This window comes from Phascolarctos cinereus, unplaced genomic scaffold (assembly GCF_003287225.1).
Source record: "Phascolarctos cinereus isolate Bilbo 61053 unplaced genomic scaffold, phaCin_HiC Scaffold_5;HRSCAF=322, whole genome shotgun sequence".
Classification (NCBI taxonomy): Eukaryota; Metazoa; Chordata; class Mammalia; order Diprotodontia; family Phascolarctidae; genus Phascolarctos; species Phascolarctos cinereus.
This window is the reverse complement of record NW_027555958.1, coordinates 15,459,781-15,730,231: the sequence shown is the minus strand read 5'-3', so window position 1 is coordinate 15,730,231 and position 270,451 is coordinate 15,459,781. Positions and strand designations below refer to the sequence as shown.

General features: G+C 41.0%; 2 protein-coding genes and 1 pseudogene across 2 annotated transcripts; all 3 read left to right on the top strand.

Annotated features, from left to right (window-relative positions):
- The first annotated feature begins 5,458 nt into the window (after positions 1-5,458).
- Positions 5,459-21,233, top strand: LOC110221186 (uncharacterized). The gene is made up of 3 exons (XM_021005580.2): positions 5,459-5,580; positions 12,335-13,598; positions 17,865-21,233. Exons 2-3 carry the CDS (start codon positions 12,354-12,356, stop codon positions 19,116-19,118), a joined length of 2,499 nt encoding a protein of 832 aa, XP_020861239.1. The 5' UTR covers positions 5,459-5,580; positions 12,335-12,353; the 3' UTR covers positions 19,119-21,233.
- A 4,284-nt stretch (positions 21,234-25,517) lies between these two features.
- LOC110221184 (wee1-like protein kinase 2 pseudogene) lies at positions 25,518-50,220 on the top strand (annotated as a pseudogene).
- A 76,563-nt stretch (positions 50,221-126,783) lies between these two features.
- Positions 126,784-268,719, top strand: DGKG (diacylglycerol kinase gamma). Its single transcript, XM_078155432.1, has 18 exons — positions 126,784-126,965; positions 155,002-155,380; positions 156,603-156,679; positions 170,175-170,340; positions 178,730-178,894; positions 182,328-182,377; positions 184,492-184,566; positions 186,956-187,075; positions 199,049-199,166; positions 202,187-202,275; positions 203,583-203,699; positions 212,509-212,607; positions 222,284-222,391; positions 231,123-231,233; positions 237,991-238,101; positions 246,662-246,775; positions 263,698-263,814; positions 268,606-268,719. The coding sequence occupies exons 2-18, from the start codon at positions 155,314-155,316 to the stop codon at positions 268,717-268,719; spliced, it is 1,818 nt and encodes a 605-aa protein (XP_078011558.1). The 5' UTR covers positions 126,784-126,965; positions 155,002-155,313.
- Positions 268,720-270,451: the final 1,732 nt, after the last annotated feature.

The window sequence follows — 270,451 nt, the reverse complement described above, 5'->3', positions numbered from 1 at the left end:
TCGATTTAAATAATTTATTGGTGATTATAAAGCTGGTCTTCCACTTTCTAAACCACGTGGTCTCCCAAATATGATGAGACAGTGTGGCCCAGTGGGAAAAGTACACTGGTTGACCAGCCAGAGGGCCTGGGTCCAGGGACTAGCTCTTCCACTTATTAGCTGTGGGACTGTGAAATGTCTTTCAACTTCTCTGTCCTCTATTTCCTCATCTGTGAAAGAAGGGCTCATCATCACTAGGTGATTGGTGAGGTCCCTGCTGGCTTTGGAGTCATGACCTCATAGAAGTCAGAGTGTGTGGTCAGTGCATGAAGTGCCCCCTTCCCCACCTCAGAAGGTGCCAGGGTCCCCTTGCTCCTGGGATAAAGGCTCACTCTTTGGTTTGGTTTTTAAAGTCCTTCACTGCTAAGCTCCCCAGTTTCCTTTTCCAGGTGCATTGCCTATTGCCCTCCCACATACACATGTGGCCTTTTTGCCATTCTTCATCTCCAGTCTCCAAACCTTTGCATAAGCCTGTAATGTACTCCCTCCTGCTTTCCATGTCCTGGACCTCCTAACTCCCTTCCTAATTCAACTCAGTTCTCACTTAGATGTGTCAGCTTATCTGGATCTTTCCCCTGTTACTGATATGTTTTATAGGTAAATTTCTGTGTAAATGTTCCTTCCCCCAATAGAATGTAAACTTCTTGAGGGCAGAGATGAGATGATCTCATTTTTTTATGTCTCTGTATGCCTATGGTCTGGCAGATAGTGAGTTCTTCAGGAATACTCGATGAAGCGGGTTGAATTGAATCATCGACTCAGCATCACGCCCAAAATATTTTCCATATCTATTTGATTTTTTTCATATTTATCATCCCTTGTGGTACAAAAATATTCCATTATATGATATGCCACTGATATACGCTGAGGCAGTTAGGTGGTCCAGTGAGCAAGCCTGCCATGGGTCCCTTCTGATTCCAGTCAGAGCCCTGGAGAGTTAGGGATTGTCTTTCTAGCACCATGAGCCACGAGCCCCCACCAGCACTTCCCACCATGGTTATCAGTTGATGTCAATTAGTGAGCTGGGTGCTTAGTTTTTTAAAAGGGAGTATTTACTAGGGTATTGTAGTGAGCACAGCTAATAGAAGTGATACAAACACTTTCCTCCAAGAACTACAGTCAAGTGGAAAGTGGGCTATAGCTTAAAAAGCACATGCAGTCATGGAGGAGTGGGAAGTTCTTTGGTGGAGTCCTCAAGATGTCCCTCTTAGGTGTGGTAGAGATTGTCCACTGAGATCTTTGTAGAGCTTCTGGGGCTTTTTCTGATGTGAACACCGTCGATGGCTATTTCAGGGATGCTATTAGGACTCAGATGGCCACATGGGAAATTCCAAATCCTGTGGAACTTCAAAGTTTGTACAAGGTCCTCCTCTGATCAGGTGAGAGAATGAGAAGAGAGGCATCTCCTCTCTCCAAAGAGATAGCGTCTTTCCTTTTTCCCTTCAGAGATCCCTTTGGATCTCTAATTCTAACTGGGTTTGATACGGGCACCAGAGGGTATGGCCAACTTGCTCAGCTGATCTGAACAGTCCAGTCCTACCCATTCTAGCAGTATTTAGCCCTTGTTCACACCTAGTTAACAGTGGGTGTGTGTTCTCACCTGAATTTTTTTGGTGGGGTTTATTTATTTTTAGTTCTCAACATTCACTTCCATAAGATTTTGAGTTCCAAATTTTCTTCCCTCCCACCACCCCTAAGACAATGTGTAAATGGATATAGATTCAACATATGCAATCATATTAAATCTATTTTCACATTAATCATGTTGTAAAGAAGAATTAGAACTAATGGGAGAAGCCACAAGAAAGAAGAAACAAACAAAAAAAAAAGGAGAGAGAGCAAATAATATGCTTCCATCTGCATTCAGACTCCACAGTTCTTTTTCCGGATGTGGACAGCATTCTCCAGCAGGAATCTTTTGGAGTCATCTTAGATCCTTGCATTGCTAAGAAGAGGCAATTCTATCTACAACATGGCTGTTACTGTGTATAACTGTTCTCCTGGTTCTGCTCACTTCACTCAGTGTCAGTCCATGCAAGTCTTTCCAGGTTTTTCTGAAGTCCATTTGCTCATCATTTCTTATAGCACAATAGTATTCTGTTACATTCGTATACCACAACCTGTTCAGTCATTCCCCAAATGATGGGCACCCTCTCAATTTCCAATTCTTTGCCACCACAGAGAGAGTTGCTGTGAATAGTTTTGTACACATGGGTCCTTTTCCCATTTGTATGATCTCTTTGGGATACAGCCCTAAAAGTGCTATTGCTGGGTCAAAGGGTATGCACATTTTGATAGCCCGTTGGGCAGAGTTCCCAATTGCTCACCAGAATGGTTGGATCAGTTCACAAACCAACAGTGCACAAGTGTCCCAAATTTCCCACATCTTCTCCAACATTTATCATTTTCCTGTTTTGTTGTGTTGACCAATCTGATAGGTGTGGGGTGGTACCTCAGAGTTGTTTTAATTTGCATTTGTCTAATCAATGGTGATTTAGAGCATTTTTTCATATGACTATAGATAGTTTTAATTTCTTCATCTGAAAACTGCCTGTTCATATCCTTTGACTATTTATCAATTGGGGAATGACTTGTATTTTCATAAATTTGACTCAGTTCTCTATAGATTTTAGAAATAAGGCCTTTAGCAGAGACACTGGCTGTAAAAATTCTTTCCCAATTTTCTACCTTCCTTCTAATCTTAGTTGCATTGGCTTTGTTTCTGCAAAAACTTTTCAATTTAATGTAATCAAAATTATCCATTTTGCTTTTCATAATGTTCTCTATCTCCTGTTTGGTCATGAATTCTTCTGTTCTCCATAGATCTGATAGGTAAACTATTCCTTGTTCTCCCAGTTTGCTTATAATATCAGCCTTTATATCTAAATCATGAACCCATTTTGACTTAATTTTGGTACATGGTGTGAGGTTTGGGTCTATGCCTAGTTTCTGCCATGCTCTTTTCCAGTTTTCCCAGCAGTTTTTTTCAAAGAGTGGGCTGTTATCCCAGAAGCTGGGGTCTTTGGGTTTATCAAATAATAGATTACTATAGTCATTGACTACTGTGTCTTGCATATTTAACCTATTCCACTGATCCACCACCCTATTTCTTAGCCAGTACCAAGCAGTTTTGACGATTGCTGCTTTATAATACAATTTAAGATCTGGAATTGCTAGGCCACCTTCCCTGCATTTCTTTTCATTAGTTCCTTTGATATTCTGACCTTTTGTTCTTCCAAATGAATCTTGTTATTATTTTTTTCTACCTCAGTGAAATAATGTTTTGGTAGTTTGATTGGTATGGCACTGAATACGTAAATTAGCTTAGGTAGGATTGTCATTTTTATTATATTAGCTCGGCCTACCCATGAGCATTGATGTTTTTCCAATTATTTAGATCTGATTTTATTTGTTTCAAAAAAGTTTTGTAATTGTGTTCATAGAGTTCCTGGGTTTGTTTTGGTAGGTAGACTCCCAAATATTTTATAACGTCTACAGTAAGTTTAAATGGAATTTCTCTTTCTATCTCTTGCTGTTGGGCTTTGTTGGTAATATATAGAAATGCTGATGATTTATGTGGGTTTAGTTTATAGCCTGCAACTTTGCTAAAGTTGTTTATTATTTCAAGTAATTTTTTACTTGATTCTCTAGGATTCTCTAAGTATGTCATCATGTCATCTGCAAAGACTGATAGCTTTGTTTCTTCTTTGCCTATTCTAATACTTTCAATTTCTTTTTCTTCTCTTATTGCTAAAGCTAAGGTTTCCAGTACAATATTGAATAACAGTGGTGATAATGGACATCCTTGTTTCACCCCTGATTTATTGGAAATGCTTCTAGCTTGTCCCCATGCTCAATTATGCTGATAGTTTTCCTTATATTGAACCAACCCTGCATTTCTGATATAAATCCTACCTGGTCATAGGGTATTATTCTTGTGATAAGTTGCTGTAATCTATTTTCTGCAATACTTCTGCCAGATAGATGATAAGCAGGTAATGGATTTTTGCTCAGTCATCACCAAACAGCTCAAAGGTTCAGGGTTCTACAGTTTGTTTTTTCAAACTCCAACATTTTCCAGCTGATCTATGCAAGTGAACCAACAGGTAAAAGGCAAGATAAAATCCACATTCTGGTGGCAAATTCATACTGTATTCCACCCCTTCATGTGCCAATGAGCCACTCAAACCCTTAGATCTTTGGCAAATTGTAAATGGGTTCCATCCCACCAGAAAGGACCTCCTCTCCTTAGCATCTCTGCTTAACATGTGGCTAAGAGGAGGCTCAGTGGACATAATACTGGACTTGGAGTCAGGAAGACCTGAATTCAAATCCTCCCTCACGCTAGCTCCCTCAGACCTGGGCAAGCCACTTCACCCCTGTAAGCCTCAGTTTCCCCATCTATTGATGTTGGTCAGTCGTGTTTGACTCTCTGTGACCCCATTTTAGGGATTTCTTGACAAAGATACTGGAGTGGTTTGCTATTTCCTTCTCCAGCTCATTTTACGGATGAGGAAACTGAGGCAAACAAGGTAAAGCGACTTGCCTAGGGTCCCACAGCTAAAAAGTGTCTGAGAGGTCAGATTTGAACTCAGGAAGACGAGTCTCTCTGATTCCAAGCCTAGTGCTCTGTGCACTATGGCACCACTCAGCTGCCCTTCCCTATTGATACAATGAGGAAAATAATGGTACGTACCTGTCAGGGTTGTTGGGAGGATCAAATGAGCCAATTTTTGCAAAGCCCTTTGTATACGAGGTTTACATCAATGCCAGCTTCTCTCATTATCTCATTCTTCCTGTCCTTCTCCCTTATTTGCTGGTGTCTCAGAGGCCACCTTGACATTCCTCCATCAACCTTATTCCATGATCCTGCCAAATGGACCAACTCACCACTCCCGAAACAGGTGTCACCTTGTCCACCTTCCTCCCATTCTCTGGTGCAGACCTGCACAGCTTGGCAGTAGGTAGGGGCCAAAATCAAAATAGGCTAAACCTCTTCAGGCCCTAGCTAAGGAGCTTCTTTCATGCAGCCTCCCCTGATCCTCCCAGCTAGAAGTGAGCCCGCATATCTCCCAGCACTTTGTCTGCAACTCCTGTGGCTTAGGACAGTTGCCTGTGTCTCTGAGCATCTCTAAGCTCACAGACATTAGGGACCCTTGCTGTTCTAACAAAGCACAGTGCCTTGCATTCAGTAGGTGCTTCATAAAGGTATTCAAAACACTTTGAATCAGAGAGGAGATAGAGAATACCTCCTTGTTGGTTGAATGGTCAGTGATCTCAAAACTCTTTTCTTAGGCCTCTTTCACAATATCTCTTCTTAGAAATGTCTTTTATGGGAAAATGAAACAGAAAGCTTCATATCTAGTGACCTTTATTAGCAAATAAAAACCAAGGGTGGGGACTGAATCAGATATAAGTCCTTAAGTCACAAGTCTCAGTGTCTGTCCCTGCTTTTGAGTCCAACAACAGAAGCTCTGGGTCATCAAGAGACGTGTCTATGAGTGCAGGGGAGGCCAGAGTAGTTGCCCACTAACCCTAGAGGTAAGTGTGGAGCTGGTTTCTCACCGCAGCAATTGACTTTTCCTCAGGATTTGATGGATTCAAGGGGCGACAGAATCCAGTTAAGGTACCTGATACCCCTCCAACCCCTCTGTGTAAAAGGTCCTCATACGGAGGAGATTGAAAACCTCCTGGGTTGTAGGAAGGGTACCCTGGGTGGCACAGCTCTGGGCTAATTGCCAGGATGGAATCACACTGAGAGGTCAGGAGTTGAGCAGGATTTAAAGTACAGCAAACTGGAATGTTGGAAGTGAGCAAACCCTTGACCAGCCTTTCCTGGCAGCCAGCTGACTTTTCTCTGGATGCTTCTGGTACCAGGCATGGTCAGACGGTACCAGAATTGGCAGGTGTTTTCTAATCTCTATGGAAATGGAGACCGAAGCTGGTAATCTTCTGTAAATAAAAATGTAATCTTGGTTGACTGGCTTCTGCAGCTCAGGGTGGGCACTTTGGGGGAATGCTGGGATATGAGATAAAACTTGGGAGGACAAGACCCTAAGCACTGGGCTTCAAAGAGGCAGGACTTTAGGGCTAAGAATTCTAAGCCACTGCTTCCTTCCTTCCCCCACCTCCTTAAATTTATGCAGTAGCTTGGCTGCTGTGTTCAACCTTGTCTGTGCCTAAGATGGACATAGGTTGTAGTCGAGCCAAACAGAGCCATTCTCTCACCCTCCTTCTGCCCTAAAGGGGCTTCTCACCCCTCTGTCTTCCCTTGCACTGTTTTCAATGCCTGCAATGCCTGCTCCCCAACCCTCCCCATCCCACTCCCCTTCCCCTCCTCCTGGCCTGTTTTGTCATCCATCCCTGACAGCCCATCTCAAGTTCCAGATGTCCCCGGATGTTCTCACTCTAACGTCCCTCACCTCCACCCCTTACATTCTACCAATCTTCTTCTCTGGAAGCCACAGATCATGTTGCTTTGTCATTCTCTAAATACACTTTGGAACAGATGGTAGGTTGAGAAGTGGAAGACACCTCGGGGTCATCTGACAGATGGTTTTCTTCTGGTTGTTTGATAGATGAATTAATAAGCGAAAGAAAAAGAAAGAAAAAGGGAAAAGAAGGATCAAAAGGGTAAGAAAGAAAGGGGCAGGACTACTCAAAGTCCAAGAGATTCTTTGCCCCACGTCCTAGTGTTTCTCTACCACATGCCTAATTCTCTCTATCTCTGTTCTTCTCTCTTTCTCTACTTAGTATAGCTTTACTTTTTATAAAAATCTGAATGTAAGCATCCTAGAACGGGCATTTCCACATACACAATAAAACAAAAAGAGAGGATTGCATTTCTAACCACTTATCTCTATTTCATACCCTTTCACAGAAGGTATACAAGAAAGTCAACCAGGTACTTTCAATATGGTCCTCGTCTGTGCTTCCTTCTCTGGTGACCTTCCTTCACTCTTAAAACTGTTTCAATGGTAAATGTTTTCATGTGCAACTGGGAAGTAAGAAATACAGGAAATGGGGTACAGAAGTCTATCCTGCCCTACAGGAAAATAGAGAGGGAAGGGGATAAGAGAAGGTGGGGAGAGATAGAAGGTAGGGCAGACCAGGGGAAGGGGTATTCAGAATGCATGACATCTTGGGATGGGTGGAGGGATGAGATGGAGAGAAAATTCAGAACTCAAAATCTTGTGGAAGTAAATGTTGAAAACTAAAAATAAATAAATTCCTATTTAAAAAAAAACAAACAAAAGAAAAAAAGGAAAAAAAAACCCGAAAATGTTTCAATGGCCTTCTTCTTTTTTAAAAATTTTTTTTCTATTTTTCAGAGTCCTTTACTTGCTAAGGTTTTGCACTTCTTCTCTAAGAGCTTTGTCCTTCAGATTCTTCCACAGCTTGGATCTGACTTTTCAAATTTCATTTTTACTAAATTTAAATTTTATTTTTTGAATTAAATTTTTTTTCAAAGAAAATTGTCTTCTTTCCCTTTCACCTTCCCTGTCACCCCCATTAAGCAAGAAAACCAACTCCTTGTTGCAAGAGTTTTACATAATCAGGCAAAAGAAAATCCTGCATAGACTATGTCCATAATTATATATTATTAATATATGTGTGTATATACACATGTATATATAAAGTCTACTATATGTGTGTGCATACATATGCACATATATGTGTATATGTAGGTATATATACATACATATGAATTTGTATATGACTATATATATTATACATGTATGTATCTGGGTATATATATGTATATATATGTAGATATATATATATATATGTAGAGATATATATATATATATATCTCTATATATCTACATATATCTATTGAATCTGTCACCTCTTTGTCAGGAGGTGAGCAACATGTTTCATCATGCATCTTCTGGAATCATGTTCAGTCATTATAGTTCTAAAGTCTTTCAAAGTTGTTTTCCTTTACATTATTTTTTTTAAACATATCTTTTCTTTGTTTTAATCAGTCCAATCATCCTCTTACCTCCCCCTTACTGAGCTTAGGAGTATTCCCTCCCTCTAATTCCCCTTCCTACTTCTCCCTTTTCCCTCCTATTTACTTGTTGAGTCAAGTATGTTTCTGTAGCCAACTCTGTGTGTGTGTGTGTGTGTGTGTGTGTGTGTGTGTGTGTGTGTACATTCTTTGGACCAGTTCACATGAGAGTGAGGTGCCAGTGTGAGACGTTCCCTCTATATCCTCCTCCTTGTTCATATAGATGTCTGCTTCTGAGATCATTTTCCCTGACCTTCCTTTCCTGGCTGGCTGCTGCAGTGACCTTCCCCTCTCTTTCCACTCTTGAGATCATTAACACATAACAGAACCACTCCAGAGGTCTTGCCTAATTGGACTCCTCTGTGACACCTAATGATGACAGGGCTCAGAGGGGGCACATATATCATCTCCCTATATTTGAATGTAAGTACTTTATCTGTGTTTAATCCTTTGTTATTATTCATTCAATTTACCTTTTCATGTTTCTCTTCACTCCTGATTTTGAATTTCTAAGTTTCTCTTTAACTCTGGGCTTTTCCATCAGAAACACTTACAAGTCTTCTATTTCATTAAAGGTTGATTTTGCCCTGTAGCATTGTATGCAGTTTCTCCGGGTAGGTTATTCTTGGCTGTAAGCCTATATCCTTTGCCTTCTGCAGTGTCGTATTCCAAGTTCTCCACTGCTTTATAATTGTGGCTGCTAAATCATGTGAAATTTTTGACAGGGGCTCCTTGGCTACTTGCAATATTTTTTCCTTGAACTGAAGCTCTGGATTTTGGATAGGATGTTCCTGGGAGTTTTCATTTTGGAGTTTCCTTCAGGAAGTGACCAACATATTCTTTCTATTTCCAATTTTCCTGCTGAATCTAAGAACTCTGGGTAGTTTTCTTTATAAGATTTCTTGAAATAGGATGTCTAGGCTCCTTTTTTGGTCATGGTTTTTAGAAAGTCCAATGATTCTTAAACTTTTTTTCTCCTTGAGCTGTTTTCCAGGTCAGTTATTTTTGCCATGAGAAGCCTTACATTTTCTTCTATGTTTTGGTTTTGGCCATTTGACTTTGTTTTTTAAAATAAATTATTTTTTTATTTCATTAAATATTTCCCAATTACATATAAAAGGTTTTTGAACAATCATTTTTTAAAATTTTGAGTTCTAAATTCTTTCTCTGCCTCCCGCTGCTCCTGCCTCCTTGAGAAGGTAAGTAATTTGATTTTAATTATACATGTAAAGGAATGCAAGCCCTATTTCCATATTAGACATGATGCAAAAGAAACACAAAATAAAACAAGAAAAATAAAAGAAAGATTTCTAAAGGTATGCTTCATTCTGAAATCAGAGTTCCGCAGTTCTCTCTCTGGAAGTGAATAGCATTTTTTCCTCATGGTTCTTTTGGAATTGTCTTGGGTCATTGTCTTGATCTGAGTAGCTAAGACCTTCACAGTTGATCATCCTCACAATATCGCTATTCCTGTGTATAATGTTATCCTGTTTGTACTCACTTCACTTGGCAGGACTTCCCAGGTTTTCCTGAAAGCACCCTGCTCATCATTCTTCCAGCACAATAACATTCCAACATAATCATGTGCCTCAACTTATTCAGCTACTTGATGAGCATCCTCTCAATTTCCAATTCTTTGTCACCACAAAAGAGAATGCTAGAAATATCTTTGCACAAATAGGTCCTTTTCCTTTCTCTTTGTTCTCTTTAGGATACAGGCCTAGTAGTGATATTGGTGGCTCAAAAGGTATGCACAGATTTATAGCTTTTTGGGAGTATTTCCAACTTCTTCTCCAGAATGGTTGGACTAGCTCACAACTCCATCAACAATGCATTAAGTGTCCCAATTTTTCTACACCCCCTCTAGCACTTATCATTTTCTTTTTCTTTCCTGTTAGCTACCTCAGAGTTGTTTTAATTTACATTTCTCTAATCGGTAGTGATTTAGAGCATTTTTATGTGACTATTGATAGCTTTAATTTCTTCATCTGAAAACTCCCTGTTCATATCCTTTGACCATTTATCAACTGGGAAATAGTTCTTATTTTTATAAATTTGGCTCAGTTCTCTACATTTTGAGAAATGAGACCTTTATCAGAGAAACTTATTACAAACATTTTTTTTCCTCAGATCTCTGCTTTCCTTCTAATTTTGGCTGCATCGGTTTTGTTTATGCAAAACCTTTATAATTTAATGTAATCAAAATTATCCATTTTACATTCTGTACTGCCTTCTATCTCTTTTTTGGTGATAAATTCTTCCTTTATCCATAGGCCTGAAAGGTAAAATATTCCATGCTCCCCTAATTTGCTTCAGATATCACTCTTTCTGTTTAAGTAATTTATCCATTTTGACCTTTACTTGGTATATGGTGTGAGATGTTGGTTTATGCCTAGTTCTGTCAAGCTGCTTTCCAGTTTTCCTCATAAGTTTTGCTAAATAGTGAGTTTTGTCCCCAAAACTTGGATCTTTGGGTTTACCAAACAATAGATTACTATGGTCATTTGCTAATGCATCTTGTGTACCTAATCTATTTCACTGATCTACCACTTTATTTTTTAGCCAGTACCAGATTGTTTTGATGGTTTTTCTTTTGGAGTACAGCTTGAGATCTGGCACTTCTAGGCTACCTTCTTTCACATTTTTTTTTCCATTCATTCCCTTGATATTCTTGTTCCCGTGGCTCTTTATTCAATGTAATCTTCTTTCATTGTGATCTGAAAAGGATGCACTTAATATTTCCACTTTTCTGCATTTGGTGGTGAGGTTTTTATGCCCTAATGCATGGTCAATTTTTGTGCCAGTGCCATATACCACTGAGACACAGGGGTGTTCCTTTCTATTCCCAGTTAGTTTTCTCCAAAGGTCAATCATATCTAACTTTTCTAAAATTCTGTTCATCTTCTTAACTTCTTTCTCATTTATTTTTGGTTAGATTTGTCTAGTTCTGAGATGTGAAAGTTGAGGCCCCCCCCCCGTATGGTCTTTTATTATCTATTTCCTCCTGTAATTCATTTTTTTTCCCTTTAAGAATGTGGATGCTGTGCCATTTGGTGCGTATACGTTTAGTTTATTACTTCAGTGTCTGTGGTTCCTTTTAGTAAGATGTAGTTTCCTGGCTTGTCCCTTTTAATGAAGTCTTCAGCGCTCCCAAAGTAGTCTAACCCAGGGCAGGTTGTCCCCTGATCTAAGCTCTGCAAGTTCCTGACCTGAGTTTGGATATGAGTAAGACTAGACTGCTGCTGGACTCAGCCTCATCAGCCAGCTGGAGAGCTCTGTTGGTTCGGAGTTACAGAAGGGCGGGTTCCCTTTTCATCTGGAGTTTCTACCTTGGTTATTCCCCTGTGTGCTGGGCTAAATGCTGGAACTGAGTCCCAGCTGTAAGCCTTGAGTCTGATCCACGCTGTTGCTGCTGCTATTGGCTTCTGAAATTCCTTAGTGCACAGTCCAAAGCCTCCCTTGCCTGGGGAAAGCACCCTGCTATGCAGATCTCCTCCTCACTCCACGCACTTATGACTCACAAGGAGGTAGTAGGTGACAAAGCAGTCAATCTGTACCAGTCAATCCCTTTCGGTGTCCTGGTATGGGTCTGGTGGTGCCACAGAATGAATATGGGACCCACTCTCGTCCTGATATACAGCCTCTCTCTGGGTACTGGAGTGCTTTGTCTGGTATACTCTTGGTTTGACTTATTCCCAGTGTCTGAAGACATCTTTATATGTCTCTCCCTATGATGATAGGGCTGGAAAAATGACTCGCTGTGACTTCTGAATTTCTGCATCAGGATTGAGGCTGGTCCATACTCTCTTATCTATTTGAGGGAGTTTGTGGAGTGGAAATCACTGTACTACTTTTAGTACTCTGCCATCTTGACTCCACTCCAATTTAATAAGTTCTTAAGAAATTCTTATATATTTGACTTGACTTTGGGAAGTTTTACCAAGTAGAATTGTGGAACCATAAGACCAGAAGAATATTCTCCTTTCCCCTCTTCTTTCCTCCATTACTCAGTCCACCAGAGCTAATGAAAACCACCACCAAAATTTATTGACCATTTACAAAGTACCAAATGAAGGCTAAAGAAGAATATAAAACACACTTACTGAATTGAGGGAGACAGATTAATACTCGAAGAGGAAAAACTCATAACGGATGGTAATAAACGATTGTTTCTTTAGGAGGGAAAGACACCTGAGTCTGATGGCTTTGGTATCAGCTGATTCTAAAGGTCACTTTGGTGGCCTGCTCTCCTTCACCTTTCTTATTCTTTCCTTTCTTCAGAGATCTTCATTGACCAATCATGGACCATTCATCCTCCTCTTTACCTTCTGAAGAAAAACCAAAGATTTTGGCCTCAGATATAATACCTGATTGCAACAATACAGAGACTGGGGGGAAAGACTTACTGCCTCAAGAAAAAATCACTTTGATCAAATCAACCCTGCAGGAGGGGAGACTTGAAGAAGTCGTATCGTTAATCAATAAGATGATTGAAGACATGGATAATGCAGTCCTGAACATTGCACTGACGGGGGAGTCAGGTGCAGGCAAGTCCACTTTCATCAATGCCTTCCGGGGGGTCGGGCATGAAGATGAGCATGCTGCTAGCACTGGGGTGGTGGAGACGACGACAAACGTCACTTGTTATGAACACCCAGAGCTTCCTAATGTAAAGCTATGGGACCTGCCAGGCATTGGCACCCTTAATTTCAAACCAGAGAATTATCTAGAAAAAGTGAACTTCAGTCGCTATGATTTCTTCCTCATCATTTCCTCATCAAGATTTCGAATCAATGATGTGAAGCTTGCCCAGAAGATCAGAGAGATGCGGAAGAAGTTTTACTTTGTGAGGACCAAAGTGGACATTGATTTGCATAATGAAAGGAGGGCCAAGCCCAGGACCTTCAAGGAGGAGAACGTTCTGCAGATGATAAAAACCAACTGCCTACAACATCTGCAGAAAATAGGGATTGAGGAGCTGAAAGTCTTTTTGATTTCCAGTTTTGAATTAGAATCCTATGATTTCCCTAAACTGAAGGACGATTTGGCAAAAGAGCTTCCAGAGCACAAACGCCATGTCTTTTTTCTGTCCCTTCCCAATATTTCCGAGGATATAATTGAGCAAAAGAAAGCTAGTATTCAGGAAAGGATCTGGCTGGAGGCCTTGAAGGCTGGCGCATGGGCCGCTATCCCTTTAGTGGGTGTCTTTAAAGAAGAAGATATTGCTCAATTAAAGTATCATTTGATCAATTATCAAAGAAAATTTGGAGTAGATGATGCATCTCTCCTCAAGACCTCCCAGGCATCCAATAAGCCTCTAGAAGAGGTGAAGGCCCTTATCAAGTCTCCTCATCTGTTCACAGTTAAGACAGATGAAAGCATAGGCGAGAGACTGTTGAGGTATGCAGAGCTATTCTTCTCAGTGAATGGAGGTCTACTTGCCCCTGGCCTCTACTATAGAAAGACTTACTGTGCACACTTGCACTTCCTTGAGACAGTGGCCAATGATGCTAAAATTCTCCTCAGCAAACTATGGGAAACCTCTGTTTGAAGAATACTGGACAAACACGGGCCTTCTGGCAAAACAGAGGACCCGGCGGGCCTAGAGCAATGACCTTTGTTAGGGCTGGCCAGGCCCATCCCCCTCCATACTATCAATGCTAGTTTGATTAGAATTCTAATGGGGAGGAAAAACATAAAACCTCTGATTATGAGTTAAGCTGTTAACAGCCCTCTTCATATTTCATTTCCCTTATATAATTTTGCTGATTCTTCACACATAGTAAATCCTTAATAAATGGTTGGTATAAGAAATGATGAGAGAAGAGGTTTCAGAAAAGCCTGGGAAAGATTGTATAAACTGAAGCAGAGTGAAGCGAAGGGAGCCAGGAGAACACTAAGCACAGTAACAGCAACATTGTAACGATGATCAGCTGTGAAAGACTTAGTTACTTTGACCGAGACAACATCCAAGACAATGCTAGACCCAGGATGAAAAATGCCGTCCACATCCAGAGAGAACAGATGAGCTCTGAGTGCAAATTGAAGTATGGTTTTTCCAGTTTATTTTTCTTGCTTTTTGTCCGCATAGCTAATGTGGAAATAGGTTTCACATGATTTGACATGCCTAGTTGATCTCATATTGTTTGCCTTCTGAATGGGTGAAGGAAGGGCTAGAGAGAGGGAGGGAATTGGAAACTCAAAAAAAATTTTAAATGCTACAAATAAATAAAAATGCTTGTTGCTTTGCCTTCTTGCGTTGGTATTGTCCTTACTTTGGTCAAAGGCATAGGATTTCTTTTAATAATAACTTTTATTGTAACTTTTGTTTTGACGTAATCCACATTTTGCAATGTAGCCCTTCCCACTTCTCCTCCCAGGAGCCATACTTTGTAATGGAGAATCAAAGACAGGAAAAGGAAATGAATGTGTGCCGTTATGTGTAATGTTCCATACCCGCAAACCTCTACATACCTAAAGGAAGGAGAGGACAACAGCATATGACCACTTGACTAATTTCAACAATATAAAATTGATAGAGACTAGTCAGGTGGGAAAGTGTATCAGAGCCACAGATGTGGAGATGCTATTACTACTACTACTACTACTACTACTACTACCACAACCACCACCACCAATACTATTACTACTTACATAGAATTTTAAAGCTTGTAGCACCCCTGGGATAGAGTGTTTGACTTGAAGTCAGGAAGACCTGAGTTCAAATCCTGCTTCAGGCACTAACTGTGTCATCCAAGCAAAGTCATATAATTGCTTTGAGCCTCATTTTTGTTTGTATGATGACACTAACAACTACACTTGTCTTAAAGGATTGTTGTAAGGACCAAATGCGGTAACATGTGAAGCATTTTACAAACTTTAAAACTGAAAATGGGCAGCCCAAGGAATGATGAGTTCCTCATTCCTTTGGGTCTAGAAATGGACTGGATAAGAATATGCCGGGGATGGTGCAGAGGGGACATGACCTCTAAAATTCTTTTCAACACTTCAATTCTATGATCCAATGATTCAGAAATGCAAAGGCATAAATAATATGGAGAAGACCACTTTTCCTCTTCTCTTTACTTCCATCTCTTCCTCTCCTTTCTCTCCTTTTGCTTCCCACTTTCCTGTTTTTCCCCTTCCTCTTCATTTTCCTCTTCTTTTCCTCTTCTTTTCCCTTTCCTGTTCCCACTTCCCCTTCCTTAAGCCTTCTTTTTCTCTTCCCTATCTCTTGCCTTTGAACTCCATTTCAAATCCAGTGATCAAGTTACTCAGAACCATTTCATGGGAGGAGAAAATAAAACAATATGACACATACGTCTTTGTGCCGCTGGTCAACTTTTAAAATTGTTTCCTATCTCTATATCTATTTGCTTTTCCCCCCCTCCCTTCTCTGTCCCTAGCTATGTGGTGGACTGGATAGAGCAGGGGAGGGAACCTGACATGTGGCTACCTTCAGTGTACACAGTTTTCCAAATGTGACCCGAGCAGGGTAGGGCTATCACCTCTGTCGCTGGGGACACTATGCTATCATGAATTTATCATAAGATTGCATTGGCTAATATCAGAAAGTTCACCACACATTTTACATTGCGATACTTCAATGGCCATATCACTTATGATTCTATTTTATGGTTACCTGCTCTGTACTTTATACTGCTCCTATACTATGAACAACGTGAGGTTAGAGACTCAGTTTTACTTAATCTTTTCTCCCTCCCACTGCCTACTGCAATGCTATGCACTGATAGGAATTGACTAAATGGTTTCTATTCATTGCTGATTTACATTGTGCATGAAGATGATTGAAGCAGCTAAGTGCCTTCTTCTTCCCCTTATATAGCCTATTGTCTTGCTATGTGCCATCTCTGGTTTTTATGCAGATGATTTTTGGAACTCGTGTGTGACTTTACATCTGTCTCTATTAAATCTCATTTTATTTAAATTGAACCATTATTGTGGCCTGCTGTGAACTTTCTTGATCTCAGTTTAATCAGCCAATGTTTTGGTTATGCCTTTTTTTGTTTCCTGTCAGGTACAAATGTAAAAAAATATGGCATCTACACCTTCATACAAATGGGGCCCAAGAGTGGTCTCAGACTCATGCCCGGGCAGTGGCACTCTCTATCTTTTTCTGTCTCTGTCTCTCTCTCTCTCTCAAGTGGGGCTGATCTACTCACCCCAACTTATCCTCCTATTCCCAGAGTGGGAGGGCTGGCCGTGGCTATGAAAACATGACTGCCACTCAACCTCTCTTTCTCTCAGAATCTCAGGGATAACCTTGGTGCATCCTATCAGAAGGTTAATATGGTGGAGGATAAAGGAAGATTCACTCCTATTCTTGACACTCTAGCTTATGAGCCCCCAGCAGTGTACTTCCCATGGACATGAAATTAACTTCCAACAAGACAAAAGGAGAAATGATTATAACATTTATTCAGTAGATGCCAAAAATAAGAATAATCAAAATATGACAATCCAGCCATAAATCTGAGGCCCATTCTCCCACCAAAGTACACAAGGCTCATGGTGGAGAATGAGGATGATAATATTTTTATTAGTGTTTATAGAGTATCCATTACATGCCAGGCATCATTGTAAGCATTTTATAATTATCTCACTTGATCCTCACAACAACCCTGGGAGTTAGGTGCTATCATTATCCATATTTTACATATGAGGAATCCAAGGTAACCAGAGGCAAAATGACTTGCCCAGGGTCGCACATGCCCCTGCCCACTTATAATCCCCGCATGAAGGGAGGCTGTGGCTGGAGGATCTCTTGAGCTCAGGAATTCTGAATTGCAGTGGGCGAAGTTGATCATGTGTCCTTATTAAGTTCAGCATTAATATGCTGAAGGGAAGGGAAAGGAAGTTTGGGTAAATGCTTGTCAGGCCTGTTGTAAATAATGGTTAGGGTTAGGGTTAGAGTGTGCATTTAGGGTTAGGGTTATTCAGGTATGTTATAGTATTCATGTCCTTGAGGAAAAACGAGTCATTGATGCCTTGATGTTAGCTTGGGACCCAAGGTCAATATAAGTCGGATGAGAAGGTCATTGAGGCCCCTTCCAAGTATGAAATTCTGTAAATACAATGGAGACATGTAACTAATTTCAATAACCAAAGGGTTAAGTTTTGGTTCTCTGGTGGTGAAGACCCTTAAGTGTTGGAACCAGAGTGAAGACAGAATTATGTCCAGTGTTATTTGCAACACTGGTTTGAACTAGTCGTGACCTTAAAGAGTGTCTAATATGACCGTGTCATTTCACAGATGAGGAAACTGAGGTCAGAGAGGCCAAGACCCTTCCCAAAGACCCAGAATCACGAACAAAACTCAGATGTTCTGACTGGTCATTCAGTCAACAAGCATTTATTAAGTGCTTACTATGTCCCTGCCCTCAAGGAGCTTACAATTTAGTGAAGGAAAACAACACACACACACACACAGAGAGCTGAACAAGTTTTAGAGTGGGGTGGCTGGGGAAGAAGGGATTCAGCAGAAGAGCAGGATGGAGTCCGGTTCAAGGAGCACATGGTGTTGGGAAAGGAAGAGGTGGCTGGTTGTCCTCTCTTTATTAGAGGTCTTCAGTCGTCCAATCAGAAGGACAGGAGGTCCTAAGGTACTGATGAAGTATAGGTATGAAAGCTGACGCAGTCTCCTTGGTGAGGAGTTTTCTAATGAGGAGTTTTCCTGGGGGCATGGTGGATTCTAATCCAATGATTTTTCTCACATCTAACATTAAAAATCCTTCTACGATGACATCATTGAACTAATCTATTTTTCTTGCCCTCTCAGGTCCTTTTATGATTTGGCATCATGGAGGTTTTTGGTATTGCCATCAGTGGTAAGGATCTTCAGAATTTAGCCTCCAACTTTATGCCATACTATAAAATGGTAACCAATACAAATGGCGACCTTTTGCCTGAAGATACTATTACCTGGATCCAGTCAGCCTTGCAGGAGGGAAGACTAGCGGAAGTGGCTTCCAGGATCCGGGAGACACTGGAAGCATCAGAAAATGTCCCCTTGAATATTGCTGTAACAGGGGAGTCTGGGTCTGGAAAATCTGCTTTCATCAATGGCCTTCGAGGAATTGGGCACGAAGAAAAGGACTCTGCAAGCACTGGGGTAGTAGAGACTACCATGAAGGCCACTCCTTACGAGCACCCTAAATATCCTAATGTGAAGCTATGGGACTTGCCAGGCATTGGGACCCCTGATTTCCACCCCGACAATTATCTGCATCAAGTGCAGTTCAACCAGTATGATTTCTTCATCATCCTTTCAGCTTCAAGGTTCACAACCAATCATGTAAAACTGGTCCAGGAGATAAGAAAAAGGAAAAAGAAATTTTACTTTGTCAGAACCATGGTAGATATAGACTTGTATAATGAAAGGAAGTCCAAACCCAAGTCTTTTTCTAAAGAGAGAGTTCTGCAGAGAATGAGAGACTACTGTCTGCAAAACCTCCATGTTGAAGGTGTGAGTGAGGCACAAGTCTTCTTGGTGTCTAACTTTGATTTGTCTGATTATGACTTCCCAAAGCTGGAGGAAACGCTGTTAAAGGATCTCCCAGCTCACAAACGTCACACTTATGCGCTGGCCCTCTCTGTTCCTTCTGAGGCTGCCATTGAGAGGAAGAAGGCTGCCCTACGAGAAAGGATCTGGCTGGAAGCCTTTAAGAATGGTCTTGTGGCCACTGTTCCATCAGGAGGCTTCTTTATTAATAACTTAGATACATTGGATAAACATTTGAAACATTATCGAAATGTTTTTGGGGTGGATGATGCATCTCTTCTCCAGGTGGCACAAAAGTTGGAAAGACCCGTGGAGGAGATCAAGGCCACCATGAAGTCTCTGGATTTAGTGGCACTCATTAAGGAGGAAAGTGCCATGGGAAAGCTCCTAAAATTGGCTGAGGGCATCTCCTCTGCAAAGGGATTCGTCATGGGTGCTGGCTTCCATTTTGGAAAGACCTACTTCATACATTGGCACTTCCTTGATGTTGTGGCTGAAGATGGCAAAAGCCTCTTGCGAAAAGTTTTAGATGGCCCTTTTTGAGGCCTTTCTGATGGCCAAAAGATGATGGTGGGAAGGACCCACCTGACTCAAGAGAATAGCAGGGAGTACTATAGCACAGGGGTGACTTGGTGAGCACTTGCTTCTAGAATCACATCCTCTCTACACCCATCACCTTGAGGTGTTTGTACTGCATCAAGACTCTAGCCTACCAAATTGAATTGGTAATGACTGTTGTGACCCCTGCTCATGTTTACTTCAACACTTCAAGGATCTGTGATTTTTGTCAGTGAAAACACCATTCAGATACAAGTCATACTCCTTTTTGTAGCTTGATAGATGGATTGCTCTCACTGACTTGACGCTGACCTTCTGGTAATGAGGATCTCACAACAAAGTAAGACAAGTCCTCAAGGCAACAAACATGCCCAGGTCAATATTTGAAACCTTTGATTTTGGTAGAACTTTGTAGCATTTGTACTCTACTTATATTGGCTTCAAGAACTCAAGGTCACCTCTACATGACTAGGAGGCATCAGATTAAGACTTTTGTGGAAGGCTCTATTTCATATTCCAACACCCCAGTAAAACTGTGATGTCATTGTAGTGGATACTTCCTTCACTGTGGCAGATAACAATCTATTTGTGTCTTCCTAACCTGGACAGACCTTGTCCACACTATTCTAAAATTGCAACATAGGGGAAGTGGGATGGGGCTTGGAAAAAATAGTGCTTCTCATTATATGAGCTTATTTGGATACCCAATGGAACATGGTGAAGAGAGAGCTTGGGACAGGAGTACCGGATACTGGATTCAGACAGAGAGGACACGCATCATGTCTCATTTCCTGTGTAACCTTAAGCAAGTCAGTTTACTCTCTAGGATTCAGTTTCTATCCAATTGATAGAGTGAACGACCTATCAATATATGTTCTTTTGTCCTTGTGATCCTATGAAAGGTGTCTATTGATTATCTTTTCCTCTTGAGAGGTGACTGACCATCTTTCTAACATTCATTCATTTTTGTGATGACGTCTTTTATATAGCTTGTCCTGCACAGTTATTCCTTTGTTATCTGCTAGGAGGTGCTCATACTTCTGACCTATCTCCATTGCCCTTTGGTGGCTCTCAGCTTTAATTCTTGAGAGACTAGCATTCAACGTTTCTGAGAGAAATGATTATTTCTCTTGTATTTAATAGCTAGCTGAATTAGGACCAAGGTTTTTCCCTTTCTACTTCCTCATCTAGAAATCAACCAGTAGGGGGCAGGTAGGTGGCATAGTGGATGGAGCACTGGCCCTGGAGTAAAGAGGACCTGAGTTCAAATCAAGTCGCAGATCAGACACGTGACCATTACTAGTTGTGTGACCCTGGGACAGTCACTTGACCCCAATTGCCTTACCAAAAAAAGAAAAAAAGAAAGAAAGAAATCAACCAGCGTGGGAAATCTTCGGCATAGATTTACCCAGGTTAAGATCTAATCAAAGACAGTAAAATAAATTCTAAGTTTGAGTGAATGAGAGGATTCCTGCTCACTGTGTTTACTCAGACAGGTCTGGGAAAATGTGACTTCTCCCTTTCATCAGACAGGCGATATGGAAATTGACAAGTCTCTTTGAACAGGACTTGGGTGATCCGAATCACTAAGCCCGAGATGCTCACCAGAATGAGCTCACATCCCATTATAACATTCATTTCCTCATTCGTTGTCAACCAACCAGAGTTGATTGCCACCCTCAGGAGCAGCCACTCTTCCAAGGGCATATAAACTGTGAGCCCCAGCCATGAGGGATCTTTGGCACCTGAGACTGCCACTGGACCCCCCCCCCTTTTTTTAAGACAGTTGTGGTTAAGTGACTGGCCCAGAGTCACACAGCTAGTAAGTGTCAAGTATTTGGTCTGAGGTCAGATTTGAACTCAGGTCCTTCTGACTTCAGGGCCGGTGCTCTATCCACTGTGCCACCTAGCTGCCCCACATCTCTTTTATTAATAACATGCTGGCATTATTACAAAATTATTAAAATACCCAGAAAGTATATATCTCAAACTTTTTAAACAGTACAATTCAAAGCTGCACAATAATGCCAGATGAACAATAAATGTATGCACCTTTATTTCGTGGGAAATTTGGGGTCATTAAAAGAACTTTGTAATGATCGAGCGTCATTTATCCCACTTTCCTCATGTTCTGTTTTGGTCCCAGCTCATTTTCATATGCACTATCTGTCCAAGATCACACACACACACACACACACACACACACATATGTATACATACATATATGCATATGTATGTATATGTATACACGTATGTGCATTAAAATGTGTGTATACATATATGCATATGTGAGTAGAATAGCTTGATGCTCCTTTCCTATATATATATACATTCATATATGTTTATATATAAATACATTTATCTATGTGTGTGTACGTATATGTATATATATACATGCACATACAAGTGTATACACATACACATATGTACATGTGTGTATACATGTGTGTGTATATGTGTGTCTGTGTACATGTACACAGAGAGAGAATTGGTTTTCCATCCAACTTGGCCTCATCGTGTAGATGAAGGTATTGCTTTTCCACTTGGCTTTTGAGGCTAATCTCTTTGAGGTCACTGCAGGTCTCATTTAGCAGGTCCTAAAGCGCTCGGCAACTCCTTGCGCTCCAAGACCAGTGCCCTTTCTGCCACCCCACAGTGTCCCTGGGAAGAAGCCAAAATAATTGTCTTGAGACTGATGGGGACTTAGAAGAGAAGTGAAGAGAACCTGGAGTTCTTCTCAGGGTTCTGGCCCTGGGGCCGTGTTCACCAGGGCAGAAAACACCACCCCTGCATTTTGGGAAGAGAGGGAAGGCAGGGTATGAAGCTTTTGGAGTCACAGTATCCCAACCTGATGTCACTGATGGACATGAGGCAAGCAACAGTGGATCTGTGGAAAATGCTATCCACATCCAGAGAAAGAGCTGTGGCATCTCAATACAGATGGAAGCAGACTGTTTTCTCTTTTTTGTGTTTTTTTGTGTTTTTTCTTTCTTGTGGTTTTTCCCTTTTGCTCTGATTCTTCTTTCACAACATGACTGGGTCTACAGAGCCATTGTGCTGACCTCATTGTTGTATGCCTGTGAATCCTGGACAGTCTACCAGCGCCATGCCAGGAAACTGAATTGCTTTTCATTTGATTGTCTTGGGAAGATTCTGAAGATCACCTGGCAGGATAAGGTACTAGACACTGAGGTCCTTTCTTAAACTAAACTGTCAAGCAGTCAAACTCTGCTTCAGAAAGCGCAACTCTGATAGGCTATTGTTCGAATGCAAAACGTACACTTGCCAAAAAGACCACTTTATGGAGAACTCACACAGGGCAAGTGTTCACATGGTGGTCAGAAGAAATGATACAAGGACGCTCTCAAGGTCTCTTCGAAGAACTTTGGAATTGATTGTGTGACATGGGAGGCACAGGACCATCCAGCGTGGTGTGCCCACATCAGAGAAGGTGCTGTGCTGTGTGAGCAAAGCAGAAATGAAGCAGCTCAAAAGAAACACGAGATGCATGAATTTAGAGACATCTCTACTCCAAATGTTCACATGGACTATTTGTGCCGGACCTGTGGCAGAGCATTCCAAGCATCAGCCACAGCTGGACACACCGAAACCCAACTCTAGCATTGTGATGTCATTTTGGTTCTCTTTGAAAATGAAAGACAACAACCAATGTGTTTACTATGATCATGCATGTATAGCCTATATCAGATTGCATGTGGTCTTAGGGGAGGGGAGGGAGGGGGGGAAAATTTAGAACTCAAAATCTTATAAAAGTGAATGTTGAAAAACTAAAAATAAATAGATACATAAATTTTTAAAAAGAGCGAGTCTGAGACCTGGGAAAACTTCCATCAGCCTGGAGATTTGGTAGCAAGTTCCACAAGGAAGAGAGATCTGGGAACCCAGAAGAACTGTCCTCTTTCCTACTCCCCAACAGCCCAGTGTCTGTGACAGACAGGGAATTCACATGCCTAGCCTTTTTGTATGCACACGCGGCCAGCAAAGGTGCAAAGATGTCAGCTTTCACGTTTTCCTTTAGAGGGTACCCTCAGGGTCAGTGGAAGAGATGGAGAGGAGAAACATAAATTAGCCTAAAGAGTATTCCTCATTGTGGCAAAATACTGTCTGGAAGTGGCGCCATCTTGTGTCAGCTTGCTTCATGATGGGATTTCTCTCTGTGGAAAAAAAAATGGTTCCAGAGTGGAGACATCGCTCTCCAGGCTCCTGGTCGCTTCCTCTGATTGGGGCATATCTACTAATGTGATCCTGGGATGGAAAAGAATCTCCCAACTTCCTGGCATTTCAGCAACACAGAACATTCATCAAGTATTTCCAGTACATACCACATCGTGCCGGGCAATGCAAATACAAAATGACCCAATACATGGGAGGAAATGTAGTGCCATGGAAAAGTCTTAACTATTGAGTCATTGGAACTGGGTTCCAATCTTGGTTCTGCTACTCACTACCTGTGTGACCCTGGGCAAGTCACTTCTTAAGCCTATTTCCTTATTCACAAAATTAGAATATTGGGTTAGATGACCTCTGCGGTCCTGTCCAGTTTTAAATAGGATCCTTTGAACTGCCCTCAAGGAGCTTCTATTCTGCAGGTAGATGGGGCCGGATATCACATATAGTGAGATACCCCTAATGCAAATGGAATGCAACAATTCCATCTTGCTTATCAAACAGCAAGGGAATTTTGGTGGAGGAGGGAGGGATCACTAATTGCTACTAGGGTCATTCATAGCTTCATGGAAGACATAGCACTTTAGCTGAGTCAGGAAGGGACACCAAGGTTTCAGCAGATGGACCTGTGGAGGTCAGGAGATAGCAGAGAAAGGGACGTCAATGGGAGATCAGGAAAGAACATGTAGATCAGATTGGTTGAGATGGAGAGAGCATGATAAGACAGGAGGAGTTTATACTTTATCCTAAAGGTAATAGGGAGCCATGGAGGTCTTTGAGCAAGGGAGTGACATGGTCAGAATTAGATATTAGGAAGGCTCCTTTGTCAGTAGAGAGGAGAGAGGCCAGAATTAGGGAGTCCAGGTAGGAGGCTACTCTACTACAGTAGTCCAGATACCACTTACAGTGAGGCGATGGCTGTGACAGGAGAAAGGACAGTGTGGATATGAGAAATATTGTAGCGGAAGGATGGAGAGGGCATGGGAGGGGATCAGACGTGCTGGGGTGCTTGAAGATGTCTTGGAGAATTTAGTCCCTTAGTGACGAGGTTGTTACGGCCCCTAAAATAGTCAGGAAGTTGTTCGGTGGCGCCCGATTCCTCATGACCCTGTGGACCACAGCACACCAAGGCTGTCCATGTGGTTTTCTTGGCAAAGATACTGGAGTGGTTCGCCGTTTCCTTCTCCGGTGGATTAAGGCAAAGAGAGATAAGTGACTCGCCCAGGGTCACACAGCTAGTAAGTGTCTGAGGTGGGATTTGAACTCGGTCTTCCTGACTCCAGACCCCACTGCACCACTCAGCTGCCCATTACTAAGTGCTTCATAAATGCTTATTGATTGGCCTCTGATCCACTAATCTGTTAGAGGCTGCCATCTGCTGCCATCTGCTGGGCACCAAAGAAACTTCAAGGCTGTGTGTTTGCAGGGTGAGTTGATCAGACCCTGGAGTTTAACAGGTTCCCAGATTATTTGGATGCAGTCCAATGAGACAGAGACATAGAAATTCCCAAAGTGAACCTGGGTAAGGCCTTTTGTATCATGAAGGAACCCCTGACACAAAGTTTATATTATACCTTTTATACCTTTTAGCCCCAAACCCCCAAACCAAGACAAATCATGAAGCTGTATACAGCTGGGTTTACCCTGGCCTGGAGAGGGGGATCGTTACAGGCCCTAAGTCACAGACTTAGAATTGGAAGGGGTCTCAGAGGCTTTTCGTCCTCCAGGAGTGTGAGCTAATTTGCCACAGGGCACACAAGCTGCAAATGGCAGAATTGGGATTTGAACTCAGGCCATAGGATCATAGATTTAGAGCTGGAAAGGACCTTAGAGGCCATCAAATCCTACTCCCTCATTTTACAGATTAGGAAACTGAGTCCCTAGTAAGATTAAGGGACCTTGTCCAAAGTCTCCCAGGTAGTATGTAAGAGAGCCAGCCTTTAAACCCAGAACTTACAATTCAAAATCCAGCACTTTCTCTACTTTCTACCACAGCTACTTCCCATGCTAGGCTAAAGAGTCTGGCAAAATTTCCCAACCGATGCTTCTATAGGGCTTTCAAATTTGCAAAGCAATTATGTACATTATGACAACTTGGACTTCTGAACAACCCCAGAAAGTAGATGTGACTGGTGTTATTCTCCCCATTTTGTGGATGAGCAAACTTGGGTTCGCAAAAATGAAATGTCTTGGCCCATGATCACAGAACTAGTGTTGCAAGAGGCGAGTTCTGAATGTGGGTGGTCTAACCATTGGACCACACTGCCTCCATCCTTCAGCAGGACTGAGTGAGCTGGTGTTAGCAGATGGTTAACAGTCAAGCCCAAGATCAAAGCTTCTTAGCCATTTGTGTGTCCTGGATCCCTCTGCCAGCACCCAGGTGATAGAGCCATGTTTTTAAATGCATTACATTAAGTCCATAGGATTACACAGAGAATCTATTATATTGAAATAAAGATGGGATTTTTTTCCTCCATCTGAGGTCATGGACTTCCTGAAATCTATGTACGGTCTCCTTCATTTTGATTCCCTGCCGCAGGACTGGTCTTTGCACTATGGCACCTCTAGTGGACCACTAGCTACTACTATTACTATATAAATGTCCTGGTTGCTTCCACAGGTAGGGTCCTGAGGCAGGTATACATCAATCTCCTACACTCTTATATGTATCAAGTAGCGTCCCTCATGTGACCCCTCCCCACCTTCTGGTCACATCTCTTCCTTTCCAGACTCAGCATTGTTACAGCCACTCACCTCCAGGTAAGATCATCATTGAGGATGCTGATTCATTAGGTTGGCTAAAAGCACAATAAAAATTAAAAGCACTAAACACAGAGATCTCAAGCAATCCACTCACTCCCAGTTCCAGTTGTCCATAGCAAACCTTGGTCCGAGGTTAGAGTTTGGCTGCCTCATGCCTTTGTTTTCCCAGCCACAGAATAGCAGCAGGAGTGAAATTCTAGGTCTTCTGTTAGACCTTTGCCCTCCTCCCACTGAGGCCCACGTAGGGAAGGGACCTGTCATCCAATGAGGTGCGGTTGCAGGACTTCACCTTCACTGGGGTTATTGGTGCTTTCAAGGGTGCTAAAAGATGATCATGGGTGCCTCCATGGCTACTGGCTCCCCACAGAATGATTCTATTTGGTCCTAGAGGGCAGGAACAACGTCTAGAGATGCAGAAGGACAAACTGAAGCTTCTTGGTCATTACCCAACACTCAAATACAAATAATCAGAGCAGTTCTTAAAGGGATCAGCTGTCTTGGGTGGGAGTCCCCTTTCATTAGAGGTCTCCAAGAAAGTACACTTGTCAGGTGCGGTAGAGCAGGAAGGCATTTTCATGTGTGGCTTGTGCTGTTTCTTGGATTGCTAAGGTCCTTCCCAACTCTAAAATCATCTGTGAGTGAGAGGTTTGCCTACGTGAAGAGCCCAGATGATTATAAGGCTCACGTGCACCATGCCTGCAGTCCAAATGGGCGAGGGAGAGTGGATGTTCCCTTGTGCCCTCCCCTTACTGATTGAGACGGCCCCAAGTCAGCGTCTGAAGCCCTTCTGGTTCCTGAGGCCCGGCAGACAGATGCCAAAGTGGATGATTCTGCTGCCTGTCATCACAGTCTGGTGGTGATGCACAGTACTGAGTGGTCAACCTAGCTGGAAGACTTGGTGGAACAGATGGGGTTTGAAAGGCGGTTTGGTGGAGGCAGCTTGATGTCATGCTGCCTGGCAAACTTTTCTTTGGAAAGGGGGAGGCCTGGAAGAAATCCTGGAGCTGCAAGTGGGTGAGGGGCGCCCACAAAGGGATACTGGCAAGTGGGAAGGCTTGGAGGCATGTTAGGAGTGGAGAGTTATTGGTGAAGGTTAAGGAAGAGCTTTGGAGGTGGGGAGGTAAAACCGCTCATGTCCTTAATTTAAAGAAACATGGATCTTATGTGTAATGATTTTAAAATGTATCACTGACTTATAGACACTTAAAGTGCTAACATTGGAAGAGACCACTTGCTCATCTAGTCCTTATCTTCATTTTAAAGATTATTGAGGGGGGTGGAGCCAAGATGGCAGAGTGAAAGCAGTGACTTGTTTCAGCTCTCCCCCAAAGCCCTCCAAATACCTGTTAAAAAATGGCTCTAAACAAATCCTAGAGCGACATAATCCACAAAAAGACAGAGTGAAACAAATTTCTGGCTCAAGACAGCCTAGATGGTTGATTGGAAAAGTCTATTCTGCTGGGCTGGGAGAGGAATGCAGTTCAGCGTGAGCCATGCAGGCAAAGACCAGGCCTCAGAGAACCTGGAGCAGGCCTCAGGGGACTGAATCACAGACAGCTGTGGCAGTTTCCAGACTTCTCAACCCACAAACTCCAAAGACAACTTAGAAGGTCAGTAGGAAGGGTCTCTCCTGAGGTGAGAGAGGAGCTTGGTCGCAGCCCCAGTCCTGGCACAGCCCTGGGGCAGTGGCTGCTTCCTGAGCTCTTGGTCCACAGACAGAGGGGGAATCAAGTGGCTGATCAGAGGGGGATTGCAGAGATGTCTTTGCTGGTGCTGAGGCAGGAATCTCTTGCTTTGCCCATGCTTGGATCTGGGTCACAGTTCTGGGGAGCGATCCTGGGGCAAGGATGAGCACTGGTGTGGTAGAGCTTATAGTGGCAGTAAAGAGAGAATCCTTCTCACAGTTCCAAGGCAGAAAAGAGTGCTTGCAGTCACTCATAGACCAGAGCCCAGGCCAGGAAAGGAGTAAACATCTCACCCTTGATCATATCACCTTGGAAGAACTGAAAATTTACAGGTCCCTGGAATTATCTCTGAAAACACCTGCGCAAAACCCCCAAAGCTTGGGACAGCACATTCTCCACACTGGGAGCAGACCACTACCTTAAGAAAGAGTTTAAAACTCAAGTATTTGGCTGGGATCGTGAACAAACTTCACATAAAAAGTCAGACCATAGAATATTTCTTTGATGACAAAGAAGATCAAAACATACAACCAGAAGAAGACAGCAAGGTCTAAGCTCCTACCTCTGAAACCTCCAAAAAAAATATGAATCAGTCCCAGGCCATGGAAAAGTTCAAAAAGGATTTTGAAAAGCAAGTAAGAGAAGTAGAGGACAAACTGGGAAGAGAAATGAGATGTCAGAAAACCATGAAAAACTAGTCAACAGCTTGCTAAAGGAGACCCAAAAAAAATGCTGAAGAAAATAACACCTTAAAAAATAGCTTAACCCAAATGGCAAAAGAGGTCCAAAAAGCCAATGAGGAGAAGAATGCCTTCAAAAGCAGAATTGGCCAAATGGAAAAGGAAGTCCAGAAGCTCACTGAAGAAAATACTTCCTTAAAAATTAGAATGGAGCAAATGGAAGCTAGTGACTTTATGAGAAATCAAAACACTATAAAAAAGCAAAAATGGCCAACTGGAAAAGGAAGTCCAAAATCTTACTGAAGAATCCACCAATCACCTCCTGAAAGAGAGCCCCAAAGGAAAACTCCCAGGAATATTATAGCTAAATTCCAGAGTTCCCAGGTCAAAGAGAAAATATTGCTAGCAGCCAAAAGCAAAGATTGTGGAAACACAATCGAGTTAACGCAAGATTTAGAAGCTGCTACATTAAGGGACTAGAGAGCTTGGAATATAAATATTCTGGAGGTCAAAGGAGATAGGATTACAACCAAGAATCACCTACCTAGCAAAATTGAATATAATCCTTCAGGGGAAAAAATTGACAAGCAGTGAAATAGAGGACTTTCAAGCATTCTACAGCACAATAGTAATCCATTGCATTCATATACCACAACTTGTTTAGCCATTCCCCAACTGATGGGCATCCCCCCCAATGTCCAATTCTTTGCCACTGCAAAAAAAAAGAGCTGCTATAAATATTTTTGTACAGGTGGGTCCTTTTCTCATTTTTATGATCTTTTTGGGATACAGACCTAGAAGTGGCACTGCTCAGTCAAAGAGTATGCACATTTTTGTAGCCTTTTGGGCATAGTTTCAAATTGCTCTCCAGAATGGGTAAATCAGTTTACAACTCCACCAACAATGCATTAGCATTCCAATTTTCTCACGTCTTCTCCAGCATTTATTATTTTCCTGTTTTGTCATGTTGGCCAATCTGATAGGTGTGATGTGGTACCTCAGAGTTGTTTTGATTTGCATTTCTCTAATCAATAGTGATTTAGAGCATTTTTTCATGTGACTATAGATAGGTTTAATTTCTTCATCTGAAAATTGCATATTCCTGTCCTTTGACCCCAATCCCATAATAGTTTCTAATCTTTACTCTCTCTTTATCTACCGGTTCTTTCTCTACTATCTAAAACCACACCCAAGTCTCCTCAATTTTTATGTAGTGTCTATATTTAGCAGAGAGTCAAACTCCAAGTGGCATAAATTTGCCTGCCAGTGTTCTGTGTCACTGGCCCAGAGGACAGATGACTGAGGAACAGAGACAATAAAGGCAATGCCTATGTGTATCCGGCTGTGGTGTACTCCATTAAGCCTGAGGGAAAGACTTAGCATCTAGCTGGGGCCAGTTTTGTATCCACAGAAGTTGCTTGGGACAGGGATCTAAACTGGTGAACTGTGAGTGAATTGTCTAACAAAGGAGGAAACTGAGAGTCTTTGAGATCCAGCTGCCAGGGTAACTGCCATCAGAGGAGAGGAGATTTCATGGAAAGTTGGAAAACAATCATGGAGAGAGTGAAGAGTAGTAACTGACTGCACATCCAGGGAAACAGGAAAATTCCTACCATAGGGCAATGCTTTATCATCTCTACGTCCATGCTAGGAGAGATTTACATTTAAGGTTTCAGAAGAAAGGGGAGAAACTATGGGATTGGGGAGCAACCTCTCCAACCTCAGAAATACACATCCAATGATTATAACTTCTTTCTTTAAAAGATAATTGGGAATTCAGCAGGAGAAGAGGAAAGAGCCTGAACCAAAGCATGGAGATGAGGGAGGGAGGGCTGGGGGGGAGAGGGGAGAATAAGAATCCAAAAGAGCAGTGGTTAGAAAAGGAGGCGATATGAGCCTGGTGTTAATTTAATTTTTGAAGATTAAATCACATCTCACTTTTTTAGCTAGAAAAAGAGAGCTAAGAAAGGTGCTGTGAGCAATGGGAAGATGGGCAGGTCCCCCTCTGCTGGGTGTATCAGGGAAGACTTCCTGGAGGGGGTGGCACATGAGCTGAACCTTGGAGGAAAAGAATTTCCACAGGCATAGGTGCAGTGGGACGGTGTGTCAGGAAGGACATGTGGCCAGCTGCAAGGCAAGGTGGTGGAAGATGGCAGAAGATCAGGGTACAGCTAATGGCCCAGGTGATGGAACATAGTGTGTAAGGAGGGGAGTGATGGGAAATGAGTCTTGGGAGGGAGGCTGGAACCAGATGGTAGAGACCCTGCTGAATGCTCTACTAGCCACTCAGTCCTGTGCTTCAATTCAGCTAAATTTCATTTATTTATTAAACACTTCCTGGTGCCAGACACTCTGCTAGGAGATGGGGCTACATAGGCAGAAAAGAAACAGTTCCTGCCTTCAAGAAGCTTCCATTCTCTTGGAGGAAGATAGCACAGGCACAAAGAAATACATACAGTTCTTTTCTTTTTTCAGCCAGGCCTGTGATTTTATTGGGATTGGGAACTCCCGGTCTGGAAACTTCCTCTGCTAGCAGTGTCAGAGAAGTGCAGTATATGAATATAGATGAGATTAGTGATTCCATTGGTGTAAAGACCTCCTCCTCAACAGAGATTAAAGCCTGCTCTGGCACTTGGAGATTTTTAGAGGTCACTTGTCCAGGGCCATCTAGCGGGTCTATATTAAAGGCAGGACTTGAACCCAGATTCAGGGCCAGCTATCTACCCACTGTTCCAAGGCTGCTTCTCATACAAATACAGTGTACTTTGGGGAGGGGTAGGGAGTGTGGGCAGAGCATCGATCATACCCCCTTCCTCTTTCAGGACCTTGCTCCATCAATCATTTCCCCTTTTTATTTCTCATCTTCTTTTATTTCTCCATTTCTACTGGCTCTTTCCCTTTGCCTGTAAACATGCTCAGGTGACTCCTTTCTGTCCCCAAATACCTTTCCTCAGTCTCAGTAACAGCAAGGTGGCAGCTAAGGGCACAGTGGACAGAGTGCTGGACCTGAGTTGGAAAGACTTCGGTTCAAATTTGGTCAAAGACTCTTTCTAGCTGAATGACTATGGGCAAGTTATTTCACCACTGTCTGCCTCAATTTCTTCATCTGTAAAACGGGAGTAATAATAGCACCCACTTGTCAGCTTTTTGTGAGGATAGAATGTCACAATAATTATAAAGCACTATATAAATGCCAACTACTATTATTTTTGTTGGTGTTGTTGCTACTTCTCAGTTGATCACCTTTTGTCTCTTCCTCTTCCCTGGTAAACTTCTAGAATAAGAGACCTTAAGAGTCCAATCATTGGAAGATAATCACATTTTTTTCCTTTTAAGTAGTATTTTATTTTTTCCAACTACATGTAAAGACAATTTTTAAGATAAGTTTTTTAAAATATAATTTTGAGCTCCAAATTTTCTCCTTTCCATCCTTCCTAAGAGGATAAGCAATTTGATATAGGTTATATATGTGCGATCATATAAAACAGATTTCCATAGATAATCACATTTAGGAGAGCGGCAAGATACAGTGCAGAGCATACCCAATTTTATGTTGTAGACATAGATGTACCTTGATCTAGAAAGACTTTAGAAATCATAGCATCACAGGAGCATAGAGTTTAGAGCTGGATGCAACCTTAGAGTCCATCTTGTCCAAAGTCTTCCCTCTCCTTGTTTTATAGAGGAGAAAAGTGTCAGAGGCAGGTTTTGAACCCAGGACCTTGGCTGCAAAACCATTAACCAGAGAATTGGAAGGCCTGGATTATATTAAACGTCTATAAAATATTTTTAAATTGAAAAAAACCCATGTTGATCAAAGAACTGAGAGTGTTTAGCTTGAAAAAGAAAAGATTCAAGGGAGACATGGTAGCTGACCATGAGTATCTGAAGGCTGTCATTTAGGGAAAGGTTAGACCTGTTCCATTTGACCCCCAAGGTTAGGAACAGGGCAATGACTGATGGGAATTGTAGAGGAAAGTGAAGGCTTGATGTTGGGGAAAAAAAATCTTCCTAATCATGAGAGCTGTCCAGCAGTAGAATGGGCTGCCTGTGAGGTAGTGAGTTGTCTCTTCTTGGAGGGTTACAAACTGGGCTGGATGACCACTCATCAGGTATGTTAGAGTGGGATGTCCTTTTGTGTACAAGTTGGACTAGAAGGAGACTAAGATCACTTCCAATTATCCAATTCTGTGATTCTGTGTTTGGGGATAAGCTGCACCATCTTGGGAAAGTTACACTCAATCTGGGCTTCAGGTTCTTCACTGATAAAATTATGGGACTGGACAAGATGAATTCAAAGATTTCCTGCTTCTATAAAACTTATGAAACTATCATCTTCAGACCACTCCTAGACTGGAGACAGTAGAAGGAGCTCAAAGCGAGCCAGAAGACAGAGACTCCCTCCATCTATGCCCCTTACCCATGTGACCCTTAACCTCTCCAAGCTTCTATTGGAGAGAAAGATGGGAGGACTAGAGACAGAGCTCAAATGGAGTTGGAATAGTGGGAAGCACAGGACAGCAGCAAAAGCATGAAATGGACAAAGAACAGCCAATTAGCCAAAGGAAACAGCCACAGGATGGCACCACAGTCTGAAAAAAACAGAGCCTTTTGAGGCAGCCTGTGAAACTTCTAGAGAAATCATGGAGGGCTGTGGTGTAGCTGACTCTGGAAGCAAGCATGGACAGAGATAACTTTCTTCTGGGCTTTTTGAAGGTCATGCAGACAGTGAGCTGGGCCAGGTATTCTTTTCTATAGGTTAGAAGAAAGAGACCTTAGAGGTCATCTACTCTAAAGCTGTCATTTTGCAGAGTAGGAAACTGAGAAAGGGAAAGTGATTTGCCTAAGGTCTTAGGACCATAAGAGTCTAGATTTTGAGTTGCAAGGGACCTTAGAGGCCCCTTCATCCAATACTCTAATTTTACGAGTGAGAAAAATGAGGCTCAGGGATGGAAAGCATCTTGCCCACTTGCTGTCAGGGGCAAAGATGAGACAGGAGTTCAAGTTCAGGTCTCCAAGTCTAGTGTTATTCCCATTATGCTAAATTGCCTTTCACTTTATGGGGCTTTTCTTCCACCCTCATGCCCCTTGGTGTGCCCACCCCAAATTCTACTGCTCCAGGGAAACATCATAGGACCCAGAGCTATATCAGCTCTTTACTAATTACATACATTATCTCATTTGGTCCTCACAATAACCCGGGGAGGTAGGTGCCATTATTATCCTCATTTTACAGATGAGGAAACTGAGACTGAGAGATTCCTTCAGCTGCTGGCACCTTCCCTTTCCAAACTACCTTGAATTTATTGCTTTTATTATGTAATGTAATGTATTATAATCTAATATAACTTAACATAACACAACATAACACAACACAACACAACATAACATAATATAATACAATATGATGTAATGTAATATAATGTAATATAATATAATATTTCATTTGGAGGACCTTACTCCTAGAGATCAAATGGACAGCAAGACTAGTAGGTGCCATATTGGGATCTGTTGTTGGTGACAAGGGCCATCTTGAGTAATGATGACCTGTTCCCCAGGCGAGTTTATGCAGGCCAGGATTTGTAAAGAGGAGAACCCATGGAGCAGCTAGGTGGCACAGTGGATAGAGCACCGGCCATGGAGTCAGGAGGACTTGAGTTTAAATCCAGTCTCAGATCAGATACTTACTAGCTGTGTGACCCTGGACAAGTCACTTAACCCCAATTGCCCCAACAAAAAAAAAAAAAAGAGGAAAACCCATTTAAGGTCCATTCCAGCTCTGACTTTGTATGGGTAGTCTTTTGTGGAAGAGATGGAAACTTAAAAGAGATTTCACCAGATGAAGATGGGGCACAAGTACAAGTTGGGCAAAGGCCCACACATAGACATCAGAAAAAAGCAGGATGGGCTTGGGGGTACAATGAGTGTTCCAGATTGGCTGACCAAATGTGGTGCTAGAACATTCCAGGTAAAAGGCCAGGAAGGAGCAAAGGAGTTTGGCTGACCAAATTGGACTACTCACTGCCCCCAGCTCATCTTCCCCCTTTCACCCCCATGTCTTTGTATATCATTGGTTGTTGGCCTGGAATGTATTCATGCCCTAATCACCTTTCAGGAAGAGAAAACGTGAGTATGTATGGGTGTGATGTAAGACTTGAAAGATAGATTAAACCTACTTTTGAGAGCTGTGAATGATAGGAGTTTTATTTTATTCAGCGGGCAACCATTGAAAGTTCCTGAATGGAAAAGGAATGTGATCAAAGCTGTGTACTGTGAAAAATTACTCAGGCAGAAGTGTTTAAGATGGATTTCAGCAGAAAGAGACTAGAGGCAGGGAAGCCAGGAGGCTAGATAGAATGAGACCTTGAACTTGTATGGTGCTGGTGCCGGTGGAAAGGAAAGAAGTACAAGAGATAGGCACAGACAACAGAAATATGATTTCACCACTAAGTGTCAACAACAGCAGAAAAGTTAGGAGAAAGGACAGATTCTGAGTGAAAGAGCATGAGATAAGAGATGTTTGGGCTGCTATTTGCAGTGCAGGTGGGATATTCAGGTGCAGCTGTCTGGTTGGATTGGAGAGCCAGGGCTGCAGCTAAGGGAAGGGGTGGAAATTTCTCCCAGAAATTAATACCATGGGAGGGGATGAAATTATCAAGGGAGAATTTAGAGAGGGTAGAGAATGGGGACAGGAATGGAACCTTGGGACCAATGCCTGTAGTTAGATAGAAGAAAAGAAACCTGGCAAATGAGAGTAAGAAGGATTGGGCACAGAGGTAGGAGGAGAGCCATAAGAGTGTAAAACCATGGAAACTAAGGAAAGAAAGAGGGGGTAGGAGCCAGAAAGTGGGAGTGGGAAGCAACATTGAATGCTTCAGAGAAGTATTCAAAGAGAATGAAAGTGCTGAGATAGGACTGGGATCTTGGGCTCTGCTGGGCATAGGAAGTATAGAAAGAATGGGCAATAAGTGAGCAACATTCACGAACTGGATGAGAAGCATCTATTTTCAATTAATCAATAAACATTTATTAAATGCCTACTATGTGCCAGGTGTTGAGCTAAGTGATGAGGATACAAAAAGAGGCAAAAGATATCCCTGCCCTCAAGGAGCTTACAATCTAATTGTGGAGATTTTCAAAGAAGCTTAATCTTCAAGCCCCCGCAAAGGGAAGAGGAGGGACATCATTTAGATAAAAAAAATCTTCTGATGGTCTGGAAATTGCATCTTAGCAAAAGAAATCGGCTAAAAGACCTTTATAAAATGAACTGGGTCTGGTGAAGAGAGAAATAGGATTAACGATTTAAAGCTGGAAAGGATGTAGCCCTCATCTTACAGATGAGGAAACTGAGGCCCATGGTGGTTAAACAACTTACCCAAGGTCACAAAGTAGTGACCACCAGAGAGGGGATTTGAATCTATGTCTTCCTCCATAGCCAATACTCCCTCTGCCATCCAGTGTTCTTGTACAGGTTACACAGCCAATGCTTGGTTGTGGTTGGTGAATATGTAATTAGCCATAAGCTAATTCCAGCTGTCACTGGATGTATGGTGTGCCTCACCAATGGTCTTCCCTTTCCCTTTAGGAAAAGTAAGTGGGTGCCATAGGGACCTTGGTACACTCTTCACCCACCTGTGTGCTTATTCCTTCCCTCAGTGAACAACTTCAAATGAATTCAAGAGATTTACCAAGCTCTCTGTTGACTAGATGCTGAGGGAAAGACAAAATGGCAATCCCTGCCCTCAAGGAGCCTATACTCTGCTGGAACCTGTAGATCACGAGAGATATAAAAAGTTAATCGAAACCTGAGAAAAGTCCTTTTTGTATGAAAACAAGGAAGTCATTGGTGACTTTAGGGGGAGTAATGTCAGTCACATGATGGGCTTCAGGAGGCTAAGGAGTGAAGGGTGGCCCAGGACACAAGAATAGCACGTCCCTTCCGCAAAGGATTATTGTAAATAAAGAGCATTAAATGTGAACAATTATTCTCTTCTGCAGGCTAAACATAACCAGATCTTTGAATCATTCTTCCCATGAAAGAAACACAGAGAAGGACTGCTATACTTTGACTCCAACTGGTTTGTTGAAGGAGGTCTACATATCCATAGAGTTTTTCTAGGACACCTAAGGTCCCAGGGGTGTTAACGCAGGAAAGCTGTCATTGCTCAACCTAGACCAAGTTGAAGCTGCAGAAACTTAATCTGACAGCATAGGAATAGAGGTGATGCAACCATAAAGGAGTCCTGAAACCAGCAGAGCTCCTGGACTAAGCCTCTTGGACCAAGTTGAGGTGTCCTCAGGTCAAACAGGGGACTTCCTGGACCACATCAAGGCTTTGTACCAAGTGGAGGTTTCCTGAGCCAAGAGGAGGCAGAAGCTGGAGAGCAGCTACAGATAGTCACAGTGAAGAGAAGCATGCCCAGCTCTTGGTTTCTGTGAGTATGTGGACTGTGCAGGTCCCATCTGGCGAGGCTGAGCATTTTCCATTTCTGAGGAATTGTTACTAGAAGCCTGAAGGGCTACTGAGGTCCCTGGGGATTTAAGACTCACCAAAGAGGAAAGGTGAGCTATCATGATTGTTAATGGGCTAGGGTGCACAAATTACAAATGGTTTCTAGTCATCAGCTTCTCTCCCACTTCTACCTGTTACTTCTGGTCTTGTCTTCTGGGGCCAAATAGACCAAGTCTGATGTCTCTTTCGTTTGACAGCCCTTCCCATACTTGAAGAGAGCTATTATTTCTCCTCTTCTCCCTTGATCACAGATGTCTAGGGGTGCCTTAGTTAACCTCATGAGATTGCCCAGAGTACACAGTCTCTGACTCCCAAGTACTCAGATATCAGAAGGGAGAAATATCTCCTCCCAAGGGCTGTTTGCTGGCTTCAGGCTGGATGGTTTAATGAAATTTTTCTCTTAAGGAGCCAGTAATACTTAGAGATTGATAGCTTTGCTCTTGGCAAGTCATTCTCTTCTGAAAAATGAGAGGGTTTGGACTGATTCAACTCCCGATCCCTTCCAGCTCTGAAATCCTATGATTATAAGAGTGGGTTGTGGGTGAGATGGAAAATAGGACACCTAAGCTTATCCCCAAATGCAGGATGCGTGGCTTGTCCATCAGGGTTCACAAGCAGGTGGGGAGAAGTGCCATTCATCTCTAGGACCCGGGAGTGGGGCGAGTAGCTCCATCAGGTCCACTGAAGCCACCTCCAGTGGGTGGAAGGATAGAGCCCTGCAAGTGCTACCGTTGATGTGTGTCACAGGAACTGAGGTTCAGATGCTGGAGGTGGGGGTGGAGGGGTTGCTTTTGTTCTATTGCTTCCATCTCTCCAATAGCCCCCACTAGATCCAGCCGTGGTTTGAGAGTGAAAGGCGGGGTGTCATTCACTCCCATTGTCTGTTAGCTCCCTTCTCACTACCCAGATGGCAATGACCCACGTCTGAGCCCAGAGTCGTGGCTGCCTTTCTGAGACTTTGATTACTATTTGAGACACTGTCTTTGTCATGCTATTGTTAGTTCTACCAGGAGAAAAAGCGAAGAAAAAGATGGATGGATGGATGGATGTGCATATATGCATATACACACACACATATATATGTGTGTCTATAATTATATATATACATATATAATTATATATGTATATATACAATTTTATATAGAAATTTTTTTTCCAGCAGAGAAGCAGCCATATGGAAAGTTGAGCATTCTCATTTGCTCAGTTTTATGATTTTTCTCATTCAAATCCTTCCTTTTAGTATTTTTTCAAGCTCTGACCCACAGACTCCCCTCTTCCACCTCAAATCCTTCTTCCCCAGATGAGCTACTCTAGAGATGGAAGAGAATTTAGAGGTCATCTAGTCCACCCTCTCATTTTCTAGATGAGGAAACTCAGGTTCAGAGAAGAGAAGGGATTTTCCCCAAGGTTGTACAGCTTTGAAGGGTCCAAGGAGGGATCTGAACCCAGGTCTTCCTGCCTCCAAGTCCAATGCTCTATAGAATGGACACAGATAGTCTGGTTGTTGCAAAGAAGAGAATTTCTCTTGCTAGATCTTCCTTAAAGCATCGTTCATCTAAAACCAGTCACCAAACTATTTTTCATCCTTAGTCATTTGAAAGGATCAAAACATATGGTGAGCCCCATCCAAGTCTGAAGTGCAGGGACAGGGCTAATGAAAGAGCCTGTGCTTGCAGGCTGGGGAAGGCTTGATTTAAAATCAGTAGTTGGATTTTCCTGGGATGTGGATAAGATGGCATGAAAGACGTGGAATTTAATTCCAACGGCTTCTTTGCCATCTTTATACAACTTGCCTTGACATTGGGCTGGTACAATCCCACTCTTTTCGTCTCTCCATAATCCAATCCATTTTGCCATTGCTCTCTTATGGCCCCACTCTCCGTCCCTGTCCAATTCTGTGTCAAAATGCCCCTTTTTGGTCACCACTCCCCTTTGTACATTGCCTGCTATTAAAATAGCAGCTAATTGAGGGCAAGGACTCTCTTTGCTTTTCTATTTATATCCCCACAGCTTAGCACAGCATTTGGCACATAGCAAACACTTCATTGTTGCTGGATAACCATTTGTTGGGTATAGCATAGTAGGGATTCCTTTTAAGTGTGGGTTGGACTACAAGATGGTCACTGAGGTCCCTTCTAATTCTCAAAATCTGTGATTTTGTGATTTAACTTCTTTGAGGCTCAATTTAGTTATCTCTAAAATGGGATAACAATATCTATAGACCTACCTCATTAGGTTTTTTTTAAAGGGAGGTGCTTTTTAAACTGCATACCTGTGAATTGATTTTATCAATGACAACCACATTTACAAATAATAAGATGGCTTTAAGTTTGGTTTCCATGACAGAGGGAATTATCTGGGCCCTGACAGCCATACTTCTGTAAAAGTAGGCTGTAGGTCCTAATTAATAGTGGAAGTAGGAGATCTAAAGGGGTCTGAGTGAGGATGTTGTTCAAGCCCTAAATGCCAAGAAAGCTTTTGGCGAAATGTGTAAACCATCTTCCTCTAGGGGTGGTCCCTAGCCTAAATTCTTTTCTCTATCTATGAAAATTATCAACCTATTACCTACTCTCTTTTTGCGTGTACCACTCCCTCTGGGCTCAGTCTCTGTGCCCCAGCTCACACTGGAAGATTGGTTTCTGGAGTAAGCTAAGTACTCCTCCCTCAGGATTCTAGGGGTAACCCAACAAGGGTTGTGGCTTGTAAAACTATTGCTTGTGAGCTGTTTTCACTAAAATCAATCAACCAGCTGTCATCAGCTTTTAAAAAGAAATATTTCCTGAGAAGATATAGAAAGCAGAGAAGTTATAAAAAATATCCCCTGAACCAGATGCACACTCTATCCTCTGCATACACTCAGTTCCATGGGACCGAGGGGTACCTTATGACACTTGGCCCTCTTGTAGAGGTCCCACCAGCAGAGCAAGGGAGGAACTCAGCCACCAGTGATGCCACACCCTTGCTCGGTGGGGCTATCCCCTGGAAGGACATGGCATCTCAGCTGACAAGTTAATATACTGCTGTCCTGGGCCAGTTGGGCCAGTCAGCTTTGGTGGTCTCTACTGTCCATTTGGCTTGCTGAGGACACTTCCTTTGGCTTTGATATTTCAAAGCTCTATTAGATGGTCTATTCCATCTCCAACCATTCTATCATCTAAGATAAGGAAAAAAGTAATCAGGAAAGAAAGAAGATTGTCATGTACTCAGAGACACATGGCATCTGGGTAGAAGATTGGGCAGCCTGCTTTTTCTTCACCCAATGGTTCATGGCAATCTGCCTCATTCAAGAGCCGTTGGGAAGATAAGAGATTTTCCATTTGAATTTGTCCTATGTATTCTCAGTTCTAGCTTTTTATCTTATTGGAAGACTTTTTGTTACCCTGGTATCAGGCCTTCAATCACTTATGGCTGGAAGTAAATTCACCAAGGCTTCACATTTTGGATTGGAACCAGGCAGGGAGTATTGCACTGGACCCTCATTGGTAAGTCCCACCTGCTCCCATTATACTCAATTTCTAAAACTTCTACTTACCCAAGACATAAAGCAGCTGAGCGTGAGTCCCTTGCCTTCCAGCTTATCCCCAAAGGGCTAAAGAAAGAGCAACAGGTGTCAGTTTTATAGAAGCACATTTAGCCTTGACACAAGAAAAAATGCCTAAAATTATGGCTGATCAGAAGTAGATTAGGTCTCTTTTTTCCATTGCTGGACAACTCGGGGTTTTGGGTTTCCAAGCTGAAAATCAATGACCACTTGTAAGGGATAGTGCGGAAGGCATAGACTAGATGAATTGCCTCTGGGATCCTGTTTAACTTTGAGATCTCTTACCAAGAAGGAAATGATCTCAACAAGTTGTTTTCTTTCTCTGCTTTCTCTACATTCGCACTGTCAGATACAGGCTGTGAGAAAGGATGGAGCTGGATAGAGCAAAACAGGTCAGCAATGTTGGTCTCTGGGTGTGGCTTCTGTCTTGAACTACTTCCACAGTGGAGAAAAGTTTAAGAACAAACTCTAGCAGGGTGAACAGACTCCTTCAAAGGGATTTCCTTTGCAGGGAAAGCTACTGATTCCCGAAGCTTTCTCAATTATTACTTATTTTAGGTTGCTGTAGCTCCACCTTCAAAGCACCTGACTTCTCAAGTGATCCTGTAAACAGGACCATATTTTTCTGTCCAGTTGTATGTAGAAAGTCCCCAGTGAGGATTCATATGAACTGATGCAGAGCAAAATAAGCAGGAACAGAAAAACTATATTCACAACAACAACAGTAATATAAACGGAAAGAACTAAACCAAAGAAGCCGAATGCTATGTGACTATAATGACCAAACTTGGCCCTAGAGAAGAGCTGAGAAAATGTACTTTCTTTTCTCCTTTGCAGAGGTGGGAGGTGGGGGCTATGGGTGTGGAACACTACATCCACTTTCAGGCTTAACTGATGTATTGGCTAGTTTGGCTGAACTGCTTTTCTTTTTCCCTTTCTTTTCATTCTTTGTTCTAAGGGTTGGCTTGCTAGAGAGGGGAGGGGGCTGATCATAGGATCGGTCATAGATTTAAAGCCAGAATTGACCTCAGAGGTCATCCAATCTGGCCTTCCCAATTCTCAGAGCATGAAACTGCAGCCCAGATAAGTCAGGTGACTTTCTGAAGGTCCCACTGGCAATTAGTGACAGTGATGAGATTCGAACACTAAGCTTCTCAAAAGTTATCTATGTGTGTGTCTGTCAATCTGTCTATCTGCTTATCTCTATTGGCTATTATTTCTTTATTATTTATCTATCTTTACCATCTCTATCATCTATCTATAGAATTTTTATCACTTATTTCTATCTATCTATCTATCTATCTTTAAAGAGAGTTTCCAGGCTTAATTCACAGATATATCCTATTTAAAATTTTTCTCTTGGAGGAAATTTAAAGAATTGGGTGAGTAGGTATCTTGTGTGTGGGGGGGGAGGTATGGCTCTTGATCAATTAACAATCAATTAATGTGCATCTATTAAGCACCTACTATATATCAGCCACTGTATTAGGCTCTATAGAAAGTAAGACAGGGGCAGCTAGGTGGTACAGTGGATAGAGCTCGGAGTCAAGAGGACCTGAGCTCAAATCAAGCCTCAGACACATGACACTTACTAGCTGTGTGACCTTGGGCAAGTCACTTAACCCCGAATGCCTCACCAAAAAGCCCCCCCAAAAAAAGTAAGACAAAAATGAAAGGGTCCCTGCCCTGGTTAATATGAGCCAGGACTGGCAGAGTTTGGAGGGACTTATGATACTACAAAAAATACTTCATTAAATAGATGAAGAAACTGAGGCACAGGGAAAGCGAATGACTTGAACAAGGTAGCAGAGCTGGGACTCCACCTAGGTCTCCTAAGTCCCAGCCCAAAGTGCTTTCCCCCACAATTCTCCTCCTCCTCCAGAGAGGGCTAGGAAATTGACCTAATGTAGAAGAGATCATATCCTATTAGAAGCATGGGGGTCTTTAGCCTGGTCCCTGGGAGGCATTTCAGTCTTCCTTTTGTAGACTCCCCTGTCAGGCTTGCTTCTCAGACCTACCAGGAGAAGCACGCCTCCTGTCCCCACCAGCAGAGTCCCCAAGCTCCATAAAAAGGACCATGTGTCTATTTATTCTCCCTCCTGTTATCTTTGGCATGGCTCCTACATGCCACATCTTTAACCCTTCCCAGAACTCTCAGGAGTTGCCTGCACAGTGAATTAAAGCATAATGCTCAGGAAGCATCCCAGGGAGGAAAAAGGAAAAACAATAAAGAGACCGAGAGAGAACATTCGGGGAAAGATTAGATGGAAGGGGTGAATGAGAAAAAGGAAGAAGAGAAAGGAAAAATGAATTAAGGAATAAAAAAGAAAAGTGGAATGAAGAGATTCCAAGGCCCTGGATCCTTCCATAGGCTGGATGTCACTTTTAACAGGTTCTCCTTATTTGTCCAAGAAGAGTATTTCAAATTGTTCAAGACAGCCTCGAGCAGTTGTCAAGGCAACTGTGTGAAAGTCATCACTGCCATGGAAACCCTCTCTGTGGTATCGTATAAATATTTTCCTTGAAGAAAGAGACCGGCAGTTGAGTGGGTGACGTGCTATTTTCTAAGCCTCCCTGGAACAAGTGGGAGGGACTCCTGGGGGTGGGGGTGGGGATCATGGGGGAGCAGCTACAAATTGTACAAGCCAAAGAGTGGCTTACTTTGCTTTGCAGAGTTTTGAGATTAAAAACCAAGGTTTATTCTCTTGTTCACAAATTCTAAAGAATAGCAGGCATTGGTTCCAAAATAGTGAAAGGTAAGAATCTCCTCCCTCCCTCTCTCCTCTCTTTCTCTCTCTCTCTCTCTCTCTCCGTAAGATTTCAAAGTTTCCCAATGCTCTGTAAGCCCCAAAGTCCCAACCTTAAAAAGTAAGCTTTGAGTGTCCTTGCAATAATTCTTAGGGCCTTCTCTTGTCTTCACATTCTCTGCAGGGAGGTATTTACATTTGGGTGCTGTATATTAACCAGAGAGAATAAAGGGCAGTGGATAGACTGCTATACTTGAGGTCAACAAGATGCCACTTTCTATGTGACCCTCGGAAAGTCATTCAACCTCTTTGTCACAAACTATTCATCTCTTAAGAGTCTTAAGATGGGTCATAGGATCAGATTAAGATCTAGAAGGGAACTTGGTATCCTTCTAGTCCAACACCCTGACTACAGATGAGAAAAATGAGGTGTGAGAGGTCAAATGACATTTAATTCATGCAAGTAGCAAGAGGTAAAGCTTTTGGGTTGAACCTGTATCCTCTGGCTTTGGCTGTTGCAGTGATGGAGTGAGATTTGTCTTGATGGAGGGAGTCCCATGCTGGCAGTGCTGAAATCACAAACGTTTCCCATCTTCTTCTACTTCAGGCTTCATTGGGTTGTTGCAAGCCTAAAAATGATGTATGTCTAAAGGTGAATTACACTAATATAGCATCATAGATTTTATGCTAGAAGGGAAGTTGGAGGCCATCGACTTCAACCCCTCACTGTAGGGATAAGGAATGAGGGATGAGTCCAAAATCCCACTTACTTGTGGCAAAGCCTGAATTTGAACAAAGAGCCTCCTTGATTCCAAACTCATCACTTTCTACTATGCCACATTTATAATGTGGAACCAGGGTGTGCTAGTAAATGTTTAACTATGGCTCACTCCCCCCCAAAATGTATACATGACCTTCTTTTAAGTTTAATCTTCACTAATTAATATGTTCTTTATTACTTTCTTAATCTACACAATCAATAAACCAATCAATAAAACCTTGGCTTGTAGCACTTGCTGATTTCCAATACGATAACTCTTACTCTGAAAATCCAACAATCAGAAGAGCTGGTTTGAGCCGGCTCAGGCTGCACAGGGCCCATGCAGCAGTAGGATGGTAGCTAATCTAGTAAAGAGGTTGAGAAGTGGAAGGAGCCAGCTGGCATAAGCTCTGCCTTTTACAGCTGAGGAAACCCCAGAAAGTCAAAGAACTGCCCAAGGTCACACACAAAGTGCCAAGAGCACTGGAGTTCAGACTTCAGTCCTCTGGGTCCAGAGCTCCGTGGCCTCCCCCTCAAGTGTCAAAGACTTTTCAGTCCTTCCTTCCTACATTCTTGGGGCCAAGAAATCCAGCTTCACCCCTTGGCATGGAACAGCCTTGGAAGAGTTCACTGGACACTGAGGGGCGAGGTGGAGTGAGATGCCCTCCCACTTGGGAGGTTCCAGGGTTCCAAAGGTACCAAGAGGCTGTTCCTGAGCAGCTAAGGCATGGGGACAAGAACAGAGGTCCCTGGGCCTTAGTTTCTCCATCTGTAAAATGAGGAGCTGGGCAAACAATACTAAGGTCACATCCAGTTCTGAATCTACGGTCCTATGGAGACAGTTTGGCACAATGGTCAAAGTGCTCTTAGCAAGATCTAGATTCAAATCTGGGGAATCTGAAGAAGTCTCTTCACTTGTCTGGGCCTCAATTTACCCATCTGTAAAATCAGGCATTTGGGTTAGATGACCTCTGTAACTCCTTCCAGTTCGGATCCCATAATCCTATGCAGAGCTCATCCCCAGGGTCTTGCCATGTTGCTATCCAACAAGCCGATAGACCCCTCCCCTTCTTTTTTCCCCCTTTGGTGGATTTTCTGCCTTTGGAACATTGCTAGTAGGAAGCTTGTGATGATGAGGAAGACACAGCCACACCAGCTGACCACGTCGGGGCCCTGGGAACCATGTCCAGGTCTTTGCTTTTGGGGCAGAGGCTCAATCCTTTTTTCATGAAAGATCCCACTGAGGAGGAAGAGAGACTTGGGTTTCCACCTGAGGGTGCAGTCACCTTTTAGGAGAAGAGAGAGAATGAACGAGGATCATTGCAGGGGAGTCGAAGGTGGAGGAGAATGACAGTGGCTCCGAGGACTCACAGAATCATGAAAGTGGAGCTAGATGGGACCTCAGAGGCCAGAGAGCCAACTCTCTCTTGAACTCCATTTTACAGATGAGAAAACTAAGGCCCCCAGAGGATAAATGAATTGGAATAATAAGCCTAAGTACAGCTCAAGTCCAGGGCCTCCCCTAAAGGGGTTTAACATGGACCCTTCAAAAAAAGGTACTAAGGGACAGCTAGGTGGCACAGTGGATAGAGCACTGGCCCTGGATTCAGAAGGACCTGAGTTCAAATCTGGCCTCAGACGCAAAACACTCACTGGCTGTGTGACCCTGGGCAAGTCACTTAACCCCATTGCCTAGCCAAAAAAAAAAAAAAAGAAAGAAAGAAAGAAATTTTAAAAATTCAAAAAAAGGCACTCAGTGAATAGTGTAGATTTCAGGTAGAGGACAGCTATTTATTTTTTCCATTCCTAACACCATCCCCCCTCCTTAACTACTTTGCATTTATTTTCTTTGCATTTATTCTGCATATACAAACATACACACACACACACGCGCGCGCGCACACATATGTACATACATATAGTAGCAATTGAATCAATGGTTGGTGATTAATTGATCACGCTTAAAACATCAACTCTGCTCCCTAGCTCCCCTGGCTCCCTTCAACTTCAGATAAAGCCTCACTTGCAAGAAGCCTTTCCCAGTCCTCCTTAATCTTAGCCCTTCCCTCAGGAACTTCCTTCAATTTACCCTCCGTATAACTTATTTTTATATAGTTGTCTGCTTGTCCTCTCCTACATTAGACCATGAACTCCTTGAGAGCAGTGTCTGGTTTTTTGCCTTTCTTTGTAACTCAAGCATTTAACATAGTGCCTAGCACGTGGTAGATGTGTAATAAATGCTAATTGACTGAAAACTAGACTCACAAGCTCATATTGATAAATCAATTAATCGGTTATTAAGCATTTATTAAACACCTAGAGTGTACCAGGATCATAGAGATAGCAAATGTCTGAGACAGGATTTGACTTTAGGTCTTCTTGCTAAGAATTTAGCGTTCTATCTACTACACCACTTAGTTTCCCCAGGGGTTTCTGATGATCACTCCTTTTCCACATTGATTTAATAATATTAGCTAGCATTTATATTGTGCTTTAAGGTTTGCAAGGCATTTAAGCATTTTATATATGTATATATGAATATATAAATAATATTATGCATTATATATATATGTGTGTGTGTATATGTATGTATATATATGTTTATATATGCTTTGCTCAAAGGGCCAATTTCACAGGACTCTCGCTTCACTGATGGAGATGAATTATCCAATGCCAACCTGGAAAAAAGATCCTGATTCTTTGGGTTTCCAGCTTTGAAAGAAAAGATGCATCATTCCAACTTCTCTTTATGTCCCTGAGTGGAGAGAAAGATCTTGACATGTAGAAAAGTTGGTCATCTCTATCATGTCCATGTCTCCAGCTTGCTACATCAGAGATTTAGTGGAATTTCCCCTTAGGTGAAATCTCTCTCTCTCTCTCTCTCTCTCTCTCTCTCTCTCTCTCTCTCTCTCTCTCTCTCTCTCTCTCTCTCTCTCTCTCTCTCTCTCTCTCTCTCTCTCTCTCTCTCTCTCTCTCTCTCTCTCTCTCTCTCTCTCTCCTTCTCTCTCAGTTGAGCTGTTATTTCTCTCCCAATGGGAGGGTTCATTCATTCTGTATTGTCTGATATATATTCTCAAATACATAAATACATATATATACATACAATACATATGTATCCATGTACTTTCATATACTCATATATATATATGTGTATATATATGTATATATATACATATAACTACATATGCATACTACAAATATACACATACACCCAAATATACATATACCTATCCATGTGCACATATATATGCTTCCTCTGATTTGTTTTGCTAGGCTTGAATAAATGAGTTACTTGGCTTTTTGTTACATGTGTTCATTGCAGAATTGGCATTTGGTTGGAAGGGTGTCAAGCCTTGGACGTACAACTTGGATCACTTCTTTCCTGTTAAAAGATAGTGTTGCTTGAACAAAAAATTATGTCTTCTAGACTAGCAATATTTGAGGGGGCTAAGAGATCTATTTTTAGCCTCTCTGAGGACAGCAGAGTGACCGAAAGTCCTGCTTTCTCTGCTGGCAGAAGTCAGTCTTCCTTGGAGAAGAGTGGGGGGAGGAGATGCTGGAAATATCTACTCTTGTCTCCCTGTGAGCCACATTGAGACAGACCCATGTGGGCGCACAACACCTACATGTACAGAAACAAAAGGACCCTCCTTACATACATGCATTCATATAGACACCTATTACATATATATTATTTCAGATAACTGATTTAAAGCAGGAAAGGACCTCAAAGGTCATCTAGTCTAACTCCATTTTTAAAATAAGGAAACTGAGGCTCAGTGAGGGGAGGGGATTTCCCAGGTCACGCAGGTGACAAGCTCAAGTTGACTCCAGGTTTTGACAAGAAGGCCTTTCCTTTTTCCACCATAGAAGCAGTGCCTTCTCATAAGCTATGTAGGGTGGTGGGCTGTGTAGTCCCCCTGTTCACCTGTCTGTCAATGCCTTCAGTCATTTCCCTCACTTCCCTGCCCATCCACACCCCTCACAATAGGCAGGAGTCACCCAGTAGAGGACAGAAAGCTAGTCTCTGTGTAAGGAAGCCCCAGATTAAAGTCCCATCTTTGACACATCTTTGTTTTGTGATCTTGGGTAATTCACTTAACTCCTCAGCATCCCAGACAGCTCCCTAAAACCATCAGCTTCAGAGCAGGTGCCAACCTGCACTCATAGAGGAACTTTCCTCCCTGGGAGTTCCCTACAAGAATAAAATCCATGTGTAGTGACTGTCTGACCCCGGGGAAGTCACTTAGCTCCCCTTGACACAGCAGCTAAGACTATAAATTCTGGAAAAGTGGTCCATCTGCTTTCATAGAGAAAGTTCCTTTACCTGGAGTGCCCAATATCAATGAAATCAATCAGGTAAAAGAAAGATGGAAACAGATATTCTGTAATTACTGGAACATTTGGTGAAAAAAGATAACCAGGGAATTTTGCAATGTATGAAAAAGAAGACCAGCCGCATATTCCCTCTGATTTGTTATTATTTCTACACTTGACGTTTATGGGTATAAAGGGCTTTACGGTCATTTAATTAATGGACTCCAACAAAGAGGTGATTCACTGGAAAACTTAGCAAAAGCATTTGTGGGAGCTTTGAAGGCCTTGCTATGAAATGATCTTGATAGTGTGGCAGCATCTCATTTCTGTCCAGCTCCATCCCTAATCTAGGTCACCCTGGGGATATAAATGGAACTGCCTCTGGCTCTACTCTCCAGGATCTCACAGAGGTGCCAATGCAAACAACTCAGAGCAAACAATTATGTGCAAACAAGTGATGTACAGCATACATTGGAAATAACCAATAAGGGAAGGCAGACCAAGGATGAAGATAGACTCTACTCGCAAGTAACACATGTTCTTCTGGAAAGCTACCTACAAGAAGGTCTGTGCACTTCCGATTTGCACCTGCCATTAGCACATACCATGTCCGCATCTGGTCAGGTCAACGTGGACCCTTCACCCCAGCATCCTACAGGAGGATGGTCTCTCAATCCAGGGGCAAGAGGAAAAGGAGAGCCTGAGCAATCTGACTTCTCTGAAGACAGATAGCAAGGGCTGCTGACAAGTCCATTCATTGCATCCTCCCTTCCTTCAGTCTCCTCAGAGACGAGTCGTTAAGAGAAAGCAGAATGGTTTCCTGCTATGAAAAAGAATTCCTGGAGCTAGAAAATTAGGGTAGGAGCATTCAGCTCCATCTGGATGGATATATTTGTGCTATTAAACGCTCAACAAGACATTTGGGAGGATGCTGAAATGAAACCTCAGCTTTGGGAGACGTTTATGCACGTGCGGTGGTTGGACAGCGTCCCTATGTAGTCTGTTACCATTCCATATGGGCAAAGGATGAATGACCATATGATCATTCAGAATGAGTTCTGACATGGTGGGAGTTTGCAAGCTGCTGTGTCTGAAAATGAGAAATTTGGCTGATTCTTCCAAGAGCCAGACCTCAAGAATATGCACTGAAGTAGGTCATCACTCGGGCCAGGTGCACCTGGACATCAAGCCCGGTAACATCTCCATCTGTAAAAAGCGAGGAGATGAGCTCCCATATGTCTCAGAAGAAGGGGAGAATGAATATCACTGGCTCCTTTCTGCTAATGTGATGTGTCAAATTGGTGACTTCAATCCCAAACCCCCAAGTAGAGGACGGAGATAGTCGCTTCTCAGCCAATGGGATTTTTCAAGAGGACTATTGATACCTGCCCAGAGCAGAGTATTTGCCCTTGGACTGACAATTGCTGCTGCTGCAGGGGCGAGGTCATCACCAGCGATGGTGAGCCTTGGCATCGTCTCCCTTGAGGCAAGCTTCCAGCTCTCCCACAGAAGCTCTGGGAAGACTTTTACAAGTTTACAACTCATCCTAAACCAGAGAGGAGATCGATAGTGGCCGCTCTGGCTAGGAACACAGTCCTCAGACCCTCTTTGAGTATATCCGCAAAGCTTCAGAGGAAACTAGACAGAGAAAAGTCCAAGACAGCTGAGCTGGAGAGGGAACTGAAAGAAGTATACCTTGCCCAGAGCCACCAAGAAAATATCAGTCAATGCTCTCCTGGATCCTTTGGGTTCACTGCCAAAACTGGGTCTAGTAGCTCCAGTGTATTGGTGGGAGGGGAAACCGAAAAGTCACAGTTTCACCTTTGGGAAATCTGAGTATGCAGAGTTCTGTTCCACTTCCACACAACCCTGGAAGAGCTCCATTTCATGCTAACCAGCCCCACTTTGAAGGTATGGCTCTAGAAACATTCAGTGGCTCCTCCAGCCTGGACCTTGACACCAATTACTGCTGCTATAAAATGGAATAATGGCCAATATGAATGACCGCAGCTCCCCACTGCAAATTCTCTTTCTGGCTTTTGTATTCCAGGTCTGGCTGTCCCCTAAAGGTATGTAAGGCTTACTTTGATAGTAAAACTTTTCAACTGGATACAGACTAAAAAAATAATACTAATTGGTAGACATTTCTCTCTGCCTACCCTCACATGCCTAGACACATTTCAGTGCATTTCAGCACAAATACATAAAAGTTTTTGGATTCTAAGAGATGGATGAGATGGTAAGATATTCAAGTGACTTTCCAGGCTGAGAGGTGGTTGTTGTATCGCTTCCAAAAGGATCCTCAGAAGACATAATTTTGCCTAGAGAGAGAGGGGATTTTTGCCTCAACTTTGGAAATAAGGCTAATGGACCCTAGCAATGCCTGCTCCCAACAGAGAATCCTAACGGATTGGGAACTAGTGAGTCTTCTAATATGTTTTCTGGAGGGAGAGAACATTCTCTGTTCTTCCTATAATTACATGAATAGTCTAGCCATTAATTGAAATGGGAAGTCATATTTGCAAATAGGAATACTGAGGAGGTTGCCAACAAGCTGCAATGAAACATTGGAAGAGGAATCTGATTTTGCTGTCTTCTCACGGTTTTACCTTTTTCCTTCTGGTGGCTGTTTGTCCAGCTTTAACTCCCCTCTCCCCATCTCACATCCCCACCCCAAGGAATCACTAGTGTCTTTCAATTTTAAAACTATTGTTGCTTCGTTTCTAGTGATTTTTAAGATATTATTTTGTTCAACTGTCTCCTCTTTCCATCTTTTTTTAAATGAACAGAAAATATGTAAATAAAGGTTTTATTTTTCCAAAGCCAAAAAAAAAAAAGAATTGTCTCTGCTCAAGGAACAGCGTTAGCAGCTAAGAGAACAGTGAGGTCTTTGGATGTGTCATCGAAGAGCAGAGGGGCAGCCCCAGAAAGGGAGGAATGTGAGAAAAACAGAGGCTTAAGATGTTGAAAGAGACTCATTTCTCCTCTAGAACTTTGGATGGGGTGTCAGAGGCCTGGTGGAAAATCCCAGCTCTTCAGTTTACAATCTATATGACCTTGGCCAAGTCCTTTACCTATTCTGAGCTTCAGTTTCCTTCTCTATAAAGCGTGTGGTTGGACTAGAAGCCCACTGAGAACTTTTCCAGCTAAAAATCTATGATCCCATAGTGTTTCTTTTTTCATCTGAGTCAAGGGCTTGTATCATAGTTTAGTTCATTCATAATAACTCAGCCAAATACTAGCTTAGGGTTCAGAAAGTACTTTCTTCACAACTAACCCTGTGGGACAGGAAAGTGTCAGCATTTTCTCATGTTACAGACTAAGAAACTGAGATTTAGAGGGAGCAAGGGGCTTATTCATGGGCACGCAGCTCTTACCAACAACAACAGCAGCTCTCATTTATATAGTGCTTTAAGGTGTGTAAAGGGCTGCAGATCTATCTCATTTAATAGCAAGTATTCTAGAATTTGAACTAGGTCCCTTGACTTCAAGGTCGGTACATGAAGAAATTGTCAAGCCTTGTTTATTGGGTCCACTAAAAGTTCCTGCTGTTTAAATGGAGCCCTCACTGCTACACCACATTTTTTAAAAAGTATACAGACTTTCTTGCCTTCTCAAGGAGTGGGGGAAGGAGCAGAGAGGAGAGAATGTGGAACTGAAAATAACAATTTTAAATTAAAAAAGTATGCAGTCTTTTCATTTTTAAAAAACTTAAAGCACTAAAATTTTATTTATTAATGGTACAAAAACTCTTTTAATAATGTGACTGAGTATGCTTCATTATTTTTGAAAACTGCCTGTGGATGTCCTGGGGGATAAGGTAGAGTTGTAAATAATTATTTGTTAGTAAATTATTATTACCAACTAATTTAATCAATTTAGCTAGCCAAGCACTTGAATTCCTTTTTTTAATTGAAAGATACACAACTATTGAATAATAGGTAATAACAGACAACGAGCATAACAGCTTTTCTGCATGAGTCATGTTTCTCAATCAATTCACATTTATTAAAAGCCTGCTATGTGACAGACATGTGCTAAGCACCAAGAATGCCAAGGTTAGATTGTAAGTTCCCAAGGGCAGGGTCTCTCTTTTGCCTCTTTTTGTATCACTAGCACTTAGCACAGTGCCCAGCACATAATAGAACTTAATAAATGTTGCGGGTGGGGGTTTAAAAAAATTTTTTTAACTGCCAAAAGGGAAATAGTACCTGCTTTCAAGGAGCTTACATTCTAAAGTGGAGACAATATATACATATCCAAAAAAAATATGTGTAGTGCCTTTCTTGTCTACCCCTCCCCCTACTTTATGATCATAGCAAAGGTCTCCCTAGGGTCTTATTCAAGGTTTAAGGTTCTCTGTGGGCCTGAACTCCTAAAACTCTATAGCTCACGAGCCCCCACCGATGAATTTACCTTTAATAGGCAAAAAACATATTTAGCCTAATGTTAAGGTTTTTACAGACATGATTTTATAAGAATAATAGCTATACAACATCCTCCCCACTGCTGTAAAACTGGAGGACACTCTCCCACAAATACACAGAGTTTTGAGGGAAAGAGTAGGTACACACAGAATATACTAGTAAGGAGGCACAGTCGTTGATAAATTGGAGCGTTTCTAGAAGAGAACCAACAGATTGGTGAAAGGCCTTGAGGCCATGACCTAGGAGGATGAGGTGAAGGACTTGGGCACCTTTAGCCTGGAGGAAAGTAGATTGAGAGGAGACACAAGGTCTTCATGTATTGGAAGGGGTGTCTGGTAAAGGATGGAAAACAAACCTACCCAACAATTAGAGCCTTGGGCTGCCTGGGAGGTGGCCTTCAAGCAGAGGCTGGGTAACCTCATTGGTGCGGTGTACTAGAGAGTCCAATGGCCCAGCAGCTGGACTGGAGGCCTGCAGAGGTGTTCTCCAGCAAATTTTGTGATTCTGTAGCCTCAGGGAACACGTGGAGGGGACTCACAGCCCAATGTTGCAGGGCACTGACGTCCCATCTCTTCTCATGGTGTGATGAAGCTGCTTCCCCTGGGTGCAACATCTCTACTGGCCATGTTGTTCTGCTGAGCTCCCCAATGGGAGTGTACGACGTCTTCTACTGGGCAAGATGCCTTCACTAATGAGAATGGATTTCACCTCCCTGAGAGCCAGCTCCTGTTTCAGCTGATCCCCTAAAGAATATGTCTTGCTTTTTCAAAAAAAAAATTAGTACTTTTGTTTCTTACATCACCAAAATTTCCCCCCAGTATCCTTCTCCTCCTCTTCCTCCCCCTCCCAGAGAGCAAATAACATTTAAAAAAAAAAAGAAAAAGTAGAGAAAATTCAAAACAAACCACTTCATTCATCAAAATAGAATGAACATGTGTAATGTAGCACACTTGTGGACCTCTAATTTTTGCAAAGGAGTCTCTATTTTAAACACATGCTTGGTTTTGGGGTTTTTTTGTAATTTTGCAACATTCACTTTTGTAGTTTTGTGGTTACAAAGCCATTTACATTGTTGTAGTTTATATATATATATATATATATATGCATATGTGTGTGTGTGTGTGTGTGTGTGTGTGTGTATTGTTTGTTTTCCTGTCTCTGCTTACATCCTCTAGTAAAGTGTTTGGTAAATAATAGGTGCTTAATAAATGTGTTCCTGAACATCACCACCTCCTCAAGGCTCAGGCTCCTCTCTTTTTTTTGCTGGGTCTCCCTTTGTGATCTCGTGCTTCCCATGCAAAGTCTGACTCCAAATTGTTGTCTCTGACTTCCTACTTCTAACTGACAATCAGCCACCTCCATTCAGAAGCTCAACTTGTCATCTCGCCCGCAAACCTTTACGTCACCCGATGCCTCCATTTCTGTTAATGACAATGCGATCTCCCTATCCAGCCGGCTCAGGGACCCCTCATCACCTTTGAATCTTCTGTCTCCCTCAGCCCTTATATCAATCAATAAGCATTTGTTAAGCACATACTCCTGCCAAGCCCTGTGCTGAATGCTGAGGATACAGAACAAGTGGAACAGTCCTGGCCCTCCAGAGCCTCCCATTCTCCCTCGTACGCAATCAGCTGCCAAGCCCTGGCTGGGCTGCTTTCTTGGGATCTTTCATTTCTGCCCCTTCCTGCGGGCACCCACTGTCACCGTGGCATTCACCAGTCACAGCCTGTAGCTGCTGTAAATTTCTACTAGCATTCCCATGGAAATTTTCCTTTCTACCTCTTACGTTTTGAATAGAAAGAGAAGGGGAAAAAGACAGATGAGAGAGGGAGAGAGAGAGATGGGGTAGAGAAGAAGAAAGGGGGGAGAGAGAAAGAAAATAGAGGAGAAGAAGAAGAAGAAGAAGAAGAAGAAGAAGAAGAAGAAAAGAAGAAGAAGAAGAAGAAGAAGAAGAAGAAGAAGAAGAAGAAGAAAGAGAGGGAGAGGGAGAGGGAGAGAGCCAATTCTTCCAGGTTCCCCTTCTGTTACTGGTTTGATTTTTGCAGCATTTCTACTCTTTTCTAAAGGTGTGTTCACACTTCATGAGCAGGGCTGCAGAGCTAGGCACAGAAAGTCTAGGAAATAATTGTGAGCAGGGATGAGAGTTTGGGGAGGGAGCCTCACCACTCTGAAATGAGGTCAGATCTCTCTTGTGTGAGACTAGTTACTAAACACATTCCAAAAAACTTATTTTGGTGATTTTAATAGATCTTAGGATCATAGAGTTAGAGCTGAAAGGGACCTCAAATGACATCTTGGGTTTAGCCTAGACATTTTACAGATGAGGGACCTTTAGACAAAGAGGTGACAGGCTCACAGGATCTTAGATTTAGAGCCAGGAGGGACCTTAGAGGCCCAGGAGGCCAAATGATTTGTCTGAAATCACCACATAAGTGACACCCTATCAATTCTCAATCAATCAACATTTATTAAGCACCTACTATATTCCAGGCATTGTGCTAAGTGCTGGGAATACAGAAAGAGGCAAAAGACAGTCCCTGCCCTCAAGAAGCTTACAATCTAATGGGAGAGACAACATGCAAACAAATATATGTAAAGCAAACTGTATGAAGGATAAATAGGAAATAATTTACAGAGGGTAGGCACTAAAATTAGAAAGGGGAAGATTTTAGCATCACTGATAACCACAGATGGTGTGGTTGCTGGTCTAGAGCCAGACATCCTAGAGAATGAAGTCCAATGGGGCTTAGGAAACATTGCTAACAATAAGGCTAGTGATTTTAGAGAACAATTTGGAACTATGCCCAAAGGTCTACAAAAATGTGCATGCCCTTTGATCCAGCAATAGCACTTCTAGGGCTATATCCCAAAGAGATCAAACAAATGGGAAAAGGACCCACATGTACAAAAATATTCATAGCAGCTCTTTTTGTGGTAGCAAAGAGTTGGAAATCGAGAGGATGCCCATCAGTTGGGGAATGGCTGAGCAAGTTGTGGTATATGAATGTAATGGAATACTATTGTGCTATAAGAAATGATGAACAGGCTGACTTCAGAAAAACCTGGGAAGACTTGTATGGTCTGTTGCTGAGCGAAGTGAGCAGAACCAAGAGGACTTTGTACACAATAACAGCCACATTATGCGACGACTAATATTGTTAAACTGGACCCTTCTCAGCATTACAAGGATCTAAGCCATCTCCAGAGGCCTCGTGATGGGAAATGCTGTCCACATCCAAAGAAAGAACTATGGAAATTGAATCACTATCACTTATTTTTACCTTTTGTTGAGTTTTGTTTCATCTTTCTGGTGGTTCCTCCTATTGCGTTTTAATTTTTACTTACAACTTCACTAATGTGAAAATATGTTTAATAGGAATGTAAATGTAAAGCTTATATCAGATTTGTGTGCCGTCTTGGGTAGGGTGGTGGGGAGGAAGGGGGAGAAAAATTTTCAACTCAAAAGCATATGGAAGTGATTGTTGATAAATCAAAATAAATTAATAAAATAAAAAAAATAACAATAAGGCTATTGGAGGTGATAGAGGGCTGCACTCAATATGCCAGCACATTTGGAAAACTTAACAGCAGCCACAGGATGGGAAAAGATTAGCTTTTTAAAAAATTTATTTATTTTTAGTTTTCAACATTCACTTTTATAAGATCTTGAGTTCCAAATTTTTCCCCCTCCTTTCCCTACCCCCTACCTGAGGTGGCATGCAATCTGATATGGGCTATACATGTGCAATCATATTAAACATATTTCCACATTAGTCATGTTGTGAAAGAAGAATCAGAACAAAAAGGAAAAACCACAAGAAAGAAAAAAACAAAAACAACAAAAAAAGAAAAAATGGTATGCTTCAATTTGCATTCAGACTCCATAGTTCTTTCTCTGGATGTGGATAGCATTTTCCATTATGAGTCTTTTGGAATTGTCTTACATCATTGCATGGCTGAGAAGAGCTAAGTCTATCAAAGTTGGTCATGGCACAATGTTGCTGTTTCGAAAAGATTAGCTTATGTCACAATTTTAAAGAAGGGCAATGCCAAAGAACATTCAAATTACCAAATAATTGCATTTATTTCACACACCAGCAAAGTTATGTTTAACATTCTGCAATCTAGGCTTCAGCAATATTCGTACCAAGAATTACCAGAAGAGCAGGCTGGTTTTCGAAGAGGCAGAGGAACCAGAGACCAAATTGCCAATTTGTCGGATTATGGAGAAAGCAAGGGAGTTCCAGGGAAAAAAAGTCTACTTCTGCTTCATTAACTACGCTAAAGCCTTTGACTGTGTGGATCACAACAAAATGTGGCAAGTTCTTGTAGAGATGGAGTACCAAATCATCTTGTTTCCTGAAGAACTTGTATGTGGGCCAAGAAGCAACAGTAAGAAATGAACATGAGGCAGCTGATTGGTTTGAGGTCAGAAAAGGAGTATGACAAGGCTGTTGGACAAGACTGAACAAATGAACAACAATGGAGAAGGCTTCCTGTACAAAATGGGATTTAATATGAGACCAAGAAATCTTGCATGATCTTAACATAATTAGGGGAGACAGCTTGTTGGGGAGAGTTTTACTTCATTGAGTCTAATGCTGGTTTTTTTTTTTTAAATCTTGTTAATTGTAGTGCCTCTTCAGAGACAGTCCGATTCCCTGAATCAAGCCCTGGGCATAGAACAAGGAAGTGTAGAATGACAGCAGGGTCACATCTACCACTATACATTCCTTAGATGCCAGGCTCTTAGGGACAGCTTGCCAGAGGAAGCTGGCCAGCACCATTCACACTCCCACAAACCAGAAGTAGAATGTCAAGACTTGTAGGCCTAGATTCAGGAAGGCCTGAGTTCACATCCCATCTCTCACAGGTCCTAGTGGTATGACTGTGGGAAAGTCACATAACTTCTATGTTCCCTAAGCCTTTCTCTATGACTTACCTACTAAGTCACAGATGGATTGCAATCTAGCTAGCTAGAAGAACTTTTCATACCAGGAGTCACCTGACTCTGACAAAATCATAGATCCTTTGTGTAAAAGAGGGTTTCCTAGTCTGGTGGTGCAGGGATAGAGTGATGGACCTGGAATTGGGAAGAAGTAAGTTGAAATCCTGCCTTAGACACTTATTAGCTGTGTGAACCTGAGCAAGTAACTTACCCTTTGTCTGCCTCAGTTTCCTTAATTGTAAAATGGGGACAACAATAGCACCTACTTGACAGGATTATTGTGAAGGTTGAAAAAGATATATACTATGTAAAGCCTCAGTTTTCTTATCTATAAAATGGGGGTGATAGAATTAGCACCTATCTCCTAGGATTATCATGAAGATCAAATGAGATAATATTTGTAAATGCTTAGCACAGTGCCTGGCACATAGGAGGTGTTTCATACATGATTATGCCCTTTGCTTACCCTTTCCTAGTCACTCACAAACCTTGGAAACCTAATCTGGGTTCAGTCTACCCAAATCAAAGCTTATGAGTCCCTGCTCCCACAGAATACCTTCCTCATTTCAATCCAACCGGTATTTATTAAAGGCCTACTTTGTGTAAGGAACTATTCCCAATGCTGAGGATGCAAAAATAAAAAAAAAAAAAGAAAATGTTCCTGCCCTCAGGAAGCTTACATTCTTCTGACCTAAGCCAACTTACTATCAATTACATAAAATTCTGTGGTAGTGATTAAAATGGATTATTTCCTTTATAGGAGAAATTTGAAAAAGAGATCAGGACTCAAATGGCACATCCTTTTACCATCTGTTTCTTCTTCCTGCACCAACTCCTGCCCCATGCCACAGTGTCTGAGATGCAGATGGGGCAGGACAAGGATGGGTGGTTCAGGTCAATGGGCCCTGCCTTCTTCAGGTTTCTCTGTCTTCTCTGGACCCTTGGGTCTTTCACGATGGGTCAAAACCTAAAAGTCTTCTTAGCTCAGCCACATCAAGATCCCAAAAGATCAGCCTTGGCAGAACCAGAGAAAGCCCTGGTTAATAGCAGCAGGAGTGGAAGGTGGCCCACTTCCAGGGCCTTGGGAAACCATGGTGTTCATCAGCCTAACCCCCCATGCAGGCAGAAGGCATGCTAAGAAGTGTGGAGAAATGGGCATAGTGCTGCAAGCATCCTTCCCCATCAGTGGTAACACTGATTGGGCCTGATGGCCTACAATATACAATCAGCAATAATAAACCCAGAAGCAGCAATGGAATAGCAGGAATCATATTGGCTCTGAAGCCAAAGGACTTGGATTCAAATCCTACCTTGGACTCTTATGATCATGGTCAAGTCAATTAACCTTCCTGGGCCTCAGTTTCCTCACCTGTAAAATGAGGGATTGAAATAGATGGCCTCAGAGGTCTCTTCCATCTATGATCCTGTGATATTCTCTTAACCTAAAAAAACTGAACGAAGAGGGAGAAGAACGAAGAGAGCCAATTAGATCACTGAGAATATAGAATGAAAATAGATGAGGGTCCAGGTCAGATCCTTGGGGGATGCCAAAAGATAGGGAGTTGGATATGGATGATGGTACAATAAAGAAGATTCAGGGGGAGCAATAGGATAGATGGGAGAAGAGCCAGAAGGGGGAATGAGAAAAGACCCTTGGATTTTGAAATTAAGGTCATTGGTCACCAACTGAGCTCATAATCCTCCTTTTAAAAGGACACAACACCCACCCTGATACTATTTTAAATTAAATTGAAATGACCAAAAACTTCTTTCCACAAAAGGGATTTTTCAGCTTTAGGTCTCCCCAAATTAGAGAGAGTCAATCCACTAATACAAGACACAATCGATCCATTCTGGCTTAGGCACACCAAAGATGTGCCATACTTACAAGACAGGCAAAATTAGAGAATGATTGTGAGTTTTGCAAAGTGATTTAGTTAACCAGTCCCTTTAGAGGGGTATCTTTAAAGCATTTAATGCAGGATTCAATTATCACCTCTATGCAGATGACTTTCAAATCTATATATTTATGTTTAAAGTAGAATTCATTATCTTCCTTTGCACCATTTTTTCTCCCCTCTCCGAAAATCTGGCCTTCTTCCAAATTTCCCAGCGTCTACTGAGAACACCATCTTTCCAATCACCCTTAATTCTTTGTTCTTCTTCTCCCTCTTTGTTCAGTTTTTTCAGTTGTGTCCAACTCTTTGTGACCCCATTCGGGGTTTTCTTGGCAAAGATCCTGGAGTAGTTTGCCTTTTCCTTCTCCAGGTCATTTTACAGATGAGGAAACTGAGGCAAACAGGGTGAAGTGACTTGCCCAAGGTCACACAGCTAGTAAGGGTCTGAAGCTGGATTTGAACTCAGGAAGATGAGTCTTCCTGACTCCAGGCCTGATGCTCTATGCATTCTGGTACAACCTAGCAGCTCCTTCTCCCCCTACATTCACTTAATTATCAAGGTTCATCCTTCTACTTCCACATTTCTCAAACCCACCTTCTTAGTTCCACTCCCAAGGCCACTGTTATAGTTTAGGCCTATAGAACCTCTCTCCTGGGCTATTGTGATAGACTCCTCATTGCCTCATTGGACTCCAGTCTTCCAGGCTCTCCTCCTCCAGTCCCTTCTCCAAAGAGCTGCCAAAATCATCTCCCTAAAGCACTCATCCCATCCTAACCCTAACCTTCTACTCCAGAAGTTCCCAATAGCTCCCTTTTGCTCAAGGATAAAATCCAGGTACCTCGATTTGGAATTTTATGACCTTCTAGCTTGTGTTTCTGGCTTATTGCTTATTACTCCCCTTCCTGCATTCTGTGTTTCAGACAAATTGGCCAGTCAGCTGTTACCCATCCAACTCATTCTACCTCCCAGTCTTCTAAAGCATTCCTGCCTTCCATACAGTCAATGGTCCAGCTCCAATGGCCTCTTTGCAATTCTTCACATACAGCCATTCCTCTCAAGCCAAGCATCACCTCTGGGAGAGGCAGGTCAAGTGAGGTCACTGCTGCATTTGGGGGCGGGTAGCAGTCACAAGGGCATACGAACATACATCTAGGGCTGGGCAGGGGTGGACAACCTGTGGCCTTTTGACTGAAGGCAAACTTCGCAGAACAAATGCCTTAAATAAGGGGATTTGTTCTGTGAAGTTTGGATTCAGTCAGAGAGGCCGTCTAATCCAACCCCCTCCTTTTGCAGAGGAGGATACTGAGGCCCAAAGACATTAAGGCACTTGCCTACAGATAGTGAGAATCAGAGGCCCGTTTTGAGCTCAAAACCTCTGACTCCAGAGTCTAGTTTTTTTTCCAGTCCCTCTGACTTCCAGCTCAGGAGTCCTTTCACTGCGCTTTGATTCCAGGTGTTTTTTATTTAACAAGAAAACAAGAATTGCCGCTCCTCCTCCTTCTGCCCTTTTGGATGCCTTTTAACCCAAATGGCATATCTCTTAAAGCTAAAATGAACAGATTTTCCAAATGGAAAAATCTTCCCACTCTAACAGAATTTTCCAAGACGCTGTGCTTAAGTCATATCAAATAGGAGAGCCAAGATGAGACATCTGTGTCGTGCCCCGAGCCCCTGTTTCGGTAGACTGAGCACTTGGCGAAAGGGGCAGGCTTGGGACCAAGGGGCAGCAGAAAGGCTTTTGGGTTGCCATCTTCCTCATTCTTAAGGTGGGGATGGGTCCAGGAACGAGTTCTAAGTCTTCAGAAATCCAGGCTAGGGTCTGGCGTCAGCCTGAGCAGCGTTCCTCAGAAAGTCCCCAGCAGCCAATGGAAAGGGAAGCGTTATCAGCCCAGACTTGGAGAGGATGTTGTGTCCTGCCTGGTCCAAGTAGCGCAAGAGCTTGATCACTTTTTTTGCTGTTGTTGCTCCATCATTTCAGTCCCGTCCGACTCTTTGTGACCCTACTTAGGGTTTTCTTGGCAGAGACACTGGAGTCGTTGGCCATTTTCTTTTCCAGCTTATTTTACAGATGAGGAAACTGAGGCAGAGTTAAGTGACTTGCCCAGGGTCACTCAGCTTGTGTCTGAGGCCAGATTTGAACTAATTAAGATGAGTCTTTCTGATTCCAGGTCCAGTGCTCTATCCACTGTGTCACCTAGCTGTCCTGTTTTGATCACTGTATTTTATTCTATTTTAGCAGAATTGGTTTCCCTTGCAATCCCATGTATTTTGTTTAAAAGCATTTTTCTGAGAAGCGGTCCTCAGGCTTCAGCAGACCCCTCAAGGACCCCAGGGCACACAAACAGTTAGAATTCACTCGTGTAGGGGCCCGGACCAGGAGCATGACAAAACCACACTGCAGCTAGTCCAGAGAGGCAGTATAATTAATGTCAAGAAAATACAAGGCCGTCTTCATGTGATCAGTCCACCTCTGACACTAATTACCTATGCGACCTTGGACACTTCTCATCATTTATTTATTACAACTTAGGCCATCTTTTGCCTCATTTCTTATCTAGACTCAAATCACTGAATAGGTGTTACCTCAGACAGACTGAGACCTGGGAAAGACCTTAGCTTAAAAAGGCCAAGGTCTCCCACTGCATCTGGGGTCATTCCCCTGTCTTACCTGACCTGTCTGACCATTGGACTCAGGTGACCCTGGAGGAGAGAGTGAGATTGATGACTTTGCACAGCTCTGCCTCACTTACATCAAATTCACTTGCAAATCAAGACATCCCCCTGCTGATGTCATCGGTCCTCTTGGAGAAGGAAGGACAAGCAACAATTCGGGTCCCACTTAATCTTTATGACTTTGTTAATTCAGTTTTGATTTTTGGTTTTACAATATTGCAGTTACTGTGCATATTGTTTGCTTGACTCTGCTGACTTCACTCTGCATCTGTTCATATAGTTCTTTCCATGCTTCTCTGCGTGCATCACACCCATAATTTCTTCCAGAGCAGGAATGTTCCGTGACATTCATGGACCATAATTTGTTGAACCATTCACCATCTGATGTGATTAAGAGAATAGGTATAACAGAAGGTGAGAGATGTCCCATCATAGCCTCACTCAGATCCTTTGCAGTTTTGCTCACTGGAGCCCCTGGGAATAAGATTATCATTTAGAAGTTAAGGGGGTTTTCTGATCCGCCTCAAGATAAGATTTTGGCTGAGAGAGTAGGAACAGCAATAGAAAAGTCTTCAAAAAGGACAGCCAGCATGGTCCAGGGATGCTCCTCATCAGGGCCTGGGGAGCTAAATTTGTCACTGGTAATTGGGTGCTTCTTACTATCTCCTTACTTCTCTTGGGCATTTATCATAGGATCATAGCTTTTGAGCTGGATAGGACCTCAGAGGTCATCCACTCTGGCCTTATGTTATACATAAGGAAATGAAGACCCAGCTGCTTGAGACCTAGAGGGGCTAAGCACCTTATCCAAAGTCATAAAGTTAATGGTAGAACCAGCTCTATTGATCCGAAACCCACAACTACCCCTCAGCTCCCTGTTTCTATTGTTTTTCCGTTATTATTTCTATTATCCTTCTTTTCCCCCTGTCAGCAGAGAGAAGAGAAGTAAATAAGAATGAGGCTACATTACCTCCTCTCCATTGCCAAACACACACACGTGCACACACACACACACACACACACACACACACGCACACACACACACACACACACACACACACACACACACACACACACCATTTATAGCTACCCTCACCAGCATCAACTGAGCTTTAAAATATTAAACAGCACCAGGCTGAGGAGGTTTACCTGTGTCCCACCACTCTCCACTCTCCATTCCCCCTCCCCAAGTTAACTTAAGTTATTAATGACCACTCTTTGAAGCTGTTCATTTAGCCAGATCCTTCTTCACCCAATGGTACCTTCAAGATCGTACCTCTTCATCTTTGCCACAACGGTGATGAGAGAAACTTCTTCAAATGCTATCCTCCAATGCAGGTAATCAACGTCTATCGCATCCCCCCTAATAAAAAGTATAGTAACTGTCAAAAAGAGAAAAAGAATGTTGAGAATGACCTATTATTCTGATTTGGGGATGATCGACATTTCTCTTTCTAAATACTCACACTCTACCTCTTTTTTAAAAAAACGTTTATTCAAAAACTTTGGTAGCAGTCAAGGTCAAACTCGTATCCAACAGCCAAAAGACTGTGTCCTTTTCAATTAAAAATGTTTCTAATTTTAGTGCCTTGGGATTTATGACTATATCGGGTATATCTTCTGCCTCTGTGGATTATCAAGGGCTTCTTGGTGACCAAATAGGTATTCTATTTTGGGGATAGTTTTGTTTGTACTTGAAAAGAAAATGCTTTTCCATTCCTTTTGCTCCATATATTGGTTATTTCCAGCTTATTCAATCAACAGTTCACATGTGTGTTATGAATATCTTTGTCATCCATATTTTTAGAAAATCTGCCACATTCTGATAGTGAGGTGTTGGAAACCTGAACTCTCGCTATATCCTTCTCAATTTCTCCTTATGAAGCTAGTGCTCTGTTGTTTCCTTTGTTGTGTGTGTATTGGGCATGGGCAGTGATTCATTGTTTGGCATCCTATGATCAGCTACCAAATTGTTCTCTCTAATACTCAGGTCTAACACATCACCCCGCCTAGTCAATCAACCTCAGCAGCTCCCTGATCTCCAAAATCCTGTTTGGCTCTTAAAGCCCTTCACAAGCTGGACCCTTCCTAACTTTCCAGTCTTCCTACACTTTATCCCTCACCCCCACCACATCTTCTATGATTCTTTGACATCGCTCTTTTTGCTGTTATTCACATATGCCGCTCCAACTCAAGACTCTGTATTTTCACTGGCCCTTTCCCTGCCTGGAATTCTCCTCCTCCTCACCCACCCCTCCCGGATTCCCTGGCTTCCTTCAAAACTCAGGTAAAATCCTTCTTTCTGCAAAAAGCCTTTCCTGGTCTTCCTTAATCTCAGAGCCTTCCCTGGGAGCTTATCTCAAAGTTATCTTGTATATCTCTTGTTGGTGTGGAGTTGTTTGCCTGTTATTTTTCTCTTTAGAATGGAGGTCCTCGAGGGCAGGGACTGGGGTTTTTGTTGTGGGTCCTTTCTTTGTGTCCTGTGCTTAGCGCAGTGCCTGGCACATAGTAGACACTTAATAAATGCTTGTTGACTTGCCCTGACCATCGGCCAGTAAGAAGATCCCATAAGATACTCAGGCGAGGATGTCGGTAAACTCTAACGTGTGTGAGTGTTGGCTGCTATCGAGCTTTAGGAAGGGAAGTTGGAAATGTTGACCCCATTCCCTGGGGGCACCATCCCTCTATATAATTAGGTTCACTAGATAGTAAAGAACCTTGTGCATGGGTGCCATTCATTGAGGATGTCTCTCCAAAGCCATTCTCCCACAGAAGCCTCCCCTATACCCAGTGGGAACTGTCAGGTTCTCAAGCATGCCCAAGACAGTTACAGACATGCAAAGAGTGATGTTAATAAACACTTCTGTTTGCTACAGTTTCTTCTCTCTCCACACCCCTTCTCCCTCAATCTCTCTATTCCCCTATTTCCATTTGGGAGAAAAAAAGCTGTTAGCAATCACAGCTTCATTTTTTTTTAATAGACAAGTTTGATAAACACATACAAACACCTCCACTAGGCATTTCACACTTAATGAATGAAGGGTAAAAGCACCAGGCTGCACCAGATTTCTGAATAGCTTTCTCTCTCCCTTAGCCTGCTGCGTAATATAATATAATCAATCTCTCTCTCTCTCTCTCTCTCTCTCTCCCCCCCTTCTACCCTTTTCTCTCTCCCCCCCATATTCCTCCTTTTCTCTCCTCTGCCTCTCTCTCTCCTTTGTGTCTCTCCATCCTCCTCTTTGTCTGTCTTGTTTGTCTCTTTCTCTCTGCATAAATATATATGGATTTATATATAATAGAAGCTCGCATTTATATATAGTAGAAGCCTACACATTTATATATAATAGAAAATCACACATGTATTATATAATAGAAGTTCACATTTATATAAATGTATGGTACTAGTTTTATATTTTCCATAATTGTCCAGAGAGGATTAGACCAAGTGAATAATGAATGCCCATTCTCCAGGCCATGGCGTACCCACAGCTGATGGGCAGTCCATGCAGCCAATGCTTCAGTGTCTGGATCTTGGATGGACACTGCAAATGGCTAATGAGCTGGCCATTTGGAACAGGGCTGGAACCTTGGGGGAACTGATGCTTTTTTCCCCCAGCCCTAAATTTGTAATATTATATCACTGTCCCACTCCATTCTTTTTTTATCTCCTCTTTTTTAAAATAAATTATTTATTTTTAGTTTTCAACATTCACTTCCACAAGATTTTGAGTTTTAAATTTTCTTTCCCTCCCTCTCTCCCCCCACCCGCAAGATGGCATATAATATGATATAGGCTCTACTTATACATTCATATTCATATTAAATCATTCTCTACTTATATGTTCACATTAGTCATGATGTATAGGAGAATTAGAACTAATGGGAGGAACCATGTGAAGGAAGAAATAAAACAAAACAACAAAAGAAAAGGACAGCAAATAGTATGCATCCATCTGCATTCCAACTCCATGGTTTTTTTTTTCTGGTTGTGGATAGCATTTTTCATTATGAGTCTTTTGGAGTTGTCTTAGATCCTTGCATATCTGAGAAGAGCTAAATTAATGATCTCGAGATGCTACCTAAAAGAAAAGTTCATCTTTTAAAGATGAATAATCTTCCAGAGCATTCCTTGAACCATGGAATATCATGATTAAAGAATAATTTAAAGAATTAAGTAATTTAATTAAGTGAATTATAGTCACAGGTCACCCAAAGGGCAATGGAGAGATGCATGATGTGCGTGAGTCAGCTATGCCATTTTGCCGATGAAGAATTCCACAATGGAGGCAGCTTAATAGAGGGCCAGCCTGTGCTGCAGAGAGTGCACGCATTCCACTAGTAGCATGGAGCAGAAGAGGTCTAGAGGAAGTTCCTCAGCCTGTCAGCTGTTGGGTGTCAGACACTTTGGAAAGGAGTTAGAGGAGCAAATGGAGAAGAAGGGTACAATGAAAAAAAAACAGGGAGGAATGGTAGCCTGCTCTGTTGGGAGTTAGTGTCCACTTTGCTGAGGTCACAGATCCGCTGGTAATTTTGAGCAGTATGCCAGAATGGATAGGTCACTGGACTTGAATCAGGAAGTTCTGAGTGCAAATCCTTCCTTGGACACTTACCAGTTGTATGATCCTAGACAAGTTACTTAATCAACCAACAGACATGGTCCCTCAACAACAGGCAGATAACATTCCACACTGGGCAAAAAGACATTGAATTAGAAGGCTGTGAGAAGTTGCATTTTCTTTAATTAAAGAACTGAGGTAGGTCAGCATAGCCCGCACTAGCCCTCTTATGAAGACTCTAGTACCTACAACGTGTTTTGAAATTTTTTGAAATCTGGGTTAGCTCTAGGTGTTAGGAAGTTTTTCCTGATGTCAAGCCAAAAATTGCCCTTTGCAACTTTTCACCCATCACTCCTACTTCGGCCATCTATACCAAACAGACCAAATCAAATCCCTCTTCCAACGTGCAACAGCCCTTCAAATACTTGAACACCTATAACGTCTCCCTCCTGAGTCTTTTCTTCTCCAGGTAAAACATTTACAGTTTCTTCAACTGATTCTCATATGATGTGGATCCATTCACTGTTTCAGTTGCTGTTTTGTGGATGCTCTTGTACATTTCAATATTCCTACATTGTTGGGACCAGTATAGGACACAGCGCTCAAGATGTCATCTGATTGTGGCAGAGTAGAGAGTTTGTCAATAAACATTTATTAATTTTGTCTACTATACGCCAAGTAGTTGATCCAAAAAGAAGCAAAAGACAACCCTTGCCTTCAAGGAGCTTGCATTCTAGTGGGAGAAATAACAAGCAAACAAATATATACAAACAAACTTAATATGAAATAATTAAAAGAGAGAAGTCATTAGAGTTAAGATGGATTGGAAAGGTTTCCTGCAGAAGGTGGGATTCTAGTTGGGAAGTACCATGTCCTTATTTCTGGAAGCTGCAACTCTTAATAACACCAGAAGAACAAGGCACATTAGCAACATTAGGCGCTTTTTTTTGCCATTGCATCATATTGCAGACTCATATTGAGCTTATAATCCACTAAACGCTGCAGATCTTTTTCAAGCAAATTGCCAGCTAACTATGCCCCCCTCCCCAATCCTCTGTTTGTAGAGATAAGTTTTGACCCTAGGTGTAAACCTTTATAATCATCCCTACCAAATTTTGTCTCCTTAGATTGATTCTAATGTTCCAGCCTGTCAAGATCTTTTTTTTTGCATCCTGTATATTTGCTGTTTCTTCCAGCTTTGTGTCATTTGTGAATTTTATGAAGATGCCATCCATGCCTTTACCCAAGTTATTTGTAAAGATGTTCAAGGGTGCAGGGCCAAACACAGATCCCTGGAGACTTGATATTGATCTATTAATGCCTACTCTTTGATCTGGCCATTCAGCCAGCTCCTAGTCTGTCCAATTATATCGTTCTCCAATCCTCCTCTTTCCATCTCTTCCATAATAATGGCATGAGAACTTTACCAAAAGTTTTGCTAAAATCTAGGCAAATGATATGGACAGTACGCATTCCCATGATGTGCTTGCTAGTTTCAAAACACTCCAAAAAAGGAAGTAAGATCCATCTGGCAGGACCTGTTTTCTTCATGGTCATAGTGGCTCTTTGTCATCCTGGCTTTTTTTTTTTAAGGCACTTGGGGTTAAGTGACTTGCCCAGGGTCATACAGCTAGTAAGTGTCAAGTGGTCAAGTGTTTGGTTTGAGACTGGATTTGAACTCAGGTCCTCCTGACTTCAGGGCTGGTGCTGTAACCACTGTACCACCTAGCTGCCCCTCATCTTGGCTTCTTTGTCTAAACTTTCACTAACCATCTCTTTAATGTGACCTGACAAGTACACTCAACATATAAATGCAGTAAATACAAAGTAATGTCTGGGAAAGGCTCTCTAAAAACTTGGGGATCAGAAAAGATCCATGTAGAATCCACTTAAGTTGTGTTTTGCTTCAATGGGATTTCAAAGGTGGAAGTGAGGAGGAAGAACATCCGAGGCATTGGGGACATTCTCAGATGGGGGATGGGTGTCATATATGGAGAACAGCAAACTGGTCAGTTTGACAGGAGGGGGAGAAACATGAAATCAGTCTCAAAAGATAGGTTGGAACCAGATTGTGAAGGGCTTCAAATGTCAAACTGAGGGGCTTGTATCTTGTCCTAGAGGCAACAGGAAACCACTGAACTTTTGGAGTAGGAGACAGTCATGCCCTCATGCTGAAACACATTGTTCAGGACGTCAGATGGTTACAGACTGGGTCTCCTTCACTGATGCTGTCATTTGGAGCAGATTTTAAACATACAGAATCTTGTACATGTCATCCATCAGGATGACTTGTAGATGAAAAGGAAGGTGGAGAGAGAAAAATTGCCTGCACATATCCAAAGTCATGGCTCCAAAGCATGAAGAACTGTTGAAGGAATTAGGGATATTTGGTCTGGAGAAGAGAAGCCTGGGGGTGTGGAAAATGATCACAGCTCGAAGTATCTGAAGGGCCACCACGGAAAAGAGAGATCAGGCTTTCTCCGCTTGGTCTCAGAGGACAAAACCAAAAGCGATGAGTGCAAGTCACCTGGACAAATTCCAGATCGTAGACTTGGAGTGGGAAGGGACTGCAGAGACCGTGGAATTCACCATCCCATCTACACTGGACATTTTGCAAAGGCGCAGAGAAGTTAAGTGACTCGTCCATGGTCACATGGACACGTAGTGTCAGAGACAGGATTGGCATGCAGGTCTTCCTCACTCCAAATATAACACTTTCTCCAGGACTCCACATTGACTCTTCTTAATAGAGGCTTGCTAGCAGGAAAAACCTTCCTAACAATGAGAGTTGTCCCAAAGGCGAATGGAATACCTTGGGAGATAGCAGATTCCCCATCAGTGGAGGTCTCTGAGAAAATGCTGGATAGCTCATTGTTGTAGTTGTAGATGGGTTGGATTTCATGGCCACTGAGATCCCTTCCCACTCTGAAATTTTGTGATGTTGGAAGAGATACATCAGATGTTGGGCCAGGGGACCAGAAGACAGCATTCAATACTTCTTAATATTGTAGAAAATCCACAATAGCGCAAGAGATTCCTTCAAGAAGGTCCTGCCATACTAAGAAGGGGGAGACAGAGAGAGAGAGAGAGAGAGAGAGAGAGAGAGAGAGAGAGAGAGAGAGAGAGAGAGAGAGACTTTAAAATGACTGCCGGTTTCCTCTACCCACAGACCTCACTTGCATTTGCCATGAGGGAATAAAATCACAGTATCTCAGAGTGAGAAGGAACCTCACAAGCTGTGCCATCTGGTATTTCTTCTCCAGGCCAACCAGCCTCAGTTTCTTCCACCTATCTTCATGTGCCATGGTCTCTGGACATGCCCTTCTCACTCTGGCCATCCTCTTCTGTAATGCTTGTTGCTATTCTCTGTAAAATGTGTCATGCAGCACTTACCACCATCCTCCTAACCAGAGTGGCGTACAAGGGTCTCTGACCTCCTTCATTTTGGACATCATTCATACCTACTCACATCAAAGCAGATTTCGTTTGTCTGACAGCCATGTCATTAGTGGCTCATTCGGAGCTTACTACCTATGAAACTTCCTAGATCTCTTTCACAGGAATGACTTTCTAGGTCACTGAAGGAACCAGGAGATCCAGGACCATCTGTGCCACTAACTGGCCATGGCATCCCAAGCAAGTTTTTGTCCTTCTTGGAACCTCAGTTGACTCATCTCTAAAATGAGAGGGTGGGATAAGAAAATGTCGCAACATCAGAGAATGTCGGAATTGCTCTAAATCTATGAGCCGATGACCTGGAAGGTGACTTAGGTCTAGAGCTGGAAGAGTGTCTCTGGTCCAACCAACCCATTTATGCATGAGAAGACTGAGGTCTCTCACAGCTGTGCTCCTGGTTCTTGGGACTTCATGCCCACCCTCTCTGCTGGGTGCCTCTCCCCAGCTGTCTGGCTGGCTCCTTGTCTGGTTGGCTTCCTTATTAGAGTGTAAGCCCTCAGGGACCTCAGAAGCCATCAGGCCCAACACTCTTAGTTTACTCATGAGAAAACTGAGGCCTAGTGAGGTTAAGAGACTAGTCCAAGGTCATAAAGGTCATGGGATCATGGCTTTAGAGCTGGAAGGGATCTCAGAAGTCCTTCAGTCTAATACTCCTTTTGAAAACATAGGGACCCAGAGAATTTAATTGACTGGCAAAGATCACACTGGTAGAAAGTGAAGGAAGCAGATTTGAACCCAGACCATCCCATCCCCACTCCCATATTGTGCCCCCAGGTCCTAGGTAGTCACTTCACAGGTGATGACTCCAAGGCCCAAAGGTAGCACAGACTCTTGGTGGCCCAGACTCCCCCTTCAGCCCCCTCCTCCAGACCCATAGCTAGACAAACAAGTCTGAGCAGATGCCGTCTTTCTCTCCCTCCAAAATCCTCCCACTGACCTTGGAGAGGCCTCATGGTCAGTACCTTTTCTTTTAAAAATAGCCTCTGGCAGGCCAGTCAGTCACTGGGACAGCGTGGAGAACAGAAGTCTTCCGCTTTGGTCATTTTCTCTCCTTTGCCTTCTATTCTGTGCTCTTCCCACCCCTACTCACCAGCACGATTCTGCCCCATGTTGGGTGACGGTGGAAGGCAGCTGGACACTGGAAGCACCTGTGCAAGTCACAGGGCATCTTTGTTTTTCACCCCTCGGTTCCCTCTTACTGCTGCCTCCTTGGGCTGTCATCTGGGGTCAGGAGAAGAAAGAACGCTGGATTTATGGTCAGAGGTCCTGAGTTTAAATCCCAGCTCTGCCACCTACTGCCTGTGTGACCCTGGGTGAGTCACTTCTATGGGTTTTAACATCCCCATCTCTAAAAGGAGGGGCTTCAGTTAGATGACTGACGAGTTCCCTTCCGGCCCTAAATCTGTGATGCTGTGATCAATGGCATGGGTCCCTATATTTGTCTGTCAGGGCATTTTCCTGGTCATCTCAAATACTACTGTGACTTCTACTACTCTACTACTATTACTATTGCTACTCCTCCTTCTCCTCTCTACTACAGCTGCTGGCTGCTACAAGTGCTTTACTACTAATACTACTGCCACTACTCTACTACTATTATTACTGCTACTGCTGCAGCGGCTGCTACTACCTTACTATTACTACTGTTTCTACTACTACCACTTTACTACTATTACTGCTGATACTACTACTACTACTACTACTACTACTGCTACTGCTGCTGCTGCTGCTGCTGGCTGCTATAGCTACTCCACTACTAATACTATTCCTACTACTATTCTGCTACTGTTACTACGGCTACTGCTGCTGCTGCTTTTGCTACTACTGCTACTAATAATAATAAATAGTAATAATTTACTCTTCAGCAAATGGGAAAAGTCTGAGAATTGAGTAAATTAGATTGTACAGAATGAGTATAAGCACAGGGAGGGGGGACTCAGGGTCCGCTTGCGGCAGGTTGGACAATCCTCATCCCCCAGCTTCCTTGGCTGCCCCAGTTATTTTAGAGAATCTTCATTAGAATCCAACCATCACTTCTGAAGCTAAACTGGTGCCCTTCCTTGGCTACCTGAAAGGCGTGTGCTCTGAGGGTCAGTGTGTTACAAGAGAAAACAAATGGAGGATCTGAAGTCAAAGAACTGAAGTCAACCTGACTCTGTCACCTGTTTCCTTTGTGAGCTTTGGCCAAGTCACTAGACCATTCTTGGCCTCAGATACTGAATCCATAAAATGAAGATGGTGCACTAAATGAGCCCTGAGGTGAATGAAGAAGAATAGCGCAAGGAAAAGAGGACAGGATTTGGATTCAGGGACACTGGTTCTGAGCCTCAGTTTCCTCTTCTGTAAAATGGGAGTTATAACCCTTGCAAGAGCCACCTCAAAGGGCTATTGTTATGAGGTATGCAAAAGAGATAATAATGTGTATAAAAAGCCATGGAAGCCAGAAAGCTTGGTGAACACAGAAGCGAGCAGTATCATTTTACTCTGTTCCATATCTGTAGCCTCGCTTCTAGGCAAAATGCCTCCCTCATTTGTGAAATCAAGCACAATGGCTCCAAAGAGTCCTGGCACTTAATTCCCTGGCATTCAATGCCAGGCACACGTGGATTAAAGAAATTCCTCAAATCAAATTACATCAGGTTATTCTATTTTGTGCCCACGGATGCATTCCTGAGGCCTCCAGATGGCATAAAAGGGCCCGGGCCAAGAAACGATGAAAGCTTCATTGTTGCAAAGAGGGGCTATCACATTGTGGGAGAGCCCCTGGAATTGCACTCTGAAGCTGTGGGTTCAAGTTCAAGCTCAATCACTCTACCTACAAGGCCCTGGTTCTAAGCCTTGGTTTTTATCACCTGAGAAATGGGGGTGCTGACTTCTAGGGCTATATCCCAAAGAGATCATACAAATGGGAAAAGGACTCACATGTACAAAAATATTCATAGCAGCTCTTTTTGTGGTGGCAAAGAATTGGAAATTGAGAGGATGCCCATCAATTGGGGAATGGCTGAGCCAAGTTGTGGTATATGAATGTAATGGAATACTATTGTGCTATAAGAAATGATGAACAGGCTGACTTCAGAAAAACCTGGAAAGACTTATATGGTCTGATGCTGAGTGAAGTGAGCAGAACCAAGAGAACGTTGTACACAATAACAGCCACATTATGCAATGACTAAGAATGTTAAACTGAACCCTTCTCAGCCTTACAAGGATCTAAGACATCCCCAGAGGCCTCATGATGGAAAATGCTGTCCACATCCAAAGAAAGAACTATGGAGGTTGAATCGCTATCATTTTTTTTCTCTTCTGTTGAGTTTTGTTTCCTCTTTCTGATGGTTCCTCCTATTGGTTTTAATTTTTACTTAAAACTTCGCTAATGTGAAAATATGTTTAACAGAAATGTAAATGTATAGCTTATATCAGATTACATGCTGTCTTGGGGGAGGGTGGTAGGGAGGAAGGGGGAGAAAAATTTTAAACTCAAAAGCATATGGAAGTGATTGTTGATAAATCAAAATTAAAAATATTAAAAAAAGAAATGGGGGTGCTGAGCATATACTGCAATGTACAGTCTTATAGAGTTACCTAGAGCAATATTAGTTTATGTAATAATGTAACTAGTAGGTGTCAGAGGCAGGATTTCAATCCAAAGAGCAAATGACTTGTCCAGGGTGATACAACTAGTAGCTATCAGAAGGCAGACAAGAATTCTGATGATAAGTGATTTGATCAGGGTGTCAAGAACAGTAGATATCAGAGGAAAGATCTCAAGCTGGGTCTTTCTTGACCAAGGCCAAGCCCAATAGACCAGAGCTAGAGTCTTATCTATATACAATTCTTCTGCATTATGCATAACACCCTCCGGGTATGAGTCTAGGCTTTCCCTCATATATCCCTCAATTTAACCAAATTCCCTTCTGACTCCAGTAAGAGGCCTGTATATGCCACAGTGCATACGGTAGGAGTTTAGGCCCTTGATGACCTAAAAATAAATTGGTGGCTTGAATAGATTTGCTTTCTTTCTATTTTTAATCCTCTCTCATAGTTATCCATGACTTTCCTCTCTTAGGGCTCAACCTGAGAGGGTCCCCAGGGTCCCCGAGAGGTTGGTATTCCACACCAGCACTGGGGTTGGCCTTGCTCTCTTTGTTTGGAGTTAGAGGGAACCCAAGGCAAATGCCCTTCCCCAGACACTAGAGGAGCGGGGTTTGGATCTCAGATGCCATGGCCTCCCATCTGGGGCACTCTCTCCCACATCAGCCACGTACCCTAGACCCAACTCAAAGGCCAGCTTCTGCAGAAGGTCTTTCCCAGCTGCTAATGTCTCCCTTCTAAGGTTGCCTCATGCCTACAATGTGTGTGTCTTTTAATTACCTATTTCTCTATGTGCTGTCTCCTTTGTTAGGATACAAAGTTTTTGTATCCCTAGTACTTAGCACAGTGTCTGGCACGTTATAAAGGCTTTTCCCAGTCCCTTTTAATGCTAGAGCTTTCTCTTGATATCACCTCCAATTTGCCTTGTATGTATCTTATATGTACATAGTTGTTTGTATGTTGCACCCTTTCCCTGTTAGACTTTGAGTTCCTTGAGGACAGGGTCAAGACTTTTGCCTTTCTTTGTCTCCCTAGGTCTTAGCCCAGTGCCTGGCACATACTGAGTGATTAATAAATGCTCCCTTACTAGTGGATGACTTAATGCCACACTCCTGGCTGTTCCATGAACAAGACACTTGGTTTCATGGCTCTGGGTATTCTCTTGGAGGTCTCCCATGCCTCTTCATCTCCACTTTCTGACTTCCCTGGCTCCTCTAAGTCACAAATAAAATCTCATCTTCTACATAAAGCCTTTCCCAACCTCCCTTGATTTTAGTGCCTTTCCTCTTATTATTTATTATTTCCTATTTGTTAAATCATTTCCTAATTATTTCCAATTTATCCTGTATAGATCTTGTTTGTATATATTTGTTTATGTGCTGTCTCTCCCATTAGACTATGAGCTCCCAGAGAACAGAGACTATTTTTTGCCTTTTTTTGTATCCCCAAAGCTCGGCACAGTGCCTGCCATGGAGTAGGTGGCCAATAAATATTTATTGATTGAGTGAATGGTTGTTTAGGCAGATCCAACTTGCTGTCTAGACCCGATAACTGGGCATGGTGCTTTCAAGAGATACCCCTACAGAGACAATAGAAGAAAACTGCTATGTTAGTAAAGATGTTCATCAGATAAGTAGCAGACATCTGAGCAGCATAGGCGTGGTGGAAAGAGGGGTAAATTAGGAGTCAGAGGTCTTGGGTTCACTTATCACCTGTGTGACTGGAGGCATTTCAATTATCTGAACCTGTTTTCCCATTGGGAAGAGGAGGTTGAATTACAATGATCTCTGAGAACACTTCCTGCTCTAGATTTATGATCCTTTGATTCCCTAGACTTTATTTTGGTATTCTCAAAGCATGGTCCAGTACAGGAGTTTTTAACCTTTTTTATGTCATGGACCACCCTCCCCTCTCATCCCTTTAGGCAGTTTTATGAAGCCTGCAGATCCCTTCTCAGAATCATGTTTTTAAATAATTGAAGGAAATGCTCATTTTCAGTTACAGGTTAGTATAAATAGAGATGTAAATTTTTCTAGCACATTTTATGGACCTCCTGAAGTCTATCCACATACAGGTTGTGGATCCCAGGTTCATAACTTCAGTGTAATGAAAAGAGCCCTCACCTTGGAGGGAGAGGACTTGAGTCCAAATCTTGTCTCTTTATTATTACCTGTACTTTAGCTAGTCAATTCACCTCTATCCATTATAGATCATTACTTCAGTCCACTAGTAACTATATCTTAGAGAAGACCATGGACTAAGTCCAAGTTTGAAAAAAGAGAAGGAAGAAGGCTGGATGGCATTTGGAAGATTATGCTGCCTTTTTTTTTAATAATCCCATTTTCGTTGTGATCCTAAAGCCTAATTCCATTATTCTTCCCACTGACCCTATTTGAGTGTGAATCATAGAATGCCACTATGTCTGAGGAATCGAAAAAGTAGCTAACAAAAGGGCAATGGAGAGAGACATTGAATGTAAACAGATAGTAACACATTGCTAATAGCTTGTAAATATAAAATATATCACTGAAGAAATATACAGTCAGAAAAAGTGGTGGACTTGCAAAGAAGTGAGAGATATAATTTTGAACTGGTCTATGTACTTTCCTGCTACCCAGAGAATGTAAAGATACCTAGAGGAAGTCAGCATGTTGGGTTGATCCTCAGTGGAAGATGTATAGAAGAACAAACAAAAGATGGGCTCCCTGTGGATGGCAAGATTCTCCAAATGGTCCTCTTGATATCTATCATTGTGTCACTTCCATTGACCTTTAGAACACTATGAAGAGCTCCCTACAAAATCCACAGCAATGTGAAAGAGACTGGTTAACTATCCACACTTGGAAAACAGAATAGATGAAGATGCATACTACCAATGTTATGGCATGAAATTGTGTGGCCAGCAATCTGGTTAGTCCATCAAGATATACCTTGGACAAGCGTTGCATATAGATGATAAATGGGTTCAGAATTGATTAGGAGGAAGAAATTTGGTTATATCTCCTTTGGGAAATTATGCAGCATTTTGAATGATCCAAATCCACTCCAGCAAAAAAACAGCATTTTAACATCAATATTTTCCTAGGGGTGTCATATGACTATGAATCTGAAAACACCAGTTTCCAAAGAATCAAAATGTCAAGTAGATAAAAAGGAAATGGAAAACTGTGTTTGGTGCATAAGGAAGCTACAGAATGTGACCACGAATGACTTGTGCTTGAAAAGTGTCATAAAAGACAACCCTGAGTCATGTAGGACTGGAAAAGGATGTGGGCTGTTACAATGAGAATGAGACAACAGATGGTCTGTCTGAGGGCTGCACTGTATCTTTTTGATATTAAAAAACCAATGAGAATACCTCTAAAATATAAGATGGATTGTCTATGTAAGACATCAGAAGAGAAGAATTGCCTAAAATGAAGAGTAAGACAGCAATCTGGATTAGTAGAGTGAGAGGAGTCTTCGTATTCCTTTCAGGGCAGCTAGAGGGCACCATAGTGCACAGAGTGAAGGGCCTGGAGTCAGGAAGATGCATCTTCAGGTGTTCAAATCTGGCCTCAGACACTTCCTAGCTATGCGACCCTGGGCAAATCACTTAATCCTGTTTGCTTCAGTTTCCTCCTCTGTAGGATAAACTGGAGAAGGAAATGGCCACATCAGTATCTTTGCCAAGAAAACCCCAAATGGAATCACAAAGAGTAGGACATGACTCAGAAAAGATTGACCGACAACAGTATTCCTTTCTCTCCATTTACACTTCCTTCTATAACCATTATCTGGCACTCTCTCCTCCTTTGAGATTCACTCTATCTACATGCCATCTAATTTGTATTTGAGTGGCCATTTTCTACTGACCCCCAAGACATCCTCCCTCCTTTCTTAGTGAAGTCAATGACTGGTTCACAATTTCCTTTTCTATTCCAACTCCTGGGACTTCAACACACATCTTCCCTCCAATATCCTAGCCATCTACCCCCACTCTCTTAGCTGAAGACCCTATCTGAATGAGGTCCTCTTTTCAGTTTTTCTTCATCTCACCTCCACTTGACTTTATCTTCACTCTCCCTTCCTTCACTCCAGTCTCTGATTGCCAAGGCTTAACCCCTCAACCTTATGTCCCATCCTCTCCAACCTCCAATATCTTGCCCAAACTATTACACCGTTCTCTAGTTCACTCTAATCTTCAATCTGCTAGTTCATTACCTGCTGTGTCCAAACACCAATCTCCCCGCTTAAAAAAAATTCATTAGATCCTACTATACCTGCAAGCTATTCATCCTATGTCTCTCTTCCCCTTTGAGTTAAATTCCTTGAAAAAGCTGTTTGAATTCATTGCTTGCATTTCCTCTTTTTTCATTCTCTTTAAAACCCTCTGCAATCTGGCTTCCAGTTTTCATCTGAAACTGCTCTCCCCAAATGATCTCTCAATTTTCAGAGCAGCCTACCCACTGACCGAGGAGCAAGCCCAGCTAAGCACCAGCCCAACAGAGACGCCATCATCTGCAAAGAGGAGTTACTCAGAGCAGACTTGGTTAGGACCCCCACCCCAAAGAAAAAAACGACATTAATGCCCTGCCCCCTTCACATGTGCCCCACAGTCACTGTACTTTGGGTCTCTTCCAACTCTTTTGACTTTGGTGAAAATTATTTGTAATTGCTAGTCTTGCTATGCTACTTAAATAAATGTCCTTGCTAATGAAATAATCAGATTATTTCTGTGTCCTTTTTAATTGATCCTATTTACAGTTAATTGACTTTGTTCTATAACTGCCTAAGTCAGGGGGGAGAATCTGCAGCCTAGAGGTCACATGTGGCCTTCTAGGTCCTTGGGTGCAGTCTTTTGATTGAGTCCAAGTTTTACAGAACCAATCCAATTAAAGGGTTATTTATTATTTATTAAAGGTTCTGTGAAGTTTGGATTCAGTCAAAGGGCCTCCCCTGAGGGCCTAGCAGGCCACATGTGTCCCTGGGGCTGCAGGTTGCCCATCCCTGAACTATGTCATAATTTTTTGTCTCTGAACTTAATTCAGAAATTCAGCTGTCCTGTAATGAGTTAAGTGTGGAAAATCAGCTGTCTTGTTAACCACTGTTCTATTCTTGTGTCAAGGAAATTTGTCATCTTTGAAGGATGTCTGGTTTGTTATCCAAAGAAGTCTGGTTCACTACCTTTGATCTTGCAAGGGGACCCAAACAACAAACATTTCTAAATCACAGGAGAGAAGGAGCAGGCTAGACCCTTCTTCCCAATGTCTAGACAGTTATAACTTGTTCCCCACCTCTGAAATCCTGTTCTTTGTTCAGTATTTCCCTAAAAACTATAAAAAGAGTTACTATTCCCCACCTCAGGATCTTAGCTTTGCTGGGAAAGCTCAGATCCTATGGATGGTAAATTTGCACTTTACTAATAAATTGATTGTGCTTGGAACTCTGTGCCTCAGTCTACCTTAATTTTTTAACTGCTAAACTAAAGATACCAGTTTATTGGCTGATTGTCAAGAGGAAGCACACAAGTGGGGGCCCATGATCTAGTATTTTGGAGCATAGCCATCCACAGCATTGTCTTAGAATCCTGAAAGTAGTAACAATCACCCCTCTGAAAAACCAACTGGCTAGTCGTGGCATGAGTTGGGTAAGTGAGCTGAAAGCAGGAATGATACCACCGTCTTCCATCTTTTCTAGAGTTTTTTTCATGTTTAAGACTCTGAACCAGCTAAATTCAATGGGGGTATATTAACTTCTTTTTATTTGTTCTATTATATTTATTCTTTACATTCTTATATGTTATTGCTATCTTCCCCATTAGAATATAAACTTCTTATGTAGAGATAATCTCAATTATTATTATTAATGCCACTAATATGAATAACAATAGCTGTGTGTGTATTTCCCAGCACCTTGCTCAATTCCTGATCCATGGTAGGCACTCAATAAAGGATTGCTGATAAATGGATTAAAATACGGTATAAGGTGTGGGTCAAAATTCCTTTCCTGCTAATTGCCAAATAGGTTTTTTTAAAAACACTGTTCTTTTGTGTATATTTGGTTTTATGTCTGTGTTTTCATCCTATTCCACTTATTTATTTCTCCATTTTTCCCCCAGTACTGGACAATTTTATCAATAACCTTTGTGATAACCTTGTCTTGTATGCCTTTAAATCTAAGAATTTAAGACCCCCTTTACCCCCTTCTTTTCTCTCATCCCTTAACATTCTTGCCTGCTTGTTTCTAAATGTCATTATCATCTTGTCAAGTTCCATAAAAAAGACTCTTGGTATTTTGATTGGTATTACTTTAAGTAGTGGAGAGGGACTTGATTCATTGGTCTGGGGAGCTCGGAGGTAAGGAAACTCCCTCTGTCAATGCACATCAACTGCTCTGCACCTTCTAGTCTAAGTGATTGCCTGTGACCCTGACAGGTTAAGTGACTAAGGTTACACAGCCAGCACAAGTCAGAGGCAGGACATAAACCCATGTCTTCCTGGCCTCAAGACCATCTCTCTTTCTACCATGTTGCTTCTCACAGCATCAAACACATAAATTAAATACTAAGTTTATATATATTTTTTTCATCCAGGATGTTTTATGACTCTGAAGTAATCCTGGGCCATGACAAAACATCCTTTGCAGACCAGTAGTAATTCATTTATTTTAAATAACGTTTGGTATGAAACACTGTTAGGGACTTTTTGAAAACATAAATACGTTATGCCCATTGGTTCATTCATTCACACACACACACACATATGCATACACAATATATACCCATATATATATATATATGGATATATACACACACACATACATATTCATATACTCCTTTTTCCCTTGAAAGAACAATAACACATTAGTTAAGTATGGCTTCTTTTAAATAGAATCTGTTATTTTTCCTCTAGGAAATTATATTTTTAATTAAATGTTTTACTAAACACTCAACACCAAGTATCAAAGTAAACAACTATTTGGTGACTATTTACATATAAATTAATCAATTTCAAAGCATAAAATGTAGTCACACATTTTCAGTCTCTCCAAATCCCCTCAGGAAAGAAGTTGATTTCTAGTTACTTAGAGAAGAGACATGAGCTAAAGTAAGAGAGTCCCAGCTCCCCAACTTACTTGCTTTGAGACTCTAGGCAAGCCACTTATCTATCTGGAACTGAGTTTCCTTATTTATAAAATGGTGGCTGTGAAGATAAATTGAGATAATATTTGTAAGCTATTATGTCAGAAGCAGCGTGGTGCCGTGGGAAGAGGGCTGATTTGGACTCAGAGAACCTGGTTTCAGATCCCATTTGATCACTTACTACCTGTATGAACCTGGACAAATGACCATATCTCTGGACTTCGGTACAATGAGGAGGTTGGATTGCATGACTGTTGAAGTCCCTTCCAATTCTAAATCTCTGGTTCTATTATCCCTCGCTAGCCCATCCTGAGAACAGGAACCACATGCACATCGACCTATTGTTCATCACAAAAGCTACCTAGGAAAGAAACCACAGGTTTCTAAATCATCTGCTTGATGGGCCTTCAAGTTCTTTGATCAAAGTTGCTTGGAATTATCACTGTTGCTTTTGGAGTTATCCGAAAGGGGTTGGGAATCAACTGTTTCTTAGGAGGCATTCAAATGTCTGAAGAGTGATTGTTATCTTTCCATAAATCCTTGGACACAGAGAAGACACAGGGAGAGACTGAGTACTATCACAGACTCCACCTTACAGGAACCCATTTTCCTCTTCAATGAAGCCTGCTAACGCATAAGTCCAAGGGAACTTTCTGTTCTGGCCAAAGGACCCTGTTGCTTCTCAGTCATCACACCAAGACTGACGATGACCACAATTTTGTCATTTAAGATAGTGATGATGATGATGATGATGATGATGATACCATTTCTTTAGAAAGCAAAGAGTTTTACATATAGCATCTCATTTGATCCTTCCACCAACCCTGCGTATTAAATGCTATTGTTATCTCCTTTTTACACACAAGAATACTGAGGTACAAAAAAACCAAGAGACTTGCTCAGGATCACACAGTTTGCAATGTCTGAGAGCAGATTTGAATTCAGGTCTTCATGACTCCAAGTCCAACACTACCCACTCTGGTAAGCTGCCTAGGTGACTAGATTTAATTGAATAATAGATTGGATTATCTTCATATTTCTTTCTCCTGGAGGCAGGAGCTGAAAGTCTTCCAATGAATTGGGAACTCCATGGAGAAGCTTCCAGTCATTGGGTGCTCAGAGAGCTAGTCTAGTCTCAGCACTGAGGGGTGCCTTGGTTCAGCTGTCTCTGTATCCAGATGGTGATATTCATTAGATACTTGACCTAGAGCAGGAAGGGACCTCACAGGGGGTCTAATCCAACCCCATTCATTTTACAGACAAGGAAACTGAGGCCCAAGGACATAAGGAGATCTGTCTGTATAATAGCCATCAGAGGTGAAACTTGAACCCAGATCCTTTGATTCTCAGGCCAATGTTCTTCCCATTTAACCACACTCCTCACCAACGCAAAGGCTGTAGCTTATCTAGGTTTCATCCCTCCTCTGCCTCCTCACCTTGGACTACAGAACTATAATTTTTTTTTGGTCTAGACAACTGGGTTAAGTGACTTGCTCAGAGTCACACAGCTAGTAAGTGTTATGTCTGTTAGGCCGGATTTGAATTCAGGTACTCTTGCATCCGGGGCCGGTGCTCTATCCACTGCACCACCTAACTGCCCCACAACTATAACTCTTTCAGACTCGTCTGGGACATGCTAGACTGTCAAGCAGTTACCAAGACAATTATCCAAAGACTCCGTCTCATGTTCTCAGTCATGATGTTTCCACCCTAGTTATCCCTTGGGAGCTGGGGAATTGACTTATGTATTTTGATGGCTTCCAAAATCAAAGGGATGAGAATCTTAACTTTTGTCAAAGAATACCCTGGTAATATTATGCAAGGTCAAACTGGCTTGAGTCTCCAGGAAAAGAGACAGAGGTGATGGGTCCAACTCATTTTGAGTGACACTGGCTGCCCTAGAATAAATCTGTCCTGAAGCTTAGCCGGTGCTTCCCATATCATGAGTGATGGACAGCCTGGCAGGCAAGTAGTTATTATTGATAGTACTTCTCCATTTCCAAGATATGGAAAGTGAGTTTCAAAGAGGTCCATAGGATCATCAATTCTGAACTAAAGAGAAATTGGAGCACAACAGTCCCTTTTTGCAATTGAGGAAATTGAGTCCCAGGGAAGTTAAATTAATTACTTGAGGTCACACAGGTTTCAAACACATTTCTTCTGACTCCAAATTCAGTATTATTTCCCTAGCATCATATTGTCCTTATAGGCCACTTAAGGCTCAGAAGATCTGTGAGGGGGGGAAGTGCTGCTTTTCTTTAGAGAAGTGGATTTGAAGAGCACCCCAAATCAGACAGTGTCCACTTAAAAAAAACTAGTTTGCTCTCTATTTGAGAAGTACCCAGGTAGTAAAGGAACTCTTGAAGACCTCATTAGAAAAGCATACTCAACCCTTGATTATCCAGGCCAGAGGTAGCCAAGCAGAGGAGAACAGAATTAATTTAAATCCATAGATATTCAACAGATAATCTCATTTTCCTTGACAATTTTAACCTTCTCCCCCACCCATGTAAGGTTCTTAATTAGAGTTTCCAAAAGCCAAAGTGTGGACTAATTTCTCATTTGTCTACCTTCTGGGAAAGTCACTTACAATAAATGAAATTACCAGCAACAGGGAAATGAGAGAAGAAGAAGCAATGGTCATGTTGGCATAGCGATGATTGAATCAACCCTACACTTAGCCTGTTACCTTTATCAGATCAAGACCCATCTCACTTGAATGATTCAAAAGTATAAAGTAGGTGTGAACAAGGCCTAGACATTTCAATTGACTCAACCAAAGGTATTCTAACTAGGTACAACTGGAAGGCTGAAATGGTGGAGGGGTTTAGTCACATGTTATGGATCTTGGGCAACTATGGGTAGCTAGATGATACAGTAGATAGAGTGACAGGCCTGGAGTCAGGAAGACCTGGGTTTAAATTTGACCTCAGACACTTACTAACCCATGTGACCATGGGCAAATCACTTAACCCAGTTTGCCTCAGTTTCCTCATCTGTAAAAGGAGCTAGAGAGGGAAATGACAAACCACTCCAGTATCTTTATCAAGAAAACCCTAAAATGGGGTCACACAGAGTTGGACACAACTGAAAATAACTAAACAACAACTATGAGTCTTGTATAAAATTGACATGCTGTTTTGGGATGGAGGATTTGAGCGTCTAGCAGAATAAAGAAGTATACCAACCTAGCCTCTGAAAAGGAATGACTTGGAGAAGGAGGAGAGGAGCTTTAGTCTTGTCCCTGGCTTCAGTCTCCTCTCCCCTCAAACCAGAGAAAGACCTTGTGAACTTTGAAGGGCAAAGAATTTTTGGATTTCCCCTTGGGTCCTTGTCCTAACAGAACCTCCAGAACAGTTAATGAGGTTCCTGCATCTACAGCCAAGGACAAATTAGTTAGATTGAGAAATGGTTGCTTCAAAACTCTACAAGGGCAAAGAAGTTCTGCCATGCCTAGGCTCACACACTAAAAAAAAAAAAAATTAGGGTTAGGGTTAGAGTACTTCCTGAGTACCTTACAAAAGTGAGAAAAGGATTTCCGGCAACCAGGACTTGAGTTACCATGAACTCATTTTCCCCTGGACTCTATGTATTGGTGGTAGAACACACCACACAATTTTGAGCGGAATGCTTTGTTCCAATTGTTCATACTATCCCACATTAGTAAATATGCCTTTCTAAAAAGCAGCTAAGTGGTACAGTGGATAGACCTGGAGTCAGGAAGACATCAGTTCAAATGAGGTCTCAGTCACTTACAAGCTGTATAACTGTGGGCAAATCATTTAGCCTCCATCTGCCTCAGTTTCTTCATCTGTAAAATAGGGATAATAGCATCTATCTCATAGTTGTGGGAATGAAATAACATATATAAAGCATTCTGGAAATGTTTTATATTTTATTATATATAATATATATATACACTATATAAATGTTAGCTATTTAATTAATATATTAAGGTACTATATAAATGTTAGCTATCTAAAAGCTAATTAAGTATGGTTGATATCAAATTATAATCATTGGACAGAAGTACACTGGTGGGGGCTCATGAGCTATAAGATTAGAAAAGATTCCCAACTACTCATAGCTAACTTTCCAACCCTAAGGGGAGATGTAGCAGCTGCCCTCCAAAGAACCAACTTGCTAGTGCCAGTGAGTGTTGGGAGAGTAGCCTCTGAATGTGCTCAATCAAGGCAATAAATGTAACCAACCATTCTAAGATGAGCCTCTTTCTCATTCTGGGACTGCCTTTAGAGCTTGGAGAAGGAGGGCTCTGACTGATAGTATTAACCCTTAAATCCCTCCTCTCCTCTCTCATCTTTTTACTTGTCATCACGAAGTAAAGGATCATAGATAATCCTTTTCTGGACCCCTTCTCAGAATAATTTTTTAAATGTATAGGATTACAAAGGAAGCCATTGAAATGGTTATCAAAAGTAAAAATTAAGTTCACAGAACTCCTAACCTAGAGCTAGAAGTGACCTCAAAATTCATCTATTCTAATTGTCTCATTTTATAGATAAGAAAACTGAGGGCCACAGAGGCTAAGTTAGGATCATAGATTTATAACGACAGAGCTGGAAGAGACCTCCAAGGCCATCTTGTCCAACCCTCTCATTTTATAGCTGAGGAAACTGAGGCCTGGGTGGTTAAGCGATTTGCTCAAGGTCACATAGGTAAGGTCAGGGGTTGGATTTGAACCCAAGACCTCTGAGTCCAGAGACAATGATCTTTCTACTGTGCCTTGGAATGCAAGGGAAGAGACAGAAGGATCATGATAGGACCACCTCTGCACAATATCTTTACATTCATGATGTTCTGGGTTTGCAGGTGCCTTTGTCTCTATGTGTACGTACAACCACAGATGTGTCCCTCCCCAGGATGGCCAAACAGAAGTGTATATTGTGTGTCACCAACCCTGCCGCCTAGGCCAGAGCTCAACTGCCTCATTTTTGTTGCTTCCTTTTAAAATTTTGAATCCTATTTCTACCCTGGCTCTTTGCTTTCTTCTTCCTACACTCTGAAAGGAAGTTAGATGATAGGTAGAAAGGTGGCAGAGGGCAGCTTCTGCTATACAGAAATGATAAGGCCGACCCATCTCTCACTCCTTGCTTCAAGCTTCCAGCTCCACCAAAGCCCCTTGTGGAGAAGTGAGCTAGAAATAACCTGAGATTTGTGAATGACTCAGCGGTTAGTTTTCCTCTATGCCATGCTTTGTAACTAGGGAAGATAGATTCAGGATCTGTTTATTATTGCTAGGCGGTATCATGGGGCAAAAAAGGCTGGACTTGGGAGTCGTGATGTGCTAAAAGTGCATAAGTCAATCTGCTCACTTTTCTGTGCCTCAGTTTCTTTGTATGCAAATAGGGTTATAGGATCATGCCTAAATGAGGAAACTCAGGCACGGGTCACACAGCCAATGAGTGTCTGAGATCACGTTTGAAATCATCTTCCTGATTCCACAGCCAGTACTCTCTCCGATAAATCACACAGATTCTTCTAGGGTGTTTTCCCTTTTTTCTCCTGGGGGGAATGTATTCTGTTATTTGTGACTTCCTTGGTGCCTGCATTTGTTTATCTTTCTTGTGTTTAGGTTGTCTGGGATGTTTGAAAAGTAAACAATTTGTTCAGGTTTGGTTTTCATTGTAGGAATGCTTAACACACCTCATTTGTTGTTGAACATCCATCTTTCTTCATTGGTGGTTAGGCTCAGGTTTGCAGGGACATCTGGAGCTCTTTTGCTCTTCTGAACACATTATGCCATTCCTGCCTATAGTTTCTGGTGGGCGTAGAATAGTCTTGTGTTGTTGGAATTTCCTTTCCCTTATATTTGAAGGTCTCTCCCCTGTTTGCTCACAGAATTTGTTGCTTGTCAATGGAATTGTCCAGATTAACCACTATATATCTTGCAACAAGGAGCTTCACCACATTGACATTCAAAGAAAGCTTCTGCCTTTTGGTTTTCCATGGTGTAAGGAGTGGGGGAATAGTTCCCTTGAAATCTCACAGGTCATCTTATTCAACCCTGCCCAGATGTGGTGTCTGGTGAGGGAAAAGGTGGGTAAACATGTCAGAGATTAGGGATTAGCCTCCTTTGTCTTTGTTTCATTGGGTTTTTACCTCATTTGGGTTATTGTTGTCTTAGACCAGAAGTGTCAAACACACAGCCCACCACACTCCCAAGTGTGGCCCAAAACAGATTAAAATGCAATTGGGAAATATTTTACAAAATAAATAAAAATATAATAGAACATAGTTAATGTGGATATGTGAATTTTCTAAGTCAATATTGGGCTTGCAGGCATCCTTATGTCTGGTTTAGTGACCCCCATCCCATTTGAGTTTGACACCACTGTCTTAGACTACAGAGACAACTAAAATTACTTTATCTTTTATAAATAATTCTTATTTTGGAGAAGTTTGAAAGAGCATGAGGACTGAAGAACACATCTAGTCTTCCATCCTCTTGGTCACGTTAATGCTAATTCTTTTTTTTGTTTGTTTGTTTGTTTTGTTTTTTTTGTTTTTAGTGAGGCAATTGGGGTTAAGTGACTTGCCCACAGTCACACAGCTAGGAAGTATTATGTGTCTGAGCCAGATTTGAACTCAGGTCCTCCTGACTCCAGGGCCGGTGCTCTATCCACTGCCCCACCTCGCTGCCCCAGCATTAATGCTAATTCTAAATACTATTAATGCCCATATCATCTGCCTTACAAAGAAGTAGTGACTGAGCTACTGGTGTGCTGCCTGTTTAAGTAAAACAGTCACAATGATGCTATGCATTCTTAAATGTGAAGCATTTACTAAAAGAGAAGACAAAAGCAAGAGTATTCACTTGCTAAAGAAAATAGAAAAGCAAGAATAATCCAAAGAGAGGGGGGCAGAGCCAAGACGGCAGAGTAAAAACAGTGATTTGCTTGAATTCTCCCCCAAGCCCCTCCAAATACCTGTAAAAAAAGTGGCTCTAAATAAATTCTAGAGCAGCAGAATGCACAAAAAGACATAGTGAAACAAATATCCAGCCCAAGACAACCTGGATGGTGGATTGGAAAGGTCTATGGCACTGGGCTGGGAGAAGAGCACAGTTCAGCATGGGTGCGCAGGCAAAGACCAGGCCTCAGTGAACCTGGAGCAGGCCTCAGGGGACTGAATCATGGGAGCTGTGGCAGTTTCCAGACTTCTCAACCCACAAATGCCAAAGACAACTTAGAAGGTCACTAGGAAAGGTCTGTGAACCATGCTGAGAAAGAAGCTTGGTCCCAGCCCCAGTCCTAGTGCAGCCCCAGGGTGGCAGCTGCTTCTAGAGCTCTCGGCCCACAGATGGAGGGGGAATCAAGTGGCTTATCAGAGGTGGATTGTATGGATCTCTTTGCTGGTGCTGAGGCAGGATTTTCTTGCTTTGCCTGTGCTTGGATCTGGGTCACAGTTCTGGGTGGTGGTCCTGGGGCAAGGAGGAACACTGATGTGGTGGAGGTTATAGTGGCAGTGAAGAGAGAATCCTCCTCACAGTTCAAATGCAGAAAAGAGTGCTTGTGGTCACTCATAGACCAGACGCCAGACCAGGAAAAGAGTAAACACCTTGACCCTTATCTTATCACCTTGGAAGAACTGAAAATTTACAGGTCCCTAGAAGCATCTCTGAAAACAGATGCACGAAACCCTTGAAGCTTGGAACAGTACATTCTCCACACTGGAAGCAGACCCCTACCTTAATAAAGAGTTTAAAACTCTAGCAATTGACTGGGAACATGGGCAAACAGCACAAAAAAGTCAGACCATAGAATCTTTCTTTGGTGACAAAGAAGATCAAAACACACAACTAGAAGAAGACAACAAAGTCAAAACTCCTACATCCAAAGCCTCTAAGAAAAATATGAATCAGTCCCAGGCCTTGGAAGAGCTCACAAAGGATTTTGAGAAGCAAGTAAGGGAAGTAGAGGAAAAACTGGGAAGAGAAATGAGAGTGATGCAAGAAAATAATGAAAAACAAGTCAACAGCTTGCTAAAGGGGACTCAAAAATTACTGAAGAAAATAACATCTGAAAAAATAGATTAACCCAAATGGCAAAAAGAGGTCCAAAAAGCCAATGAGGAGAAGAATGCCTTAAAAAACAGAATTGCTCAAATGGAAAAGGAAATCCAAAAGCTCACCGAAGAAAATACTTCCTTAAAAATTAGAATGGAGCAAATGGAAGCTAATGACTTCATGAGAAATCAAGAAATTTTTTTTCTTCTTGTTTCTTTTTTTAAATTTTTTAAAAATTTATTTTGATTTATCAATAATCACTTCCATATGCTTTTGAGTTTAAAATTGTGCTCCCCCTTCCTCCCCACCACCCTTCCCAAGACAGCGCACGATCTAATATAGGCTATACGTTTACATTCCTATTAAACATATTTTCACATTAGTGATGTCGTAAGTAAAAATTAAAACCAATAGGAGGAACCATCAGAAAGAGGAAACAAAACTCAACAGAAGAGAAAAAAAATAGCAATTCAACTTCCATTGTTCTTTCTTTGGATGTGGAAAGCATTTTCCATCACAAGGCCTCTGGAGATGTCTTAGGTCCTTGTATTGCTGAGAAGGGTTAAGTTTATCAATGTTAGTCATTGCACAACATGGCTGTTATTGTGTACACCATTCTCTCGGTTCTGCTCACTTCACTCAGCATCGGACCATACAAGTCTTTCCAGGTCTTTCTGAATTCAGCCTGTTCATCATTTCTTTAGCACAATAGTATTCCATTACATTCATATACCACCACTTGCTCAGCCATTCCCCAATTTATGGGCATCCTCTCAATTTCCAAATCTTTGCCACCACAAAAAGAGCTGCTATGAATATTTTTGTACATGTGGGTCCTTTTTCCATTTGTATAATCTCTTTGGGATATAGCCCTAGAAATGCTATTGCTGGGTCAAAGGGTATGCACATTTTTATAGCCCTTTGGGCATAGTTCCAAATTGTTCTTCAAAATGGTTGGTTCATTTCACAACTCCACCAACAATGCATTAGTGTTCCAATTTTTCCACATCTTCTCCAACATTTATCATTTTCCTGTTTTGTCATGTTGGCCAATCTGATAGGTGTGATGTGGTACCTCAGAGTTTTTTGTTTTGCATTTCTCTAATCAATAATGATTTAGAGAGAAATCAAGAAATGTGTAAAGCAAAACTAAAGGAATGGAAAAAATAGAAGACAATGTGAAATATCTCATTGGAAAAACAACTGACCTGGAAAATAGATCCAGGAGAGATAACTTAAAAATTATTGGACTATCTGAAAGCCATAATCAAAAAAAAAAAAAAAGCCTAGACATCATCTTTCAAGAAATTATTAAGGAAAACTGCCCCGATATTCTAGAACCAGAGGGTAAAATTGAAATGGAAAGAATCCATCAATCATCTCCTGAAAGAGATCCTTAAAGGAAAACTCCTAGGAATATTGTAGCCAAATTCCAGAGTTCCCAGGTCAAGGAGAAAATATAGCTGGCAGCCAGAAAGAAACAATTCAAGTATTGTGGAAACACAATCAGGATAACACAAGATTTAGCAGCTTCTACATTAAGGGACTGGAGGGCTTGGAATATAATATTCTGGAAGTCAAAAGAGATAGGATTACAACCAAGAATCACCTACCCAGCAAAATTGAATATAATCCCTCAGGGGAAAAAATGAACATTCAGTGAAATAGAGGACTTTCAAGCATTCTTGATGAAAAGACCATAGATGAATAGAAAATTTGATGTTCAAATACAGGACTCAAGAGAAGCGTGAAAAAGTAAACAGGAAAGAGAAATCATAAGGGAGTTATTGAAGTTGAACTGTTTACATTCCTACATGGAAAGATGATATTTGTAACACATGGGACCTTTGTCAGTGTTAACGTAATTGGAGGGAAAAATTATATGTACAGATAGATGGATAAATCTATCTATATGTAGATAGATAGATAGATAGATAGATAGATAGATAGATAGATAGATAGATACATAGATACATAGATACATAGATACATAGATGGCACAGGATGAGTTGAAGATGAAGGGATGATACTTAAATGAAATTAACAGGTGAGAGAGGACTATACTGGGAGAAGGAGAAAGGGAGAGGCAGAATGGGGTGAATTATCTCACACAAAACAGACAAAAGAAAGCTTTTACAGTGGAGGGGAAATTAAGAAGGAATGAATGAATCTTAGTCTCTTCATATTTGGCTTAAGGAGGGAATAACATACACACTCAGTTGGGTATGGAAATCTATCTCACTCTATAGGAAAATAGGGGGGAAGGGGATAAGAGAGCAAGGGGTTGATAGAAGGGAGGGCAGATTGGGGGAGGGGTAATCAGAAGCAAATGCTTCTGAGGAGAGACAGGGTTAAAAGGAGGATAGAATAAAAGGGGGGTGGGATAAGATGACGAGAAATATAGTTAGTTTTTCACAACATGACTACTGTGGAAGTGTTTTGCATGACTATACATGTATAACCTGTATTGAGCTGCTTGCCTTCTCAATGAGGGTGGATGGGGAGGGAAGAAGGGAGAAAATTTAGAACCCAAAGTTTTAAAAACAAATATTAAAAATTGTTTTCACATGCAACTGGGAAATAAGATATACAGGCAATGAGGTATAGAAATCTATCCTGCCCTACAGGAAAATAAAAGGGGAAGAGGATTAGAGAAGGTGTGTGGGGGGGATATAGAAGGGAGGGAAGATTAGGGGAAGATTAGAATGCATGCTATCTTAGGATGGGGGAGGGGTGAGATGAGGAGAAAATTTGGAACTCAAAATCTTGTGGAAGTGAATGTTGAAAACTAAAAATAAACAAATTAATAACAACAAAAAAAAGAATTAAAAAAAAGAATAATCCAAAGAAAGGAAATAATAATTTATGAAATGCCTACTATGTTCCAGAAAATATACTCAGTACTTTACAAATATTATTTTATTTGATCTTCACAGGAATCCTGGGATATAGACGCTCTTATTATTATCCCCCATTTTACAGATGAGGAAACTGAGATAGACAAATGTTAAGTGACTTGCTATGGTAAGTATTTGAGGCCATATTTGAACTCAGGTATTCCTGAAACCAGGGCCAGAGCTCTACCCACTGTGCCACCTAACTGCCTCTAATCAAAACATATCAGTTGATCCTTAAACCTACATCCCACCAATAAACCACTTTCCCACCCACAGACACACACAATAGGCACAACTCCAGGCTATAGGCCTAGATATCTGTGTTCTCTTTAAGGAATAATTTGCATAGTATGTCGCATGATTGTCAGGACCGCTCCTTTTCTGAGCCTCTCTATTCTCCTGATAAACGAAACTGCTTCTCTGCTACTTTTAAACCACTGGAACAGTGTTAAGATCTTTCTATTAACAGTAGCCTTAAGCCTGGGATCATTACAGCTTCGCAGTTCTGCTCCCTGCCCTGGATGCTGAGGCCATGTGAATTTCTCCAGTAAAAATCAGTTCCCTTTAAGCCTGGGATTTGCAAAGCTATTCAGGTCAGCTCTTTATGGGCTTTGAGGGATTTTCCCCTCTCCATCTATAAATGTCAGTAAAAGGCAATGAAGAAAAGCTTTCGAAGGGTTTTCCTCTCTCATGCTGTAGTTGGCACTAGACAGCAAGGCAACCTTTCTGCAGCTAATTCTTTCCAAGCACAGGACTCTGCTTTATCCAATCAGCTCCCAGCATCAAAGCTGGCCACTAGTCTGATCAGCTCCCCACATTAACTATAGAATCCATCACAAGCCAGCCAGTCTCAAATGTGCTCAGCTCCTCTTCCAGGGTCTAGCATATTTTGTTGTCTCTCTCAGCTCCACCAACTTCTGTGTTCTGTCTTCTGATGGCTTGGCTTCTGGAAGCAGCATCTCTGGGTTTTCTCAGCTGACTTCTCAACTCCCTTCTAATCTGGATTTAAATGCCTCAAATCAGAGCCTCTTCTACCTCTACTTTTGGCAGAGGCATCCAAATGGACATTACTGTCAGATATAACACAAATAATTAATGTACAGTTAATATGCATAATAACCCCATAATAATAGACAGTTAATATAATAATAACCCCATAGTCCCATAGTTGTGGGCAGTTAATATATATAATAATCCCTTAATCCTATCATTGTTGACAGTTAATATAATTTTTATTATTCAGTTGTGTCTGACACTTCATGACCTTATTTGGGGTTTTCTTGGCAAAGATCCCAGAGTGCTTTGCCACTTCCTTCTCCAGCTCATTTTACAGAGAAGGAAACTGAGGCAAACTAGGTTAAGTGACTTGCCCAGGGTCACACAACTAATATAGTGTCTGAGGTCTGATTTGAATTCAGGAAGATGAGTCTTCCTGACTCCAGGCCCAGTATTCTATTCACTGCTCCACCTCACTGCCCCCAGTTAATAAAACCAATAACCCTGGAATCCCACAGTTATAGGCAGTTAACATGCATAATAATTCCATAGTTTAAGACGGTTAATATACGTCATAATCCTGTGGCTTAGATAGTTAATATACATAATAATCTCAATTTCTTCCATCGGTAATTTCATTTAGAATTTCCCAATTAGAATTTCCCAACAATAACTTCCCAAACAGTTATATGTAAACTAGCTGTTGGGAAACAATGCATCTGCAGCCACCTTGTCCCTGTCAACACTTTTGCCCCTAAAGGGTAAGTTTTCTCTCTGTTCCTCTTAGAACTTTAAGGACCTCTCTTCTAACACTTTTTTTACTGGAAGGAACTGTTTTTCTCTTGGATTCCCTCTGTGCTGTTTATATTTTTATTCAAGATTTTTCTCTCTTTCACACAAAATGTCTACCCTTATTCATAAATAAAATGTCCACATAAGAAAGGGGTAGTACCTTATTATCTAAAATGGGGAGGTTGGACTCCATGTCCTCTGAGGGTCTTGCAAGCTGAGCCCAGGGCCCCATCACTCACGGGGGATCAGTGCTTGGCCTTCTGTTGATCTAGGCATTCAGGTACATTATGGGTTAAGTGGACTTTCGTGGGCTTGCCTGGGAAACTAGCTCCCTAGTATTCCCAAGTGTTTCTTTGGGGAAATGTGTTTTGAGTTCCAAACAGTGGATTCAGAAATTAACTTCTGGAACTCAGGCAGTGTTTGCAAGCTGCAGCCAGTCTGGCCACCGGCCTCTGGATTGTTTTCTGGCACTGGCTGAAAACTCCCTCCACCATTGCCCAGATGCTTGGCTGTCCCACCACTTCCCCCTTTGAACCACAGGGTGTGAAGTTTGCTGTAGAGGAAGGGTAACTCTGACTTTGGTAAGTTGGGATGGAGAGCTGAGTCTGAGTGCTGGGCAGCAGTCAGACAAAGAGAAAGTAAGGAAGACTCAGTTCATAAACTAGATTAAAAACACAGAGACATAGACATTAGGTCTAGCAAGACACATCAACATATCAGCTGTGTCTGAAAAGGGGCGCATTTCTTTCTCATTTCTGGCCAGTGCATTGGCATCTTTCTATTCATTTATTACAAGGGAGAGCTTCAGAGGCTCGAGGGGATGGCTTCATAGGTTGCCTTCCCCTACACGCACATACATACACACACAGAAGGGAAAAGGGGGGCATCAGTGAAATATTTCAAAAACGCACAAATGAAAACAAACCAAAAAGGCCAAAAGCGTTCAGAAAGGGATACGAACAGGGAAATGCGGGTACTGTTTTATTCACTTTAATATCTACTCTTTAAGGACCACATATAACAATATTCTTTTCTGATCTTTCTGTATTGAAGTGTGTTTGTTGACCATTGTTAAATTCATCGTAAAAAAAATGCATTTTTTTTTAAAGAAAATATTGTTAGACTTATAATTGGGACATTTGGGTTCCAGTGTAGGTTGTCGACACTTACTAGCGATGCGACTGAGCCCTCTGATCCTGCAGGTCACAGATGGAGAATTGGAAAGAAATCATGGGACCACTGAGTCCAATCTCCTCATTCTACAAAGGAGGAAAGGGAAACCCAGAGGAAGCTGAGTGCCTTGTTCAGGGTCACACAGCTAGTAAGTATCTTAGGCAGCATTCAAACTCAAGCCTTCCTGATTCAGCCTAGTGCTTCCTGCGCTGTATGTCCTAGCTGCCTCTGAGACATGGGCAGGAAGGTGGTTTTACTCTCTGCAGCAGAGTGGTTATGTGGGACATGTTGTGGAAGGCTCACGTATGAATTATTATTATCATAAACAGAAGTGAATTCTGATTGCTAGCTGTAGCCAATAGTTTCTTCTCCTCCCTCTGGTTCCAGGTTCAAATTAACCTTGTCTTTGGAGCATAAATCCAATTTGAAACTGGAAAGAATCTTAGGGAGCCTCCCCACTTGAGGGTCTCTGCTTCCCCCTCCCCACCAACACACACCCGTCTAAGCCTTTTTGTTTTCTTCTTCTTCTGCCTTATCTAGCTTAGAACCAAGTAACCAGAACAAGTCCTGAAGCCTCTGCCATGCCCCCAGTGATTACCTTTCCTCTTCTCCCCCCTTCCTAGTACCTCCTTTGTCCTTTATCTGGAATCTCCTTAAATAAGACAGAGACTATCTTATTTGTTTTTATATGTATCCAGAGCCAGCCACAATACCTGACACACAGTAAGCACTTAATAAATGCTTTCTCGCTCTCTCTCTCTCTCTCTCTCTCTCTCTCTCTCTCTCTCTCTCTCTCCCTCCCTCTCCTTTCTCTTTCCCTTACTCTTTCCTTTCTCCTCTTTCTTCTCCCACTTTTTCCCTCTTCTTTCCTTTGTCCCTCTCCTCCTGTCTCTATCTATCCAACCAACCCTCCTTCTGACTTCCTCTCTCTTCTTCTTCTTCTTCCTCCTCTCTCTCTCTCTCCTTTCTCTGTCACTTCCTTTTTCCTTTCTCCTCTTTCTTCTCTCACTTTCCCCCTCTTCTTCCTTCCCTCTTCCCTCTCTCCTGTCTCTCTCCACTTTCTCTTTTCCTCACTCTTTCCTCTCTCCTCTTTCTTCTTCTTTCTCCTTTCTCTCTCTCTCCTCTTCTCTTCCCTTTCCTTCCTGTCTCTTCTCTGCTTTTCTTTTCTCTCTCTCCTCTATTTTTCCCTCATTTTATTTCTGTCTTCTCTTTCTCCCTCTCTTTCTGTCTCTATCCAGCCAGCCAGCCCTCCTTCTCACTTCCTCTCTCTCTCTCTTTCTTTTTCCTCTTTCTGTCCTTCTCTCTCTCTCTCTCTCTCTCTCTCTCTCTCTCTCTCTCTACACACACACACACACACACACACACACACACACACACACACACACCCTGGCTATTTGTCTAGTCCAAACTCTTCATTTTACAGATGAAGAAACTGAGGCCCAGACAGAGGACATGCCTTGCCCAAAGTAACCAGGCAGTGCCAGAGGTCAGCTCTGCACCCTGGCACTGGGCCAGGACAGAGAGGCAGCCCGGTAAAGTGGCCTCAGTACCATTGTTGGGGTCTGGAGAATCTCTCTCCTCAAATCCTGCCTCTGACACTTACTAGCTGGATGACTCTGGACCAATCACTTCTCTAGCGATTTCTCTAAACAAGTTACTTCTCTAAACCTCGCTTTCCTCATCTCCTAAATGGAGACAGCTGAGCCATGAGGGGGAGGAACTGACGGCCTCCGGGGTTCCCTCTCCCTCTAACTCGGTGATTCGTGGACCTCTCTGAGCCTCCGTCTCCTCACCTGGAACATGAGGAGCGTGGCCTCGGAGGTCCTTTCAGCTTTAGAGCGAGGATGCTACGATGCTTCATAACACAAATAGAAGCAGTTCATTATCTTACAGCAGAGGAAACTGAGGCAGACCTCAGGCCCCAACCTTAAGCAGAGCCCTTTTCTCATTCAATAGACACCCGGGCTGACCCCTCGAGTCATTTGTGCAGAAAACTCGGTTTCTTAGGAGCGCGCTCTCCAAGCGGCTGCTCGTGACCCGCCTGCCTGTTTTCCTGTTCCACCCGAAGGGCGCAGATCCACCGGCAGGCTATTTTAGGTGAACTCTTGGAGAAAAAAAAAATAACAATCAGCGCTCCAACGTCAAGGCTATATTTAGCCGGGGCTTCTCTCCCTGCGGGACTAGGACTCTATTTGGAAAGCTTGAGCCCGGGGGAGCAGCCAAGGCTTTGTGTTCTGACAGCGTAATCCCCTGGCAGATGGCAAAGGCTCCTGTTCCTTTTCAGCGTCTGTATGAAGCGCTGGGGTAGGACAGCCTGTCAGGGCTGTGTCCCGGCCAAGGCAGAGACAGACTCTGGCTCTCTGCACGCAGGGGCTGGCCTCCTGTCAAAGCAGCCAGCAGCACCCGCCCTCCACCGTCTGCCTGAGAAAACAGTCAGTCTTGGAGAGCACTCTCTGTCTCTGCCGCCCCAAAGAAAAGCCTCATGCTCCCCCTCCCCAAAATGGGATGACTATTCCCATTTTACGGATTAGAATAACAAGATCCAACACTGTTTTATCCCCTCCCCCCACACACCCTGCCGCCTCTTCTTCCTTAGAAAAGTCAGTCTTGAAGACCCCTCTGTACTTCTGCTGCCCCAGAGCCTCATGCTTTTCTTTAACTGGGATGACTATTCCCATGTGACAGATAGGAATGATGAGAGCAAGCTCTGTTTTGCCATCCTGGTGGGAAAGCATAACTCACCAGAGTGTGACTTCGCAACTTGTTCACTTTTAACGTTTGTTAGCCTAACGTTCCAGCCCTTGAGAGAGCTGTCAGTTGGTGAAGAGTGTTGGCTAACCCAGGGCCCCTGGTACAAAATACAAGCTGTGAAATTCACAGGCTGTGCTTCTAAATTTAGGCACGTGTTGTTTATAAGCTTTGGAAAGTGAAAAAGGCAGGGGTTTGTTAGGCTTGGGGCAGCCTGGAATGTGTATTCACCTCAATCATGGGGAGGGGGTGTAACCTTCCAGTTCTTAATCAAGTCAAGTCAAGAACCTACTATGTGCTAAGCACTCCTCTAAGGGCTGAAATAGCAATAGCTAGAACCCATGTTATCTCATTTGATCCTCCCATCCTTGTGATGTTTAAAAAAACCAACTCCAAGAGGGAGGTGCTGTCACTCCCATTTTATGGATGAGGACACGGGCTCAGAAAGGCCCAGGGTCTCTCAGCTAGTGTCTGAGGCAGGATTCAAACCCAACTCTTCCTGACTCCAAGTCCAGTGTCTGCTGTGCCACCTAGTTCTTAAACCGTGCTCCTCTGATTTTACACTTCCACGTGGTCCCTTCCTACTGAATCTGCTACTTATTCCTCCTACCTGGGTAGGTGCGAAGGTGCACTGAAGACCTCCTTATTTGGATACTTACAAGCTGTGACAGTCTTGGTTTTTTCATGGGGATAATGACAGCAACCATCTCATAGTATTGTAGTGATGATAAATGAAATAATATTTCTAAACCACTTTACAAATCTTAAAAAGCACGCTATAGATGTTAGCTATTATTTTTAAAACTGGAATCATTGTTCAGTGCTACTGGCTCTCAGTGCCTAATTTTTCCTATCTACAAAATGGGAATGGTTCCCCTACTTCTTCTTCCCCCTCCCCCCAATATTAAAAGGAATAACTACATTGAGGGGGAATTTGCAATCTGCTCTAAAGAAGGGAGACAGACTGACAGCATGGAAAGAACACTGGTTCAGGAGTCATAGGATGGAAATTCAAATTCCCTCCTACCCCTGTGTCCTTGAACAAGCTGTTTAACCTCTGCAAACTTCAGTTTCCTTTTCTATAAAAGGAGGGATTGGTCTAGCTGGCCCTGAGGTCCTTCCAGTCCTAGGTGAAGGACCCAATGACCTCAAGGATGGACGAATGCTATAAAGTTCATTGCCAATGCTCTGTGATCGACAAGAGCAGAAGGTAAGGAAGAAATTGAAGCCAGAAGACTCAATCCAGACAATTAATGTTATGTGCCAGCAGATCTTCTCCCAGAGTTATTGAAAAGGAACTAAAACGGCAAATTCTGGCCTCCAGCCTCTTTCCTACATCGCCTACACTCTGGTTGAAGAATTTTGTAAGCAGGGAAATAATTAAGAGGTAAACAGACAGACAAAGGAAGAAGAGATGTAAAGGCCCTGACCACCTGAGTCCAATCTGAGAGCTGTGGCTTCAGCTCCTGAATGATTGAGAGTTAGCTATATAACCCCCAAGATCTGGCTTCTGAACTCTCTCTGACGTGATCAGTGCTGTCTTAATTGCCAGCTGTGATGGCCTTTTCTCAATGCTCATCTTTCTTGGTCTCTCTGCAGACTCTGACCCTGTTCACCACTCTCTTCTCCTGGATCCTCTCTCCTCTCTTGGTTTTTGTCTCCTGACTCTCCTTCTACTTCTCTGACCACTCCTTCTCAGTCTTTAGTGGATCTTCATCTGGGCCACTCCCACTAACCCTGGGTATCCCTCAAGGCTCTTTCCTGAGTCCTCTTTTCCTCTATACCATCATTCGGTGGTCTCATCACCTCCCATGGGTTTGCTGTTCTTTGTTACAAAGGAGGGTTCAATCTAGATTGGGAAGGGAAGGGCTGGATCTGGTACTTCCAGAAATGATTGTGATGTAAAAGCAAAAGCATCAATAAAAGTAATTTTAAAAAATAGGTTCCACATGACATTCCCAGTTGCACATGTCAGCCACCAGTACCACTAATCTGGAGCATTCATGGCATATCCATATAGTGCTATAGAAGTTCCATACCAAAGAAAGAGATGCCCTCCCATAGATTATTATCTAAAGGCATAGAGTGGAAACAAATCATGGGCTATAAGCTCAGCCTTGGACAGCACCAACTAAAGAGATTATTAGAAAGTCTGTAATCACCAGAAAGGTGAAAAACATTCTTGACTGAACATAAGGATAGACATCAACAGCTTCTCATTCTCAGCCCTAAAAGCCATGCTTTTGTCTCTGATCTCAAGGGGGAAGAGACACCATGGTTGAGGAATGGACACTGGTCTGAGAGCCCAAGAGAGGTGGCATGGTATAGTGGGTAGAATCGTGGGCTTGGAGTCAGAAAAACCTAAGTTCAAATGCCATCTTGAAGACTTATTAGCTGTGGAAGTCTGGGCTCAGTTTCCTCCTCTGTAAAATGAAGGATTGGGCTCAATAGCTGCCTAAGTTCTCTCTAGCTAATTTCATTTTTTTTTGACAGAGTAAAGCTGAGGAATATTACCTAGATTGATAAAGTCTCTCATGCTGTCCTTGTAGAAAAGATTGAGAAACACAGGCTTGACAACAGTACAATCTGAACCACAGAGTGATTTAAGATGTCATGTCAGTATGGAAGGAGGTCTCCTGTGGAGTGCCTCAGGGATCAGACCTGTGCTGTTTAAAAATTTTAATCAGTGATTTGGGTAAGCACATAAATGGTGCATTAAAAATGCTAAAATGCTAAATGACAGAATGAGGATCCAAAAATATATTTGAAAGGCAAGAACAATGAGCTGAATCTAAGAAGATGAAGTTTTATCATGTAAAGTCTTTCACTTGGCTTCAAAAAATAGCCCAGACAGTCCCTGAAGGGCTGAGGACAGAAGACGATGAACTCCATCCCTTCTCTGAGCACCTCTGCTTGGGAAGCAGCAGGAGCAGAGCCAAGGCTGAGCTGTTGGTTTACGTCATAGCACTTGGTGAGGATTCTCCCAGGCTGATTTATGGAGGCTGTCCAACTCTGTTTGCATCTCCTCATAGCACCTGATTTGGGTATTGCTAACAACCACATTGTTTGACTAACTGATTTCAACATAATGTAGAATGCATCACAGAATCCTAAGTCCAGAGCTGGAAGGGGGATCAAAGTAGTCATCTAGTCCAACTCCCCCCTCCCATTTTACAGAGGAAGACGGAGACCCAGGGAGGGGAAGGAATAAGCTCATAGATGTAAGGGGGGAGGACAGGGCACAGAAGGAAAGAAACAGGGGAGTGGAGAATGAGGTTCTTGTATCATAGGTTTAGAACTAGAAGGAGCCTTAGAGGACATCAGGTCCAACCTTTCATTTTATAGATGAGGAAACTCATCTATAAAAAGTAACTTGCCTAAGGCTGCACAGGTAACAGAGGGGCAGAGTCGCCCTAGACCAATACTGTTTGTCACACTAGGGCAGACAGGGTTGAGAGTGACTGAGCAGGGGGGAATAGGCACCCAGACATTTCGCTGACACCAGCAGAGGACAGCAAAGGGCTCCAATGGGGCCGGCTGATGACCTAGCTGTGTTCAGCTGTGGGAAGAAGGTAAGAACCCACAGGTTGAGTGCTGGGCCTTCATCCAGAACAGACAGTGAGCAGCCAAGAAAACTCCTTTCCTCTACATTTTTTCCAACCCCCACCTTTTCTCCTCCCTTTCCTTCCCCCGTTCTCACTCTCCTCACCTCCCCCTCTCCCCTCATCAGTACAAACTGGGGGTGGGGGGGAGGTAACTGGTGAAACAATTGTGAGCAGCTGTTGGGGGGGGCAGAACACATGCCCCTCCCCCACTCCTGCCCCTCCACATCCACTACTGTTTTACTGTTTTAAATATTTCTCGTCTATGAGGCTACTACTTCTCTCCCAGGACTGCATTCAAATCCAAAGCTCCCACTAAATTTTTTTTAATGTGAACAGATAACATGAACAACAAAAGACTGCACTTATAGACTTTAGCAGTCAGAAAAAGCTTATAACACAGTTAATCAGACATTCATTATAAGATGTCCCCGAAGCCTTAGTGAAGTTTTCAGTTATTAAGGCTTAAAACTCCATTGAGACATTAGACATGCCCTGTAAATGCTAGTTATTATGCCTATGGTAATAAACCATAAATGATAATCAATTCAATTAAATGATCAATTATAATACCTTTTTCTATTCTTCTTATTACAAACTTAAGAAACATTTTGTATCACTTTTACACAGCCACACCATTTTAAAAAATAGTTTTTCTTTCTCTAGCGTCTATAAAAAAAAATCCAGGATGAGAGTTTATATCTGATACATACAACTTAATCCTCATCATTTGGATATACTCATTTCCCAAGACAGAAACTCTAGATTTAACTGCAAAGTGTCCTTGTCTCTCACTCTTTATTTCCCTTCTCTCCATTTCTAGATCTCAGACTTCTAAGGCCCCTCTAATATCTCTCTCCTCCTTTCCTTCTCCATTGCCATGGAACCTGTGGGGTATTGCTACTTAAACTACCCATGACTCTAAGGCATGCCTTTAAATAAGCTGGAGTGCTGTTGTATTATATTTGGGGGGGGGGTGATTATAGTAATCCAAATCGGTTCTACAAATCTGAATTCTATTTGCTCTGTAAAAGGTCCTATCCTAAATCAAGGAAGCAGGCAGTCATCAATCATTTATTACACTCCTTTTATGTGTCAGGCACTGCACTTGATGGTCCCTGTCCACAAGGAGCTCATGTTCCACTGAAGAAGATGACAAGACATAGCACAGTGCATGGCACATAGTAGGTGCTTAATAATACTTATTGACTCACTGACTATAAGTAGATATAGAAGATACAAAAAATGGATGTGTGGTAGTTTAGGGAGAGAAGCAGTTAAGGGATCCGGAAAAGCTTCATGTAGAAGGTAGTAACAAATAATGCTTTATTTGGGGCCCCTTCTTACCACTTTTAGTTTTCTTCATTGTATAGTTCAAGTAATATTTTTTTAAACTAAAGTGCACTTAATAAGACAAAGTTCTTAGGAAATCCTATATCATTTTAACAGTTGTGAGAATGATCTGTAAGACTTATCAACTCATTATAGCCCTAGATAGTGGTATCCCATGACTCCAGTCATCTTCCTTTCATTTTATTGCTATCACTAGCATTTTTAGAATTATATCAAAAAATAGTGGGGAAAGGGGATAGCCTTGTTTTATTCCTATGTTTACTTGGAAGGCTTCTAGTGTTTCCCCACTGTAGACCCATAGGAATTAACATTGATTTCCTTTAGGGACATACTTCTCCCCCTTCCCTCCAATGTCATAGCTTTCACTCATTTTTTTAAAAAAATAATAAATCACTGACAAAAAAGAAAGGACCCACATACACCAAAAGATTCATAACAGTACTTTTTTAGTAGCAAAGAACTAGAAACAAAGTATTGGGAAATGGCCAAAGTATGGTATATGAATGAAATGGAATGTTACTGTGTTATAAGAAATAATGCATTTAGAGAACAGATAAAAGGATGGGAAGATTTATATGAACTGACGCAAACTGAAGTACGCAACACCAAGAAAACTATGTGTATAACATCTGCAACAATATAAATGGAAAGAACCACAAAATCATTGGGACTGAATGACAACGAATTAGAATGACCAGTTGTTCAGTCCTGTCCAACTCTCCGTGACCCCCTTGGGGGTTTTCTGGCAAAGATGCTGGAGCGGTTTGCCATTTCCTTCTGCAGCTCATTTTGTGATTGTTGTTTGTCCTTTATCCTCAAAGAGGGCCGTGACCTTTGTGATGTCTTGACTTGCTCGTGAAGTAGATTTAAGTGAGGCAGAGTTGTGCCTCCTCCAGTCATTGAGGTCCAGTGCAAGACAAAAGATGAAAAAACTGAGGCAAACAGGGTTAAGTGACTTGCCCAGGGTCACACAGCTAGTAAGTGTCCAAGGCCAGATCTGAACTCAGGAAGATGAGCATCCCTGAATCCAGGCCTAACACTCTATCCAGGGCACCACTTAGCTGCCCTAGAATGACCAGATTTGGCCTGAAAGAAGAACTGTGAGCTGTAGGAGTCACCACCCACCCTTCTTTGAAAAGCTACTGGACTATGGGTGTAGAACCCTGAAAATCACATTGGACTTTTTGGATGTTTTATAGTTTTGCTGAACTGTTCCCTCTCCTTCCTTTTTTCACTCTTTAGTGGAAGTAACACTTCTCTGGGAAGAAAAGGAAGACACTGAAAAATGCAGGTGACGTCAAAGGAACAAAACATCAATGAAATATATTCATAAATTCACAAATAAATCATGATTCTTGTTTTTCTTCTGTCTTAAAGTGTATGTAGCACTTTTCTCAAAATGGCCTGGTGAAGGATGTGGTACAAGAGCTATTATCATGATAATATGATAATGTATGCTAATGGTGATATCATATTATCAATAATTTGATTAGTAAGTGCCAGAATGAGACTTTGAACCCAGGATATCTGGCGCCAAGTTTGGTGCTCTTTCCTCCACACCCTGCTGTCTCCTTTTGGATTCCTCAAGGTCCCTCCCCTATCTCTTTGGTGGCCGTGTCCTTCCTACAGATGGTTATTGTCCTGTCTTTGCTCAGCCACTTGGCCAGGGTACACAGATTTCCTTCTCTGCATCCTTCTTTATAAATCAGACTCACTAGCTCTTGATGATTGCTCTGGCTTTCCTTTGAACTTGCTCCAAGCTGCTTGTGGTTTCCTAGTAATTAGGTGCCCAGAACTGGACCCCATTGGCCTGATTTAACTCCTTAGGGTTATCTCCAGAACCACCCAGAGAAGCTTCTAACCATGGACGTTCCAAAAACAGTCTGCAATTTCAGGCTTCTGAGATGACCAGTTGTGGAAAGCCAAGGACAAAATGCTCCAAGGAGAACGAAGCCTGAACAGGCTGTGACTGGGACCTACAAAAGAACTGTGGGCTCATAAATCAGTCAGGCAATCGGCAGTCACTTAGGAAATGCTTACTACATGCCAAGTACTCCGATAAGCTCTGTGATACAAATAGAAAAGCAAGGCAGACCCTGTTCCCAAGGCCCTCCTCCTTAATAAGGGAAGAAAATATAAAGGAGGGGTCAGTTGCAGGGCAGACGGTAAGGCCCGATGGTGCTTAGAGCATCATAACAATGAGGATGGTAAGCCCCAGTGGTTGCTGGGGAGCCATGGTAGTGAAACTAGAAGGGCTGATACTCCTTAGGGGTCAGAGTCAGTGCAGGAGGTTGATAAGTCTTACAGATCATTTTCACAACTATTAAAGTGATATAGGATTTCCTAAGAACTTTGTCTTGTTAAACACACTTTAGTTTAAAAAAATATTACTTGAAGTATACAACGAAGCAAACTAAAAGAGGTAAGAAGGGGCCCCAAATAAAGCGTTATTTGTTGCTACCTTCTACATGAAGCTTTTCCGGATCCCTTAACTGCTTCTCTCCCTAAACTACCACACATCCATTTTTTGTATCTTCTATATCTACTTATAGTCAGTGAGTCAACAAGTATTATTAAGCACCTACTATGTGCCATGCACTGTGCTATGTCTTGTCATCTTCTTCAGTGGAAATGACCATCAGCTGCAAGCCAGCCTTCTGACTGGACACTCACTCTGGTTCAGTAAGACTTATGATAAGCTGAAAAGTCCTGAATGATGATATCATGGGAGCATAGCTCTTGAGCTGAAAAGGACTTCAAAGACCCACTCAGCCCCTCATTTAACAGAGGAGGAAACTGAGGCCAGGGAGAGAAGTGACTTGGGATCAAAGAATCATAGATTTAGAGGCCCTCTGAACTAACCACCTCATTTTACAGATGCCTCACAGGGGTTGAGCAATTTGGCCACGGTCAAGCCCAAGTAGGTTTGGCGTTCTGGGGAACCTCTGGCGGTCATTCTCTCTGCATGGAGACAAGTAAATGTCGGGGTAACTTTCTACCACAGGAGAATTTTGGTAGTTAAGTATATGGAACATTTGCCTCCCACTTGGAGAACCTGTCCAAATAAGAAGGTGGGCACATGAATGATTCTCTCACACTTTCAATCCCAAACTTATGTTTTTAGCAGTAAAAAGCATGTGTTTCCAAAGAAACAGCATGTTTCCTTGGATTATACCACGCATGTGCTCGAGTGTGTGTGTGGAAGAGACTGTGCATGTTTGAATACAGGTGATGGTGCGGCTGGTTGGGCACGTTTCAGTGTCTGTGAGTGATGTGATAAAAAGGAGAGTGGTGGGCTTGGAATCAGGAGGACCTGAGTTTAAATCTCCCTTCCGACACTTATTAGCTGTGCAACTCTGCACAAAGAACTGAGATTCAATTTCCTCATCTGTAAATGAGGAGGTCAGAGCAGTCCGCCTCTGAGGGCCCTTCCAGCTCCTGAGCTAGGATGTTATGACTTTATTTGCAAGACCCTTCATCTCTCTCAGCCTCATTTTCCTCATTTGTAAAAAAAGGGGTTTGACCTAGGTGACCTCTTAGCTCCCTTCCAGCTCTAAATTGATCACATCCTATAATTTTTTGTGTGTGTACCTTTCCCTTCCTGTGCCTCAGTTTCCTCTCTGTAAAATAAGGGGTTTGACCTTTGAGCTCCCTCCCAGATCTAGAGCTCTATTCCTAAGACCTATAATATTACATATGTGGATATATAAGTGTGCACACGACTGTTTGGATATGTGTCCTGGAGGACATGGATGTGTGAGTGTGTTTCTGTGCAAACATGTAAGTATTGTGGGGGAATGGGCATTAATTATCCATGTATGTTTGAGTATATCTATGGTTGAACTTGTGTGTGTGTGTGTGTGTGTGTGTGTGTGTGTGTGTGTGTGGAGGGTGAGTGTTTCCATGAGCATCCTGGACAACCTAGCTGGGAATGTGGATGCTGCTGTCCCTTAGCAACCTGGAAACTATGGGTCCAGGGCAACCTAGGACAGTTCCTTGCATGGTAACAGCCTGAGGAGTGCTTTAGGTACCCAGGAGAGAGAGGACAGCAACTCCTCTGTCTGTTTGTTCTCTGGGGATCTTCCCTCGAGGCAGTGTTTCCCGCCCCCACCCCCACCCCAAGACAAATAATCAGAAGTATAGTCATGGAAGAGTGAATTGTATATTCGTTAAAATATAAGCTTCATGAGCCCCAATCATTGACAAAAAGCCACTCACACCTGCTGGCCAGCTCAGAAGACTTTGCATTAAGTAAAGTCCTCAGCACCTTGCAGATTCTGGGTTCATGTGTCCCAAGGCTTCTGTGTATCCAGGAGAGATCTGGGGAACACCCACAACCAACATTCTAGTTTCCTTCTGTTGACTTGGTGGTACTTCCTACTCCTGGATCCATCCCAAATGGCTCTCCATAAAGAACGTGTTGATCCCATAAAATGTCAGTGAATGAGGATGAGCATGTGGATTTGCCAATTATCAGAGCAGCCAAAGGAGAGAGAAAGAAACAAGGGAGCCCTGTGTGACCTTTCAGGGATGGCTCGCAGGACATGAGACTTCCTAAGTTTTCCTAAGACAGAAGACAGCTATGTTCTTGTCCCTTAGACAGGGCAGAGGGCCAGGGCTCCCCGCACATTCATTTCAGGACGTGGTGATTGTGAGTTTGTGGGCAGTTGGGTGAATCAGTGTTTTGTAAGTTTCCTCAAATGAATCCATCTAGCTTAGGTCAAATCCCTCCTTTTTGGTCAAATACCTGCATGACCTTAGGCAAACTATGTCACCTCTCTGGGACTCAGTTTCCCCATCGATAAAATTAGAGGGTTAGAATAGATGGCCTCTGATATTGCGATCGATCTTTACCTCCCAATTTCAAAAGCTCAATCTGGCAAAGGCATGATCTGGGGAAAGAGCTCCAGACTTAAGAAGAAGCTAGAACAAAGTCTGAGTGCTGGATTGACCTCCAGACCCAGGAGGATCTGGGTTCAAGTACCCCCTCTGACCTGCATAATCTATCAACCTCTCAGCAGCCAGCCCAGGCAGCCCTGGAAGATCAGAGTCATACAGAAGGCATCCATCTGCTCTGGCAGAAAATCCTAGATTTAGAGATGGAGATGGCCTCAAGGGTCAAGTCCAGCTCTGTCACTTTACAAGTGAGGAAACTGAGGCCCAGGATGGGGGAGCACCTGGCTCTGGGACACATTGCCAGTAAATATCTGAGGGAGAATTAAAACTCAGGTCTTCCTAATTCCAAGGCCACGGTTCTATTTTCTCTTCAGGGCTGTCTTACAAATTCTACCCCAGTGAAACCACAGGTTAGGTGCCGTCCCAAAAGATAAATTAGGAGGAAGAGGAGGAGGAAAAGGAGGAGGGGAAGGAGGGGGAGGAGACTGGTGGTGGTGGTGGTAGTAGTAGTATAGTAATGGTTGTAGTAGTAATGGTGGTAGTAGTAGTAGTAGTGATAGTGGTAGTGGTAGTGATAGCATTTAAATAGTGCTTTAAGGTTCACAAAGCCCTTTATGAATATTATCCCACTTTATTCTCACAACTACCTGGAAGCTTAGTGCTAGAGCCTAATTTTACAAATGAGGAAGATGAGACAAAGGGAAGCTAAACAATTTGGTCAAGATCACACCTCTAGGTCCAATGCTGTATTCACCTGCCTGACCATATTAAAACTGGCATTTAAATGGTATCTTCAGATTTGCAAAACACAAACTGGGAGAGTAAGGAATACTTTACCTGTCAGATTTATGGAGAATGGAAGAATTTATGACCAAACAAGAGATAGAAAACATTATGAAATGCAAAATGGATAATTTTGATTACATTAAATTGAAAAGTTTTTGCACAAATAAAGCCAATGCAACCAAGATTAGGAGGGAAGTAGAAAACTGGGAAGGAATTTTTATAACCAGTGCCTCTAATAAGGGCCTCATTATATAGAGAATTAAGTCAAATTTATAAGAATACAAATCATTCCTCAGTTGATAAATGGTCAAAAGATATGAACAGGTAGTTATCAAATGAAGATATTAAAGCCACCTATAGTCACATGAAAAAATGCTCTAAATCACTATTGATTAGAGAAATCAAATCAAAACGACTCTGAGGCAACACATCACAGCTATTAGATTGGCCAATGTGACAGAACAGGAAAATGATAAATGTTGGAGAAGATGTGGGAAAATTGGAACACTAATGGATTGTTGGTGGAGTTGTGAAATGATCCAACCATTTTAGAGAGTCATTTGGAACTATTCCCAAAGGGCTATAAAAATGTGCATGGCCTTTGATCCAGCAATAGCACTTCTAGGGCTGTATCCCAAAGAGATCAAAAACATGGGAGAAGAACCCACATGCACACAAAAAAATTATATCTATCTATCTATCTATCTATCTATCTATCTATCTATATCTATATCTATATCTATATCTATATCTATATCTATATAATATAGATATAGATATAGATATAGATATAGATATAGATATAGATATAGATATAGATATAGATATAGCACGTGGTGCCAAAGAATTGGAAATTGAAGGGATGCCCGTCAGTTGGGGAATGGCTGAACAAGTTGTGGTGTATGAACGTAATGGAATATTATTGTGCCATAAGAAAGGATGAGCAGGAGAACTTCAGAAAAACCTGGAAAGACTTGTGTGGTCTGATGCTGAGTGAAGTGAGCAGAACCAGGATAACGTTGTACACAGTAACAGCCACGTGGTGCCGTGACTGATGTTGACAGGCTTGGCTCTTCTCAGCGATGCCAGGATCTAAGACGTCTCCAAAAGTCTCATGATGGAACATGCCACCCACATCAGAGAGAGCACTATGGAGTCTGAATGCAGATCAAAGCAGACTGTTTCCTCTTTTTTTCTTCTGGTTTGTTTTGTTTTCTCTTTCTTATGGTTCCTCCTATTGGTTCTAGCGCTTTCTTTTTTCTCTCTTCTTTCACTAATGTGAACATATGTTTAATAGGAATGTATATGTAGAGCCTATATCAGATTGGGCGCCATCTTAGAAGGGAGGTGGGGAGGGAGGGGGAGAAAAATTTAAAACTCAAAAGCTTATGGAAGTGATGGTTGATAAATCAAAATAAATTAATTTTAAAAAAAAGATTTGCAAAACACTTTACTGATGTCATGGAACCACTGAAGCTAGAAGGAAACACAGGCTCCATCTAGTCCAACCCCTTCCTTTAACAAATAAGGAAACTGAGGCCCTGAGGGAGACAATGTGACCTGCCCTAGGTCAATTGAGTAGCTGAGGTATGATTCGAACCTGGAGCTTCTCACTCCAAATCCCTTGCTCTTCCCATTGATCCAGGACTGAACTTCGCACTGCTTTGCTACAACCTGAGACCAACAACAGCAGTCATTGCTACTACCACTACTACCACCACCACCACCACCACTACAACTACTACCATGACTACTACCACTGCTGCTACTACTACCACCACTACTACCACCACCACCACCACTGCTGCTACTACTACTACTACTACTACTACTACTACTACTACTACTACTGCTACTACTACTACTACTACTACTACTACTACTACTACTACTACTACTACTATTTTTGATCAGTCATTTTAGTCCTGTCTGACTCCATGACCCCATTTGGGGTTTTCTTGGCAGAGATACTGGAGCGGTTTGCATTTCCTTCTCCAGCTCATTTGATAGATGAGGAAACTGAGGCAAACAGGGTGAAGTGACTTTCCTGGGGTCACACAGCTAAGAAGTGTCTGAGGCCAGATTTGAACTCAGGTCTGCTGTTACTACCATGAATAATAATAACATATCTATAGTATCTTAAGGTTTATAAAGCACTTTGTAAATGTTATCTCTTTTGATCCTCACAACAGGAAGTAAGCGTAATCATCCCCATTTTGTAGATGGGGAAACTGAGGCATGGAGAGGTTCAGTGACTTGACAAGCATCGCACAGCTAGTAAATGCTGAGGCCAGATTTGAACTCCGAGGCATGATTTGAATCAAGTCTGAGCAGGTCTTCCTGACTCCAGGTCTAGGGCTCCATCCACAGTACCTCTTAGCTGCCCCTTACCAGCCTCCTTATTCCTCATTTCTCCTATACTCACACTCCAGATCAGGAGTTCTAAACACTCTGAGTGTTTTAAAATTCATACTGGAAGGAAATTATAAATCGCAGTTAGCAGTTGGTGAAGATAAAGATGTAATTTTCTTTGCCCCATCTGACTTTACAAACCCCTGCTCTGGACCAACAGATCAGCACAAGGCTGGTCTCACAACTGATCCCAACAGCTCTCCAAGGGGGAGGTGACAATGACAGGTTTCATTATCCTTGTAGTTCTGTACAGTAGAAAAGGCACTGGCTAGGGAACCCATGGGCCCTGGGTTCAAATCCCTGCCTTGCTTTTGACCTGAGCGACCTTGGGAAGTCACTTTCCCACACTGGAACTCGGTTTCCCACTAGGTAAAATAAGGGAGTCCTTCCAGCACCTAATCTATCCTACTATGAAACTAAGGCTCAGAATGGTCAAGCGACTTACCATGATTGCGCTGCCAAGAAACGTCAGCGGCAAGATTCAAACTCAGGTGTCTTGTGTCTCCGAGTCTCGGGTGGTTTTCACTGAGTCCTCCTTTGCTGGTCAGTTGTTTCAGTCATGCCCAACTCTCTGTGAACTCATTTTCTTGGTTTTCTTGGAAGAAAGACTGGCGTGATTTGCCATTTACTCCTCCGGCTCATTTTATAAATGAGGAAACTGAGGCAAACCAGGTGAAGTGACTTTCCCAGAGTCACACAGCTAGGAAGTGTCTGAGGCTGGATATCAACTCAGTCCTCTTGCCTCCAGATCCAGAACTCTAGCCACTGTGCCACCTAACTGCCCATTGGTGTGATTATGGTTGTCCTATAGATTAAGAAACGAAGACAAATGGAGTTAAGTGACTTGCCCTGGGTCACACAGATAGTAAGTGTCTGAGGCCAGATTTGAACTCTTGAAGATGAGCCTTCCTGATTCCAGGCCTGGCACTCTATGCACTATGGCGCCCCTAGCTGCCCTGTGTCCCTCTGCCTCTCCAATTATATCAGAGGTAACAACCCTCCCTACTTCACAAGGCTGATACAAAGAACAGGCTTCATGTCAGAAGAAGGCAGACATGTCTGCTCGGGGAATTTCCTCTCCCTCCATTCTCTGGGTCTAGACTCTTCTTTTCAAATCCTGCTGGACTATTTGTCATTCAGTCATAGAGTGGCAGACCTCGTCTTGGGAAGGAAGCCAGCTGCTTCTTGGTGGAATTCTGCTAGAAATGATGACATCCAGGGAATCTACCCAATAGTAATCCTATTTCTGTCTGTCCAGTGGAAGTTTTGCACAGAATATAAACCAGGGCCTTGAGTCCCACCACTATCACTCCTCCTCCATATATGGAATCTTTTGTTCCAGACTAGAAATTCCCATTTCTCAACTGATTGGCATCTCCCCGTCTGTGACCTCAAGAGGGAGAAATCAATCAGATCACTTGAGCTGGCCCTGATCCTTCCCTGTAGACTCCATCTTGGGGCCCCTTCCCTTTTCCTCTACTCTATACTATCCGCTTGGTGATTTTAAAAAATTACTTCTTATGAATTCAACTATCATCTCTATGCCGATGATTTGAAAGTCCACAAATCCAGCCCTAACTTCTCTCCTGAGATAAAATCCCATATCACCTGCTGTCTCTTGGATGTCTTGACCTGGATGTTCCTCCAAAAGAGGATTAAAATTCAGGTCTTCCTAATTCCAAGGCCAATGCTCCATTTACTTTTCTAGGCTGCCTCAGAAATTCTCTACCCCAATGAAATCACAGGTAAGATTCCCCCCCACAAAAAAAGATAGATAATAGTTATTAATGTCCTTCTTAGGACATGAATCCAGTGGGCATCTAAAACTCAACATACCCAAAACAGAATTCATTGTCTTTCCTCCCAAACCCCCCTCCCAGTAACTGGAGTCTTTGTGTTTATCAAATCCTTGGGAACTAGATACATTTGCTTCTGTATGTCTTGCTTCTAATGTTAGAACAAATCTAATTTATTATCTAATTTTATTAATTTATTTCATTAACATCTAAACTGATTAATTTATTATCAGAGGAATCAATCTAATTTTTATCCAACACTTGTTCTTTGCCCATTTTCAGAGGACCAATGATGCCATGAGGTGATGTCTTGACTCATGAGCAAGTTAGATCTGAGTGAGGCAGAGTTGTGCAAAGTCATCAGCCTTGTTCTGTCTTCCGGAGTCAAAAATCAGGATGACTGGTGAAAGCCTGGGGTGCAGTGGATGACCTTGGGGTCTCCGATGTCTATCCAAGCTCTGAGCCCTCCACAGCACCTGCTTCAGCCGTCTTCGTGACCATTGGAACAAGTTGTTCTCATCTGCCTGCTCTGTCAGGAGAAGTCTGCACATGCTTGGAGTTGGCATCTCTCTAACTCATCAGTGAGTTTAAGGTCTGTCAGCTACCCTCAATCTGGATTAGCCTGTTAGCCAACACAGTTTAACTGAAGTGTGGCTGCTGTGCGTGCTACAGCTTCCTGGAGCTGCTGGTGAGAGAGTTTGGTGACAGAGGGACACCAAAGGTGGCTGAGTAGCCCTCATGTCAGAGGGGCTCGTCCTCCTTGAACATCCCCTACACCCCAATGAGTACTTAATTGTTTTAATAGTTACGCTTTGTAGTACAGCTGTAGATCTGGCTGGTGCTGCTGGCTGCCTTTGTCCCATTTCTTTCCATTAATTCTCTTGAGATTGTTGACCTTTTTTTCCCTCCATATTAATTTCATTATTATTTTCCCCCAAATTCTATAAAATGATCCTTTGGTAGTTTGATTGGTATGACATTGAATAAGCAAGTTAATTAGGTAGTATTGTCACTTTTATTATATTGGCAAATCCTACACATGAGAAATGAATACTTTTCCAATTATTTAGATCTGTATTTCTATAAACAGTTGGTTTTAGTTGTATTTATATAGTCCACAGGTGCCTGGATTCCTTCAACACTCAGCTCAAATGGTTCCTTCAGCCATTGCCTGATTAAACAGCGTGTACTCAAGGTTCCTTGACAGCACCTGCGCCCTGTGTATCTCCCCCACGTGGCTAGTAAGTGTCTGATATGGGATATGAACCCGGGTCTTCCTGGTTCTAAGCCTAAAATGCTACACCCTAATGCATGGTCCCACTGCTGGGAGTCAAAAGCCACCTGAATACCTTCCCTCGGTGTCCCTTGTGGGGATGAGGGGGGAGCACCATGTGATTTGAGTGTCTTCAGTCAAACTCAAGTGCCTACCCCTTGAATTAGCCAAATTAAAGGCACTATTGTTAAGGATTGACCCTCCATTTAGCTAAAGCCTTTCATAACCTGGTTCCAACCTATCTGTCTAGTTGAGTATCTAAGCCTTTAATTCCCAGAAAAAGATCCCAGGTAGTTAGGCTGCAGTAAGGAAGACGCCCTCATCTGCCATAAACGGCCATCATACTGTATTCTGCCCTGGATAAACCACTTGGTCATTGTACTCTTAGTTCTGGACACCACATGTTAGGTAGGACCTCAAGCATCCTCTGGAGAGGACCCTAAGCCTGAGAACCAGGACAGTGAAAGCATCACCTTTGTACCATATGAGGATCCATCAATTGAAGGAATTGGGGATAATTCGCCTGGAGAAGAGAGGATTTAGGGAGAACACAATTCCAATCTTTAAATGTTTGAAGGATTGTGATAGGAAAGAGGGATTGGTCTTATTCCTTTTGGATTCTGAAGGAGCCATGGGTAGCAGTAACCAAGAGGCAAATTTAGGCCCAAAATCAAGGAAAGCTTCCTAACAATTAGAGGTCTGAGTGGAATGGGTAGCTAGCTTCATGAGGTGGTAAGTTCCCCATCACTGGAAGTCTTCAAGCAAAAGCTGGATGGATGACCACCTGTTGGGTATATTTAAATGGGATTCTTTTCCAGGGATGGCTCAAGAAGTCCCTTCCCACTCTGAAAATCTGTGATATCGTGATTTGACTCTGCCCTCTTCCAGAAAATTAGGCAGTGAGATTCAGATTGGTATTTCTCTCATTTAAAACTCTTTTTAACCTCTAGGGATTTCCTTTATGATGCAATTCCAGGTCTGACAGTTTTCAGAAATGCTTCTGGTTCATCAGATGAAGACTGTTACTCTACCAGGGAATGGGGGAGGTAGAGCAGGGAAGGGATAGAAACCTACGCAACATTTTTCAATCACAGCCTCTCTCTCCAGGTGTACATATTTCAAAGGCTCATTTTCCCTTCTAATTCCCTAAGTAGGAGGTGGCAGTAAGCTTTCCCTGGCTGTGTAAAGAGACAGCAGATGACATAAGGGCTTCATTGTTTCTGGAAAAAGAAATGCAATTATGAAAAAAAAGTTCACAGAAAAGGAGCCGAGAATAAACAGACAATAAAAAGCTAAAATAAGGGGAAAGTTTGAAGGCACCATCCAGAGCCCTGGATGCTCTGTCCACCCCGCCCCCATTCCTTTGCATAGGTAGCAGGCATCCCCCTGTCTGGAATGAGCTCCCTCCTACCCTTGGGCTTCCTTCAAACACAGAACTCAGGTGCCACTCCCGCACAAGGCCATTCCTGCCTCCCCTGCCAAGCATGATCACTTCCTCTTGTAATTTGTTTGTATTTACTTGTGAACACTTTGCTGCCCCTAGTTCTTGAGGGCAGGAACTGTTCCCTTTTGTCTATGTATCCCAGGTGCCCAGCGAAGCGCCCGGTACATAGCCAATGCTTGCTAAATGAATTGAATGGAATTGAATTGGATGATGCCATTCTGAAAAGCCCTGGTATCAAATTCATCAGCCTGGCTTTAAGAACCTCCCACGAAGTGACTGTACATTGTCTTTCCGGCTTTGTCTAGTTGCTCTTTGAGCCCCCATGAAGGAGAGGATTGGTTTTTGCCTTCCTTTACATACCTAATACTTAGCCTGGCCCCAGCACGTAGTGTTTAATCATGTATGTTGACTGACGGACCCAGGCTCCAGCCAAACTATCCTGCTCTTTGTGCCCTAAATTGTGTTCCCGTGCTTTTTTACCTCTACTCAGTCTGTTCCTTCTATCCTTCCTCTATCCCTTCACCTGTCCAATTCCAAGCTCCCCACTTCCCCCCATTTTAAATTCCAACTCAAGAGTTACTGCCCCTAGGAAACTTCCTCTGATTCTCTTCAGTTGGGGATGGGTGGATGGATGGATGGGTGGGTGGATGGGTGGGTGGATGGGTGGGTGGGTGGATGGATGGGTGGGTGGATGGGTGGGTGGGTGAGTGGGTGGATGGGTGGATGGATGGATGGGTGGGTGGATGGGTGGATGGATGGAATGTGGAGCAAGTGTGCTCTGGATTACTCTCCCAGAGCCAGGCAGGTTACATATGCCCCTTAGGGTAAAAGACGCCCTGAAGGGGTTGTGGGTGTCTCTTTCTCTGCTTCGGCTGCAGCCAGTGACTAGCCCTCTGGGTTCCATTTAACTACTTTATATCAATTAGCTTGTACAAAGGGATATTTACTTCAAAGATATGACAAGAACAAAGTACAAATACTTTCCCCAATACCTTGTGGGCATAATCTCCCCGAAGCCTCCTCTATCTCTGGTGGGGAGTAGGCATTCACTCAGTATATATCGCATTGGTCTCAAGTTCATGTCAAAATGCAGCATCGATGCTTGATGGGTAAGCATCGTGGATGCAACCAACCGATGTAGAGACTTTTATTAAAAGCCTACAGCCTGCTAGGCATTGTGGATACAATCAATGCATAAACATTTATTAAATACCTACTGTGTACTAGACTATGCTAAGCACTGTGGATACAATCAATGTATAAACACTTATTAAATGCCTACTGTGGACCAGGCCATTCCAGGTACTATGGAAGCAAAGGCAGTCAGTTCACAAGCATTTGTTAAGAGCCTCTGTGTATACCAGGTACTCTTCCAGACCTTGGGGATACCAAGACAAAAGTGACATATTCCTTGTCCTCCGGGGGCTTCTTTTCCTAAATGCATCACTCTCAGACAAGTAACTACCCCAGCATTCTTTGAGGAACAGGCTGTGCATGTGAGAGGCCTCCAGAGCAAACATGGTGGGTTCCCATTTGGACTGGCTTTGGGGAGACTTAGCTGTTAGAGGTCAGTCTCTGCAATCTGATCCCATTTTTCCTTCTCGGAGCAGGCTGAAGTCAGGCCTGAACCTTGGATGTTAAACTGGGGCTGGAGGCTCTCCCTCTCAGGGGAATTCTCCTATAGGCTGGAGGGAAGGGCACCCCCCCCATAACAGAGCATTGATGGGGCTCTTCCTGGATCTAATTAAAAGCTTGGCCTGTAAAAAGGATGGATTCCAGGGCTGGCTCCCCTGGCCACACATAAGAGGAAACAGACCCAGGAAAATGCCACTGAAATAAAATTAGACGCTTTATGAGCTTATTAAAAGCCTAGCCTTTACCATCCATTACCTAAAATAGGAGGGGAAAGTGCTTCTTCTTTTCTCTCTCTTTCCTCTCTCCCTCCCCTTCTTTTCCTGTTCATTAACTCCTTCCTGGCTGCTTAGTGGCTACAGCAGGGCTCTGGGTGCCTGCCAAGCAAATTTTTTGTTTTAACTAAGTCAAATTAAGAAAGAAGAACATAGCCAGGGCAGAGCACCTCTTCAAGACCATTTTGTACAATGGCTGAAGCTCAGGCCGATTGCTTGCATGAGGATAGATTTGCTCCCTGTAAACTAGACCAATGACCATTGCCCCCTCCCCATCTGTACCTACTGTGAGTACTGCAACTCTCCCGCCCTCCTTGAAACATTCGAACCTTCAGAAGTTTGAATGAGGGAATTTCCGTTGTCTTTTCTGGGAAAAGAGAAGAGGCGTGAACTCTGGGTCAGCTGGACCACAAACTTCAAAGACTTGAGAAGAGAAGTGTGAGAAGGAACAGAAGGAGGAAGCAAAGGAAGAGGAGGAAAAGAAGAAAGGGGAGGAAGAGGAAAAGAAGGAAGAAGAGGTGGAAGAGATGAAAATGGAAGAGATGGAAGAGGAAGGAACAAGAGATAGAAAAGGAAAAATAGAAGAGAGGGGAGAGATGAGAAGAAAGAACAGGAGGAGGAAGAAGAGGAGGATAAAGGAGAGGACATGGAGATGAAGGAAGAGAGGAGGAGGAGAAAAGCAAAGGAAGAAGAGGAACAAATCAAAGAGGAAGAGATGGAAGAGAAAGGAAGAAGACATAGAGGTGGAAAGAGGAGAAAAAGGAAGAGTAGGGGGAAGAGGAAAAGAAGGAAGAGGATAAAGAAGAAAAGTAAGGGGAGATAAGAGAAGAGAGGAAGAGGAGAAGAAAGTAGAAAGAGAAAGAGGTGGAAGAGGAGGACAGTGTGAGCATTAGCCTGGACTCCCCTGCATCAGAGAGCATTCCTGCATTGGGCAGCAGTTGTGTGTGACCTGAGTTCTGTCTCATCAGGAGAACTAGCCCATGTTGCTTTGTGGAGGGCTCCCAACCTCCCTGTTGCTGACTGTGCAGCGTTTTTAAATGTTTAAATACTTTATTTTTTCCCAATTACATGTAAAAGCAATTTTTAACCTTCGTCTTTTACAATTTTGCATTCCAAATACTCTGCCACCCTCTGACTGTGCAGCATTTTAATGTGACTTGGCATCTCCGAGCTGGGAAGAACCTTAGAGACCATCTAGTCCAGCCCCCTCATCTGACAGATATAAAAAAACAAAATTAGTGTGTACATTTTTTCCTTTTTATCCAAATGTGGATAAAGAGATTTTATGGTGAAATGTGGAATTCTGGTTCTCATTTTCTTCATATTTGTTCATATTTGTGGAGATGATTCTACTTTGGCTATAATAGGCAGAGCCTACATTGGAGTCAAGGTACTTCCTCTCACATATCAGCTGGAAAAGTGACTGGGAAGTCACCAAACCTCTCCTTGCTCCAGGCTACAAGGTGCCAAGAAAGTGCCAACTTGTATCGGTAGAAAGAGCTTTCTCACTGAAGTTCTCTGAACCAGAGGAATCACAGGCCTGGTCCAATAAACAAACAAACAAACAAATAATAATTGAATGAATAACAAATAAAGAGAAATAAATAAACAAGTAAATAGATAAATGATTGTTTCATCATTTTGTTAACTTGCCCATCATCCCTTAATCTTACAAGCATCCCTTACAAACTTTCCTAGGACCAGTTGAAGGACAGTCTCCTGGGAGCTCCACCCACCCTAGCATCACAAACATTGCGATGTTTATTGGAAAGAATTCTACAGTTAACAGCCATGTTGTGCAATGACTAATATTAATAGATTTAACCCTTCTTAGCAGTACAAGGATCTAGACATCTCCAAAGGCCTCATGATGGAAAATGCTATTCACATCCAAAGAAATAACTATGGAGTTTGAAAGCAGATCAAGGCATACTATTTGCTATTTTTTTCTTTATTATGTTTTGTCTCCTCTTTCTGGTGGTTCCTCCTAATGGTTCTAATTTTTTCTTACTACACCACTAATGTGAAAATATGTTTAATAGAAATGTATATGTATACCCTATATCAGATTATGCACCATCTTGGGGAGGGAGATGGAAGGGAGGAGGAGAAAAATTTAAAACTCGAAAGCTAATGGAAATGATTGTTGATAAATCAAAATAAATTAATTAAGAAAAAAAAGAAAGAAAGAAAGAATTCTAGCTGTAGAGTCAGCATACCGGGCTATCTCCTGGCTCCATCATTTATAGCTTCCTTGTCTGTAAAATGAGGACATTGGACTAGATGGCCTCTGAGGTCCCTTGTAGCTTTTGAGCTAAGAGCCTATGATCTTTCTGGGACTCAGTTTCCTCATCTGTAAAATGAGGGCATAGGTTCCCAAAGTGGGCAATACTGCCCCCTTGGGAGCATTGGAATGATGTGGGGGAGGGTGATAGTAGCCTCGGGTGCAACTTGAGGAATTGAATAAAAATAAGAGGGTGGTGGATGCATAAGTAAAGAAGATAAGAAAAATTTGGAAAAGCATAAGTACATGTTTCATCTGTTGTGTAACAGAGTTAAAGTTGTAGTGATTACATTATTTTCCAAATAAACACACAAAATGCAAACTATATATAACCAGTGAGTGGTCAAGTCTGCTGACAGGTCTTAACAAGCAAGTGTTGTCAGATGAACGTGTGCATTGTCAGGAAGTCCAGCATGCATCTACAGGAATATGTAATGACTTATTTATAATACCATAGTATATGGTTACACGATGCGATATTGTGTCATCAAAATTTCAATGCAGGAAAAAAACACAAATTTACAATAAATTATTAAATTTAAGATGCATCATTTTTTAAAAATATATATGTTTTTTGAAATGATGCAAATTTTTAAAAAATTGTTGAAGGGTTAAAAAAAAAGGTAGATTTCCAAGGGGGTGCTGAGTAATTTTTTTTTAAGTGGGTGGTAGGCCAAATAAGTTTGAAAACCTCTGGATTAGATTAGTCTCTGAGGTCCTTTCTAGCTCCTGAGCTAAGAGCCTATGATCAGTAGGAATATAAAAACTTTTTGCTTGAATAATTGACAGAGACATTCTAGATACTCATTCCAACCAACAAGGTGGTTGTAGGATGCTACACCATGGACTAATTGTAGGTCCACAATCATTCTACCAAATCCTGTGTGTTGCTTGGGCAACCTGCCTCAAGGCAGGTAAGCGCTGCAGAGATAGAGTGATGGGCCTGGAATCAGAAAGACCTAAGTTCAAATCCAACCTCAGATACTTACTAGCTGCAGAACCCCGAGCAAGTCACTACTTAACCTGTATTTGTCTCAGTTTCCTCAAAATGGGGATATTAACAGCATCTACCTCACAAGATTGTTACGAAGATCAAACGAGATAGTATTTGTGAAGCACTTAGCACAATGTCTGCCACATAGTAGGTGTTTAATAAATCCTTCCTTCTTCTCTCCCTCTCTCCCTCCCTCCTTCATTCCTTTCCTTCCTCATTCCTTCTTAACCTCCCTCCCTTCCCTTTCTCCCTTCCTTTCCTTTTCTTTCCCTTCCCTCCTTTCCTTCCTTCCTCCCCTTTTTAAGACTATCTCACCTGGAGAGTGAGAAGAAACTGGCTGTCTCTTGAGCTAGAAATCAGCCTTCTCCCAACTCCACTTTTAGGCAGCCATAGCTATTGGGGGAGCAGAACAGGCAAAAGAAAAAAAAAACCCTTCCTCCTCAAAGAGTCCCTACAAACCTAGCAGAGAAGAAGAGAGGGAGGAAGTCACTCCTTTTAAGATTTACTGAGTGGGCTGCTTTTCTAGATTCAATGGCCAATCCTCTTTAACCAAGTCCCATCCTAAAGTCCTTCCTCGCTGACCCCAAAAGTGGCCAAGGGAGTTTAGCTTTTTAAATCTGTCCCTCTGGTCATTTCTTATAGCACAATAATATTACATTACATTCATATGCTATACTTCATTTAGCCATTCCCACTTTGTTTCCATTTCTTTGTTTCACAAAAGGGAGAGGGATTGAGGACTTGGGCTGGGATTTCACGGGTGAGAAGACTCCTTCTACCAATGAAAGCTGGCACATTCTCTGCAACTTACAGAGAATGCTTCAGAATGACTTGCTGAGGGTCACAAAGCTAGTCGATGATCTTTCTGGCACCAAGGCCAATTCTTGTTGCATGCCATGCATATAACAAAGCAAATACTTGATGCAACCAAAATCCCTGCTAGAAATATTTTTGTTTATGTGGCTCCTTTCCCTCTTCCCTTGGTGTGTTCGGGGTATGTGCCAAGAAGCGGTTATTGGTTTTTGTCTTTCATTTTCAAAGAGTACCAGTGACATCATGGGGTGATGTCTTGACTCCTGAGTGAATTGGATTTAAGTGAGGCAGAGCTGCACAAAGTTGCCAGGCTCATTCTCTTCCAGAGTCATCAAAGTCCAGTCAAAGTCACTGCTCCAGCCCAGTGTCAAAACACAAAAGTCAGGATGACTGGTAATGGCCTGGGATGCAGTGGGTGACCTTGGCATCTTCAATGTTTGAGCATGCCATAACACTTATTTCAGCCAATTCATGGCCAGTGGAACAATTTGTTCTTATCTGCCCATTCTGCCAGGGGCGTTTCCCTAACTTGTCAACAGACTTAGTGCCTGTCAGTTATCCTCAGACTGGGTTTAGCCTGTCTGCCAAGATGGTTTAACTTTAGTGTGACCAAGTGTGCAGACTGTAGCTTCTTGGAGCCACAGGTGAGAGTTTGGTGACAGGTGGACATTAAAGGTGGATGAGCAGTGCTAAAAAGGGCTCAGCAAGACCTCTCATCAGGGGTGCTAGTACTCCCTGAACTAAGTAGGAGTATCACTGGCTCAAAGGGTATGCCCAGAGACTTCTGGTTAAGATGTTGATGGAGAAGCCCTGCTGCTTTTCCACAGAAACCCCAGCCAGTGTGAGCTCCCATGAATGGAACTGAAACCGACCAGCCAGTTCTCTGAGAAGTAGGGATTCCAAGCCTTCATGACCCCTAGTAACCAGGTTAGGTAGCTTAAAACCAGATCTTGTCCCTTACTAGTTGGAAAAGAGCTGTACCCCATAGGTCAAAGAACAAGAAGACAGCGCCCAGGTTGGTACTTTTTGGATCACTGAGGGGACAGAGGAGATGGGACTGAGCTGGGGCAGTGAGGTTAGCTAGTGGAATCTCTAGCATATCATTGTTGTTAGCCAAGGCTGTAGTAGGAGATGAAACCAGCTCCTATTGGTAACCACATAAAGAGAAGAAGGTAAACTCCAACCAAGGACAGGAACCTGCAGTGGACCACCATGAGGGTGGAATAGAAGCCGGGGTTGAGACGGAGGGTGGGGTTCAGTAGAACCAGCTACCCCATTTGGATCAATAGTGATAGAAAGCATCTAAGCCACAAAGCTTTCAGGACCAAACAAGATTATCCAACCCATCCAGAAGGGTAAGATGGCACTGGCCTGAGCACAAAAAAGGAAAAAATGTGAGGAAGCAGAAGAAAATGAACACAAAGGAGAAATACTGTGGATTAAGAGAAGCCCAGGAGGGAAAATCTGGAAGGAACTACAACTACTGCAAAGCCTCAGAGGGGGGAAAATGGGTTAGTCCTAAGGATTGTATGGAGTAACTAGAAAAACTGAAGCAAGAACTAAAACATGAAATTGGAAAAGACATGAGAGTTCAGGAGAAAAATATCAAAAGGAAAATAAATAGTTTAAAACAGAAGGTTGAAAAGTTTAACCAAGTAGTAGATTGCCTGAAAAATGGACCAAACAGAACTCAGTGACTTCATAAATCAATCAGAAACAATAAAACAAAGCCAAAAGATTTTTTTTAAAAATAGAAGAAAATATAAGCTAATAGCCAAAATGGCTGACATGGAAAAGAGGATGAGGAAAAAGAATGCAGGAATCATCAGAGTCCCTGAAAATGATCACAAAAGTTCCCCAAGCCCTAAACACCCTATTTCAAGAAATCATTATACATAAAAAGATGTGTCAGAATCAGAAGATTAAGTAAAAATAGAAAAAAATCTATCATTCACCTCTTGAAGGACAGCAGAACAGAGCGCGGAAGGCGTGGGAAGGGGAAGAAAGAAAAGGAAAGGAAAAAGAAGGGAATGGATTCTCTTCTTAAACCCTCTCCCTGCTCCTGCCTCCCCGATTACTATAGAGGGCAACATAAAACTCCCAGGCCCTCAGGCCTCAAAGAACCTTATCAATTCAGGTTATTATTTCTGTAATACAACAAATATTTATTAAACAACTCCTGGGGGCAGGACACTATGCTAAACATTGGAGTAATACAAAGTGAGTGGAGACAATGATCCATACCCCCAAGGGATTTACAATCTAGTGTTGAGATTAAACACTTGAATATTTAACTTTTCAATTTTTTTTTAAACAATCAATCATTGGTATAAGGAAGGAAGGAAACTTCCACTTGGGAAGGAAATTCTCACTCATTGCAGCCTGGCCCCTCCTCTGCAGCCATAACCTTACTGAATTGCATGGAGGCAGAGAGAGAACTGCCTTTCCCAGGATCACATAGGCAGTACATGTGAGAGGTGTCACTCAGTCAGTCAACAAGCATCTATTAAGCTTACTTCCTGAGTAGCAAGGACTAGGTTGTTCAATGCAAAGAAAGGCAAAACAGCCCCTTCTCTCAGAAAGCCTTTATTCTAAGGGGAGATGTGACAGGCAAATAACCAGGACTATATACCAAGCACATACTGAGGAGATGGGAGGCAAAAAATTTACAACGCAAATTATTACCTGGCAAAAGCATTAGGTACAAAAATGAAGTGCTTGGTGGGCTTTGGCATAATTTCATAGAGGCTGCAGCATCTAAGCTGGGCCTCAGAGGATGGCTAAGAATTCAACAGGTAGGGAAAAGAAGAAGTATCTTCTAAGTATGGCAAACAGTATCAGCAAAAACACGGAGGTGTGAGAGTATGATATATATGGTGGGGAGGAAAGATGCTTTCTTGCTGGACTGGAACATGGATATAATTACATGAAAACTAATCGTTATTATTTTATCTAGTCTAACCCCTGATTTCTTGGAGGAATTCCAAAGAAAAATAACTCTGAATTTCAGTTAGAGGTTAGTGAAAGTAAAGATGTAATTTTTTTTCCTATTCAAATTCCAAAGAATCTATCTGTGGTCTCCTAAGGGGTCTATGGCCTCTAGGTTAAGAACTGTAGCCTTGATGATGCCTAAGGTCCTTTCCCATTGTGAATCGTGAATCCTAAGACCCTAAAAGGCTGGGCCAAGGGTGGAGAACCTGTAGCCTAGAGGTCACCCATGGCCCTGAGGCTACAGGTTCCCCACCCCCGGGCTGAGCAAAAGTACCTATGGAGATGAGCTCCAGTTATTAGTGTACCTCAGCCTTACTAAGAGTCAACACTGTCACCTGACAGACAAAAAAGCAACACTCCGCTAAGGAAATGGTAAGCTGCATTAATAGAGATAGGAAGTCAGGAATGGGGAAGGTGATAGTCTCGTTGTCCTCTGTTCCAATCAATCTGAAAAAAAGAAGAAATTCCAAAAGAGAAAAGTGAAGATGGGCTGGTCATGGGGTCAGGGTTAAGGAGAACAAGTCTGAGTGGTCATTGGAATCCTCCGTGTTCAGAGAAAGACAGAAGGAGGCTTCAGTTGTCAATCAACATTTACCTAGTGCCTATTATGGGCCACATTCCAGGCGCTGGGGTAACTAACCACTGGGGACACAAATACAAAAAAGAGAGACAGTCCTTGTCCACCAAGAGCTTGCAATCTGATGGGGGAAATCCGAAACACAGAAGAAAGCTGAGAGGTGCAGGGGGGAAGGTCCTTAGAGGGTGGCCATGATGGAGAAGTCAAAGAAATGCAGAAAAGAGCTCAGCTCAGTGGGAAATGAGGAGATGAAACTGCCAGTGGACCTGGGCCCAGATGGGAGGGCCTGGGCTAGAGTCACACAGGATGGGGAGGCGTGGGGGGGCTGTGATTGGCACCACTGGAGGGTACATCCAGATGAATGGGGTCACAGATCTCTGTATCTGAGGGGGGTTTTGTTTATCTTCTTAGTAGCCTAGAAGGTGAAAAGAGTAGCTTTTTTTACCCCCATTTTGCAGATGGAAAAACAGAAGCTCTGAGTGGTTAAGACTTGCCCAAGGCACCAGAGCTAAGACAAGAATCCAGGTCATCTGACTCCAAGTCCTCCTCAACCAAGTCGCCTCTATGTCTGAGTAAACTTCCTGGTAGCTATAAATGGGGTGGTTAATATGAATTATTAATTATATTAATTAATTATTATTAATGATAAAAATGATGGTGATGGCTGGCATTATTTAGTGCTTTGAGGTCGGCTAAGTGCTTTGCAGATCTTATCTCAGTTGATCCTAGCATCAACCCTGTGGGGGTTGGGGGGGTTATTGTTATCCCCATTTTTTTCTTAGTAAGAGTCTGAGGTCGGATGTAAACTTTAAGGCCAACATGGTGAGAATAGGTGGAATCGCTGCATTAGTCCTCTGGCATGGTTAAATCAGTCACTGCTGAGCACGGAGGCACATAACCCAAAGGTAGTAGAGGAGATTGGGTTCTTTTTCTCCATCCCTGATTTTCTCTCCACTGCCCCCAGCCCTGGGCACTAAGACTTTGCCTCTCTGAGAAGTGTCTTAAGTGATCTTAACTAAACAGAAAAAAAAAAAAGGAGAAATGCAGAGCCAGAGGGTCCTAGATCCCACACAGAACCTCTAGCCTGTCATTTGCACGAGATCTCTGGAAGACCACACGCAGGCACACGCGGTGAATGGGGAGGCCTTGCAGGCTCAGTGAATGCCCAGAAGTCCAGCTATCAGCACAGGAGAAAGCAGCTGAAGTGAGGTGGGGAGCTGTCTCTCCGATAGGTTCCGCACCAGTCTTGAGTCTCACAGGAATGTCTCAGAACTGGCAGGGACCCCTAGTGCCACCCCCTCATTTTACAGATGAGGGAAATGAGACTCAGCTAGAGGCTAATCAGTAGCGGAGGCGGGATTCAAACCCAGGTCCCCTGTTTCCAAATCCCCTGCACTGACCCTTTCTGGCCTCCCAAGATCTTGTTTTACGATTCGTAAACCAGGGTGAAGCTCCAGAAGGCTATTTAGAAGAAAGTAGGGAGCCCGTTTTCTGGTTCTTTGGCTTGCTCTGGATATTTAAGGCGGTCCTGGTGTCTAGAAGTAGGGATTGTAAAGGAGAAGAGCGTTTACAAGAGATGCTTGGGGATGGAGGGATGCCCGTGTCAGACATCCTCAGGACAGCAGAAATCTTCAGGAGAGTAACTTCAGTGTCTTCTGTGCACCCCTCGTCTCCCCAGCTCCCCAGCAATGAAGTCAAACCAGAGAAGGGCTTCCCAAACCAGCCTGACTTGGTTTCCCGGTTATCGCAAAGGCGGCTCCAAAAGCAGAGACATTGAAGGCTGGTCAGCAGCCCTGCCGAAGTGCTCAGCTCCAGTGCCTGGGGACAGACAGCTCCACCTTAACAGTGTCAACTGGGGTTCTTGGACTGGGGATGGGAGGGGGGATGGGTGGGCAGAGAAGAGGGAAGATTGAGCCCAGCAGAGCGGGGTAGCAGCCAGCCAGAAGACCAAGGAAGCCAGCCCCTCCCTCTCCTCACTCCCACAGTCAGCTCCCCCCCCCCGGGCAGTCACTCCCCTTTTCTGGCTTTCCAGGGAGATGGAGAAGTGGGGCTAAACCTTGGGGATTGCGTGGGGGTAAGCCTCCCAGACGTCAGCCTCGGCTTACAAAGACATTCTGCCTTTTTTTCCTCCCATTCCTTGCTTGTGCGTTTTTCCTCCCAAGTAAGGGAATCAATTGGAAGACAGAAGAGCTCAGGGCAGGAGGTAAGGCTGCAGTCGGCGCTAGGGAGGGAACTTTGGGCTTTGGGGACTCTGGGGGACAGCCTCCACGTCGTGAGAAGGTTCTTAATGCAGCTTGGGAAGAGGAAGGAACCGTAGCTACCTAATGAAAGGGCAGAGACTTGGGGAGGGGAGACGGGGAGTGGGGGTGCAAGCTTTGAGATCGCTTCACCTGCAGCCTGACCCTCCCTCTCCCCCCACCCCCGGGGAGAGGCAGAAACCGTCTAAATGAGCTGGGGGAATCTGGAAGGGCTCTAGGAAATCATCGAGCCCGACTCCCACATTTTACAGATGAGAAAACTGAAGCGGATGGAGGTGAAGTGATTGCCCAAATCACACAGGTGGTAAGCATCAGAAGAGAGATTTGGGGCCGGCTCCTCTGACTTCGGGACTGGAGCGCTTTCTAGCGTGCCCAGCTGGGACATTCTGTAGCACTTAGCACTGAAACTAAGACCTAGAGAGGTGTTTGGGACGCTTCCCCCTCACCTGGGACCCCATACAACGAAGTGGGAAGGAGTATTCCCGTGATCCCAGCAAGATTCAGCGGGCTGCTCTGCAAGTGTGGAGGTCTGGGAGTCAAGAAAGGGAACCAGGTGAAGGGAGAGGGAGGTGGTAAGGAAAGGGGGAGGGACTCTCTGTTGGGGACACCTCAGCTGTGTGATGGAGAGGATCCTACATCTGCAATGAGAGCACCTGGGCTGGAACCATGAGAGGCAATTACTAGCTATGTGTTTTTGGGCAAGGAATTTCCCCTCCCCCAACCCCAGTTCCTCATCTGTAGAATGAAGGTATTTCCCTAGTCAATCTTGAAATTCACTTCCAGGGTCCTGGTACCCTGACTTTTCCTAAATTGGGGCTTCTGGGGGAAGTAACCTGCAGCCCCCTCTCACTGCTAGGGTCTGAGTTCCTAAAAAGAGAGGCAATTAGAGCAGCAGACCCTGGCCCAGTTCTCAGAGCTGAGAGGACAGAAGGAAGGGAGTGGGTGACCACGCAGGAAAAGAAAGGGTCATTCTTTGGAGGTGTAGGTTGATGTGAAATCGAATCTCTCAGAACTGGGGACAGTGACCCCTCCCCCCCCGCCCCCCAGAACCTAGTGTGGTGCAGTGGAAAAATGTCTTGGTCAGTGAGGCAGAGGAGCTGGCTTCAGTTCCCATCTCAGATGCTTCCTGGATGTACGACCTTGGGCACTTCTTTAACCTCTCTGTGCTTCAGCTTCCTCATTTGTGAAAGGAGGAGGTTGGACTTTGATGGCCTCTGTGGTGCCTTCCAGTTATAACTCCACAGCGAAACAGTATACTAGCCCTTTTGCAGGAGGGAACAAGAAGAATGTTCCTATTGGAGGTGGGGATTGATTGTTTTTGAAGTCAAATAACCAGTGTCTAATGGTTATCAGAGTAAGAGCCTGTGTGTGTGTGTGTGTGTGTGTGTGTGTGTGTGTGTGAGTGAGTGAGTGAGACTATATTTTGGAGAACTTTTATGACAAAAGACCTGTGTTCAAATCCTGGCTAGCTGTGTGACATTGGCCAAGTCACTTTCCCTCTGTGGGCCTCCGTTTCCTCCTCTATAAAATGAGGGGTCAGACTTGATGGCTCCTGAGGTCCCTTCCATCTCTAACTCCCAAGATCCTATAAGTCCTGCAGTCTCTGCCTCCTCTGAAGCCCAAGATCTTGCTACTTCTGAGGTTGATAGGGGAGGTTATGTGTCTTTGGTAGCCAGTGAGTAGATCTGGAGTCAGAGACAAATCAAGTTCAAATTCCGACCTTGCCATTTCCTACCTGTGTGACCTTGGGAAGGTCACTTTCCCTTTGTGAGCCTCAGTTTCCTCCTCTGTAAAATGAAAGATTGGACTTGGTGGCTTCTGAGGGCCCTTCTGGGATGAGATCTGCAATTCTTTCCTCTTTCATTTCCTCCTCTAAATCCTATGATCTCATGATCCTTCCCCTTCTAAATCCCTGATTCTATGACGTTGATGGTCCCTTCCTGCTCTACACCCGCTGTTGCTATGATTTCTGAGATCCTCTGAGCTCCCAATATGATGATTCTCTCCAATTTGCCTTGGTTGCTATGGGGCAGCCCCATGGAGATGGGAAAGTATGGGGCAGTGGGTAGAGTCCAGTGACCTGGGCTGTCATTCTGACACTTTACTTTTTTATTGTTGAGCATATGTTATGTTTTCATTATTGATGGCTCTGTGCCTCAGTTTCCCCCTTAAATGTAGTCAGCCTAGTTACTAGCTCAAGCTCAACTCTCTTCCTGTTTTCAAGGGCAACTTTGTTTAGGACAGTGAACAGGGCAAAAGGTGTGAGAAACTGTGTAACACTGTGCGTACATTATTTTAAAAAAAAGGTGGGGTGGATGGTACAAACAGAGATCTCTGCTCCAACCTAAAAATGGGGTTTCAACCTCCCACTACCCCCCTTCTGGCCTCTAGGAGTATGTCCTCCAGTTCAAAACAAGGGAAAATGGGGCTGCAGTGATGGGGGGGGATTTGTCGTCTTCGTTGATGTTGATTTTATTTATTCTTGTCTTTATTTTCATCAATAATTTTTGTTTTTACATGACCTCCTTTCTAAATATATCCTCCCCCTTCCCCTATCCAGAGAACCAGCCTTTGTAATGAAGAACAAAAAAAAAAAGGAAAAGAAAAAAAAGGCAGTTCAGCAAAAACCAATATATCAACCTTTTGTTAAGGAATATGTGTTAGCTCATACCCATAGTTCTGTGTATCTACAAAGAAAGAGAGGGGATGAATTTTCTCCATGCTACTCTGGGGTCTAGTTTGGTCATTATAATTACTGTGTGGTCATTATAATTATCTCCAGTATAAATTGGAGATAATCACAGAGGGAAAGCAATAGCATTAAAGTAGGACCAGGAAAGACTTCTTACTGAGGGATGGATTTTTAACTGAGACTTGAACAAAACCAGGAGTTGGAGATGAGGAGGAAGAGCGTTCCAGGAATGGAGGACCTCCGGTGAAAATACATGACTCAGGAGATGGGATTGTTGTGTGCAGGGAATAGCAAGAGGGCCAGAGTCACTGGGGGAGGGTTTAAGGTGTCAGAAGACTGGAAAGAGGAAGGAGCCAGGTTATAAAGGGATTTTAAAGTAAATCAGAATTTTATATTTGATCCTGGAGGCAATAGGGAGCCACTGGAGTTCCTTAAGGGAGGATATGATCAGACCTTCACTTTAGGAAGATCTCTTGAGGAGCTGAGTGGAGTTGTTCTCCGGTTTGTTTTCCTGGTGCCAATGATCTCATTCTACATCAGTTCATGGAAGTCTTCCCATGCTTCCTTGAATCCTTCTTATTGGTCTTCCCTCACAGAGCAGTAATCATCAGCAGCACATTGCTTCAATAGAGCAATTAAAACGTGCTGTGATGTGGGACATTGGATAGCATGGGGGGGGGGGGGGATGATTTTCTTGGTTTTGCTAAATGGCTTCCCCCATCTCCTTTTGGTATTTTTTGCTTTAAAGGGAAGTTTTCTGGATCTAGGAGGGGGAGGGATATATCAGGAAATTAGGAAAATCCATGAGGATGATATAAGAACAAAATATATCAGTAAAAAAAAAATTGAATCTACCATGAGCCCCTGACTTTGGTGATGGGAAAAGGATTGCAGACCTAGCCTGTATCTCTGAGCCATGAAGAATACAGTATCCTCACTGCTCAACCTGCCTTCTGCCCCCACCTATCCAAACAGGACCCAAGTCTTAATATAGCTAAAGTGACAGAAAATGGCTGCTGATATCATTGAGGGCAGGGGGGAGGGAGGAAGGGAGAGAGAGAGAGAGAGAGAGAGAGAGAGAGAGAGAGAGAGAGAGAGAGAGGGAGTGAGAGAGAGAGAGAGGGAGGGAGGGAGGGAGGGAGAGAGAGAGAGAGAGAGAGAGAGAGAGAGAGAGAGGAGGAAGGGAGGGAGAGAGAGAGAGAGAGAGAGAGAGACAGAGAGAGAGAGACAGAGAGAGAGACAGAGAGAGACAGAGACAGAGAGAGAAGGAGGAGGAGAGGAGAGAGGAGAACATATCTGGTGTCTGATACCTGTCTCTGTACCATATTACCTTAGGCAAGTCACAGCTTTCTGAACTTCAGTTTCCCCAAACCTTATGATTATGCAGCCACTTGGTGATTCATGCAGGGGACACATTGTATGCCAATCCCTGTGTGAGACACTGTGTATTCCTATACACCAAGGCAAGGACTGAGGTCCTGCCTTCAGGAAGCTTCAGTCTACCAGAGGTTTGTTATCATAGTATGGCTGATAGTACAGTGGATAGAGTGCCCAGCTGGGATTCAGGACCACCTGAGTTCAAATCTGGCCTCAGATTCTTACTAGCTGTGTGACCTGGGTCACTTAGCCCTGTTTGCCTCAGTTTTCTCATCTGTAAAATGAGCTAGAGAGGGAAATAGCAAAACACTCCAGTATCTTTGCCAAGAAAATGAGGTCATGGAGAGTCAGACATGACTGAAAAATAACTGAACAAATGTTATCCAAAAGGAGCCAGCCAACGTCCAGAATAAGGTTTGCTTGACGTCGTGTTTTCTCAGAATCACTAACATTAGATGATGCATACTTGTCATCCTGTAGCTTTCACATTTCAAGCTAGGGCTGGGTGAGCACTTGTCTGTGCCGTGGTGCGGGTCTGATCAGGCAGGGGCCGAGCAGCTTCTGAGGTCGCTTCGAGCCCTCTGATTCTGGGGTTCGACATCTCAGAGCTCTCAAAGCACTTTGACATCCATGGCCTGCTATCTCACAGCAACTGAAAGGGAGTCAAAGAAATGTGGAAGAAGGTCCACTGACTCGAGAAGTTATTATTGGATAAAAAGGCATCCCACACCCCCTCTGAGTCCCAATGAGGAGGGAGGAAATTTGGTTATTAGGAGAGGCTAAAAAGAAATAATAGAGAGAGGAGGGGAGAGAGGGAGAGAGAGGGAGGGAGGGAGAAGGAGGAAGAAGAGGGAGGGAGAGAGAGAAAGAGAGAAGGGAGGGAGAGAGGGAGAGAGAGGGGAGGGAGGGAGGGAGAAGGAGGAAGAAGAGGGAGGGAGAGAGAGGGAGGGAGAGTGCTTTAAGGTTTACAAAGCATCTACATCTCTGAGGTGAGTATTATTGTCCCCCTCTTGCAGAAGGGGAAACTGAGTGTCAGAGAGCTGAAGTGCCTTTGTCATGCAGCAGATGGGCCTTGGATTTTTCACCTATAAAAAGAGCTGGTTGGACTGGGTGTCCTTCTCGGGGTCCGGGACAGACCCCCAGAATTTAGCCCAGTACCCGGCATAAATGCTTGTTGACTGAGTGACTGATCGAACCTGGGGTCTCTCTTAGCTCCTAAATCTGTGATCTTGCCATCTCATAATCTTTTAGCTTCCTGGGCCTCAGTTTCCTCAGTTGTAAAATAAGAGAGTTGGTTACTGAAGTCCCTTCTGGCTTTAAATCGGCGATCTTTATGATCGCTAGAGAAGCAGCTAGCTTCAAAGCTTGGTTCAAGTCCTGCTGACGATTCATACAAGCTCGGTGACCTTGGGCAAGTAACATGACCTGTGCTCTGGACCAGAGGGGACAAGACCACCATCTGTGACTAGGAAGCCTCCTGAAGGCACCCCAGCCAGATTAAAATGCAATTGGGAAATAGTTAACAAAAGAAATACAAATACAGTAAAATACAGGTAATAGCAACATGTAGTTTTCTAGTCAATACATGCCTGCAGGGGATCCTTATGCAGGACTTATCGGCCCCCATTTCTTTCTGGGTTTAATACTACTGGTCTAGACCAGTCGTGTCAAACTCAAATAGAAACTGGGAATCAGAAAACCACAAATAAACATTATGTTGTATAGTATTTAAAATTAAAATATTTTAATTACTTTAAAAATTATTTTAGGTTACATATTTCCCAATTATATTTTAATCAGATCATGATTAGACTTGGTAGAGTTGGCAGTGGTGGTCTCCAGGGCCTGGCATTTGACCCTTCTACTCTTCTAGACCATAAGTTGCAGAGAAGAGTTCTGCATTGCCAGCTTTTTCAGTTGGAAAATCCCTGAATCAATGAAATCACAGGTCCCTCTCCTGTCCCTATAATCCTTAGAATCTGGATTCTCACCACCTACCATCAGTTGGGCATGTGACCTTGGGGAAAGCCTCGATGGGCCTCAGTTTATCTCGTCTCTAAAATGAGGTCGCTGGATGACCTCTTAAGATCTCTTCCAACTCTTAACCATTTCTAATGCCCTGAGCTGTTCTAATTTTCCTGGCATGATAGGGATAGAGGTATATTTCACAAAGCAGCAACTTTGAACTCTTTTTGAGACTCTTTGGTGAAGAGGGAGTCTCTGATGGCTACAGGCAAAATCAGAGCTAAACTATATTATAGCCTGGTGATCCCCAGGCCAGTTGACAAATTCCAGACCTACCTCTGTAGTTCATCAATTTAGCCAAAACTTTATCTGTGTGGTCTGAGTGGGACCCCCACCTCCCACCCCAATGTCTAATGCTGTTATAGCACAGGCAACATTGTACACACAGGAACCCATTTTTCACTTGGTGATGGGTGATCTGATGCAAAATCCACAGGCAGCCAGGGATCAGGAGGTCACTCTGACCCTTAGAAGCTCAGATGTTTGAAATACTTTAGTGTGAATATTTTCCCTAAAACTATGTTACATTTCTCTTTCCCCATTCCTTGAGAAAAAGAATGCATCCCATTTCCCAAGTTGCATTTGCAGCCTCTGGTTTTCAGGCAGGGAATTACAGTATCTAGAATTGGTCCTAAAGAGACTCTCCCTTCTGCCCCTCATTTTACAGATGAGGAAACTGAGGCTCAGAGGCATAGTGACTCGCTCAGACAGGTAGTAAGCATCACAGATGGGATTTGAATCACTACTGTTTTTCCCATAGTACCAAGCTGCAAAATGCATCCAATGAAGGTTCAAGGACTCAGGGCTGGACGACCTAGAGGGAACATAGCTAAGGCTTTTGTTGGCTTGTTTCTCCAGTGGACCTTTCAGGGACGAATAAAGAGCTCTAAGTCTTCCATTCCATTAGACTCCACCCCCGAATGACATCACAAAAGGAGCACCAATGCCCAGAAGCCCAAGCCCTACCTTAGACCTGCAGGAGGGCACCCCCTCCCCCCCTACATGATCTGCCTGGTGGTCTGATAGTCAGAATATTTGCCCAAACTTTCCATCAGGGTTTGGTCAACCAGAAAACTAATAGAGGTGCCCAAAACAGCAGCCAGTTAATTTTTCTGGCAGATGGAACAGGTCAGTACTCTGTCCATTAGCCAGCACTGCCCCTCATCCTTAAATGGCCCTATTTACTGAAAGATCGATGTGTCCATTTTAAATCCCTTTCAGGCATACTATTAAGGAGAACAGAGGACGTAGAGTTACATCCATCTTATGAAACTCACTGCCAAAAACAAACAAGGCATCTCTTCAAGGAAGGAGAGATATCTCTAGCAACTTTCAGGTCTTGAGCTTGATAGGACAACAGGGGAAGGAGCCTTGTGGTAACTCAGCCCAGGGCTGGTATCAATATATGCCCAGTGGGTGGGCCAGGGTGTTAAATTAATTTATTCAAGATCAAAATGCCTCTGTGTGTGTGTGTGTGTGTGTGTGTGTGTGTGTGTGTGTGTGAGAGAGAGAGAGAGAGAGAGAGAGAGAGAGAGAGAGAAGAGAGAGAGTGCCAGAGAGAGAGACAGAGAGAGGAGAGAGAGAGAGAGGAGAGAGAGAGAGAGAGAGAGAGAGAGAGAGAGAGAGAGAGAGAGAGAGAGAGAGAGGGAGAGATCAACACAAAAGATATCAAAGACCCTTGCCCTCAAGGAACTTATGGTCTAGCTAGGAAGACATGATCCACACAAAGAAGAATCCAAAGTGATGTTAGACCGTGGGAGCCTGGCTATAAATACCGAATCACAGGACCATACCAGGGAATACCTAGAGCTAGAAAGAACCTCCAAAACCATTGAGTCCAATCCCCTCATTTTACAGATAAGGAAAGTGAGGACCGAGAGATTAAATTACTTCCCCAAGTTCACACAATTTCAGAAAAGGTAAACATCATTCTAAGATAGGGTCTCTGGGATCAGGAGAAACTGGTGGGGTTACTTTATGGGGAAACTCTTCAGTCATATCTAACTCTTTGTGATTCCATTTGGAGTTTCCTTGGCAAAGGTGCTGGAAGGGTTTGTCATTTCCTTCTCCAGCTCACTTTACAGATGAGGAGACTGAGGCAAACAGGGTGAAGTGACTTGACTAGGGTCACACAGCTAGTAAGTGTCTGAGGCCAGATTTGAACTCAGAAAGATGAGTTTTCTTAACTCCAGGACTGGTGCTCTATCTGCTGTACCACCCAGCTGCCCCATAGGAAAACTAAGGCAAAAAAAAAATGTGGAGTTGAGAGATCAGAGAAAGGGGAATGCATCCCAGATCTGCTTTATTCTCCTTGCGTGATCTGGGAGCCTTGGTTTCTCTTTTTGTAAATGAGGGGGTTAGACTGGATCAGGGGTCTTCACTTTCTTGGTGTCATGGACTTCTTTGGCAGCCTGATGAAATCCAAAGGACTCTTCAGAATTGTGTTTTCAAATGCATGAAATAAAATATGCACGATTAAAAAAGAAACTGATTCCATTGAAGTACATTGATCATAGTTTTTAAAAATTTCATGGACCCCAGGTTAAGAACCCTCAAGTGAAATGATCTCCAGTGGCCTCGTTTCTGTAAAATTTGTGCCATATGATCAAATAAGGGTAACGTCCTGAGCAAAAGTACAGATGTAGAGAACAGGGACAAGTAAGGTTTCTTCATTTTAAAAACATTACCTTTTGTTTTTACATCCCCCACATTTCCTAATATGTTTCTCCTCCCTTTCCTCCCTTCCCTTCTCTTCCCATTCCCTTTCCTCTCCCATCCCTTTCTTCCTTGCCTCCCCTTTCCTCTTTCCTCCCCTTCCCCCCAACCCTTCCCATGGCCTTCCCTTCCCTGGATTTCTATTCCCTTCCCTAATGACTGCTCCTTATAACAACAGTACAAAAAGAGGAGGTAAAAACCAATTCATTCAAAACTAACCCACAATCACCAAGTCCAATATTATCTGTTGTGTTTTTCACTCATCATCCTCTCTGTTAAGAAAAGAGGGAGATGCATTCTCACACCTCTTCTTTGATGCCAGACTCGATTATTCTAATTTCACAGCATTCAGTTATTTTAATGTATTGTTGTTGTTTCCATTTGCATTATTGTAGTCAGTTGGCTATATTTTTTATCTGCTTATTTCATTTTGCATCAGTTTATATAAATCTTTCCATGCTTCTCTGTATTCATTATATTCACTATTCCTTAAAATGCTATTTACACTTAAGTACAACTTGTTTGTTGCTATTAAATTCATTCAGTGCAATCTTCATGACCCCATGGACCATAATACTCCAGACCCTTTTATCTTCCACCATCTCTCAAAGTTTGTCCAAGTTCATGTTTGTTGTTTTCATAATACTATCTATTCATCTCATCCTCCGCTGTCCCCTTTTCCTTTGTTTATCTAGTTCCTTTGTTTCTAGGTCTTAGTATTTTATAAGAAATATTTTGGTGTAGGCAGACCTTTCTCTTTATCATTGACCTCCTTGGCATATATGTCTAGCAGTGGGATTTTGAGTCAATAGATATGAACATTCTAATCACTTTCTTAGAATAATTATAAGGAGATTTCCAGTCCAGTTGGACTAACCCTCTGCCCCACCAATGGTGTATAAATGTACCTGTCTTTTCACAAGTCCCACCAAGATTTGCCATTCCCATCTTTGTCATCTTTGCCAGTTTGCTACATGCTCCTCATTTTTTAAAAATTATGGCTAGTTAGTCATATTACATGAGCAACAAAAGACAGAGCACGTGTGAAGTGCTCCAATCAGATAAGACTTACAACAAAGTTCAACGATATATGTGTTTGTCTTAATCATATTACATGATAATTAGTCATAAGTGGTTTATGTGAATAATTATAATTAGTGTTACTTTTAGTCTTTCTCTTCTCTCTTTTTACTTTGTCACTATCTACAAACAGGATCGGTGTTGCTAGTTTCCTCTGGTATAACAAAGAGCTTAGTATTCATCTCTCATACATGCCATTGCACTCATAACAGCTAGTGCTGTCTGTGCCTTCATCTTCCTCCTACTCCAGCCTCCATTCCTTTACCCACTTAGTCCCTCTCCTGTGCCTTTTCCCCTTCCCCACCACCACAGAAGTTCTTGAGTCTCTCTTCCATCTGGATGTGATCCATCCCTCATTCATCCAACCCTAAAAAGCAAGTCATGAGTGTCCTTGGTACTGAAGGTCTAGAAAGAGGAGAAATTCTGGGACAGGAAGCTGTCAATGGTCAGGCTACCACATGCCCCATACAATGGGGGAAAGAGTAAGATACCAATTGAGGAAAACAGTGAGTGTCACAAGGCAGGGGAAGGGATGGAAAACAAGAATTAATTTTGAATCCTTGGCCCCTGACAGTCAGAAGGAAAGAAGAGGCTAGCAGCAGTTGGAGTGGAGTGGCATCCAAAGGCTTTGGTTGTGGACATTCCATTTTAGGAAAGACCTAAGCAGATGTGAGCACGTCCAGGAGGGAGGGACCAGTATGATAAAATAAGGTCTATGAGAACCAGCTGAAGAAAGTTGGGGTATTTAGCCTGAAGAATGTCTGTAAAGTAGAATAAGGATCATACGTGTGCATATTTCAAGCTGGAAGGGACTTTAGAGGCCATGGAGTCCAACTCGATCGTTTTACGAATAAGGAAACTCAAGCCTAGAGAGGTTATGTGGCTTACCCATTCTGAGGCAGGATTTGACATCAGACCTTCCTGATTCCCATGCGCAATGCCCTGGTGACTATAGCATTTTTGTTCACTCATTTTTCAGTTGTGTCTGACTCTTCATGACATCATTTGGGGTTTTCTTGGCAGAGATACTGGAGTTGTTTGCCATTTCCTTCTCCAGCTCATTTTACAGATGAGGAAACTGAGGCACACAGGGTAAAATGACTTGCCCAAGGTCACACATAGCTAGTGAGTGTCTGAGTCCGGATTTGAAATGAGAAAAGTGAGCCTTACTGACTCCAGACTGGCACTCTGTGCCCTAGCACCCCTAGTGGGCATTCTGCCTCTCATAGAGTTGAGAAAATTCACCTCTCCCCTTTAGCAAAGAGAGGAGACTATGACTGAAGGACATCATCTCTACAATCACACATGATTGGTTTAACTGAACTGCTGTTACGCCTCTTTCTTTCTCTTATTCTTTGTTAGAAGGAACGATTGGTGTGTGGGGAGAGAGATTCAGAAACCAAGGTGATATGAAACCGAAAAGAACAACAATAACATTTTTTTGAAAATTAAAAGTTAGTTAAAATTAAAAATAACAGTGGGAACAAAGGATCAGAAGGTCTGTCAGGTGGAAGGTTGATTAGATTTCTGCTTGGCCTCAGAGGGCTGGACTCAGAACAATGGATACAGTTGCTCAAAGGGATTCTTGGTGCTTAAACCAGCTCCGAAGTCGGTGAGGTTGCTCTGGGAGGTAATGAGCTTCTTCTCACTGGAGGTATGCAAGCAGGCTCAGGGTTACAACTCATCCAAGGGGGCATAGAAGGACCTCTGGCTCAGGGGCAGGTTTTAATAGGCTATCTCTGAGGTTTAGGTGAGCCTGAGTTTTCTCCTCTGGAAAACGGGTAGAATAACTGTCAATCCCTCTCTGTTTTCTGTCTGTTTTCATGTACTCATATACTTATGTGGTTTCCCTTGGCAAAATCGTAGTAAGCTCCCTGCGGGCAGGCATTTTTGTCTTTGCCTCTCCAGTTCTTAGAACCAAGCAAGTGCTTAATTGACTGATACCCTACTTTGCGAGATTATTCTCAAATAAAATGATCTATGTAAAAGTGCCTTGCAAACCTTGAATGACCATATAAATAACTATTATAAGAGGTGAATAGACAAACCATGAAATGGTCTTCTGGGCCTGCGTCCTGCTAGAGAGGCAGCAGCGGGTGATTGGCAAGATGGACGGAGTCAGGAAGACCTAGCTGAGGTGTCTTTGAGCCCTAAATCTGTGCTCTTATGACCCGCCGTCACTTATCTAACCACTCTGGGCCTCGGTTTCCCCATTTGTAAAAGGAGGGTGTTGGGCCAGATGGATGGAGTCAGGAAGACCTAGCTGAGGTGCCTTTGAGCTCTAAATCTGTGCTCTTATGACCCGCCGTCACTTATCTAACCACTCTGGGCCTCAGTTTCCCCATTTGTAAAAGGAGGGTGATGGGCAAGATGGACGGAGTCAGGAAGACCAAGCTGAGGTGCCTTTGAGCTCTAAATCTGTGCTCTTATGACCCGCCGTCACTTATCTAACTACTCTGGGCCTCGGTTTCCCCATTTGTAAAAGGAGGGTGTTGGGCCAGATGGCCTCTGAGGTCTCTTGCAGCTCGGAGTGTCTTGCGTTCATTCTACCCTCCTTTGCTGGTCCTGAGGATGAAAGACAAAGGGGAAGGTGGGAAGGAACAGCTGGGGAGGGGGGTGGGATCACGGTGGGGTAGGCTGCTGCAGTTTACCTCTTCCTGGTCCAGAACCAGCTCACCCAACTAAGATTTGACTCACAGGCTGTTCCAAACTCGAGCTTTAACCTGATGTATTTTGGGGGGCCGGGGGGGCACGACAGGGGTGGGGGGTGTGGAGATCGCCAAACCAGCACGTGGCTGCTGCTTGGTTTCTATGTTGTTTGGTTTGATTTCTGTCCCGTGGCAGACAAGGCCCGGCTCAGCAGGGCACAGCCTCCCGGGCTCTGGCTGCAGATCTTTCCTGCATCCACTTCCCAAGTGCATGTCTGGCTCAGCAACGAGCTCCAGTCTCCTCAGGAAGATGTCTTTGTTTCCCCCTTGTTGGGGGATGCCTCTTTCACCCAGAGCTTAAAATAGCACATGTTCCATGTCCTCCCCATATTGCACATGTTATCACTCCTGCCCATGGAAAAACAGGGCGGGCATGCCTCATGCTGGGGAAGGAGACAATGAAAATCCTAACGACACATTTATATAGTTACATTGCACGCCCAAGTCTGAACAGAACTTTCTTCACTGCAGCCCTGTCAAGAAGACAGTATGAAAATTATGTCCTTAGGTGGTAAAGAAGATAGAGTCAGGAAGACCTGAGTCCAAATCCAACCTCAAACACTTATGAGCTGCGTAACCCTGGGCAAGCCGCTTCAACCTGATTCACCTCAGTTTCCTCATCTACAGAGTGGAGACGATAATAGCACCTGCCTCCCAGAATTGTTGTGTGGATCAAAGGAGATAATATTGCAAAGCACTTAGCACAATGCCTTGCACATAGTAGGCACTATATAAATTATCTCAATAATTAATATTAAGCAAAGGAACTGTCTCTGAGAGGTTGCCCATGATCGGTCCACAAGCATTCATTAAGCACCTACTAAGTGCCAGGCAGTAGGGATTCAAAGGCAAAAGTGGCCTTGAGGGCACTATATGCCCGTATCAAAGAAATTCATGAACACAAAGCTACTAGGGTCTGAATCGAACCCAGATTTCTTGTGACATATTCATGGCACCACAATGCCTAGAGTATATCATTGAGGAAAAACAGTAATCAAAATAATGATAACCATTCATGAAGCATCTACTCTGTGCCAGGCACTGTGCATACAAAACATTTAAAAATATATAGTTCCTGCCCAGAAGGAGCTTACATTCTATCAAGGAAATTCTTGAGTACAAAGCTATTAGTGTCTGATTTGACAGAAGCATTGCCTAGAGCAGGAGTGGACCTTTTTTGGTATCATTCCCAGACCCCTTTGGCTGTCCCTTGAGCTCTATGGACCCCTCCTCAGAATAATGTTTTAAATGCAGAAAATAACATACATAGTAATAAAGGAAACCAATGTTATTGTATGCAGGGTTTTTTGTCCCATAAAAACAAGTTCATATACCCTAGGTTAAGACCTCTTGGTTTAATGTATAATATGGGAAGGAAAATGGTAAGTAATTAATTATTCAGTAATCATTGATTAAGCATCTACTATGTGTCAGGCACCATGATAGGCACTGGAGATACAAGATCAAAAAGAAAACAGTCCTTGACCTCAAAGAACTTACAGTCTATTACAGAAAACAATACATACACTTATAAATAAATTCCTGAAATGTAGCACATTCCCCACACCCCCAACTGGGCACCCATAGGTTGAGTCTTAGAGAGTTGCCTAGGATATAAAGAGGTTAAGTGACTTGCCCAGGGTCACACAGCCAGTATGTATCAGAGATGAGACTTGAACTCTGGTCTTTCCAACTCCAAGTCCAGTTTTCTATCCATTCTGCCATGCTATATCTATATATTGGTATAAACGCATGTGTATATATATGAATATGTGGACTAGATGGACTCTCTTTATATATACATTTATGTGCATATGTACACACACACCTGGGGGAGAGAGAGAGAGAGGAACAGAAGGAGAAAGAGACAGAGAGGAGGGATGGGAACAGAGGAGAGCCAAGGATGAGGAAGAGGAGAGAAAGAGAGGAAGGAGGGAAAAGGAATAAGGGGAGAGAACGAGGAGGACAATGATAAAGGAAGAAAAAGAAGAGGGGAGGGAGGGAGGAAGAGAATAGATACAAGGTAATGGAGGAGGGGGAGAAAAGCTAGCAGCCAGGAAAGTTGGGAAAGTCTTCACTTAGAAAGCATTACTTGAGTTGAAAACAATAAAACAATTCCTGCCCTCAGAAAGCTTGTGTTCTAATGGAATAGAGGAGCAGGATTAGGTTGGTTCTTCTTGGCTCCAGAAGGCATGCTAAGTAGAAGAAATGGGTAGGAAGTTCCATGGAAACACACACATTATGAAAGATTTTTGTTAAAAAAAAAAAAAGTGCTTCAGCAAAGCCAGCCTTCTGGTTGATCTCTTGCCTCAAGCCTCTTCCCATTCCCTCTGTCCTCCACTTAACTGTCAAAATGATTTTTTTTATCAGTTGGGATTAAGTGACTTGCCCAGGGTCACACAACTAGGAAGTGTCTGAGGGCTCATTTGAGCTTGAGTTCTTCTCATTCTAGGGCCAGTGTTGTATCCACTGTGCTACCTAGCTGCCCTGAAAAATGCTCTTCCTAAAGTACAGACCTGTGTGCATCACTCCCTCCTACTCAGTGGTTCCAGTGGTTCCCAATCACCTCTGAGATCAAATCTAAAGTCTTCTGTTTGACGTTTAACGCCTTTCATAACTTAGCCCCTCCTACCTTTCCTGTCTTCTTCTGCCTTACTCCGCTCTGTGTATTCTGTGATCCAGGGCACTGGCAGCCTTGGTGACATTTCATCTCCCGAGTCCTGGCATTTTACTGACTGTCCTCCATGCTTGAAAGGCTCTACGGCTTCATATCTATCGCCTGCCTTCCTTGGCTCCCTTCAAGTCCCATCTTCTCTAAGAAGCTCTCCCCATCCCCCTTAACGCAAACACCTTCTTTCTATTGATTATCTCTACTCTATCCTGTATGTAGCTGGTTTGTACCTAATTGTTTGCATTTTGTCTCCAGCCTTAGACTGTGAGATCCAGGAGAACAGAGACATTTTTTACCTTCTTTTTGTATCCCTAGCACTTAGCACAGTGCCTGCCCATGGTAGCCACTAAATAATTGCTTGTTGACTTGGAATACCGACTCTGTCATTATTGTAGGAGGGGCAGCCCTCCTCACACAAAGCACTTAGAGAAGTGTCAGGCCTTGCTCAGTCAATGCTTGTTCAGTTGACTGGAGCTTTGGTCATAGGCTAAAGAATTTTAAGAGATGGAAGGACCTTTGAGCTTCCTAGACCATCCCCTTGGTTTACAGATGAGGAGACTCAGACACAAAAAGGTCAAGTCATTTCTCCAAGGTGACATAGTCAGTTCTTTAGAGCCATCTTCAGTTTCTCCAGGAAGCAAGTCTGCTTACGTTTCTAAGTGATGCTCTCCCCGACTGTCTCCTTCAGATGGGCATTGAGATAGGTCTATGACCACACCTTAATGAAGGGAATGGTCCTACTAAATCCCCACCAAATCCTGTCTGTTTTGTTAAATGCTTTTATCAGTGATTTGGACACAGGCTGAGATGGCCTGCTTACAAGTTTGGATATGTGGGTAAGACGCCAAGGATGGCTCTGAGGTTGAGAACCTAGGTGATTGGCAAAGGATGATGGTTAGCCTCAAGTGAGGGAGGAAAGTTCAAAAGAAGAGAGGAGGAGGGGGTTTGGGGAAAAGATCATGAGTTCTATTTTCAGTGGGTTGATCTTAAGACAACTTAAGAATATCCACTTTGAAATCTCCACCAGGTAGTTGATGATGAGGGGACTGGGGCTCAGGAGAAAAATTTGGGCTGGGGACATAGTTCTGTTAGCCATCAGCAAAGAGGTGATAATGAAATCCATGGAGCTGATAAGATCCCCAAGTGAGAAAGTTTCGATAGAAAGAAGGAGATGGGCCAGGACAGAGTCTTAGAGGCACCCACTGTTAGGGGGTATGACATAAATGATCAACCAGCAAGGGAAACAAAAGAAGTCGGATGGATTTGAGTCAATATAAGCTGAATGATGTGGCTACTAAAAAAGCAAACAAACAAACGAAAAAACAAAATCAAAACAACCAAAAACAAAAACCAACTGATCTTACTTTGCTTCAATAGAAGTACTGTGTTTAGAACAATGCAGGTAATAATCCCACTGTATTCTGCTCATATTTATGTGTGTGCTCCTTAAAAGGACATTGACAAATTGGAAGCAGGATAGTGGGAACTAGAAGGTGTGTCAAATGAGAGACACTTGAAGGCATTCAGTATGACTAGCCTGGAGAAAACAGACAGCTTAGGGGCAGTCTGACAACTCTCTTTAAATATTTGCAAGGAGACATGTAGAAGAATGATTAGCTCTATTCTATGTAATCAGAAAAGTCAAAAATAGGAGAATAAATAGAGTGAAACAAGCCAAGCCAGGAAGATCTTATACACCATGATCACAATACCGTAAATGGAAAGATAACCCACAAGACAATGAGCACAAGAGTGCTACAAAATTGGAAAGACCAAGCTTGGCTCCAAAAACTAGACCTGAGAAGAAGCTCCTCCCACTCCTCCTGGGGAAGGAGGCAGGTCTCCCGGTGTAAAGTATTGCTTAAATTAGAACATCCGATTTTTTTTCAGTGTGCTTCTGGGTTTTACTTGTTTTCTTCTTTTTACTTTCTTTTTTAAAAATTAGTTGTTATAAGAGATAGCTGTCTGGGAGGAGCAAGGGAAGAGAGACAAGGGGAAATCTAGTCAATATAAAAATGAAAGATATCAATAAAATCTATTTTAAAAGACCAATTATGTCCAAAGGGCAGACCCACTGATGTTAAACAGCTTCTGTGGATGCTGTTGGTAATCTTTGATACCTTTAAGTTGCACTAAGATATTGGGGACACCCTGCATTTCTAGGAAATCAAGTTGAGGGAAAAATGGACCTTCTTTTGGAACATGATGTGCCTTGCCCTCCTTCACAACATGGACCAGGCAGATTTACGTGATGCAGGCCCAGAGAATGACAGCTGCTTTAGAAAATGTAGAAAAATAATCGTCCTCAGACCACCCCGGAAATCACTTTACATCCAATTACCTCTCAGATGCAGTCAGAGAAATAAAAACCAAAACTCTCCATTCATACTCCTTGCGTACCAGACAAAATGGACTCTTCGATGCCATCTGAACACTACGTTTTATTTCCTTCCTCTGTGCCTTTGCATGAGCCATTCCCACCACCTGGTATGTCAGGTTTCTTTTGAGCTGCTTCAGTTCTGTCTGCTTTGCTCATGGAGCACAGCATCTTCTTTGACCGCCATGCTGGGCAGCCTTGGGTCAGTGTCTCCCATGTCTCACAATCAGTTCCAGAGTCCTTCTGAGAGACCTTGAAAATGTCCTCGTATCACTTCTTCTGACCTCCGTGTGAGCACTTACCTTTTGTGAATTCTCCGTAAAATAGTCTTTTAGGCAAATGTATGTTTGGCATTTAGGCAATGTGGCCTGCCCATCAGAGTTGCACCTTCTACAGTCAGAGTTTGAACGCTCAGCAGTTCAGCTCAAGAGAGGACCTCGGTGTCCGGGACTTTATCTTGCCAGGTGATCTTCAGAATCTTCCGAAGACGATTCAGATGGACGTGGTTCAGTTTCCTGGCATGATGATAATTACAAAGTGCTCAAGCACTGCATAAGTTAGCTATGGTAGTAACAATTATTATAATAATATTATTATTATTAGAGGGGAAATGACTTGGCCAAGATCACGCAAGTAGTAAGCATCAGAATTGGGATGTGAACCCCTAACAGAACCAGTCCTCTTTCCACTGTATCCCTGCCTCTTATCTGTGTCCCCCATAGGTTGCCAGTAAGTCCGCTCACTGAGGGAAAGGAATGTATTGGGTTTGTCATTGAATCTTCAGCGTCTAGCAGGTACTTTCTATTTCATAAATGCAGAATTAAATTCTTCATGGGCTCTGAGGATCACAGCCCTGGGGCTGGAAGGGACCTCAGAGACCATGTAGTCCCACCTCCTCATCTTACAGAGGAGGAAACTGAGTCCTGGGAAGGGGAAGTGGTTTTCCCAAGGTCACATTGGTAGTAAGTGAGGAAGACAGAATTTGACCCCAGAGTCACATGCTTTAAAGATCATTTCATTCAGCCCATTCATTTTACAAAAGAGGAAATTGAAGCCCCAAGAAGGGACTCACCCATGATCCCCCAGGAGGAAGGGAAAGAGCCAGGGCTGGCCTCTTTGCCTTCTGATTGCCAGTCAAGGGCTCTTTCCACAGCCCCACACTGTGCTCTGGCCTCTGTTTGGGAACAGAAGAGGATTAATGTGCAAGGCATGTCTCTCCACAGTCACAAGGGGTCAGCAGTCAAGTGAACTGGTATCTGCAAGCAGCGAAAGACAGAAGTATGTCTCTGAGTTCCTCCGTTAGGCTTCCTTCCATCTATCACACCACCCTGGTCCTCTCCCATCACTCACAGGCTATTTATAAAATTTGGGAGGAGGCATAGGAGCTGAAACATACTCCAAATTTATGCCTTTTCCACAAATTAATGTTTTTATAGCAGCAAGAAGGAAATGAAGACAGGATGGCATTTGTGTCAGGGATAAATTAGCTGTGACTAGCTCATTCAGACAGCTTGAGACGGCTGATATACTTGAATGTTTCTTTGATGAATTCACTGAGCCTCATTTTTTTTCCTTTTTTTACTCACTCCTTGAACGCTGTATTTGCCTGGAACGAAGTTTGTTCTAGTACAAATTAAATGGAACCGCAGAATGTTAGAGCAGGAGGGAGCTTTTGAAATGATCTGGTCCAACCTCTCCTCCCCTTTCAATTTTATATTGAGGAAACAGGTCCGGATGAGGGAATTGCTTGCCCAAGGTTACCAGCTGGCTTGTGGTAGCTGTCCTCTGCAGAGGCTGCATAGGATAGTGGGAAAAACATTAGACCAGAAGTCAAGAAAGACCTGAGTTCAAATTCCACCTTTGATACTTACTAGCTTTGTGACTTTGGGCAAAACACTTCACCAGTGTGAGCCTCAGTTTCCTTACCTGTAAAATGAAGATGATAATGGACATGAAGAGGTAGGATAGAGTCGTGGACACAATGATGGATCTAGAAGGAAGACCTAAGTCCAACTTTCACTTCAGATCCTTGCCAGCTGTGTGACCCCTGGAAAAATTACTTAACCTCATGAACTTCAGTTTCCTCATCAGCAAAATGGGAAAAATAAAAACGCGTACCTCACAGGGATGCTGTGAGGATTGAGGTATCTATAAAGTGTTTTTCAAATTTTACAATACTATGTAAATGCCTATTATCAAGGAGAAGGAGAAGAAAAGGAAGAAACGTGCCAACTTCTTCCAAAGATAATGAAAACGTGCTTGAGGACTTTAAAAGTTCTTTGAGGGCAAGGACTATTTCATTTTTATCTCTATATCCCTAATGTCTAGCATAGCACCTGGTACATAGTAGGTGCTTAATAAATGTCTATCAACTGACTGATTGATTGAAAGATAAAAATACTCTATAACATGAGTTGGTTTCATCATATTGTGCATCTCTGTGCCCTCCCTGGGCCATTTGAGCTAGAATATATTCCCTCTGAAAGTGTCGTAGGCTGTAGCCTCTCTGTCCTGCCCAGGAAGATGCTCAGGGTAGGAATCAATAGATTGCTTATGTTGTTAGACATTTTCTTCTCAGACAAGAGGGATGCCCCTAGAAGCTAGAAGAGAAATGTCAAATGAATCCAATAGAATCAACCCCATCAATGTTAACTCTTCTCTCAATGAAAGGCTTGAGAGTCAAAGAGGAGATGATTCTGGAGTGATATGCTCAGCAAATACAGAATTTTGAGAGGTGAATGAAGCTACAAGTACTCCATTTTTCTTGGACAGAGATTTTTTCAAAGTTATAGATGGTTTTCTCAAGGAAGATCATCAGGGAGAGAGTCAGGAAATGGGTCAAAGCCTTTGGGATAAGTTCATTTCTTGACCTCAAGGGACTTGAAATCTCCAATGAGAAACGTCTGATGTAAGAACTTGCTATGCCACCCATGGGCCATGTTCAAAGAAACCCTTGAGTCTAGCTTCCCTGTCAGGGACCAGCATTCATGAATTTTGTCACTATTTTGGTAAACGTTCCTACTCAACACTACATCCATTGAGTTCATTACTGCAATGTCCACTATAATGGAAGGATAGGATTCAAAAAATTGATTTGGAAATGCCTTAATAGAACACGTGGACACATACCAGTATATACAAGATAAGGGTAGAGAGAATTGGTCTGTAATTTCACTAACATGAGGAAGCTTCCTCTACCAATACAAGGAGCCAACTTTTTCTACAATTTAGATTTGCCAAAGGCAGCTGCTTTGTCCAGGGACACACAGTCAACACGTCAGAGTCAGGAATGGAACCGAGGTCTACTTGATTTCCAGACCAATTCTCTATACACTAAACCATGATGACTGTCAGAAATAAATGCAAGAAAATTTGAGGGGGTCAGATGCTGGCAGCTGGACAGATCAAGAAAGACCTCGAGAAGAAGGTGAAGCTTAAAGTGAGCTGTCAAGGAAACTAACATTTCTACAGGTAAGATGGCAGCACGTTCCAGTAATGGCAGACCCTCTACACAAAGGGATGGAGATGGAGGACCACGTGTGAAGTCAATTTGGTTGAGAGCATGTAGAGAGGAGAAATGGGTAATAAAATTGAAAAGAAAGTTTGAGCACAGGTTATGAAGGGCTTTAAATTACAGGCTAACCAGAGGTATTCGTATTTGACCCTAGAGGTAACAGGAAGCTCCTGGAGTTTATTGGAGAGGGTGACAGGGTCTGATCTACACTTTAGGAAAATCACTTTGGCATCTGTGTGGAGGACAGTTTGCTGCTGGGAGAAACTAGAGACCGAGAGACTGGTAAAGAGGCCACTGCAGTGGTCCAGGTATGAGACAATGAGGACTTGAATAAGGTAGCTGCAATGGATAGGCACTGGCACTTTTCATGACCTTTCCAATATCTTCCTAAATCAAGTGATCTTACAATGTTTCTGCTCAGTAACTTTCTGTGCATCCCCATTTCCTACAAGAGAAAACAAAAGTTCACATTTCTCACCTTGTCATTCAAGGCCCTGCCTAATCCAACCTCAGTCTATACCTTCTCAGTCTTATTTATCAACAATTCCCTTCACACACCCTTTCTAAAACACACTGATGTGGTTATTGTTTCCTGAACAACCTTTTCTTTCTTTTTTTTTTTTATTTTTTGGCTAGGCAATGGAGTTAAGTGACTTGCCCAGGGTCAAGTGTCTGAGGCCAGATTTGAACTCAGGTCCTCCTGACTCCAGGGCCAGTGCTCTATCCACTGTGCCACCTAGATGTCCCTTTTCTTTCTTTTTTAGAAAAATGTTTTTATTGATATTTTCTGTCTTAGGTCATCATAGTATCTCATGTATCTTTTCTCCTCACCCTCCCAGAGAGCTATCCCACACACAAATAATCATTTTTTTAGAGAGCTAAAAAAAGTCAGCACAACTGCTCAATACATTGAAAAAGTCCAAAAACATGCAATGTGTAACACCTGGGGACCTCACATCTCCACAAAAGGGTAGGTTGGTGCTGTCTTCTCACATGTCTTCATTTGAATACTGCTTGAGCCTTCTAATTTTGTTACATTTGCTTTTGATTTTTGGTGGTACGTTGTTCTTTCCACTGACACCATTGTAGCCATCGTGTATATTGTTTTCTTGGCTCTACTGACTTCATTCCGCATCACTTCATAGAAATCTTTCCATGCTTCTCTGTGGTCTATCACACACATCATTTCTTACAGTGCAGTGATATATTCCATTATATTCGCGTACCACAGTTTCTTTGGCCATTCTCCAAGTTACGGGCATCCGCTTTGTTTCCAAGTCTTAGCTATCACAAAACATGCTGCTATAAATATTTTGGAGTATTTGGAACTTTTTTCTTACTGATGGCTTCCTTGAGGAATAAGCCCAGTTCAAAAGGAATGGATGTTTTAGTCACTGTATCTACATAATTCCAAATTGCTTTCCAAAATAGTTATCCCATTTCACAGCTCTACCAACAGTGTATTAGTGTGCCTATCATTCCACAACTCCTCCAACATTGACTGTTGGCATTTTTTGTCATTTTTACAAATTTACGGGGTATGAGATAAAACCTCATGGCTGTTTTGATTTGCAATTCTCTTCTCATTTTTCATGTAGTTGGGAACATGGTCTTTTGAGAACTATTTATTCATATCCTTGAACCGTTCATTTATTGGGCAATGTCCATTAGTCTTATATATGTTTATTAAGTGTTTACATTTCTTGGTTGCCAAATCCTTATTGGAGAAATTTAATACACATTTTTCTCCTATCTGACCACTTCCCTTCTTATTCTTGATGAATTAATATTGTCTGTGCAGAAGCATTTCAGTTTTGAATAATTAGTTACCTTATTTTATCTTTTATAATTGCTTCTATCTCTTGTCTGGTTACGAATACATCTCATACCCATACCTGTGAGAGGTATGTGATCTGTCTCATCTAATTTTTTATAGTATGATCTTTAATTTAGAGTCATGTTTCCATTTAGAATATTTATGGAATGTGGTATAAGATGTTGATCCAAGCTTAATTTCTGCCAGCAAAAATTTTTCAATCTACTTCTGATCTTTCTTTTTGGAATGCCTTTCCCTTTCCTTTTCCTTTCCATTCATTTAACCTCTGGGCATACTGCAAAGCCCAAATTGAGTCCCCCTCTCCTTCATAAAATCTGACTTGTCCTTCTTTTCCATAACCATCTCTCCTTCCTCTCAATTCTTACAGCATGTCTTCTTGGTGCCAACCCTGGCCCATATCCTATATATGTGCCTTTAACAAGCTACTCCATTCAAGGATCTTTGCTAGACACTGAAGATACAGTGACAAAATTGAAATCATCTCTGCCTTCAAGGTTTTGCATTTCCATCAATCAATCAAAAATTGCATTTCTGCTGAAGGATACATGTCCCTCGGAAAATCCGTAGTAAGCTGAGGAGGAATAGAGCGGTAGTGACTAAGGAAAAGGAGACATTCAAAAAAGGTTTTGGTGACACTTGATCTGCCTGTCCCTAGCCTCCATTTTGGGGATAAACTCCCTCCTAAGCCCATGTTCTACTCAGCAGTTAAATTAATTCTCCTAGAGCATAGGTCTGACCCTGTCACCCCCCATTCAATAAACCCTAGTAGCTCCCAATCACTTTCAGGATCAAACATAGAAATCCTCTGCCATTCAGAACCCTTCACAACCTAACCCCCCCTTCCTTTTTCAGTCTTCTTCCACCTTACTCCCTTCCACATGTTCTGTAATCCAGTGACACTGGCTGCCATATTGTTGCTTGGATGAGACACTCATTTCTAGGCACCCAGCTTTTTCACTGGTGTCCCTACATTCTGGGAGCTCTTTCCTCATCTCCACTTCTTGGAGTCCCCGGCTAAAACCCCACCTCCTACAGGAAGCTCTTCCTGATGCCCATTATGCTAATGTCTCCCCTCTGTTGATGGCCTTCAATTTACCCTGGATTGATCATGTTTGTACGTGGTTGTTTTCAATTTGTCTCCGCCATTAGACTGAACTTGAGAGCAGAGACTGTCTTTTGCCTTTCTTTGTATCCTGAGCACTCAGCACAGTAGCTGGTATGCAGTAGGCATTTAATAAATGTTTATGGGTTGATTTGACCTTAGTTGAGCCCTGAAGGAAGCTAAGGATTCCAAATGGACTTCCAAAAGGGAGTCATTGAAAGTATAGGGGATGACGTGTGCAAAGATGGGATGACAGTGTCCCATAGCAAGCTAGTGCTCCAGTTTGGCTGGGAGAGAGGGTGTGGAAAGAGAAGGGGTTAATCAATCCAATATGATCAGCAGGCATGTAGTTAGCACCTCCTTGTGCCAGGTGCTGTGCTAGGTACTGAGGAATCAAAGACTGAGAACAAGACAGCGCCTCGCCTCCAGAAGCTTACATTCTACAAGTAATGAGGAAAAGGGCAGAAAGGTAGGCTGGTGTCAGATGTTGTCGAGTTTCAAATGCTAGCCTAAGGCACCTCGATTCCAACCAGAGAATGTATGATTATTGTTATTATTATTCATATCATTGGATAATTAATAATCATGTTATCATCACATTTAATTAATAATCTGATTGTTACATATTTAATAATAATAACAATGACAAAGACAAGCATTTAAATACTGCTTCAAGGTTCGCACAAAATAAATATAACTTTATTTGGCCTTCATGGCTACGCTTTGAGGTTGTTCAGTCATTTTTCATTCATGTCGGATTCTTCATGACCCCATTTGGTGTTTTCTTGGCAGAGATACTGGAGTGGTTTGCCATTTCCTTTTACCACTCATTTTACAGAGAGGAAACTGAGGCAAACAGGGTGAAGTGACTTGTCCAGGGTCATGCAACTAGTAAGTATCTGAGGCCGGATTTGAATTTAGGTCTTCCTGACTCCAGGCCCTGTGTTCTGTGCACTGTGGTGCTACCTACCTGCCCCATGTGAGGTAGGTGCTATAATTATCCCCATTTTACAGATCAGTAGACTGAAGTTTAAGGAAGTAAAATGACTTGCCTATAGCCACATGAGTAATTCAGTGTCTGGGGGCAGGATTTAAACCCAAATCTTTCTGATTCCAAGTCCAGAACTCTGTCTCCCACACCACCTAATGACTAAGGCTGGAGAGGAGCCTGTAGTCCAGATGTGAGTTGGCCCAGCTTGCCTCCGAGTTCTGAGATCCCACCAAGTTCATTAGAGAGGAATAAAACACAATGCTCTGTGAGGTCAGAAAGGGAAAGATCGGTCTTGCCCATTTGGTAAGAGCAGAGGCTTCCTGGAGGAGGGAGCATTTGAAAGGACTTCAGAGAAAGAGAAAATTCAGGAGACAAGGAGGGAGGGCCTTTCCTTCAATGGGATCCAGCGGATGACTTTCCCTGAGAGTATGAGTGGAATTCTGTGGACAGAAGGCTTTCTGGGTTGACGGGAGCACAGCTGGCCTGGAGGAGGATCATGGGAAGGGAGGCTGGTAGCAGATTTGCACCATTGAAAAAACAAGCTTTGGAGTGTCTAAGCTTTTCACACCTCTGAGAAGGCCCAAGACAACTCCAAGGGTTCCTAAGCAACACCCTGCTGATTGGTGACCTGAGAGGGAGAACAAAACCCCCAGAGCTGCCCCAGCGGGGTTGGTCCAGGCCCTGGGGAAATCCATCAGAGTCACTGAGCTGTAAAAGACATCACCTCCCCCGCAGTCTGGTGGACTTAGAGCGTGCCTCCTCTGTAACCAAGGGGCTCCTGGTTTTGCCTTTGGAAGGGGCTTCAGAAGCCACCCAGGCCAGCCCCATCATTTACAGAGAAGGAAACTGAGGCCTGTGGAGGGGCACTAGATCAGAGCCCTAAAGCTAAGAGGGATCTGGGGCCCTCTCTTCCAACCCCCTCATTTACAGATGAGGGAAGTGAAGTGCCTTGCCAATATCAACACTGTTGATAAGTGTCAGAGGCAGGATTTGAACGGGGGTCCTCTGCCTCCAGAACCTTTCCACTGTACCTCACTGCCTCCCCTCTCCATTCTGTGGTGGTGATCATTATTATTGTCCCCGCCATTCTGGATGGGCCCAGAACTTTCTCATTGCTCAGAAGTCACCCTCTACAAATGTAGCTCAGCTACTCATCATTAAAAGAGCTGTCTTGGGTACTGCCAAGCTAGGTGACTTGCCCAGGGTCACAAAGGCTACGTATATCAAAGGTGGGACTTGAACCCAGGTCTTCTCAGCTCCCAAGCTAGCTCTACCCACTATTTCAAGCATTCAGGATACAAAGGCAAAAAAAAAAAAGAAAGAAAGAAACAATCCTTGCTCTCAAGGAGCTTCCATTCTCTCAGGGAAGAATCTGTGTGATCTTGACCTAGTCTCTCCAGCCTTTACTCAGTTTCTTCATCCATAAAACAAAGCCACCTTGAAAAGAAAACCTTTAGTGTCTCTTCCCAGCTCTAAAATACTATGTATGGTCCCACTCTTCTAATCCAAGAAACCTTTCTAGAGTATAAATGAATGAAGAAATGAATGAACGTCTGGTAAGGTGCATTCTGTGCCAAGTACTGTGCTGGGCGGCTTTATAGATAAAAGCAGAAAATCAAGACCATCTCTCCTGTCAAGGATTTCACATTCAAATTGGGAGAGACATTACATATCAGAGAGTTCAGCTGCAGAGTGGGTGGAAAGGGGTCCTTTAGAGTGAAGAGCAGACCAAATATGAGGTCCAGGGGTCTTTATGGGGTAGATGGCAATGCCCAGGGGTGTGAAGGGCACAGCCTCTGGGCAGTTGGCATGGTCCACTGGTCCTCTATCTTCCTGATTCCTTGTTTATCAGTGAGGTATAAGTAACCATGTTTGTCCGGCCTCAGTTGTGAGGAGAGAAGGCTGGTATCTGGGCAGGGCTTCCTCAAGGTTCATCCTCAAGACCAGGGCACCAAAGGACAAGCCACTTGTAATCCAAATAAATGAATCATTAACAGTGGTGTTTCATGGATCAGTAGTGGAGATATTTACGCACCCCCCCCCAATAAAATCACCCATTACCTATCCCGTAGGTCCTGACTGTTCAAGTCTCCAATGGTTTCATCCCTGGAGGGCCCTCTGTAATCTCCTATGATCCACATCACCCCTAAAAGTAGCCTGTATTTAGTCTTATGTAATCATATAGGTTACAATTCAAAGGTATGTCACTGCTTACCATCCAAGCTCTGCCTCTTACTACCTATGTGGCCTTAGGTAAGTCACTTCATCTCTTGTCCTCAGTTTCCTTCTCTGTAAATTGAGGGGCTTGAGCTAGATGGCCTCTGGGGTCCCTTCCAGCTCTAGACCTAGGATTCTATGACCCTCTTGGGACTCCCTCATCACTCCCTAGAAATTCTGATCCTTATTTTAGAAAGCACAGTCTCATCTAAGATCTGCCTTTCTCCTTTGGTAGAAAGCCATTGGGCATCTTTTGTCAGGGAGGCAGCAAGATACATTGGAAAAGACAATGGGCTTAGAGTCCAAGGACCTGGGTTTGAATCCTGGCTCCATCTGTTACCTCCTGGGTGAACTTGAATAATTCACTTCATGGCTGTGGGCCTCAATTTCTGCATCTTCAAAATGAGATGGTCAGATTAGATGAGCTAAAAGGTCTTTTCCAGCTCTACATCAAAGATCCCATAGGTAGATGCTCAATTTTTTTTCTAAGTCCTTGTTACAAGAAATGGCTTGCTGGCAAGGGGAGAGAGGGTGGAATAAGTTTGGAAACAAAATTCATGAAAAAACAATAGGTATCAATCAAAATAAAACTTTAACAAAGGAAGCAAATGAAATAAAAGTAAGGAAATGGAGAAATCAGTGTGTGACTCTAGTTCCCTTTTTCCTTCCTCTTAGACAGGGTTCTGCATTCCTAGTGGAGTTGTGCAGAGTTCTTCCATGGAATTTACCTTGACGGGATAAAAAGATGGCACCCGAGGAGTGAGTAGCAGGGGCCTTTACCTCTTTTCTGCTGGTGGGCTAAGAGATGCCCCGTGCAGCTGATATCAAGGACAGGTAATGGAAAAATGAGGCCTAGATTATAGTGATCACTGCCTCAGAGCAATGAACACCGGCGAGGCTTAAGATTGAAGGAACAACGAGGCCAGGCACTCTGTCCCACTCCATTCCAGCAGTGGTCAGTGGATTCTTCAAGGATTTACCTGAAAGATGAGTGATGGGCTGTGGATCTCCCTCAGTCCCAAGGAATTTAATCAGCTCCAAAAATATTCAGAATGTGAGTATCCTCTTGTTTGGGGAAGGCTGTCATTGGAAAATAGAGCAGTAGAGAGAGACGTGGGTGGTGGAGGGGATAGAGAGTCGGTCTGGATTGAGTCCTATCTCTGATGCATAGTTGTTGAATGACCACAGACAAGTCACGACTCCTGGTCCCAAGAAATTCTCAAGGACAGTGAGTTACAGAGGAGGGGCCTCATCATCAGTGGGACTGGCCCCAGAGGAGCAATGGCAGATTTCAGCTCGATGTGGAAGAAAAAACCCACTCACAATCAGAGCTCTCTAGAAGCAGAAGAGACTTCAGAGAAAGTAGGATGATAGATGGGAGCTGGAAGGGACCTCATTGAACATCTCGTCCAACCCCCACCCCTGATTATTTTATAGAGAAGGAAACTGAGTGTTCTTTTCCCACTGTGCTGCCTCTAATGGTGAATTCCCCTCTTGAGCATACGCTGGATGGGGGTGAGACACCTGTCAGAGCTTCCTCCTTTAGGCCCATACTCTAATGGGGTTCAGGATTCAGCACAAGGAACTTCTATTTATTAGCAAAACAACATAAAACAAGATTTTAAAATAGGTTCTTCCTTTCTGTTCAAACATCCATTCCTTTTTGGTAACATTTTTATTTTCATGTCATGGGCACTGAGAGATCCTGGGCCAGAGGTCCCTAACTTTTTTTTATTTCATGGAAATCCAGCTATCAAAATATTTCTTTTAAAGAGTTCACTGACTTCAGATTAAGAACCCGTATTCTAGTGGGACCAGGAGTTATTATGGTTGGAGCCAATCAATCAACAGATAAGCATTTATTAAATACCCACTCTGTGCCAGGCATTGTTTCAAATACTGGGAAAAGGAAGACCGACATGAACCCAGCCTTGTTTGCAGAGAACACTGAGTTCTTTCAAATCATATTTATTAAACACCTTCTACATACTAGGCACTATGCTAAGTGCCGTGGGTCTGAATAGAAAAGTGGGACAATCCCCATTTATCTCTCCAGCCATTCTGGTTGGCATCTCAGGGAAAAGGCATTCTATCTATCTTGAGAGGCTAGCATTCTTTTGGAAGAAATCGCATTTGCATGTATGGATTTCTACAGAATGACCCCAAAGGAAATCTTGGAGTGGAGTGCTGGCAACCAAAAGGACCCAAGAATTGGGGCTCCTGCTCCCCTCTTCTTATTAACAGTTTCCCCAAATCAATGGGTTTTGTCTCCCTAGATTCTACCAAGAAGTTAAAAGATGTCTTGGAAGACTTTTACGGGACTGAGCAGGAACAAAAGTACAACCCTGAACTGGTAAGAAGCTTTTGACCAGATTTTTTAAATAAATCTTCTTTTTTTCAGACCAAATTTGTGATTTCATTAATGTTGGGAACTCTCAGGGAAGAAACTCCATCCACCAATACGGGTCACAGATCAGCATGGCTTATAGTCTTGGAGGGTTCTTTAGAACACTTATGAGATTAAGTGATTTCCTTCCCATCTCCTCCTGTGCGCATGGAGCTGCAAGGAAGGCAGGTATCTGTAGTTCTAAGGACAGAAGAAGAGGGAGCAGTAAATACTTGGAGCATCAGGAAGGGTCTCAAGGTCTAGGGGTTGATGAGATGGTTTTCAGAGCTGGGCACATGAAAGCTGGAAGGAGAAGTGGCAATTGTCAGGGATGTAGCTCCCTCTCAGGTTTTAGGGATACCCTGAGAGATTTGGGGCATCTTCTCTAAGGCCATTGGCTTTGTTCCCCTCTCCCATTGTCAGCTACCAGTGTGATTAGCACCTCAGTTCCACATAGCCACTAATATCAATTTCCTTTAAATATACAGCAAAAACGAAAGTACAAACATTTGCCCCCAACATTTCAGGCTCACACTCCCTTTATCCCATCACGTCTCTAGTGAAAATGGACTTGCTCTCTGCTGATTTATTACATAGCTTTGGTCCCACCAAGCTCATGTCCAAATTCAGCCCCTTTGCCAGGGGTAGCCCTGTTTCAGCTGTCCCTGGCCTGGGGATACCTTGCTCCTCAAGGTATCATTGTTGGGCTGTCTGTATGGCCTTCCAGAATCTCAGAGCCTTGGATCTCTTGACCTGTCCAAACTCATAAAGTCAGAGTCTCCAGATTTATCTCCTTAACCTAAAATGACAAACATCAAGACAAAAGAGAGAAGGCCCATCTCCCCACGGAGGACCATACATCAGCCTTAAAGGGGAGATCATCTGAAGCCTCTCCCCTTTCAGAATCATCTCTCATTAGATGCCATCAGCAAAGGAGTCAAACCAAGAGAGAGCAGCCAATCAGAATCAATAGTTGACATTCTGGTCCCTGACCTTTTAAAGGCCCTGCCCACCCCCGTTCTAGCTACACACCCATTGGAAAGGTTGCTCCTTATCACATAATAAGCAGACTGGAAACAGTTACAGAGCATTTATACATGCTCAAGTGTTAAGATACTTCTTTTCCATCATCATCACAACTCTCCTAGAAGCAGGCTCTTCAGCCCCTCCACCTGGGGTGATATCCTTAGAAGGCACTGCATGCTCATGTCATTCCCTGTTACACTTAGATCAAGTCTCAATCTGCCCCTCAGCAACCTGGACCTATGGCCTAGAGTAGGGTAGGGAACCTGCAGCTTCGAGGTCACATGTGCCCCTCCCCCTAGATCTTCAAGGACCTCTGGGTCCTTTGTCAAAGGGCTGTACTTGAGGACCTAGAGGGCCACATGTGGCCTTGAGGCTGAAGGCTCCCCACCCCTGACCTCGAGCATAGGAATGTGACCCTCATGGCCCTCTAAGGAGGGATTCTGAACCTGGGTCTGTAAACTTAAAAAAATTTATAACTGCATTTTGATTTAACTGGTTTCTTTTGTAATTTTGGTATTTAATTTTATGCATTTGGAAACATGATTCTGAGACTTTGCCAGGCTGCCCAAGAGATGCATGACACAAACAAGAACAATCCATTCCTTCTTCCTTGGAACAGTCCTTGTAGTACCAGATGACCTTAAGTCATCTCTTTCCAGGCCATTCCATCAACTTCCAACCGCGGATCTACACTGACTTTCCACACTGGAACCTATGTAAGAAATGGAATCACAGCAACCAAATCCAAAAATGAAAACAAGACTGGACTTGGATCCAGGAAGACCTGGGTTCAAATTCTACCTCAGACTGTTCCTAGTTCCTTGACCCTAGTCAGATCACAACCTCACTGGACCTCATTTTTTCATCTGTAAGATGGGGGAGGAATAGACTCAATGGGTTTTTTCCTTTCAACTTCTATATTAATGATTTTATTAAAAGAGATCAAAGAGGGACATGGAAGTAATATAGGTTGTTATAGTTATTATTTTCTTTATACATTTTTACAAATTTTAAATAACCTTGAGCATATGGCTTTATATATGACTTTTAAAAATATTTGAATAATTGTTACTAAGTTTAGAATTGTAGTTTTTTCCACTTGGTAAAGTGAGAGTTGAGAGTTGGGGAAGACTCCCATGAGAAAACTCTCTCCCTTAATTCGGATCAGCAATTGCCTGGGGCACTCAGGGTTTAAACAGCTTAGCAAGGGTCATACATCTAGTTTGTGTCAAAGGTGGAGGTTGAATCCAAGACATCTGAGGCCTCTCGAGTTTAGAATTTTAAAATAAAATACTGCTTAAATTTTAGAATAAAAGTAATTTAATTTTGAGAGAGAGAGAGAGAGATAGATAGATAGAGAGAGAGAGAGAGAGAGAGAGAGAGAGAGAGAGAGAGAGGAGGGAGGGAGGGAGGGAGGGAGAGAAGGGAAGTCTCTAAAGAGGGTTTTCTGTTTTGAGACTGGGTCTCCCTTTCTTGCCCGTCCTGGAAGGGCAGAAGCTATGCATGGGTTGACCCCATTGCTAATTGGAGCCAAACCTTTGGCTTACTCTATTTCCAAATGGGGCTGGGTCATCCCTTCTTAGGCAACCTGGTGGCCCCATTCCCAGAGCTCACCATGTTGGTGCTGTGCTTCCTGGGAATACCTGATGAGCCTGGTCCACTGCACTTTAGCACTCCCAAGCTCAAGCAAGCCTCCAGCTTCAGCCATCCCTGTAGCAGGGATTGCAGAGGTTGTCGTTCAATCATTTCGGTCATGTCCGATTCTCCGTGATCCCATTTGGGGTTTTCTTGGCAAAGATACTGAAGTGGTTGGCCATTTCCTTCTCCAGCTCATTTTAAAGATGGGGAAACTGAGGTAAACAGGGTAAAGTGACTTGCCCAGGGTCACACAGCTAGTGAATGTTTGAGGCCAGATTTGAGCTCGGAAAGATGAGCCTTCCTGATTCCAAAACCAGTGCTCTATCTACCACACCACCTAACTGCCCCAGGGGTTACAGACAGAAGTCTAAACTAGGGATTCTTCAGCATTTTTGTGTGTGAATCCCTTTGTCAGTCTGATGAAGCCTGTAGAATCCTCAGAATCATGTTAAATTCCTAAAATAAAATATATCAGATTACAAAGGAAACCAATTTTATTAAAATATAGTTATCAATCTTTTTTAAGGAAATTCATAGATTCCAAGTTAAGAACCCCAGGCAAAGAGACCCAACTGGTTCAATAGGGAGCCGGTCAAGAAATCCGTTTAAAAGAGTATGTTCAAGAGATGAAAGCAGAGGAAATAACTGAGGATGAATCCCCAAAGTGACATGATCCTGGTAGAGCAGGTTTGGAGAACTGGAGACTCATGTGCACTGAGACCCATACCAAGCTCTGAAATGTTTTTTCAAAGCAGATGGAAGATCAAGAAAGGGATGGAGCCTCTGCTTGGAGTGGATGGAAGGGTGACAGAGAAAGGCAGAGGAGAAGCAGAGATACTCAACGGCTTTGGTTCTGTTTTCTTTACCGGGGGGTGGGGTGGGGGTGTGATATCCAGACTAGGAAAAATGGAGCAAAATGATTAGGGAGACTTCAAAAAGAAGAAGAAAGGAAACACCAACCTAACTACACTCCAGGAGTTGTCTTCTTGCCCAGATGATGGAAATCTCAGCTGGGTGAAACACTAATTTTGTATGTAACTGGAAAGCTACCATCAGGGGTTTTATAGAATCATGGTGGATAAGTAAGAGGTATCAGTGGGCTGAAGGGGTGAAAATACTGCTCCTATCTTCCAAAAGAGAAGAAGGTGAATTTCTTCAACTAGATTCTGATGTTCTTGGCTTCAATTCCTGATAAAATTCTAAAGTGGATTTATTTAAGGGATGGCTTGAAAGTGCTCAGAAATGGAGACAGTGATTTTGAAGAGTCAGGATGGAGTCATTAAAAAACCTATCAGCTAGCAAATAATGTCACTTGTATAGTCACAGCATCTCTCTGGTGCATCCCTTTCTCTCTATATGCATGCAGCCACAATCTAGTTCAAGCCATTATCACCTCTATCTTGGACTATTTTTTGGTGGTTTAGCTCTATCTTCTGTTTATTTTCATTTCTGCCTGTATTTCAATGGTTATATTGGTATTCAGGTTTAGTGGGAAAACAGCTGAACTGCCTGATACATTTTTTTTAAATAATATTTTATTTCTTCCCAGTTGCCTGTAAAGACAATTTTAAAAATTCATTTTTTACACTTACTAGTATTTTATTTTTTCTAACTGCATTTATATTTTTCAACATTTATTTTTATAAGATTTTGAGTTCCAAATTTCCGCATTCATCATGTTGTGAAAGAAGAATCAGAACAAAAGGGAAAAACCAGGTGAAAGCAAAAGTAAAAAGTGAAAACATTCTGCTTTGATCTGCATTCAGACTCCATAGTTCTTTCTCTGGATATGGATAGCATTTTCCATGAGTTTTTTGGAATTGTCTTGGACCATTGTTTTGCTGTGAAGAGCTAAGTCTATCAAAGTTGATCAGTGCACAACATTGCTATTACTATGTACAATGTTCTCCTGGTCCTGCTCACTTCACTCAGCATAAGTTCATGTAAGTCTTTCCAGGTTGTTCTGAAATCCACCTGATCATCATTTCTTATAACACAGTAGTATTCCATTACATTCACATACCACAATTTATTCACCCATTCCCCAACTGATGGGCAAACCCTCAATTTCTAGTTCTCTGCCACCACAAAAAGAGCTGCTATAAATATTTTTGTGCATGTGAGTCTTTTTCCCTTTTTTTATGATCTCTCTAAGATATAGACCTAGAAGTGGTATTGCTGGGTCAAAGGATATGCAGTTTTATAGGCCTTTGGGCATGGTTCCAAATTGTTATCCAGAATGGTTAAATCAATTCACAACTCCGCCAACAATGCATTAGTGTTCCAATTTTCCCACATCTCCAACATTTATAATTTTCTTTTTTTGTCATATTAGCCAATCTGATAGGCGTGAGTGTAAGGTGGTACCTCAGAGCTTTTTTAATTTGCATTTTTCTAATCAATAGTGATTTAGAGTATTTTTCTGACTATAGATAGCTTTAGTTTCTTCATCTGAAAACTGCCTGTTCATATCCTTTGACCATAAAATTCATTTTTTAAAAATTTTGAGTTCCAAATCTTGTCTCTCTCTCCCTCCCGACCTCCCCCCTCCCTGAAACAGTAAATTTGAGATAGGTTATACATGTTCAGTCATGCAAAACAAATTACCATATTAGTCATGTTGTAAAAGAAGAGAGACCCAAAGGGGAAAAAAATGCAAAAAATTACAGAAAGTGGATAATAGTATGCTTCAAACTGCATTCAGATCCATCAGTTCTTTCTCTGGAGGTATATAGCGTTTTTCATCATGAGTCCTTTGAAGTTGACTTGAATGATTGTGTTGCTGAGAATAGCTTATTAGGGTGGGGAACCTGTGGCCTTCTACGTTCTTGGGTGCGACCTCTTGACCGAGTCCAAATTTTACAGAACAAAATCTTTTTAATTTAATATAATCAAAGTTGTCCATTTTGCATCTAGTAATGTTCTCTATTTCTTGTTTGGTCATAAACTATTCCCTTCTCCATAGATCTGACAGGTAAACTATTCCTTGCTCTCCTAATTTGCTTGTGGTATCACCCTTTATATTCAAATCATATACCCATTTTGATCTGATTTTGTCATACAGTGTAAGATATTGGTCTATACCTAATTTCTGCTGTACTGTTTTCCAGTTTTCCCAGCAGTTTTTTGGCAAATAATTCTTGTCACAAAAGCAAAGGTCTTTGGGTTTATCAAACACTAGATTACTATGGTCATTTACTACTGAGTCTTGTGTATCTAATCTATTCCACTGATCCACCACTATATTTCTTAGCCAGTTCTGGACAGTTTTAATGATTACTACTTTATAATACAGTTTGAGATCTGAAATGGGTAGGCCACCTTCCTTCATATTTATTTTCATTACTTCCCTTGATATTCTTGACTTTTTATTCTTCCAGATTAATTTTGTTATGATTTTTTTCTAGCTCTACAAAATATTTTTGGTAATTTGATTGGTATGGCACTGGATAAATAAATTAATTTAGGTATAATTGTCATCTTTATTATATTGGCTCAGCCAACCCATGAGTAATTAATATTTTTCTAATTGTTTAGATCTGACTCATTTGTGTGAAAAATGTTTTGCAATTGTGTTCCTATAGTTCCTGGATTTGTCTTGGCATGTATACTCCCAAGTATTTTATATTATCTATAGTTATTTTAAAAGGAATTTCTCTTTCCATCTCTTGCTGCTAGACTTTGTTGGTAATATATAAAAATGCTGATGATTTATGTGGGCTTATTTTATTGCAACTTTGATAAAGTCATTAATTATTTCAACAAGTTTTCATTTGGTTCTCTAGGATTCTCCAAGTATACCATCATATCATCTGCAAAGAGTGATAATCTTGTTTCCTCACTGCCTATTCTAATTCATTCCATTTTTTTCCTGTTTTATTATTATGGTTAATATTTCTAGGACAATAATACTGGTAATACTGGGCATCCTTACTTCACTCTGATCTTATTAGGAAGGTTTTTAGTTTTTTGCCATTACAGATAATGCTTGCTGATGGAATTAGATAGACATAACTTATTCTTTTAAGGAAAGCTCCATTTATTCTTATGTTCTCCAGTGTTTTTAATGGGAATAGGTGCTGTATTTTGTCAAGTGCTTTTTCTGCATCTATTAAGATAATCATATGATTTCTGTCAGTTTTGTTATTTGTATGGTCAATTATGCTGATAGTTTCCCTAATATTAGACCAGCCCTGCATTCCTGATATAAATCCCACCTGGTCATAATATATGATCCTTGTGATATATTTCTGTAATCTCCTTGCTAGTATTTTACTTAAAATTTCTGCATCACTATTCCTTAGGGAAATTGGTCTGTAGTTTTTTCCCTGTGTTTTGACTCTTCCTGGTTTCTTGGAACCACATTTGTGTTATAAAAGGAATTTGTTGGGACTCCTTCACCTATTTTCCCAAACAATTTATGTAGTATTAGAATTAAATATTCTTTAAATGTTTGGTGGAATTCACTTGTCAACCTATCTGGCCCTGGGAATTTTTCTTAGGGATTTTATTGGTAGCTTGTTCAGTTTCTTTTCTAAGATTGGGTTAAGCATTCTATTTCCTTTTCTGTTAATCTGGGCAATTTACATTTTTGTAAATATTCATCCATTTCATTTAGATTGTCAGATTTATTGGCATACAATTAGGCAAAATGGCTCCAAACACTTGATTTAATTTCTTATTCATTGGTGGTGAAGTAATCTTTTTTATTTTTGATACTGGTAATTGGTTTTCTTTAAATCAAATTACCAATCTATTTTATTTTTTTCATGAAACCAACTCTTAGTTTTATTTACTAATTCAATGATTTTCTTACTTTAAATTTCATTAATCTCTCCTTTGATTTTTCGGGATTTCCAATTTGATGTTTAATTGGGAATTTTCAATTTGTTCTTTTTCTAGGTTTTTTTAGTTACATGATCAATTCATTGATCTGCTCTTTCTCTATTTTTTTAAAAATATAAGCATTTAGAGATAGAAATTTTCCCCTAAGTGCTGCTTTGGCTGCATCCCTTAAATTTTGGTATGTTGTCTCATTGTTATCATTCTCTTTGATGAAACTATTGATTGATTCTATGATTTATTTTTTTGACCCACTCATTCTTTAGGATTAGATTATTTAGTTTCCAATTAATTTTTCATCTATCTTTCCATGACCCTCTGTTAAATGTAATTTTTATGCATCGTGATCTGAAATGGTTGCATTTAATGTTTCTGCCTTTCTGCATTTGATTGTGAGGATTTTTTTATCACCTAATACATGCTCAATTTTTTTTTGGCTAGGCAATGGGGTTAAGTGACTTGCCCAGGGTCACACAGCTAGTAAGTGTTATGTGTCTGAGGCTGGATTTGAACTCAGGTCCTCCTGAATCCAGGGCCGGTGCTCTATCCACTGCGCCATCTGGCTGCCCCTAAATGTTCAGTTTTTGCATAGGTGCCATGTACTGTTGAGAAAAAAGCATATTCCTTTCTATCTCCATTCAATTTTCTCCAGAGGGCTATCATAGCTAATTTTTCTAAAATTCTATTCACCTCACCTCCTTAACTTTATTTTTTATTAAGTGGTTAGACTTATCTAGTTCTAAGAGGGGAAAGTTGAGGTCCCCCACTAGTTTTACTGTCCATTTCCTTCTGTAACTCTTTTAACTTCTCCTTTAGAAATCTGGATGCTATACAGTTTGGTGTATATATGTGTAGTATTGGTATTACTTCATTGTCTATGGTACCTTTTAGCAAGATGTAATTTCTTTCCTTATCTCTTTTAATTAGATCTAATTTTGCTTTTGCTTTGTCTGAGATTGCTACCCCTGCTTTTTTTTTACTTCGGCTGAATTCTGCTCCAGCCTTTTATCTTTACTTTCTGCTTCAAATGTTTTTCTTGTAAACAACATATTGTAGAATTCTATTTTTTAATGCACTCTGCTATCTGCTTCTGCTTTATGGGTAAGTCCATCCCATTCACATTCACAGTTGTGATTACTAACTGTGTTTTCCCCTCCATCCTATTTTTCCCCTGTTTATACTTCTCTCTCTCTTCTTTCACCCTCTCTCTTCTTTCACCACCTCCCTCCTCATTAGTGTTTTGCTTCTGACCGCTGCCTCCCTCAATCTGCCCTCCCTTCTATCAGGCCCTTCCTTTTCTTGTCTACCATCCCTATAGGGTAAGATAGATTTCTAACCCTTACCGAGTGTAGACGTTAGTCCCTCTTTGAGCCAGTTCTGATGAGAGTAAGGTTTAAGGGATGCTCACTATCCCTTTCTCTCTCTCCCTCCACTGTAATAGGTCTTTCACGCCTCTTCATGTGAGATAATTTGCCCCATTCTACCTCTCCCTTCCCTTTTCTCCCAGTGCAATCCTCTTCCTCATCCTTTAATTTTTTTTATATCATTCCATCAAAGTCAACTTAGACCCATACCCTCTGTCTATGCATACTCCTAACTGCCTTAATAGTGATACAGTTCTTAAGGGTTACCAGTATCATCTTCCCATTTAGGGATGTTAAGTAGATTAATCTTATTGAATAATTTATGTTTTTTCTTTCCTGATTACCTTTTTATGCTTCTCTTGAAAGTATTTCATTTGAAATCAAATTTTCTGTTTAGCTCTGGCCTTTTTATCAGGAATGTTTGAAAGTCCCTCATTTCACTGAATAGCCATCTTTCCCCACTGTAGGATTATGCTCAGTTTTGATTGGAAGTTGGTTCTTAGTTGTAATTCCATCTCCTTCGTCTTCCAGAATATCATATCCCAAGCCTTCTAACCCTTTCATGTAGAAGATGCTAAATCCTGTGTAATCCTGACTATGGCTCCTCAATATTTGAATTGTTCCTTTCTGGCTGCTTGCAGTATTTTCTCCCTGACCTGAGAGTCCTGGAATTTGGCTATAATATTACCAGAAGTTTTCATTTGGGGATCTCTTTCAGGCAGTCAATGGATCCTTTCAATTACTATTCTATGCTCTAGTTCTAGGATATCAGAGCAGTTTTCCTTAATAATTTCTTGAAAGATGCTGTCCAGGCTCATATTTTTTTATCATGGCTTTCAAGTAGTCCAATAATTCTTAAATTATATCTCCTGGATCTATTTTCCAAATCAAGTGTTTTTCCAATGAGATATCCCACATTTTCTTCTATTTTTAAATTCTTTTGATTTTGTTTGACTGATTCATGATGTCTCATGGAGTCATTAGCTTCCACTTGCCCAATTCTAATTTTTAAGGAATTATTTTCTTCAGCGAGCTTTTTTACCTTTTGAAAGAGTTGTTTTCTTTTGTGGATTGTTGGACATCTTTTTCCATTTTTTGTGCTTCTTTTACCAAGCTGTTGACTCTTTTTCCATGATTCTCTTGCATCACTCTCATTCCTTTTCCTAATTTTACTTCTATGTCTCATATTTGGTTTTTTAAAATGTTTTTTAAACTTTTCCAGAAGTTCTTTTTGAGCCTGAGATCAATTCATGTTTTTCTTTGAGGCTTCATATGGAGGCTTTTTGACCTTGTCTTCTTCTGAGTTTGTGTTTTGATCTTCCCTGTCTTCTTAGTAGCTCTCTACGGGTCATGGATTTTTTTTTTTTTGGTTTGTTTTGGTTTGCTTTTTTTTGTTCATTTTCCAGCCTATTTTGTAACTTTTAAAGTTAAACTCTGCTCATAGGGTATAGGGAACACAGTCCCAAGCTTCTTGAGCTGGGAACCAGGGGCCTGGCCACTGGCCTGCTGCACTAGGGTCTCCGAGCCTGGATGTTCACCTGGTATGCTAGGGCCTCTGGGGCTGGCAGATTGCTTGCTGTGTTGTGCTGGAAGCCTTACAACTGGCTCCTCGTGCTGCTAGCCAGGGCCTCTGTTGCTAATCTGTGCTGGGCTAGGGACTTCCCACTGGCTTGCCCAGACATTGACTCTGCTGGGCTGCCCTCCTGAGTGGGATAGAACTTTCCTGCAGTCCTTTTAAGTTATCTTGGTCGGGAAAGTTATTGCACTCTGTCCCTTTGTAAACTCTTCTGCCCCACAATTCATTTTGAGATGTGATTTAAAGTTATTTGGAGAGGAATTTGGGAGAGCTAGGACAGGTTTCTGCCTTTTCTTTGTCATCTTGACACTATCTTGGACTCTTGCTATAAGCTCCTAATTCTCTCCCCCTCCAATCCATCCTCTACATGGCTGCCAAGGTGATTTTATTTGTTGCTTGTTTTTTTTAAGTGATTTTCCTAAGATTCAAGTCTTACCCTATCACTCCCCTGATCAAAAAATTACAGTGGCACCCTATTACCTCTAGAATCAAATATAAATCCATCTGACAGCCCTTCACAACTAGCCTTGTTGCACATCACTCCTTTTCACTCACTCCAGGATAGACATATTGGCTTTCTTATAGTTCCTCATATCATATACACTCCAGCTTCCATCTCCATACCTTGGCCCTGGCTATTCCCTATGTCTGAAATGGACTCTCCCCACTCCAATCACCTCTTTCTTCTTTATCTCTAGTTTCCTTCAAAGTTCAGCTCAAATATTTCCTTCCACATGAAGCCTTTCCTGACACCTCCCCCCTCCAAAAAAAAAAAAACCTGCTGGTAGTCTCCTCAAATTTTTTTTGTATCTATTTTCAATCTACCTACATATGTGTACATTGTCTTCCCCAATAAAATATAAGCTCCCTGAGGGCAAGGCTATTTCTTTTTTTGTCTTTGTTTCCTAATCCATTAGATTGTGAACTCCAGGAGGTCCAGGAGTCCTCTTTTGTTTCTTTGTGTATCCCCAGCTAAGCACAGTGCTTGGCTTATAATAGGTGCTTACTAAATATGTATTGACTGATGTGCTGGTAAGTGCTATGTTTGTTAATTGATTAACTAAGCATTTCTCTTTTTCTGTGTGGTAACTGAGCTAGTAAATCAGAGAAATGTCATGGCATAGAACATCTGGATTTCAGCAATGCTTTTGACAAAATCTCTCACAATATCCTTGTGGACAAAAATGGAAAGATATCTACTAGATAATAGTATAATTGAAGAGGTCTAGAGGTTTGGGGTGCTGGGATCCCCAAGATGGCAATGCAGGCCCTGCCTGAATGAATTCCACTCAAATCTTCTTCCTGCCAGAGAAAAAGTTTATTAGAGATAAAACATAACAGGCCAGATGATGCCTATAAGGACGAGCAGGCAGGAGAAAAGCTCAGCCTTTTGGGCATGAGAGACTCTCAGCATTTTAATGGGGGTCAGGGTGGATCTTACATGCACTAAAGTAACTTTGGGTGACCAGAGAAGGGGGCTTCCTATTGGAAGGTCTGAGAGATTGAATAGACAAAGGGAATAGATAATGAAGGGAACTGGAAGGCATCTGAATAAGGTCAAAAGGTGGAGCTAGGGTTTTCAAAGGGAGATAAGGGGAGTCCATAAGGAACCATTTGAGATCAGAGAAAAGTTTAAGGGCTTTCTGGGCCCCATAGACAAAAGGGAGCCAGATTCTTTTTAGGGCAAGGGGCAAAGGTGCATCTGAATAAGATCAAAAGGTAGGGCTAAGGCTTTCAAAGGGAGATGAGGAGCTGGGGCCTGTAGACAAATGGGAGCCAGATTCCCTTTGGGTCAAAGGGTGAAGATCTCAGCTTGGGCCCACACCCCATTATAATTAGAAAGATTTGGTTGAACAACTGAACCAAAATAATGGAGTTTGTTGAGGAGAAGGGGTAACATGCTTAGATCTATGTTTGTTTTACTTGACCTCTATGTCCCCCAAATGTCTCTTATCTAATTTATGCCATGGCTGTATCATATCTTTTGTAAACATCCCCTTTATTCTCCATTCCATTTCAGTCCCATATGTCTCGCATGACTTCCACCCCTTCCCATCTTTTCCCAGACTCATCTCTCCCTTCCACATTTGTGTTCTACCTTTCACTCTTTTTTTCTTTTCTCTCCATCTCTTTTCATATACATGGATCATAGATACAATATTGGAAGGACTTCAAAGGTCATCCAGTCAAACCTCCTTTGAGGAAACAAGCCCAGTTCTGCCCATGTCACCTCCCTACTTGGTAAAGTCCAGCGGCTCCCTAAATACCTGCAGGATCAAATATAAAATCCTCTCTTTGGCTTTTAAAGCCCTTCATAACCTGGCCCCTTCCTACCTTCCCAGTCTTCTTACACCTTATTCCCTTTCTCATACTCTATGATCTAGTGACCCTGGCCTCCTTCCTGACTATACTCCACATAAGACATTCTTTCCCAGATTCCATACATTTTCTCCAGCTGTCCCCCAGGACTGGAATTCTCCTCCTTCCTCAAAGCCACTTCCTGGCTTCCTCCAAGTGTTAGCTCAAAGAATGCTTTCTTCAAAAGACTGCCCCTATTTTAATTCTAGTGCCTCACCTTGAGGTTAGCTCCCTTTTGCACTGTACATTTCTTGTATGTACATACATACACATTGTCTTTTCCACCAGATAATGAGCACCTTGAGAAAGACTCTGTTTGCCTCTTTTTTTTTTTTGCTTCCCTGAGCTTAGTACAGCACCTGGCACACATTAAGCACTTAATAAGTGCTTATTGACTTACATGATTTGCTGAAGGTCACACAGGTAGTAAATGGCAAAACCAGGTTTCAAATCTACATCATCTTACTCCAAACCACCCATTCTTTCCACTACACGATGTTGACATTTTCCTCTTCTTCCCTTCTCTATGATTTTTGTCTTTTTCCCTTTTCTAACCCTTTATGTATTTTTCTCTGTCTTTCTTCAATCTTCCCTTCCCCCTTCACCTCTTCTTCCTCCATCTATCACAATAACAGCCCCTCTTGTCCTCTCCCCTCAGCCCATTGACTACGAAGGATTCAAGGTCTTCATGAGAACTTATCTGGAGGAGGACATCCCTGAGGACCTCTGTAAGCATCTTTTTTCGTCCTTTACGTGCAAGAAGCTGAAGCAGTCCTCTAAGCCAAAGACAAAGAGTTCCAGTGCTCCCCAAGACAACACTTACGGTAAACACCTTCAAAGGTCCCTGGTTCCTTGTTCCCATACCAGAGGCCAATGGAAAATGGCCCTAGCCACATCTTCCTTTTACTGTGGCACAAAGCCCTGAGATGACACTCCCAGAGAAGGAAACATGGCCTTCAACACCTTCACCTAGGATGATGCTAGGGGTGGGCAGCATATCTTTCAGTGGAGGTAAGAATGGCTTCGCCCCGCATGGGAGGTAAGTCAGTGTGATCAGAACAGATGAAGGCAGAAATAGGGCTAGAGAAGCCAGAAAGAGAGGAATCACTTAGCAGCCTGAACCTCTCCAAGCAAAGTAAGTTCTTCTAGGCAATCAACAAGTTAGAGTGAATTACAACAGCATACAGAACACTAAAAGAAACTAAGGGGAGGTCAAAACACAGCCCCTGCCTTTGAGGGAAAGACAAGGTCAACCTAAGCCCAAATGACAGAGATATATAAACACAGACACAACCCAACCAATCTGCCAGACTCATCCACCTGGGAAAAGATTTTGTGGAGGTAGAGAATATAAGGGGATGAGCCTAGGGAAGGTTAGAGTGTGGGTATTGACCAGCTGAGGTCACTTTGACTTCTCAATGTACTTCTTCCTTGCCAACTTCCTCAAGACACTGAAAGATACAGGTTTGTAGTGGTAAAGGATGCAGATTTTATTCAAAGACCTTTTTATCATCTGGTTGTTTAACAGAGGACAATACATCAGATAGGAGCATCTCCATTGAGACAGAAGAGGCCATTGGCCCAGTAACAAGTAAGAAGCTACTGAGCACGTCCTCGAAGTATAGATAGAGATATACAGACAGGGATACAGGGTATCCCAAGAGTCTTAGTAAAGTTTTAAGCCCTAAAACTTAGCTAAGATTGTTAAAGCTTAAAATTTCATTAAGAATACATGCATACATAATTGCAGAGAGAAAGGTGAGAGAGAGGAGAAAGAAAGAGAGAGAAAGATTAGTGCATGTTTTGTGAAATCAATTAGCTGGGAAATAGTAGCCTAAATTGGACTTAATTCTTAATTCCAATCAGTGCTGCCTGATCTTTGTATCATCTGGGGGACTGGGCCTATGATTTGCCTCCCAAGTAAAGAAACCACATAAATAAATGCAGCCCCTAGCTGTTCTGCAGCCTAGAGTTCCCCTGGCTGTTGAGGAGTTAAGTGACTTCCCAGGGTCACAGGGTAGAACGTAGCTAAAGCAAGAATTAGCCCAGTTCTTCCTTATGCTGAGGCCAGTTCCCCATGCACTACGTAATACTGCTTCCCTCCACCAATATAAAAGAGTTAGGTCAGCTTGCCCCCCAAACTGGATGGGAGATGGGGAGAGGGGCCTCCTTAGAGCCCCTTCACTTGCTTATCATCTGCTCTGAGAGCACTTGCCATCCTCATGTTTATGTGTCTTCTTCTATCCAAATTAAGGAAGCAGTATGGAATAATCAATAGCGTACCAACTGACCCCAGAGTCAAGAAGACCTGAGTTCAAGTCCTACTTCTGACATTTACTGGGCTTGCGAGCCTAGGAAAGTTGTTTAACCTATCCATACCCCCCAGACAATTCTCTAAGGATAGCGATTGCAGAACAGGTACACACCAGTATTGGTGAAGGGAGTTTCCTCGCTTGGGAGTTCCCTAAAATAATGAACGCACAGGTCTAGGACCCCCGACCAAGTATTATAGGTTATAAATATTATTACTGCTATCTCTATAAATATTGAAATAGATTAAATAGGTTTAAGTATAAATAGAGATATAGGTATAGATACATAGAGAGGGGTGCATTGCCTGTTTAACAACAGACTTTCCAAAAGCACATGACACATTTTAAATTTAATCTGCATTATTAGTATTTTCTCCATCACCTTAAGTCTAGACAATCAACAAAACAATAAATCAAACCCTTATTTTTAGCTTTTGTGGATTTTCTGAGGTGTAAATGCTCACACTAAGAATTTCACAATCAGTTCTCAAGAGGCAGTACAAGTTGGCTCCAGCACGCCCTGGAGTGTGAGTATAGACACAGATAAAAATGTAGGTTATAGGTGTAGATATGTATGTATCTGTATGATTCATACACACAAATCTGTGTAAGTATATGTATATAGTGGGCATGCCATCAGCTCCCCCTTGGGGTGTACCAGCTCCTTGTGGAAAGGGGGTGTGTCTGATTTAGCATGTACTTTTCCCCAGAACCTGGCATGGTACCCTGCACAAAGCAGGCACTTGATAAACACTTCCTGACTTCTCTAGGATACTCAACAAATTCTTGGAGAATCACTGATCTTACTCCTTCCCCAGTGCAGATGTCAATGGGAAGCCGGAAGTCCATGCCCCCAACACACCTGTTACCAAGTCTCAAGAGGCTGTAGGTGCTATGCCCAAAGAGGATGAGCAGACCACTTCCTTGCCTTCTGGGCCCAAGAGCAATGCCACCAGCTCAGACAGAAGGACTCCATTGTGGACCAAAACCATGTCTTTCTCTATTGATAACTCCTTGCCCATTTTCCAGGTTCAGAGTGAATATGTAGTAGATGTTATTTTTATTGTCCTTTGTAAGCTGGTTCTGGGTCCATTTGGAGCCTTTAGGCAGATTGACTTGAAGGCAGAGGAAAGTTGCTGGCTCAGCCTGGGGGTCCAGTTTAATGGTCTCAGGAAGCTGATAGGAGGAGGGCCCTGCCTCAGATTTTCAGCTGACTTGATCATCTGTTTTTTTGTCCTTGTCCTGGAGAGTTATTGGTGGACCTGTCAGGCCCTCTGTTCCCAAACCTTCCTTTATGCTCAGTGAAGAAAGAGCAGGATTAAGAATTCACTGTCATCTGAAAGCTCACCTGTAGGTAAAAGGCTAGAACACCAGTCAAGAAAAGGGAATGTGATTCAGGGATGAAAACACTGGCTTTAAAGTCAGGGGACCCAGGTTCAAATCCTGCAGAGGCTGCTTACTTACCTGGGTGACCTAGAGCAGTCATCTCACTTCTGTGGCCTCAGTCTCCCCATTTATAAAATGAGAGGATGGACTCGATGACATGTGAGGTCCCTTCAAGCTCTGAGTTGATGATCCAATTATCTTCAGGCACAACATGCAGTGAAGCCTGGGGGGACACTTGTTAATATTATTCTTTGCAAATACCCATGTGAGGAAGAATTAGAATGGACCTTTAAGGCAGCACTCTGGAGACTATCCCAAGGAGGATGGCCACATGGACAGTAAAGGAAGATCAAGTGTGGTAACAGATGGACCAGCCTGGAACCTTTTGCCACAACAACATGACTGGCTTTTGCTGGTACAGGCCCTGCCTCTTGTGAGGGGTGGGGGGGGCAGTGGACCATCATTCTAGTCTCTGTTGACCAAGTGCCATTTAATTAAGACATCCACAGAAGTTGGCCCAAGAGCAAAGGATCCTTCTCCAAAGTCACAAACTTTGGGCCATAAATCACATGAAGACCAAATGAAGGGACTGGCAATATTTAGACAGGGTAAGGGAAGAGTCAGGGAGGATAGCATAGTTGTATTAAGTATTCCAAGAGCTGTCATGTTAGGAGGGATCTGACTTCCCCCAGAGGGCAGTAGTGGGTGGTAATTACAGAGTCAGATTGAGGCTTGAGATCAGAGAAAAGCTTCCTAACACCTGGAACTGTCCGAAGGTATAATGATGAGTCTACGAAGATAGAGCTCTCTCTCTCTAGAGACCACTCACTTTTTGAGGAGATCAGAGGATCCTAGCTGGTCTCAGCACTATAGAGAGAAAGAATAATTTTCAAGCACTTAACATAATGCTCGACACATAGTAAGTGCTATATAAACATACAAAATGCTATGATATTATTGTTATTGTAATTATTATTATTATCCTGCCTCCGATATATACAAACCGTCTAACCTCGGGTAAGTCACATAACTTCTCACTGCTCCTGGCAGCTAAAGCTATACATCACAGAGAAGGTGCCAACCTGCATTGGTAGAGGGAGTTTCCTCTTCCAGGAGTTCCTTATACCAATGACAGGGCCATCTCCAGTCATCCTGATGAGTATCTGGTCACTAGACCCAGAAGGCTCTGAAAGAGAAAGTGAGGCTGGTGATCTTATGCAGCCCTCCCTTACTCAAAGTCAATTGCAAGTCATGTCGTCATCTCCATGACGCCATGGTCCTCTTCAAGAACAAAGGACAAACACAATAACAACAACAACGATCCCCATTACAGCACAAGGCCAGTCCCTCCCCCTTATATTTTGTATAGATTTATATGAACAGGTGTCTCCCTTGATAGAATTTAAGGTTCTTGAGGGCAAGGACTGGGTTATTTTACCTTTGTATCCCCAGCACCTAACACCATAGCTAGAAGCAGAAGGTGCTTTTAAAAATGTTGTTGACTGACAGACTAATTGGCAGGATGCAAGCTACTTGAGGTCAGGGACTGTTTCATTCTTTGGTTTTGTATCCCCATCACCTAGCATATAGCAGGCATTTTACACATACTTGCTGATTGATTGATTAAGAGGAAGAAGGATTTGTCGTCTCTAAACTGCCCATGGGAGAGAAGCAGGGACCCCAAAGAATGGGTGGGTGTTGGTGACAGTCTTGGGGTACACCCTTAGAAAGATGAGTAAGGGAAGTCTCAGGTAGACAAAGTCTGGGGTTTGGACCTAAGTCCTGGCCCCTTTCGTGCCCGGCCTGATTTCCTTCCAGAAGGCAACCGGGATGGATGGAGAAGGGATGATTTATTACAATGATGAAAGTTAGCTTCTGCCCCTCCCACTTATCATCACACACAGAGGTGTGATAACAACCCAGAAGAGGGAGAGATTGCCCTCTAGGTGAGCTGATTCATGATTGGCTATGACTTTCTTGCCTACACAAGGTGATGTTTTTCGGGGGCCAAGTCATTGAAGAGGCCCTGGCTCGAATTGTCCTAAGAACCCTAGGGAGCCAGCAGTCAATCGTCAGAAACGGTGGGAATACATACCAGTTCTTGTAGCCTTTGTTTGTGACTTTGGAGAAGGATCCTTTGCTCTTGGGCCAACTTCTGTGGACGTCTTAATTAAATGGCACCTGGTCAACAGAGACTAGAATGACGGTCCAGGCTGGCCCCACCAAGAGGCAGGGCCTGTACCAGCAAGAGCCAGTCATGTTCTGGAAAAAGGTTCCAGGCTGGTCCATCTGTTACAAGACTTAACCTTCCTTTATTGTCCATGTAGAAAGCCTGTGACTGAAGTTTGGTGTGACTCGTCTGAACTGTATCTCATCAGTGACCAGACTTAAGGGTCATGAAACTCTACATCTATTTAATTTCTTCAATTAATCCCTGTCATATGTGCAGATATTCCCATGTATGTCATAAAGGGTAGGATGCTCATGTCACCCAAGCCTGGGCCTCTGAGCTCAGGAATGTCTCCTATGAGATGACAGCTCGGGCATCTCCATTCACTCTTGTCTTAGAGTCAAAGGGCTAATGGGGAGAAAATGGGGAGAGAAAAGACCCTCCCACCTCTGTGCTTTTTGCATCTCCACACCGAGAATGTTTTCCCTCCTCACTTCTACTTTGTGGAATCCCTAGATATCTTCAACACTCAGCTCAAGTGCCACTCCCTAGATGAGACTTAACCTGATCCCTACAGTTTCCACCTCCTACCAAGCTACTACAGAGTTTCTTTGTTTATATTTTGTATTTAGTTGGTTATGTATTTGTCATTTCCCCTATAAGCTCATAGAGGGCAGAGAGGATTTTATGGATAACATTTGTTTTTATGTCACATCCTCTTTCCAACATATTTCCTTCTTTGCCCCCTCCCCGGTCCCCAAAAGCCATCCTTTATAAGAAAGATTGAAAAAGGAGGGGGAACAATTCTGCAAAAATAATCCACAGATAGAACAGATCTCACGTAATATATGTTGCACATCTGTAGTCCCTCACTTCTGCAAAGAAGGGAAGAAAGTGTCTTCTCACATTTCCTCATTGGGGCTACGCTCGTACTTTATTATTTTGTAGCATTAAGTGCCCGTCATTTTATTCATATTTTTTCCATTTCCTTTGCTGTAGTCATTGTGTACCTTCTCCTGGTTCTACTTAACTCCACATCAGTTCATAGAAGTCTTCCCATGCTTTTCTGTAGCGATTGTACCAACTGTTTCTTGTAGTACAGTCATATTCCAGCCAGACGGTGCGACAGCTAGAGCGCCAGGCCTGGGGTCAGGAAGTTGGCGTTGTTGGGTCATTTCAGTCATGTCTTGACTCTTCATGACCCTATCTGGATATTTCTTAGCAGAGGTACTGGGGTAGTTTGCCTTTTCCTTCTCCTGCTCATGTTTACAAAGGAGGAACTGAGGCAAATAGTGTTAAGTTACTTGCACAAGGTCACACAACTACAGCCAGGAAGACCTGCATTCAAATCCAGCTCCAGATACTTCCTAATTGTATGACCCTGAGCAAGTCACTTAACCCTATTTGCCTCAGTTTCCTCATCTATAAAATGAACTGGAGAAAGAAATAGCAAACACTCCAGTATCTTTGCCAAGAGAACCCCAAATGGGGTCATGAAGAGTTGGATTTTACTGAAAAACAGCTGAATAGCAACAACGATAATATTCCATTCCATTCGCCATTCCTCAATGGATGGGTGCCTGCTTTGTTTCCAGTTCTCTGCTACTGCAAAAAGTGTAATATAAATATTTTATATAAATTAATATATTTATAATATACATATTTTGGTGTTTATGGACTATTTTTGGCATTGACCTTCTTGAGATATATGCCTATCAAGAGAGTCCTGGAGTTAAAGGCACATATATTTTACTTAACTTATTTGTATAATTCCAAATTGCTCTCGAGATTAATTGGGTCAATTGACAGCTCCACCAAGAGTGCATTAGATTTTTCAGCTTTCCATAACTTCTTTTTTAAAAAGATTTTATTAATTTATTTTGATTTATCAACAATCACTTCCATATGCTTTTGAGTTGAAAATTTTTCTCCCCCCTTCCTCCTCCCCATCCTCCCCAAGACGGCGCACAATCTGACATAGGCTTTACATTTACATACCCATTAAACATATTTTCACATTAGTGAAGTTGTAAGTAAAAATTAAAACCAATAGGAGGAACCATCAGAAAGATGAAACAAAACTCAACAGAAGGTAAAAATAAGTGATAGCGATTCAACTTCCATAGTTATTTCTTTGGATGTGGACAGCATTTTTCATCCCGAGGCCTCTGGAGATGTCTTAGATCCTTGTAATGCTGAGAAGGGTTCAGTTTAACAATATTAGTCATCGCATAACGTGGCTGTTATAGTGTACAAAGTCCTCTTGGTTCTGCTCACTTCGCTCAGCATCAGACCATACAAGTCTTTCCAGGTTTTTCTGAAGTCAGCCTGTTCATCATTTCTTATAGCACAATAATGTTCCATTACATTCATATACCACAACTTGCTCAGCCATTCCCCAATTGATGGGCATCCTCTCAATTTCCAAATCTTTGCCACCACAAAAAGAGCTGCTATGAATAGTTTTGTACATGTGGGTCCTTTTCCCATTTTTTTGATCTCTTTGGGATATAGCCCTAGGAGTGCTATTGCTGGGCCAAAGGGTATGCACATTTTCCCACAACTTCTTCAACATGGATTATTCCTATCATTGAGCTGATACCATTTTGTATTTGTCTTTTTGCTTCCACACACTAGCAGTGTCTGGCACAAGGCAGAGTAGGTGCTTAAGAAATGCTTGCTGAGCAATTGACTGATCTGTGGAGAGACACTGCACATAGTTGTGAAATTAAGCATCTTTGAGTATTTTAATCTAGGGCCGATGATCTTGATGAGACAAACACTGACAATATAAGGAAGCAAGACAGTCCCTGCCCTCATAGAGGTCACATTCTGATGGGGAGAAGACAACACATAAGGAGGAGAAACCAGAAAGGTTGAGCGGATGGAATAAGGCAAAAGGCCAGGGTGGTTCAAGCTGTGGAGGAGAGGCTTCTGGTGGGGGGTGGAGGGAGGACATGAGGAGAATGGGCATTGTGAAGGCAACATGGTTTGAGATGGCCAAGAAGTCATCTGAATAAAATCAAGGATTCTATTCATGTGACAATAGGACTGCAGAGGGACAGCTAAATGGTGCAGTGAATAGAGCTCTGGCCTTGGAGTCGGGAGACCCTGAGTTCAAATCTAGCCTCATACACTTAACACTTACTAGCTGTGTGACCTGGGGCCAGTCACTTAACCCCGATTGCCTCACCAAAAAAAACAAAAACAAAAACAATAGGACTTCAGGCATATTGGGAGTCAGGAGGGGCCGTTAGTGATGGAGGATGAAACAGCTACAGTGAAGACCACGTCTCACTACACAGTCAAGGAGTTGTGTCATAATAGACCGCTTGCCTCTCACAGGTTCAAAGAACTTAGAGGAGATCGAAGCCCTGAAAGTCACAAGGAGCTCCACGAGTTCATTTCCTCAGGCATCGTTAGAAGTCATGCCTCAGGTCGTCTACCTGAAAGACATCATCTGTTACCTATCACTGCTGGAAAGAGGTCGGCCCCAAGACAAACTGGAGTGTAAGTATTTGAATGCAAGACAGCCAAGTTTCTCCTCCTGTCCTTCATTCCCCCTGCCCAATCCCAGCAGGCTTCGGTCACCCAGAAGTCTCTAGGTATTTGACAATTGCATTCCTTGCCTTTCTCTATGGATGAGTAGGAGGCCACAGTAGCCTGTCCCCCCTTCACATTCCCTGGTAGACTATGATCGTGAGAAGTTACCCAGCCTGTTTTGTGGTGGTCCCTAGTTCTGCTCCCAGAGGCAGGGAGTCAGGTAATTGACAGGCTTAGGGAGGGCACCTGAAATCTGGATAGGGAAGCAGCAGCATCTTGACCCATAGCTTGCTCAGGATAGAAGGGACCTACAAAATTTGTCTCATCTTCCCTGATAAGTACTAGTAGGACTCAGAGGTTGGCCATCCAGATTCCACAAATTGTTCTCCATTCCATATTCAATGTCCTTTCAGCTCTTATCACAGTTAGAACAAGATTCTAACTAACAGAATAAGATTCTTCATAATATCTAACCAAAATCCATCTTGTTGCAATCCTATCCCATTTCTTTGGACCTCTCAGAAAATGGCTAATAACAGCTTATTTGATATCAATTAATATGTATATGTCACATATACATATATGTGTACATACATAATACACACATATACATCGGTTTATAGTGCTTTGCAAAGTTGAAGGTGTCACGTAAAGGTTAGCAAGCTGTGGTGGTGATTATTAGTTTGGCATAACTTCTTCGAAAACAGTGGAGGGAGATATTTGGAGGCAGGAATTAAAATCATGGGAGGTAAAAAAAAAAAAGGACCTGGGCTTTCGTTTTGGAACCTGTCACTCCTGTGATACGTTTTCTGACCTCTAGAAGTCCAAAGGCAACTTTGAAAATAGAGGAAATCAGAGATTTCACTAACGATGTTTGCATGGAGAGTAAAGAAAAAGAACATAAAATCAGTCATAGCTTCCATATAATCTATGCATTGTTAAGACCAAAATCTAAATTCCAGCTAATGCTGAGATTAGCCAGCTAATTTTAAGATGAGCAGGAGAGGCCTGGACAATGTTAAATCTTGCCAAGAATAATTAACAAGAGGTTTCAGGATCCAGACAAACTCAAAGACTTTGAGCCCTGAGCCAGGGAGAGTCTGTTGAGCTGGTATCAATATTTATGTCCAGGAAGGCTCGTCATCAAGATGATGATGAGTGAATGCAGGGTGTTGAATTTTATAGCCACAGCTTCATAAAACAGTGAGAAGTAGTGGAGAGGAAATGAAATGTAGAGAAAGTGTAGTGAGAGACTCAGTGAATCCATATTGTTCCAAGAGCATTCAGGGATAAAGCTGGAAGAAGACTGTTTCAGTGTCCTCCAAGACTAAGAGATTTTCACAAGGAAGCAGATAAGCCAGTAAGACTTAGCACTAGACTTTTGTTGTGGTATGTTTTGGTCATATCAAGGAAAGCTTTAAGACTAACTCAAAACAATGAGAAATCAGTACCTTTCTCCTGACATCAAGAAGATGCTAATAGAGCCCTGGAATTGTCCTTCATCACCCATGACTGGCCCATCTCTTCCTATCACATATTTCCCTAATGACATCTTTTATTTCTGTCCTTTGAAGTTGCTCACTGGTCCTCTCAATGATCCAGGAATTATGAATACAAAGACAACAAGGAAATCATCCCACCCCTCAAGGAAATCCCCCACTATCACTTCTTTTAAAATTTAGTATTTTATTTTTCCCCAGTTACATGTAAAAAACAATTTTGACATTCATTTTTAAAACTTTGAGTTCCAAATTCTCTTCCTTCCTTTCTCCCCACCCTCCCCTCTCATTAAGAAGCAAACAGTTTGATATAGGTCATACATGTATAGTCACGCAAACCACTTCCATAATAGTCATGTCGTGAAAGAAAACATAGACCAAAAAAAAAAAACCTCGAGAAAAAAAAGTTAAAAAAAGTATGCTTCAATCTGTATTCAGATACCATCAGTTCTTTGGTAATGGATAGCATTTTTCATCATAAGTCCTTCAGAGTTGTCTTGGATCGTTGTATTGCTGAAAATAGCTAGGTCATTCACAGCTGATCATCCCACAATGTTGCTTTTACTTTGTACCCAGTAAATTTAACTTTGCATCAGCTGCTATAAGGCTTTCCAGGTTTCTCTGACAGCGTCTTACTCATCATTTCCTATAGTACAATAGTATTCCGTCATAATCACATACCACAATTTGTTGAGCAATTCCCCAACTGACAGGCCTCACTATCACTTTTGCATTAAGGTTTATAAGTTCTCAAAAATGATCAGATGTTAAGGGGATCTAGAGCTAGGAAGGTCCCTATGGACTATCTAGTCCAGCCCCTTCCATTTGCAGGTGAGGAAACTGAAGCCCACAGAGGGAAGTGACTTATACAAGGTCACTTGACTTATACAAGTAGTAAATGGCAAAGCTAATATTAGAACTCAGGTTTTCTGACTTAAAACCTACTACTCTTTTCATTACATCATACTTACATCTTTTCAACATTTGCTAGGAAAACTGCCTCTTTGCCTGAATTTACATCATAGACTTTCCCCATGCTATCCCCCACCCCCATCTTTATCCTAAACAGCTCTTCTTAATAGGTAACATTTAAATAACACTTTAAGGTTTGCATATGTGTGTATATGCATACATATATACATACATATATACACACATATATACATATGTGTGTATATATACAAATATAAATGTCTATATATACACACATACACATAAAGAGTACATATATACATACATACACACACACACATATATATATATATATATATAATCATATATATATATATATATAATCATATATGATCTTTGCAATCACCCTGTCAAGTAGGTGCTAATATTATCCCTATTTTTCAGATGATAAAACTGATGCTAAGCCAAATAACTGGCTCATGGTGAGACAGCTAATGAGTGTCCAACATGGGTTTTTGAATTTCGATCTACCTGTCACTATCCATTGCTCCAAGCCACCAGGTTCAGGACAGCATATTGCTAGAAAACACGGTGTTATTCTTCTGATTATCTTCTGGTCTCACAGATAGCAGAGGATTGCCTTGGAGTTGTGTTTCATAGCTGGTGGGGGGCCCACAGCCTTCTAGCCACACATGCTCACCAGGCTTTCTCATGATCAATGGTACCTATTTGATGAAGTGCTCATGTAGGATTAAGGCAGAGATGCCATGGAGACCTAGATCATGACCTTGACCTCATTAGTACAGTGCTTTAACTGGATAACTGGCCCCAGGTATGTTGTGATAGATCTAGAACCTGGGTTCCTGGGTCCCCACATGCATCCCCTTAAGGAAAGCTAAGCACTTTTCAGCACAAGAGTGTTCTGAGCTTCCATGGATCCTGCCATATTTCTCATGCCTCACCTCACATCCTCTCGTGTTTTTTTACAGTCATGTTTCACCTGTATGACATGGACTGCAATGGTTACCTGGATAGTACTGTAAGTAGGTTTCCTTCTAAACATGTCTGCTATTCTCTAGACACTGGCTGGAAACCCAAAGGTTCATTTCAACTTGGTGGGGAACTAGAGAGTCCTGGGCAGGGCCACAGACAAGCTAAGGGCCCCAAATCTGCTCCTTCCTAAGGGCCCTCAATGAGATTAATATCAAAACTCTCCTGATGTTCTAGAATCTTAGGATTCCAGAACCCTAGCATTGGAAGGGAGCTTGTGAGCTATTTAAATCCTAAGAGGAATCTCCCCTGTGGATCTCCAACTACTCCAGTGATGAGAATCTCACTTCCTCACGAAATGGAACATTCCATTTCTGGTCAGTCCTCATCATTATAAACTTCTTCCTTACTTTGGGCTCCACTCTAATTCCATATAACTTCCACGCACTGGTGCTGCTGCTGCTATCACAGGCCAAGCAGAATAAAGCTCATTTTAACCATTAAGACATCTGAAGACCAAAGCACCCCCATTTCCTCCAAGCTCTCATTCTATGGCATGGTTTTCTAACCACGTAACCATCCTGGTCACCCTCCACTAGATCTGCTGCAATTTGTCAGCATCTTCTTCACAGACGTAGATCCAGTACTGCAGATGTGATCAGATGGGTGCAGATCAGCTCTTCTTCCAGACTCAAAAGGAGTAGCCATTACATTTCTATTAAGACAACCTGGAATGGTCTTAGCTTTCTTACCAGCTAAATTATCCTTTGGCTTATAGTGAGGTAGTGGTGGGATGAAACTTTAAGATATTTTTCATAGAAACTACAGATAAAATAGCTTTCCCATGTCCTATGACAATCAGTTTTTTATTTTCTTTTATTCCTGTTGAATTTCATCTATGCCGGATTCGATGTCCAAGCTCATTTTGAGTCACATTCCTGACATCCGTGTGTAACAAAAGGCGTCTTTCTACTATCCTACCTAGTGAGGCATCTCAGATGGTGCCCCTTAGATACCTACCTCATGCCAAAGGCCTCGCTATAGCAAGTATGTGCAATGAAGGCTCCGGGATGCTCTGACCATTTGGTGCTCTGTAATTAATGAGATTATGAGGAGGGGGTGGGAGCTTCACTTGGTACCAAAAAATCTGAAGCATCTGGTGCTAATATTTATTAATCCATTGCAAAAAGAATATCAGAGAACCTTGGCACTTAATGGGTAAAATAGGATCACCACAGTAGTCCTCCTAGTATCATCAAAACCTGTATCTAGAAATATAATGAGACCTACAAGTCATCTGGTCCAACCCCCCCCATTTTCCAGATGAGGAAACCAATGCCCAAAGGTGAAATGACTTGTCTAAGGTAATGCAGATAGTACATAGACAATCCTGGGTTTTTGGTTGTTGAAAAAGTAGAGGAGATGATCTCATCTTGGTATACTTGGAATGAGAGGAGGTAAAGGTAGGTATGAGAGGAGGTAGAAGGAAAGGAGATTGTTCTGTAGGGGAGAAAAGTCAATGTTTCAGTGTGTTTTCTATATAGAAGTAGTATATGCATCTCTCATTGCTGCCACCATGTAAGAATCCACCAATGTGGGGCAGGATGTAGGATCAGAGGACCTCTGGATCTCAGCTCTATCATTTAATATCTGTGTGACTGTTGGCAAGTTAATTAAAGTCTCTGGGCCTTCGTTTCCCCTTCTCAAAAATGAGAAGGTTGCACTAGGTGGCTTCCAAGGTCCCTTCCAGGCCCAAATCTTCAAAGCTACAACTAGATGGTCTGTTTCTAAGGTCACTTCCACCTTTGAGCCTGTGTTCCTAAGATCTTCTAGACCCTGAATTTAGGGTAAAAGTAAGAGAAATGGTGAATAGACTGATTCCAGTTTGTTGGTGGCTATCCTAATGAAAATTCAACCCAGGACCATAGAATCAGAGAGTCTGAGCAAGAAGGGACCTCGCTGAGTGCAACCCCTCAATTTACAGATGAGAAAACTGAGACCTAGATAAGTTAAATGACTTGTCCAGGGTCACACAGCTAATAAGTGTCTGAGGTGGGATTCATCCCTGTGACAGAAAATATACTACCTCTACCAGCCCCTCCTGTCACTCTTTACTCATCCCATCTTCCTGGTTCTGTCTTCTTTCTTGTCATTTTCTCTTAGGAGCTGGATCGAATCCTCACCCAGATGGTGCATGTGGCTGAATATCTGGAATGGGATTCCACAGAGCTCAGGCCTGTAAGTGATGGGCCCTAATGATCAGCCTGGATACGTCAAAAATACTCATTCCCACGTTAACCATGGGGCAATGATTTTTTCAGCTCCTGGAGAATCTAGATTACCTTCTGCTCCTTCATAGACTAGGGTTAGAGGTAGAGATAGAGGTGGAGACTAGACTTATGATTTCACTGATACAGAAAACTCCCAGATGAGGAAATGCCCTCATGAATACTGATTGGCATCTTCTCTGCGATTTCATCTGTTTCATAAAGGATTCTACTCTGTGTCAGTGGGAAAAAGACTCACAGTCTGTGAACTAGTCCACTAGACTTATTACTAGTCCCTACTGTGTGCCAGACACTGTGCTGAGTGTTGGCAATAAAAAGAAAGGCAAAACCCAGTCTCTGACCTCAAGTAGCCCAGAGTTTAATAGGGAAGACAACTTGTAAGCAACCACGTCCAAACAAGCTGTAGACAGATCAGCTGTGATGAGACTCTGAGTGCAAGCAAAGGGAAGACTTTCGCTGACACTGGCCGGAAGCTGGGTAAGCCAGGAAGTGGAGATGAGGAGGGGGGATGTGTATTCCCTGCAGGAGGGACAGTCAGAGAGAATGCCCCTAGTCTGGAGACGGAGTGTCTCCTGTGCATAACAGCCAGGAGGGTACAGTACGCGGAGACAAATCAAACGTAAGAAAACTCATACCCACAAATCATAGAACCATCCCACTGAAGTGAAGGAGACCTAAACAAGAACTCCTCGAGAAATTGTTTTTAACCCCCGTTTTCAGAAACAATTCAGCAATTACTAGTAATGGCCATTGGACCAGCATCTAAATACTCTGTTTTCCTCCTTTGCTTTTCCACTGTCCTCTCCTTTCAGGGCAGAGCTGTTTTACTTTGTTCTGTTTTGTCCTGACTGCCCCAGCACCTGGATCAGGGCCAGCCACACAGTGGGCACTTAAGAGATTTGTGTTGACCTGAACTGAGTTGAACTGAGGCCCCAGTTCTCTGGTAGGGATGTCACTGTCAACAAGATGAAATAGCTGTCACGCCATTGAGCATTTGTGTTCCTGGGAAGGATTAACCACAAGAGTCATCCAATTATCTAAAGAAGGGAAAATATGAATATTGGAACATCAGTGATCATAGGATCATAGGTTTTCCGTTGTTGTTCAGTCGTTTTTCAGTCATGTGTGACTCTCTGTGACTCCATTTGGGATTTTCTTGGCACAGAACTGGAGTGGCTTGCCATTTCCTTTTCTAGCTCATTTTACAGATGAGGAAGCTGAGGCACAAAGGGTTTAGGTGACTTGCCCAGAGTCAAACAGCTAGGAAGTATCTGAGGCCAGATCTGAACTCAGGAAAATGAGTCTTCCTGACTCCAGTCCTAGTGGTCTAACCATTGTACCCAACCTAGCTGCCCTTTACTTCAGCCCCTCCAACCCCACCCCTTCTCTAATTCTACAGAAGAGGAAATTGAGGCTTGCAGAGGTTAAACAACTTGGGATCATAGAACTGGATCTGGAAGGACCTCAGAAGTCATCTACTCCAATCCCCTCCTTTTACAGATGAGAAAATAGAGGTCAAGGGAAATTAAGTCACTTTGACTAAGGTAACCCAGGTAGAAAATACAAAAAGTGAAATTTTAATCTAGATCCTTTCACTCCAGAGCCTTTCCATTGCACCATTCCCAGGGGAAAAACAGCCACTCCAGACCAGTATATTGGTCAGACCAATTTTTTAAAATCTTATTGATACTTTTATTTTTATATGACCTTCATTTCTGCATATATTCTTCCCTTGTCCCTTCTCCAGAGAGCCATCTCTTGAAATGAAAAAGTTTTTAAATAAATGAATGAAAGGGGAAAGAAATTTAGCAAAATGAACCAACACATCCATTAAGTATGACTGTATATGCAGTATTCCATACCACTCACCTCGCCAAATAGCAGGAGGGAGACGTATGTTCTCGTCTCTTTGAGTCCAAACTGAGCAGAATCATTTTGGGGTCGTGTTTATTATACCTTCTCTACAAGGTCAGGAGCCTGATAAGATTCCTACATTCCCATTTGTGACTGCTAGTTTCACACAGTCCTCAGGCGTGTTTCAATGAATGAAATTCATTGTTGTGTTATACAATGAAAAATGGATCCTGCAGGGAGAGAATGACCGAACAAGGGCACCTTCTATTTAGAAGCAAGAATGCTCTTTAGTCCATTGGAAGTAGGTCAGCGGGACGAACTCCTGTCCTAGTGGGTAAAAGAGGGGTAGATCAAGACCGAGAGGGGTCTCTCAAAGGAAGTGGTAGGGAGAATGGAGGGGAAGGACCGTGAAGAGGAGCAAGACAAGGCAGAAGAAGGGAGCTGATTTCCATCCACTCAATGCTCTTTCCTTTGCTTCCTGGCAGATCTTGAAGGAAATGATGGAAGAGATTGATATTGACCATGACGGGATTGTGACCCTAGAAGAGTGGATTCAGGGAGGGATGACGACCATTCCATTACTGGTCCTACTAGGGATGGAAACAGTAAGTAACAAAGCAATCTGGGGTTCATTAGGTCGGTGTACAGAGAACATTTGTTTCATTGACATGAAAATGAAGAAAACAACTGGCTCTGTTTCCAGAGTCACTGAATCTTAAAACTGAAAGTAGCCTCCAAGGTCAACTGGCCCAACTTTCATCTGGGCAGTTATCTCTACAATACCTCCAACAAGTGGCCAATGAGCCTTAATTGAAAGGTCTCCAACAGAGGGGCATCCCAATACCTAACGGGGCAGTCCATTCCATTTTTCAAGAACTCTACTATTATTTTTTCCTGGCATTATCTCAATTTGCCTCTTTGCACCTTCCATTCTGCTTCTGTCTTCTGAGCCCAGAGAACACATCTAGTCTTTCCTCCCCACGAGAGCCTTTCAAATACTTCAAGATGGTTATCATGTCTGCCTGGGCGTTCTCCTCAACAGTATAACTGTTCTGAATTCCTCTCTCAGATGACGTGAATTAGTTATCTTCCCATCATGTGCGTTAAACATTGGGGATACAAATGCAAAAGTAAAACATCCCCTGCCCTCAAGGAGTTTACCTTCTACATAGGTTCATGGACCCCAAGTCCTCTCACCACCCTGGCCACCCTTTGCTCTGGATACACTCCAGGGTATTGGGTTATAGAATTAGAGCTGGGAGGGACCTTAGAAGTCATTTTATTTTACAAATGAGGAAACTGAGTGCCAGAGGAATTAACAACTTGCTCAAGGTCACATAAATGGTATGTAGCAAAGCTGGGATTCAAACCCAAGTCTTCTGGCTCCACAGCCAGTCAGCTCTCCTTTCCCCGCTTTCCTCGGCTCCTCATGACTCCTCAAATGTCATTGGATAGAACTGACCTGGAAAAAAGCATTCCTTTATGCTGTGATCTGAGCTGAAAGCTCAGTCACCATCTGTCCATATTCACTGATCAGATCAGCAGGTTAGGTCTAAAATTCTAGACCTTCCTCATGGATACCATACTCCAAAGAATATGGCAGTCAAATCTTGTCCTGCGCTCTGAGTGAGCAGGAGCAGGCTTGCATCAGGCTACTTCCTCTTGCTTAATTGAATCTCAGAATCCTAAGATGAAAGGGAAATTATCATTTCCCTTCTCGCGATAATTATTCTTTCCCTTTCATCTTATGATTCCAAACCTATAGTTTAATTCCTATATTTTCCAGATGAGGAAATTAAGCTTAAAGAGGTAAAGGGACTTTCCTAAGGTCATACAGCTAATTAGTAGCAGACAGAACCTGTGTATTCTTTCCACTATGACTGTTAACATCATATTCTTGTGTGGAGTCAACCTCAGACCCAAAGGAGCCATCCTGCCTAGAAGCAATACCCTCATAGCCTGTATTTTCTCTAAGGCTAAGGGCTACAGTTGGCTTTTTTCAAGATCACAATAGACCAATTTCTTTTTCCCTAGTTAACCCTTTAATCTCCATTGGGAACAGACTTTTGTCAACCGAGGGGATCTATAGCTCTGATCCCCTCATGATCAGGAAGACTCAGGACAGTCTTACAGAAAGTTTCTGAATCACTTACCTGGACAAGCCATCCTCCAAATAGCAAGGGGGAAAAATGACCATCTAGTTTATTACACTGATGTAATTGGCATACCTATTTATGAAGTTAAATTAAATAAGGTGTTTACATTATCTTTTTTAAAGAGGCATATTTTGGGAGAAAATATCGCATTTTGGACTAGCAATCCTACTGCTTTACTTAAGGACTTTAAAAAAAACCAAGATAATATGGTTTAGTGGAAATGGTGATGATTTGGAGTCAGAGAATCTGGGCCCAATTTTCACTGTTACATTATCTATGCCTTGTGTCACCTTGGCCAAGTCGATTCATTTCTCTGGGTCTCACTTTCCATATCGGTTACATGAGGGAAGCAGACTGGATGACCACTGAGATTCCTTCCTGCTCTAAACCTATGATTCTATAATCCTTCTTCAATATATTAATAGATCCGTGATTTCATTGATGTAGAGTGTTATGCCACACCTCCAGTCCAGATCTCAACTTGTGCAATTCCTGTCCCATGAATTTTCCATGGAGAACATGGCTCTAGAGCCAGGGACCCTGGATTCCAGACCCACCTCTGCCAATGTGACCAGAGCTCAATCACCTCACCACCATGGGCGATGACGCTTTTGGACCAGATGGCCTCAGAGGTCCTTCCATCACTATAGATTTTATGACCTTGAGTTTTGTGTTTTATCCTAGAAACAACAGGGAACTCTGAAATATTTTGCTAACTGGGGAAAGGACACATTCTGCCAAATGAAGTTTCATTAGCTCACCAACGTGGTCCCAGTCTGCTCTAGAGCTGTGATTCTTTGATCCTATGATCTGTCCAACTCTCTGGAAGAGTTCTTTGAGGTCTTTTAACATCCTCTGGGTACCATAGTAACACTAGGCTTATTTATCTGTCACCTTGCAACAGGACCACATTTTCTCATCATAAATATCCCTGGACAGTATATCACACACAAAAATAAAATTGGCTATAGTGTCACAAATAAGAAAATTATCAGTTACTAAGCAAATGCAGTTCCTTATATATTCTGGGCACGCTTGAATAGAACCCATGCTACAGTCTCATGATTCTTGAAAGAGAGACGTGTGAATGAAGCCTAAAAAGCAGAAGTCAGAGAAAACGAGAAGTCAACTATCCTCAAGATGGCACTGTAGCCTAATAAAATTGGAAGAAGTGTTACTTTTTCTTATAATCTTGTTTACTTTCTTCTCCTTCTTCTTTAAGGAAATTACAGGCATGTCTAGAAAGGAAAACACATAGTGAGTAGTTGATTGGTTTGAGTAAATCCAGGTGTTATTCAATGGTAGGCCACTAGGTGGCACTATAGTGCATTGAGAGGCCAGACCTGGAATCAGAAAGACTCCTCTTCCTAAGTTCAAATCTGGCCTCAGACCTAGCTGTGTGACCCTGGGTAAGTCACTTCACTCTGTTTGCCTCAGTTTCCTCATCAGTAAAATGAGCTGGAGAAGGAAACGGCAAACCAATCCAGTATCCTTGCCAAGAAAATTCCAAATGGCGTCGTGAAGATTTGGATAGATTGAAACAACTGAACAACAAATTCAGCAGATGTTCTGGGCAACCATCTATCCTGCTAAGCTTGCAGATGGCCCCATGCCATATAACTTCCCAGGAACATAAAGGCTGAAAAACTGAAAAACCACAGGTAAACGGAAGTGACTTTTGGAAAGAGAGATGATAGTTTTCTCCCCTTCCACATATTTTCTTAGCACACTTTGTCTAGTTTTCCTCTTTGCACCTACAACTTATTACAATATCCCCAACAGAATAGAAGCTCCTCGAGGTCAGGGATATAGGTTTTTGTTGTTATATCCCCTGCATGGAGCCAAAAAAGTCAAAATTAAGTGGTAATGATCCACTTCAAATTTAATTAGGCTAGCCTTCAGACTAAAATAGATGGAAGCTACCAGACCTCAGTTCACAGTCTTTTTTTTCCTGCTCGATAGAGCCTATGTTCTGATGGTAGAGTCTTTGAGAGCCCAGTATCATCTCTACACTACGAGGAGGCATCTAAGCATTGTTTTAATCAGTCAACAAACAAATATTTATTAAGTGTCTGTTGTGAGCCAGGAACTGGAGATACAAAGTGGAACAATCTCTCTCTCTCTCCCCAAAGTGGAACAATCCTCACATAACATTAAAAACTGCTGCTGGGTCTGAGGCACTCTGGCATCGAACCCACTCCCTTTCCCTAAGGGGTGCCTTTGCTCTGCATCCGTACGTGTCAGAGCCTGACCTCTACTGAAAGGAATTAGGCTCTCTCTTTTCATTCTTCAGTTGGCTAAGCACCCTGACCCAAACTGAATCATTTGAGGACAAATTACTCAAAGCTTAGGTTTTAGCTCCTGTTTAGTGCCTCCTCAAAGTAGATAGTAGTTAAAAAGATAACCAGTGTATAATATGAATCAGGTATGGGACAGGTATTTATTTCCTTTGCACTAAAGAATTGCTAAAGGACAAAAAAGATTCAGAGCTCACATTGGGAGAATGACTTAAAATAGTATGCAATAGCTTAACTTGAAATGGCTGCTACACTCAGCTGGAGGTTGATAACTAGCCCTCTTCAGAACATAAAGCAGTTTTCAGGGCAGCCAAATGGCTATTCCACATTTCATTCTGGGTCTGCACTGTCCAAACAATTCCTGTTCCACATCTTCTGGCAAAGTCTTGGGCTCAGCCATCTGTTTTGGGTCACCTTCTCCAAAAGTCCCGCAGTCATGCTGGGGATTCCTCCCCAGGCTACCAACCAAAAAGGCCGAGAGACCTGAGAATGCTGCACCATACAAGATTGCCCCTCAGTCTATCTCAGAAATAGATACCAAGTCAGCTAAGATGAAGAAAGAGCAAATGCAAAGGGGGCAGCCCCCAAAAGAAGGTTCAGCCTCACCTCAGCAGGGCCAGTGTTTTATCTGCCAATGTAGGGAAGCAGGGCAATCCACCCTTCCCCTAGATCTCGTGGGAAATGCCCAGACAGAATCCACAACCAGAAGGGAAGAGAGCACCCGGGCTCAGGTCACTACCTTTGAAGCATCCTCTGAGTCACCAGCTCTTCCTTCTCAGTGGCCAATAAGGGCATTGCCAGATCTCTCAAAGCATCATGCCATGGCAGCAGCCTTGTTTATGTTTAGAGATCCCCTAGTTATACCTATGTTAGTCAAGAAGTAAGAAAATCATTTTAGAAAGAACTGCCTGTATCAATTTGTTAGTATATATATTACAGGGAAAAACCTGGAAACAAACTAAATTCACAACAGTGGAGACGTTGACTAAACGGACTGTTTGCTGGACACCAAAGCAACAACTGTGGCCATAAAGAATAACAAATATGGAGAACAGGTAGAAATGTAGAATTGATTCGGAGTGCCAGAAGCAGCCCTCGCTGGGAACCAGTCAGCAACTACAGAAATATACACAGGACTCTGTGTATATACGGACATCACCCTCGTGATGTCCTTGGCCCTTTTCAAAAATGAAGGACGAACAGTAACATGCATGTGTGTGTGTCTATATTTACATGTATACATAAACATATATACATATGCACACGTGTATATGTATGTTGTATACATGTATGTACAGATACATATATACAGATACAGACGTAGATACATACCAAAGTCTCTGTGTCAGAGGCCATAGGTATGCATGCAGCATAGGCTAGGTGCTTCCCAAGAGTGAGCTGGCACAGCTGGCCTGCCTGTGTATACCTGCCTATATTAGAAGCTCCTTTTGTTTTCATTCAGTGATTCATAGTCATGTCCAACTCTCCTTGACCCCATTTGGGGTTTTCTTGGCAAAGATATTGGAGTGGTTTGTCATTTCCCTCTCCAGCTCATTTTACAGATGAGGAAACTGAGGCCAATGAGGTGAAGTGACTTGCCCAGGGTCACACAGGAAGTGTCTAAGTCCAGATTTGAACTCAGGAAGATGAGTCTTCCTGACTCCAAACCCGGTACTCTATCCACTGCACCGCCTAGCTGCCCCCATTCTAACCACATGGAAAGCCCGGATACAAGTAATGTAGCATACTGGATAGAGCACTGGACTTGGGGTCAGGAAAACCTCGGTTCAAACCCTACTTCTGATACTTACTAGCTCTCCGACCCTGGACAAGTCATTCAATAATAGTTAATAGCTTACAGTTATGTAATGCTTACTATGTGTCAGACACTGTGCTAAGCACTTTACAATTATTATCTCATTTTGTGTTCACAACAACCCTGGCAGGCAGGTGCTATTATTGTCCCCATTTTACAGATGATGAAACTGAGATCTCCCTGAAGCCCAGTTTCCTTGTCTATAAAACGAGGGGCTTTGGATTAGATGACTTTGTTTTCCAGCTCCAATCTATGACACTGCGACTTTGAGGGATTTCTAACTTCTGGCTCACAGCCCTCACCCAGAAAATCTGACAAAAATCTCTCTCTGATGCCATCCTGTCTGCTGCCTCTAACTTATCTTGAAGGTTCCAAGAAATTAAAGGATGTGAGTTTTGTCGGCAGAGAAGCCAGACTGGACTCCTCCGAGAACTCTTGGAAAAGAGACACTCTCCACGGGCAGCTCTCTCCCCCAAATCTGTGCTCTTAGTGACTTAAATGGCAGGTTGTCTGTCCAACTACTACCAGCAGGGGTCACTGCAGCACCACATGTGTTCTGTGCTGCTCCCAAAGGGGAGCATTAACAGTCACTCTAAGGGAGAGCTAAAACATGCCAGGGCTAATTCCTGTCACTGGGCATGGTCTTGGCCACCACAAAGGAGAGACTTCCAGAGTATTCTCTGTCATGTAAGAGGGCCAGTTCTCCCCACAGATACCAGACCAAGCTGGGACCTTCAGCTCACTTTGCCACCTCCAATCTAACCCCACAAAATCATGTCCAGGAAGAAAGTAAATTAATGTGGAAATTCAAAAAGCATTTAACAGGCACCTGCTGTGTGCCAGGCACTCAGGATATGAAGACAAAAATGAAACCATTCCTGCCTGCAAGGAGCTTACATTCTATTGGGGGAGAATTTTAAGAGAGTCCATTTCAGCAACTCAGGTTCAGATATGGTGACTATAAATATTGACATCCATCCTCTCACACACCTGGTAAAGAGGTATCCACCGAAGGGAACACTGGGAGCCAGTAAAACACCCCAATTTCTCTCTAATTATCTCTGTCCTCTGTTGAACAATCTCCCTTAGACAGATGTTTGCCCCCCGCCATGCATCCTCCACAAACTACCAAATGGGTGTTGCCCAAACATAGATTTGACCATGTCATGTACTGCCCCCATCCCCACCCTCAACTCAAAAATCTTCAATGACTCCCTATGGTTTCGAGGATAAAATAAAAAAACATAGACTCATAGATCTAGAACAGAGCTCAGAAGCCATCTAGCCCAACTCCCTAATTTACAGATGAGGAAACTGAGGCCCACAGAAGTTAAATGACTAGGATTAAATTAGGATGTAAACCATTTTAGGGTTATGGCATGATATAATCCTAAAATAATTATATCATTAATATAGGAGCATAGATCTACAGTTGAAAGGGATTTTAGACCAACCTTTCATTTTACATTTGAGGAAACTGAGGCTCAGGTGATAGAGGAGGTATTTGAGAGAAGACCATTGGTCTTCCCACCATGCCATGCTTGAGCTCCTACAGAGCAGAGACAATCTCTGTCTTCTATCTAATCCAGTTATAGTAGACTCAATACAGACTCAAGCAGTTCTTCCTAACAGTCTGTCTAGAATACCACAAAGTTCAGCTAGGTGACACCACAGTGCGCAGAGTGCCAGACCCTACAGTGAGGAAGACTCTTGAGTTCAAATCTGGCCTCAGATACTTACTAGCTATGTGACCCCGGGCAAGTCACTTCATCCTGTCTGCCTCAGGATTTCCTCATCTGTAAAATGAGCTAGAGAAGGAAATGGCAAACCACTCCAACATCTTTGCCAAGAAAAACCCCAAATGGGGTCATGAAGAGTCAAATAAAATTGAAACAACTGAACAAAGTTCTCCTGGGCTATTAGAAATATGGCCAGGAGATGCCAAGGGCTATTGGTGGATTCAGAGAATGTGCCTAGTAAATTTGAGCTGATCACTTAATCTCCATGTGGATTAAACCTACTTACAAATAACAAGCCCTCAGGAGCCTGCAGAGAAACCACATTTCATTCATTGCACATTCCTGGAAAAGCAACCTTCTTTTCCACTTTTGTAAAGAAAATCTCAAGTTCAGTGCCTGAATTAATCATCATGATGGTTTTGGGGGAGATTTTTCAATAATAATGAAGAGGAATATGCATTTTTTTTAGGCAATTGGGGTTAGGTGACTTGCCTAGGGTCACACAGATAGTAAGTGTGCCAAGTGTTTGGTCTGAGGCTGGATTTGAACTCAGGTCCTCCTGACTTCAGGGCCAGTGCTCTATCCACTGTGCCACCTAGCTGCCCCGGAATATGCATTTCTGAGCAGAAAAATGTCCCCCATTACATATGATTTCAAAGCCATTCAGTTCAATGATTATTTATTAATATTATTGCTAATAATAAATGACAATATGTAAAACAATATGCCAGGCATGGGCAGGAGGCTGTCTTACATTACCCCAGAAGAATGAAAGCTCTTTAAAGACAAGGATTGTTTGCAGTTTTTAATTGTTATTAAGTCATTTTTCAGTCTTGTCCAACTCTCTGTGACCTCATTTGGGGTTTTCTTGGCAAAGATACTGGAGTGGTTTGCCGTTTCCTTCTACAGCTCATTTTACAAATGAGGAAACTGAGGCAAACAGGGTGAAATAACTTGCCCAAGGTCACACAGCTAGGAAGTGTCTGAGGCCAGATTTGAACTCAGGAAGATGAGTCCGCCTGACTCCAGGTGGAGAGCTCTGTGCACTATGGCGCCACCTAGCTGCCCTTGTTTGTAGTAGGACATTGATAAATGCTGAATTGAAAGGAAAGGAAGGAAAGGAATTGAATTGAACCGAATGGAAAAGGTTACATAAGGCTTGATTCTTGCCTTCATAGAGCTTATAGTCTGATTTAGGGGATACAATACATACACAACTATAATAGGAATAGAATATGATGAGTGCATTAGATAGTTACAAAGTGCTATTCCAGGTCTAAGGAAAGACCAGTGCTAAGATGAGCGAAGGTAATCAAAGAAGGCTCCATGGAGGAGTTAGCATCTGAACTAAGTTTTGAAGGAAGGGTAGAATTTTCATAGGTAGAAATGGAGTCTCTGGGGAGGGCATTCCAGGCATAGTGAACGATGTAGACAAAAACACAGAAAGTACAAAATCTGTTAGAAAAGGACAGGCACTCTTGTTTGGCTTGAGTGTAGAGGACATGGACAATCTTCTTCGGCTGGACTCAAGGGAATAGCTACCTCCAGGCAGACCTTATGGGCTCAGAGATCCAGAGATGGAAGGGGCTTCTCAGACATCTACCCCAATCCTATCATTTTACAGAAGAGGAAACTGAGTCCAGAGAGGTTAAGTTCATAGGAACAGAGCTGGAACGGACCTTCATGACTGTCTTGTGCAGGATTTAACCTGGGTCCGTGGGATTTATTTTAATATCTTGATAACTGCCTTTCAGTATAATTGTTTCCCTAGTAATTCTATATATTTTATATAATGTATGTAAAAACATGATCTGAGAAGGGATCCCTAGGCTTCACCAGACTGTCCAAGGGGTCCATGACATAAAAAGCTTCCAAATCCTTGATTTAGTGAAAAGTCATCATTTTTACAAATGAGTAAACTGAGACCCAAAGAGATAAAGGAAAGATGACAGAATTATGGCACCTTACAGGTCATCTAGTCCAACCTTATCATTCTACAGATGTAGAAACTGAGACCCTGGGATGTCAAGTTATTTGCCTAATAACTCACAGGAGTAAGCATCAGAGGATATTTCCCTTGCTTTCAGTAAGAATTATTGGACTCTGCTCATCTACACTTGGCTCCTGGAATTCATGATGGATAAATTCTTCCATCTCTCTACTGGTAGCCATCCATTTCCTTTGTATTCTACTTTATCCAGAGATGCTGGGTCATCTGGAACACTGCACTGGATTGAATTCAGAATACCCAAGTACTACTAGCTCTTTCACTTCAGAGCCCTGTTGCAGAATCAACACAACTTAGAATTGGTAGTCAGTCAGTAAGCATTTATTAAGTCCCTACTATGTGCCAAGCATGGTACTAAACACTTAAGAATACAAAAAGAGGCAAAAGACAGTCCCTGCCCTTGAGAAGCACACCATCTAGTGGAGGGAACCCAAGTATGGATCTGTCAGCGAGTGGCCATTCAGTCTTTGCTGGAAGTCCTCTAGTGAGGGGCCAACCTCTTGAGGTGGCCCACAGCATTTTGGGACACATCTGGCTTTTTAAAAAAATGTTGATATCCAACCAAAATCTGTCTCTTCTGCATTTTCCCACTCATCTACCCCTAGCTCTGCCTTTGGGGGCCAAACAGATTAAATCTAACCTTTAGCCAGTCAAGTTTGTGACTAACAATTCTTCAAATGTTTTAAAGCTGCTGTCATTTGCCCCTCTTAAGTCTTTTTCTTTTTTCCCCCACTTAATAGTATTTCATTTTTTTCCAAATACATGTAAAGATAGTTTCCAACATTCAATTTTTACAAGATTTTGAGTTCCAAATTTTTTTCCACCTCCCTCCCCAAGATGGCATGCAATCTGATATAGGTTATACATGTAAAATCCTATTAGACATATTTTCACATTAGTCACATTGTGAAAGAAGAATCAGATCAAAAAGGAAAAACCACAAGAAAGAAAAAGAGAAAATAGTATGCATTGATCTGCATTCAGCCTGCATAGTTCTTTCTCTGGATGTGGTTAACATTTTCCATCATGAGTTTTTTGGAATTGTTTTAGATCCTTGCATTGCTGAGAAGAGCCAAGTCTATCAAAGTTAGTCATTGCACAATGTGGTCGTTACTGTGTACATTGTTCTCTTGTATCTGCTCACTTTACTCAACATCAGACATACAAGTCCTTCCAGGTTTTTCTGAAATCCTCCTGCTCACCATTTCTTATACCACAATAGTGTTTCATTATGTTCATATACCACAACTTGTTCAGCCATTTGGCCACCACAAAAAGAGCTGCTATAAATATTTTTGTACGTGTAGCTCCTTTTCCCTTTTTTATGATCTCTTTGGAATACTGACCTAGTAGTGGTATTGCTGGATCAAAGGGTATGCACAGTTTTATGGCCCTTTGGGCATAGTTCCAAATTGTTCTCTGGAATGGTTGGATCAGTTCACAACTCCACCAACAATGCATTAGTGTTCCAATTTTCCCACATCTCCTCCAACATTTATTATTTTCCTTTTTTGTCATAGTAGCCAATCTAATAGGTGTGAGGTGGTACCTCAGAGTTATTTTGATTTGCATTTCTGTAATCAATAGTGATTTAGAGCATTTTTTATATGTCTCTAGATAGTTGTCTTTTTCTTCTTAAAATGAGTATCTCTAGCATCTTCAACTAATCCTTTTTTGAGATGGTCTCCAGGTGCTTCTTCAGGACCCCCTCAACTACATATTCTCTAGTTTATCTATGCCTTCCCCAAAATGTGGAGCTCCAAAACAGAATACACAATTCTAGTTGTGTATTCCTCCACATTTCCTCTGGGCCTAATGAAATTCTGACAGAAAAAGTTCTGAGCATGATTTAATCAATTTAATAGTTAGGTTAGCAATAGCCAATAAATTGAGGTTACTGGTCTCTCTTGGTTCCCAAGATTCCATCCGAGGGTCACAGGGCACTTTAAATCCTGGAGTGTCTTCCTTCTGATCAACCTGATAGTACATCACCAGGACCTCCGCAGGAAGTGTAAGGCAACCCTGATTGATAGGTGGTTTGGCCTTCAGGTATGGCTGATTACACCCCTCTCTGTCACTCAAGGAATTCAAGTTGCCTCATGAGAAACAGCTTCCTCTAGCAATCTTGGTTCAATTAGATTTCCCCTGGCTTTGACTTCTCTACTGGAGACCAAATTGCTCCAAATCTTGATTAGAAAACAAGGGCACAAGAGTCATTCCCTCAACAGAGCTTAGCTCAAACTGTCTTCTGTTTACTGGGTAAACAGCCCAGGCTGGTAAGCAGATGCTTTAGGTGCTGGGAGTAACCAGGATGTAACTGAGGAACTCTGATTCCAAATCCAGCATTCTTTCCACTGAAAAAGATTGGTAAGACTTGTATCATCTCCATGAGGATGACATCTCTGTCATATTGTTGCAATTCCAAAAATTGTAAGAGCATCTTGTGAGGGGGAGGGGGCAAAGAGGGATGGAAGAGATTGATGATGGAGACAATTGGTCCTCTCTTTTTGGACTTCTTTTCCTGGAGTTTCACCAATGTCTTATGTTTATTTGTACCTGTAGAATGTGAATGAAGATGGTCAGCATGCCTGGAGGCTTAAGAATTTCAAAAAGCCGGCCTTCTGCCATCTCTGCCACACAGTGCTGGTGGGAGTGAGGAAACAGGCCCTGTGCTGTTCATGTGAGTGTAGACTCCTCCTTCCAGTCTGTCTCCCCCATTCAGGTCTTTGGACATTCCAAAGGGCATCTGGGCACGTGCCTAGTAGCCTCTTAGATAGACTTGACTTTACAGTGGCAGGGAAGGTGGTCACATTAAAACGGATCCACCATTTTGAAAGTCACTTGTCAAGTGACCATAGCGCCAGCTTCTTGTAGGAGATCTTCCACTGAAGGCCTCTTCTGATGCTTCAGGGTGATACCAAGGTGTCCCCAGACTATCACCAAGGTGGAGCTGGTGATGGACTGCATTTATATTAACTGAGGACCAGTCTAGGTAAGTTCAGAGAACCTCATCACCAGAATGTTCATAGGGTGAAAAACATTCTGGCCACAGAAACTATTAACAGTCACCTGGAATCCAAGCTGGAGAACCCATGTTCTGTGTCAAGGAAGGGAACGTCAGTTAAAGTCCTGAAATATGTGACAACTCTAAATACTCAATGCTGAGTGAAGATTGTACCACGAAATGAGGTCAGAATAAAAGCCCTTTTAGGGCATGAACACTTTCATTTTTGTCTTTGTATCTAGAGTGCTTAGCCTAGGCTGTCCCAGCACATAGTAGGCATTTAATTAATATTGGTTGTGATTTTATCTACATAAGGAACTCCCAAATGAGAAAACTCTTCCACCAATGCAGATTGCCACCTGTTCTGCATTGTATGGCGTTGAGTCAACCTGGGTCACTGAGACTTGCCCAGGGTCATATGCTAAGTATGTGTCAAAGGCAGAAGTTGAACCCAGGTCTTCTTGACCCCGAGGCTGATCATCTATTCCATACAACATGCCAGCCTCTCAAATGGTGACATAAGACTGCAAAAAAGGGCAGTCAGTAAGGCCATCCCCATGCATGCTCCACAGGGTACACTTCAATCCAAACTCCCCCCTCTTCCAAGACATTAGTTATTCATTGTATCTATCCCTTATGCTTTCCTTCTGATATCCAAAAGAAGGGATCGCCCCTTCCAGGCACCAATGTTATTGTCTTCATTTTTTCCTCCAGTCTCTGCCTTGTCTTCTCACTTCCCCCTGGGGAAGCTAGGGGGTGCTATAGTGCACAGTGCTGGTCCTGGAGTCGGGAAGACTCATCTTCCTAAGTTCAAATCTGGCCTCAGACACTTATTAGCTCTGTGACCCAGGGCAAATCACTCCACCCTGTTTGCCTCAGTGTCCTCATTTGTAAAATGAGTTGGAGAAAGAAATGGCAAACCACTGCAGTATCTCTGCCAAGAAAACCCCAAATGAGGTCATAGAGACATAACTGAAAAAGGACTGAACAAAAACAACTCTCTTCGATCTAGTTCAAGATAAGCCCATTTTATCACACTCTGAAAACTCTACTCTTGCTGACTTAGTGATGGTTTGTGCCCATGATTATACAAAATGCCCTTAGGCCCTTTGGAATATAGTACATAAGCACTCAGCTTTGACCAAATAGTATATAGGAGCTTCCTGTCACAGAGTGGATAAAGTTTCTGGTGGAGGGATAGCCTCCTTTATGGAAAATGTAAGTAAAAATAAGGCAACATGGAGCAGTGGATGGAGTGTTGGGCTTAGAATCAGGAAGATCTGGGTTCAAACCCTGCCTCAAACACCAGCAGTATGACCTTGGGCAATTAATATGTCCACAAGCTTTATTAGGTACCTACCATGACAACCTCTCTGGGCCTCAGTTTCTTCTCCTGGAAAATTAGGAGACCTATAAGGTTTCTTACAGTTCTAAATTTACAATTCTATGATTATAATTAAGTTTTCCCTAAAAGTTAAAAAAAAAACCCTACCTTCTGATCAGTAGATAGACACTCAAAGGTCTAATAAATCATCCCCATCCTGGTTTATTTCCACCAGTGTCTCACCAGTGTGGCCTCCAGTGTCCATGAGCAGCCTCAGTGTATAGAAGGAAATGATGTGTGCCATAGATCCTATCTGGGGCCTTTATAAAAATTAATTTCCTCCCCAGAAACCTAATTTCATTTAGACCCAGTCTAATTTCTTTGAGGTCTCATGGCCTTTTCTAGGGTGTTTGGGTTTTGGGGAGGTAGTGGTTGGAGGTCAAAGGGATTAGGCCTGCGATTTCCTAAGAACTTTCAGAGAAATGCTCTCTTCCAAAGCAGGTCAGCACCTGCTCTCCAATGAGGGGATCAGAGCAATGGGCAAAGTGACTAGCCCAGGGTCAGAGTTGAGGCTTAGGATCTAGAATCCTAATATCAGAGCTAGAAGGAACATCAGAGACCATCTAGTCCAGCCTGCTTATTGGACAGGGGAGGAATTATAAGGTCATAGATTGAGACCCAGAAGGGACCTTAAGCCATGTCTAGCTTAGTGACCTCATTTTACAGACAAAGCAGCTGAGGACTAGGAACATTAATGACTTCATCAGTCACACAACTCATAAGTATCAGAGTTGGGATTTGAACCCCGTTCCTCTGAATCTAGAAACAGTGTTCTTTGCACTGTTCCCAACTCCAGGGTTTCCTATTTCTGGATTGCATGGTTAGAAGAGCCAGGGACAGAACCACAGGGATGTTCACTCATCACTCTGGAGATGTTTTTTTCTGTATCTTCCCCCTGACACCCCCCCAATGTCTTAATTGGGTACCATGGGCAGGGCTGGGTCTTGGAAAGGGTGGTTTCAGTTTGTCAAAAGTCAGTAGCTTCAGGGGCAGCTGGATGGTGCAGTGGATAGAGGGCCAACCACGCAGTTGGAAAGACCTGAGTTCTGATCTGGCTTTAGACACTTGACACTAGCTATGTGACCCTGGGCAAGTCACTTAACCCTAATTGCCTCACCCCACAAAAAATCAACAGCTTCTTTAGTCATCAAACAAATAATGTCCCATATTTTCCCGCATATGGCTTTGTATCATCACTGATTACCCCATGACTGTGGAGGCACTAAGCATTACAGGGCAATGGGGTGGGTGGTTCTCTTGCGCCCCTGTTGGACAGGTAACTCACAGTAGTACCCCTCTCTTCTCTTTTCAGTTTGTAAATATACAGTCCACCAAAAATGTGCATCCCAAAATATCTCTCCATGCATCAGCACGTATAGGAAATCCAGGAGACAAATTGAGGTGAGTGAAGCTTCTGCTGGCCTCTGGTGCTGCTTTCCCTTCCACATATGTAAGGTCCTTTTGCGGCTCTCAATCTTTGATCCCATGATCCAAAGTGCAAGGCAATGGAATCATCTTCACAGAATTCCAGATCAGAAAGCCAGTGGTCATTCAGTCTCTCCTCTACCTCTCCCTTTAAGCCAGAGGCATCAAGGTGGCACAGTCCATAAAATGGTAGGTGTGGAGTCAAGGAGACATGAGTTCAAATCCTACCTCAAGCCCTTGATAGCTTTGTGACCCTGGGAAAGTCACTTAACCTCTATCTGCCTTGGTTTTCTCATCTAAAAAATAGGGATAATAATAGCACCTCTCAGTGTCATTATGAAGATCAAATGAGTTCACATGTGGAAAGCACTTTGCACACCTTAAAATACTAGATAAATGATAGCTATTTTTTATTTAACTTTATATTTATTTCCAAATTCTCTATCTCCCACCTGCCTCTTTCTCACCCATTGAGAAAGCAAGGAAAATAAAACTTCTTACCAATATGTAGAGTCAAATAAAATGAATTCTCACATTAGTCATGTCTGAAAAATAAAAATGCTTCAGTCTGCCCTCTGAGTCATCAGCTTTCTACTTTATTAAGCTATTACTTTATTAATCAGCTATTACTTTATTAAAAAAATTATTATCCCAGGAAGGTAGCTCTTTTGCCTTCCTAGATATTTCCCTAACCTTAGCTTTGCTTTCAGGTCTAGACCTCTGATGCTATGGTCCCCAGAGAAGAGCATCCTCTGGCTACTTCAAGAAGGGAATTAAGTCTTCATCTTCAGCAATGCTCAATCCTCTTGGAAGTCCCAACTCCCTAGCAGGCTCAGCTCAAATGCTCCCTCCTTCAGGAAACTTTTCCTGATTCCTACAGTCATTAGTACACTCACCCCTACTACTATTCAATCACTTTGTATTGATTTTGCTAAATATCTGGTATCTATGAGAAGCCGGGTGGTAAAGTGAATAGACAGCCAGCCAGAGTCAGGAAGATCTAAATTTCTGTGCTCCTCTAAGACATATTTACTGTGTGACCCTGGGCACCTCTCAGTTCCCCCCCAGGCAGCTCTCTGAGACTATGCATTGCATTAAAGTGGCAGCTGGAATGTAAGGGAGAGGTTGGACTAACTGGCCTCAAAAATCCCTTCCAGCCCTGAGATTCTATAATAGTTCAGTTACTATGAAACAAGCCAACCCCTGGCTCTTCCTTCCTGTGGTTTTGTTCTTAGCTGTGGTTCATTTGACTCTACCTAGTTTTGCTCTTTTTCCTTTTGCAGGTAATGCACCATGTGTGGGTGGAAGGGAATACCTCTGTCAACTGTGACATTTGCACAAAAAACATCAAGTGCTTCCAGCCAGGGATCTCAAGCCACTGTGTGTGGTGCCATATCACGGTGGGTTGTTGCCCAGGCTGCAGGTAGTAACTTACAGCTTGGTTTGTTTTTCAAAGGATAAAAGAAGTAGGGGCCAAACCAGTCTCCTCTTGCTAGACTGGACTCAAAGAGTAACTTTTCTCCGTAAACTAGGAAGAAGGTCTACAGTGAGGTACCACTGGACTTTTTAACATTTTCATCAATGGCTTGAATAATGGGATAAATTATATGCTCAAGAAGTTTTCAGATGATAAAAATATGGGAGGATGATACTGTCACCAAACAATAAGATCCAAGATGATCTTTGCAAGGCCAGAGCACTGGGCTTAAACTTAAGACAATGAAATCCAATAGAGATAAATGTAAAGTCTTACATGTGGGTTTAAAAAATCAATTTTCTGATTATATGATGGAGGAGGAATTATCAAACAAAACTATATGAAAAAGAGATCTAGGGGTTTTAGTGGACTGCATGTTCAACATGAGCCAGCATTGTAATAGTGATTACCAAAATAGCCAGATATGATAGCTCAAAAAAAGCTAATTTGGTCTTGGACTATAGTAAGGGGAACATCTCCTCTAGGAATAGGAACGTAGTAGTCCCACTCTATCTTAGAAAATCACCATATAAAGTATTATATTCAGTTCTGAACATCAAAACTTAGGAAAGACATTGAAAAGCAAGAGATTATCCAGAGGATGGTGACCTTGAGGCCATATCCTATAGGATGAGTTGGAGGAAGACAGAATACTTAGTCTGGAGAAGATACAACTCAGGGGAGAGCATGATAGCTGTATCCTGTACTTAAAGGACTGTTATACGCAGGAGTTATCAGACTTGTTCTGTTAGACCTTAGTGGGCAAAATCAGGAATGATGGGCAGAAGTTGCAGAGAAGGTAATTTAGATTTGCTGCCAAGAAAACTTTCTGACAGAGCTGTTGAGTAGTGATATGAACTGACTCAAAAGATAGAGTTCCCCTGCCCTGGGGGTCTTCAAACAGATGCTAGGCAATCACTAGTTGGTTTAGTTATATTGATCATTCCTTTGGGGTATAGTTGGAGTCCATGGTCCCTGAGTTCCTTTACAACTTCAGACTTTTGAGATTCTATGAAGGAACAGTACTGAGGGGGATCCAAAAACAGACCCTGGAAGTATCAATCCTGCTGCTGCCTATAATCTGACATTATGTTCACACAGTAGTCACCAAGTCTCAGAGTACATGTCTCAACAGGTTGAAAAAGTTAAAAGTCTTCCCAGTAAGATTAGGGGTGAAACAAAGATGCTCAGGGTGCCACTACTATTTACCACAATGCTAACAAAGCTAGTTATAGTAGTAAGATGATATGAAGGTTTACTCCAAGAAGCCTAGAGAGCCAACTAAAAATTAATTGAAATAATAATTTCAGGAAAGTTGCAGGATATAAGATAAAGCCACTTAAGTTATTAGCATTTCTATATAGCCAAAATAATCCAACAAGAAGAGCTAGGAAGAAAAAATTCCATTTAAAATAACTACAGAAACTATAAAATACTTGGGACTCTGTCTAGCAAGATTCATTGACAGTCTATATGAATCTAACTATAAAACAATCTTTGCAGAAATATAGACAGACCTAAATAATTGGGAAAATTTTAATCGATCATACGTAAGTTATGCCAGTATGCAAAAATGGCAGTATCACCCAAGTTTACTTGCTTCTCAGAGCTATACCAAATTAATGAAAATGAGCTTCTAGTCTTATTTATGAGTTCAATGGTTTTCTTACTTTTAATTTTATTAATCTCTCCTTTGATTTTCAAGATTTCCAATTTCGTGTTTGAGTGGAGACGTTTAAGTTGTTCTTTTTCTAGTTTTTTTTTAGTTGCATGCCCCAATTCATTCATCTGCTTTTTCTCTATTTTATTGATGTAAGCAATTAAAAATATAAAATTTCCCCCAAATTCCATTTTAGCTATATCTCACAAATGTTGCTATGTTGTTTCATTGTTGTCATTTTCTTGAATGAAATTATTGATTGTTTCTATGATTTATTCTTTGAGTCACTTGGTTTTTTAATGATTAGATTATTTAATTTCCTATTAATTTTTAATCTCTTTCCATTGTCCATTATTGAATGTAATTTTCATTGCATTATGATCTGAAAAGGATGTGTTTACTATTTCTGCTTTTCTTCATTTGATTGTGAGGTTTTTATGTTGTAATACATAGTCAGTTTTTGTGTAGGTGCTATGTACTGTTGAGGAAAAGGTATATTCCTTTCTATCCCCATTCAGTTTTCTCCAGAGATCTATCATATTTAACTTTTCCAGAATTTTGTTCACCTCCTTAACATCCTTCTTGTTTATTTTTTGGTTGGATTTATCTAGTTCTGAGAGGGGAAAGTTGAGATTCCCCACTAGTATAGCTTTATTATCTATTTCCTGCTGTAACCCATTCAACTTCTTCAAAAATTTAGATGCTATACCGTTTGGTGCATATATGTTTAGTATTGATATGACTTCATTGTCTATGGTACCTTTCAGCAAAATATAGTTTATTCTTTATCTCTTTTAATTAGATCTATTTTTGCTTTTGCTTTGTCTGAGATCATGATTGCTACCCCTGCTTTCTTTGAAGCATAATAGATTCTGCTTCAGCCCCTTATTTTTACCCTATGTGTATCTCTCTGCTTCAAATGTGTTTCTTATAAACAACATATTGTAGGATTCTGTTTTTTAATCCATTCTGCTATCTACTTCAGTCTTATGCATGAGTTCATCCCATTCACATTTATAGTTATGATAACTAATTGTGTATTTCCCTCCATGCTATTTTTCACTTGTTTTTCCCCCTCTCTCTCACCCACTTCTAATCACTTTCTTCCCCAATCTACCCTCCCATTTATCAGTCCCCCCTCCCCTTTCTATTATCCCCATTCCTTTTTACTTCCTGATAGGAGAAGATAAATTTCTATATCCAACTGGGTGTGTACGTTATTTCTCCTTTGAGCCAATTTTAATGGGATTAAGGTTTAAGTTTTATTCACTCTGCCCCTGCATCTTCCCCTCCATAAATCTGAAGTGGATAATAGAATGGATTAGAAACCAAAAGCCAACAATGAGTTGTTTATAAGACACACACTGGCAACAAAAAGACATACATGGAGTTAAAATAAGAGGCTGGATTAGAATCTATGAATTATCCTTCAACTAAAGTAAAAAAGGCAACCATAGTAATCATAATCTCAAACAAAGCAAAAGTAAAAATAGACCTAATCGGGAAAATTACATTTTGCAAAAAGGTACCATAAACAATGAAGTAATAGCAATACTAAACATATATGCACCAAATTGTGTAGCATATAAATTCTTAAAGAAGTTAAATGAATTAGAGTAGGAAATAGACAGTAAAACAATACTAGTAGAGGACTTCAATTCAGCCCTCTCAGAACTAGATAAACCTAATCCTAAAATAAATTTTAGAAAAAGAAATTGAGATAAATAGAATTTTAGAGAAGTTAGATACAATAGACCTCTGGAGAAAATCAAATGGGAATAGAAAGGAGTATACCATTTTCTCAACTGTCTATTGCACCTTCACAAAAATTGACCATGTATTAGGGCATTGAAAACCTCACAAATAAATGCAGAAAAGCAGAAATATTAAATGTACCTCTTTCAAATCATAATGTAGTAAAAATGACATTCAATAAGGGCCAGATTAAAAATTAATTGGAAACAAAATAATCTAATTCTAAAGAATGAGTGAGTCAAAGAACAAATCATGGAAATAATCAATAATTTCATTAAAATAATAATGAGACAACATGCCAAAATTTGTGGGATGAAAGGCAGCACTTGGGAAATTTTATTTTTCTAAACACATTAATAAAAAAGAGAAAGAGCAGACCAGTAAATCGGGTATGCAACTGAAAAAAAAAACACTAGAAAAAGAACAAATCAAAATTTTTTGAACACCAAAATACAAATCCTGAAAATTAAATAATGGGTCAATAAAATTGAAAGTAAAATTAAAGTCCATTAAACTAGTAAACAAAACTAGAAGTTGGTTTTATTTTTTCCTTCTTGTAATTTTAGACTTACATACTAAAACTTAAGTACACAATAAGAAAAGAAAAAGAAACATATTATAAGCTTAAATACAAAATAAGAAAAGAAAAAAAGCATGTCATGTGCACAGTAGAATGTAAGAGAGGATTCAAAATATATAGCAATAAATTTCCATTTCAAGAAAGCCTATGTAATAAATACTATGTGTTATGTTGAGAACCATCTATCTTTGCTTCCTTGTACATTTTCTTTTGTTCTCTGCTGCGCACTTTTTACTTTGTTCTTTTTCCCCCTTCATCCCCTGCCCCCACCATCTCAGAAGGCTACAATTAAGTGCAGGTATATTTATCTATAGATATATACTTACACATATACATTTGTGTACATACATACACATTTGTATATGTACATACATATAAACACGCATACATACATATTTAGACATATACTTTCCTTAACAAATTCTACTTCTGATAATTGTTTTTATGTTTGTGCATACCTCTTATTTCCTATCCCTCCTGACTCATCTTCTTCTTTACTTTACTTCTACCTACTACCTTGCCCTCCTATTACTTAACCTACCCTCCTCCAAAGATCCCTCCCTTATCCTCCCATTCCCATACTGTAAACATCGTTTTATACCCCACTTTAACCTATTTAACCAGTTATTTTGTTCTTTGATATAGAGTGTTCCAAGACCTATGGTCTTTTAGTGTAGCTGCTGCTAGGTCTTATGTAATTCTAATTGTGGTACCACCATATTTAAATTGTGTTTTTTTTTTATTGTTGCTTGTAGTATTTTATCCATGAGCCGGGGGTTTCAAAATTTGACTATAATATTCCTGCATATTTTCCTCCTTGGCTCTCTTTCAGGTAGTGATTGGTGGATGTTTTCTATTTCTACTTTCCCCTCTTGTTCTAATGCTTCAGGACAATTTTCTTTACTTATTTCTTATATTATTGTATCAAGATTTTATTTTTGATCATGGCTTTCAGGTAGCCCAATTATTCTTATGTTTTCTCTTCTTCATCTGTTCTCCAGACCAGTTGTTTTTCTTATGAGATATTTCACATTCTCTTCTATTTTTTCATTCCTTATATTTTGTTTCATTATTTCTTGATCTCTTATAACTTTGTGGGCTTCCCCTTGCCCAATTCTGATTTTCAAGAAATCATTTTCTTCCTTAAGATTCTGGGTCACGTTTTCTAATTGGTTGACTTTCTTTTCATAATCTTCTTGTTTTTCTTTATTGTTGTTATTTTTTTAAGTTTTTCCTCAATCTCTCTCATTTGATCTTTAAAGTCTTTTCTAAGTTCTATGAATTCTTTTTGGGCAGATGGCCATATGATATTACTCTTTGGGGTAGAAGAAGGTTTTTTTTTTTAACTTCAGTATCTTCCTGTGAAAATGAGGCACAGTCTTCTCTATTTCCAAAGTAACTCTCCATGGTTGAATTCTTTCTCCTTTGCCTGTTCATTATTTTTTTATTTATAATAGTTTAGTTTTTGTAATTACCTCTTGTCTTAGGGTATGGGGGATAGTGCCTCTGGCCTCAGATCCTCTTTCAGTTCTCCCCTCTGGCATTGAACCAAAACCAAGGCCTCCAGCCTCCTGTAAATGCCTATAGCCAGTGGTGTCCCCACCCCACTGCTTCTTAAACCTTTTTTTTAGGCAATTGGGGTTAAGTGACTTGCCCAGGGTACCCCACTGCTTCTGCACTCACTGGGCATGTCTGGTTCTTTCTTGCCCCTGGCTGTGTCTCCACAGCACAGCTGAATCTGGTGTTCCTTGTTAGAAGAGATTCCCTCGATCTTCCCTGGCTCAGAAGTTAAACTTCTCTCACTATCCCAGGAGTAAAAGTTCCTGTGACTGGGGCCAGGCAGCCTCCCAACACAGCTAACTCCAAGGCTCACTGCTCGTTGTTTAAGATAACCTAGCCTGAAGGTGTTTACTTTTCACAGGGACCAAACTTCATCCTGGAATTTTTCTTCAAATTTTCTCCAATTGTCCCAGGAAGACCCCTGTTCTGCCCCTACTCTCATATATTTTTGCTACTCTGAGGCACTATTTTATCTCATTTGTGGGAGCAAATCTTAAGAGCTTGGGATTTTCTGACCTACTGTGCCATGTCCTCAGAATCTTTCCCCTGGTTTTATTTTTAGAAACAATAAAATTGATAAACCATTGGTTAATTTGATTTAAAAAAAGAAGAAAGCCAAATTGCAAGTATTAAAAATGAAAAGGGTGAATGCACCACCAATGAAGATGAAATTAAAGCAATTATTAGGAGTTATTTTGCCCAAATATATATCAACAAAACTGACAATCTAAGTGAAACGGATGAATATTTTTTAATTTTTTTTAATTTAATTGCTCAGATTCACAGAAGAGGAAATAGAATACACAAATAACCCTACCATAGAAAAAAAGAAATTGAACAAGTCATCAATGAGCTCTGTAAGAAAAAGTCCTCAGGACCAGATGGATTTACAAGTGAATTCTACTAAACATTCAAAGAACAATTCATTACAATGCTATATAAACTATTTAAAAAAACAGTAAAGAAAGAGTCTTACCAGATTCCTTCAATGATATAAATATAATATTTATATCTAAACCAGAGAGAACAAAAACAGAAAGAAAACTAGAGATCAATTTCCCTAATGAATTTTGATGCAAAATTTTTAAATAAAATACTAGCAACAAGGCTATATAGCAATATATCACAAAGATCATATTCTATGACCAGATAAGATTTATACCAAGAACTAAGGATTGGTTTAATATTAGGAAAACTATAATTGACCATATCAATAACAAAAACAACAAAAATTGTATGATTACATCAACAGATGCAAAAAGCTTTTGATAAAATACAGCGCCCATTCCTATTAAAAACACTAAAAAGAATAGGAATAAATGGAGCATTTCTTAAAATAAGTAGTATCCATCTAAAACCGAGAGCAAATACTATCTTTAATAGCAATACTGTTATTAATTAGTATTATACTAAAAATGCTAGCTTTCACAATAAGATAAGAAAAAAATGAAGGAGTAAGAATACGCACCACAGAAACAAAACTATCACTCTTTGCAGATGATATTGATGATATGCCTAGAGAGCCCTAGAGAATCAACAAAAAAAATTGAAACAATTAGCAACTTAAGCAACGTTGCAGGTTTTTAAATAAACCCACATAAATCATCAGCATTTCTGTATATTACCAACAATACTCAGTAGGAAAAGATAGAAAGAGAAATTCCATGTAAACTAAATGTAGTATAAAATACTTGGAAATCTACCTGCCTGGACATACCCAGGAACTATATGAATGCAACTATAAAACACTTTCCACACAAATAAAGACAAATCTAAAACAACTGAGAAATATTAATTGCTCATGGCTAAGCCAAGCCAATATAATAAAAATAATAATTCTACCTAAATTAATTTACTTATTCAGTACCGTATTAATCAAACTACCAAGGAACTATTTTATAGAGCTAGAAAAAAATGATAAAATTCATCTGGAAGAACAAAAAGGTCAATAATATCAAACGAATCCGTGAAAATAAAATGTGAAGGAATATGGCTAAACAGTGCCAGATTTCAAACCGTATTACAAAATGATAATCATCAAAACAATCTGGTACTGGCTAAGAAACAGAGTGGCTTATCAGTGGGAGAGATTATAGGTACACAATAAACAGTAGTAAATGACTATAGTAATCTAGATTTTTATAAACCCAAAGATCCGAGCTTTGAGGGCAAGAGCTCTATTTGACAAAAACTGTTGGAAAAAAACTGGAAAGCAGTTTGGCAGAAACTAAACATAGACCAACATCTCACACCGGATACCAAGATAAACTCAAAATGGGTATATAATTTAGACATAAAGGATGATAGCATAAGAAAATTAGGGGAGCCTGAAAACATTTGCCTCTCAGATTTATGGATAAGGAAAGAGTTTATAACCAAATAAGGGGAAAAGAGTATGATGGGAAGTAAAACGAATAATTTTGATTAATGAAATTAGAAAGGTTTTGTGCAAACAAAACCAATGTAGTCAAAATTAGAAGGAAATTAGGAAGCTAGGGGTAGTGGATTTTACAGCAAGTTTCTCTGATAAAGGCCTCATTCCTCAAATATTTAAAGAACTGCACCAAATTTATAAAAAATGAGAGCCATTCCCCAAGTGTCAAAGGATATGAGCAGACAGTTTTCAAAAGAATTCAAAGCTATCAGTAGTTACATAAAAATGCTCTAAATCACTAATAATTAGAGAAATGTACATTAAAACAACTCTGAGGTACCACCTCCCACCTATCAGTATGGTTAACAAGACAGAAAAGGAACATAACAAATACTGGAGGGGATATGGAAAACTAGGTACATTAATGCATTGTTGATGGAATTGTGAACTAGTCTGACCATTCTGGAGAAAAATTTAGAACTATGCCCAAAGGCTTATAAAAAACTATGTGTACTTTTTGACCCAGCAATACCACTACTAGGTCTGCATCTCAAAGAGATAAAAATATTTAAAAAATATTTATAGCAGCTCTCTTTGTTGTGGTAAAAAAATGTAAAATTGAGAGAATGACCATCAACTGGGGAATGGCTGAACAAGTTGTGGTATATGATTATGAACCCCAGAAATTCAGTATAGTGGTACTGGGGAAATTAAGTGAGCACCTTGCTAACTGCTATGACCCACAGATGGTTCTCTCCCTTCATCTCATCCCTTGTCCTCTCTGGCCTTTCCTTTCTCCTCAGATTCACAAAAGATGTGCCTCCTACATTTCAGCAGAATGTGATGGTGGCCAACTCAGAGACCATATTCTCCTGCCAACTTCTATATTCCCCATGGTTCTGGTGAGCATATTACTATTCTTTCATTAATTCATTCATTTAAAAATCATTCCTTAAACATGTACTATGTGCCAAAAATTGTGCTAAGTTTTGGTGATACAAAGACCAAAATGAAATAGTCCTAAGAGAGAACAAGACAGAGGTAAAAAAATTGTTTTGCCTCTTTTTGTATCCTCAGCACTTAGCCTGGCATATAGTAGGCACTTAATAAATGTTTATTATTGACAAACTAGAATCAATAGGATTTAATAGAACATGTTTGTCAACAGCAGGCAAGTAAAGAAGAGACAGGGAAAGAATGAAAATTAGAGCAACAGATATGATGATAGTGATTCCATCAGCTGGAGAGCACAGGAAGGCATAAAACTGAGGATGCATGTAGAGTTTGACCTTGGCAGGAAGAAGAGCCACCTCTTATTCAGAGACTTACTAAAAGGACAGGGAGTAGAAGATGATATTAAGGGTTGTGAGATGAGGAGAAGGGAAGAAGAGGGAGCTTATGACAGGTGACATCTATTTTCTGAGTAAAGTATGAAGTGAGATCCTCAGCTGAGAGGGTTGTGGAAGAGATGGCATATAAGGCTTACAGAAGGAAGAGAAGAGAAGATTTGTAAGATATGCTAGAGGATCAATTAGGGAGATGTAAAAGGAGTAAAATGCCTTGCTGCATTGAAGACCCAATTAAGGTTAGATAACATAAATTTGGAGGGGTCTTAATCTTTATAGTTGCATGACTTCCTCTAGCCACATTCAATAGCACATGCAGAGGGACTTTGGAAATGGATAGTAGAAGGCTAGGCTCTGGGAAGGACAAGGGAGCAAGAATTGAAGAGCTGAGGTTAGTGTATAGTTGAACTCATCAACCACAGGGTCAAGATTGGGAATGGAGAAAAGTGAAGTCAAATCATAGAGTTATCAAGATCTCAGAAGTAGAGCAATCATGCCTCTATGAATAACAGAAGATGAGAGGAGTGTGAGGGAAGATCTAAAATGAAGGAAAGTTTGTTAATAATTGAACAAGTATTTCAGAAAGCATAATGGAAGAGGCAGGCAGAGCTGGAGTTTGGGATTACAGGTGTAGGGTTGAGAACAGGTAGTAGATGTTGGGGTGGTTTAGTAGAGGCAGTCAGGGATTCCTAGAATAAGGAGAGTAAGTGGGAAGATGGATAGAATTTGCTAACTACAGGGGAGGAATCAGGGCAGAGCAGCAGTAGATGGAGCAGCTCTGATGTTAATAGTGAGTAGAATATGTTCTCCTCACCTCCATCTCAGTAATCACTTGTTCCACCTTGGTGGTCATACAGGTTCTTCCTCTGCTCATTGGTTATCTAGGGGGGCTGACTCTACCTACATGCATGCACTGCACCTAGTAAGTGCTAAATTAATGTCAGAAAGATAGCACGTAGAGTGGAAAGAGAACTATACTTGTAGTTAAGAGATCTAGGTTAAAGTTGCAGGCCTGAAATGGGTTAGCTATGTTACTATGGGCAAGTCAGCAATATCTTTGTCTCAGGGTTATAATGAAAAGACTCTGGATATTATAACATACTAACAAAAGCAGGAAAGAAGAAGGGAACAACATTTACTAAGCACCTATTATGTGCCGAGCATTATGCTAAATGTTTACAATATTGTCTCATGTAATCCCTCTAACAACTCTGGGAGACAGGTGTTATTATCCCCATTATACAACTGAGAAAACTGGGAGATTCAGAGATTAAATAGCATGTCCACCTAGTAGGCTGGGTTTATTAGCTTATAGAGTAAGTGTATGAGACTGGATTTGAACTCAGGTCTCCCTGACTCCTCCAATAGGGTTAGCTAATGCTCTATCCACTGTACCAACTAGCTATTTCATATCTGCCATGCTGTCAGCTATCATAGCTGTCCCAAAGATACTTTCAAGGAGACTACTGAAGATGAGCTTATATCCCAATGATTTTATTCTGTAACAAAGAACAGTCATTTAATCTACTTCAGAGATAATTTGTTGCACAACAAGCATAAAAGAACAATAGAAATGCAAATTAATGAAGGGATAGCATCATCGTTGTGGATAGAGCATTGGATATTGCATCAGGAAGACCTGGCTTCAAATGCAGCCTTGAACATTTACTGGCTTTGTAATCTGAGGAAAATTCTCTGATCTAACTTTTCTAATTCTCAGTTTCCTCATCTATAAAATGGAGATGACAATAATGCTTACTTTATGATATTGTTGTAAGAATCAAATTACATGATGTGCACTGCAAACCTTACAGCACCACACAAATGCTAGTTATTAATATTAAAGCAATACATAAATCGGCAGCAAGGTGGCACTGCAGTGGATAGAGCACTGGGCTTGGAATCAGGAAGACTCTTCTTCATGAGTTTGAACCTGGCCTCAGACACTTATTAACTGTGTGACCCTGGGCAAGTCAATTAACCTTGTTGGCCCCAGTTTCCTCCTGGAGCTGGAGAAGGAAATGGCAAACCACTCCAGTATCCCTGCCAAGAAAACCCCAAATGGAGTCATGAAGAATTGGGCACCACTCAAAAATGACTGAACAATTACATAAATGCAAGTCGTTGTTATTATTGTTTTCATACTTCAGATGCAAATGGTCTTAAGAATAGGCATTCTCCTGCTATTGATTTTTTTATATTTAATGTTTAGTGGAATGTTGCACAGGCAGCTAAAACCATTGGCTAGAAATGTTGAACAGAATCTTGTCCTCTGCAAGTTCGCTGAAAGGCATCCTCAGAATCACTCCAGTAGAAGGCAAGGTGACAGGGATGAGAGACACTTCTAATTTTTCCTACATGGCTTTGATTTCTCCCACTAGGTTATATTTTGGGAGTTTTTCATCCCATGTGATTTGGAGGTTATGAGTATTTGGTATGACAACATAATTTAAGAACATTGTTCTTAGCTTTTTAAGGATCAGTGTTAGGTCTCATCAATTATATACACCTCTGTCCTCGATGGTGCTCTGAGTGCAATAGGGTTTATGTGTTCAATTCATAAAGATACTAGTGCTCATATCTGCAGTATAAATCTAACTGTTAATTCACAAGGGATGAATAATAGGTTTCTGCTATATAGTTTTGCACATTTGATCATGACTTCTTAGGTATTCCATAAGTACTAAATTTTTCAACCTGTCATATGTTGCAGAGTTTCTACTATATTACTAGTAGTAGTAATAGTAATGGTAGAAAGAAATAATGAATGAGTTAAAAAATTAATCAAATGAAAGGAAATGCGTTTATTAAATGTTTGTATATTTCTAGGTATTGTGCTAAGTACCAAGGATACAAATACAAAAGAGTAATAGTCCCTGTTCTCAAGGAACTTACGTTCTTTTTTTATTTTTATTTTTTTTAGGTCACGGTGAGTTTATTGTCCATACAGCATACCTAATTTCATCCAAAACCATTTCTCAAATCCAACTTCAAAGTAGTCGGAAGAACAGGTTATTAATTTTTTAAAAACACTGAACAAATCAGCCTTCTTAAGAGGCAATGAGCTACATGTAACAGTTTGATCCAATAAAGCAACCTCATATACTTTCTCCAGACTTTGTTCACATGGAGCATGTCTGTGACAGCACTCTCTAGCATCCCCCCACCTCTAAAACAACCATGCCTCTTAAAGAACCCACTGTGAGAAAAGAAAATTGAAATGATGTGGCATCACACTCATTAAAGCAAAAAAAAAAATAAAGTTCAAGACCAGAAACCCTGCAACTGAGTTAACTGAGGTACACCTATTTGCTTTATCAAGAGCAGGAGCTTGCCAGATTATTTAGGATGCTGTAAAAAGTATAGTCTTCAAAGACTTTCATTGAACCTCTTTCTCCCACCAAAGTAGGCTATATGGAAAGAGTAAGCTAGGTCACAAGGTGTAGCAAGATCAGGCATTTATTTATTTCACAATGGTTTCTTTAAATTTGAGACTAAAATTAATGGCATTCAAATGCATGGGAGTAGTTTTTGTTGAATTAAGGCTATCTGCCACTTTAGAGTCTATAATCATTCAATGCTACAAGGTAGGTGGAGTAATAAAGAGGAACTTATTATATTCTAAGGTGGAAGACAATACATTTGAGGGAATAGGAGCCATAGTAGAGCAATTTGACCTGGGAAGTCACAAATATGGTAGGTGGAGTCTAGGGCATTCAGTTAGTCAAATCATTTTTAGAAGCAATAGTAGCATTGGTTCAATTATTGCTTTGGAATGGGGAAAAGGAAAAATGGAGTGGGAGGGTAACACATGAACAAATGAAGTTAAAATGTCCAGGTGACTAGGATAGAGTATAGTCAGGGGTCTGAGGTGGTGCAGATATAGAAGATTCTTATCAATCAAAATAACCCAGCCCTGGGACAGGATTTCTATTAGCAGTAGTAGCAAGAAGGGGAAGATGGCTAGGACAGAGCATGATTGGGGGTCTGGTGTTCTCTAAGTATAGTAGGATCTCACCAATCAGGACAGCATGGGATTTCTACTCAAGGCCCAAGCTAGTAACAACAATCCTTTCTAAATTAGTTTGCTAGCAAAGGTTTTATTTGTATGTGATTCCATCTCTCAGGGATTTTTGTGGCACAGTGGATAAAGGGTTGGATTTAGAGTCAGGAAGATCTGAGTCCAGCTTCTATTTCAGGCACCTGGACAAGTCGATTTAACCTCTCAGATTTGCCTCGATTTCCTCATCTATAAAATGGAGCTAATAATAGGACCTATCTCAAAGAATTGTTGTGAATATCAATGAGATAATATATGTGAAGCACTACATAAATGTTAGCTATTGTTGTCTATCAATGGCTCTCCTTGCTGTCACCCACAGCCAAGAATTTCATGCTGAGCTGAGGGCAGGCAGTAGAAATTGCTTGAAAAATGCCCATACCCTCTCCCTCATAAGCCACTTTAGACCTTCTTTAGGTCATAGGATCCTTCTTGTTCCTCCACCCAATACAAGACACTCATTTTTGTGTCTGTTTTTCTTAAATATATTTATTAGCTGTTTATGTTCTGAGTCAAGGTTGAGTTTTTTTTTCTTCTCTCTTCCCAAAGGAGAGAAAAGTTTACAATAAAGATTGTGAGTTTGAACTTCAAGATCATTTAAAACATGCCCCACAAACAACCCAATCAAATGACAATGGATGAAAATGAATTACAGGTATAGTGACCTCCCTAAAATCTGCTGTTCCTCATTCATTCACCTTTTAATATCTCTTACTACCTGTGTGACCCTGGGCAAGTCACTTAACCCCAATTGCCAAAAAAAAAAAATCTGTAAAAAAAAGTTATCCAGAGATTCACATGGAAAAGCCAGGTGATAGAGTCCCTGTCTCTCTCCTGGACCCACGAGGTGGATAGTTGCATGGTGGTTAGGTTTCCCAAGCCCCTTGTATCTTCCCAAGAGTGGCTTTTTTGGGTCTTTCCATCAATAGCTCAGTAAGGATACTTAGGAGATGTCATGTTAGAAGCTCAACCCAGTGTATAAGTGGGGGAAGAGATACACATCAGCGATGTGACATGGCAGCCCAAAAAGCTATATTAAGAGAAGCCCAGTACGCAGAATGAGTGAGAACATAACCCTCTTACACTCTGCCCTCATTAGACACCTGGAATTTTGCCCAGAGGGGGGGTGGCTGCATTTGAAGGAAGTAGTGATGATTACCTTGAAAAAAAAGGAAGGCAGAAGGGAAAAATAATAAATGTCTTCAAATGTTGTGGGTTCAGTCATGCAGAAGAGAAATTAGGCCTTTTTTGCTGAGCCACAGAACATAAAATTAGGAGCAAGTGGGTCAGAGTTGCAGAGTTTGGCTTGAATTTAGGGAAAACTTCCTAAATATTACAGCTGTCCTAAAATTGAATGGGGAAAAAAAAAGACTGAAGAGAATAAAAGAATTACGGTATCTGAAACCATATTATAAAGCAATAATTATCTAAAACATTTGGTAATTATTTTTAAAAATAGGAAAAGAATAGGCCAAAGAAACAAAACCTAGAAGGAAGAGAGCACAATCGTGCAGGGCTTGATAAATCCAAGAGCACAAACTCTTGGGAGGAAATCTCCCTCTTTGATAAGAATTACTGGGAAAATGGGGTAAAAATGAGGCTTGGCCCAACAACTTACACCATATACTGCAACAAGCTTTGCTAAGTGCTGGGTATAGAGATAGAAAAGCCAGACAGTCCCTGCTCTCAAGGAGCTCACCCTCTAAATGGGGGAAAACAACACACAGAAGGAAAAGCTGTCATGGAAGGATCCAGAGCCAATCATGATCTGAATGATGAAATGGGACAGTACTGGGCCGTAAGAAATGGGCATGAATGTGAAGAATTCAGAGAAATGTAAAAATTGTATGAAATGATGGAAAATGAAATATGAACAATGTACAGAGTGAATACAACAAGTGGAAATAGTGATAAAAGGCAGCCATACTCAAAGGAATTCTAGTGGCAGATTTTGGCCACAGAGAACAGATGGTGAAATACACACCCTTCATTTTAGAGAAGTTGTGGACTATGGCTGTGGAGGGTGGCATGTGCTATCAGATGAGCTCATTCTGTCAGCTGGTTTTGCTTAACTGTTTCTCTTTGTTACAAGAAAGATAGAGGGACAGGAGGATGGACAGACAGACAGATAAGTAGTTGGATGGATGCATGCATGCATAAATACATACATGGATAAATCATAGCTATATATGTAGACAGCCACATAGACATAGACAAATATATAGAGAGAAGTGAGAGATAAAGGGAGGGAGTGAGAGAGAGAGAGAGAGAGAGAGAGAGAGAGAGAGAGTATTTATGAAATGTTTCCTATGTGCAGGCTCTTTGCTAAGGGCTATGATAGAAATACAATCAAGAAAAAGAGTCCCTGCCCTCAAGAAGCTTATATGGAAGAAGACAACACATAAAGGGGAACTTGAAGTGGAAGTGGCACATGGAGGTGGCACATGGACATGGCGTGGTGTCAAGGCCTAGGCCATGCCAAGATAAGACAACAACTCACCTATCAAAGCTGGGGGACAAAGGAGCAGAGCCCAAGCTTCTGGTTGGTGGAGGGGGAATGCAGAGATGATAGCCCAAGTTAAAAAGACACAGATGGCATGGAGTTAAGCCAGAAAGTAAGAGTATTAAGTGGGTGATGTGTCAGGAAATGATTGTGTTGTATAAAGAAAACACTTCAATAAGATTGAAAAATAGAGGGATTTGAAGAAAACTAAAAGTACATTAAATAGTCAGGCTATCTTATTACTCATAGTGGCAGATTTTTAAAACCATTTCTCACAGATAAAATAAAATCAAGCATTATCTATGTTAGAAGTTTATCTTTCAGAAAAACTTGAAAATGCATAGATAAAAATAGAATACAGATCTTTAAATTCTATGATTCTAGGAATGTCTGTGGGTGAATCAGTCTCTCTGTGTAAATATCTATATAGAAATATGATTAGTGAAGCTCTATAAAGCAAAATAAAATGGACTGTATTGGGAGATATGGACTTCACTTTAGATTTTCCAGGGGAGACTCAGTGACCGCATATCAGATGTAAGACTGATTTCTTTTTGTGTTTAGCTTGGACCAGATAATCCAAGTCTTTGTTCACAAGATTCTATGCTTTATTATTACAATTTTACTTTGATATATTTGTATGCAGATTTCTTCCTTTCCCCTAAACTCTTCGAGGACATTTACCGGATATTGTCATTGTTCTAAATGTTTTTATTTGTATCTCTAAGAAACAATTTCTTGTTTAGTGCTTGGGGGGGGTTGTCTTGACAATGTTAGAGTTGATCAATGTTTTGATTTGCTCTTTATCCTCTGGTATTTCTCCCATAATTTCCAATAGTATTTAAAGTTGTATTTCTGAAAAACTTTTATCTTTTCAATTTTTTACATCAAAGAGTTTTGTTAAATTTTTCCTTGATTTGCTCACCATCTCTCAGACGTGGCAGTAGAAGTGAGAACTGAGACAACATTGCAAAGAAAAACAGAACCAGGAACAGACGAATTCTGTTCTGTGGATTCGATGATGGGAAAAAAAGAAGGGAGAATAAAAGGAATATACTTCGTAGAAAAGAGGAAGAATTTCTCATAGCCGTGATCAAAAAGGAAAAGCATACATAAGAGGGCTAAATAGTGGAAACAGGCATCAGTTAAACATTATTCTCATGTAAAGCATTCGGAGAACTGAATATGCATAACACATGCAGTTTGGTATGGAAATTCATGAAACTCAACAGAGAAAGAAGTGGAGATTAGGGAGTGGAGCATAATGAGAGAAGATAATACCAGGAAGGGAATAGCTTCAAGCAAAACACATTTCCTAATCGTGAAAGGACATTAAAATGGGGAAGAAGAAAAAGAGGAGGAGGGAAGAAAAGGAAGGAAAAAGGGAGAAAAGAAAGAAAAAGAGAGCAACAAAAAGAGCAGACAGAGCAAGAGATAAGAAGGGGGAAGAGGAAGAGGAGGAAGAAGAAGAAGAAGAAGCTACAGCTGCTGCTGCTGCTGCTGCTACTACTACTACTACTACTACTACTGCTACTGCTACTGCTACTGCTACAACCTAAGATGACCAAACAATTGGAAAATGGCTCAACAAATTGTATTATATAAATGTAATGGAATGCTATTGCACCATAAGAAATGCTGAGATCATTTCAGAGAGTACTGGGTAGTCTGAACTGATACAGAGTGAATGAGCAGGAAGGACAATTCTGAAGGCAAAACAAAATCTGGAAGACTCAATGACCAACCATGTTTCCTGAGGACCAGTGATGCAGTGTGTTCTCTTGTAGAGAGAGGACGGACTAGAGATGCAAGAAGAGATTATATATTATGAGGGCATGGCCACTGTGCTTGATTATGCTTATTTGTTACAAGGGTTTTTTTCTCTCCTTTCTCTTGTAGGTTTTTGTTGGTTTGTTTGTGGCATAACATGGTAGAAGGAGAGCTTAGCAACAGCAGTGGCAAAAAAGACCATTAAACCTTGCTTTAAATGCACAAAGAGAACAGTGAAGGAAGTCCAGAAGAAGAAAAGGAAAACAGAATAGCTTTGAAAGTAACATGCAGAAGTTATTATATACATTTTTTTAAAAAGCAAGTGGAAATTTATCTTTTTGTGCTACTATGTATATGGAAATACTTTTTTGTTATATAAGCTCAGAATAAGAAATTAAATTAATTTTTTTAAAAAATTAATGAATAAAAAACTTTTCAAACTTTTCTTTCAATTTTACTTTGATGTTTGCTCTTCCATCTCCACATTCCTGTTTCCTATTTCTACCATTCTTTTTAATGAATGAAATAATAAGACAGAAGTGAGCATAGATGCCACATCATCTTCATTTTCTGTTCCGGACAAAGCCACTAATTGCATGTGATTCTATCTCTCATTTGTCATTTTTGTACATCAATGTTTCCTCCACACATAACCTACAGCCTGCAGAAGTAAGCTGAGGTGAGGCCAAGCATCGGAAGTAACCTGAAGAACCCTAGGAAAATCCAACTGAGACTTTTCTTGGTCTTCAGTGGACCAGTCTCTTCTGGGGAAAGTGCTTTACCAAACCCTAAGACATTGTCATTGTTGCTTCCTTCTGTTTCAGTTGTCTTGGCTAATGATGGTAATATTTATTGTGTCCCGTATTTATGGTCTTTTTTCTATTTGTCTTTCCTCAAAGGAAAGGAAGGAAGAAAGCTCGTCCACCACCATCCCTAGTTCAAACCCTGATGATGCCATAACCAATGCTGAACCCAGTTCTTCAACCAAGGATGTACATGAATTGGAGGTACAGTAGTTTTCTCTGAAATTTCCATTTTTAACTTATTAACCATTTTTCTTCTATTTTTAAAATAAATTTTATCTTTGTTTTACATCAGCTACATCTCTTTTATAAAATAAACTTGTTTTACATGAATTTAGAATCTGTCCCTCCTACTGTTCCCCCCTTCCAATTTGAATATTTCATTTTTGCATTTCTTCTCCAACTTATTTTATTGTCTGATATTTTCCCATCATTTCCAGTAATGTTTAAAATTATGTTTCTGGAAGACTTTTACCTTTCAATTTTTTCACATCATATGCTTTTGTCAGATTTTTTTCCCATTGATTTAATCACTTTTTCTATTCAGAGGTGGCAGTAGAAATGGGAGCAGAGATAGCATGTCCAAAATGTCCTTCTTGGGAAATATGGCTCCAAGGCCTTAAGAAGTGAGGATACAAACTCAAGTAAGAGATTCATGGAAAAGAGGAGAATCAAAGAAGAGATGGAAGCACTGTCCAAGGTGGAGAGGACAAGGACAAGACATGATAGAGAGGAGTCAGAAACTTTCAACACTGGTTTTGTTTCTGGTTTTCTGCCCCCAAATTTTTTTTCTATGAATGGTAAATGATTGAAGAAAAGTAGCTAACAGAGAATTGAAATCCAAGAAAAGTCAACTGATAATCAATGTGCTCTTGACTTTCAGTTGAGAGTTAAAGTCCACAGGTGTAAACGAACCACATCCCAGGATACAGAAAGAGCAAATGGATGGGATTGTTTGGTTACTGTTAGTTGTTTTTTCAAAGACTACAGAAGAGTAGATGGGCAAATGTCTGTCGATCACCTATCAATAAAGAATTGGTTAGTGAATCTTTACTGAAGGAAATGATGATCACACAGAGCTCACATAGTTTCATTACAAACAGTACCAGACAGATATTCCTAATTTCTTTCTTTCTTTAAAAAAAATTTCTTAATTACAGGTAAAAACAGTTTTTAATGTTCTTTTTTTAAATTTTTGATTTACAAATTCTCTCCCTCCTTCCCTCTCATTCTCCCTCATGGAGAAGGCAGACAATTTGGTAGAGGTTATACATGTGCAGTAATCCAAAACATATTTCCATATTAGTCATGTGAAAGAAAATAGACCAAAGGGAAACATGAGAAAAATAAAGTTTAAAAAAAACTATGCTTCCACCTAGATTCAGAATCCATCAGTTCTTTCTCTGGAGGTGAATAATATTTTTCATCATAAGTCATTCAGAATTGGCTTAGATTATGGTATTGCTGAGAATAGTTAAGTCATTCACAGTTGATCATTGTACAGTGTTGCTGGTACTGTGTACAATCTTCTCCTGGTTTTGCTCACTTCACTTTGCATCACTTTGTATAAGTCTTGCCACATTTTTCTAAAAGCATCATGTTAATCATTTCTTATAGCACAATAGTATTTCATCACATTCATGTACCACCGCTTGTTCAGCCATTCCCCAATTGATGGGCATCCCTTTGACCCACCAATATTACTATTAGGTCTGTATCAGACCTGTACAGACCTAGTAGTAATATTGGTAGATCAAAGGGTATGCAGTTTTATAGACCTTTGGGCATAGTTCTAAATTGCTGTCTAGAATGATTGGATCAGTTCAGAACTCCACCAACAGTGCTTTAGTATCTCAATTTTCCCACATCCTCTCCAACATTTGTCATTTTCCTTTTCTGTCATATTAACCAATCTGCTAATCACAAGGTGGTCAAGGTTGTTTTAATTTGCATTTCTCTATTCAACAGTGATTTAAAGCATTTTTATATAACTATAGATAGCTTTGATTTCCTCAACTAAAAACCTGCCTGTTCATATCCTTTGACCATTTATCAGTTGGAGAATGACTTGTATTCTTGTAAATCACTTCTCTTATCCTTCTCCTTCTTACTTTCCTGTTGATAGGATAGATTTCAATACAAAACTGAGTGTGTATGCTATTCCCTCTTTGAACCAGTTCTAATCAGAGTAAGGTTCAAGCATTGTCTGCCACTTCTATATTCCCCTCTTCTGTAAAAGCTCTTTTGTGCCTCTTTTATTTGAAACAATTTACCTCATTTTACCTCTCCCTTCCCCTTTCTCCCAGTGATTTCCTCTTTCTCACCCCTTAATTTTATTTTTTGGATATCATCCTATCATAGTCAACTCAACTCATGTCTTCTGTCTATGTACACTTCTTCTAATTGCCTTATTAGTGATTAAGTTCTTAAGATTTACAAATATCATCTTCCCATGTAGAAATGTAAACAGTTTAACCTTATTGAATCCCTTATGATTTCTCTTTTCTATTTACTTTTTATGCTTCTCTTGAATCTTGTATTTGAAAATCAGATTTTCTGTTCAGCTCTGGTCTTTTCATCAGGAATGCTTGAAAGTCCTCTATTTCATTAAATATACACCTTCCCCCTGAAGGATTATACTTATTTTTACTTGGTGGGTGATTCTTGGTTGCAATCCTAGCTCCTTTACATTCTGGAATATCCTCTCAAGTTTTTTACTCCTTTAATGTAGAAGCTGCTAAAGCTTGTGTTACCCTGGCTGTGGCTCCATGATATTTGAATTCTTTCTTTCTGGCTGCTTGCAGTATTTTCTCCTTGACCTGAGAATTCTGGAATTTAGCTGAAATATTCCTGGGAGTTTTCATTTGGAGATTTCTTTCAGGAGGTGATTGATGGATTCTTTCAAATATTATTTTACCCTCTGATTCTAGAATACCAGGGCATTTTTCCTTAATAACTTCTTGAAGCTGATGTCTAAACTCTTTATGATTATGACTTTCAAGTAGTCCAATAATTCTTAAATTATCTCTCTTTTGATCTATTTCCCAAATCAGGTGTTTTTCCAATGAGATATTTCACATTTTCTTCTATTTTTTCATTCTTTTGATTTTTGTTCTATTGTTTCTTGATGTCTCATGGAGTCACTAGCTTCCACTTGTCCAATTCTAATTTTTAAGGAATTATTTTCTTCAGTGAGCTTTTCTACCACTTTTTCCATTTGTCCAATTCTACTCTAGTATGCTAGTGGTCCTTCTCATCATAGGACTGCCACCCAGAACTGTGTGTGGGCAATGCAACAAAGTCTCACACCCGGTGCCAGCAAAGGGTCCCCTTTAATGTTCTTCTGACCAGTTGCCCAATCCCCTTAACATTAAGTGTAAGGAGAGTTCTGGAATCCTCCACTGCAATTCAATCTCTCCCAAGTTCTGCTGCTGATTTGCTGGGGCACAACGTGCACTGGACTGTACTCTACTCTCCCCTGAGTGAGATAGACCTTTTCTGTTTTCCTTCTTAGTTGTCTTGGACTAGACAATTGTTGCATCTCTTCCTTTTGTTGGTTCTGCCACTCCAGAATTCATTTTGAGGTGTTATTTTAGAGTTGTTTAGGAGGGGAATTTGAGAGAGCTCAGAAAAGTCTCTGCCTGTGCTCTATCTTGTTGGCTCTGCTGCTCTCGTTTTCTTTTTTTGGCATAATTATCAGACTACTAGATCAAAGGAAGTTTGTGGACAATTTAACTTGATTTTGATAATTTTAATCATTTGACAATGATAGTCTTGACAACAAAATGGAAGAGACATGAGATAGTCAATAGACAACTGTACTAATGGCCAAACCCAGACAACTCATAAATGGCTCTATGTCATCTGGCTACAGAGGTCCCCAGTGAGCCACAGATCTGTGTTGGGTCCTCTATTATGGAATATATTTATTGATGAGTTAAATAAAAGCATCGATGGCATGTTAATCAAATTTAAAGATGACACAAAGTTTAAAAAGGCAACTAACCTGTTGGATGCCAGAATGAAAAAAAAAGAGTAGATTCATAGACTAGAACATTTGGCTGATACTAGCTGTGTGACTCTGGGCAAGTTTCTTCACCCTGTTTGCCTCAGTTCCTCATCTGTAAAATGAGCCTGGGAAGGAAATGGCCAACCACTCCAGTGTCTTTGCCAAGAAAACCCTGAACAGAATCATGAAGAGTTGGACACGACTGACATGACTCAGCAATAGCAACCACTAAGATCAAATTTCATGAAGATAAATTCAAAGTCAAACTCGGGTGCAAAAAATCAACTTTTCAAAATAAGAGAAGCGTGTCTTGACAGAAATTAGTCTGAAGAAAATTTAGGTGTTTCATTGGATGCCAAGGTCCATACCTGACCTGATTGCAGAAGCAGGATTCTGGAGGTTGGAGGAGCACCTTACTGGGTTAACTTGATGTGGTTTGTGTTTAAGGGGACCATATTGTATATTAGTGATTGTTGCTTGCCTTTCTAACTGCCTCTGTCATCCTTGGATTATATCACTTCTGGAATGTTTTCCAACAATCCTAGGTAAATTAATTAGTCTATAGTTCAAATAATTTACTTTTCCCACTTTTGAAAATCAGAATATTTGCCTCTGTGCAATCCTTTGACTTGTCTCTTATATTTCAAAATTATTTAGAGATCACTAATAATGTCTCAATAATCATCTCCACAAATTCTTTCAATGCCATGAGATGTAGTGACTTGAACATGTTGAGGGCAGCTAAGGTCACTCTGCCCATTTCCTTATGTATCTTGGCTTTCAAACCTCAAGCATTTTTGTTCTATTCACACCAATTTAAACATTATTCTACTAGGAACTGAATAAGTCTGATGTTTTGCAGGGCAGGAAGAGTCATCCATTACAACCTACCCTAGAATAATAATAATAAAATTAATAGTTAATATTTATATATCCCTTCCAGGTTTAAAGTGTTTTACATGTATTGTCTCAATTGATCTATTCCTCTCAACAACCCTGTGTTGTAGGTGCTATTATAACCCCCATTTTACAAATGAAAAAAAACTTAAACAGAGAGAAGTTAATTGATTTCCTCAGGATACTCATGTTGTAAATATGTGAGGCAGGTCCTTCAACTCAGGTCTTCCTGACTTCAAGTCTAAAACTCTATACACAATACCACCTTGAGTGCCTACTTATTCCTTGTTCTTCCTCTTTACATGCATCTAAAATTAAGAGACAGAAGTCCATTTAGAATCTGAAATGATCTCCCATCTTCAAATTCTATATTTGCTAGGCAAAGAAAGAAAAAATCCTGCTCCTTCATTCTCAGCCTCAAAAACATTGCCAAATCTTTTTACCTTATCTTATATCTCAAGCTTTTTGAGCACTTGTATTCATCGGAGAAATTCCTGACTGGAAGCCACAAAAGTTAAATAGAGTAAAAAGAAATCAGTGAATCTACCAGATTAAAAAGAAATTTAAGAAAACAATCAAAGACTGAAAAAAAAGAAAAGAAAATATGATATCAGTTATGTTTTTAATTGACTTAGGCCAAACAGAGACCACTGACTTCTGAAAAACATGATTTCAAAAAGCCTGGAAACTCACTAAATTTAGGGGGGGAACATAAAATAAAAACAGCCATGATCTATTAGTACTAGGTGGCATTATGAATAGGGTGCTGAACCTGGAGTCAAGAAAACTTGAGTTGAATTCCAGCCTCTGGTGCTTACCAGCTGTGTGAACCAGAGCAAGTCACTTAACCTTTGGTTATCTCAATTTCCTACTCTGTAAAATGGATAGAATAATAACAACTTCCTCTCAGAGTTGTTGGGAAGATCAAATGAGATATTTGTAAAGTATCTTCCAAAACTTAAAGTACTATATAATTCTGGGAAGACTGAAAAAAATCCATCAAGCTCCTTCTGAAAGAATCCCCAAAAGAAAAAGTCCCAGTAATATCATGTACAAAATCCAGAGTTCTTACATTAAAGAAAAAAATACTGCAAGCAACCAGAAAGAAGTAATTCAAGTACACAGTAAGAAATATAGTAAGAAATCTTCAAAACATAGCAACTTCTACTATAAAAAGATATTTTGAAACACTATGTTCTGAAAGGTAAAACATAGGTGGCAAAATGGATAGAGTGTTGGGCCTGGAGTCAGAAAGACTCAAATCAGGCCTCAGACATTTACTAGCTGTGTGACCCTGGGCAAGTCACTTAATCCTGTTTCCCTCGGTTTCTTCATTTATAAAATGAACTGGAGAAGGCAATAGCAAATCACTACAGTATCTTTGCCAAGAAAACTGCAAATGGGATCATGAAGAATCAGACATGACTGAAACAACTTAACAACAAAAATAGACTTGCAACCAAAATTAACTTCCCTGAAAAGCTGAGCATATTTCAATGGGGAAATGGAACAGAGGACTTTCAAGTATTTCTGATGAAAATGCCAGACTTAAACAGGAACTTTGAAATGTAAACACAATAGTCAAGAGAAACCTAGAAAAGTAAGTTTCATTGAATAATTGGAATGGTCTATGAAGTGATGAAGTTGTGCTAACATTTTAATATGAGATGAAAAAATAAATCTCCAAATTATATGAGAAAAACAGATGATCTAGGAGTGGTTGGATTCTAGGGAGTGGAGAGAATGGAATAAAGAGAAGGAAAATTAAAAGGAATAAACAAGTAAAGAAAAGAGGAAAGGGATAGAACCAACTACATCTAATAATTGGAATGAATGAAAAGAAATGTATACAAACATGGAGGAAGAGATGGGAAGACCAGGAACCAGCTGAACCTCATTATCTGAGACAGACAAAAGAATGAAGATAGAAACAGAAATAATTTAGTACAGATATATCTTAAACCCAACAGGGAAAGAATGGGGAGAGGTGATGTTAAAAGAGAGGATAATACCAGAGAAGGAATAGTTGCAAGCAAAACAAATTTCCTGATTCTGAAAAAACTATTAAAATGGAATTAAAAAAAAAAAGATAGAGACAAAGAATTAGAATCTAATGGGAAGTCTGACATTTGGGGAATGGCTGAACAGATTGTGGTATATGAATATAAAGGAACATTATTGCACCATGAGAAAGGCTGTAAAGTATTATTTCAGAGAGTACTCAGTATTATGAAATGACAGAGTGAAGTGAACAGAAGCAAGAAGGGTAACTCTAAAGTAAAAACAAAATTTCAAAAACTTAATGACCAACTATGATTCCTGAGGACCTCTAATGAAGCATGCTACCCCTCTTGCAGAGAGACGATGAACTCAAGATGTATGAAAAGATGTGCATTTGTGTGAAATGATCCAACAATTTTGGAGAACAATTTGGAACTATGCCCAAAGGGCTGTAAAAATGTGCATACCTTTTGACCCAGAAATAGCATTTCTAGGGCTATATCCCAAAGAGATCAAACATATGGGAAAAGGACCCACACGTACAAAAATATTCATAGCAACTCTTTTTTTGTGGTGGCAAAGAATTGGAAATTGAGAGGATGCCCATCAATTGGAGAATGGCTGAGCAAGTTGTGGTATATGAATGTAATGGAATACTATTGTGCTGTAAGAAATGATGAACAGGCTGACTTCAGAAAAACCTGGAAAGACTTGTATGGTCTGATGATGGGTGAAGTGAGAACAACCAAGAGGACTTTGTACACAATAACGGCCACGTTATGCGATGACTAATATTGTTAAACTGAACCCTTCTCAGTAATACAAGGATCTAAGACATCTCCAGAGGCCTCGTGATGGAAAATGCTGTCCACATCCAAAGAAATAACTATGGAAGTTGAATCGCTATTTTTTTTCTCTTCTGTTGAGTTTTGTTCCCTCTTTCTGATGGTTCCTCCTATGGGTCTTAATTTTTACTTACAACTTCACTAATGTGAACATATGTTTAATAGGAATGTAAATGTATAGCCTATATCAGATTGTGCTCCATCTTGGGGAGGGTAGTGGGGAGGAAAGGGGAGAAAAATTTTAAACTCAAAAGCATATGGAAGTAATTGTTGATAAATCAAAATAAATTAATAAAATAAATTTTAAAAAAAAGAAAAGATGTACATTTGCAGGGCATGGTCCCTGTGTGGGTTCATTTTGCTTGACTCTGCTTATTTGTTACAAGAGGTTTTCTCTCCTTTCTCTTGTGGGGCTTTTTTTGGTGGGATAAGGTGTTAAACAGAGAGCTTAGCAATAGGAATGCCAAAAAAAAGATCATTAAACCATGTTTTAAATACATTGAAAACAGTGAAGGATGTTGAAAAGGAAGAACAGGCAAGCAGGACAGTTCTAAAAGTAACATGTAGAAGTTACATACTTTTTAAAAAAGCAAGTTGTATGAAGTGGAAATTCATGGTTTAATGTGCAGCCCTCTTTTTGATGCTACTATGTATAGAAATATTCTTTTTTCTTGCTTAAATTCAGAAAAATAAAATGAAATTATTTTTTCTGAAAATGAATGAAAATTTCTTCAATCTTTTCTGTCCTTCAATTTTGCTTTGATGTTTGCTCTTCCACCTCCACTACTGTATGTATGGAAATATTCTCTTTTTTGTTTTTTAAATTCAGAACAAAATTAAATTCTTGATTTCCTGTTCATGGACAAAGTCACTAAAACAAATGGTTTGTATCAGATCTTATATCTCCTTTTGCATTTTTTTCACATCACTGTTCCTCTATACATGACCTACATCCTTTATATGTAAGCTAAGATGAGGCCAAGCACGGGAAGTAAACTGAAGAGCCCCAGGAAAATCCAACAGAAACCTTTCTTGGTCTCCAGCAGACCAATCTCCTTTGGGGAAAGTGCTTTACCAAACCATAGGATATTGTCTTTGTTGCTTCCATTCTGTTTCAGTTTGATGGTAATATTTGTTGTTTTTGATATTTATGGTGTTTTTCTCTCTCTGTCTTTCCTCAAAGGAGAAGAAAGAAGAAGAAAGCATGTCCACTATCATCCCTAGTCCAAGCCCTGAAGATGCCATAACCAATGTTGAAGCCAGTTCTTCAACCAAGGATACAAATGAACTGGAGGTACAGTGGTATGCCCTGAAGCTTCCACTTTTAATGTATTACACACCTTCTCTTATTTTTATTTTAAAATAAATTGTATTGTTATCTTTTCCTTTTACATCAGCTACATCTCTTCTATAAAATACTTTTTTGTTTTTACATGAATTTAAAAGCTGTCCCTCCTACTGTTCTTTCTCCAAATTGAATATTTCATTTTTGCATTTCTCCAATTTATTTTATTGTCTGGCATTTTCTCATCATTTCCAATAATGTTTAAAGTTGTGTGTTTAGAAAGCTTTTACCTTTCAAAATTTTCACATCATATGCTTTCATCAAATTTTTTCCATCGATTTAATAACTAATTCTATTTAGAGGTGACAGTGGAAGTAGGAACAGAGATAACATTTCAAAGATGTCTTTGTTGGGAACTATGGATCCAGAGCCTTAGGTGCTTAGGGTACAAACTCAAGTGTGAGATTTGTAGGAAAGAGGAGAATCAAAGAAGGGATAGAACCACTGCCCAGAGTGGAGAGTATAAGGACAAGACATGACAAAGAGAAACCAGAAACTTTCAACACTAGTTTTGTTTCTGATTTCCTGCCAAAGAAAATTATCTGTGAATGGCAAATGATTGAATAAAAATGGCTAATAGAGAACTGAAATCCAATAAAAGTTTATTGATGATCAATGTGCCCTTGACTTTCAGCTGAGAGTTAAAGTCCACAGGTGTAAATGACCCACATCCCAGGATACAGAAAGAACAAGTAGATGGGATTGTTGGGCTACTATTAGTTGTCTTTTTAAAGATTGTGGAGATACATACCACAGAAAAGTATATGATAAATATCTATCGATCACCTACCAATAAAGAATTGGTTAGTGAACCTTTACCACAGGAAATGGTGATCACATGAAGCTCACTTAGTTTCATCATAAACTGTACTAGACAGATATTCCTAATCGTCTTTCTTTTTTGACATAATTATTACATGAATAGATCAAAGGAAGTTTATTGACTGTTTAACTTGATATTAGTGAATCATTTGACTACGATATTGTTAGCAACAAGATGGAAGAGATGTGAACTAATCAAGAGACAATTGTATTAACAGCCAAAACAAAGACAACTCATAAATGCCTCCATGTTATCTGTTACAGAGGTCCCTAGTGAACCACAGATTTATGTTTGGCCCTCTGTTATATAATATTTTTTAAATTTTATTAATTTATTTTGATTTATCAATAATCACTTCCATATGCTTTTGAGTTTAAGATTTTTCTCCCCCTTCCTTTCCACCACCCTCCCCAAAATGGTGCACAATCTGCTATAGGCTATACATATACATTCCTATTAAACATATTTTCACATTAGTGGTGTTGTAAGTAAAAATTAAAACCAATAGGAAGAACCATCAGAAAGAGGAAATAAAACTTAACAGAAGAGAAAAACAATAGCAATTCAACTTCCATAGTTATTTCTTTGGATGTGAACAGCATTTTCCATCACGAGGCCTCTGGAGATGTCTCAGATCCTTGTATTACTGAGAAGGGTTCAGTTTAACATTATTAGTCATCGCATAACGTGGCCGTTATTGTGTGCAAAGTCCTCTTGGTTGTTCTCACTTCACTCAGCATCAGACCATACAAGTCTTTCCAGGTTTTTCTGAAGTCAGCCTGTTCATCATTTCTTACAGCACAATAGTATTCCATTACATTTATATACCACAACTTGCTCAGCCATTCCCCAATTGATGGGCATCCTCTCAATTTCCAATTCTTTGCCACCACAAAAAGAGCTGCTATGAATATTTTTGTACATGTGGGTCCTTTTCCCATTTGTTTGATCTCTTTGGGATATAGCCCTAGAAGTGCTATTGCTGGGTCAAAAGGTATGCACATTTTTACAGCCCTTTGGGCATAGTTCCAAATTGTTTTCCAAAATGGTTGAGTCATGTCACAACTGCACCAACAATGCATTAGTGTTCCAATTTTTCCACATCTTCTCCAACATTTTGTTATATAATCTTTTAGCAGTGAGTTGAATAAAAGCATGGTGGACATGCTAATCAAATTTGAAGAACATGCAAAGTTTAAAGGTCAAATAAACTGCTAGGTACCAGAAGGAAAAAAAATTATAAGTTACAACATTTGTCCAGATCTATTAAAAGCATATTTCATGGAGCTAAATTAAAAGTCTTAAACTTGGGTACAAAAAAACCTTTTCAAAATAGGAGAGACATAAATTAATGTAAAAAACGATTAAAAGGTTTCATTGGATGACAAGGTCAATATTTGACCTGACCGCATAAGCAGCGTCAGGGAGAGCCTCACTGGATTACCTTAGATATGACTTCTTTTCACTATATATTAGTGATTGTTGCTTATCTTTCATCTTTTTATTATTGTATGCTTGAATGTTTTCCAACAATCCAAGTAAATTCACTGATCTGTAGTTCAAAGAATTGACTTTTCCCACTTTTGAAAATCAGGATATTTTCCTTTTGACATATCTCTTATGTTCTATAATCATTCAGAGATAACCAATTATGTCTCAACAATCATCTCCACAAATTCTATTGATGAAATAGAATATAGTGACTTGAACATATTGAAGGCAGCTGAGGTCACTCAGACCATCTCCTCATGTATCTTGGCTTTCAGTCCTAAGATATTTTTGTTCTATTCATACCAATTCAAACATCATTCTCCTAGGAACTGAATATATCTCATGTTTTAGGGGACAGAAGAGTCATTCATTACAATCCATCCCAGAACAAGCAAAATAAATTAATACCTAACATTTATATAGCACTTGAAGGTTTAAAGCACTTTACATATATTGTTTCATTTGATTTATTCCTCCCAAAATCATGTGATATGGGTACTATTATAATTCTCATTTTACATATGTAGAGACTTAAGCTGAGAGAAGTTAAGTGACTTTCCTTAGGGTGCACATAAAGTAAGTGTCTGAGGTAGGTCCTTCAACTCAGTTCCTTCCTGACTTCAAGTCTGAAAGTGTATACAATATACCACCTCCAATCCCAAACAGCAGTCCTACTTATTCCTTGATCTCCCTCTTTACCTTCACTAAAATTTAAATGAGTCAGAGCCAAAACCTCATTTAGAATCTGAAATTATCTCCCAATTTCAGATTCTATATTCACTAGCCAAGGACAGAAAAATTCTCCTTCACTCCAAGCCTCAAAACCATTGCCACATCTTTTTACCTCATCTTATATTTCAAGCTCTTTGAGGGCTCATACTCATTGCAGAAATTCCTGACTGGCATTAAATCTAGGAAATGGAGCCAAGATGAGGGATGAAGGAAGCAGCTAGCCTGAACTCTCTCAAATTCACCTCCAAACAACTATAAAATAATTCTTAAATGAATTCTGGAGGGGCAGAACCAACAAAAGGATGGGTAAGATAATTTTCTCACCAAAGACAATTCAGATGGTCAGCAAGAAATGTCTGTCTCACATGGGTAAAAGGGGAGCACCATCCAGCCCACACAGCATCTAGGCAAGTAAGCAGCCAACTATAGGTCAAGCCTGACCATAGAAAATTATTACAGTGGCAGGAAAGTTCAAAACATGAACTCAAGAAGCAGACATGCCTACATGTGAAGCCTCAAAGAAAAATGTGAATTGGTTTCAGTATTAAAAAAAAAAAGCACCCCTGGAAAAGCTCCAAAAGAATTTCAAGAATCAAATAAGAGAGGCATTAAAAAATGAAAAAAAAATTAGAGTGATGCAAGACAGTCATAAAAGAGAGTCAACCACTCAATAAAACAACCACAAAAATAAGAAAAGATGTACAAAAATTCACTGAAGAAAACAACTCCTTCAAAAATAGAATTGACCAAATGGAAAAGGAGGTACAAAAGCTCACTGAAGAAAATAATTCCTTAAAAATTAGAATTTGCCAAATGAAAGCTCATGACTCCATGAGACATCAAGAAACAATAAAGCAAAATCAAAAGAATGAAAAACATAGAAGAAAATGTGAACTATCTCATTGGAAAAATAACTGACATGGAAAATAGATTGAGGAAAGATAATTTAAGAATTGTGAACTGATCTAACCATTTTGGAGAGCAATCTGGAATTACACCCAAAGGTTTATTAAACTCCCTCTAATCTTTGACCCAGCAATACTACTACTAAATCTGTTTCCTAAGATGATCAGACAAAAAGGAAAATAACCTATACATTCTAAAGTATTTATAGCAGCTCTTTTTGTGGTGGCAAAGAACCGGAAATGCAGAGATGCCCAGCAACTGGGACGTGGCTGAACAGGTTGTGGAATATGATTGTGATGGAATACTACTGTGGTATAAGAAATGATGAGCTCAATGATCTTAGAAAAACATGGAGAGACTTGAATGAAATAATGCATAGTGAAATGAGCAAAACCAAGAGAATGTTGCATATAGTAACAGCAATATTGTTTTAAGAACAACTTTGAGGGAATAAGTTATTTTGACTACTATAAATACCCAAATTAACTACAAAGGACATATGATGGAAGATGCTATCAGCATCCAGAGAAAGAACTGATAAATAGAAGTGTATAAAATTATTTTACATCTCTATACATATTTGTGTCTAATGGTAGCCATCTCTAGGGTAGGGTGGGGGCAGGGGGAAAGGGGAAAAAATTTATTTATGTGATAACTTTATTATAAAATTAAAAGTAAAAGCAAGTTGTATATAATAAATTTACTGTTTCATGTGCAACCATCTTTTTATTGTACTACATTATGGAAAAGTTTGTTTTATTCCATAAATTCAAAAAATAAAAAGAAAAATTTTAAAAAGAAAAATATTGGGCTACTTGAAAGACATGATCAAAGAAAGAGCCTAGACATCATTTTCCAATAAATTATCAAGGAAGACTGCCCTGATATCCCAGAACCAGAGGATAAAGGAGAAATTTAGAGTCCACCAATTACCTCCTGAAAGAAATCCCCAAATGAAAACTCCTAGAAATATTATAGCCAAAATTCCAGAGTTCCCTGGTCAAGCAGAAAATACTGCAAGCAGCCAGAAAGAAATAATTCAAATATCATGGAGCCACAGTTAGGATTACACAGGATTTACTTCTACATTAAAGGATCAGAGGGCTTAGAATATGATATTCTGGAAGGCAAAGGATCTAGGGTTACAACCAAGAATCACCTACCCAGCAAAAATAAGTGTAATGCTTCAGGCAGAAGAATGGATATTTCATGAAATATAGGAGTTTCAAATATTCCTGACCAAAAAAAAAAAAAAACAGAACTGAAGAGAAAATTAGATTTTCAAATACAAGACTCAAGAAAAGCATAAAAAGGTAAACAGGAAAGATAAAACATAAGAGATTTGATAAGATTAAACTGTTTATATTTCTGCATGGGAAGATAATACTTGAAACTCTTAAAAACTTTATCATTAATAAGACAGTTAGAAGGAGTGTACATAGACAGTGGTCATGAGTTGAGTTGACTATGATAGCATGATATCCAAAAAAAAGAAATTAAGGGTGAAAAAGAGGGAGTCACTGGGAGAAGGGGGAAGAGAAAGGTAGAATGCGGTAAAGTATTTCAAATAAAAGTCACAAAAGAGTTTTTACAGAATAGGAGACCATAGGGAAATGGCAGAACAGATTTTGATATATAAATATAAAGGAATATTATTACGCCATTAAGAAATGCTGAAAGATATTATTTTAGAGAGTACTGGGTAGTATGAACTGACACAGAGTAAAGTAAACAGAAGCAAAAAGGACAACTCTAAAGAAAAAACAAAATCTTAAAGACTCAATGACCAATTGTGTTTCCTGAGGACCTGCGATGCAGCATGCTTCCCACTCTTTTAGAGAGTTAATAGACTCAAGGTGGAGGAAGAGACATACATTTGAAGGGCATGGCCACGGTGTGGAATCATTTTGCTCGATTCTACTTATTTGTTACAAGGGGTTTTTTCTCTCCTTTCTCTTGTGGGGCTTTTTATTTGGTGGAGCAATGTGGTAGAAGGAGATATTAGGGATAGTAATGCTCTCAAAAAGATGATTAAAGCATATTTTAAATGCACAGAAGAGGAGAGTGAAAGAAGTCCACAGGGATGAACAGGCAAACAAGACAGTTTTGAAAATAAGTAAAAATTATTACACGCTTTTTAAAAAGCAAATGATATGAAGTGAATATTAATGTTTTTATATGCTGCCCTCTTTTGTGCTACTGTATATATGGAAATGTTCTCTTTTTTGTTTTTTAAATTCAGAACAAAATTAAATTAATATTTTTAAAAATTTATCGATCTTTTCTATCTTTCAATTTTGCTTTGATATTTGCTCTTCCATCTCCACATTCTTGTTTTCTGTTTCTGTCATTCTTTTTTTGAATCAAATGAAAAGGCAAAAATGAGTATAGATGCTACATCACCTTGATTTCATGTTCATGGACAAAGTCACTAATACCAATGGTTTCTACCTTATCCTGCCTCTCATTTTTTATTTTTGTACATCAGTTTTTCCTCTGCATATGACCTACAGCCTCTATATGTAAGCTCAGATAAGGCTAACCATGGGAAGCAGCCTAATGAGCCCCAAGAAAATTCAGTTGAGATCTTTCTTGGTCTCTAGTGGACCAATCTCTTCTGGGGAAAGTGCTTTACCAAACCCTAGGACATTGTCCTTGTTGCTTCCATTCTGTTTCAGTTGTATTGGTTATTTGGTGATAATATTTATTGTATTCAATATTTATAATTTTTTTTCTCTATGTCTCTCCTCAAAGAAGGGGAAAGAAGAAGAAAATATGTCCACCAAAATCCCTGGTTCAAGCCCTGATGATGCCCTAAACAATGTTGAACCCAGTTCTTCAATCAAAGATATACATGAATTGGAGGTACAGTAGTGTGACCTGAATCTTCCCTTTTTAATGTCTTACCCATTTTCTCTTTTCTTCTATCTTTAAAATAAATTTTATTGCTTTCTTTTGTTTTTACATCACCTAGATTGTTTTATGAAATAATTTTATTTTAGAAAATTTTGTCCCTCCTCTGGTTTCTCCCAATTGAATATCTTTTTAAATTTACATTTCTTTTCTAATTTGTTTGATTCTCTGGTAATTTTCCATCATTCCTAGTAATTTTAAAAGTTATATTTTAGAATTATTTTTACCTCTGAAATTTTTTACATCATGTGTTTTGTCAGATTTTTTTTCCCTTGATTTAATCACTGTCTTTGTTCAAAGGTTTTACTGGAATTGGAAGCAAAGACAGTACTTCAAAATTGTCCTGCTTGGAAATGTGGCAAAGGCTGTCTGTCCCCTCACATGTGTGACTTGAAGTGAAGCAGAATAGACATTTCTAGCCTCTTCTCCCTCATCTTTCTCTAAAGGAGACTTTAAGAGAAGCAAGAGGTTGGGGTGGGTGAGCAGAAGCTTGTCCACTTCAGTCTCCTCAGAGAATGTGGTACAGGGCTAGAATTATATCTTTTTGTTCCCTTAAAAATTATTAGTTTAGGGTACATAGTTTTCAAATTCAAGCTAACTCCTGATCACTATTCATTATGGAGAAAGGCTGGATGCCAAGCATTATATCCAAGGCTTAACCCCTTTCCCACCAAATACCACTTCCAAAATGGATACACATAGCAATTAGTAAGGAAACCCATTTATACATTCAATTCAATTTAATAAATATTAAGCACCTACTATGCACCAGGCACTGAACTAAGCACTGGGGATACAAAAAAAAAAAAGGCAAAAGTCAGTCCCTGCTCTCAAGTAGGTCACAATCTAATGAGGGAGATGCTATGCGAGCAAGTATGTCCCAACTAACCACATACATACATATATATGTGATAAATAGGAAATGATTAACAGAGAGAATGCACTGCAATTAAGAGGTATTAGGGAAGAGTTTCTGTAAAAGGTGATATTTTAGTTGGGACTAAAAGGAAGTCAGGGAGGCCTGTAATCAGATTGAAGGAGGAACAGCATTCCAGGCATGGGGAACAGCCAAAGAAAATGCCCAGCCAAGAGATGAAGGGACCAGCCAGGAGACCAGTGTCACTGGATTGAAGGGTAGGTGTGGAGCATAAGGTATAAGAAGACTGGAAAGGTAGGAGGGGCTGGGTTACGAAGGGCTTGGAATGCCAAATAGAACATTTTATGTTTGCTCTTAGAGGAAATAGGGAGCCTTTGGAGTTTATTGAATGGGGTATTGGGGAAGGAGTTTGATGTGATTGGGTCTGCACTTTAGGAAGATCACTTCAGTGGTTGAATGGAGGATGGATCAGAGTGGGGAGAGATTTGAGGCAGGAAGACTACCACCACCACCCCCAGCAGCTTTTGCAATAATCTAGGTGTGAGGTGATGAGGACCTGCATCAGATGGTAGCAGTGTCAGAGGAGAGGAGGGGGCTTATGCTGTGAAGTTTCAATCAGCAGGCCTTCATAACTGCTTGGGTATGGAGTGTGAGAGATCGTGAGGAGTCGAGGGTGACTTCTAGGTTGTGAGCCAATGTGACAGTCAAACAGAAATCAAAGAAAATATACCTAAAAGGATACAGATAGATAGATAGATAGATAGATAGATAGATAGATAGATAGATAGATAGATAACTGAACATGTAACAGAATGTATACCATAATAAAGACTGAAGAAGCTCTCCCATTGGGAGCAAGTTTACTCAGCTCAACCAAGAAAGAGTCCCAGATCTCAGCCAAGGGGAAGATCCTCCAAGTCTCCGATGTAGCAAGTAGGGGACACAATGGAGACTGCCAACTCCCCTCATGTCGGCTTCTCCCCAGAGTCTTTTCCTTCAGCAACTGAAGTGGAGTTGCCATTGTCTGTCTTCTCTTTCGAAGCTAAAAGCCAAAAATACCCAGACAGCCTCCAGTGAATTGAAGAAAAATTCAAAAAAAGTCTGATGAAACTGAAGCTCTCTCATGCTCCATCCAACTGTGCCCCATTTCTCCAGCAGGCAAGGAGCACTGATCTCCATTAGTGAAGAGTGTCATTCCATTAGATTTGGGGCCTTTGGTTATGTTTCTCCATTGAGTTGAAACTCTTTATAGTTCCTTGCAAAGGTAAGCTGGGACAAGTCCAAAACATGAAAATATAAAGTATTAACACAAGAACCAGTTCTTTAAAACAGTAACAGTGGTTTTCCTGGCCTTCTAAGTAACGAACCTTCTCTAACATTAAAGTAAAACAATGCACATAAACAGTACATATGGCACCCTAAAGAGCATCACTTAGATGTGTTCCAGGCATGGATAGTCTATATCACATAAACCAACAAGTCCAAGCCCTGTCATAGACTTCAAAGGCATTTTACCCAGATACCCATCATTAAAGATAGGAAAATGATGGTAACATGATCAACTATCTAGGACAGCATTATAGTCCACATTCTCGGTTTTTACCATCACCTCTGCATGAAGTCCTATGAGTCCAGATGGAACAGACCCACCAGGGACTGATGATGAAGTTGATGTGACTATCCTTGGGGCACAGAATTAGGGCTCCACAGTAATAGGTAATTAGGATACAAGCTCAAATGACAGATTTATGGAAAGGGTAAAATCATAGAAGGAATAGAACTGCTGCTCAGGGTGGAAAAAACAAGGGTAAAGCATGACAGAAGTCAGAAGATTTCAACTAACTTTGTTTCCATTTTTATCCCCCCAAAAATTATTGGTGTGCTGCCAATAACAGAACAAAAATGGCTAAAAGAAAGTTGAAACCCAAAAAAAAGAAAGTGATGATAAATTTATTCTTGACTTTCAGTTGGGATTTGAGGTAGGTTTAATTGAACCATATCCCAAGGTCACAGGAAGAAGAGGTGGATATGACCAGTGAGCTACTATCAGTCCTTTCGAAAAATTGTGGAGATACCCACTTGTTCAGTCATTCAGTCATGTCCAACTCTTTGTGATTCCATGGACCAATTGCCCATGGGGTTTCCTTGGCAAAGGTACTGGAGTGTTTTGCCACTTCCTTTGCCAGTTTTATGCAGGCAGGAGTTAAGTGACTTGCCCAGGGTCACCCAGCTAACAAATGTCTGAGTTCATATTGAATTTTTGTCTTTCTGATATTTTTGACTCCAGGCCCATTACTTTTATCCACTGTGCCACCAGCTGGGCTGGGTACACACACTACAGAAGAGAAAAATATAAATTTTTTTAAAAGGAGGGAGGGAGTCTATGAATTATAGGCCAATTATCTTGATTTGATTCTTATCAACATTCTAAAACCTATCAATAAAGAGTTGGTTAGTGAACATTTGCAAACAAAAAGTCCCAGACATGTATTTCTAATTTTCTTTTTTTTCTAAACAGTCATTAGATGAATAAATCAAGGAAAATGGAAACAAAGTGAGTTGAGTGAATCATTTGACAGAATGTCTCATGATATGCCTGACAACAAGGTGGTAAAGATGTGAGCTAGTCAGTAGACAAATGGGTAAATGAGCAAACCCAGAGAAGTCATAACTGGTTTTATGTGGCATTACACAAAGGTCCCTAGTGGGGTGCCCACAGATCTATGTTTGACCCCGTAATATGTAATATTTTTATCATTCAATTGGATAAAACATTGCTGGCATTCTGATCAGATTTGAAGACACAAAAATAGAAAAGCAACTGACCTATTGGACGCCAGCATGAAAAAAGAGAGAGAGATTTGTAGTCTAGAATATTTGTCCAAATCTACTACATATTTCAAGAAGATAAATTCAAAATCTTAAGGATGAATGAAAAAAAAATCAGCTCATCAAGTCAAGATGGTAGAGGCGTGTCTAGGCAGAAATTAGTCAGAAAAAAAGAGTCAGTAGTTTTATTCAATGACAAGCACAGTATGATGACAGCTGGCTATAGTCAAAGACACAGGAGGCTGGGAGACAGCCTCACTGACATAACTTGGACATGACTTGTTTTTAATGGGCCCATAATGTTGATTAGCGATTATTGCCTCCCTTTCTACTTGCTTATGAGTAATCTTCTTATTATTGCACCCCGGAATGTTTTCCAACATTTTTGTTCTATCTGTACCGATGCAAACATCTCTCCTTGGAACTGAGTAGATCTGCATTCTTTCTCTCTTGGGGGAGAAGAGAAGGGGAACCATCTCATAATAATGATAGCTAAGATTTATTTAGCCTATTAGACTTAAAGACATATGTATATAGTATATTATATATTATATATTATATATTATATATTATATATTATATATTATATATTATATATTATATATTATATATTATATATTATATATTATATATTATATATTATATTGCATATATGCATATATGTACATAGACAGATAGGCAGATAGATATAATCTCGTTGATTTGTTTCTCCCAACAACCCTTTGATGTAGGTGCTATAATTATGCCCATTTTACAGATTAAGAAGCTTAAGCTGAGAGAAGCTAAATTACTTCCTCTGGATCACATAGCTAGTAAACATCAAAGGTAGGGTTTCAATGCAGGTCTTCTTGACTTCAAGTCTGACACTGTATCCATTATGTCACCTGGAATCCCAAGCAGCAATCCTATATATTCCTTGATTTCCTTATTGGCCTCCATTTAAAATTAAAATAAATCAGAGCTAAAACTTCATTTAGACTGCTGAAATGATTTTCCAACTTCAAATTCTATATTTAAGGTCACTAGGAAAGGAAAGGAAAATTCATCTCCTTCAGTTCCAAGACTGTTGTTTCATCTTAAATCTCAATCTCTTTCCTTACTTCCCACACTCATTGCAAAAATTCCTGATTTGAAAACACTAACCAACTCCATTCCCAAGGTCATCTTTCTTACTTATATTTTGACTACACCACCCCTTTCTCACAAAAAAATAAATAAATAAAGTAATACTCATATCATAACTTCCAGACTGCAGGCTCCTTGCAGAAAGACTCAGTGTGCTATTAATCTTTGTAAGGTCCTAAGACCTAATACATATCATTGCTTGCAGTAGGTGCCAAATAAATGTTAAATTGGCCATATGGTGGAAAGAGCTCTGGATGTGGAGGAGATTAGACATGTGACCCTGAGCAAGGTATTCAAATTCTTTAAGACTCAATTTTTTCATTATAACATGGCTATGAAAATTTTACTGCCTATTACACAAGAAAAATGTGTCACTCAGGTCTCACATTCCTACTTCAGCAAAAACCTGAAGTTTTCTCCAGACCTTTTAAAGATCAATAATTCCAATGAGAATCAGGAATAGGTGGTGTCTTCTATTACGGAAATTATAAAAGAAAAAGGAAATGTTAGCCAGAAACCCACAGGCACTGGGAAAGGCAGCAACCACAAAGCCAGTACAAGAGTAAGCAAACAAGCCAGCATCCTCTCTATATAACCAAATATGGGTCAGGATCATATGTAGCCTAGGTCTAGATGCATCGAGTGGAGTTCCCCCCAAGAAAGCTCCAAGGTAGTCTCCATAGTGAAGACCTTGAAAGCCCTAGGAAGAATCATGAACCACTGTGGTACATCATTGTTCATACTGATATAGCCTATATGTCTCAGGGCTCCAGGTATCTTGAACTATGACTTAAGATTCCACAAAATACCTAAATATTTAGTGCTCTGAACCTCAAATATCAAGGGGGTTCCAACCCTGGGAGGTAGAGGTCAGCACAAAAACCCAGGGGACCCAGGTTGAATTGAGCAAAACCTAATATTACATCTAAGGAAATAAAGCTGAAGTGATTGGTAAACCAAAGAACATCTCAATGAGTTAAAAAAAATAACAACAACAAGGCAAATCTAGAGATCCCCCAAAAGAAGCAAAAAATAACTCTATAACAAATGCAAGAAGAGATTCAAGGGGAAAATGGATTTTTGCAAAGATTACATAAATACTTATAAGAAATGAAGCAACAGATTAAAAAAAGAATAAAAAGCTCTGAAGAAAATATTTGGAAGGAGAATGAATAGTTTAAGAGAAGAAGTGGTAATTTCTCAAGTACTGGAAACCCTAAAAACTAAAATAGAGTGAAAATAAAAGAAACAAAAAAGAAATGTTAGAAGAAAAATAAAAGATTGGAAGAAAAACTAGAAGATATTAGATATCTGATTTTTTAATAGAGTTGGAAAATAGGTTAAAGAGATTATTGGACAGATAAAAAACAGGATTTAAAAAAAAAACTTTGGAAACTCACAGCTTAAATCTCTTAGGATTAGGTGGTACAGTGAACACAATTCTGGACCTGGATTCAGGAAAACCTGATCTCAATTCTAGCCTTACACACTTACCAGCTATGAGACCCTGGACAAATCACTTAACCTTTGTCTGTCTCAGTTGCCCCATCTGTAAAATGGAGATAATAACAGTGCTTACATCCTAGAGTTGTGATGAGAATCAAATGTGATAATATTCTTAAAGCACTTTGTAAACCTTAAAGAACTATATAATTATGTGAAGATTTTTTTTTAAATGCATCAATGTTTTCCTGAAAGAAACCACAAAAGAAAAAGTCTCAGGAATGTCATAGCCAAAATCTAGAATTCCTACAATATGCCTCAAGCAACCAGAAAGAAGTAATTCAAATACTAGGAAACTATAAGGAAAACTCAAAATGTGGAAACTTCTACCATAAACAAGAGAAGATCTTGGAATATAATATTCTAAATGGTAATAAGTATAATCTTGCACCCAAGAATAATACCCCTAAAAAAGCTGAGCAGACTTCAAAGGAAAATAGAACAGAGGACTTTCAAAGATTTCTGACAAAAAATGCTAGACATAAATAGGAACTTTGAAATATAAATACAAGAGTCAAGAGAAACCTGGAAAAGTGTGTTTAATTGAGCAATTGGGATGGGCTGTGTAATGAAGCTGTGCTAGCACTGTAATAGGGTGTGAAGAAACAGACGTTCCTTCAGAACTTTAATGTTATCAAAAGTCATTGTGAAGTTAAATGATAAAAACAGAGGATTTAGCAATGGATGGATTCTGTTCTGGGGAATTGAAGAAGGGAAAGGGAAGGGGAGGAAAAGGGAATATACTAGCAATGAAAGAGGAAGAAGGGAATGGGACCTACTATGTCTTATAATTATGGAGAGTGACCAAAAAAGTACACAAACATGAAGGAAAGAACCAGAGGAGCAGGCATCAATTGGACCTCATTGTTATCTGAAACAAATGATTGAAGATAACATTTTAGTACAGATGTATATCAAATTCATCAGGGAAACAAGGGGGCAAGGATGGATGTTAAGGGAAAGGATAATACCAGGAAAGGAATAGCTACAAGAAAAACAAAACTCCTGATTCTGAAAGGAAGATAAGGAGAGAACCAAAGAAGTAGAATCTGATGGGAAGCTTGACGTTTGGGACATAGTTGAACAAACTGTGGCATGTGAACATAAAGGAATGCTATTGCACCATAAGGAATGATGAAAGATATTATTTCAAAGAGTACTGAGTAGTATGAAGTGAGCAGGAGCAGGAAGGAAAAAACCCTAAGGGAAAAAATTTTTGAAGACTTGATGACTATGTTTCCAGAAGATTTGTGATGCAGCACTCTTGATAGATGACGGATTCAAGATGCAGGAAGGGACCTGTGTTTTGGGGACATAGCCATTGTGTGCATTCATTTTGCCCTACTATGCTTATTTGTTAAAAAGAGTTTTTCCCCTCCTTTCTTTTATGGTTTTCTTTCTTTTGGTGGGACAAAATGGCGTAAAGGGGATTTAGAAACAGTGATGCCCAAAAAAAGGCCATTAAAACTTTTTAAATGGACAGAAGAGACCAGTGGAGGAAGTTCAGAAGGAGGCAGACCAAAGCAGGACACTTTTGAAAATAACACCTGAAAGTTATTTTATACTTTTTTAAATAAAAAGGCAAGTGAAGAATTCAGGGTTTCATACGTAGTCCTCTTTTTGTGCTGTTCTTTTTTGTTATTTAAGTCCAGAATAAGAAAATAAATTTAATGTTTTAAATGAATGGACAAAAAATTCTTCCATTTTGGCTGGCTTTTAATTTTCCTTTGATGCTTGCTCTTCCACCTCCACATTCCTGTTTCTACCATTCTTTTTTATGAGTCAAATGATTAGAAAGCAGTAAGCATAGGCACCACACCATCTTGAGTTCCCGTTCATGACCAAAGCTACTAAAAGCAGTGGTTTCCAAAATGCTTTACTACCAAGGATTATATTTGCAACTGATCCCATCTCTCATTTTCATTTTTTTGTACCTCAGTTTCTGCTTTTCTCATGATCTACAACCTGTAGATGTAAGCAGGAACAGTAGCCTGAGAAGGCCCAGGATGAGCCACTTCAGACCTTCTTTGGTCTCCAGCAGATGGACCTCCACTGGGAAAAGTGCCTTAGCAAACTATAGAACACTTTCCTTGTTACTTCTATTGTATGGGCTATTGATGGTAACATTTATTGTATTCAGTATTTATGGGGTTTTTTTCTCTTTGTCTCTCTTCAAAGGAGAAGAAAGAAGAAATCACTTCCACCAACATCCCTTCAGCCAGTTCAAGCCCTGACAATGCCACAAATGAGATCAAACTCAATATTTTAACGAAGGATATGAATGAATTGAAGGTACAATAGTTTGCCCTGAAGCTTCCATTTTTAATTTATTGCCCATCTTCTCTTTCTCCTAGTTTTAAAATAAATTTTATTGATATACTTTGTTTCTACGCTACCTACATTTCTTTTTTAAAATAAATTTATAACCTGTCTCTCCTACTGCTCCCCCAACCTACCACCACTGATTTTTTTGCATTTCTTTTCCAATTTTACTTTATTGTCCAGTGTTTTCCCATCATTTCTAGTAGTATGTTTTTGTCAGATTTCTTTTCTGGGAATGAGAGTTTCATACTAATAGGTTTTGGAACTTGGGTTACATTTTTCCCTTGGGCTGAAACTCTTTGCAATTCCTTTCAAAGATCAGCTGGGGCAAGTCCAAAATTGTAAATATAAAGCATAAATATAAGCATCAGTGCTTTAAAACAAGAAAGGTAATTTTCCTGGCTTCCCAGGTAACCAACTTTTAGTATCATTGAAATTTTAAAATGGACATAAACAGACTTGGCACTCTATAGAGCATCACCTGAATGTATCCCAGGTATGACTCATCTATATCACTCAAACTAACAAGTTCAAACCCTATCATAAGCTCTAATGGTATTTTACCCAAATGCCTATTTAAAAAAGATAGGAAATCATGGTAACCTGTAATCTGCTGTTTAGAAAAGCATTACAGTCTATGTTCTCAATTTCTACAATCACTTCTGCATGAAGTTCTTTGAGTCCTGGTGGAATAGACCCATAAAGAATTGATGATGAAACCAATGTGACAATCCTTAGGGCCCAGAACTACAACTCCAGGGCCTTAAGTGGTAAGGGTACAAGTTCAAATGACAGATTTGTGGAAAAGACCAGAATCAAAGAAAGGATAGAATCCCTGATCAGGGTGTAAAAGACAAGGATAATGCATGACAGAGAGAAGCCAGAAGCTTTCAGCTGTTGTTTTGTTTCCATTTTCCTGCCAAGAAAAATTATCAATGTGCTGCCATAACAGAAGAAAAATGGCTTGTAGGAAGTTGAAATCCAAGAAAAATGAAGTGATGCTAAATGTACTCTTGACTTTCAGTTGAGATTTAAAGTCAGCAGGTCTAAATGAATCATATCCCATGATACAGAGAGAAGAGGTGGGTGTGACCACAGTTACCTTTTTGAAGATTATGGAGATACATACTATAAAACAATGAATGGGAAAATGTCTCAATTCTCCAAAAAAAAAAAAGAAGAAGAAAAGTGTGGAGTCTGAGTCATAGACCAATTACCTCAAATTTGGCTCCTATCAAAATTCAAAAACCTATTAATAACGAGTTGGTTAATGAACATTTAGAAGAGAACATTATCACACAGAGCTCACATAGCTTCATCACAAATAGTTCCAGGCAGATATATCTAATTTTTGATACAGTTTTTAGATTAATAAATCAAGGAAATTCTGTAGATATATTTTAGTGAATCATTTGACAAAATCTCTCATGATGTTACTGATAACAGGACGGAAAGCATGTGAACTAGTCAGTGGACAGCTAAACTAAGGGCCAAATCCAGAGAACTCATGATTAGTTTTAGGTCCCATTATACAGAGGTACCTAGTGGAGTGCCCACAGAGCTGTGTTTGGCCCTCTGCTCTATAACATTTTTATCAATGAATTGCATAAAACATTGATAGCATGCTAATCAAATATGAATATGATGCAAAGATAGGAGAGGTAGCTATTGGATAACAGAATGAAAAAAAAAAAGTGATTATAGTCTAGAATATTTGGCCAGATCTACTAAGACCATATTTCAAGAAGAAAAATTCAAAGTCTTAAACTTGGGTAAAAAAAAATCAACTTCTTAAGTCAAAATAACAGGAAGATGTCTAGACAGCAATTAGTCTGAAAAAGTGGATGACAAGCTCAATATAGAACCTGGCAGCAGATTCAGGGACATAGGAGGTTAGGGGACAGGCTCACTGGAGGAGCTTGGACATGACTCATTTTTAATGGGCCCATGCTTTATATTAGTGATTTGTTGTTTCTATTTCTAATTGATCACAAATCATCCCTTTATTCATTTCACTCTGGAATTTTCCCAACAATTTTAGTTAAGGTTCACTAGTCTATAGTTCCGTTTTTTTCAGGGTCATGGGGTATAGTGACTCGAACTTGATGAGTGCAGCTGAGGTCACTCTTACTATTTTCTCTTTTATCTTGGCTTTCAATTCCCTGTCAACATAGAAACCCGAGAGGCTTAGTTTGAGACCAACCAGAATCTAATATTCTATCTAAGGAACTAAAGCTTAAGAGGTGGTAAACCAAAGAATAACACAACTAGCTAAAAATATTATTGCAAATCTAGAGATCATCCAAAAGGAGCCAAAAATAATTCCATAACAACTGCAAGAAGAGATTTAAGGAAAATGATTAATTTTTCACAAAGACTACATGAATACCTGGAAGAAATTAAGCCAGAGATTAAAAAACTGAAAATCTCTGGAAGAAAAATTTGGAAGAAGAATAAATACACTTCAGAAGAGAAAGTGGAGTGAAGGAGGCAGAGCCAAGATGGCGAAGTGAAAGCAGTGACTTGCTTGAGCTCTCCCGCAAACCCCTCCAAATACCTATAAAAAAAAAAATTCTAAAGCAGCAGAACCCACAAAAAGACAGAGTGAAGTGAATTTCCAGCTCAAGACAATCTGGATGGTTGATCAGAAAGGTATATTGTGCCAGCTGGTGAGAGGAGTGCAGTGCGGCATGGGGGTGCAGGCTGCAGCGAACCTGGAGCAGGCCTCAGAGGACTGAATCATGGGCAGCTGTAGTGGTTTCCAGACTTCTCAACCCACGAACACCTAAGGCAACTTAGAAGGTCAGTGGGAAAGCTCTGTTTCTATGGTGAGAGAGGAGCTAGGTCTCAGAGCCAGGTCCTAAGTGCTGAGTGCTGAGCACTGAGCATGGGTCCCATGGTGGTGGCTGCATCCTGAGCTTCTGGCCCACAGACTAAGGGGAAATCAAATGGCTAATCAGAGGGGGATTGCAGTGATCTCTTTGCCAGTGCTGAGGCAGCAATCTCTTGCTTTGCCCGTGCTTGGATCTGGGTCACACTTCTGCACAGGGGTCCTGGGGCAAGGAGGAGCACTGGTGTGGTGGAGCTTGTAGTGGTTGTGAAGAGGAAACCCTCTTCACAGTTCCAGGACAGAAAGGAGTGCTTGTGGTCACTAATACACCAGAGCACAGGCCAGGAAAGGAGTAAACACCGTGCCCCTTATCATACCACCTTGCAAGAACTAAAAAATGTACAGGTCCCTACAAGTATCTCTGAAAACAGCTGTATAAACCTCTGAAGCTTGGAACAGCACATTCTCCACATTGGAAGCAGACTCTTACCTTAACAAAGTGTTTAAAACTCAAGTAATTGGCTGAGATCATGAGCAAGCAGCGCAAAAAGAGTCAGGCGATATTATCTTACTTTGGTGGCAAAGAAGATCAAAACATACAACCACAAGAAGACAACAAAATCAAAGCTCCTACATCCAAAACATCCAAGAAAAATATGAATCAGTCCAGGCCTTGGAAGAGCTCAAAAGGGATTTTGAGAAGCAAGTAAGGGAAGTAGAGGAAAAACTGGGAAGAGAAATGAGAGTGATGCAAGAAAATCATGAAAAACAAGTCAACAGCTTGCTAAAGGAGACCCAAAAGAAATACTGAAGAAAATAACACCTTAAAAAATAGCCTAACCCAAATGGCAAAAGAGGTCCAAAAAGCCAATGAGGAGAAGAATGCCCTAAAAAGAAAAATTGGCTAAATGGAAAAGGAAGTCCAAAAGCTTACTGAAGAAAATACTTTCTTAAAAATTAGAATAGAGCAATTGGAAGCTAGTGACTTTATGAGAAATCAAACACTGTAAAACAAATCCAAAAGAATGAAAAATAGAAACAATGTGAAATATCTCATTGGAAAACAACTGACCTGGAAAATAGATCCAGGAGAGAGAATTTAAAAATTATTGGACTATCTGAAAGCCATGATCAAAAAAAGAGCCTAGACATCATCTTTCAAGAAATTATCAAGGAAAACTGCCCTGATATATTAGAACCAGAGGGCAAAATAGAAATTGAAAGAATCCACAGATCTCCTCCTGAAAGAGATCCCCAAAGGAAAACCCCTAGGAATATTATAGCCAAATTCCAGAGTTCCCAGGTCAAGGAGAAAATATTACAAGCTGCCAGAAGGAAACAATTCAAGTACTGTGGAAACACAATCAGGATAACACAAGATTTAGCAGCTTCTACATTAAAGGACCGCAGGGCATGGAATATAATATTCCGGAGGGCAAAGGAGATAGGATTACAACCAAGAATCACCTACCCAGCAAAACTGAGTATAATCCTTCAGGGGAAAAAATGGTCATTCAGTGAAATAGAGGACTTTCAAGCATTCTTGATGAAAAGACCAGAGCTGAATAGAAAATTTGACTTTCAAATACAGGACTCAAGTGGAACATGAAGAGGTAAACAGGAAAGAGAAATCATAAGAGACTTATTAAGATTGAACTGTTTACATTCCTGCATGGAAAGATGATATTTATAACTCATGAGACCTTTGTCAGTATTAGGGTAGTTGAAGGAAAAAAAATTATATGTATGTATGTATAGATAGATAGATAGATAGATAAATAGATAGAGGGCACAAGGTGAGTTGAAGATTAAGGGGTCATATCTGGAGAATAAAATTAAGGGATGAGAGAGGATGATACTCAGAGAAGAAGAAAGGGAGAGGTAGAATGGGGTAAATTTTCACACAAAAAAACAGAAAAGTCTCTTACAGTGGAGGGGAAACAGGGGAAGGTGAGAGGGAATGAGTGAATCTTATTCTCATAGGATTTGGCTTAAGGAGGGAATAACATACACATTCAATTGGGTATGGAAATCTGTCTTACCCTACAGGAAAATGGGGGGGAAGGGGACAAGAGAGCAAGGGGATGATAGAGAGGAGGGCAGATTGGGAAAGGGGTAATCAGAAGCAAATACTTCTGAGGAGGGACAGGGTCAAAAGAAAGAATAGAATAAATGGGGGGCAGGATAGGATTAAGGGAAATAGAGTTAGTTTTTCACAACATGTCTACTATGGAAGTGTTTTGCATAACTGTGCATGTATAACACTATATTGAGTTGCTTGCCTTTTCAATGAGGGTAAGTGGGGAGGGAGGAAGGGAGAAAATTTGGAACCCAAAGTTTTAAAAACACATGTTTAAAAAAACGTTTTCACATGCAACTGGGAAATAAGAAATACAGGAAATGAGGTACAGAAGTCTATCCTGCCCTACAGGAAAATAGAAGGGGAAGGGGATAAGAGAAAGGGGGGAGATAGAAGAGAAGGCAGACTATGGGAAGGGGTATTCAGAATGCATGCCATCTTGAGGTGGGGGGAGGGGTGAGATGGGGTGAAAATTTGGAACTCAAAATCTTGTGGAAGTAAGTGTTGAAAACTAAAAATAAATTTATATTAAAAAAAAAAAGAAGAGAAAGTGGTATTACCCAAGTACTGCAAACCTAAAAACTAAAGTATAGTAAAAAGAAATTAATGATTTCATGAAACAAAAAGAAATAGAAATAGAAAAAATAAAAGATTGTGAAAAAAACTTGAAGAAAATGGACAACATCTGATTTTTAAAACTGAGTTGGAAAACATAAAAAGGAGATCATTGGACAGACAAAAATCAGGATTTTTGTAAAATCCAGGGTTCTCCCTATTTCCCAGAATGTCATAAATTTAAACTATTCAGATTTCTTAGCAGTAGATTGCACAGTGCTGTACTGGAATTCAGAAAGACTAGAATTCCACTCGAGCCTCAGACACTTACAGCCTGTGTGACCCTGGGCAAGTCACTTAACATTTTTCTATCTCAATTTCCTCATCTGTAAAATAGAGATAATAATAGCACCTACCTCCCAGAGTTGTGGTGAAGATCAAGTGAGATAATATTCCCAAAGCATTTTGCAAATCTTAAAGCACTGCATAATCATATAAAGATTTAGAAAATGTGTAAATCTCCTTCTAAAAGAAACCCCCCAAAAAAAAACCTCAAAAGGAGAGGAACCTGAAAGTTTCCAAAAACTTCATAACCAAAATCCAAGGCTCCTGCATAATAATGTAAAGCATCAGAAAGAAGTTATTCAGAGTATTAGGGAACTATAGTGAGGAAAACTCAAAAAACTGGCAACTTCTACCATAAACAAGAGAGATCTTGGAATCTAATAGTCTAAAAGCCAATAGATATAATCTTTTAAAATCATTTTTATTTAGTTAGATATTTCTCAATTACATGTAAAAAAAATTTTAATTTTGAGTTCTTAATTCTTTCCCTCCTTTCCACCATCCCCTTGAGAAAGCAAGCAATTTTGTTTCCATTATACATGTGAGGTCATGCTAAATATATTTCCATATTTGCAATGTTGCAAAAGAAAACATGAAGAAAATAAAACAATAAAAATAAGGATAGCAAAAAGAAGTATGCTTAAGTCTGCACTCAGAGATCACCAGTTCCCTCTCAGGAGGTGGTGAATATTTTTCATCATACGTTCTTCAGAATTGTTTTAGATCATTGTCTTGATCAGAATACCTAAGTCTTTCACAAATGATCATCCGTATAATATTGCTGTTGCTATATAGAGTGTTCTCCTGGTTCTGCTCATTTCACTTTGCATCAATTCATATAAGTCTTTTCAGATTTTTCTGAAACCATCTTGCTAATCATTTCTTATAGAACAATAGTATTTCATCACAATCATATACCACAACTTGCTCAGCCATTCCCCAATCTATGGACATCCCCTCAGTTTCCAATTCTTTGCCACCACAAAGAGAGTTACTATAAATATGTTTGTACAAATTGGTTCTTTTCCCTTTCCTTTAATCTGTTTGGGTTACAGACCTAGTAGTGGCATTTCTGGGTCAAAGGATATGTAGTTTTATAGCCTTTTGGGTATAGGTCCAAATTGTTCTGCTGAATTGTTGAATCATTTCACAACTCCATCAACAATGCATTAGTGTCCCAATATTTCCACATCCCTACCAGCATTTGTCATTTTAATTTTCTGTCACATTAGCCAATCTGATAGGTGTGAGGTAGTAACTCAGAGTTGTTTTAATTTACATTTCTCTAATCAGTTGTGATTTAAAGCATTTTTTCCTGTGACTACTTTATGGCTTTCATTTCTTCTTCTGAAAACTTCCTGTTCATATTTTTTGACCATTTGTCAACTAGGGAATGGCTCTTATTTTATAAACTTGACTGAGTTCCCCATACAGTATATTTGAAAAAATGAGGACTTTATCAGAGAAACTTCCTACAAAAATTTTTTCCAGTTCCCTGTTTTCCTTCTAATTTCGGCTGCATTAGTTTTGTCTGTGAAAAACCTTTTTAAAAATTATCTATTTTACTTCCTGTAAACTCCTCTATCTCATTTGGTCATTAACTTATCCATAGATCTGACAAGTACATTTTCCCCGCTCCCCTAATTTACTTCTGATATTTCCCTTTATGTGTAAGTCATTCATCCATTTTGACCTTTTTTTGGTATACAGCATGCAGTGTTGGTCTATGTGTAATTTCTGCAAAAATACTTTCCAATTTTCCCAGCAATTTTTGTCAAATGGTGAGTTCTTGCCCCCAAAGCTCAGATCTTTGGGTTTATTAAACACTGGATTACTGTGGTTATTTACTGTGTACTGTGTATCTAATCTATTCCACTGGTCTACCACTCTATTTCTTAGTGCCAGATTGTTTTGATGATTACCACTTTGTAATATAGTTTGAAATCTGGAACTGCTAGGCCATCTTCCTTAACATTTTTTCCATTGATTCCCTTGGTATTTTTTACCTTCTGTTCTTCCAGATTAATTTTGTTACTCTTTTTTTTTCTAGCTCTATAAAATAATTCTTGGTTAGGTTGATGGATATGGCACTGAATGAGTAAATTAACATAGATAGAATTTTCATTTTTATCATTTGCCTTATATCATATCATACAGTCTTCCCATGAGCAATTAATATTTCTCCAATTGTTTAGACCTGTCTTTATTTGTGTGAAAAGTGTTTTGCAATTGTGTTCATGTAATCCCTTGGTTTGTCTTGTCAGATAGACTGTCAAGTGTTTTATATTGTCTGCAGTTATTTTGAAAGGAATTTTTCTTTCTATCTTTTCGTGATGGACTTTTTTTGGTAATATGTAGGAATACTGATGATTTATAAGGGTTTGTATACTGCAACTTTGCAGAAGTTAATTGTTTTAACTAGTTTTTAGTTGATGATCTAGGGTTGTCCATCATACCATCTGCAAAGAGTGATGGGTTTGTTTCCACATTGCCTAATTTTATTCCTCCAATTTCTTTTTCTTGTCTTATTGCTATAAATAGTATTTCTAGTGTAATATTGAGTAATACTGGTGACAATGGACATGGTTTGCTTCATTCCTGATCTTATGGGGAAGGCTTCAAGTTTATCCCCATTATAGACAATGCTTACTTTTGGTTTTAGGTAAACACTACTTATCACTTTAAGAAAGTCTCCATTTATTCCTATGCTTTCTAGGAATGAGTTAATTAATTAATAGGAATGAGTGTTGTTGCATCTATTGAGATAACATCATAATTTTGTTGTTATTATTATTGATATGGCCAATTATGCTGATATTTTTTAAAATACTGTACCAACAATATACCACATGGTATATTGCTGTAATCTCCTTCCTAGCATTTAAATTTTTTGCATCAACATTCATTAAGAAAGCTGGTGCATTGGTTTTCTTATTTTTGGCTCTCCCTAGTTTAAGTATCAAAACCATATTTGTGTCATAAAAAGATTTTGGTTAGACACCTTCTTTATCTGTTTTTTCCCAAATAGTTTATGAAGTATTAGAATTAATTGTTCCTTAAATGTTTGGTAGAATTCACTTGTGAATCTATCTTGTCCTGGTTTTTTTCCTTAGGGAGCTCATTGATGACTTGTTTGATTTCTTATTCTAAGATATGGTTATTCAAGAATTCTATTTCCTCTTTTGTTAATCTGGGTACTTTATTTTTTATAAATATTCATCCATTTCACTTAGATTGTCAGTTTCACTGGCATTTTCTCCTGTCTCTCCTCTAGTCTGTTTTACTTCTGACCACTGCCTTCTTTTATCTGTCCTCCCTTTTATCATCCCTTCCTCTTTTCTTTTATCCCTTTCCCATCTTACTTCCCTGTTCAGTAAGATAAATTTATATTACCAGTTGAGTATGTTGATATATTTTATCCTCTTTGAACTAATACAGAAGTGAATGAGGGTCAAGCATTGCCAGCCCCCTTCCATCACTTTCCCCTCCATGGTAAAAGCTTTTCCTTGCATGCCTCTTTTATGTGAGATAATTTTCTCCATTCTTTCTGTCTTTGTGCCAAAACTCTTAGTAGTTCCTTTCAAAGATCAGCTTGGGCAATTCCAAAACCTGTAAATATAAAGTATAAACACAAGCATCAGTGCTTTTAAAACAACATGGGTGATTTTCCTGGCTTCTCAGGAAACCATCCTTCACTACAGACAGTTCTTGCTTTATGTAAGTGAGCCATTCCACAGACCTCCAACTTTTACATAATCTGAATTTGCCTATGGGTACCATACTGTGCAGGGAGGGGGCTGGCACATAGTTCAAAAACACTCAGGAGCCAGAGACAGAGAAGCAAAAGCAGGAGAAGTAACATGCAGGGGCCCGGACCAGCCATGTGAGGGTCTGGCTGGAAGCAAAAAGAAGAAGAATATATGGGGAGCTGACAAGTGGGGGCTGGACACAAATGCAGACAGGAGAGAACTGGTGACATGTGGGAGAGCCACACAGCACCTAAACGCAGAGGATGGGAAGACAGACATGCAGGGCCAAATGTGTGAGCAGGTGGGCAGAGCAGGGCAAAGGTCTCAGTGGCCAAGGTCTCAAGCCAAGCCCCATATCTGGTGATGGCAGTGATGGTGGGCTCATCTGTTCTGCTTTCACTTAGGGGTATTTCAGGAGTTGTTGGGTTTGGGGTTTTTTGTGGTTGGTAGGAAGCTGCAGAGTAGTGAGCTGAGTGGCAGGAACAGAGAGAAAGAGAGACAGACAGAGACAGAGACACACAGACAGAGACAGAGAAAGAGAGAGAGAATAGTACTGTATGGTAAAGTTAACGTAGGTGATTTTTTAGAATGTTGATTTCTTTCAGAATTCTTTATGTAAAGCCGAATTTGTACAATGCAAATTTATGTAAAGCAAGAACCATCTGTACTGTTGAAGCGAAAATGAAACAAATGATTCCATAACCACAACATGTGTCTGTAATCAGTTCATATGTAGACATGGCACCCTGTAGAACATCACCTGGATGTATCCCAGGACGGATAGTCTATGTCACTCAAACTAACAAGCCCAAGCTGTGTCATAAGCTTTAAAACCATTTTACCCAGAGACCTGTTATAAAATCTTAGAAAATGACAGTAACTTGTGATCCACTGCATAGAATTGCAATCCACATTCTCAGTTTTTACCATCATCTCTTCATGAAGTCCTGCGAGACCATGTGAAATAGACCTATAAGGAATTGATGATGAAACCAATGTGACTATTCTTGGGGCCCTAGGAAGTGAGAGTACAGGCTCAAATGACAGATTTGTGGAAAAGAGTAGAATCAAAGGAAGGATAGAATGGCTGCTTAGGGTAGAGAAGATAGGATAAACATGACAGAGAAGTCAGAAGGAGACAAATTTGGGTATGGCAGAGAAAAGTCAGAAGCTTTAAGCTGTTTTGTTTTCATTTTTCTACCAAAGAAAATTATCAGTGTGCTATATGTAAAAGAAGGAAAATGACTAATAGGAAGTTAAAATCCTAGGAAATGAAAGTGATAATACATGTGTTCTTGAATTTCAGTTGGGAGTTGAAATCAGTAGGTCTATGAACCACATCCCAGAGTGCAGAAAGAAGAGGTCGGTTTGACTATTGAGCTCCTGTCAGTAATCCTTTTGAAAACTGGGGAGAAACAAGGTTCATACTTCAGAACAAGAGATGGGCAAATGTTTCAATTTTCCAAAAAAAGAGTAGATTCTGTGAATTATAGACCAATGACCTTTAATTTGGTTCTTATCAAAAACATATTAAAAAGCTGATTAGTGAATATTTACAAAAGAAGCAATGAATACACAGGGTTCAAGTGGCTTCATCACAAATAATCCCAGACGTCGTCCTACTTTTCTTTTTTTGACAGTTATTAGATTAATTAATCAAGGAAATATTGTAGATAGTTTATCTTGATTTGAGGGAATCAATTGACAAAACCATTCATGATATTCTTAGCAAGATGATGAGAGCAGCACCTGATATCTTATGTGGCTTTTACTGTGTGCCATGCACTGTACTAAGTGCTTTACAATTATTATTTCATTTGATTCTCACAAGAACCCTGCAAGACATGTGATATAATAATCCCCTTTTTACAGAAAAAGAAACCGAGGCAAATCAATGTTAAGTAATTTGCCTAAGGTCACACAACTAACAAGTGTCTGAGGACAGATTTGAATTCGAGTTTTCTCAACTCCAGGCCTGAAGCTTTATGTGCTGCACAACCTCAAAGACGGAGGAGATAGGAATTAGTCAGTAAACAATTGGGTGAACGGCCAAACAGAAAGAATCCATACATGGTCCTATGTTACCTTGTACAGAGGTCCCTAGTGGAGTGCCTACAGATCTGTTTGGCCATCTATTATGTAAAATTTTTATCAGTGAGTTGGATAAAAGTATGGATGGCATACTAATCAAATTTGAAGATGACACAAAGTCAGAAGAGGTAACTAACGTGTTGGATGTCAGAATGAAAAAAAAATGTATTTACAGTCTTGAATATCTAGCCAAATCTACTGAGATCATATTTCATGGACATAAATTCAAACTCTTAAACTTGGGTGCAAAATCAGCTTCTCAAGTCAAGATGAGAGAAGTATGTCTAAATAGGAATTAATATTTTTTTTAAAAATGATTTAGGAGATTGATTGGATGACAAGCTCTGTATATGACCTGGCTGCAGAAATAGGAACACAGGAATTTGGAGAACAGCCTCACTGGAATAGCTTAGACATGGCTTATTTTTAATGGGCCCATGCTATATATTAGTGATTGTTGCTGCCCTTTCTAATTGCTTACAAATCATCCTTTTAGTATTGCGCTCTGGAATTTTTCCAACAATCTTAGGTGTGCTTACTGCTCTATAGTTCAAAGAATTGACATTGGTTTTCTTTTGAAAATCAGGAAAATATTTGCCTCTGTGCAGTCCTTTAACTCTTATCCTATACTCATAGCCATTCATAGACCCCCACCAATAATGTCTTTTTCCCAAAAATGTCTTAACGATCATCTCCACAAATTCTTTCAATGCTCTGGGATACAGTGACTTGTTGAGGGCAGCTGAGTTCTCACTTACCATTTCCTCAAGTGTCTTGGCTTTCAATTCCTTGTTATCCATTTTTGTTCTATCTGCACCAGTCCAAACACCATCCTCCTTGAAACTGAGTAGGTCTGACTGGGGAGGGTTGGGGAAGCATTCATTTTCATCCATCAATAATAATAATAACTAATGTTTATATAGTACTTTAAGACTTGCAACATGTTTTACATATATTATTTCATTTGATTTGTTCCTCTCAACAACTCTATGACATAGGTGGTATTATTATCCCCATTTTACAGGTGAAGAAACTTAGGCTGAAAGAGAGTAAGTGAATTCCTCAGAATCACATAGCTAGTAAGTATCTGGGGCAGGTTTTGAACTCACATCTTCTTAACTTCAAGACTGAAACTCTATCCACTATATTACCTAGAATCCCAAGTCACATTCCTACCTCTTCCTTGATCTCTTTCTTTGCCTTCCTCTAAAATAAATCAGAGTCAAAACTTCATTGAGACAGCTGAAATTAGCTCCCAACTTCAAATTCTATATTTAAGGTCACTAGGAAAGGAAAGAAAAAGCCATCTCCTGCATTTCCAAGTCTTATTTTTGGTGAAGGTTTTTGTCTTGTACTTCAGGCTCCATCCTTACCTTTTACATTAACTGCAAAAATCCTTAAGAACCCTATCATCCTCCATGTCTAAAGTCATCTTTATTACTTCACTTTTAACTAAATCACCCCCTTCTCTTAAAAAAAAATCTAAGGAAACTGATATTCAGTATTATAACTTCTGGATTACAAGCTCAATGTCCTATTAATCTTTATAGGGTCCCAGTACCTAATACATAACTTTGCTTACAGCAAGTGCTAAATAAATGTTAAATTGGCCATGTCGTATATGGTGGGAAAAGCTCAAGACATGGATGAGATCTGATATGTATTGGCCATGTGACCCTGGGCAAGACATTAAAACTCTCTAATGCTCAATTTTTTCATTATAAAGTAGTTGTTGTGACAATGTTATCGCCTATATTGCAAGGAAAAATTGCAAGCTACCCAGGTCTCACGTCCCTACTCCAGCCAAACCCTGAAATTCTCTCCAGACCTATTATAGATCAAGAAATCACAGTAAGTGATATCTTCCACTGCTGAAATGAAAACAGAAAAAGAAAATATCAGCCAGAAACCCACAGGCAATAAGAAAAAGGACAGCCACAAAGCCAGTGACAGGGCAATCAAGCAAGCCAGCATATTCCTAGTATAACCAAACATGGGTACATGCAGGGACACATGTAACTTCTGTTTGGTTGCATCAAGTATGAAGGTTTCCCTCAAGAAGATCCTAGAGTGGTCCTTAGGGTGAGGACCTTAGAAGCCCCAGAGAGCATCATGGGCCAGTATAGCACAGCATGCTCAGACTGGAACACCTAGGAGCACTAGGGCTCCAGGGTACCTAATACTTTGTCCTGAGATTCCACAGAAGGCCATAAAGATCTAATTCTCTGAATATCAAATATCCAGAGGTCAAAACCCAAGTTACCCAGGTTGAAATCAAGCAGGACCCAGAATTCCACTTAAGGAACTAAAGCTGAAGATATGAGTAAACCAAAGAATACCCTAAACTAGTTAAACAAAGGTCTCACAAATCTAGAGGTCCTCCCCCCAACCAAAGAAGACAAGAATAACTATAACAACTACAGAAAGAGATTCAAGGGGAAAATGTCTTTTCCCACAAAGACTACATGAATACCTAGAAGAAATAAAACAACAAATTTTCAAACTGAATTAAAATCCATGGACAAGAGATTCGGAGGGAGAATAAATAGTTTAGGAGAGCAAATGGTACTACCCAAGTACTAAAAAACCCAAAAACTAAAATGGAATAAAAAGAAAAAACATGAGTGTCTGAGGAAAAAAAGAAATATTAGAACAAAAGTCAAAGATTGGAAGAAAAATAGAAAATTTGGATATCTAATGTTTTTTTAAACAAATTATCAGGAAAACTGGGGCAGCTAGGTGGCACAAAGGATAGAGTTCTGGCCTTGGAGTCAGGAAGACCTGAGTTCAAATCCAGCCTCAGACACTTGATACTTACTAGCTGTGTGACCCTGGGCAAGTCACTTAATCCCAATTGCCTCACCAAAAAGCAATAATAACAATAATAACAATAAATTTTTAAAACTTTATCTGGAAAACAGATCAAGGGGAGATCATTAAAACCAGGACTAAAAAAAAAAATCCTGGGTGCTCCCTATATTTCAAGAAATCATAAATACAAACTTCCCAGCTCTATTAGGACTAGTTGCTGCAAAGGATATAAAACTGAAACTTGAGTCAGAAAGACCTGAGTTCAATTCTAACTTAAAACACTTACCAGTTGTGTGACCATGGGCAAATCACTTAACCTTTGCAAACCTTAAAGCTCCACATAATTATGTGAAGATTTTAAAAATCCATCAATCACCTCCTGAAAGAAATCTCAAAAGAAAGAGTCCCAAGAATATCATAGCCAAAATCCAAAAGCATTAAAGAAAAAAATGCTTCAGGCCATCAGAAAGAAATCATTTGAGTAATGGGGAACCTTAGTAAGGAACACTCAAAACCTGGTTAACTTCTACTATGAACAAGGGGAGATCTTGGGATATAATACTCTAAACGTCAATAGATATAGTCTTACATACAAGAACAACTCCCCTGCAAAGCTGAGTAGATTTGTGGGGCGAATGGAATAGAGTACTTTTAAGGATTTCTGATGAAAATATCAGACTTAAGTAGGAACTTTGAAATGTAAACACAACAATCATGGATTGTGTGATGAGGCTGTGCTAACATCCTATTGGGGGATGAAGAAACAAGTGTCTCTTTGGAACCTTAATATCATCAAAAGGTACTGAGAAAGTTAAATGAGAAAGTCAGGGGATCTAGCAATGGATGGATTCTGTTCTGGGAGACTGAAGAAGGCAAGGAAAAAGGAATATACTAGTGAAGAAAGGAGAAAGAAAGGAGTGGGACCTATTATGTCTCATAATTGAGGAGAGAGAAAAGAAAAGCATATAAGCATGAAGGAGGGAATGAGAAGAGCAGGCATCAGTTGAACCTTGTTATCTGAAACAGACAAAGGATTGAAAATAGACACAGATATATATCAAATTCAATAGAGAAGCAAGTGGACATGAGAAACAGGAAGGAAGAGAAGTGAACGGTAAGAGAGAGAATAATCTTGAGGAAGGAATAATTGCAAGCAAAGCAAAATTCCTGATCCCAAAGTGGGAATTAAAATGGGGGGGGGGAAAAAGAAGTGAGAAAATTAAAGAACTAGAATCTAAGGGGAAGCCCAACAATTGGGGAATAACTGATTAGATTGTAGCATGTGAACTTAAAAGAATTTTATAGCAACATAAGAATGCTGAAAGACATTATTTCAGAGGGTACGGGGTAATATAACTGACATAGAGTGGAATGTGCTAAAGCAGAAAGAACAACACTAGAGGAAAACAAAGACTTTAAAGACTTAATGACCAACTGTGTTCCCAGAGCACCTGCAATGCACCGTGTTCACCTTCTTGTGGAATTATTCTGGATTCAAGATGCAGGGCGTGGGCGCTACGTTCATTTTCCTTCACTCTGCTTATTAGTCCTCCTTCTCTTGTGGATTTTTGGTGGTTGTTGTCGTCATTTTGTTTTGGTGGGAGGACCTGGTAGAAAGGAGGCTTAGAAATTGTGCTGCCAAAAAAGGACATTAAAACATTTTTAAATGGACCGAAGAGGCCAGTGAAGGAAGTTTAGAAGGAAGCAGAGCAAAGCAAGACAGTTTAGAAAGTAACATGTGGAATTTGTTATACACTTTCAAAATGAAAAAGTAAGTAGCATGAAATAGAACATCATGGTTTCCTACATAGTCTTTTGTGTGTGTGCTACTATGTATCTATGGAAATACTCATTTTTGATATTTAAGTCCAGAATGAAAAAGTTAAACTTAAGTTTTCTTTTAAATGAATTAATGAATTCTTCCATTTTTACTATCTTTTAATTTTGTTTTAATGTTGGCTCTTCTACCTCCATATTTTTTTTCTGTTTCTATGAATCTTTTTTACAAATCAGATTAAAAGATGGAAATGAATATCGATGCCAAATCATTTTGATTTCCTATTCATGGCCAAAGCCACTAAAACCAATGGTTTTCAAAATACTTTACTGTCAAGAACTATGTTTGTATCTATTCCCAATTCTCATTTTTTATTTTTTGTACATTAGTGATTTTCCTCCTATTACCTATAGCCTCTATATTTATTTAAACTGATGTGGGGCCAAGTATGGAAAGTACCTGAGAAGCCCCAGGATAAGCCACTTCAGACCTCCTTCAGTGGTCTTCAGTGGATGAATCTTCACTGGGGAAGGTGCTTTACCCAACCATAGGACAATGTTGATTCCATTCTGCTTTAGTTGTGTTGACTATTGCTGATAATATTTATTGTATTCTGTATTTATGGTCCTTTTTAATCTCTGTTTTTCCTCGAAGGAGAAGAAAGAAGAAGAAATCACTTCCACCAACATCCCTTCAGTTGATTCAAGCTCTGACAGTGCCATAAATCAGGTCGAACTCAGTTTTTTAACCAAGGATGCAATTGAATTAAAGGTACAATACTTTGCTCTGAAGCTCCCACTTGTAATTTGTTGCCCATCTTTTCTTTTTCTCTTTTTAAAGTAAATTTTCATGATTATCTTTTGTTTTACATCAACTACATTTGTCTGTACATATTTTCCTCACTTTCCTCACTGAACAAAGAGAAGAGAAAGACAGAGATAGAGACTTTGTTGGGGGGAGTGAGTGGAGGAGGGAGGGGGGACAGGAGGCAGAGAGAGAGGTGAGAGAGAGAGAGAGAGAGGTCACAAAAACCCTCAGTATAAACATCCACAGTCCAGTAAAACAAATACCCACATTCACCATTTCTGAAAATGTATGTCTCTATCTGTATTTTAATTTTATCATCACTCGCAGATGAATGGCGAGTTCCATCTTCAGTCTTTTGGACATGTGGTTTATCATTACATTGATCAGAGTTTAAAGTCTTTCAAAGTTGTTTTTCCCCATAATATTGTTATTATTTTACAAATTGTTCACGTAGTTCTGCTAACTTCATTCTATTTGAGTTCATAGGCATCTTCTTAGTTTCCTCTGAAGTTGTCCATTTTATCATTTCTTATGATATAATGATATTATTATAGTAATATATTTTTGTAATGGAATATTATAACAATATTAATATAATATATTAAGAGAATTACATTCACCTACCAAAATTTGTTTAGCCATTCCCCAGTATAACAGTCCTATAAATATTTTTGGATATCTTCTTTGAGGTATAAGCCAAGAAGCGACATAGCTGGGTCAAAGGGGATGGATAGTGTGTTAACATTCTGGGAATAGTTCCATATTGCTTTCCAGAATGGCTGGACCAATTCTCATCTCTACCAACAGTGCACTAGTGGACCTGTTTCCCCACAGCACTTCCAACATTTGGTGTTTTCCTCTTTTGTCTTCTTTGTCTAGGGGCATGAGATAGAACTTCAAAGTTGGTTTAATTTGCATTTCTCTATTGGCAGCTTAGAGCATTTATTCATATGGCTGTTGATAACATGGATTTGAAAACTTCCTGTGCATATATTCTTTGACCATTTATCTATTGGGGGATGAAATTTGGTTTTATAAATTTTAACGGATTACTTAAATATCTTAGAAATGGGGCCTTAATCAGAGAACTTGACAAAGATTTTTCTCATTCCATTTATTTCTCTTCTAAGTTTAACTACATTAGATTTATTTATTTATTTGCAAAAACTTTTAAATTTTGGGTAATAAAATTATCCATTTTATCTTGTGTCATCCTCTCTGATGTTTGTTTAGTCATGAAATCTTCTTCCATGCATAGATCCTTCAGGTGATTTCTCCTTTAATTTAGTTATGATATCAAGTCCATGTATCCATTTGGAGCTTATCTTAGTAAATGGAGAGGTGCTAGTCTTAATTTCTATCACAAGGCTATTCAGTTTTCCTGGGCTCAAATCTTACCTTGGTAACTCACTAGCTGTGTGACCTTGAGAAACTTACTTAAGCTCCCTGCTCTGCTCCTCTATAAACAAGGGATGTCAGGCTAGAGTATATGTAACTGTGGGCTGGTGAGGGACAGGGAGAGAGAGAGAGAGAGAGAGAGAGAGAGAGAGAGAGAGAGAGAGAGAGAGAGAGAGAGATTGAAATGAGTCAACATTGCTTCATGGCAAGCAGAAAACCCTATGGGATCTTAAGATGGTACCAGATCTGTTTTTATATTGGTATGAGGGACTCCCAATGAAGAAATGCCCTCCACCCATGAAGATCAGCACCTATTCTGCTTGTTCTCTCCCTCCCTCCCTCCCTCTCTCTCTTCTCTTCTCTTCCTTCATCTGAATTAAATGTTTGTAATCAAGGAACAGCAATGTCAAACTCAAACCCATGGGCCTTCACTCCCAGTGAAGATTAAAATATAAATGAGAATTTTTAACAAAATAAAACATCTGGGAGCCAAGATGGCGGAGTAAAAAGGTAGTCGCTCTCACTCGTCCCTATAAACCTCTGAAAACCCAGAAAATATCACCCCAGAAAAAATCCCTGGAACATCTGAACTGGAAGAAAGATGGGGACTAGCAGTGCAGCAGCCCCGCAAATGGGTCTCTCAGTGCCTCAGCAAAAATAAGGGAAACAGCACTACAAGGGTCCCCCAGGCGGATAAGTACCCTACAGCATTTATCTGAAAAGAGCTGAAGAAAGCAACCTAAAGTCTTCATAAAGTCCGAGCCTTGCTGATTCCAGCCCAACACCAGGTAAGCTGTCAGAACCCCCAACTGTCAACCAGGAAGAGATCCTGAAGCCTAGGTGGTAGAGCAGGCAAACACAAACACCTGGACCTCTGAGTGCCTCAGTGAGGGTGGGGGAACTGGTGGAAACCAGCTCAGGAAAACACCACATGCCTCGGCACTCTACCGCAAAGGAATCTCCCAGTGCATTAGCAGAAACAAGGGAGGCAGCATTGCAAGGGGCCCCAGGCAGATAAACATCCTGCAACACCCATATAAAAGGAGCTGAAGAAAGCTAAAGGAAAGGAAAAGCAGGCAACCTAGAATTGCCTGAAAGTTCCAGCCTTGCTGATTCCAGCCCAACACGAGGTAAGCTGCCAAAACCCTACAGCCTCCAATTGCCAACATAAGAGGCCCCAGCACACAAAGCCAGTGACCAAGACCTAGGGTCCCAACACAAGAAGCTTGGGTCAGTGCCCTCTGTTCCCCAGCAGGAGAGCTAAATCTCTTTAAAGACCAGGGAATAAAGAAACCATGAGTAAAAAGAAACATACCATAGATTCATATTATGAGAAGAGTGAAGATCAAGACAGAAATTCTGAAAAGGACAACTTTGTCAATAAACCCACATCTGCAACATCAAAAGGGAATATGAACTGGTCTGAAGCCCAAAAAGCCTTCTTAGAAGAGCTCAAGAAGGATTTTAAAAGTCTAATGAGAGAGGTAGAAGAGTCCTTAAAAAATACAATTGGCCAATTGGAAAAAAAGTACACTGAAGAAAACAAGTCCCTAAAAAACACAATTGGCAAACTGGAAAAAAAGTACACTGAAGAAAACAAATCCCTTAAAAATACAATTGGCCAATTGAAGAAGGAAGTACAAAAACTAACAGAAGAAAACAATCTGTTAAAAACTAGAATTGGACAAATGGAAACTAATGACTCTATGAGAGAGCAAGAATCAGTCAAACAGAAACAAAAAAATGAAAAAAATGATGAAAACTAAAATACCTCATCGTAAAACAACTACCTGGAAAATCGATCCAGGAGAGACAATTTAAAAACATTGGACTACCTGAAAATCATGATGAAAAAAAGAGCCTGTACAGTATCTTTCAGGAAATCATAAAGGAAAACTGCCCTGAAGTCCTAGAACCAGAAGGTAAAATAACCATAGAAAGAATCCACCACTTACCACCTGAAAGAGATCCCAAATTGACAATGCCAAGGAATATAACAGCAAAATTCCAAAATTACCAGATGAAAGAGAAGGTGCTACAAGCAGGCAGAAAGAAACAATTTAAATATCATGGAACCAGAGTCAGGATTACACAGGACCTTGCAGGGCGTGGAACATGATATTCCATAAGGCAAGAAAGCTTGGATTGCAGCCAAGAATCAACTACCCTGCAGAAGTGAGCACAATTTTTCAAGGGAGAAGATGGATATTTAATGAAATTGGGGACTTCCAAACCTTCCTCATAAAAAGACTAGAGCTCAACAAAAAATTTGATCTTCAAGTCCAAGATTCAAGAAAGACATAAAAAGGTAAATGGGACAGAAAGATACAAAATGTTATTAATAAGGGCAAACTGTTTACATCCCTACAAGGGAAGATGACACTTGCAACTCTTGAGAATTGTTTTGTTATTACACCATGTTAAAGGAGTATACATAAAGGGGGTGGATATTAGTTGACTTTGATGTAATGATAAAAAAAAATCTAATCAAGTGGGTTAAATGGATCCAAGTAAGTGGATTAGTCTGATCTTAGAAAATGTACTGAGAAAGGAGGAGGCAGACAAGGGTAAATTACATTACAGGAAAAGACAGAAAATCCTATTACAGCAGAGGGAAAGAAGGGAGGGGGTGAGCATTGTTTGAACCTTGCTCTCATCAGATTTGGCTCAAGAAGGAATAACATAATCAGTTAGGTATGGAAATCTAACTTGCCCTATGGGCAGTAGGAGGGAAAAAGGGAAAGAAAAGGGAGGGGGGATGGAAGGGAGGGAAGAAGCAGTGAGGGTGAAGGGAAGAAGTGGGGAGGAGGAAAATAGAAGGGAAGAGAGACTGAAGGAGGCAGTGGTCAAAAGCAAAGTACTGGTGGGGAAGGAAGGGAGAAAGGAGAAAGAAAAGCATAAATGGGGAAAAAAGGATGGAGAAAAAGACACAGAAGTAATCATAACTGTGAAAGTTGAATCACTATCTTTTTTTTCTCTTCTGTTGAGTTTTGTTTCCTCTTTCTGATGGTTCCTCCTATTGGTTTAATTTTTACTTACAACTTCACTAATGTGAAAATTTGTTTAATAGGAATGTAAACATATAGCCTATATCAGGTTGTGCACAGTTTTGGGGAGGGAGGTGGAGAGGAAGGGGGAGAAAAATTTTAAACTCAAAAGCATATGGTAGTGATTGTTGATAAATCAAAATAAATTAATAAAATATGCAAAAAAAATTTTAAAAGAAGAAAACTGTAACAGAATAACAGAAAAAAATAAATAAAACATCTCTAATCTTCATTTATGGCTTTCTAAATAAATGTGTGGCCAAAGGAATCCCTTGCTAATGTTATTGATTTTTTCTTTCCTTTTTCAAAGGAGAAGGAAGCCCCTGAGATTGCATCCACCATAGTCTCTCCAGCTGGGCCTAGCCCTGAAAAATCCACAACTGATGTAAAACCAGATTCCACAAACCCAGATGCAGACAACTAGAGGTAAGGTGGTTTGCCCAGGATCTTCTGTTTTTAATTCATTCAGCTGCTTTGTGATATCACCCAACCTCATCCAGTAATTCACTCCCAAAGCCCAGATGATAATATACTCCTTAGATCCCTGACCTGGGCCCCCTTGGAGATGCTTAGGTCTCCCAAGCTGCTTGCATTTTCTCTAAAGTGCTGATGATTTTGCCCTTCCATTGACAACTCAGAAGGTATACAAAATCCTGGGCTGCAGAGAGGGCAGCATGAATCAACTGTGTTGTAGGGCAAGCAGAAAACCTAGTAGGACCTCAGATGGAACCAAACCTTTGTTTTAATCGGGGTGCGGGACTTCCAATAAGGAAATGCCCTCCACCCATGAAGATCAGCTCCTGTGGTGCAACTGAATATTCTTAGAGAGTTTGTTTCTTGGGATACCCTGAGATTAAGTGAGAAAGGAAGTAGAAAGAAACAAGCATTAATTAAGTACCTACTATGTGCTAGGCACTCTGCTAAGCACTTTAAAAATATTAGGTCATTTGATTCTCACAACACCCATGTGAAGCAAGTGTTATTATTGTCTCTATTCTATAATTTAGGAAACTGAGTCAAACAGAGATTAAATGACTTGCTAAGGGTCCAGAGATAGCCTGAGGCTGGCTTTGAACTCAGGGCTTCCTGACTCCAGGCCTAGCACTATCCACTACACCTCGTAGAGGTTAAGTGACTTGTCCAGGATCACACAGTTATTTTCACCTACAGAACTTGAACCTGGATCTTCTAGACTCTTGCAGAAAATATACCATATGCCATGCCTCTCATAGGTCTAGGTTGCATCTAAAAGGAGGTGGCATCTTGAAAGAGGGAGACGGTAGACCTGCTGTCTGCCCTCTGACCTCCTCAGACCACATCTTAGGAGCATTGGGTTCAGTTTGGATGCCATATTTAAGCAAGTACTTTGACTACCAGGAGACCCACCAGAGGAGGATGGGGTGGATGGTGATGTGTCAAGGAACATGAAGGAGCATGGAAGAACATGGGATGAGACAAGAGAAGAGCTGATTCAGAAGGGACCTCATAGCTGTCCTCATCAATGTGGAGGAAGGCTCTTTGGAAGATGGATTTTACTTACTCTGATGGGCCCAATAGGGCAGAAATAGGAGCCATCAGTGGGAGAGGCAGAGAAATGGATCCAACCTGAATGTCGGGAAAACTCATGAAGGAGCAGCCTTCCCAAAGTGGGATGAGTCCTTCACCCCTCCCTTACTTAAGGTCATTATGCAAAGACTGAATGATAGCTTGAAAGAGAGATGATAGAAAACATTAGATGTCTGTTTATATAGGGTGTGTGAGAGAGAGAAAAAGAGAGAGAGAAGAGCAGAGAAACAGAGACAAGGGAGACAGACAGAGAGGAGAGAAAGAAACAGAGAAGAAAGGGAGAGAGGTACAGAGAGAGACAGAGAGGAGAGACAGAGAGCAGAGAGAGAGAAAAAACAAAGTACTTTACAGTGAAGTTAATGTGTGTGAGAATTAACAAGGATGGTAGAATCAAATGAGTTGTTCTAAAGTAAAAGGCACCTTACTCTTAATGTACCACCCTTTCGTATGGACCAGTTTGCTGCTGAGCTAAATCTGCTCAGAGCTCTAAGAGAAACAGTTATTCTGAGTCAATGTTCTGAAACAATTGTTCATTCTGAATGCGACACCAGCACTATTCTATGAAATGAGAGAAATGTAGTGTATCTGAT

Excerpts from the sequence above, each read along its gene's own strand:
- LOC110221186 (XM_021005580.2), top strand. The coding sequence starts at position 12,354 with ATGGACCATTCATCCTCCTCTTTACCTTCTGAAGAAAAACCAAAGATT. Across the intron at positions 13,599-17,864 it reads GCAAACTATGGGAAACCTCT|TTTGGCATCATGGAGGTTTT; the intron begins GTTTGAAGAATA and ends GTCCTTTTATGA.
- DGKG (XM_078155432.1), top strand. The coding sequence starts at position 155,314 with ATGAGTGATGGGCTGTGGATCTCCCTCAGTCCCAAGGAATTTAATCAG. Across the intron at positions 246,776-263,697 it reads AGGATATGAATGAATTGAAG|GAGAAGAAAGAAGAAGAAAT; the intron begins GTACAATAGTTT and ends TTTTCCTCGAAG. Across the intron at positions 263,815-268,605 it reads AGGATGCAATTGAATTAAAG|GAGAAGGAAGCCCCTGAGAT; the intron begins GTACAATACTTT and ends CCTTTTTCAAAG.